Source organism: Dromiciops gliroides, chromosome 2 (assembly GCF_019393635.1).
Source record: "Dromiciops gliroides isolate mDroGli1 chromosome 2, mDroGli1.pri, whole genome shotgun sequence".
Lineage (NCBI taxonomy): Eukaryota > Metazoa > Chordata > Mammalia > Microbiotheria > Microbiotheriidae > Dromiciops > Dromiciops gliroides.
The window spans coordinates 473,413,756-473,676,599 of record NC_057862.1 but is presented as its reverse complement, the minus strand read 5'-3'; the positions used below and the strand labels follow the sequence as shown (position 1 = coordinate 473,676,599).

The following is a 262,844-nucleotide window of genomic DNA, read 5'->3' as shown; positions in this document are numbered from 1 at the left end:
GTGGCTCCTGGGGAGGAGAACTAGCTTGGGAGCCCCTTTGGCTCTCTCCCATTCCTTGTTCCACAGATGACCCAGTCTGGACTGTCTCCAGTGATTCTTTCAGCTGAAGCTGTAGATGTCCAGTACTTAAAGGAAAGGAAATCTTGCCCCCCCCCCCAACTAGCTTAGCACTGACTCCTGAGCTTTTCCTGGGATCTGCTCAAGATATATCAGAGAGAACCCTGGAGCTTGCCCCTGGTGTTCCAGGTAGGGCCTCAAGTTTGCCTTTGGTGGCCTAGCCCAAGTCCTTAAACCTGACTGAAATGGCCTAGGCTGGGACCCCAAATCTGCCTGAAATGACTAAGAATAGGCCATCAAACCTGCCTGAGATGGTCCTTTTCTGGTCTCTCCATGTACCTGAATGGGCCCAGAGAAGGCCCCCAAACTCACCTCAGATGATTTCTTCTTGGCTTCCAAATCCACCTGAGATGAGCCTGGCCTAGCTGCCATGAGTTAGACCAACCTGAGTGTTACAAGTGCTGAAAACACAGGATCCCTTGGCTGTGTAGCTGGGTCCCAAGCCTTCTGACTAGACCTCTATCAAGGTCTCAGTAGATGGATCCCCTAGTGTTGATTCCTAGATCTTCAAAAATACAGCCATTCTGAGGGTACGAGGGGAGAAATCAAACCCATAAATTTTTCAGACAATAATTGGGGGGTGGTGGTGAATGGAACAGACCTTGAACAGTGAGAAAAATCTGAGAAGTCCATCCATCATCTACAAAAGTCTATTAGCTGTCTCAGTCATTTAATGCTAAAACCTCTCACCTGAGGCCCCACTCTTTAGGTCACTTAATCGTTCTCTCTCCCCCTCTCCCCCCCCCCTTTCCCTCTCCCCTCCCTTCCCCCCCCCCCTTGATTAGTAACATCTTTATGAAGACATTAACAATTAAACCTTATTTTCATGTAGATATCACCTTTCTCTTCCTTGGATCTCTAGCTCTCCCCCTGCCTGATATTTAAGATATTTAAGAAATTTAAATTTATTAATTTGGGGCAGTGGATAGAGCACCGGCTCTGGAGTCAGGAGTACCTGAGTTCAAATCCGGCCTCAGACACTTAACACTTACTAGCTGTGTGACCCTGGGCAAGTCACTTAACCCCAATTGCCTCGATTAAAACAAACAAACCACACCCTCATTCACAACACAAACTTGGGGGGGGGACTTCCTTTAGGACCCAGTTCGACTTTGATCACAGTGCAGCTGAGCTTCATCAAGACCTTTCCCCACAGTGAAATCCCTGCACCTGGGAAACTTCTCTTTTTTTATGCAATATAAGTGGGAAAACATAGCCTGCTTCCTAATACCCTACTTTATCCTGTGCCCCCTTCTCACACTACTGTTTCTACCTTCCATATCTAGTATTCCAAAGTGGCTATAACATTCTCTTTTAATTAGGGCTAAGGTATATCTGTTTCAATAAACTTGCTGACCTCTTGCCAGCCCCATGGCTGAGTAAAGTCTGGGAAGTCATCTTGTAAAGGTATCTGTCACAGTAACCATCTTCCTTTTTTATTATATTTTTATCATAAAAGTATTTTATTATTTTCCATTTTCAACATTTGTTTTCATAAGATTTTTAGTTCCAATTTTCCCACCACCCTCCCCAAGACAGAAAGCAATTTGATAAAGATTATATATGTATAATCACATTAAACATATTTCTGCATTACTCATGTTGTGAAAGAAGAAACAGAACACAAGGGAAAAACCTCAAAAAAGAAAAACAAAACAACCAAAAAGTAGAAACAGTATGGTTTAATCTACATTCAGAATCCACAGTTTTCCATCATGAGTTCTTTGGAATTGACTTGGATCATTGCACTGCTGAGAAGAGCCAAGTCTCACAGCTGATCATCACACAATGCTTCTGTTACTGTGTACAGTGTTCTCCTGGTTCTGCTCACTTCACTCAGCATCAGTCCACTTAAGTCCAGGTGTTTTGGAAATCTGCCTGCTCATTATTTCTTACAGCACAATAGTATTCCATTACACTCATACACGCCAATTTGTTGAGCCATTTCCCCATTGATGGGCATTCCCTTGATTTCCAATTCTTTGCCACTACAAAGAGAGCTGCTATAAATATTTTTGTACATGTGGGTCCTTTTTCCTTTTCTATGATCTCTTTGGGATATAGACCTAGTAGTGATATTACTGGGTGAAAGGATGTAGCCCTTTGGGCATAGTTCCAAATTACTCTCCAGAATGGTTGGATCAGCTCACAACTCTACCAACAATGTTCCAATTTTTCCACAGCTTCTCCCACATTTTTATTTTCCTTTTTTTGTCATACTAGCCAATCTGATAGGTGTTTTAATTTGCATTTCTCTAATCACAGTGATTCAGAGCATTTTTTTATATGGCAATAGATAGCTTTGATTTCTTCATCTGAAAACTGCCCGTTCATAGCCTTTGACCATTTCTCAATTGGGGAATGATTTTCATTCTTATAAATTTGATTTAGTTGCCTATATATTTTAGAAATGATACCTTTGTCAGAAGCAGTGGCTGTAAAAAATTGTTTCCCAGCTTTCTGCTTCCCTTCTAATTTTGGCTGCATGACCAAAATTAGCGATTTGGAGCAGTTTTTGCTCTTTTCTTTTGTAATGTTGTAGTCATTGCTAAATGCTAAATGTCTTAGGGATGCCAAAGAAGTATATGATAGGACCTTGCTTGAATGGAGCTAGTGATTTGATTGTGGAGATAAGATTATGCATTTCTCCTGGTTGTATTTTCTTCAGTATGCATCAGTTCATAAAGATGTCCCATGCTCCTCTGTATTCATCAAGTCCATTGTTTCTTATTCTATCATATTCATGTACCACAACTTGTTTAGGGGAACAGACATAGATAACAATGTACAGTCAGATGAAAAGTAGCCATTCCCAGAGTTTGTCTGACCTTTAAAGTCAAATGGAAGGAAAAGGCAGGGGGGCAGTGGTAAAACCAGTATTTATCCTCTTTGGTTTTAACCAGAAAGAATGAACCATGAAATGGAGGTAATGAGTGACCAGCCCAAGAGTTCAGAGCCAGAGTAGCTTCATGTGTGTAGGATGGGAAGAAGTTTGAGTCTATTTGGAAAAAAAAAAATTAGATCTTGATTCCCATTGCAGTTACCCTTTTCTGAGGGCAGAAGCATTCCTAAACCACCAAAGCTCTGCTGTGATGGAAGGGACGTTATTATACTGCTCTTCCTTCTTCCTACTCAAATGAGCCCCTTCCATTTTAGTTACATGAAGGGTCCCTTTTTTTTTTTTAAGTGAGGCAATTGGGTTTAAGTGACTTGCCCAGGGTCACACAGCTAGTAAGTGTTAAGTGTCTGAGGCCAGATTTGAACCCAGGTACTCCTGACTCCAGAGCCGGTGCTCTATCCACTGCGCCACCTAGCTGCCCCGAGGGTGTGTTTTAATCTTACATTTCATAATTCTCCCAAGGTTCCTTATTTTGGAGGATGATCCTCAGGTTCAACACTTATGCTCCAGGTTCCTTAAATGTCGCCGAGTCTCCCACCCTTACTCCATAGTCTTTCTTTTCCACATGAGGCAATAGCTAGTTTGGCCGCAGGACTGGCAACTTCAGTCATATCCAGGATCTTAAGAGTACAGATAAAGAAGGAGAGATATGGTTATTTCCAACCCTGTTATTTAATCTCAGAATTTAATTCTGATTGAGAATTATAGTTTCAAGGGTTCCCTTACCCTCTCAGTGCTCTAGGCAACTCTCTGACAATAGCAACTATGGCGGCTTTTCACTTGACATATTTTCATTAGCATTAAAAAAATCATCGAGGATGTTGTTGCAACTGAGCAAAATCAGAGATGCTTCTGAGGCCTCCTCCACACTCACCCTGACATCCCCACTAAGAGCAGGCCTTCCTTCATCCAAGGGATTGTAAGGGGCTAAAACTCTAGCTAGTCTGTCTAAAATATCTAGTGAGTAGTCGCCAATAAATTATAACCTTTAGCAAGAGTTAGACTTTTAAGCATTTATTAAGGAGAATAAGAATTTGGTAAAGAGGGGCGGCTAGGTGGCGCAGTGGATAAAGCACCGGCCCTGGAGTCAGGAGTACCTGAGTTCAAATCCGGCCTCAGACACTTAACACTAGCTGTGTGACCCTGGGCAAGTCACTTAACCCCAATTGCCTCACTAAAAAAAAAAAGTCTAAAGAATTTGGTAAAGAGAGAGAGAAAGGCCTAGATTCATCTATCTATTAAAGGGAGAGCGCATTCCTAGCTCCAATCTCAACCAGAGTCCTGAGGAAAGAGAGTGAGAGAGCCAGCCTCGCCCCCTCTTCGTCCCACAAGTCAACGTCACTTCCTGACGCCAAAAAACCGCTTGGCTTGCCCTCAGATGCCTTCTCCTCATGGTGGGGCTTTCCTACAGTAAATCTCCAGCAGGTGGTATCATTCCAATCATTACAGGATGCTATCCACCCACAGGGGCTGGAGGGAGCTCCTGACCAGCACCTCCCTATACCATTGAAAGAAGAGGCCCAGTCCCTGTGTCTATGTGCCAGGCACTGAGCTGGGGATACAAAGACAAGGAAGGTACATTCTAGGGAGATAACGCGTATGTGTCAGTAAGCATGTACAAGGAAAAGACACGGGGATTGTTTGTAGAGAGGCACCAGTAGCTCAGGGGATCAGGAAAGGCCTCAGGAAGAAAATATGTAGAAGGAGAGAAGTCTTCATGGTATAATAGCATTAGCCCTCAAAGTACCCTTTCCCCCAGGTCCTGCCAGTCTCTGCTTAGGGAGGTACTCATCCAGGTGAGCAGGGGAGGTCCTTCAGAGCCCTCTAGGGCATTGGCCATGGACAGGATTCATGAATCAACCACAGCAGGAGGCCAGGGAGGACCAAAACAAGAAAGCCCAATGGGAGGGGGTTTGGCACCAAGCCGGGCTGTAAGACTGGGCCTCTGCCAGGGGAAACAGGCCTAACTTCCCTCTCCCTCAGGAAGCAATTTGGACAAGTTAGACTGAACTCTTGAACCCTTCCCAGCAAAGATTCAGGAGGGAGGCCTTTCCCCAGCTCCAGAGATGCTGGTTCTTACTGGCAAAACCCACACTTTGGGGGGAAGCAGGAGCAGGTCCAGGGTCCTTCCCAGGATGGGGAGAGCCTGCCCTTTTCCTTCTGGTTTATATTCATGAGTTTGCTGATAAAATAATATGAATACCTTACATTTATGTGGGAGTTCTTCATTTTGCATGCTTTCATTGATATTCCCCACAAAAAACCATGGAGGATGATTTTTCAACTGAACAGAATTAGAAATGCTCCTGAAGCCTCTCCCACACCTATGCTGATGTCCTTGCTTAGAGTAGGCCTCTACTCTAAGTGCTATCCCCCAACTCCATGCCAAACTCAGACTTCTTGGAGACCCTCAGCACCTGCACCTATGCCCCAAAGGCTTCCCTTTGTCCTCTGAATGCAGGTCCCTCAAAGTCCTTCTCCTGTAGGCCCCCTTCTCCATACTGCAAGGTTCATGACTGTCTGTGATCATCTCCAACCTTTCTACCCCACCTCTATCTTTCCAGTACCACTCTTCAAGATCTTTCCAAGCCCAGATATGATGGATGTCCAGAAACACATTCCCAGAAGCTTTTGAGACCAAAATTTCTCTGGCTCAAAAGGGCTTCTAAAGAACTTGCTTCCTCCTTATTTCTACTGGAAAAAATCGAGGCTATCTTTAGTCATCTGAAGGGTTATAGTATGAAGGAGGAATTCTACTTATTCTGCTTAGCTCCAGAAGGCAGAAGTAGGGGCAAAGGGTATAAAAGTAATGAGGAAGCTGATTACCTCTCAATATAAGGAAGAAGACATTCTGGTCCAATGTAGCCTCCTTGAGGGCAGGGATATTCTTCATTACCTTTGTATACCCTATACCTATGATAATGGCACTTAAGAAATAATTATTTCTTAGAACTGAATTGAATTAAGAAATTAAGAAAAAACTTCCTAACGGAGCAGTAGAAAAATTGAATGGGCCATTTTGTCACAAATAAAATGTAAAATAATATTTATAAAGCAATTTGCAAACCTTAAAGTTCTACATTTATAATATATTTTTACATCTCTCTCTCTCTCTCTATATATATATATATATGTATTGTTAGCGATTACATCAGGTAATGAGGCAATTTGTTTTTGTTGTTGTTGTTTTTTTTAATCACTGGAGATATTCAAGATGTCTGAATAGCCACTTGTTGAGGGTGTTGTAGGTGGAATTCATGCTTCAGGCAGAGACTGAATTAAATTACTTCTAAGATCCCTTCCAATTCCAGGACTCCATCACTCCATAATTATAAATAAAAGGTGCAATAGGTTTACAATAATCTATGTTCATGAGTTAAAGAACAAATCATGAAAATGATAGGTAATTTCATTAAGGCTAATGACGATAATGAGACAACATACCAAATATTTTGGGATGCAGCCAAAGTAGTCCTTAGGGAAAATATGATATCTCTAAACACTATCATCAACAAAAGAGAAAAAGAACAGATCAAAGAATTGGGCATGCAGCAAAAAAACTAGAAAACCAACTAATTTTTTAAAACATAATTAAACACCAAAATAGAAATGCTGAAAATCAAAGAAAAGGTTAAGAAAATTGAAAGCAAAAAAACAAAGACTGAATTTAAAAATAAGGTTCGCTCTTTAAATCAGAGAATTAATAATTATTTTTTAAATCCTCTTCTGGGACATTCTTCTAAACTGAACTCAAGCTTTTGGATTGTGTCCCCAGAGGGCATCTGCTATTCTTGGGTTCATGGGGTATACTTCTATGGCACCACTCTTCTAAAACCATAATCCATGAGCCCCAACTGGTGTATTGCTTTCTAATAGTCATGGCAGTGACACAATTAATTCTCAGCAAAGATATTGTTGGGCACAAATTTAATATATAGAGCCTTAATTGGGTGACTCGCTGAAATATTGGGGTCCCAGAAATAATGAGGTACCTCTAAGTTCAAAGCTCCCTCCCCTCCGAACCGCCCTTTTAGATATTTCTCCCAGGTCAATAAGAAAGGAGCCTTACAGCTTCTTTTCCACAAAAGGATCAGATTTTATTACTTGAGAATTAAACAACAAAGGTGAAATTAATGAAAAATCAAAGATAAGGAAATAGAGAAAAAGAAATACAGATAAATTCTCCTAACTCTAAGGTAAGTCTATGCAATCCCCACATCATTTCCAACTAATCTAATTCAAAGGAATGCAGTTCACTCACCACACCTGGAAAGTCTGCTAGCTTTCTCCCATCACCATGAAACCGAGAAGAGAGAGAGCGGCCATAGGCTAGCAATGCTAATAATCAGGCTATATATAGTAGGATTAATTCATACTCATTGTTTTTTGGAGTACCAGGTTAAGGGGATAAGCATTGTAATAGATATAGGTTTTGAACATAATCATTACCGGCTGAGCGTGAGAGTGTTCTCGAAGAGACTTCTAGCCTCCCCTCAATGATCGTTCAATCTCCCTCCCCAAAAGGGGAGGAAAACTGCTTTTGGCGAGTTCTCCTTCTGACCTCAGTAGCATGCCTAACTTCAGGGTGGGCCAGGCGTGGCCCCTCCCAAATGAGTCAGCTAAATTCCAATAATTTTTGCCACAAATAATTTTTACCACAATATTGATTCAAATGGCATATTAAGAACAGTAATTACAAAACATTTTCCCCATAAATCTGGGGTATACTCTCCCTGAAATACATACAGAATCAATGGGAAATAGGGGCTCAAACTTAAGAGTACAATTGTAGTGTGGCACACACATACGGCATACTGGTGACCAAGGCAACTCACAACTTTGGAACTGCAGAGCCTTAATGTCTTTTCTCTTTTAGTAGAATTCACAAAGCTCTTGGCTGAGTGCAGTGTTTCTAGTGTTCATGGTGCTCAACTGGGGTCCAAGAGTCTGCTCCTTCCTGCAACTCAACTCTACCAGTCCTAGCTCTGTGGAATCCTTAGTTGGCTCTTTTCTTTTCTGCCAGATTCCCAGGTCCCCAAGGCTGCTGCTAATAGCCCCAACTAACTGCTTCATTATAGAGGAGAGAGACAGACAGAGACAGAGAGACAGAGACAAAGACAGAGACAGAACCAGACAGAAAAAAAGAGACAGAGACAGAGATCTTCTCCTTATCCTTACTCAGAACAATTCTCTCTCAGGGGCTAGGTTCTTCCTCTAATGCTGATTCCTGGTTTGGACTGCCTAGGGAGTAAGCAATTCAGCTTTTTTAATGGTCTTCAGAGGTGTGGCTAATTCTTGGCTTATCATTGGCCAAGATTCCTTTAATCTCATCAGAAAAAGATGTTCAGTCTTCACAAAGGAATCACTAGTCATGGACACCTCATCACCACATCCGTCCCTTCTCATCTTGACTGTATGGAAAGTGGAGGGGGAATAAATATTTTGTAAGAGCCTGCTATGTGCCATGCACTGAGCTGAGTACTTTACAAATACTATATTTCACTTGATCCTCACAACAACCCTGTGAGGTAGGTATTATTGTGGTCCTCATTTTATAGCTGAGGAAAGGATAGTTGAGGCAGACAGAGAATAAGCAACTTGCCCAGGATCAAAGAGCTAGTGAGTGTCTAAGGTCAGATTTGAATTTATCTTCCTGTGTCCAGGCCCTATCCACTGAACCATCTAGAAAGGGAACTTTCTTACAATCTCCCCCAAAGTTAAACATTTGTTGTCCCCAGGAAATCAATCGGGGGTACATTAGGACAATGGCCAGGCTCCTTTTAATTCCATCAGAGAAAGATGCTCACATTTCACAAAGGAATAAGTGACATTAACATCTTACCAACAAATCAATACCTTATTACCTCTGATTGTGTGCCACTCTTTAACAATCAACAAACGTTAAACACCTATTATGTATTTTTTTGGTGGGGCAATGACTTAGCCAGGGTCACACAGCTAGCTAGTAAGTGTCAAGTGTCTGAGGCTGGATTTGAACTCAGGTCCTCCTGAATCCAGGGCCGATGCTTTATCCACTGTGCCACCTAGACACCTATTATGTACTTGGCACCATAGGGATATAGTGGATATCATCCATGGTCTCTACCCTCAAAGAGCTTCTGGTCTAGAGGAGAAGAGAACATGCAATATCTCTGGTCTTCAGTTTTCTTGCCTGAACAATGATTATTTCTAGGGTCCTGCCTACTCTAGAGCTTTAAGCAGTGTGTAAAAAAATTAATAATTTAACTTATTTTAACTTAATCTAATCTGAAAAATTTATAACTGTACTTAAATGAAAAATTATAATTACATGAAAAACTATAACTTTAGAAAAATTATAATTGGGCCGTAAGTCCCATCTGGGTCACTATTCAAATGTAAAAAAATTGTAACTATCTTGCCTAATTTGGGGGGACTAATCTGACTGCAGGGCCTAATCTGTGGATGTTTGACTGGCTGGCTATCTGACTGCTATTAATTTCCTAAACCAATCTGTTAGGGCCTTTTAAAAATTTCTCCACACTGCTCAGCTCCCAAATTGATAAGCAAACAATTAAAAAGCCTCTTAACTAAATAATCAAAGCAGGGTTTGTTTATAAAAATAAATGTAAGAGATAAGAAATGAGTCTCCCTCCTGCCGCTGCTTGTGCTTACTCTTTGCCGTCTACCTTTCTTAGCTTCCTCCTGCGTACCAACGGACCTTCTTCTAGCATCCCCCTCACTGAAAAGCCCCCTGCTCCGTACTCCTGCCAACCCCCCTGAAAAGCCTCTTACTGTTTCCTAATCCTCTGGCATCCTCTTTCTGTCCGTCCTCTTTTCTGTCTACCCCGGTAGTTCCTTCTCTCCCCTCAAACCTCGGGCTCCCTGTGCCCCCACACACACCAAGCTAATCCGCCGGCCATGCTGGGGGGGGGTGCTCGACCACACCCAGGACTCAAGGGGCCTATGCCTCCTGCTGGGCTTCCTGGGGCCTAGCAGGACAAGCCTGGGATCTCTGGGACAGCTCCCCTCAGGGTGGAGGGAGCTGGGGCTTTCCCCAGCTATCTGCCCAGCCAGCATTGTTCCCTAAGGTCCACGGTCTTTTCAGCTCTGCTGAAGTGGAGGGAGAGGGGCCCCAGCCCCTCTTACACAGAAAAAACCTCTGAGGGTCTTTTTGATCTCAGCCCAAATCACAATAAATTCCCACAGTAGTATACAAACAAGGTAGTATCTAATGAGTGCTATCTGAGTTGCTAAAGTAGCAATGATACTTTTTTCAAGCCTTACTTCCATTTGTATAGTTCTTCATTCATTTCAATGCTCTTTCACATCAATATAACAGTATTTGAAGGCAAGGGCTATTTCATTTGTATCTTTGTATCCTCTTTGCCTAACTCAGTGCCTAGCCCATAGTAAGGTAGTTAATAATTGTCTGTTGATTGCTCTATTAAAAGTAAAAGGAGTACTGAGAAGAGTTCACCCAGTAGTACAGAAGTGAGACTATTACTAGATTACAGGTCCCACAAGTACAGGAGCCTTATCATAATTATCTTTGCTTCTCTCTCAGAATCTATTACATATAGTAACTATTTAACAGGTGGTTGTTGAAATAATTGAAGTAACAGCTATTATGGAGTTCCAACTTCAAAAGGCTTAGATAATACTATATCTAAAAGATTCTTTGGCATCAACTTCACAGTTTGGCACCTGAAAGATATGACAGAGAATTTACGAGGGGATTATTCTTTTCCCCTTCCTAGTGCTATGTGGGAGTATTTAAGGCTTTGAGAAGGAGGAAGGAATGGCCTATGCTGTGTTTGAGTAGAATTTTATTAAAATCAACTGGATTGTCTAGAGATATCTCTCTTGGGGTACTTTAACTGTTGTCATCATCATCATCATTAAGGGGAGGTCAGACATGGGCTAATAATTCTTCCAGGGTCCCTGAAGTCACTCATTTGGTTTTGGTTTTGGTTTTTTTTTTTTTTAGTGAGGCAATTGGGGTTAAGTGACTTGCCCAGGGTCACACAGCTAGTAAGAGTTAAGTGTCTGAGGCTGGATTTGAACTCAGGTACTCCTGACTCCAGGGCTGGTGCTCTATCCACTGCGCCATCTAGCTGCCCCATCGCCATCTAGCTGCCCCTCATTTGGTTTTAATGTCTCCAACCAAAGGAAGTGAGTAATGCTGGGGATTAGTTTTGTTTATGACTTTCCTCATTATTTGTATTTGAGATTAGCCCTATTTTCTTCAGCTGGATGGAGTCCTTCAGAAGTCAACAATGAACTCTTCCAACCTCTGTCCCCCTGCACTCCCAGCTTTTATTAAAAGGAAAAAGCTTGGGGGCAGCTAGGTGGCACAGTGAATAAAGCACCGGCCCTGGATTCAGGAGTAGCTGAGTTCAAATCCGCCTCAGACACTTGACACTTACTAGCTGTGTGACCCTGGGCAAGTCATTTAACCCTCATTGCCCTGCAAAAAAAAAAAAAAAGCGAAAGCCTAATGGTATTCAATGGTTATCAAGAAGCAATGGTGTTGATTTACCTTGTATACATCTCTCTTTTACCATACAGATACTAGTTGAGGATAACTGAGCTAGGACTCCATCCTGGACTCTAGTTAAGGAGCGCCTTAACAGAACTGGTCATTTGGTAACAAGGACAAAGCTGGTGCCCTGGGAGGACACAATCCTGCACCATCAGTCCTTTGATCTGCAAAATTCTCTGTAGGGTGACTGAGGAAGCTCAGTCAATCACCTAAAATTTATTAGATGCTTACTATGTGCTAATAGGATACAAAGAAAGGCAAAAATAGTCTCTTCTTGGAACTCTAAGAAATTCTGGTGATTCTGGGTGAATCAACTAGCATTTATCAAGCACTTACTATGTGCTAAGTGGTAGGAATATAAAGAGAGACAAAAAACAGTGCTAGGGATACAAAGAAAGGCAAAAGACAATCCCTGCCCTTGAGGAGCTCACAGTCCAATGGGGGAAGACAACATGCAAACAAATATATATAAACAAACTACATACAGGATAAATGGGAAATAACCAACATAGGGAAGTCACTAGCATTAAGAAGGATTAGGAGGACAGCTAAATGGCACAGTGGATAAAGCACTGGCTGTGGATTCAGGAGGACCTGAGTTCAAATCTGACCTCAGACACTTGACACATACTAGCTGTGTGATCCTGGGAAAGTCATTTAACCCTCACTGCCCTGCAAACAAACAAGAAGGATTGGGAACAGGAAAAAAAGACCAATTTGATTCAAGTACAAAGTATATGAAGGGAAGTCATATGTAGTCAGCCTGGAAAGACAAGTTGGGGTCAGGTTGTAAAGGCCAATATAAATCCAGTGGAGTTTACTGAGTCAAGGTGATGAGGTGAAATCTGGCTTAAAGAAAATCACTTTGGTAAAAGCCTGGAGAATAGACTCCAGTGAGGAAAGCTTGAGGCAGGAGGACCAGTGAGGAAACTGTTCAAATATGTGGCATAAAAGAGAAGGGGTTAGCTGCAAGAGACTTTCTGGGCATAAAAGCAGCAAGATTTGGCAAATGATCAGACATGAAGAGTGAGGGAGAGAATGGAGTTGGGGATAATGCTGAGGTATTGGACTGAGGAAGCTGGAAGAATGGTGGTACCTTTGACAGAAATAGGAAAGTTTAGGGTCAGCTAGGTGGTGCAGTGGATAGAGCAATAGCCCTGGAGTCAAGAGGACTTGAGTTCAAATCTGGACTCAGATACTTACTAGCTGTGTGACCCTAGGCAAGTTATTTAACTCCAAGAAAGAAATGGGGAAGTTTGAAAGAAAAGTGGGTTTCGGAGAAAAGATAATACATGCTGTTTTAGACACCGAGATTGACATCTCTGGGACATTCAGGGTTTTTTTTTGGTTTTTTTTTGGGGGGGGGTTGGTGGGGCGAGGGTTAAATGACTTGCCCAGGGTCACACAGCTATCCACTGCGCTACCTAGCTGCCCCTGGGACATTCAGTTTGAAATGTCCAATAAGCCACTGCAGAAGGAGAACATTCTAAGAATGGGGAACGACACAGAAGTAGGGGATAGAATGTTGAGAGGCAGGAGGGTCCTGGAACCAGTGCGAGAATCAACTGATAAGTTTTCTGTGTGAGCATTTACACCTCAGAAATTAGCAAATGCTACAAATCAGAGCTTGATTTGTTGTTTGGTTGATTATCTAGACTTAAGAAAGTGATGGAGAAAAATGTGAATGAGGCATATTAAGCTTAGAAGTATATCATGCATTTTCTAAATAATGTTATTCCTTTATTTCTGTGAATAGTAGAAAAGTGATTGAAACTTCACATTTAGTAAGTTATCAAATTCTCAAAAAATGGGGAAGCTCATTCTACTGCAGAGAAATTAATTTTGTCATGAGCCAAAGCAATTGGTCCATGGCAATAATTCCATTAAGAAGTTAAAGACAGGGGGTGGCTAGGTGGCACAGTGGATAAAGCACTGGCCCTGGATTCAGGAGTTCCTGAGTTCAAATCCAGCCTCAGACACTTGACACTTACTAGCTGTGTGACCTTGGGCAAGTCACTTAACCCCCATTGCCCCGCAAAAAAAAAAAAGAAGTTAAAGACAGGGGCAGATAGGTGATGCAGTGGATAAAGCACTGGCCCTGGATTCAGAAGGTCCTGAGTTCAAATCCAGCCCAAGACACTTGATACTTACTAGCTGTGTGGCCCTGAGCAAGTCACTTAACCCTCATTGCCCCGAAAAAAAAAAGTTAAAGATGGTAACCCTTTCTAATGATACAATGTCTCATCAGATACATGATATGTCTGATGATGTTGAATCAGTTATTGTAGAGAAAGTTTAAAAAGTGACATTTATGTTGTGCAATAAAATGAGACAATTTATATGTGTAACCTATCAATTTTAATTATATCCATAAGAAAGAGATCTGCATGAAAGTAAAGTGGAAAAGAATGTTATTTTGCCATTAGTTGATAAGGACTATAATTGTGAAAGACATTTTCAATCTAATTAATTCATATTTCGAAGGAAAACAAATCAATTGGTCCTTTTTTGGAATTTGCATAAAAGGAGCAAAACTGAAGAGAAGGAAATTGGAGGCATTATTTCATATAGTATGAACACCTTGTAGCATACATGAAGTTTTGTTAGCAAAAAGAATGTCATAACAACTTTAAAATCTATTATTATTATTATTAGGTGATGCTGTCAAGATGATTTATAAAATCGAGACATATTCTCAATTGTTTGCAATTTTATGCAGAGAAATGGGCAAAAAGCACATTACATTAGTAGTACACATGGATATGAGGTGGCTTTCCCATAGCATGGTTACTATGCATCCATCTGAATCAAGAGAAGAGTTGGTTGTAGGACAGTTAGGTGGCACAATGGTTAGAGCCCCAGGACTGGAGTCAGGAAGCTGTGGTTGTCCATTGTTTTTCAGTCATGTTTTTGTTGTTGTTGGTTTTTTGTTTTGTTTTGTTTTGCAGGGCAATGAGGGTTAAGTGACTTGCCCAGGATCACACAGCTAGCAAGTGTCAAGTGTCTGAGGCCGGATTTGAACTCAGGTCCTCCTAAATCCAGGACCAGTGATTTATCCACTGTGCCACCTAGCTGCCCCTTCAGTCATGTTTGATTGGTCCTTTGTGACCCCATTTAGGGTTTTCTTGGCAAAGATTCTGGAGTGATTTTCCATTTCCTTCTCTAGATCATTTTAGAGATGAGGAACTGAGGCAAACAGGGTTACAATCTTTCTGATTGTTTCTGATGCTTCAAAGGCACCACCATTCTTCTAGCCCCCTCAGAAAGACCTGAGTTCAAATTTGGCCTCAGACTCTTACTAGCTGTGTCACCCTGGGCAAGTCACTTAACCCTATTTGGGTTGGAAAAGAAAATAGCTGGAAACCATTCCGGTATTTTTGCCAAGAAAATCACAAAAGGCGTCACAAAGAGTCAAAAACAGCTGAAATGACTGAGCAACAATAACAATGACAGAGTTAGTTGACTTTTTCATTGACCATCCTTTTCACCTGAGTGAGTGCACAAGTGATCTGACATGACTACAAAGATGAGCCTATTTAACAGACATCTTTTTAAAGATTAGTGAACTCAGAATAACACTACAGGGTACAAATACAAACATATTCAATGCTGAAAACAAAGTAAAAAAAATATGGTTAAGAAACTAAAATTTTAGAACCACACAGTTGAGTATAGTACTGAGTACTATGTGACATTATGTAATTTCTCATTTGAAAATAAACTGTCTTTGGAATTGGCTGTCAAGAAAAACATCAGTAAGCATCAGAAATTTTTAAAAGTAAATTTTCAATGAATTTTTCCTGAAATGTCCAATAAATTAAATTAGATTCATAACCCCTTTGAGATGTATTTTATGTCTCTGGCTGATGACAATGGGTGAAAAAGAAACTTTAATTGATATATCACCTTACACATTTTTGGCTAAAAATAAATAATTAATTTCCATCTCTCAGCAAAAGCTTTTGCAAAACTCTACCTCTTTCTATGACATATTTGTTTGGATTATTATTATTATTATTTATTATTATTATATTGGTTTTGTTTTAAATCAAAATGAAGATAAATTCAATGTGGAACTAGATATAATACTATGCTTGGTGCCAAGCTAAAAATTATAAATCCTTATTTTTTTTTTTTAGTGAGGCAATTGGGGTTAAGCGACTTGCCCAGGGTCACACAGCTAGTAAGTATTAAGTGTCTGAGGTCAAATTTGAACTCAGGTCCTCCTGAATCCAGGGCCGGTGCTCTATCCACTGCGCCATCTAGCTGCCCCCCTTATTCTAATAAAAAAGCCCAACATCAAAATTAAGCTTATATATGATTATTATGTTGTGTTAAACATCTTCCAAATTGGAATGTATTTCATGTAAAACGTTTTGTTCAACAAAATTTGTAAAATAAAAAACTTTAATACAAAGCCTCCGCAGATAATGGTAAGCATGCGATCTTGTTGGATTACTTCTTTTAATTTGTATAGAATGTTCCACATAAAGTATTATATTGCTATAATTAGAGTTTTATGTTTAAAGTTTTCATAACTAGAAGTAGAATAAAATTCTATTTTATAATTACATAATATAAATTTTAATTTGGAAGGGTTTATTTTGCAACAGTTACCATTGTAGTTATTGCAAATACTTAATGAATCCATTTAAAGATTGTTATGAGTAGTATGTTAAATTGCCCTGAGAGTTCACCACACATTTTGCTGTTGCTGTTCAAAGGGGTTCAAGGAACAAAAAAATCTGGGAACCACTGTTTTCCAAGAAGCCTTTCCCAATCCCCCTTGACTGTGTCCCTGCTGGTGATTATCTCCAACTCATCCTGGATATATCTTGTGTTTGTACATAGTTTTTTGCTTGGACTACCTCCCCCTGCACCCCTTCCCCTCCTCTGTTAGACTGTGAGTTCCTTGAGAGTAAGGGCTATTATTTACCTTCTTTGTATCCACTGTGTTTAGCAGAGTGCCTAGCACATAGTTGGCACTTAAAGTTTAATGACTTACTGACTGATGCAGTCTGTAGGAACATACTAGTGCTACAGTCTAGATGAGAGATTAGTACATAGAGAGGAGATAGATGCAAGGGGTACTGTGGAGGTAGAATCAACAGGACTTGATGAAGGATTGTATATGGGGAAGTACAACTCTGGGCTTGGCTATCTTCTGGTATAATTTATCTGGTGTCACAACTGAAATTTAACAAAGGGTAAACTGAGGCAGATCTCCACATAAGATAATGTTTATTAGTAAGGGCATTCTGCCTCTCAATAAATGGGTCAATAGATTGCCTCTATGTATATCAAAGACCATGAGCAAAAGGACAGTTCCCCTTTTGTAGTTTTTGGGGAGTACAGGATAAAGAAACAGAACAGTGTAGGTGACATCATAAAGTTGAGGGCAACATGACTGGTTGGAAGTTTGGTAATGGGGGCTAGCAACAATCCCTCTTCTCTCATGAGACCAAGAAGTGCTCACTGTTTGAATACAGGTGTGAGATAGTGGCCCAGATTTTTGGAAAACAAACCAGACATCCTTGATAGAATAAATGCTGCTTCTGCCATTTACCACCTGTGTCCCCTTGGGCAAGTAATTTAACCACCCTGAGCCTCAGTTTCCTGATATGTAAAATGAAGGGGCAAGACTAAATGGACTCTGAGGTCCCTTTTAGTTTTGGGGTCTTTTTTTTTTTTTAGCAACAAACATTTATTTTATGTTTTCCAGTTACATGTAAGGGTAGTTTTCAACATTCATTTCATAAGATTTAGAGTCCCAAAGTTTTCTCCCTCCCTCCCTCCCTTTCCTCCCCCCTCCACAAGATTGCAACCAGATTATATATGTACAATCCACAAGTGTTCTTTTTATCAGTTCTTTCTATAGGGGTGCATAGTAAGCTTCCTCATTAGTTCCTTGGGATTGTCTTGGATCATTGCACTGCTGAGAGTAGTTAAGTCATTTACAATAGCTCATTGAACAATACTGCTGTCACTATGCACACTGTCCTCCCAGCTCTGCTCACTTCACTATACATCGATGTTCATTAGTCTTTCCAGGTTTTTCTGGGATCATCATGTTTGTCATTTCCTATAGCACAAGACCATTCCACCACAATCATAAACCACAGCTTCTTCCATCATTCCTCAATTGATGGACACTCCCTTGATTCTCAATTGTTAGCCACCACAAAGAGTTGCTATAAATATTTTTTTGTACAATTTTCCCCCTTTTCTCTTTTTCATGATTCCTATTGTTAACTGTTTCCCTCCCATCCTATTCCCTTCCCCATGATATTTATTCTATTATCCATCTTCTTTCATCCTATCACTCTTCAAAAGGGATTTGCTTCTGTCCCCTCCCCCAATCTGCCCTTCCTTCTTTTGCCCCTCTCTCTTTATCCCCTTCCCCTCCTATTTTCCAGCAGGGTTAGAGAGATTACTCCAGCCAATTGAGTGTGTACTTATTCCCTCCTTGAGCCAGTTCTAGTGAGATTGAAGTCTTTGAGCCAATTCTGATGAGTGTTAGGCTCATTTACTGCCCAGATTAAATAGATTACTCCACCCAGTTGGGTGTGTGTGTGTGTGTTAGTCCCTCCTTGAGGCAACTCTGATGAGTTTATGAAGTGGGGGAAGAGATGGAAAAGGAACAGGGCAGTAAATGAATTTTACACTCATCAGAAAAGGCTCAAAGACCTTAAATTCATCTTTTTTTTTTTTTACAACCCATTGACAAACATTAAATACCTAGTAAGTATTGGGACAGCTAGGTGCCTGAAGTCAGGAAGATTTGAGTTCACATCTGGCCTCAGACTAGTTGTATGACCCCCCCGGGCAAGTCACTTTAACCCTGTTTGTTTCAGTCTCCTCATCTACAAAATGAGCTGGAGAAGGAAATGGCAAACCACTCCAGTATCTTTAGCAAGAAAACCTCAAAGAGGGTCACAAAGAGTCATACATGACTGAAAAATGTCTAAATAACAACAAAAGTGTCAAGCACTGTACTGGAAATGAAAAGACTAAAGTGAAATAGTCCTTGACTTAAGGAAGCTTACACAGTCTACAAAAGCTAGGTACTGTAATCTTAGAATTGGAGTTGTAATGATAGAGTTGGAGTCAGGAAGACCTGGATTTGAATCTTACCAGATTAGTTTATGTGGTGTTGAGCAAATCATGTAACCTCTATCAGCCTTGGTTTCTCCATCTATAAATGGGAATAATACCTGTATTACAGTGTAATTGTGAGGATAAAATGAGATAATATTTGCAAAGTTCTTTGCAAACTTCAAAGCACTAATATCAGTATTGGCTTTTATTATTAATGGAGAAAAAAACATGCTCATAAAAAGGCATACACAAAGCAAATACAAAAATACAAGGCAACCTGGGAGTGTGGGAAGAGGTGCTAGCAGCTATGGGGACCAAAAAAGGCCTCATGCAGAAAGTAATGCTTAAGTTTTGAAGGGGGAACACTATTGTGCTGTAAGAAATGATGAGCAGGGGCAGCAGCTAGGTGGCGCAGTGGATAGAGTACTGGCCCTGGATTCAGGAAGACCTGAGTTCAAATCCAGCCTCAGACACTTGACACTAGCTGTGTGACTCTAGGCAAGTCACTTAACCCCAATTGCCTCACCAAAAATAAAAATAAAGAAACGATGAGTAGGATGCTATTAGAAGGACTTAAGAAAAATGCAATCCATCTACAAAGAAAGAACTGTTGGTATCTGAATACAGATTGAAGTATAATTTTTTTATTAGCTCCTCTTTCTTTGTTTTCTTTCACAACCTGACTAATGTGGAAATGTTTTGCATGACTGCATATGTATAGCATATTGAATAGCTTGAGTTTTAAAGGGGGGGGGCATTGAGAGGGAGGGAGGAAGAGAATTTGGAGCACAAAGTTTTAAAAATTGATGTGAGAATTTGTTTATACATGTAACTTGGGGAAAATTCCAAATAAATAACTAAAGTTTTGAAGGGGAACAATTAGGATTCCAAGAGTGAAGAGGATGTGCATTCCAGGCACTGAGGACAGTCAGGGTAAAGGTGTGGAGGTGAGAGATGGGAGGAACAATAAAGAGGACAGTTTGACCTTAGGACCATAGAGTACTGAGTCTAGGGAGGTGAGTGAAGTGTGATAAAGCTGGGTAAGCATCCTGGCCCTAGTGAAATCTAGACTGGCAGCCAAAAGGTCTGTTCAGCTTACTTTTATAGTAAGACAACTCCAGGTTCCTAAGCTGAGATCGGTGACATGGTTTCCTGCATTGGCCAATGTCTTCCTGGATGTCACTGCCTCAGAGCACCAGCCCACCTCTCATGGATGAAGGAATGATGAACTAAGAGTACTCTAGCGCTGGGCAGAAATTCCCAAACCCTGCTTTACCAGCCCCCACATCTGCCAAGCACTTTCACAATACAGAATGTAAAATCCCCACCCACGACCAGGGATATAGAACAATGCATGCCAGCAGGCTCTGTCTTCTTGACTGGCACTGCTGACTCGTCCTCACCAGGTGTCATGCACACCCGCACCTGCTTCCCCTTCCCCAGCTCAGCCCCCACAGACGGGGCAGCTCATGGCTATATGAAACAGTTCTTCAGGCAGGAGGCACATCCATGCAACCCTGTGTTCTTCCAAGAGTGGTATTTTGTTAAGTGCCTACTATGTGCCAGGCACTGTGTAAAGCACTTTACACATCTCATCAGAGCCTTGCAACAACACTGTTGTGATTATCCCCATTTTGTACTGTTATTATTATTATCTTTTGTTTTTCGGGGCAATGAGGGTTAACTGACTTGCCCAGGGTCACACAGCTAGTAAGTGTCAAGTGTCTGAGACTGGATTTGAACTCAGCTACTCCTGAATCCAGGGCCACTGCTTTATCCACTGTGCCACCTAGCTGCCCCGTAACAAACTTTTAACCAGCTGACTCAGATGGCCACATTTGAAGTTGGCACCAGCCAGTTGGAGTTGCTGATGTGGGATGGCCTTTCAGGTTCTTGGTACATTATGGAGCAACATGGTAGGGGATGGAAGGCAGAGGAAAGGGGGAGCCAGAAGATGTGGGTTCTAATATTTCTACACCTGTGAAAAATGACTCCCCCAGCTCTGGCCTTCAGCTGTCTCCTCTGGACAAGAAGAAGAGGTTGAGGGGGATCATTCCTTCCAGTCCAACATCCCATAATTATATGTGCATGATCATGCCCTACTACTTGGGCAAACTGATTTTTGAACCTGAAAGTATCACAAAAATAGGAATCTCTGTCTGGGGCCTGGCACATTATTAAATAAAGATGTTTGTGTTGTACTGGACCATGATTTCATCAGTGTAGTAAAGAAACTCCCCAAACCAATGTAGATTGACACCAGCTCTTCAACTTAGAGTGGCCTTGGCAGGGAAGGGGGTGGGAAACACTGATAAGTTAAATGAGTCACACAGCCAGTATGTGTCAGGTCTTCTTGATTTCAGAGCGTTCTGTGCAGTGCTCCATATGTTGCCTCTTAGGTGATCAACAAATGTTTGTTAAATGACTATTCTGTTTGAACCAGAAGGTATGGCATTCCAGAACTGGAAGTCCTTAAAGTTTTTCCACTTTGCTAAGACAATGATTCAAGACACATCATCCTGATCCCATTCAAAAACAACAACAAAAACAAGAAGCAATTATTTAAAATTTTGAGAAAATAAAAACGAAGTATACTGGAATGCACCAATACAATTGTAAAATTGGCATCATGGAGTGGGCAAACCAACTAAAAACACTGATTTAGTACCCAGAGTATTCCAGGCACTGGATACAAAGACAAAAAAAGAAAGAAAGAAAGAAACAGTTCCAGCCCTCAAGGCACTTAGTTTATATTGGAGTAAGAAAGAAAAGGCTCTGGGAGAAAGAAATGCCTCCCGAAATACTATCAGAAGTAGCATTAGAAACAACAAATCTCAAGAGATACCCTCAAAAGGGTAAACATGCAGCCAAGTAATTAAAGAATTGAAACTAGTTACATACCAACTAATGAATATAATTAAAGGAAGAACTGTGTGTAAGAAATCTCCAAAGAGGGAAAATGATGAAACTCACTAAAATGAAACTATTGTGTAGAATTTTAAATATTGATGATCATTACAATATGATCAGACACACACACACACAAACAACCAACAAACAAGTCAACATTGAAAGAGGCATTACAGATGAACAGAAGGGAAAGAAAATGCAAGAAAAAAAAGAGTGGAGGAAGGGGATAGTGGCCATACCCAAGCAAAAACCTACATTAGACAAAGGTGTAAATGGGGGAGGAAGGGATTAGGTTCAAATAGATCTATGTTCCCTCTAGCAATGCAGATAGCAAACCCATGCTTTACAACTCAGGTCCACATCCTCCCATTAGTTTGTGACTGGTCTACACCATGTTTTGGGGTCTCATTGATTTTTTCCTAACAGAGGGAACCCCACTGTAGTACTCAGACTGCCCCATGTTTCCCCAATGACAACCTTTATTCCAGTTTTCTGAAATGTAAATTTGTTATATAGCATGGCCTGCTTGTCCTCGCTGGTACTTCTCCACTGTCCTCTGGGGAATACTCATTTTCAATTCTTAGATTGTTGTGTTGTGTCTATTTTGTAAGTGTAACAACAATGGTAGAATATGAGTAGTAAAAGGATGGGGTTTTTGTTTCTGGGAGAAATTCAGTGTCCTTAAAGGAGCTTGACTGGGGCAGCTGGATGGCGCAGTGGATAGAGCACCAGCCCTGGAGTCAGGAGTACCTGAGTTCAGATCCAGCCTCAGACACTTAACACTTACTAGCTGTGTGACCCTGGGCAAGTCACTTAACCCCAATTGCCTCACTAAAAAAAAAAAAAAAAAAAAAAAGGAGCTTGACTGACCTGTTTAATTCTGGGCCCAACTTGCTGCACATTTATCTTCTTTGTCCCAGACAGAGACAAGCTCTGTAGGTGAGGTCTATCATCTATCCAACGGCAGGTCACACATAATCTGGGCAACAGACATCCACATACTTCTTTCCTGTGTGTATTGTTAGACCAAACTGTATTGAGTAGTTACTGACTTCTCCCAATGGGCACTTTAATGCAGCAAGGACGATGTCATTTGAAAATAAAAGTATCTGGAGTACCTTGCCCCCCCCACAGGGTCCTATTTCTGATGCCTCATTTTATCATGGAGGTGACTCTGGGGGATTGAAGGCTACACAGTAAAACATATACTCTGATAGGTATTCTGGACAGGTTTCAGAATGCATCTGTTTCCTGAGGACCAGCCTAGCTAAGTAAAGAGACAGTCGTTGCAATGGGCTGGGCATTTGGTGATGGATTGTTTGGCCATTGGAACCCACAAAACTCAAAACTCGCAGAGTTATGACTGCAATATATAGAAAATGTTGCTAATGCCCTTAAGTTGCATTTACTAAAAGAAATAGTCAAATTAAGTCTACATTACTTTCTGACAAAACAACTTAACAAATAGTTGATTGACCAAATTTAGTAATTGTACTTTTAAATAGAAATGAATTGAAATTCCCCAATAAAAAGGGGGCAGGGTTACAGAACAGATTGTCAACAAAATGACTTTTTCTGTAGAAAACATGTTTTTCATATTTCAGGGGGTTTGTGATGATATCAGCATGAATATGCCTCCCAATGATGCAGCATGCAACTTGTCTTTGTTTCATTCTCCTGTATAACTCTTTCCCACCTCCTCCCATAATGCCCTGGGAATGTGGGGGTGGGGGAGAGACACCCAAAATACTGACAGGTATACTACTCAATATCATGGATACTGAGGGAACAACTAAGTTGTCCTTCAGTAATCCCTCCCTGTTTCTGGGTGACATCTTTTAAACCACCCTTCTTGTGCAATTCCTCATGTATAGTAGGCTGCAGATGGATGGCTGGACAAGATCATTGGGCAACCCAGTTTATTATACATAAAGAAGATCTACTCTAGTGATGATGATTGTCAGGGTCACTGAAATATTATTCTCAAGATATCTTAAAGAGGGGAGAACAGCAAATATTAGAGAACAGGGAGAAGGGAACTCAGACCTTATCATTAATCCCCAAAAAAAGACAAATGAAAAGATATCAGTAACTAGGGACCCAGATGCCTACTTTCCACATCTATGAAATTTTCACACACAGAAGGCGTCCTGGATGAAGGTAGGAGAAGGGACTAGGCAGACTTTCACAAGTGAAATCCCATAGTAGACTCCATCTTTATAGTCACATAACTTACTGAAAGATGGAAAGAAATGAATATTTCACCATGTTATGGTTGTTCTTGTTCACTCATGTCCAACCCTTTGTGGCCCCATTTGGGTTTACCTTGGCAAAGATAATGGAGCAGTTTGCCATTTCCCTCTCCAGCTCATTTTAAAGATGAGGAAACTGAGGAAAATAGGGTGAAGTGACTTGCCCAAGGTCACATAGCTAGTTTTTGAGGCCAGATTTGAACTCAGGTGTTCCTGACTCTGCACTCTATAGATAGACTGCACTGCCTAGTTGAGTGGAACAATATGCTACCCACCTTAAAGATTCTACTCAATCAAGGAGTATCCCATGCCTTTGTCAAAGTCATAAAAGACTCCTTGAAAGATGTAGAAAAACATTGTCTAATTGTCATTAATTATCTCTTGTCTCTTGTCATTAATATCAAGGGAAGCCATAAATAAGATTGAACTCAAATCCTGCCCCAGACATTTACTGTGACCCTGGACAAGTCATGTACTCTCTCCTAGCCTCACTTTCCTTACCTGCAAAATGGAGATAAAACCTACCTCACAGGGTAATTGTGAGGACCAAATGACAAAATATATGTAAAGTGCTTTGCAAAACCCTTAAAGTGCTACATGTTAGCTATTATATTAATTTTACATTATGAAAAATGCCTATGGCCCAGACTTGTCCAGGACAAGGACTGTCTTTTGCCATTTTTTGTACCCTTTCTTTGTTGCCTTTCCTCTCTGATTAGACGGTTGGAAGGTGGAGCAGTATAATTCACCCAAATACTTCCTTTTGTAAATTCTCCATTTTCCCATCAGCAGCTCAGGTTGGTTTGGACTTCCCTGAGCAACATCTCCTTCACCCCACTACTTTAGTGAGTTGTCTTCCCCCATTAGATCGTAAGCTCCTTGAGGACAGGCACTGTCTTTTTCTTATTTGTATTCCAAGTGCTTGGCACAGTGCCTGTCACATTTTTGTTTTTGTTTTTGTTTTTGTTTTAGTGAGGCAATTGGGGTTAAGTGACTTGCCCAGGGTCACACAGCTAGTAAGTGTCAAGTGTCTGAGGCTGGATTTGAACTCAGGTACTCCTGACTCCAGGGCCGGTACTCTATCCAGTGTGCCATCTAGCTGCCCCTTGTCACATTTTTGTTACGTGTTGCTGTGTCATTTCAGTTGTGTTTGACTCTTCATGACCCCATTTGGGATTTTCTTGGCAAAGATACTGGAGTGGTTTGCCTTGTCCTTCTCCAGGCTTGGCACATAGTAGGCACTTAATAAATATTTATTGACTAACCATGATATGTAGTTGAACAAACAGTTCATTAAGCTGGTCCCCTGAGTGCACATGCTTTGGATACATACTGCCCACAGAGAATGAGCTCAGAACAGAAAGGAGCAAGCGGTGAACAGGTTGAATTGCTTTTGACAAACTGTGTAGTACTTCAGAATCCCAAGATGCTCCCCTCAAACAAAAGCTTGAATGCCTTATCCATCCCTTTCATTTTACAGATGAGGAAGCTACGGACCAATGACTCTAACTGACTCGGTCACTTATTAAATTATAAAGTGTCGGGGCAGCTAGATGGCGCAGTGGATAGAGCACCGGCCCTGGAGTCAGGAGTACCTGAGTTCAAATCTGGCCTCAGACACTTAACACTTACTAGCTGTGAGACCCTGGGCAAGTCACTTAACCCCAATTGCCTCACTAAAAAAAAAAAAATTATAAAGTGTCAGAGTCAGAATCTGAATGGTCCATAATTGGTAATAAAGGTTTCTAATCAACCAAGGAACTGAAGGTCAACTCCAACTTGAATTTTCTCCCTTCTCAGCTGATTTAAAATAAAAGACGGTGATAATGCCCACTCTAGGAAAGGAAGCGAATGAGGCATAGAGGGTGAGTATGATTTTTAACAATCAATTGGAGACTTGATAACAATACTTAGGACAAGGTGTGATTTAAAATGGAAGGCATATATGGACACCAAAAGGACAGGACAGGGAGGTTGGTGGGATGAAATTTGAAGCAGAGGGAGAAAGCCCTAAAATCACATCACATAGGAATTGCTGACCCTGCTTAAATCATATTCTTATACCAATGATCATACCTGTTGTACTTATAGAATTCTTTAAAAACATGAACAGTTTTGGGGCAGCTAGGTGGCGCAGTGGATAAAGCACCAGCCCTGGATTCAGGAGTACCTGAGTTCAAATCCAGCCTCAGACACTTAACACTAGCTGTGTGACCCTGGGCAAGTCACTTAACCCCCATTGCCCTGCAAAAAAAAAAAAATGAACAGTTTTATTAGTAGTTAATGATTCATTTTCTTAACAACAATAAGAACTAACATTTTTAAGTCTTTTGAGGTTTACAAAATGTTTTACACACATCATTCCGTTTGATGCCCATTTCCATTGTTAGTGAAGTATTACTGATAATATCTCTATTTTATAAATGAGGAAACTGTGTCTCAGGGACATAATGTACCTTGGACCAGGTTATTCAAGTCATAAATGATGTACCAGAAAGAGACCTAGATATGGTATCTGAGGTTTGGTTTCAAAATCTAGCTTTACACCACCTGCTCTAAAAGAAAATTGGTTCATTAGATATCTACAGGCAGAGTCTGGGCATTCACTGATGAGGGATGCTGTCAAGAGGATTCCTGCTTAGGAATGGTTTGAATTGGATGCCCTTCGAGATTCTGTGATTGTTATTCTGTGACTACTATGTGACCATGGGCAAGTCACTGCCCTTCTCTGAACCCATTTCTTCCACTTTAAGGGGCTGTTTGCACTAGGTAGTATGCAAATTTATTTTCAGTTTTCAGTGGATTACCCAAAGTATCATTAAATTGAAGAATTAAAATGGGGGAAAAGGATTTCTCAGGTCAGCTGGTCTGACTGCTACTTGAGTAAGAATATACTTTATAGAACCTTGGACAGGTGGTCACTCAACCTGTTTGAAAACTTCTGGTAGAAAGGAACTAAACGCCCCCCGAGATCCCTCAATTCTATTTTTTCCCAAGACACGCATGCTAAAAAGATTTTCACAATTTTAAGACTAAATATAGCTCTCTAAAACTAACTTCCACAAATTGCCCCTAATTCTGTACTAGTTCTGCCCTTATTCAAGAACTGAGACCCAGAACAAGTCTTCTGACTTTCACCTTTAGTGACCCCCTCCCAAACCATCTGGATTAACATGTATTAGTGAAATTACACATGTGCTGGTAGAAGAAATTAATTTAAAATATTCATTATTTTCAAGTGGTCAAGAAGGCCATTTGTCACTGTTAAAATTCACATATAGCACAGAAGACAACTGGGTCTTGGTGAAAAAAAAAAACAAAACCCAACAACTAACCACCCATGAATCATCCATTCAATCCCTTAGTATAGTATATTAAAAGCAGCCATACTATCAGGGTGTGTGGAGCAAGAACAGAAACCTGGTAACAATGGGAGAACCTTCTTCTTCTGGTTCCTTGCCCTCTTTCCTCTGCCCATTTCTGAATTAAATAACTAAAGAGCTCATGCATCAGGTTTTTTTTTCCTTTTGTTTTTGTTTTTTTTAATTTTAATTTATTGTTTCCCCATTACATGTAAAGATAGTTCTCAACTTTTGTTCATACAAGCTTTCCAATTTCAGATTTTTCTCCCTCCCTCCCCTCCCTCCCCCCTCCCCTAGACAGTAGGTAATCTGATATAGTTTTATATTTATATATATTATATATATATAAGATAACATTAAACATGTTTCTGCATTAGTCATGTTATAATAGAAAAATCAGAGCAATGATGAAAATCCTCAAAATAGAAAAACAACAGCACCCAAAACAAAAGAAATAGCATGGTTCATTCAGCATCTATACTCCACAGTTCTTTTTTTTTCCCCCCCTGGATTTGGAGATCCTCTTCCATCATGAGTTCCCTGGAACTCTTCTGTACCATTGCATTGGTGAGAAGAATATAGTCCATCACAGTAGATCAACACACAATGATGATACCGTGTACAATGTTCTCGTTCTGCTCATCTCACTCATCATCAGCCCAGGCAAGACCCTCCATATTTCTCTGAACTCCTCCTGCTCATTGTTTCTTACATCATGCATCAGTTGTCAGAACAGTGTTCAACAAAAGCTAGAAGGAGGATTTGAAGATTGGTTCATATTCAGGAGAAAAATTGTAAAGGAACTAAAAACCCAATACAGAAAAGTAGAGAGGATGTTCTGTTGTCTCTCATTCCTTTAAGAGACAGACTTTCATTAGCTCCCTGGGGTTGAGCAAAGAAGTAAGAGTAAAACACAGCCTACAGTTAGATATACAGTGAAAATTTTCTTTTTTTTCCCCTTCCTAGAATTCACTGAACTCTGGAATGAATTTAAGAATCTTCCCACTTTATTTATCTTTATAGTTTGTGTTTCTATATCATTTTACATCTTACAAAGTGCTTTCTTCCCCAAAGTCCTGTCGTTCTCCCCATTTAGTAAGATATCAGTTTAGTGGAAGAGGACATACAGATATTGATAAAAAGCCCTTGATTTGAAATCAGGATACCTAGGTTTGAATCTCAGTCCCGGTACCTATTTCCTATTACTTTGGATTACAAGGTCTGCAATGTTAGAATGAAGAAGTCAGACTGCTTAGTCACTTAAATTTCCTTCCTGCTCTAAATCTTTTGAGAATACAAGGAAACTGAACCTCATCAAATTTCTGTGAAGGTCATAAGCTTAAGTCAGTGATCAAGTGAGAACATGAACACAGGTCTTTGGATTCTGAGTATTTAATCTTTCCATTACACCATGTTGCCTCTCTTTTAACATATATGTACTATTTCTACTTTTTTTGTTTTTCTTTTTTTGAGGTTTTTCCCTTTTGCTCTGATTCTTCTTTCACAGCATGACTAATGCAGAAATATATTTGTTATATAACCTATATCAGATGGCTTGCTGTCTTGGGGAGAGGGAAGGGAGGGGAGGAAATCTTATAAAAATAAATGTTGAAGGGGCAGCTAGGTGGTGCAGTGGATAGAGCACCGGCCCTGGACTCAGGAGGACCTGAGTTCAAATCCGACCTCAGACACTTAACCCTTACTAGCTGTGTGATCCTGGGCAAGTCACTTAACCCCAATTGCCTCAACCCCCGCCCCAAATGTTGAAAACTATCTCTACATGTAACTAGAAAATAATAAAACACTTTTATGATAAAAAAAAGGCATTGGTCTCATTCATTACAGTTAAGTAGCAATGTGAGCCCCTAAGTCCTTTTAGGTACATCTTATCCCTGAATACTATTGTGCTATAAGAAACATTGAGCAGGCAGATTTCAGAGAAACCTGGAAGGACTTGCATGAACTGATGCTGAGCGAGATGAGCAGAACCAGGAGAACATTGTATACATTATCAACAACATTGTGTGTTGATCAACTATGATAGACTTGACTCTTCTCAACAACTCTCAGTTCAAGATAGTTCCAAAGAATTGATGACTGAAAATGCTCTCCAAATCCAGAAGAAAAGAACTGTAGAATCTAGATAATCTAGATTTTATGCCATGTTTTGGCCTGTGATGTCATGTCTTCGTGTCTTGGAGTGTCTTGGCGTGTCTTCACATCTTCGCGTGTCTTTGTGTCTTCATGTGTCTTCATGTTTTGGCGTGTGATTGTGTGTTTTGGTGTGTGATGATGTGTGATGGCAGGTTTGGCATGTGTATATGGCAAATAACTTGTAAAGTGTATGTAAATGGCATGTATCTTACCTTGTGTGATAAGTTCGAGTTCAAGCTTCTTCCTTCCCATCCTGCTCTGCAGTGCTGGGTCTGAAAGACCACAAAATAGGAGTAGATAATTTTAATAAGTGTTAGTAAGTCAGCAATATTTATAAGAGGAAAGATTCAAATTTTCTCCCATCCTTTTCTGACACTATACCATCCATCCCTCTCTGATACTATCTATATGGTACTTTATCTTTTTTTTTTTCTCTGTATCACATGGAACTTTTAAAAAATTGACCATGTGCATGTACAAACCAAAAAAAAAAGGTGGGGCAGATATACTTAATATATCAATTTGTGGTTCAGGCAACATAAATAATAAAGACACGAATGTAGACTTCTATAGGTCAATGGAACAGACTAGACAAGGGAGATTCAGAAATAATAAAACTTAATACCACAGGTTTTGGTGAAGTAGAAGACATGTATTGATTTGGTTTTGCTTGATTATTATGTAATTTACTAGAAGGAGTAAGATGAATTGGTGAGTTGGTGGAAAGTGATAGAAATCCTAAAAATTAAGAAGACTTCTTTATTAAAAAGAATTTTTTCTTTATTATTTTCTTTTTCTTTATTCACAATTCTTATTCAAAAGAAAATAAAATAATTTAGAATGGACACAAGTTTGTTGAATCGAATCTTTTATAAACTATTTTGTTTTATATATCATTCTTTTGTTCTTCATATGCCTGAATGTGTTTTTGATGATTAAAGTTCATAATATAATATTTAATTCATGAAACTTTTATCTAGAAATCTCAAGGGGAGGGGGAGAAAGCCCCAAGATAGTCATCACAATGTGTGTGTGTGCTTGCAACAACTGGGAGAAAAAGTGTGTGTGTTTGCAACAAACTGGGAGAAAAAGTATGCATTGTCTGAGAAATGACTATAAATTCTCACTCTCCAAATGTGGAACTCCTATAAGATTTATACTTCCTGTTCTTTCCTCTCTATAATCTCAGCTTTAGAGATAACCATTGCCATCATCTCTACTGTAGCTAGATCTGACATCTTTTATCTCAGGGTCTCTCTCAAATACTCTTTCCAAATCTCCAATGGCCCATTGGAGGACATCTTCACTGGATGTCCCATTGGCTCAAGTTCATGGTGTATTAAACTAAACTTATCTTCCCCTTCCCCCAAAGCTGCCTCAAGATCTCCCTTTGGAACCTTTTACCACCTCCACCCCCCCAAAAAAAATCAAAAATCAAAATCTCAATGGTATCTTTTACTCCTCCCTTAAAGGTTCCCTATCTGCCACCCATCTCTGTCTCCCTTCATCTTTCCTAAACCTGGAAATTTAATTTTTCTAAAATATTATTTCTCTAGTGCCACTTTCCTGTGGCTTCTTCCAGTTCCTCCACAAGTAGTAGCTCTTCTACTTTCTAGCTTCTCTCTCCTATTCATCTTTTACCTAGATCTCTTGTTTAAGCCAAACTGGTTTCTCTTTTAAGAAACTTCAAACTGTCTAAACTCCAGACCTCTGCTTCCATTCTCCCAAATTGAGTTTCCCCCCACACTTTATCTAGCTCTTAGAAGGGCTTTAAGACCCATTTAAGATTCATTTCAAATCCTTCCTCCAGTCCATTTCAACACATTCATTCATTTCAACTCCCTTCTCAGAACTCATAGAAAAAGTCTGGAATCATGGAAAGTGGCTCCTGGAAAGCAATTTGGAATTATATAAATAAAGTTACTAAAATGAACTATGAACTAAAGGCTGTTACTGAGCTTATACTCCAAAGAAGCCATTGTTAATGGGAGGTGGTGGTGGCACAGTGGATACAGCACTGGCCCTGGATTCAGGAGGACCTGAGTTCAAATCTGGCCTCAGACACTTGACACTTACTAGCTGTGTAACCCTGGGCAAGTCACTTTACCCTCATTGCCCCGCCCCCCCCCAAATCCTTTTAACATTTAACATTTTAACCCTTTTAAACATTGCCCCTTTTAACAGATAAGGAAACTAAGGTCCAAAGAAAGCACTTGCTCAAGGTCACAAAGCTAATCATTGACAAAATTAGGCCTAAATAATAATAATAATAATAAAATTCAGATGGGTTTTAAGGTGTGCAAAATACTTTAAATAGATTATCTCATTTGGTCTTCATAACTCTGTGAAGTAAATGCTATAATCATATCCATTTCCTAAACGGGGAAACCAAAGATAAGAGGTAAAATGACTGCCCAAGGCCACACAGTTAACAAATGCCTAGGACAGGATCTGAACTCCTGCCTTACTCTCCTCAACTTTATGTACCTTTTCCACTGCTGTTTCCATTGCCAGTTACTGCCAATCATCCAGCAGCTTTCCTCTGATAAGTTCTGGCCCTCCCTTCCCACCTTTCTTCACTTGTGCCCTCCTATTTGGAAGCGGTATCCTTCGAATTGTATTCACCCATAGAAGAGGATCACATTTCCAAGTGCAGCTGAGAACCCAGAGGGATGCTATGCCAAGAGTTGTCTTCCTTACGTAGAAACTGCCAGTGGAAGAGAAGCAAGGTGTGGTAACCTGGGCAATTGCTGCCCATCAAGAACTGTTCACACACATATAAACTTCGTCCCTCCTTTATCAGTCTCGTGTCTATGCTCAACATTATGTTCACTCTGGCACCTTTGTTCAGAAGGTCTCCATAAAGGAAATGTGAGCAGGAAGGGCTGTGTTTCTCCCCTTCACACCTTGATAGCTGGACTTTGGAGTTGTCCTGACAATAATTGCTCAGTTGCCAAATATCGAAGGCTCCTAGGAAGTGAGTTCTCATTCTGGGTCCCCTTTATCAAATTCTGAAGCTGCCGACACTGCTGCTGGTCTTTCTTGGGGGGGGTCCAGGCTTGGGTTCTTTACCCTTCTTTCTTTCTTTCGTGAGGCAATTGGGGGTTAAGTGACTTGCCCAGAGTCACACAGCTAGTAAGTGTTAAGTGTCTGAGGTCACATTTGAACTCAGGTCCTCCTGAATCCAGGGCCAGTGCTCTATCCACTACTCCACCTAGCTGCCCCACCCTTCTTTCTTTGAAAAAATTGCTTGACCTTGATTGGAATCTCCACCACCTTCAAAGGGAATAGGAAGCCTCTCTGCTTCTCATTATTTGGGGGTGGCTCCTGGGGAGGAGAACTAGCTTGGGAGCCCCTTTGGCTCTTTCCCATTCCTTGTTCCACAGATGACCCAGTCTGGACTGTCTCCAGTGATTCTTTCAGCTGAAGCTGTAGATGTCCAGTACTTAAAGGAAAGGAAATCTTGCCCCCCCCCCCCCAACTAGCTTAGCACTGACTCCTGAGCTTTTCCTGGGATCTGCTCAAGATATATCAGAGAGAACCCTGGAGCTTGCCCCTGGTGTTCCAGGTAGGGCCTCAAGTTTGCCTTTGGTGGCCTAGCCCAAGTCCTTAAACCTGACTGAAATGGCCTAGGCTGGGACCCCAAATCTGCCTGAAATGACTAAGAATAGGCCATCAAACCTGCCTGAGATAGTCCTTTTCTGGTCTCTCCATGTACCTGAATGGGCCCAGAGAAGGCCCCCAAACTCACCTAAGATGATTTCTTCTTGGCTTCCAAATCCACCTGAGATGAGCCTGGCCTAGCTGCCATGAGTTAGACCAACCTGAGTGTTACAAGTGCTGAAAACACAGGATCCCTTGGCTGTGTAGCTGGGTCCCAAGCCTTCTGACTAGACCTCTATCAAGGTCTCAGTAGATGGATCCCCTAGTGTTGATTCCTAGATCTTCAAAAATACAGCCATTCTGAGGGTACGAGGGGAGAAATCAAACCCATAAATTTTTCAGACAATAATTGGGGGGTGGTGGTGAATGGAACAGACCTTGAACAGTGAGAAAAATCTGAGAAGTCCATCCATCATCTACAAAAGTCTATTAGCTGTCTCAGTCATTTAATGCTAAAACCTCTCACCTGAGGCCCCACTCTTTAGGTCACTTAATCGTTCTCTCTCCCCCTCTCCCCCCCCCCCTTTCCCTCTCCCCTCCCTTCCCCCCCCCCTTGATTAGTAACATCTTTATGAAGACATTAACAATTGAACCTTATTTTCATGTAGATATCATCTTTCTCTTCCTTGGATCTCTAGCTCTCCCCCTGCCTGATATTTAAGATATTTAAGAAATTTAAATTTATTAATTTGGGGCAGCTAGGTGGTACAGTGGATAGAGCACCGGCTCTGGAGTCAGGAGTACCTGAGTTCAAATGTGACCTCAGACACTTAACACTTACTAGCTGTGTGACCCTGGGCAAGTCACTTAACCCCAACTGCCTAACAAAAAAAAAGCACTACTAAATTTATTAATTTAAATATATTAAGAAATTAAGATATTTAAGAAAGCAGGAAATATAGAGGTGAGGATAATCCTTCGAAAGAATTTGGACAATGTGGTAGGGCCTAGATTATGGTAGTGATTAAAACACACCCTCGGGGCAGCTAGGTGGCGCAGTGGATAGAGCACTGGCTCTGGAGTCAGGAGTACCTGAGTTCAAATGTGACCTCAGACACTTTACACTTACTAGCTATGTGACCCTGGGCAAGTCACTTAACCCCAATTGCCTCGATTAAAACAAACAAACCACACCCTCATTCACAACACAAACTTATGGGGGGGGGGGGCGCTTCCTTTAGGACCCAGTTCGACTTTGATCACAGTGCAGCTGAGCTTCATCAAGACCTTTCCCCACAGTGAAATCCCTGCACCTGGGAAACTTCTCTTTTTTTATGCAATATAAGTGGGAAAACATAGCCTGCTTCCTAATACCCTACTTTATCCTGTGCCCCCTTCTCACACTACTGTTTCTACCTTCCATATCTAGTATTCCAAAGTGGCTATAACATTCTCTTTTAATTAGGGCTAAGGTATATCTGTTTCAATAAACTTGCTGACCTCTTGCCAGCCCCATGGCTGAGTAAAGTCTGGGAAGTCATCTTGTAAAGGTATCTGTCACAATAACCATCTTCCTTTTTTATTATATTTTTATCATAAAAGTATTTTATTATTTTCCATTTTCAACATTTGTTTTCATAAGATTTTTAGTTCCAATTTTCCCACCACCCTCCCCAAGACAGAAAGCAATTTGATAAAGATTATATATGTATAATCACATTAAACATATTTCTGCATTACTCATGTTGTGAAAGAAGAAACAGAACACAAGGGAAAAACCTCAAAAAAGAAAAACAAAACAACCAAAAAGTAGAAACAGTATGGTTTAATCTACATTCAGAATCCACAGTTTTCCATCATGAGTTCTTTGGAATTGACTTGGATCATTGCACTGCTGAGAAGAGCCAGGTCTCACAGCTGATCATCACACAATGCTTCTGTTACTGTGTACAGTGTTCTCCTGGTTCTGCTCACTTCACTCAGCATCAGTCCACTTAAGTCCAGGTGTTTTGGAAATCTGCCTGCTCATTATTTCTTACAGCACAATAGTATTCCATTACACTCATACACACCAATTTGTTGAGCCATTTCCCCATTGATGGGCATTCCCTTGATTTCCAATTCTTTGCCACTACAAAGAGAGCTGCTATAAATATTTTTGTACATGTGGGTCCTTTTTCCTTTTCTATGATCTCTTTGGGATATAGACCTAGTAGTGATATTACTGGGTGAAAGGATGTAGCCCTTTGGGCATAGTTCCAAATTACTCTCCAGAATGGTTGGATCAGCTCACAACTCTACCAACAATGTTCCAATTTTTCCACAGCTTCTCCCACATTTTTATTTTCCTTTTTTTGTCATACTAGCCAATCTGGTAGGTGTTTTAATTTGCATTTCTCTAATCACAGTGATTCAGAGCGTTTTTTCATATGGCAATAGATAGCTTTGATTTCTTCATCTGAAAACTGCCCTTCATAGCCTTTGACCATTTCTCAATTGGGGAATGACTTTCATTCTTATAAATTTGATTTAGTTGCCTATATATTTTAGAAATGATGCCTTTGTCAGAAGCAGTAGCTGTAAAAAAATTGTTTCCCAGCTTTCTGCTTCCCTTCTAATTTTGGTTGCATGACCAAAATGAGCAATTTGGAGCAGCTTTTGCTCTTTTCTTTTGTAATGTTGTAGTCATTGTTAAATGCTAAATGTCTTAGGGATGCCAAAGAAGTATATGATAGGACCTTGCTTGAATGGAGCTAGTGATTTGATTGTGGAGATAAGATTATGCATTTCTCCTGGTTGTATTTTCTTCAGTATGCATCAGTTCATAAAGATGTCCCATGCTCCTCTGTATTCATCAAATCCATTGTTTCTTATTCTATCATATTCATGTATCACAACTTGTTTAGGGGAACAGACATAGATAACAATGTACAGTCAGATGAAAAGTAGCCATTCCCAGAGTTTGTCTGACCTTTAAAGTCAAATGGAGGGGCAGCTAGGTGGCACAGTGGATAGAGCACTGGCTCAAGAGTCAGGAGTACCTGAGTTCTAATCCGGCCTCAACCGATTGACCCTTACTAGCTGTGTGACCCTGGGCAAGTCACTTAACCCCAATTGCCTCACTAAAAAAAACCCCCAAAACCAAAAAACAAACAAAAAAAGTCAAATGGAAGGAAAAGTGGGGGTAAGGGTGGGGTGGGGTAAGTGATAAAACCATTATTTATCCTCTTTGGTTTTAACCTGTGAGATTAAAATTGGATATTAGATCATAAATCTCCCCTACTTAACCTTTCCCTTAATTTATCTCCCAGACTAGTAAATGGAAGAAGCTTCTGGTTTTCTAGATAGAGCCTTTATTGTATGGTAGTCACAAGGTGATGTTATTAGAAGGATAGGAAAGTAGAAATACAATACAAATCGTCTTAAATCTAGGCTTAGTCTATATTCTGTATAAAACTCACCAAAACCCAAGGCCACTTTTGGGGAGAGAGACCGAGTCAAGCGTGTGCTGTTAACCGAGAACCGGGCCGAGTCAAACTCCAGTCCGCGTCTGTCTGTGCAGCACAGCCAGGAGACCAGCGGAGCAGGAAAAAGCTCCCACTTCCGTTCTCTCCTTGCCTTTTAAGCTCGCACCCCGGAAGTCAGAAGTCGAGTGCTCAGCAGGCAATGCTGTTGGTCTCCTCCCCAAAAGGGTGGTCCTAAAAAAACCCAAAAACTGGCGTCTCTCCATTATCTAACCGACTGTTAAAACTTTTTACCACAGTATACATATACATATATGTATACGTATATGTATAGTTCAATCTGCTTCTAGATTCCACATTTCTTTTTTTCTGGATTTGGAGAGCATTTTCCATCACAAGTCCTTTGGAACTATCTTGGACTGAGAATTGCTGAGAAGAGTGAAGTCAAGCTGAGGCTCCTCTAGGGTTGTAGCATGGCTACTAATCATAGAATACCAGAGTCCCTGAAGGTAAATATCACCTTGGGTCATATTGAGACAATTGGAGATACATGGTGGTAATGAGTAGAAAAGTGAGCTGAAGGAAAATTGATGTGTGTGTGTGTGTGTGTGTGTGTGTGTGTGTATACACATACAGATTGTAGACTGAAAGGGTCAACTTAAATTCATCCTAATACAGTTAAGGTTGAGAAAATATGTAATTATATTGGCGTTAACTAACCAAGTCAAATTTAAACCAGAACACACCGATGGAGACCAAGACAAGGAAAGTTTATCACATCTAAAGATATCAGTAAAAATGGCATATTAACTTTTACTCTGCACCAACTAATAAATAATTAAACTTGTAGGGAAAAATACAGTTTTTAAAAAAGGAAATTAATAAAAGATTTCAACATCCCACTATTAGAATGTAATAAAACTAAGATAATGAAGACACCACAGAATTGAACACTAAGAAACTGAATTTAATAAATCTATAGGAAAAAATTTAATGAAAAAAGCAGGGAACATACTTTCTTTTCGTCCTTAGTTGATGTGGAACATTCATAAAAATTGATCATGTTGTTGATTATAGAGAAGTCCCAGATACATTTAGAAAGGTGAAACTTTTAATAAATAGTAATTTAAAAAAACCTGGAAACCAAAAACAATAATGTAGGGGGAAAGTAATGAGTCCTTTTGGAGATTAAAAGAAATAATTAAACATTGCCTGGGTTAAAAAAGAACTTATAAAAAATAAGAGACCGTTTAAAAATAACAATATAAATACTGTGTAAATACAACATGAGCTATACTCAGAGGGCATTTTGTTGTAGTGTTTAGCAAAAGAGGAAAAGGAAAAATTAATTAAATCAACATTTAAAGAAAATAGAAAAGAAACAAAGTAACACAGGATAGCTAAAAAGAGGAAACTTTGGGGGTCAGAGGAATTATGAATGGAGGACAAAACCAACTGAAATTACAAACAACCAAGAATTGGTGTTTTTAAAATAGAACAAAACAATTGATAAATAATTAGCAAATACAATAAAAAGCTCAACTTTACCAAACTAAAATTGAAAAAAGAAATCGCAGTAAACACAAAATAAGGTACCAGGAATTTCTATGTATAAAATTATGCTAATATATTTTTAAATTAGGATAAATATCTACCAATGCATAAAAAGCCCCAACTCAAAGGGAAAAAGAACATATGTGTGCTAAACAAACCAATTTCAGAAAGAGAAATGAGACAGACTGTTCATGAGCTTCCCTGTAAAAAGGCACTGGATTCCAAAAAATTAAGCAAATTATTTGAAACCTTCAAAGAAAGATCTATAACGTAGACAAAGTTTCCATGGTAATTCGTCTCATGGGGCAAATATAGTTTTGATACACAAATTTCTCAAAGGTAAAGATGAAAAACAAATTATAAGCCAATGACATGAATACTAATTTGAAAACATTAAACAGCTGCAAAATAAATGTATCAATATTCCCACCACTACCACCCTCCCCCCATCCCCTGCAAAAAGTCATTACAATCAAGTAGGAGTGTTATCAGGAATACAAACGATGGAGGGTTCCATATTGGGAAATCAAAATTATATCACATCAACAACAAAAATCCTTTAAAATCAGCAATCTTACCAATTGTTAAAGATTCCATTAAACAGCGCTGTTGAAACAAAATACTGCATCTGCTTATGAATTTTTTTTAAATATTAAAAAACACAACAGAAAGAATTTTTCCTCAATATGATAAAAAGTGTCTATTTGAAACCAAATGCTACCAGTATAGGCATGACAACATGAATGGCAATGACTTAACATTAAGGTCATTCCCAATAAATACAGGAAGAAACCACATTAGTCCATTTTTTGTTCATTCTATACAACACAGTTTTAGAAATGTTAATAATAAAGAATGGGAAAAAATGTAAAGAATAAGCATTGGCAATGAAAACACTTCAAAGATCTCTACTTTCAAGAGACTAAACAACAACAAAATGAGAGAATTAATACAAACCTATTCTGCATTCTTAATGTATCACTAACAGAAAACAGGAAAAATGGAAAGACAAATATGTCCAACATTTGTTCACAATTACTTACCAAGAAATATCTAACACCTACATTTAGAGATAACTTTTAAATAATTTGACTAAAGTAAGTAACTGTGCTTAGCATATATAAGGATAAGCCAACACAGTAGAAGTGTCAATGCTTCTTAAATTAATTTATATTTATTTAATGTAATCCCAATCAAAATACTAATGAACTATGTATATATAATTTTATAAAAGGTTGATAAAATAAAACAGGGAAACAAGAAAATTAAAGACAACTGTGAACCATAAAGTCAATGAAGAGGAAATGACTCTCAGATTTCAAAATATAATGTGGTAATTATTTCTCACTATGTAGTACTAGATAAAAAATGATTGACAAATTACATAACGGAACAGAATAGAGAAGGCTAAATCTAATCAAATGTGTATAAAAGATTGGAGTTTGATAAACCCAAGATCGCAAAACGATGGTGAAGAGAATCACTAGTTAATAAAAAAAGATTTGGAAAGTTAAATAGCAATGCAACAATAAAAATCAGAGAACCCCACTTTATATTACAATAAATTTCAACTGGATAAGCAATCTAAACATAAGAAAAATCACTGGAAATTTTTTTAAAGAAAATAGAATAACATGTTTATCTCAAGTAGAAGAGAAAAGGCTATATTTATCCAACAAAAGCAACTTTTGGAAACTATAAAATGGATCGCTTGAGAATTTAAATAAGATTTTGCCCAAGAAAATAGCAAATTAGCCATGATTTTGTTGGTGAAGATAGTCCTTCTGCCCCTAGACCATAGCCCCTGTCTTGGTAGCTCATCCTGGATAAAGGCTAGAGTGGAAAAATTACTGTCCAGCCGTGGTATGGAGGGCCGCCAGAATTAGCAAGGCTGATTGTCAGATGACAGACATCCAGCCTTTTCTGGTTGGTATTTCCTGTCAAAGTATGCATTTCACTGGCATATCCTTCAGGGAACTAGGTCATCTCTGCACCACAATAAATTACAAGAGGAAGGACTTCAGTGAAAATTGTGGCAAATCTTTGATAAAACAAGCACCTGCCATTGAGAATATACTGATACAAACTTAAAAGGAAAAAGGACCCAATCTCCAATAGGTTAAGGATAGAATCACAGATTTGGGACCCTCAGAGGTCACCTAGAATAGACCAGATGAGGAAACTGAGGCCTAGAGGTTGGGACTTGGCTGAAGAGATATAGCTACTGAATGGTGTGGTCAAGATTCGAATCCAGGTTCTCTTAACTCCAAATCCAACTAGTTTTTCCCCTCTCATGCTGCCCAATCTTTTAATGCTTCAGAGATATTAACTGACATTTTCCAAAGAGGTAGCTCCAATTCTTCTCGTTTGACCCTCCTCAATTTCTTCTACTGGATGTTACCTTGGTCGTACCCACTAACTGTGGATGTCCCCCAATGCTCTATCTTGGGTTCTTCTCTTTTCTCCCTTTATACTATTTTGCTTGGTGATCTCATCAGTTCCCAGAGATTCAATGATCATCTATGCAAATGATTCTCAGATTTATCAGTCCCTATGCTCCCTTCTGACTTCCAGTCTTATAGTTCTAACTGTCTACTGGTTATCTCAAACAATTCAACATATACAAAATTGAAGTTATCTTTCCTGCAGGCCCGCCTTGCTTCTGAACTTCCCTATCACTGCCAAGGGATCCCTAATACTCCCAGTCACCCAAGCTTGCAACCTACGTGTCATCCTGCCTTCTCAAATCTCTCACACACACCCCTACCCTGCCCCCACCCACCCAATGCACTGCCAAGTCCTATCCATTCTACCTTCTCAAAATCTCCTTTATCTACGGGATGCTTTCCTCTGACGTTGCTTGGTTCAGTTACTCATCACATCGTACTTCAAGTCCTTGATGTTCTTTGCACACGACACTCTCTGTCCCAACTCCAAACATTTTCATTCGCTGTCTCTCATACCTGGAATTCTCTCACTTCTCATCTCTGCTGCCTCCTCCTCCTCCTCCTCCTGGCTTTCTCGGCTTCCTTCAAATTCTAGCCAAAACCCCACTTTCTCCAAGAAGCCTTGGCCCATCCCCCTTATTGCTGGTGCTTTTTCTCTGTTGATTATCTTGTCTATATCTTGTTTGTACACAGTGGCTTGCATGTTGTCACCCCCATTGTAGGCAACTAGTGGCTCAGTAGATAGAGCCATGGGCCTGGAGTAATGAAGTCCCAAGTTCAAATCTGACTTCAGATACTTACTGGCTAGGTGATCCTGAGCAAGTCAGTTAACCTCTGCTTGCCTCAGTTTCCTTAATTGGGGATAATAATAGCACCTACATTCCAGGATTTTTGTGAGGATCAAATAAGATACTATTTTAAAATACTTAGTACAGTGCTGGGTTCATAGGAGTTGCTATATATAAATGCTTATTCCCTTTCCTTCCCTTCCCCTCATTAGACCCCTAAGATCCCTGAGAGCAGGGCCTGTTTTTGTCCTTTGTTATCCCTAGCGTTTAGTACCATTGCTTGGCACAAAATAGGTGTTTACCTGACCACGTCAGTTTGATCCACAATTTAACTTAGTGTGCTTACTCCATCCTTCAATGCCAGTGAAACTCCCTCTTGGCCTCTTCAGCCTTCATTTTGTCTGCATGTTTCCACAAATCTGCCAGAGAGAATCCACCCAACACACTGGGGGCCTTTTTCTCATGCTTTGAAGATCTCATGCTATCAGCACTGTACCTGGTTGGTCCTATCTGTCTATTCAGACCCACTGAGCATCACCAGGAGAAAGCTGGTGTTAAGAAAAAGGGTTTCTGGGGCAGCTAGGTGGTGTAGTGGAGTCAGGAGTACCTGAGTTCAAATCTGGCCTCAGACACTTAACACTTAGTAGCTGTGTGACCCTGGGCAAGTCACTTAACCCCAATTGCCTCACTAAAAAAAAAAAACAAAAAGAAAAGAAAATGGGTTTCTGCATTAGCAGCAAAAATCTAAGATCAATAAAAGCAATGGACAACTTTCAACATGTCACTGGGTTCAATCTCCCTCTCCAATCAGCTCTCTTTCCATCTATGACCTTTTTTCCAAGCCAACACCTCAAGCCACAGAATCTCAGAGTTGTGAGGTATATCAGAGGCTATTCAAACATTCATTCATTCATGCATGTGCCAAGCATTTGGCTACATGCTAGGGATACACAGACAAAGGGAACTCACACATACACTAAGGAGCTTACATTTTATTGAGGGGTGAGGTGAAGGGAGTAACATGTACACAGAGATGTAAGTTAAAAAATTTTAGATAGGACAACACTAGCAACTAGGGGCAAAGGCAGGGGTAGGGGTTGGGGGCGGGGGAACCAGAATCTGATTTACGGAAGAGTATTTAAGCTGAGCCTTGAAGGGAGTTAGGGATTCTACAAGGTGGAAGTGAAAGAGCTGGGTAACCATAAGCCAATGGAAAGGAATGGAGAAAGAAGATGGAATGACTATAACAAGAAAGCACATTGGCCCACTAATCAATTTATAACTGAACAAGGATGTTCCCTAAAGCACACTCAGACAAGTGATCATCAAAGCTTTTGAAACCTTTTAGTGTGGAAAAACTCACTAATTGTATGGGTCACAAAGGTGGTAAATAGCAATTATAATGTCTTTGAGATGTCATACTCAATGTAGGTAAGAATTTGGACAAACTGGTACATCATTACATTGTTGGAGGAACTATAAATTAGTGCCACCTTTTTGGAGGACAATAGACAATAAGACTAAGTAAGTTGTTTCAGCAGCTGCCCACTGCTCAGGATTATTTCCTAAAGAAGTGATTACATATGAGAAATGACCTGTACATACAAAATATGTTCATGTATGACTTATAGATCATAGCAAAAAAGTAGAAATCCCTATATCCAATAACTGTGGTCTACAAAGGTGGTGGAAAAGCAATTCATAAAAATAACAAATACATGTATATATGTATACATATCTATATACATATACAGTTATATACATACACACATCTACATGTATGCAAACACCCAATTACACACACTTGCATACATGCACGCTCTTATTATGCCTCCCTGTGTATAAGGTGAACTAGGAAGATGGGATCCTTGATAGTTATACCCTAGACTTCTAATGACAAGGACAGACAGCTCCACACACAAACACAAGTCTAGGGTTTAAAATCCTAGACTTGATCAAATAGTGTTTTCGACATGTTAACCTGTCATTTTCTTTTTTAAGAAAGCTGACAGGAAATCTCAAGCCTTCTTTAGAAGGAAAACATCCAAGAAGTCAAGCCTGCGAAAGGGAAAGGGGAGATTTCTAACCAAATCACAAATGCTCTTCCCACACACATGTGGGAAACCACTTTAACTGGAAGCATACAGCAGGAAAAAGACAAAAACCAGATGGTTCCAGGCGGTTTGCATAGAAGGGTGAAGTTACAGGAGGCAAGCAGCACACCCTTCTCTCACCCACACAGCTTCTACTACTGCATGAACAAATGAAGAAGTTCAAAATGACTGGAAATGTGTGTAATTTTACAACACTGCTCCCTGGTAATGCCCCTCAGTCAGCAACCTTCAGGTACCAAGTGTCCTCTTCCTCTCTAAATTTTCTCCTTTTCTCAAATCCAAAATTAACTCTGGCCAAAGTTTAAGACACAGTATGTATGCTTGAACTTTATTTTGCATGGTTTACTTGGCACTGTTGTGTACTAGGAACTTTAAGAAAAAGAATTAGAGGAAACCATGGGGATGACTGAGTGAAGCTTCTTGCTAATGGGGCCATGACTGGGGACCTTGGCTTTCAAGCAGTCACAGAATTGTAGAAGGTCAGAGCTATGAGAGACCCTAGAAATCATCTAATCCAATGGAGGAAACCAGCTTAAATAAATGTCAAAGAAGGGGCAGCTAGGTGGTGCAGTGGACAAAGGACCAGCCCTGGATTCAGGAGGACCTGAGTTCAAATCCAGCCTCAGACACTTGACACTTACTAGCTGTGTGGCAGTGGGCAAGTCACTTAATCCCTATTGCCCCAAAAATAAAAAGAAAGAAAGAAAAAGGTTTAATAAATAAATAAATGTCAAAGATACTGAGTAACTTCTGCAATCAGAAATTTAGCTAAGTAGTGATTGGAATAAGAGGCAGCATGGTGTGAGGGCTAGAGAGCTGGCCTCAGTCTGGAATAAAAAAAGAATGAAAAAACATTCATGAAGCACATACTATGTACAAAGCACCATATTTACATGCTGGGATTACAAATAGAAAAGCAAGACAGTCTCTGTTCTCAAAGACCTCACATTCTTATATGGCCAGACAACACATAGGAGGTTTCAGCCTGAACTTAGATGACTTCCAAGGCAGTTAGGTGGCCCAGTAGAGTGCTGGGCCTGAATGCAGGAAGAACTGAATTCAAATCTAGCTTCAGACACTTACTGTGTGACCCTAGGCAAGTCTGTCTGCCTCAGTTTCCTCATCTAAAATGGAGATAATAATAGCACCTCCTAGGGGTCTTGCAGAGATAAAATGATATAGTATTAACACAGTAGCTTAACACAGTACCTGGCACATTAGTTGATGTTTAATATATGCTTGATCCTGGGGCAGCTAGGTGGTGCAGTGGATAGAGCACCAGCCCTGGAGTCAGGAGTACCTGAGTTCAAATCTAGCCTCAGACATTTAACACTTACTAGCTGTGTGACCCTGGGCAAGTCACTTAACCCCAACTGCCTCACTAAATATATATATATATATATATATATATATATATGCATGCATGCTTGGTCCTTTTCCCTTTACCCCTACCCACATGGTCCTTAGGGTGCCAGAGGATCTGGGTTCAAGTGTTGCCTCTGATATATAGTAGCTGTGTGAGCCTGGCCATGTCACTTAACCTCATGGGGCCTCTAGGTGGCTCATACTACGAAGTGAAAAGATGGCATCAATCTGCTTTTGCTAGAGGAGTTCTTACCTGGGAGGTCCCTAGATCAATGAAATCAAAAGGCTAATAAAAAAGAAAACAATTATTAGAAAAAATTACAATTACCCTGGGTGTGGTGGCCAGTATCCTCTGCCATGGGAAAGGTAGAGGCTAGTCAATCCCTTGAGTTTGGGAGTTCAGGGGTACAGTGAGCTAAGCTGATCCAATGTCCTCACTAATGCAATAGGGTGCTTCCCTGAGAGAAGGGAGGTACCTGAGCATCTACAGAGGAGTGAACTGGCAAGAGTCCAAGCTTTCTGGCCAATCAACAGGGATCAGGTCTACCCATGGGCACTTCACTGGGTAAGAGAGAGACTCAGCTTCCAAAAAGGAAGGAAGAAAAGGAGGGAGAGAGGGAAAAGGAAAGGTGGAAAGGAGTAAATCAAAGGAGAGAAGGAGGAAAGTTCAGAGACCCTGAAACCTATCCACAAATCTCCTGCAAGTCCATGAACCCCAAATAAATAACACATGCTCTAGATCAATATCCTATACCATTTGCTATAATAAATTTCAAATTGATAATCTGCCTAAGTATAAAGAGTTGATTGATTAAAAAAAAATTACAGGCTAAGGAAAGAAGGTACCTTTCACAACTATGGCTCAGGGGAGAATTCTTAAATATGAGATAAAGGGGATAATAATGAGTAACATTAACAATTTCAAACATAAATTAAAAAAAAGTTTTGCACACATATAATCAATACAATCACAGCAAGAAGACTAAAAGTCAGCTGAGAAAAATCTCTGCAACAACTATCTCTGCTAAAATTCTAATATCCAAGATACAGAACTGACACAACGATATTATACCAAGAGCTATTGCTCAATATTTAAGAAGCCAATAGCCAACAACTGTGACCAATTCTCAAAATAAAAATGTGAACTATCACAAACCATATGAAAGATTTCTTCAAATCACTAATAAGTAATATACAAATAAAAATAGTTCTGAAGTCTGACCTCGCAACCATCAAACTAAAATAAAACAAAACAAAACAAAAAAATAAAACATATCAAAGGTAGAGCTGTGAAATGCTTTAATCATCCTGGAAAAAATATGAAATTATGTGAGAAAAAAGTCAATAAATCGTTTATACCCTGTTATCAAGAGATCCCATTATCAAGTATGTATCCCAATATCAGATGTATATCCCCAAAGAGTTCAAATACATGAAGATAGGTCTCACATGTACAAAAGTATTAACAGCAGCAATTTCTGTGATGAGAAAAAAAAATGGTAACAAAGTGGGGGCCTAACAAACGGAAATAGCTGCAGAAACTAGCTTATGAATATAAAGGAATGTTGTTAGTGCTTAGCAAAGTGCCTGGCACATAGTAGGCACTTAATAAATGTTTATTGATCGTTACACTATAAGAAATAGCCAACACAAATAATTAATTCAGACAACCTCGAGAAGACTTGCATGAACTGACACAGAATAAAGAACAAGCACAGTAACAATGTAAATGAACACTAAAACAAAATTGAACACTACAACTAATTAGCAATCTTGGCCAAGGAGAACAGATAAGGAATAGCGCTGTTCTCCTTTTAGTAACAAGGTGGGGAACTATAAATCCAAAATGTTACATATACTGTCAAATTCAGTGCTTAACCAAGGTTTTGCTAAACTATTTTTCTGTGTTACAAGAGAAGACCCACAGATAGGGTTAAGGGAGGATATATATTTTCAGAAGTAACAGGGCTGGACAAACAGAAGGCATCAATACCACATAATGATGATAACACCTGGAATCACTCTACTTTCTGGCCCGACCTTTGTTTCTCAAGTGTAAAATGACAATGGTCATGTCCAGCTCAAATACTCTTATTCTATTGTCCTCAGAGTGGTCATGGTGCCTCCTGAGAATGATGGGATCATAAGTCTGGCATTAGAAGAAACCTCACACATCAACTAGTCAGAGCTCCTCAACTTTCCAACTGAGACCTTGAGTCAACTTTGAGCAACAGGACACAAAAGATGCTATAGTAGTATTACCAGAAGATTGGGCCAACCCCCTCTCCCCTGTGATAAAATAATGGAATTTGGCAGATGCCCAGGGGCCCCACCTGATTGATTTAGTATTGTTTGAATTGGGTGAGAATAAGAAACTAAGTACCTACTTGGAGATGATTAGATATAGGCCACACCTGGCCTGCCCTGAGTGACATATTAGTGTACCACTTACATCACTAGGGTACCACTCTCAGCCATGCAACTTAAAGGACTTCCCTTTTGAGGGAGAGAAAAAGTAGAAAAAAAGGAACACTCACTGAGAAGAGCTCTCTTTCCTATTGGTGAGCTTCTGAGAGCGGACTGGAAAAGAAACTGCACAACTAACTCCCATAGAAACTACAGACCCCAGGTGGTAAGTTAATAGAAATGAGGCCAGCTCTTCGAATTAGCTGAGCTGGAAGCAAGTTTGGGGATTGAGTCAATCTTTGCTAGAGCCAGGGAGCTTATCCATTTTTCTCTTCTCCTATTCTCTTGTCCCTGGTTTTATTAACTTCAGCTTTGTTGTATATTTTATCCCCATTAATAAAACCTGGTTTGTTGGTGGAAAAGAGGCTATTAATCTCCTTTCTTATTAGCCTGGGAGAAATAAGTTAAAAAGGCAGTTTGGAAGAGAAGAAACTTTGAACCTAGAGGTCCTTCATTATTTTCTGAACCCCAATATTACGTCGAGTCACATAATTAACTCTCTCATAATAAATTTGGCCCTTACACCCCCTTGAGACTTTCCTCTGCATCAGTAGCAAACTAGAATGGGTGTTTCTTTAGTAGTTAGGCCTTTTTCAGTTAACAATGAACAGCAAGTATTTTGTATTCCTCTGGGGCCATTATGCATGGAGTTCAAAGAACCATATGGGGATGCCTCTGAGGCAGGGTCTTCAACCAATGAGATTCTCAGAAATACATCAGGGTTTTGATCAAAGCAAACTATTGCTGGACCAGAACAACAATTCCTCTAATGTCAGATGACTAATCCAGAATACTTATCTCTAAAACTCTCAATACCCCCGAACCCTGAACCCGAAGCAGACAAGTGACATGTGAGTTTTCACTCCTTTTCCCATTATCTCCATCTCCACCCATAGGTAAAGGTGCTGCTCAGGAACCAAAAAATTACTCTGAAGTGGGCATTTAAATAGGCATAGTGATAAGGAGTCTGGATAATCCAGTCTCAAACAAATTGGTTTCACTGGGGAGGAAGTTTCCTCTTAAGGAAGATTAATGAGCAGACCTGTATTAAGACTAGCATGTTCATAGGCTTGACGTGGTGGCTATGTTTGAACATAGATCTAATTAACAACTTAATTGTTTTAAATAAAGAAAAAAAGCTAAGAGAAAGAAAGGTGTTGGCTGGTATCTCCTCCTCACTACAGAGGTAGAAGACCACAAGGGCAGAATATTGTATGCATTGTCATTCAGTCTCCGTATGGGATATTTTGCTTTGGCACAATGGAGAGTCCAAAGTGGAGGAGGTAGGTGGGAAACTGACTGATATAAAGACAAAAAAAGTCAATAAAAGATTTTTGAAAGCTATTGGCTGGGAACTTCAGGGGGTCAGACTAGAGTGTTTGAAGCCTCTTTTAGTATATACCTGTAATCCCATCATTCCCAGAAGGAAGTATGCACCATTCCAAGAATGAGGCTCATTAAATGCAGGAAATATGATTTAGATTGGAACAAGAAATTAGAGACCTCATGTTTTTTTTTTCCCCCCCTACCACACAAACCTCTCCCTTTTGTAGAGAAGATTGCTAGACTTTCATTAGCCAGGAGAGGCCTGGGTTTGCTCCTGATCACACCTACCTACACCTTGGCTAAGTCACTTTAACTTCTCTGATCCTCGTTTTCCTCGTTTGTCAAACAGGGATAACACTTTGGTACCCTACCACTCAAAGTTACTGTGAGGATCAAATTATAAGATACTTACATACATACACACATATATGTATATGTACGTGTATGTGTATATAAATATTTTCTTTAAAGAGCTATAAAATTTCAGTTTTTATTAAAAGCTTACCTGTTATTCCTCATAAATAAATGCAACAGTGCAGTGGATAAAACACTAGCCCTGGATTCAGGAGGACAGGAGTTTAAATCTGGCCTCAGACACTTGACACTTACTAGCTTTGTGACCCTGGGCAAGTCACTTAATGCTGTTGCCCCACAAAAAGAAAGAAACATACAAACAAATAAATGTAAGAAGTGCTACAATAGGTAAGAATGGTACTCAATCAATCCAGCCTAAAGAGAAAGGAAGCATTAAGTGCCTACAAAGTACAAAGCACTGTGCCAAGTGCTTTACAAATATTATCTCATTTGGTCCTCACAACAAGCCTACAAGGTGTTATTATTCTCCCCATTTAAGAGTTGAGGAAATTGAGGCAGAAACAGGTAAATGACTTGCCCACACTCACACAGTTATGTGTCTGAGGTCAATTCGAACACAGGTTTTCCTGACTCCAGCTCTATCTACTGGGCCATCTAGTCAATAGAGAGATTATATAGTGACACCTTTGCTAACTACTCCCCCCACGTTTCTTTCTCTTTAGTTTTTGTATGATCTTCATTTTCATATTCTTTCTCTTTCCAGTACCCAATGAAGCATTCCTTGCAACAAAACGAGAGATAGAAGAAAAAACAGTTCAGCAAAATTAACCAACAAAATGACCAAACCTGGCAGTATCTACAATGCTCTATGCCCATAGTTCTCCACCTTTGCCAAGAAGTGAAAAATAATTTTCTTACCCCTTTTCTGGAGTAACAGTCATTAAAAGATCCAGCACCAATTTTAGCTACATAATAATTTTTCAAAAAGAAATGAGCATGGGGCAGCTAGATGGCGCAGTGGATAGAGCACCAGCCCTGGAGTTAGGAGTACCTGAGTTCAAATCCGGCCTCAGACACTTAACACTTACTAGCTGTGTGACCCTGGGCAAGTCACTTAACCCCAATTGCCTCACTAAAAAAAAAAAAAAAAGAAACGAGCACATCATGAGGGCATTTCAGTAGACCATTAAAAGTGTTCCCCAGTTCTTCACACTTAGTAGTGAACACTGAAGAGACAAAACTAATGACAGTACGAGAGTATTAGTGGTCAACAAGAACAGGATCAGTTACCCTGGAATGAATCTTAAATATTATCTAGCCCCATTCTATCCCAGGAAAATGACCCCACAGGTTATATAGGTTTATCTAAGGTCACACTGGCAAGACAGTGAGAGCCAGCACAAGTGACACCAATGATCTGAGTTCCTTTTCTATAACAATTACAATTCTTACTTAGATTTTCAATGAGGTATGCTCTCTCTCTCAGGTTCATGGCCGGTGACATGAGTCTGAAAGCTCTGTTTCCATAATAACAGTACTATTTATAATAGCTGACAATTCCATAGAACCTTAAGGTTTAAAAAAGGACTTTACACACATTATCTCACTGGATTTTCCCAACAACCCTGTGAAGTAGGTGCTCTTACCACCCCCATTTTACAGACAAGGAAACCAAGGCTCAGAGTGGTGAAGTCATTTGCCCAGGGTCACATGGCTAGTGGTCCATAGCAGGATTCACATCTGGGGCCTTCTTGACTTCCAAGTTTACTGTTTGATTCCACTATGCAGATGGAATACTACAAGTATTTTCCCTTTAGCAGGAAATTAAAATGCCCACCGAAGTACTCTGTGGTGAGCCATCAACATGAAAGACTCAAACTGGGCACCTGGCCATGCTAAGGTTTCCAGGGAATGAGCATTACAGTAGTTACCACAGGACCTCTGGAATAGAGCAGTCATGTACTCAAGGACAAGTGCCTCTAACACAAAGGTTCTTTTGTGCCATGGATTCCTTTGGCACAGTCTGGTAAAGTCTGTGGCTCCCTTCTCAGGTTTGAAAATGAGTTAAAATAAAATACATAGGCTTATAAAGGAAACTCAGATAAGCGTTTGGTGTTTGAGTTATATATACTTAAAGATTACTTACACACTCACTCTCCCTACCTAAGATATAGGATAAGGATAACCTAATCTTCCTGTATGACCTCATCTCTACTCTCAGCTTCTTTGATTGGAGGGTGGGGACATGAATTCCAAACTTCCATTTAAGGAAAAAGCTCAGCTCAGACATCTCATTGCTCTCTTGGCTTCACTACTGTGGGACTTGTCTGACTGACTTGTCCACCATGCCCCAGCATCCTCTACCATTTTTCAATCCCCCACCCCCTTTCAGCTTTACAAAACTAGGCTCATACTCCGAAAAAGTCACCGATAAGAAAATCCCTACATACACCAAAATATTTAAAGCAGCCATGTTTTGTAGTAGCAAATAACTGGAAAATAGATGCTTATTAATTGGATAATGGCTAAACAAATTGTGACAACATGAATGTAATGGAATATTACTATGCTGTAATAATAAATACAATGAATACAGAGTAGCACATATTTACAAGATCTAATGCAAAGTGGACTAAGCAGAGCCAATATACACAGACTACAAAATGGAAAATAATCACAAAACCATCAAAAGTGAATGTTGTGAAATTACAAACAAACATGGCCCCAAAGAAGTAATAATAAAAGTTCCTATCTCATCCCTTTGTAGAGCCAAGAGGTCCATGGTTATAGTATACTGCATATATTTTCACACTTTTTTAAATGTAGTGATTGATTTTACTTTTTTTTCATCTTTAAAAATGTTATTTGGTATAAAGGCTGGTTCTCTGAAAGGGCAAAGGGAGAAGGAATACTGGGAAAAACTGGTGATATAAAAACCAAAAAAACCAAAAGATCAATAAATTTAAATTTTTTAATGTTAAAAAAAAGAAAGTTATCAAAATACTTTAAAAGATGATCTTCATGGTAAGAGCCCACTACACTGACCATAAAGTCTATACGGTCTCTTCCATCTCTAAATTTCTAGACCACGCCCAGAGAAATCTGGTATGCATGATGCTTCCCTGAAGATCATTCCATTCTGAGGAACTATCAAGTCGTCTTCTATGAACTAAAACTAGTGATTAATTTGCTTGAGTTCTAGATTTTTTTTTTTAATCCAAAACTTGCACAAAGGCTGACTCCCAGTGGCTGCTGTTGGTACTGATGTCTGATTCAGACCTGAAAAAAGTAGAATTGAAGCATATTGTACCAGAAAAAAACAAACAAAACCCTTTCCCGAAAAGCTGCTTTAAACATATAACAAAAGAGGTTCAGAGGCTCTGCTAATGATCATTTTACCACTCTAAGAACTTCCCTAACACACAAGCAAGCAGCTAACATACCAAAAAGATCAGATTGAGAACTAGTCCCACCTCCTTAGTGAAGTGACTTGTCTAAAATCACAGACTGTAAGAGGCAGGAATTAAACCCAGGTCCTCTGACTCAAGATCCAGACCTCTTTGCTACTATACCCCATTAAGACTGTATGGGAGGGGCAGCTAGGTGCCCCAGTGGATAGAGCACTGGCCCTGGATTCAGGAGGACCTGAGTTCAAATACGGCCTCAGACACTTGACACTTACTAGCTGTGTGACCCTGGGCAAGTCACTTAACCCCAATTGCCACACCAAAAAAAAAAAAATACTGTATGGAAACATATGTCACTGGCATTCAGATGTTGTTTTAAGAAACCATCCTTTTGCCTGGCAGATAGCAAGATTCCAGTACAAATTCCAGTTTACCCACACTTTCCTTATGACAAGATTATGCTGATAACACGATAGTTCTCACGAGTCAGGCACCACTACCTCACAGATGTCAGTCAACATCTACTGAATGTCCAACATACAGAAATTGTACAAACTTCCAGAAATTCAAAGAGTACTGACTGAATACCTACTACTTCCGAGATACACAAAAGAGGCTAGCTACTTTACCTAAGCTAATGAGGCAAGATCACATAACAAAAAAAATTTTTTAAAAATTTAAAAAGCCATGACTCCCCTAGGATATATGAAGCCAACAGTCTAAAGTACAGAACAGTAGAATAATTGGTCACCTCCCACAACTCCCCATTCTCTCCTTTGAAGGTAACAAGAAAACCAAAGTTCTTAAAAGATATCATGTCAAAGAAGTCCTGCTCACAGTGAAATAGGCCTAACACTAACTAGTTTTCATTCATAGGTCTGAGTGTTAAGTCCCCCATGCTTCTGTGTAAACTATCTTCCAAAGAAGGGTAAAAGGTACCTTGGCCAACAGAATGAAGCAATGGGACACTTGACCCCAAATCAGGACCCACTAGAGGTCTTGGAAAAATCCTACCCTTTGAAAAGCTACACTAGCAGTGACTTTGACCTCTTAACTGGGTATCCAATACTATTACTTTTACAAACTATTCTTACATTGACAAGTACTTCCAGAACAAGATAACTGGTAATTTCTCAAGAATTCCCAACCTTTTCTGGAGTTTAATATGACCTTTAACACCAACTTCTGGCTGATGTGAGATAGAATCTCTGGACACTCACCCCACTGCATCCAACCCCTTCACTTGGCAACTTGAAGATAAATACATTTATAAAGAATTTCAAGGTTGCCAAAGGGCTTTTACATTCATTACCTCATTTGGGCCTCAAAACCACCCTGTGAGGTAGGTACAAGAAATATTAACGTGCCATCTTACAAATGAGGAAACTGAGGTGTAGAGTTGCCTGATAGAGCTGGTGTTAGAAGGTGGGTGGGATCAGAACCCAGATCTTTTGGAGTCTAAGTCCAATCCAGCATCTGCCATGACATACTGCTTTCATCACTAGGTATCTGGTTTTAATAACAACTTTCTCACAATGTATGCAGGAAGAGTAGTATCTTATCTATCCCTTGATTTAACTTACTTAACCTAACAACTCAGCAAGATTGCTTTTAATAGCTGCTCATGCTGGGGTTTTCAAAAATAGCATATTCTTTTGCCACAGATTTAAGACTACCTTCAACAATTATATCCCTTTGGACTAAATACTATTAATACTTAACTCAAAAAATTAACTCTTTTGAGATATTCAAGCATATGCATTTCTTAAGAGAAGGTATTCGCTCAAATGAACTTGACCTAGAAACTGGCACTAATAGTTCAACAAGGTTTTGAGCTCAACTTATAAAATATTCATTCTCACATTAGATACCGGCATGCTTTCCAGCTTAATGGAAAGGGACCTTCAGTCACAAGTCAAGGAAGCACCAAATTAGAAGCATATCCTATTATCTGATTCCATTCAGTGGTCATGATATCACAGTGGGCTCTATGTACATAATACATTAATGATTGCATTATAACATTGGTCAAGGAAAGGCTATGCAAGATTTGTCTGTAATAGATTTCCTGCAACTCAGGTCTAAAATTGTAAGATGCATCTATCCATAAAGTTATTATCAGGTTGCCAATTCCAGGAAATGGCACATTTAGTAACTGACAAATGGACAGATATAGCACTATTAGTACTGTGATGTTTTAGTTATGAGCTGATAAAATACCCAATCCCTTTGCTTCAGTTGGCTAAAATTATATATGCATATAGATCACATCAATACATGCTCAAAAATACGTAAGGAACCGTTCATAATGAACCTAATGAGTTAGGGTATCCAATTAACCTTGTCTATCATGTCAGGGTTAGGTTTTGGTTTTTTTTTTAAGTTAACAGGTTTATAACGATGTATCTTTGGTTTTGTTTTACACACAGGTAGACTGTCTCCAGCAGTTAGGAAAACACTCATCTAGATTTGTACATGTTACAAGGCCATTTCCCCCTACAAGTTGAGCCAATACTACTTTTATTCTAGTGCCCACCTGCATATAACTGCTAAGGCAACAGAAGAATTTGGAATAGGGAAGAGAATAAGCATTTATATAGCGTGCACAAGGGAAGAGGGGCATTATTTGTAGATGACGGTGATGTAAGTACATCATCTTTACTTAACCTTTGGGGTGGGGGGCAGGGAGAGGAAGTAAAAATTGATCAGCAGCCCTCTCCAGGTATAACCACTTGTGTCAAGGCAGTTATCAGCATTAAATTACTGAGCTTTGTTCTTTTCTTCAATCAACACTGGTTAACTCCCAACCTTTTCTGGAGTTTAACATGACCTTTAACACCAACTTCTGGCTGATGTGAGATAGAATCTCTGGACACTCACCCCACTGCATCCAATCCCTTCACTTAGCAACACTGGTTAACTCACTAGATGAAATCCTTCTAAATGTAGGAAATTGTTTAAACCACCTGAAGCTCTACCATTCAACAATTATCCATTTGAATAGTTAGCTGCTTACCCATGAGTCAGACTCACAGAACCATAAAGTACATTGGACAAATCCAGCCCCCTTTTATTTTATAGATGAGGATAACTGAGGTCCAGAGACAGGAAGTGGTTTGCCCACTCACAGAGATAATAATGGCAAAGCCAGTGAAACTAAGAGAATCCATATAATCACTGACTAGGAGATCAGAATCCAAACTAAAAAATCAGGAAATTAAAGAGGAAAACAGCTATATCAAATTACAGAAGAAAACAGAAACTGTCTACTCCTATAAATTTCCAGGATCATGGGAAATGACTTAACAAATAAGTGATGTGAGTTATTTCTATACTGTTGTTAGAATACTAACTTTAAAAAATTCTTCAATCAACTTAATAATGTGTCTAATACCTGCCTGTCCTTAGAGGGAAGAAGGTAAGACAATGATAGGAAGAACTGCTATCAAATGGATGATGTTTTCGGACTGAGAAAGTCCAATGCCAGAGTTTTACTTTTTATCCTCCCTCCAACCTCCAGGTCATCCTTAAATCATGGACCAATAGATATCAACTGTTATCCACAAAAATAAAACAAAGGCAGAGTGTCACTTACTAGCTATGTGTTCCTTAAAATCTATGCAGATCAATTAAGTCATTTCAGATATAATATGCCATTTGTTATTTAACAAAATCATCAGTAAAATATTTTATAACATGTATTCTTTCAGAATAACCTAATTATGGGGCAGCTAGGTGGCTCAGTGGATAGAGCACTGGTCCTGGATTCAGGAGGACCTGAGTTCAAATCCGACCTCAGACACTTAACACTTACTAGCTGTGTGACCCTGGGCAAGTCACTTAACCCCAATTGCCTCACAATAAAATAAAATAACCTAATTTACCTGAAAGCTCAGAACACAAGCTTTCCACCACTAGTATAATACCCAAACCTGTCAAATTTTCTCAAAACTGGAGCATTCTTTTCATGATAAAGGAACAAGCAGAGTACTATTCACAACCAAAGGTGGATATGGGGAAATGATGGTTAGCCAAGTGTCAGCAATTCTCCTTCACCCACTTCCTGCACATAATCCTGCCAACACAGTCTCTACTATGGATACAAGCCGTTTGAGAATGTAGGGACATAACTACTCAAAGTATTCCAAAGAAATACAAGTTTAAAAGACTTCCTGGCCCACTCTCCAATTAGGCCATGGGAGCAGAAGGAAATGCTTTTCTTCATGACAATTTCTACAGGGACCAGGCCTTAAAATCAGTGTTCCATCAAGGCCACTGGAAATGAAGCAGCTAGGGATGAAGCTATGCTCTCTCCTTGCCTCTTCAGCAGATACCACAAGACAAGCACTGGGTAAAGATGTGTATTTATTCACTTTACAAAGAGGGTGGTGTTTGGTAGCCATAAACAGCTCCATTTATAAACAAATAGACTGTACATACAATATGCCCATGGCTGGCTCAAACTCATTCTTCCCAAGGTGTTAATGTGGCTCCAGTTCCATAAGCAGAGCAAAAGAAGACTCTTGTTTGGCCACTGAGATTTTTTAAATCCCTAACAAATATGGTTGTTTTACATATTCACAATAAAAAAACAAAAACCTATCCACCTAGTCCTTCCTTCCTGTTTGAGACCATGTTCCAATGAATACCCCCCTATTTAGCCATAAACTAGGCCCAAAATTTTTCTTTTCAAATAAGTCACTGATAATTCTAAAAGATCTTTTTCAGGACACAAAAATAAAAATACTGGCTTATACATACATAAAAAGCTTGAGTCCAATTTCTTTTCTTAAAAAAGAAAGTATCTAAACTTTGCTAAGCTTGGTTAATAGAAAGAGAAAGCATTTAATTACTAAGTCATAAAAATATTCTCCTCAGATTAAAAATAAAACAAAAATCTGTTGCTTAGTTTGCCATGGATATCATTAACTGAAGCCAAAAGGGGAAAAAAAATTGGTCTCTGTTCTAAAAATTTAACTGACAGTGGAAAGCAAAAGTGAATTCATGACTTCAGCAATGACTGTAGGTGAATGCCAAAGAAGAGTACACATGTGCTTTTAAGAATGAATATGGGGGCAGCTAGGTGGCGCAGTGGATAAAGCACCGGCCCTGGATTCAGGAGTTCCTGAGTTCAAATCCGGCCTCAGACACTTGACACTTACTAGCTGTGTGACCTTGGGCAAGTCACTTAAGCCCCATTGCCCTAACAACAACAAAAAAAAAGAATATGGATGAATCCATGGTCATATTCTACAGTCACAGAGAACCATTCATGTCGTTAGGGCTGTTGGTTATTTTGGTTTTTGAACTACCATAATTGTTTTTCTTTAAAAATTACTTAAAAATCTAAAAAAAATATTAGCAGATTTTGGGGGTTGGGGAAGGGGTGGTGGTGGTGTAGTGGGAAGATAAGTCCAGTGATTGAGCCTGCCTGGTTCAGATTACTTTGGCCAATATTCTAGAGATTAAAGGTGTCTTTCTAAAAGCCTGCCATCACATTGACACTTTCATTTTTTTGTCCTGCCTCACCTGCCACACAAAAAGGTAAATTTGGCTCATGCTCATAACTTCTTAAAGTTTACTCAGGACAAGGTCACACCTGGACCAGATCACACATACCAACCTGCAGTAAGAGCAGATTCCTCCAAAGAACAGGTTGGGCTGTGGTTGGGGGGGGGGGGGGGAAGGGGGAGGGAGAAGATGGGAGAATTTCCTTATCTTCATTTAACTCAATTCTTGATATAACCAATCATTCCAGGACTTTATTATATTATAAAAATATAAGATATGTAGGACAATCGTGTCAGTATGTTGCAGAAAAATGTGTCTATTTACTGTGTAAAGTTTATTAACAATTGAAAGAAACATTCTTATTTACACAGTTATGTTTGAGGTGGAAAGGACAAGGGGGCTGGCATGGTGAGACCACCATTTTGAATTTGGAAAGGTGAGAGGGCCTTCTGCATTCTGCCAGAGACCGCCCTCTCCAGGAGAACATGGCAGCAGCATTCAAGAATGTGAGCCAGAGTTTATAGTTCTATTGGCCTATTTTTCCTTGCTTCTTCATTCTTCTTCACTCTCATTTTCTGGGTCCAAATCAGAATCTCCATTTATTTCTTTTTCAAGAGCCATTTCTTTCTCCTCACCATTTTCTGTGTCCTGATCTATTTCGTGTTCATCATCTTCATCTTCATCCTTTTTACTTTCTCTGTCTTCTTCATCCTCCTCCCAATTCTCCTGATAAATTAATAAGCAGAGGAAACATTCACAAAGGTTCTTTATCAGTAGGGTAGCTATAGAAGAGAAAGCTAAAAACTATGGTAGCAGGAAGAGCTACTTACATCAGAATTCTTATCTGCCATTATTTCATCATCAGACTCCTCTTCAGAAGATTCTACAAAACAAAATCTTTGCTTAATTCCAAAAACATCTAAAAACTAATAACATAGACCCTTACATTTAATTTCATAAAATTCTTATTTAGCAATACTGTTTGTCAAATGACTGTTTTTGCCCAGACCTGTGGATTCACCATAAGGAAATTCCCCTCAGCAATGCAGACTGGCACCTTCTCTACAACTCAGGATCTTAAAAGAGTTACTTGGGGGTACTGGGAGAGATTGACTTGCCCAGGGTCAAGGTGAATGAGTCCTTGTTCATTAGTACAATGTCTGGAAAATAGTAGACACTTGAAAAAGACTTGCTGATTGATTCTACCAAAGCAGATCTGTAGCTCTTCTACAAATCACTTTTAGAATATTGCTTAGGGCATTAAGAAGTTAAGTGTCTTGCCCAGGGTTGCACAGCTACTATGTATCAGAGGTGGGACTTAAGCCCAGATCTACCTGATTCTAAGGCTGCCCTTCTCTCTACTATGACACACTGCCCCCCTCCCTTTCATTAGATACAAGAGGCAAATATTCTTTTTTTTTTTTTTGGTGAGGCAACTGGGGTTAAGTGACTTGCCCAGGGTCACACAGCTAGTAAATGTGTAAAGTGAGGCCGGATTTGAACTCAGGTCCTCCTGAATCCAGGACCAGTGCTCTATCCACTGCACCTAGCTGCCCGAGGCAAATGTTCTTTATGCCAAGGCCTCAATGCCTGCAGAAAATAATGCAACAGAAGAACCAAGGATCGAAACATACTTTATTAAAATTCAAGCTTTATGGGGCAGCTAGGTGGCACAGTGGATAAAGCACTGGCCCTGGATTCAGGAGGACCTGAGTTCAAATCTGACCTCAGACACTTGACAATTATTAGCTGTGTGACCCTAGGCAAGTCATTTAACCCTCATTGCCCTGCAAAACAAAACAAAAAACAAACATGGGTTTCTAAAATTCAAGTTTTAAGAGCCTCTCAATTGAGAGCTTTGACAAAGTCCTGAGCTTTGACCTACAGATTGTTAGTTACCAATATATTCCTCTAAGATTTGGTTACCTTCTATAGATTTCCCACTGAAAAGCCCAATTTAAGAGAAGCAAAATTAAAGTCAGGTTCCTTATTTTCTACATTGAAGAGTAAAATAGAAAACTAGAACTCCAGTTTGAGTCCCCGCTCCTTACCTTCCTCATAAACCAGTTTGGCCGTCTGCTCAGGCGGAGGCACACCTTGAGTTTTTTCAGATGCTGCCACCTAAAAGATGAAACATTAGTATGAAAGTCAGTCACAGCCTGGCTCCCTCCTTACCCATTCAACAAGAACAAAAACCCTAAACCACTAGACAGGGTAAAGGACCAAATGGATCTTAAAAATGTCAGTGCTCTGTGGTTTGTGTGCAGCCATTCATCTTCCATGACAGATCACACCACCCCTATAGTGTCAAAGATGCCTTTTTTGAGAGTTGCTGGGCCTAAGCTGGAGATGAACTTTATAAAACATGGCAAGGTTGGTCTGACTGCCTGGGCAGAAGGACAGCCTGAGTCACCCCTCCCCTCTCATCATGAATAGGCTTCAGGGAGCTCCTGAGCGACCAGGTATGTTTTTACAGTCAAATGTTAAAGAAGAAACTCAATATAAGTTAGCTTAAAATCCAAAAATCTAAGTACTCTCAGCAGTTTTGTTTTCTACAAAAAAAAACAAGAATGTTGTGTGAATTTTGACAAAAAGGCATTTCTTGAAAATTAACACAGGACCTTTCTACTACTGTGTATTTCAAATTGACCTGGCGTATTTTCCACTAAAAATAAAGTAGGGATTTACTATAGGATCAGATGAATATGTTTACATGCATTCATTACTACCACATACAAAACCTTTCGTTGTGGATAATTATATGGTGATGTACATACCTGTGTAATAAGAAGGATGAGTTTTCCATGCAGTCGAGAGAGCTTCCTTAAGGTTTTGACTCTGCTCTCCATCAGCTGGTATAGCATGCCCAGCTGGGGTACCAGGTCAGGCAACTAGAGAAAAAATGATTAAGCAGCACCTGTCTCATTTTGTGTCAAGCAAACAGAAGCAAAGGGAATCTCAGCACACATCATTTCTTTTAAACAGTCCTCACGCACTCTAAGGAGGGGGTGGGGGGAAACAATTAGGAAAAAATATCCATCTCATATGCCATTTTCTTAGTCCTCTTTTCCCCACTTTAAACAAGTCAAGAAACAGAGCATTCCTGACACAAATCCCCAGTGTGCTTCAAATGTTGTGATCCCTACCTTTAAATGGCTTGTATTCTAAAGAAGTAGGGGGTGATTCAGAATCAACTATCAAGATTAAAGGTATGGAGATGCAGGTTCAAGTTTACATAAACAACTTATGGGGGAAATGCCTATCAAACTTGGATGAGTAGTCCTTTTTTAACACTGACATAAAAATTTTCATATGACACAACGGATCAGTTTCTTTTTCAGCAAAGCTGAATACTGTTTTTTTAAAAGTTCTCATCAATGAAATTGAGACATTATTTGTAAGGATGTATTCCAAAGAGCTGTGCGAATCAAGGAAAAATGTATATGAAGCACTTTCCAAATATTAAAATACTTTGTTAATGTGGACATGCATGTTAGAGAATCCGAGGTGAGGACTGCTCAGGTGTTAACATAAACTAAGGTCTGAGAACAGAAACTATTCTTTTCTACCATGTTTCCCTACTTCCAAGTCAAGAAAGGGAAGGGAGAAAGAACTTTCCCCAAAATACTTCTAAGAGACATTACCTCTGATTAGTTAAAGGGGAGACTGGGGTGGGGGGAGGGTTAGTGATGTGATAGGGGAGGAGAGGCCTGAAGGTTGAATGAATATTTAAGCCAACTTTTTATTGAATAGCAGAGCAGGGGCATCTTCTCCCACCCATGAGTAATACAAAGTGTCTAGTTATTACTGCTGAAGATACTTACTGTGGAGAGATAAGATGCATGTATGGTTAACACAGATTTTAACCATGGAACCATAAGCACCGCACTGGAAAGAAAAAAAACATAGAATTTAAAACCCCAAATTCAAAATAATTTGGCTATTAACCTTGTTTAAGGGGGGAAAAAAAGCTATGTAGGGGAACTAAATTGCAGATCCTATTCTCTGAAGGGAAACTGTCACATTAAGTCTTATGGTAGTTCTATAGTTTCTCATTTTTTCCAACATTCAGAGGGGGCCTATTTTGAGTTTGGCACTAAACTAGAAATTACAGGGAGTACAACACTGCTTCCTTTGGAAACTTCAAACCCAACTGAAGAAGTTATATTCCTCTACTAACTATCTAAAGAAAGAAGCTGAGGCAAAGAATCATTCCTTTTCCTATCTTCATTCTACTGCAATGCCCACTACTGGCATCATGAACAAGACCTGATATCAGAAAGATCCAAGTTCAAATGTTGTCTCTGACACTCACTAGCTAAGGCAAGTCATTTAACCTGCCTACCTCGGTTTCCTCATCTTTTTTTCCTTTGGGGGGGGAGGGGCCCCACAGGTTACTCTAGTTACCTACCTCACAGGGCAGTTGCATTGTATTATCGTAAGGAAATTCAATCCTCTTTACTGACTGATACAAAGGACTTTAAATAGACTTTTAATGGGGGGGCGGGGGAGATTAGTTGGCAATTCATATGTAAACATACGCAAAAAAAAAAAAACCCCACAGTCAAAGACCCATTCACTAAAAGGGAGGAGAATATTCACAAAATTTAAAAATCATTATTACTAACAGTAATAAACAGCTATGGTGATGTGACATAACTATAAGAGCTTGAAAGGCACATAAGTATGTGTGTCTCTATGTATGTATGCCTGTAACTACTTCAAAGGCTCATGGATAAGAAAAAGGAATCAGGAAATTCTGTGCCTTAACTCAATAAGGAGAGAATACAACCATTTCCTTTTATCAGCATTAACAGATAATACCAGTCAGAGTTTGGCTCATGTAGAAGACATGTTGTGAATCATGCATATTTTTTGAAAACAACAAAACACTTAAGAAATGTTTTATACGTCGTCTGGAACAATGTAGTAAATAATTCCAAAAGTTCAAAACTAAAATTCCCGGCATTTAATCACACTATGTAAAATAACCAGTGCAAGGAACCCCAAAGTAGAATGACAACCCCAGCCTGAAGAAATGACCCAGGCCAGGGAGAGATGCAAAGTGCTCTACAAAAATGTGAGGTACAAGAAAATACTTTCCTGGTTTGGGGACCTTGAGGGAAGGAGAAAACGAACAGGCAGCATATGAGCCAAGCCCTGAAGGACATTCTTATAAGCCAGAGGTATGGCAGGATAGGAAATAACTAGTCCAGTTTGTCAAGAAGCTTGAGTGACTAGAAGGCAGTAACAGGGAAACTAAACTGCTGGGTTTCAGCAACACTGTCAGTCTTTAGTTTAAATCTGGATTCTATCTTATAGATAATATGGAACCAACAAAAGTATACATCTAGACCTAGGCATAAATAAGATTACTTTGGCAGCCTATGTGAAAAAGATAGTTTGGAGAAGTAAGACTACAGACAGGGAAATCATTCAGGAGGCAATTAATAATAATCTCAAGGAATGACATATAGGTCGGGGTATGGGAAGGGAATAGGCTAAGAGAACTTTAAATGTTAAAAAGATTTTACATTAGATCCTGGAGGTAATAAGAAGTCACTGGAGCTTAACAAACCAAGGGAAGACTGGTCAGACCTAAGCTTTAGAAATGGGGATAGAGATGAGGAAAACTTTAGAAAGGTACTGCCATAGTTCAGACAAGAGGTGATAAAGGTCTGAGCAAAGATGGTGGTGGTTATGTGTACAAGAGGCCAGATCTGAACTCAAGTCTTCCTTATCTCAGGCCCAGTATTCTAGCCACTCAGTCTCAACCCCTTCAATGACCTGGGATATGACTTACCAGCCTCTACAGAGTTCTATAGCTTTATGCAACTACTATAATGTCATCTACAGATAAAAATCTGGAAGCACCTTTGCTAAGGATTCCTCTTCCATTTGAACTCTGACCTGGACATCCTTCATGACAGTAATGAGCTGTGGCAGATGCCTTTTTTGAATATAGATGTTTTATACCCCCTCTTTTATATGAAATCAGCAGAAAGTCAAATGAAGCTACCTCAATTACGGCATCGATCAAAGAATCCTGTATGACCTTACAGAGGGATCTGAGGTATTGGATTTGTCACAAGGGAAATGAACAAGACCAGACAGCGCACCTAAAGTTGTACAGCTCTCTTCAAGAGCCCCCAATATTCTCCCGGGAAAAAATAATCTCATCTTACCAAGAGCAATATTTTTCAAGTCATGTTTTATGACTACAAATTAGATAATGCCACCTTCTCCATGAATCAAAATTGTAGGTTACCCAAAGGGAAATGGAAACATAAGCCCACCTAAATAAGCAATAAGATGGTAGCAAAAAAAGACAGCAAAGAGATGTATGACCAGAAAAGGAGGTGAACTGATCACAGACTGAGAATGAACGATAAATATAGGGATGGCCTAAGTGTTGCCTTGGTGTATGTGTAGTGTTCAAGAAGGCCCTCAGCATGTTAACTGGACCATCTTTAGATCATTTAGAGGAAGACGTGAACAAGGGAGGGATGAGTTCCAATCTGCACCATTGGAAGGAACACCCAACACCAACGAATACAAAAAAGAACACACTGCAATTAATACTATTAGGTACAGTTAAATGGTGATTGAGCTGGCTTCAAAGCTAACCTTAAACTATTTAAAATCAAGATTATTCAGAGGAAAGTTGTTCTCCCTGATCTTATGTCTCTTGGCATCTCTGCAGGAAGGCAGTAGAAGGGAAGAGAAGGACAGACTAAAACCGTGGTTTCAGGATTTCTCAAAGAGCCACTCACTGGGCAGGCAAGGACACATTCATATTTTTTTTTCCTCAGCCTATCCTACCTCAATTTTCGAATGAATAAAAGATTAATTTTCAAAGACTGGAAATATCCTGGGGCATTCCCAAACTTAGGCTAAGAAATATTATGTAGACATCAACATCAAATTCTCAGCAAAAAGATGCCTCACCTATTTGGATGCCCTTGCAACCTCTTAGTAAGCTGGGAAGAAAAAAAATAAATAAATTAGAAATAACATTTAACACAAGATTATCTCTATAATTTCCAAAAATCCCATGCCACAAATATATCCAAGGAGAAAATTACCAAAGCCTTGTCTACATTAGGAAACTTTTGGCTTTAGTTGTCAGTTTCTACAATGTTAATTTTTAATAGTAGGACATAAGAATACATATATACTAAGAATAAATCTTTGATATACAAATCTCCAGTGGAAAGAACTTTCTTTGGCAGCAAAATAGGTAGGAAATGACTGTCAAGACAAAAAAGCATCAATAGAATTCATAAAATTTTTTTTTAAACTCTACCAATTTAAATTCTTTATTCTCACACCCTGTCTCCCAAATGTTATTTGCTGGAAAAGAAATTACATAGAAAGCTCTTTTCCTGGGGCCATATTCAAAGCTCTTCCTAAGAGAAGTATTTCCCTAATGCCAATAACACTTAAAACATGCTCCACATCAACACAGTGCTACATTCTCAGCAGTGTCTGAAAATGCCAATACTATTGTTAAGGGTACATCTTAATTACCTGGTAATTACCATTAACTTCAAAGCCTGAAGTCACTCTAAGTTCTGGATTAATATTTTTAACCTGTCTCTAACTCCTCCCCTCCAAAGTTAACCTTTTTTATCTTTCTGAGCCCTGGATTTGTGTTATTCAATTAAAATTCTCAATGTCCAGGGGGAAAAAAATATCTGATGCAGAGAGGGAAGAAGCAATGTCAAAACAATTTCTTTTCAATTAAAGTCTATAATGTACATGGTTACCCACATATGACAATCCTTTGACAGATTGACTTCAGGCAGTATTTATCTAGTGACCATATGTCTACCAAGTTTCAAAGTTGACATTTCTACTAATAAAGAAACCAAATGCGCACAGTGGTGTGTCTTACATCTTATGGCAAGCAGCCCAACAGAGCCGAGTTCACCCTTAGTTTGAACTCTTAAGAACAGAGCTCAAAGCCCTGAACTAGGAATCAGGAAACCTAGCTAAAGTCTGAGGCCCAGTCCCACCACTTATGAGGTAGTGTGACTGTGCAAACCACAATTACCTTGTTCTGAAAGGTAAACAAAATGGTCCAAGAATTATAGAAGAAAACAAACCACACCTGGTCTTACAAGAAGGTTCTCTTACCTCATTCAATAAAGGAATAACAGCATATACTGGAATCCTTAACACTGTATTTCTTATTAAGGTGTCCTTTCTTGTTTGAAGTACTTTCTGTAAGAGTAAAGGATAGAAAAGTATCCAGTAATACAAATAAGAAAGGTGAGGATTCAAAGTCAATAGGTAAAAAAGGATGCCATTAAACTTTAAACCTAGAAAGACCCTTAACAAGAGAAATAAATAGGGACAAGACCACTTAATTGCTATACCTATGGAAAATGAGAAAACTTCAGTTTTTAGGATCAAGAGGAAATATATTTTGATTACAATTTTTCTTTTCAACAAATAGCTTTTCTTTAGAAAACATAAAAAACATTTCCTCATTAATGATGAAAAAGGGCCCTGGACTTGGAATCACATGATCAAGATTTAAGTCCTGGGCCAGGCTCTTACCAGACAAAGCCACAGACCTTCCATAGACCACAGACAAGCCACTTTAACCTTCCCGAAGCTCAGTTTACTACTTTCATGACACCTCACAGGATCATAGTGTCAAAGATCTACTTAGTAATCTCCAGTGGCTCCAAATTGTTTCCAGGATCATATACAAAATGGTCTGTCTGGCATTTGAAGCCCTTCGTAACCTAGGTCCCCTTCTACCTTTCCAAGTCTTCTTAAACCTTACTCCCCAACAAATCCTCTTTGATCCAGTGACACTGGCATCCTGGCTGATCCATGAACTATACAGTCCACCTCTTGGGCTCTAGGCACTCTCTCTGGCCATCTCCCATGCCTGGAATGCCATCTCCTCAACTCTGCCTATAAACTTCCCTGACTTGCTTTAAGTGCCAACCTAACCAAACATCTTTTTTCCTATTTATCCTGCATACTACTCATTGTGTAAATAGTTGCTTGTATGCTATCTCCCCCATTAGGCTGTAAAGCTCCTGTAGGGCAGGGAGGGACTGTGTCTTTTGCCTTTTTTTTTGGGGGGGGGTATCCCCAGTACTTAGCACGGTGCCCGCACACAGCAGACACTTAATAAATGTTTACTGATTGATTCATACAGTTGGACTTTGTGAATATAAAGATTTTACTATAGAGCTAAGCCTCATTACATAACTGAAAATTGGTCCAACTTACAGTTAAACGCTATTTTAAAAAAATGTTAAAACAATTAAAAGCTAAAATTTTATTTAACATCATTAGATTTCTTCAGAAAAAGATGTAATACCACAAAGCAAACTCTAAAAATTCATTTAAATGACAGAGGATAAAATTTAAAGTATTATTACACATGGAAACTTGAAATATTCTACAAGAAACTATCCCCTTGGATAGTCTCTACATAAGAAACAGGTATGCCATTATTCCCTGACCATGATCTGCTTTTTATCCCAGAGGGACATAGAAGACAGAAGCACTGAGAATCTGGAGCTTCCAGTTATCCTACCTCTCTATTCCCTAAAATATTCTTCTATAAGATGAGAGCACAGGTCATGTGGCATGAAGAGCATTAGACCTGAAGTCAAAGTACCTGAGTTCAAAGCCTCCATGTAAGTAAAGAATATGCTTGATGACAACACAAGAAGGGTAGAGTCAGCATTCACTATTTGATAGCATTTGGTCACATAATTGACTGGAAATGGTACATCATACAAGGGATCAATGTGCTCACTGTTGATCAATCATAAAACACACTTGACTCAAGCCATAAAAGGTTCTACCACAAGATGTTTCTATCTAGTGTTGTCAAGCATATATAAGATTACATAAAGAATTCAACAATAGAAAATTCATATAGCACATTTAGGTGCAGCTACTGTACTGGTTAATTTTGCTTAGTTCCCTCCCCCACTCATTACAAGGAAAGAGTTAGTAGGAAGATGAATATATATAGATATATATATATATATATATACACACACACACACACACACATACATATACATATACACATATGGAAATGACTGTGATACAGGTATCAATAAAGCCTGGAAAATAAGAAGATACATCCACAGCATAAATTTTGTTCAATGGAACTCAATCAAATGAGGCACACGTATAAGAAAAGATGTGTTCTTCCCAAAGCTGTTCTCTACTTAAAAAAAAACCATGCCATATACAGTGCTATTAGAAAAGGATTTCCTTATAGATTAGGGAGTATTCCTGATGATACCATTTACAAATGACATTTTGCAGATTGCCCCAAGATACTACTAGAAAGGCCGACTCAATGAGATGCACAACTGCTTTTTAAATGATTAGCTGAACAACCCACATGGAAAAAAACAAGAGATTAAACCATGTAACTGCCTGGGCAACACATTCAGTCAGTCTGTTTAGAACACAATAGAGGGGGGGGAAGAAAAGAACTCAATAGCGGGAAGGAGCAAGGCAAGGACCTGGACCAATGCAGATGACATGTGAGGAACTTCATAACACTTTCCATCATCCCAAATGCTGCTTGATACAAAATAAGGCTTAATACTACACGCGCAGCATATATTATGCTTAATTAATAAATTTCTCACTCATTTATTTATAGTGTCCTGGAAACATCTTCAGAAAAGGAATTTGGGGGGCAGCTAGGTGGTGCAGTGGATGGAACACCAGCCCTGGATTCAGGAGGACCTGAGTTCAAATCCGGCCTCAGACACTTGACACTTACTAGCTCTGTGACCCTGGGCAAATCATTTAACCCTAATACACACACACACACACACACACACACACACACACACACACACACACACACACACACACACACACACACACACACACACACACACGGCCAGCATAGATTATGAGCTGAATCAGTGGAAGAATTATAAGAAACACAGATACATGGTGCCATATTATCATATCACGTTTGTCCCAAACAAAATATTTTATAAAGCTAGAGGATATGACCCCCAAATAAAGACATCATGAAACATGAAAGAGTTCATGAATCACTGGCAATTGTGTGGCTATTTTAGATCTATGCAAAACTGACAAGTAACACTTACATTTAGCATATAGCAGTCGTTGCTTTCTAGGCCTTGAACTAGAAGAACGGGGTAGCTGTCTGCCTTCAGGTCCCCTTTTCTTTTTTCTTTCAAGGTGTCTATGTCCATTGCTCCCAATCGCTCTTCAATGCTAACTTGCTGAATAAACAAAAACACTGTGGTTAAAGCACATTGCTACACACTAAAATAAAATGCCATACAATTATCCTATTGTCCATGTGCTCAGATCTAAGAGCTAATAAAGGACAATTGTCACCTCTCCTTACCCGCGAAAAATAAAAACCTTTCCTATTGTAGTAACAATCTATTATAATGGCTAGTGTATAAGACAAAAAATAACACCCATAGTATACATTTTTCTTTTTAAAATAGAACTAGGATCATGGTGTGCAAGGAGGGTTGACTCAATATTCTTTTCAGATGAAACATTATTAGTTTATTATTCTCCAAAGATTAATATTTATGAACTGAAAAAAGTAGGTCTGTGATTTGTCTTTCATCCAATCAATTTCCCAGTTGGGTTGATACTAACATCTCTATAATAATTTACTCATCTACTCCTATTCCCTGCCATCCATTTTACTCCATTACCACCTGTCTGACATGACAATAGCTTCGTACAATAACTTGATTCTAACTGCAATTCTCTCTAGTTCATATTTTGCAAATTAACCTCCCTTATAAGCAGATCTCATTAGGCCAGTCATTAGTGTATTCAATATACTTTTAAAATCTAGGTAAGCGATACCGCCTACAAATAAAACCCAAACTCCTTAGCCAGGTATCCAAGGCACTCCACATCTGAAGTCACTGTAGCAACAAAGTTTTCCATCTCAATACTCTCACTCCATGTATTCCATATACCAACAAAAGACTCTTGAACTAAACTGAACTGATATTCAATTGAACTGACTGTTATCATGCATATATATGGTATGCATTTATATTTGGATATGCATATGTATCTATCTGAATCTAAGCATCTTGAAAAGTTATACATTCATGGTACAGCTTATGACTTCCTACTTCCTCTATAAAATCTTGTTTTCCTGATTACTCAGTTAAGAATACATTCCTTCTTCCTTAGACATTACAAAGCGTACTTTGTACCAATCACTTTGGATCTGTTTTGTACAGCACTTTGTTTATGTGTTGCACCTGAGGACAGGACCTTCATCCTCTTTGGATCCTTGGGTCTAGCTATGCACACAACAGAGAGCCTGAAATGGGTGTCAGAAAGGCCCAAATTCACATCCAAATTAGGCACTAGCTCTGTGAACCTGGGCAAAAGTTCCTTTAGGCTCTCAATCTATGATTCTGTGATTTAAGGCCAGACATGCTCAGACAGCCAAGAGAAAGGCATCACTGGAACTCAGCAAAAAAGCGAAACCAGATTGAAATCATCACGGCAAGTACTGGCTTTTATTTTTTTATTTAATTCTGTAACATATGAAACATCTCAACAATGCTTACACTCCTTTCTAGCTGATGTGTCAAAAAACAAATAAACAAACAAAAAACTACATAAAGATTTCTATTTCTAACCCCAAACTGGTCCAAAGCAAGAGTAGTTTTCTACCCTTTTTTGGCTCTACACCTCAAAGTAGAGTAAAGAAAAAGAAAATAGACAGCAGCAATAGTCTGACAAACTTCTAAATGGTTTAAGACTTGGATGCTGGCTAAGTATAATGGCACCTCTCACTATCTGTCTTTATGGAAAAACAGAACAAAAAAATATAATACAAATTAGTCACAGTACGTGGTAGCAAAGAGGCCATCAGCCCCTCTGAAGGCTTCAATGGTGACATAAGCAATGACTGATAACTGAATGCTCGATTCTCTGCAAAATATGTTACTTCAAATTAAATGAAGAATCACTTGAGTAACCTACCCCATTTGATATCCCTGGACGTCAATTAATTACCTCATTTTCCTTTACTCTCCTTTTGCTTTCTGTTTTCTCTGTCTCCAGTGTAGGTTTGATGGCTGCATGATGTCCAGGAATCCCAGGGCCTAAAACTTTGGCCTCAGAGTTCATCACTGGTGTTTTTACCTATAGAATTGGAATCAGTGTTAAGTGGGGGGGAAAAAACACATATGACTCAATTACTCACCCCAGACAAGTTTAAAGCAGAAATAATGGTGGGATACATCACAAAATGTTAAGACATACCACAAATGTCTGATACGTGAACTAAATTCAATATATATTGGTTTCTCTCTAAAAGCATTTCCAAAAAAATATAGCATTAGTTTCTTTCTAATCTAACAGATTTTCAGAAATCTAATCTTGATTGAAGATTTAAGTTAGATGATACATTAATTTTACTGGAGAAATAGGCATATTTTAAGTTGCCTACAAAAGTTTCTCAATTATAAAACTATATATTTATCAAACTTAATTCTTAATTCTATTACTGATTTAGCTTATAGAATAGTTCAAATACCTTTTATTACATTAAGAGGAAAAGCACAATGAATCTTCCTTTCTAAAACTTAGCATTTAAAGACACGGCTGATTACTTCACCAAAGCTACCTAAGTGATATGCCAGGACTGCTCAGACAGCCAAGAGAAAGCATCACCTCTGAATCTCAGCCACAAGCGAAACCAAGTGGAGGTCATCACAGCAATTCCCAGCTCTCAGGTTTTTGTTTTGTTTTGTTTTCTGAAGTATACCAAACTGATTCTGATAAGATGAGCCTCAAGTTTTTAATCAAAAGCAGAGTACCATGCTCTCTTTATCTTTTTTGTTCTCCAATTCCAGGGAGATTATCAGCAAATTAAAATCTACAGTGACTTTAAATTCCATGACATAATTCATTGGACAATATCTTTATGGATCATCTTTTCTCAAAGATTTCAGATGTACTTTCAACATTTCCTTATTCACATCTACACAAGAAATCACAAAAGTATCTTTAATCTGGGGGGGCAGCTAGGTAGCTCAGTGGATAAAGCACAGGCCCTGGATTCAGGAGAACCTGAGTTCAAATTTGGCCTCAGACACTTAACACTTACTAGCTGTGTGACCCTGGGCAAGTCACTTAACCCTCATTGCTCTACCCCCCCCAAAAGTATCTTTAACCCTAATAGAATCCAATTACATATAATGTCTTTTTTTCTTTTCTTTTTTTTTTTTGGGGTGGGGGGGGTGGGGGTGGAGAAACACAGCTAGAGTCAAGTGACTGGCCCAGGGTCACATAGCTAGAACTCAGGTCCTCCAGACTCCAGGGCCAGTGCTCTATTCACTGCACCACCTAGCTGCTCCTCACATAATATGTTGAAACAGTGAATTAACCTATAATAACCTCAATTTACCCAACATAGTTGGGCAGCTTCCCCCCCACCCACCCAAGGTAACTGAACAATTAATATTTGCCTAAAGCAAAATTACTCTAAGGTAAAGACACTTCTGCATAGAATGGAGTTCTCTTTCAATCATCAAAAAACCTCTGAAACAGGAATCAGATAAGTCATATTATAGAGTTAATAATACATGTCAAAAGATGCCTTACAAAATCAAAATATTGAGGGTACTTCTAATGATGCTAATAAGGAATAAACAAAAAAATCCTTCCTCAATCCCAGGCACAAAACCCAGAAAACTTCAAAAGTCGATGAAAATGAAGGGCATTTTAAAGTATATGGAATATAGTGAAGTAATTAGTGAAGTAGAAAATGTAAATTTCAAGTTGCCTTTTGATCATTATCCAGTAGAATAAAAGCAGGTACTGTGAATACAGATCTTAGCTCCAACTGGGTTTCCAGGTTCACTACAGCAACAAATGCTTGAGACTAGTGACTACAGGAATATTAACAGATGCCAAACTGAATGGCATTAAGGCAAAAAATAGATTATACATTATAAGAGAGGAGCAAACAGAGCAATCACCCAACAAGTAGCCAGCATATTCTGTGCCAGGCACTGTGGGAGGCCATGGGGGACACAAATAAAATGAAAGACCCCTTGCTGGGAAGTAACCTTACATTCTAATGAGAGAAAAATTGTACTAAGAACAAATACAAATGAATACAATGTAGTCAGAGAGGGAGGAAATGCCTTATTAGGTCAGGAAAGGCGGTGTATGTCTGTCAGGGGTGCTTGAGAGAGAGTGCTTGGAGAGGAGGCCAGACAGAGATGAAGAGCACTATATAAGGACAGAAAAAAGCTATGTCACCAACGCTCAAAAAGATAGGATGGACAGATTCTGAAGGACTTTAAAAACTAAATGAAAGGGCTTAAAATTCATCTTGGAGGCAATTTGAAACCACTGGGAGTCACATAGACAGACAGACCTGGACTTAAGAAACATAGAAGCAGTGTGCAGGATGAAATGGGGAAGACTTGAAGCAGGAAGACCAATTAGACAGCCACCGAAATAACCAAAATAAAAGCAAAACGAGAGGACGAGGACTTGAACTAAGATAGTAGCTATGACTAGAGAGCTGAGATCAGGTTTCAGAGATGCTGAAAGGTAGAACAATGTGGCAAGTGACTAGATATTGGAGGTGGAGTCCAAGATAATAATTAAAGTTATAAAACCAGAAGTCCAGAAGGACAATGGTGTCTTCAACAGGAAAAAGTGAGGTTTGAAAGTAAAAGGTGGGGATGGCGGTGGGGGTCTTCAGGGAAGCTGAATGAGAGTAGTAAAAGAAAAATCCAGATGTGGTATGGAGAGTAACCAAGGACACTCCCCACCTCATGAGGTGTGGGTGTTGAGTGAAGTTGCAGGGCAGTGGTAGAGATGACGACCAGGAAGGAGGTGTTGCCATTGGAGAGCTGAGTCTCAGTGAGGACTAGCTGATGAAGAAGTGTGAAGGGAAGAAGATAAGCTTACTCTTAGTGGGAGGCAGGGCTGGCAGGGGACTTTGATAGAGTAAGGCTTAGAAGGATAGGAGAAGAGAACAGGAGAGGGTGAGGGTGGGAATGGATAGTTTGCTCCCAACAGGGGTTGGGAAATTGTTCAGTCTCCAGGGGTATTGTTGCTGGGGAAGGGCAGGGCTACAGAGCCCACTTTCTTCTGTGAATCAGGGTGGTACCACCAAATGGCACGGGATTCTTTCATTCCTAGTATTTGTGCTCTCAGCAATTAATGGAATATCCAATATGTAATAAAGGCTTAAATAATGATTACAAGAGACTGATTAGTTTACATAAAACTATAATGGAATATCCAACATGTAATAAAGGCTTAAATAATGATTACAAGAGACTTATTAATTAAATGGTTTACATAAAGCTGTTAATAAAACTAGTACCACACTCACTCACCTTTGTTACAGCAATTCCTCCTATTTTTGGAGTCCAGGAATTGACATCTCTTATCAGACACACATGGGGTTCTTTGGAGTTCAAAGACTGAAACAGGGAAAAAATAAAAAATAAAAAAATCAAACAGTCCACAAAAAATTTAAAAATATATATGTTATATATATATATATATATATATATATATATATATATATATAAAAGCAAATGGCATTTGTCCTCTAAAAAGCTATTAGTGTTCTGTCTTTAAAAATTATGGACAAAAGAACTTTTCATGCTGAGTTCAATTTATAAAGAAATATGTTCATGTGTTTTACTACAGGCTCTTCTCTTTTATATACAAGTAAATAACATTAATAAGAAAAACAACAGGCTTTAGACCTGTACTACAGCCACCCATATAATTCAAAGAAACTTAAGAAGTTTAAAAGATCAAATCTTTATATTATCCATTACATGGCTATCTACTGAAACACCTAGTGATAAAATTTCAAGATAAAAATTTCCACTAATTCAGTTTATTAAGATCCATTTCTCCACTTCAAAAAAAGTTACCTTTCCCTTTTAAAAATACCAACAAGACAGACCAAAATACCACATGAAAATCTTCACCCTTAAAGTACACAATTTTATATTAGTTATTCATAAGAAGCATCTAGTTATCTACCTACCACTCTTTCAATAGCTGGCTGCAAATGACTGCCATATACAAGTAGCAAAGATTGCTTGTCTGAACAAAAAGCTGCAGCTAGAATTGGGATAGGTTTTGGTGTTGATTCTTTGTCTTTCCCAGATGTTGCGATCTGAATAGTGCAATTTGAAGTCAAAGGCTTTTTGCAGCATCTGGAAATGAAAAAAACTCAGATGTGACCAAATCATTCAAGATTAAGTAGTAGGTCCAAACTCACAATGAGAATCCCCCTTATTAGAATGCAAAGAAGGGAATCATTTCCCTGAATGTTAAAATGCCCATACAAGGTAAAAGACAGATAGAGAGGGTACACTGAATATCCTTGCGCTCATAAGTTATCTACAAAGTCTTTGGTCATCACAATTACACCAACTCTCTAGAAAACAAAATGAACAGAGTCATGCTGTTTACAACGTCAAAAGATCCACACAGGTAGAGTACAGGTTGCTCCATGAATACACAGAGTACATGAGATGCACTTTGAAAATGCAAATGTAAGACCAAAAAGCACCACAAAAACACAAGAATCTAAGTAATGCTCCTCCATGGGGACATCTCATAAATCCAAAAGGGTGTTAATACAATTTCTTGTTCTCTTTAAAGGTTTTCATTTTAGGTGTATAACCATAATTCAAGTTAGAAAAATTCTATCTCCCATGTGCAAAGAACTGTGCATAATCCATAAAATAAGACTATTACCCTCAAGGAATTTATAATCTAATAAAGGGTGGGCTTTAAGATAGACACACTAAGTATGATGGATGATACAAGGCAAAATATGTGAAGTGCCTAAGAGAAATATATACAAGGTACCCAGACAAATTATAGGGAGATGGCTTCTTGCTTGCAAGAAAAGGGAGATGGGGGGGGCCCACAAACTGAAGTAAGGGATCAGGAAGGCCTCATAAATAAGCTGATAGACTATAGAGAGATCCTCAAAGAAATGGAAGGAAGACAGGATGCCCATTCTACACACAGAGGTGATTGCAAGGCCTGAACCAAATACAGTGGGAGTGCAAAGATCCAGATATGGGAAGCACTACAGAATTAGAAACCATAAGGTTGAAGACTAATTGGATTGGGGGCAGAGCGGGTGGGGGGGGGGGGAGAAGAAGGGCTAAAAGAGGAACTTGTTTGTAGACACACTGAGTTATGTGGTGTCAACAAAACCTCTAGACAGAGGTAAGAGAAGACACAAAGTAAGAAAAACAGAGCTCCAGAAAGGGCTATATGGACTGTGGAGTCATTTGCACAGCTGATAATTGCAGCTTTACGAGATGAAAACTTTGGCAGTAAAACTGAAAAAGAATAAGCAGCAGTAAAAAGGTGAGAGTGCCACTTTACACAAGCCAAGTATGAAAGAGTAATTAATATAAAAACGGCAAAATCAAAGTATGAAACACTAAATAAAAAAATCAAGGAATATGAAAACTGAAAAGAAAGTACTGGATTTGGTAACTGGTGTGTGCACCCATGTGTGTGTGCGCACTCTCACACAACCAGGCTGAAAGGGGTCAGCAGTCAGCGTGCAGTAGCAAGTTGAAATACAAATACATACTATTTTTCCTGGAAGCAGCAATAAAATTGGGGAGAAAAAAGAACATCAGAGCTCAAGAAGGTAGTATGGTTAATGTAAGGGGCTAAAATTCTAGCTAGTCTATCTAAAATATCTAATGAGTGGTCACCAATAAATTGTAAGCTTTAGCAAGAGTTTAGACTTTTAAGCATTTATTAAGGAGAATAAGAATTTAGTGAAGAGAGAAAAGCCTAGATTCATTTATCTATCAAAGGGAGAGTGCATTTCGCTCCACTCTCCACAAGAGTCCAGATGAAAGACAGCAAGAGAGCCAGTCTTGCCCCCTCCTCCTCCCACAAGCAAACTTCCTGACGCCAAAGAAAAGCCGCATGGCTACATGGTCCTGGATTCAGGAGGACCTGAGTTCAAATCCAGCTTCAGACACTTGACACTTCCTAGATGTGTGACCCTGGGCAGGTAACTTAACCCCAATTACCTCACCAAAAAAGAAAAAAAGAAAGAAAAAGAAGAAAAGACGCATGGCCTTGCCCTCAGAGGCCTTCTCCTCTTGGCGGAGTGTCCTGCTAAGTCTCTAGCAGGTGGCGTCATTCCAACTGTTACATTAAGGTTGAAGGATATCAACAAGCAGTTTTCAAAAAGAAAAAAATCCAAGCTATCAATAACCCAAAATGCTCTAACTTGCTAAAAGGGAAATGCAAATTAAAGCAAGTCTGAAGAAGCACCTAATAGTTATCAGACTGGCAAAGAGGACAAAAGGCAAAAGAGGAAAATGACAAATGCTGGAGGAGCTATGAATTGGTCCAGCCATTCTGGAAACTAATTTGGAACCATGTGCATCAGGTGAACCTGTGACCTACGCATACAACTTTGTTGTTGCTGCAATTCAGTTGTTTCACATTTGGGATTTTCTTGGTAAAGATACTGGAATGGTTTGCTATTTCCTTCTCTTGTTCATTTTACACATGAGGAAACAGAGGCCAACAGGGTTAAGTGACTTGTGCCCAGGGTCACAGAGCTAGTAAATGTCACAGGTCAGATGAGCCAGCCCACTGCTCTATCTACTGTTCATCTAGCTGCCCCAGTCATACAACTATTAGGCTTATAACCGAACGAAATAAAGAAAAAGGGATTTATGTTTACCATAAATATTTATAGCTCTTTTCACTGTAGCCACAAATTGGAATAAGGGGGCTACTGAGGAATTAAATAAATTGTGGCATAAGAATATGAGGGGGAGGGCAGCTAGGTGGCACAGTGGATAAAGCACTGGCCCTGGATTCAGGAGTACCTGAGTTCAAATCTGGCCTCAGACACTTGACACTTACTAGCTGTGTGACCCTGAGCAAGTCACTTAACCCCCACTGCCCCGCAAAAAAAAAAAAAAATATGATGGGGAAGCTAGGTGGTGAAGTGGATAAAGCACCAGCCCTGGATTCAGTAGGACCAGAGTTCAAATCTGGCCTCAGCCACTTGACACTTACTAGTTGTGTGACCCTGGGCAAGTCACTTAACCCTCATTGCCCTGCAAAAGAAAAAAGAAAAGAAAGAAAGAAAGAAAAAAGAATATAATGAAGTATTATTGTTCCATAAGAAATGATGAAATGGGATGGTATGAACTGATGCAGAGCAAAGTGAACAGTTAGTAGAACAATTTATACAATACCATTTTAGAAAAAAAATCAACTATGAACGACTTTAGAACTCTGGTCAATGCAAATGGCAAACCACAAGTCCAAAACAATGAAGACGAAACACACAAATTAAGCCCTAACAATGAAGTGATAAACTTCAAATCTGAAAAAGACATAGTGGGAATGTATTTTGCTGGACTAAGCAATTATGCATGGATGGCTTTATTTTTTGTGTTTACTCAATGAGGAACAAAAGGAACCCATGGTGGGGAGGAGTAGTAGAAGGGATAATTTTTTTTAAAAAGAAAAAGGAAAAAAAGTGAAAAACAAAAGCATAAAATCCTAAGTAAAAGACAATAGCAGAGAAAAGTAGAATTGTATGATGTTGAGAAGAGCTGACAGACTAGATACAAGAGATGGAGGAGATACAGAAAGCACAGAAAAAACAGTTAATCTTGGAAAGGAAGGGCAGCTAGGTCGTGCAATGGATAGAAGCACTGGGCTTGGAATCAGGAAGACTCACCTTCCTGAACTCAAATCTGGCCTCAGACACTTAGCAGTGTGACCCTGGGCAAGTCACTTAACTGTGTTTGCCTCAGTTTTCTCTCACTTAAAACTCTGTTTGCCTCAAATTTCTCAACTGTGGAACAAGCTGGAGAAGGAAATGACAAACCACTCCAGTATCTTTGACAAGAAAACCCCAAAATGGAGTCACAAAGAATCAGACAGGACTAAAAAAAAAGGACTAAACAAAAATTTACAGAAACAAAGGATGGGAGCTGCCCCACATCCTTAATCCAACCTCAAATGCTCATTGATGACTGTGTGACCATGGCCAAGTCACTTAACTTTTGTCAGTTTAAGTTCCTGTAAAATGGGGTAAAAACAGCACCCATCTTTCTGGAAGATTGGGGGAGGGGGGGATGGGACAGAAGCACTTTGCAGACCTTAAAGTACTATATAAATACTACCTATTAGCTACTCTTACCACTAGTACATTTTCAGAAAGCCTCAGACTCAGTAAAGTAGGAGGCAAGGCCTTATAAGAAGGATAATGAGGAAGATGGATGCCTGAGGAGAAAAGATCAACAATAATCATAGTAGGTTCTTCTAAAATATTTTCTGACCAGCAATCACGGGCAAAAACAAAACACCCTCTGCTAAGTTCTATGACAATGGGCTATAACTACTAAAACTTATAATCTGGTTGAGGGACACAGAACATAGACATGATAGAAAACTTAAGAACAACAAAGGGAAACACAAAAACATACTGACAATGCTAAAAGACTATAGGTAGGAGATGTAATAGCAAGGAGCCGCATGAAGAAAAATATATTCCCATTTGAAAAATTCTAACTTACCCGTTTAATATGTGTTCAAATAAATGGACTTGTCCATCTCTGCAAACAACAGCTAACTTTACGGGCTAAAAGAGTAAGTAAAAATGCACTGATTATTGTCACTGAAATCAAACATTCAACAATTTCCATTATCTGTTAATGTACTAACTTCTGCCACAAACCAATTATTCCCAAATATTTCCACCCCATCCTAAATTGCAAATTTGCCATTGGCTCTCCATCTCATGAAGGGAAAACACTAAGGCAGATCTTTAGTATAGCAATAAGAATAGTTTAGTTATTATAACATATAGTTAAAATTTGTGATCTAGGACCCAGTAACTTCTGCACATGCACCAAAGGTGGCACTATTAGAGTGGCAGAGAAAGGTACACAAATGGGGTGATGGGCAAAGATATGCCCAAGCACCGTGGGTTCCTCCTGTTTATTGCTATTCTAAGGGTCTCTAAGCTCCAAAGCAACTAAAGCCACAATTCTATAGATGGAGTTTGGGTAAGCAGATTCTCTATTGGGATTAGCCCCATGCCCCGGGCTATGTGTCTTCCTTTAATGACTGCAGGGTTTCTTGGGAATAAAAAACATGTGGGGAGATACTACCTTGCACAGTCAAGGGAAGAAGTGAAAAAATGAAGCTTTGGCACATCACCGCTAAAAAGTTACAGATTCCCTTTATTGATATATATCAACAATTCATATACTTGGAAATCTTAGAGAGTTAAGTAAAAAACATGAGGGGCAAGCAAAATATGCAACATTTTAGGTTATGTTCAAGAAACCAAAGTAACTGTTAACTTAGGAATTTTTAAATGTAATAGATGTGAGCTGGTTTGTTTATAATATTCACAGGGCACTGTAATTCAATATGGACGGTCAAGAAAATGAAAAGTAAAATTGGAAGGAAATAGTTTTTCCTTTCCTGATTGTTGCCCTAAATGACAGAAAGGTCCTAGCTCAATTGCAAAGTAAGCCTATTCAGTTCATAATAAAATATTTCTATGAAGAGGAGGACCGTGAAAAACTAGCATAAAGTCAACATTATACAACCATCAAGATCCTACTATTTTAAACATTTCACATTATCCTGATTCTTTAACAGTAGCAAATGAGAATGTTAACAAATAAGAAATTTACTTCATTATAAGTGTTTACAACTAACCACAAGTATGCAAAGCGGAAAGTTCAAAGCATTTGCAGTCAAGAATACAGGTTCTAATCCTGACTCTGCTACAAGGCATGTTCCTTTTCTTGGTTTGTTTCCCTAACTATAAAACGAAGAGCCTGGATTAAAGGATCTATATGATTAAAATTATTTTACATAACAGTCATGCCTTTTGATCAATTTTATGCCCATTTTAAAATGCAGATTTCTTTAAATGGCAAATTTTCTTTCTGTAACAGGCAGAATTCTAGGGGGTTGCCCTTAGGAAATTAAGTTTCTTCATTCTGACTGTTATGTATAGAATAGTATCTATGCTTTGCAAACAAAAGTGTTAACATAGATATATCATTAAGTTTGTTACTAGCTACATTCCTTAAAACTGAAATTCACGATTATGTATAGTCTCACATGGTTTAAAGTAGAGACATTTAAACCAGTTCTGATGTGAAGTGTGCTTATATTGGAAAAAATGTGCAGCAATCTTTTAGGAAAATTGCTACCATCTTTGAGCTTAGAACATCCAAAGTAAAATTCGACATTCTGGAATTTTGTGCAATGTAGCAAGAATGATTTGTCCTGTTAATAAAATCTTTTCAAATAACTGTATAGATTCTAAGTTGAGTCCCCCTTATATCTAAAATGTTCTAATAAGATTTTCAGTGGATAGAAGAGAGCGAGGAGTCATGAAGATCCAACTTCAAATCCAGCCTCAGATACTTACTATCTGAGCGACACTAGGCAAATTACTTAACCTCTGTCTGCATTAGTTTCTTCAACTGTAAAATGGGGGTAATAAGTATTAGCAACCTACCTGCCTGGGTTGTTGTGAGAATCAAATGAGATAATATCTATAAAATGCTTAGCACAGCTTCTGGCACATTTAATAAATGCCTATTTTCCTCCCCCTTCCCTGCCCCATTCGTTACTCAAAAATGTTATTAGTCATTTTATTACTCTTCTAAAAATCTTAACCGATTCACACATTTCACTCTTTTTTGTCATTACCAAAACTATGACCTTCCCAAGAACCAGGTTTGTGCATGACTCACAAACCCATGAACATGCTGCATCTTGCAAACTGGGATAAAAAGAAAATAGCATTTCTGAATAGTAATTTTACCTCCTCTCTGTTTTCTGACAGAGTCAGGTCAATGTAGACTGGTTCATCAGTAACCGTAAAAGACATCACTGCATTCTTCTCTTTATTTTCTGACCGAACTTGCCTAGGATATATAAACCAGCATTTATCCAGTGAGATGTAGGGAAGTTGGAAACATCTAAAGAAGAATCACAGTACTAGATTCTATAGAGAATTAACCAATAAGCCAAAGTTAAGTAGAATAAAAATGAAAATGAAACTATTCTATCACTTAAACTGGTTGCCTGGGAAAACTGAAAGCATTTATCAGTACTATCTGGCAGATACATAGAGTGAACAATAGCATAGTTATACACTTCATCAAACATAACACAGATTTAGGACTGACTGTGGTAGAAGCAGCATCTGTTTTATACAGGCTGGGCTGGTCCACTCAGGGACTGAAGCTACCTGAAACATGAAAAGCCTGGCCTCTGGGGAGGGGATATTGGAGGTTTAAGAGATTTCCTATTTCCAGGTGGGGATACTTGCCTAACCTAACACTGGTGACTATATGTTAGTATACCTTTTAATCAGTCTATGGTAGTTTTGATTTTTATGGTCACAAATAAATGTCTGTTCTAAATTGCATTCTAAATTTGCACCAGACTCACAACAGTGGCCTCAGTTAGGCCTGGCTAAAAATAAAGACCTTAGAGGCTCATCTGAACCCACTCTCTTCCTTTAAAAAAACACAACTCAATAAATGAGGAAATGAGAAATAGAGAAGTGATTTCCCAAAAGTCACACAGGAAAATGGGTAACAAAAGAATCAGTACTTGGGGTGGCTAGGTGGCGCAGTGGATAGAGCACCAGCCCCGAAGTCAGGAGTACCTGAGTTCAAATCCGGTCTCAGACACTTAACACTTACTAGCTGTGTGACCCTGGGCAAGTCTCTTAACCCCAATTGCCTCACTTAAAAAAAAAAAAAAGAATCAGTACTTGTCCCAAGTTCACTTACTCCAAATCTAATAGCTCTCCTTGTAGCTATACTGAGAGGTTATATTTCTCTAGTAAGCAAATACAGCCAGTTATTAAAAGTTTTGAACATATATTATTCAATTTTGTATGTGTTCATAGAAAAGAGATCTCCATTTATTCGAAACTTATTACTTGGATTCCTATATCCTAAAACCAAATCATGCTCCCTCCCTCACAAATTTAAGACTATAGACAGGAACAGTCTGATAGTAACCAGTCTGTATTACAGATGCCAGTTCTTCCTTTCATTAACATAAAGGGAAGTTCAACTCTGGTATAAAGAAACTCTAGGACATTTGGAAAATATTTTTCTTTGACAAAACATGAAGGGAAACTAAACAGTTACAACCTCTTATGCCAAAAATAAACTACACATGCCTTTAAAAAGGCATATTTCTAAGTCTTCATATATTTTTTCAAAACTGATATTATTATTTAGTTGCCCCCAAAATGAGAGACCTAACTGCCTATCAGCCCAAAAACTATAGTCCCAACCCTTGCAAACATCCCCCTACCCTCCACTAAGTTCAAACACAGGACACAAAGTGCTCACCCCCTTTAGCAACTGCAAGAGCAACAACACAGCAGCGATAGAATATATCCAAAGTTCACAGCCCAGTTTTTAAAAATGTCAGTAACAGGGGGCAGCTAGGTGGCGCAGTGGATAAAGCACTGGCCCTGGATTCAGGAGGACCTGACTTCAAATCCCACCCCAGACACTTGACACTTACTAGTTGTGTGACCCCAGGCAAGTCACTTAACCCTCATTGCCCCCCCCAAAAAACTCTTCAAAAAATGTCAGTAACAGCAAAAGGATTGCCATGGCTTACCCAATGATTCTGAAGAAAGATATTAAGACCTGAACATAGGAACTAGAATGTTAAAAAGGTCTAGAAAGGGAAAATTTCAATTCAAGGACATGGTTCTAGAACTAAAGTTACAATAATACTGACATAGAACCATCATTTGTAATCGATCAACAAGAATTTGCTAACAATATCAAGTACCTATATGTTACGCACAGTGCTAGGTCCTAGTAATATAAGCAGAAGGACTGAAAAAATTCCTACTGGCAACTGAGTCAGGCACAATGCTACGTACCCTACATGGCATACAAAAAGAAAACAGTCCCTTTCTTCAGCAAGCTGACATCTGATAGAAGACAGGAGACATGGGTTTTGAGGTCTATCTCTGCTATTTATTAGTGATTATCAGCAAACCCCAACTGAAGTCTGCATTATGTGTAGAACATGGATGATAAAATTTAAACTACATATCCAAAAAAGTGGCACTAATATGTCACTTATCTCCCAAGTATTATGAGCATCATATGAAATAATGGATATTAAGTGCTTTTTAACTCTAAAACACTGTGATTATGTGAAACTACTGTAATTTTACACTTAAAATCTACAGTCTACTTATATTACTAACTACTCATCATCCTTCAGAATTTCTGCCATTTACCTTCCCAACTGGGAAGAGATAAGCAAAATTATTTAGCATCTATAAAATATCTAAACCACATTTCACATTTGTTTCTATGTTCTACTAATGTTGTTTCCAAAATATCTAGGAAATGTGCAACCCAAAATTAAGTGTTAAAATACATGAGAAGTCAACAATAATTTATAAAAAGTTAAATACAATTTCTAATTTAAGAACTCAGGATTTGAGTCACAAAATTCTAACCACTTATTCCAGAGTAATTTTAGTTTTAAAAGAAGCTATTTTGGGGCAGCTAGGTGGCGCAGTGGATAGAGCACCGGCCCTGGAGTCAGGAGTACCTGAGTTCAAATCTGGCCTCAGACACTTAACACTTACTAGCTGTGTGACTCTGGGCAAGTCACTTAACCCCAACTGCCTCACTAAAAAAAAAAAAAAAAAAGCTTTTTTGAAAGTAAATAAAAATATAAAGTGTTTATAATAATATTGTAAATAAGGATTAAGTATGCTCAGACACAGCCAAGGAATTTAATGTCCTCATTCAATTATCGGTTTGAGGAAACCACAGTGAAATGTCATCACAGCACCAATCCAAAATGACCTACAGCTAGGTCCCTATTAGTGCACAGATTAATCCAGAGCAGCAGTTGTATTATTCAAATTCATATTGCATACTGCATAATTCCATTTGGCTAGAACAAATCACTAAATTTTACATAATCACAACTTCAACTAGCACAAGTTTGAATACATGCAACTACTTCGCAGATTCATTATTTGCATTAATTGGGTATAGCTGTGTTTTCAGAATTATAAAGATCTCTTAATAGAGAAATATCTATTATTGATCAGCTTCTTATAAACTCACAGAAGCAAAAGTAGATTGGGAATGAGGGGAAAAGTTCACCCTCGTCAAATACAAATTAATAAAAAAAACTTGCCAAAGTTTCTTTTATTTTTCTATTTCCCCATAAGATGGAAGGTCCTCATAAAAGTTAGAGACACAACAAAACAAAGCCAGTCATACTTTTTGGACCCACAAGAGGCAGGTTTTTTTAAAAGACACGATTTCTTCCAAATGAAAAGAAATACATACCACACATTAAGTAACCGGTCATGTACTGCTCCAGACAAGAAATAAAGGCCTGTAATTCCATCAAAGGGCTGACTTTCGCTAGGAGGTCTTATAGTTGTGAACATAAGTGATGAAACAGCTGTTGCATGACCTGTAAAATGCTAGAGAAAGAAAATTAAATTTCATTAGGAAAAGATAGTTCTGAAGTAATTATACCAAAGAATCTGGATATTTCAGCTATGAATTTTAACAAACAATGGGGACAGGTGATCATAACTAAACGAAGGCAATAAATTATTCTGAATTATTACCATACTTGGAACTAGTTCGATTTACTCACTCTATAGACTTCTTTGTTCTCCAAGTCCCACAGTTTGAGAGTTCAAGCAATTGAAAGTATTTATGCTGCAATCTTTAGAATTCTTAGGAAATAAGACATCTGCCTAAATTATAAAAAACTACAAAGTATTCCTTCTTAATAATCCACATGTCCTCCCCATCACCCATGTTTCCTTACATTTCATAGTAGAAAGTCAATTTCTTAATTCTACCACAAAACCAAGAGGGGTACTGGATATGCTCAGACACAGCCAAGGAATTATATGTCCTCATTCAACTATCAGTAAAGTTGAAACCACAATTTAGTATCATCACGGCACCAAATCTCAGTAACCCCAAAAAACCCTTTCTTCAACCTATACAGTATAAAATCTATATTTGATTTTAAATAGTACAGTTTTCAGTCTGGAAAACAAAACAACTATGGTTAGCAGTACAGTAAAAGCTCATTAATTCAAACTAACTTAAATCAAAATCTATAGTAATTTAACTTGTCCTGTATTATTGTTAGAAAAAAATTTAACACCAAGCAAATTAAAATAAAAACAAGATTTCTGGGTGCATATTTATTCAATTTAACAAAATATATCCAATGGACTCGAGTAAAGTCATAGTGAAATGATTCAGACGCTTCAGAGCTAGAAGGGAACTCAAAGAAATCATCTTGTCCAACCCCCTCATTTTACAGGTAAGGAAACTGAAGGCTAGAAAGGCTATGACCAAGATCAGAGAAAGTAAAGCAGCAGGGCTATGATTAAAACCCAGGCCTCCTGACTCCAAATCCAGTGTGTAAATAACACTGCTAATTCTAATTGATTCTACTGCTATCAAAACTTACTTGGAAACATTTCCTTGGTGGCTGATTCCAGTAACTCAATGTACTTAAACATAAAAACAATGTATTTTTGTTAATAATAAAAATAATTCATACTTTCCCTAATTCAAAATGGCATTCCTCCCAAATTAGTCTGAATTACTGTGCTTTTACTATACCTGCACCTAGTTTGACTCACTCACTCTATAGACTTCTTTAGTCTCCAAATCCCATAGTTTGATAGTTCGACCAGCCGAAAGCAACATCTTCCCATCAGGGCTGATGCACAAAGCACTGACACTGCTGATGTCACCTTTCCATTTGCTGTATTAGAGAGAGAAAGATATTGCGGAAAGTTAATATTTTCATTCCTTTGCAGCAGTAAGCAGTAACAATCAAAGTTACCATCAAAAGCTTCATGCCAGGCAGTGTTTCTTGAAAGCCAAACCTTGTGTTCAGCTGTGCACAAGCAAAACTGACCCAACACAATGTCATCCTGTCCCAGCACAGCCCAGGCCTAGCCCTGAGAACACCTGACTGGAACCTGTCCAAATCACCCTAGAAGCGGATCCTTTCAGCAGTTAAGGGCTTAAGAAGGGCAAATGATTCAGTCACAGTCCCTGTCTCCCAATAATCTACAATCTAGTTCTCTTTCTTATCCCTGGCATTAGCCCCACCCCAATCATGTCTGGGTCACACACTAACCTGAGCTTTCAGTCTTTCAGCCCAAGGCAGAGTCATGTTGGTGTGGCTGCTAGCATTCTCATCTCCTTAGAAAACATGTTTCCTAATCTTATTTCCAGGTGTGGGCCCCTGCTGGAGGAAAGCATCAGGGGGTAGTGCAAGAACACGGGACTAGGAGTCAAGAGACTGAAGCTCATCCCAGCTCTGTAAGCTTGAGAAAGCGCTCAAAGCTCTCTAGACTTCAGTTTCCTCATGCGTTGAACAATGGGGTTGAAGTAGAAGATAGTTTTCAATTCTACATTTCTGTTTTCTCTCCTGGACTTCAGGGCATTCTGACTTTATTGTCAAATCTTCTTATACAAAATGACTAATATGGTAGTGTCTTACATAATTGCAAATGTATAACCTATATCTGAATGCTTATTGCCACGGGGAGGGGGAGATAGAATTTGGAACTCAAAACTTTAAAAATGTTTATTTTAAAAAACAACAACAAACCCTAGGTACCACAGAAGGTATTTACAGACTTGGTCCCATAGAACTTTAGAAGTTACTATTGCCCAGCTAACTATCTGAAAGACTAAAACAATTTTACACACTGTCCAGTGTCATTACCACCCCCCTCAAAGAACAATTCAAAAATGTTGTCTCAGTGTTTATTCTTTACAAGAAAATTTTTACTACCATCTAATGGATTCTCTATTTCACTCCTCAGAGTGCCAACTATTTTCACTTATTATCCCTCAATGTTTCTGAGCTGAATTCAGTAAATATTCTATATAGTCACCCTAAGATCTCTCAATCCTCTCACTGTGAAATGCATCAAAAACAAGAAAACCCTATGTAAGTATTTATGTATCTTCAACAAACTTCTTTTTGAATTTCTCAAGGAATTACTGGATAGCTTGTCAACAATCAGGTTTTCTTTCTTCTTCAAAAATTACAAATTTAAGAACCACAAAGAAAAACAAATCAAATGGCAAAATTTTACCTAAAATACCGAGAGTCTGAGAAGGAAAAACTGAGAATTAACAAACAAGATTAAAACTGTGTTAATCTTAACTGGCAATTTTTACTTTAAGAATAGCCTTTTAAATTTTCAGTTATTCATAGATCTATTTAAATATCTTAAATATCTCAGTTATCCTAAAACCCTTAATTAACGCTGATAATAAAGAGCAGGTTACTCAGATGGAGTGGCTCTGAAAACAATACACTGGAACGATGTGGAGACAACATGACTGATCAGTGTTACTTATGCCTTACAAGAACCGCGAATGATACTATATTGTGAGAACACTTTCCCACATGCAGTAAATTTTTAGGAACTTCACAATGATTTTGATAGTCTTTAAAAATCATTTTGAAGGGGCAGCTAGGTGGCGCAGTGGATAGAGCACCGGCCCTGGATTCAGAAGGATCTGAGTTCAAATCTGACTTCAGACACTTAACACTTACTAGCTGTGTGACCCTGGGCAAGTCACTTAACCCCAATTGCCTCACCCCCCCCCCAAAAATCATTTTGAAGGCATCTTGCAATGAAACAGAATGATGTATAATTATAATTCACAAATTTGGAGAAAATGGACACCCTCCCTTCTTTGCAGACGTGAGGGACTATGGGTATGGAATCTTGTATTTATTCTCAGACTTAGCTGAGAATAACCCACATGGGTTAGCTTTGTGGACCTGCTCTTTTCTTCTCTTTTTTATCCTTTTAAAAAGGATGACCCTATAGGGAGGGGAGAAGGAAGAGATAGTTTTTTGGAAATCAAGGTGATGTAAAAACAAAAGAAATTTTTTTTTAAATTAGGATGCTTTGATTAGAACAAAATTTTACCTCAAACTGTCTATACTGTAGTATATTAGTCTTTAACTCAATATCTAAAATTACCTTTTAAAAAAAGCTATCAAGCTACATCCAGAAAACAGTTGTTCTTTTATTCATATTATACAATAGTGATCCTTGTACCACCAAACTTCTAAGAGAGTTTTACATACCAATGAACCTCTAATTCTTTTAATGTCCCCCAAATCTGCTGAAATTTGTCTTCTCTAACCAATCCTGAAAACTGGAATCTAATCTAGGAGCTCTGACAAAAACCTTCCTAATCAGTAAATTAAATGGTTTGGTTTTTTTCTTCTGGTCTCATTTTCCTCACCTATGATGTTTTTTGCTGCTATTGATTTGTCGCCCTGACCCCCAAGGTGTGCTGCTGTGACAGGACACATATGCTGGTTCTACTAGTACCTCTCTTGCCCTTTGGTGGCTACTTTTCTGTCCTCCCATGGCTTTACCCAAGATTCAATTCTGTTCCCTTCTTTCTTTCTCTTTATTTTTGGTGGGGCAATAAGAGTTAAGTAACTTGCCCAGGCTCACACAGCTAGTAAGTGCCATGTGTCTGAGGCCAGATTTGAACTCGGGTCCTCCTGAATCCAGGGCCAGTGCTTATCTGCTGTGCCACCTAGCTGCCCCCGTTCCCTTCTTTCTATTCTCTACCACTGCTACTCTGAGGGATCTTACTACCACAGGTCACATTATATTTCTAAAAAGATGATTCCCAAACCTGTAATTTTGTCCTTGAGCGCATCTCCCTACTCCTAGCCTGTCAAATGAAACATCTAAAATCAAGAAACAACATGGTTCAATGGGAAAATCATCACAAAACAGCAGCAGTACTGGTAAAATGGACAATGAGTCAGACAGATCTAGTTTAGGCTCCGCCTTTAACATACACTGGATGTGTGACCCCCAGGCAAGTTATTGAAGTGTCCCAAGCTTATAAGACTATAAATTGTGGATAAGCTGATGATTTGCTTTAGCAAATCCTCCAAGAGGGAGTTTTTGCCAAGAAAATCACAGATTTAGACCCCCAAAATATGCTTAATTTGGAAACAAGAGGCATAGGTTCAAATTCTAGATGTTCACTTCCCTTCTCTTCTCTAAGGCTGTTTCCACATTTGTAAAATTGGAATAACCAATGTGTACATCATCTACCTCATATAGTTGTGAGGAGAAAAAAGCCCTTGGTAAACAATAAAGGACTCAATGTGGGCAATTATTAACCAAATTCATCATACTGCTCCCCAAACAGTCACTCATCAACTTCCCTATTTCTATTTAGCAGTACTGATCACTCTCTCCTGATCACCCAGGTTTGAAACTTAGTCATCCTGATATTTTTCTCACCCCTACCTCTCTCAAGTCCTCAAGTTTTCTTTCAAAATGCCTCTCACATTTGTCCCTTTCCATTCCCACTTAAATGACTTTAGTTAGCTTAGGCCCTGTTCAAAACCTTGCATTTCAGTAATTGCCTCTAAATTAATCTATGTCTAGCTTCTCTTTCCTTCAATCTATTCTGCCAGATTATTTTTTACCAAAACACTTCTTTAATATCACTACCTGAAGGGGCAGCTAGGTGATGCAGGTAATCCCAATTGCCTCACAAAACAACAAAAAACAAACAAAAAAATCACTACCTGAGTCAAAACTTTTTCAATGGCTTTTCAATGCCTACACCAGGAGAATACAAACACCTTAATTTTGCATTTAAGGTCTTCCACAATTTGGCTCCCAGCTCCTTACAAACCTTATCTCCCAAATCTCCAGAACTCCAAAAGTGGATTTACTGCTCCCTTACCATAATCCTGTATCACTGGGCTACCTCATTCTTATACAATTATCCAAAATCCATCTTGTAATGCCATTTGCCTTTTGTCTCATTTGTAACTTTTCAAGACTTTTGTCTCTCTTTCCAAATAGATGTTTAAGTTCCTTAGGGGCAGGTACTATTATCTTGAACTCTGGTCTACCCCTACAATACCTAACAAAGAGGTCTAAAAAGAGTAGAGCTACAATGGCATGCATTATCTGTTGATCTGTTAAAGTCCAACTCAATTCTAAGCAATCCTGGAATTCTTCTTTTGAAATAGAACCATCTTACTTACCACTTTACTCTGCAAGTCTGTGTATTCCATTCCACAATATGTTTATCATCTGAACAGCTATACAAACATTCATTATCTTGGTGCCATTGTATGCAATTTACTTTACTGTCATGTCCACCACTCTGGAGAAGGAAAAAATTTAAAAAGAAGCAAAATATAAAAGACAATAAGGTATATACTTAATTGAAATCAACATTAACTTCACTGTTAATTTACATACATTAGACACCTAAAAACTAACTTACCTACAAGACAAAGAGTAAATACTCAGTTTATACAACCTTAATTTCCAAGTTAAAATATACCAGGTCAAAATATAGCATTCAATTGGGTTTTTTTGAAGATCTGATAGCTTATGGTCAACTCTCAACAGGAAAAAATACTTATGAGTAAACAATAGTAATATTCTTTTTTTAAAACAAATAGTAAATACATATATTAATGGACACAAAGGAACACACTTAAAACGTTACCTTATATAACCTATATTAGATTGCTTTCTGTCCTGGGGAGGAGGAGGGAGGGTGGGAGAAAAATGTGAAACTGAAAATCCTATGAAAACTTTACATTATTGTACAAACTTTAAAATAGACTGTTGTATCAATTGTTGGGGTGGAGGAAGATGAAAGCAAATTATATCCAGAAATCACTGATAAAAAGAAAAGGCACTATTTTTCAATTAAAAAAAAGAATTATACTGTTACTTCAAAAGAGAAAATTTTCACAAGTAGAATTTAAACCCATTCTACTAAGTCCTAACCTCTCCTTTTCTACCTCTTAAATATTACATTTTTCTATGGGTTACATAAAAAAAAAGAAAACAACCAACCCCAAATTTCAAAACAATTCAACTTGATATCATACATATCATATATAAACTTAGGAAACTTGAAAATTATGGATGCCAGCTTGCCACCAATAATTATATTTTTGGTCTTATCAATGGTCCCAATGGATTGCACATTTCCAGAGAGTAAAAATTCCAAGTGAGTAAGACACCACTGATCAGGGTCCCAGTTTTAATGGATGGTCAGGGGACCAACAGTGGTCAATAATAAATAGGATCCTCATTTATAATTAATATTTGACCATGTTTTGGAATTTTCCCCTTCCCCCCAACTCCTACAAAATATTGTGGCTCAAATATTATAATGTAAAGAAGGTCAACTTTCATTCTTCTTATGATTGATTCTATGTCAACAGTGGCTAAGAAAAGGACTGGACTAGAAAACTTACCAATGGACACTAACTACATAACTATTAGAAACATCCAGGACTCGGAGAAGAGCTACAGGAAGAGTCAGGGATGTTGAGAGATGACCACTATCTCACTCTCCTACCTCTACTTTGTTGTACTCCCTATCCATCCTCTTCTGTCTTCTCCTTCCTCCCCTATCATCAGTCATCCTTCCCTTCTCCCAAAACATCCAAGAAAACATCTTTATGGCATCTACTTTATCTATTATAAAGTTTTTAACAGGAGAATATTCTTCATCATTTTCTTCATCAACAGATACCATGATACAAATTTTTGGACCAAATATTTCAAGCTCTTAAGAGCCCTCAAAAGACAAAATTTACAAATAACAAAATATTTATTGTAGATCCCCAGCAGTCCTCATAACCTCCCCAGGAAAAATATTCTGAAGCAAACATGACTATAAAAACTGAGTGTTGTTATAGTTTTAGTTCTTTATATATATATATATATATATATATGTATGTGTTTTTGTATATAACATGTATATACACACACACATATATAAAATCTGTATGACAGAATCATTAATCCAAAGAGTTTACTATCTTTAGTAAAAGTTTGTCAGCTGTTTTTAAATAAGGAATTCCCATTTATCCAAAATAAACAGAAATCATGTTATCTCATTGCCAATTAAAAGTTACCACATCCAGAATATACAATATGCTTTGTTAAAGAAACTTTTTCTAAAAATAAAGATTAGGGGCAACTAGGTGGTATAGTGGATAAAGTACCGGCCCTGGATTCAGGAGGACCTAAGTTCAAATCTGGCCTCAGACACTTGACACTAGCTGTGTTACCCTGGCCAAGTCACTTAACCCTCATTGCCCCACTAAATGAATGAATGAAGATTAACAGAAATTTCATTCCAAAGAGGAAATTATCTTCATTCCCAGCTTCTTAGTAAAGTAGCAAAGACGAAAAAAACTTTTTGAACCCAGTGGGAGGAAAATGACCATATATTTCCACTCCTTTCTTCTTCCTAGATACTAGACATTTTTGGTTGTTTGATTCTATTAGTGAGTTTAGGTAGATTCATTAAGTGATTAAAATTAGGCAGTGCCAACGGGTGAATTGTTCCTAGAAAGTAGGATCAATGCAAAGTTCAAGTATCATTCAGCTGTCTCAAAGACTAGAGATAGCAAATGTGCAGGATCATTCATGTTATTGAATCTGTTATGCCTGGCTGAAGAAAATACTATTTCTAAATGTTATTCAAATTAACATGGGTAATAGCTTTGTTAATCAAAAAGCTTCCCTGCGGGAGTCATTCTGGTGGATTTTAATTACACATATGGATTACCAATTTTCAAAAACTAAAGATCAAAACTCAGAATACTGAGGAAAAGCCATTAAAAAGATTCTAAGAGGAATGCTTATTATGTTTATACAATGTTAGAGCCACATAAGGTGTAAGAAATGGGAGTGAAAAACTGTTTTAATCCCATGATATAACCTACAGGTTGTTACTCTTGCTTAAAACACTCCAAGTATTTATCCCATGATTCTTACAAAAGCCGAGTAGAAAATATTGCTTCCTCACTCCCTCTGACAGACAAAACTGTTGCTCCAACATTTCAGTTTAGATCTAGACTAAAAACAAAACCATAAGAGTTCATTATGCTAAGTTTCAAAAAGTATACTTACTACTAGTTTGCTCTGTAACTCTCCTTTTACTGTGTTGTATAATAAAATGCTGCCAACCGCTGTACCAATGGCCAATAGGTCAACCTGGTCACTGGTTCCTACAGCTTCAGATTTCCGTTTTTTCCTCTGGGGACCTTCCTGGAAAACAAAACAAAAAATCCCCACACTTTTTATAATATTTCAAGCAGTTCTGAATACATTTTCAAGAGAAAATGCTAACAGTTAAGTGGACAGAAGTTTTAGATACTTTAAAACCCATTAGCTAACAGAGGGAAGGCTCATTATTGGGTAAAAATACAGTTTGAAACAAAAATACAGAAGCTTTTTGACTGAAGGACATGTGTTTCTCAGATGCTTTCCCACTCATTGCTGATGTTCCACTTTAAAAAAAAAATCACTCCACAGTAGAAAAGAAGATGAATCCAATTCAAAGCCCATCTAAATATCTGGTCACAAACAATTGAAAGGGAACCAGGACATCCCTTACAACTCCTAAAGCTTTTTGTTTAGTGAACAAATAAATGTATTTATTGAAAATCCAGGGGGCAGCTAGGTGGCACAGTGGAGGGGTGTGCAGGGCACGGGCCCTGGAGTTTAAATCCAGCGGCAGACACTTGACACTTACTAGCTGTGTGACCCTGGGCAAGTCACTTAACCCTCATTGCCCTGTCAAAAAAAAAAAAAAAGAAAAAGAAAATCCAGGGACAGCACTGCATTGCGTACATATATAGACTTAAGATTTTGGGGATATCCTGTATTCAATATCTATAAATGAAGGGTCACAAAGTTTTGGGTCCAGTAACAGTGTTTTAAAGAAAATGGTGTCTGAAGATGCTCTAGCAAATGTAATATAAGGGTGAAAATGTCAAAGTTTTAACGAAAGTTGTACTTGAAGAATCATATCTAATAAAGACAGACATAGCTTTGGCTCCCCCCCCCCCCCAAGAGGTAAGCCATATGCATAATCAACATAAGATGAGGTAGTATTTCTAATGTGGGCAAATCTTCCAGAACTTGAACTTGAATCCAGACCAACAGGATTATAGATGGGAAGTTAAAGTCAGAGTCCAACCCCCTCATTTTACAAATGAGGAAAATGACACAGAGAAGTTGACAGATTTGCCTATGGTCACACATGCAGCAAATGGTAGAGCTATAACTCAAAACTGAGTCCTCTCACTCCATACAGTATTTTTTCTTACTGTATACCAATGTTGCTTCCATGGAAGCAAAAACCCCATTTATTTGCTTCTTCCTTGTGCAGTCCTGCCCCATTTTCCTTATTACTTCTTAGGGGTGGAGTGGCTTCATTATTACTGTTCTCACTACTCCCTGAAGGAAAATGGGAAAGGCCAAAATGTTGGAAGTTAGTCTAAAGGAGGGCTTCTTAAACTTTTTCTACACTTGATCCCTTTTCACCCAAGAAAATTTCTACATACCCCAGGTATATAAGTATATAAAATAAATTAATATAAAATTTTATATAAAAAATAAAACCTTTTACTGTTGCCAAATTTTTCACCAGATTCAGTTATGTGACCCCATATGGGATTGTGACCCAGTTTAAAAAGCTTTGGTCTAAAATCTTACAAACAGAAGGGACCTTAGAGGTCATCTATTTCCATCCTCTTATTAATGAGGAAAACGAAGTAGTTAAATGACTTGCCCAAAGCCACAACCAAATTAATTATTTCCAAAGGGCTACAACCTTCAGATTCTGATCCCTCCCTAAACTGCACAGTCTTCAAAATGATTGACTTAAAAGCATTGAAAAGTTCTATTCCCTTAGAGAAGCCAGAGGCACTTCCCTAAACAAAGGAGGGTTTACTTTATACTTTAAAATCTCTGGAATTAACAACCACACCATCACATACCTTTGTTCTATTTATTTTCTAGAATTGAATTTAACAAGCACTTATGAAGTATCTAGGGGCAGCTAGGTGGTGCAGCAGATAGAGCACCAGCACTGGAGTCAAGAGGACCTGAGTTCAAATCCGGCCTCAGACACTTGACACTTACTCTGTGTGACCCATGGCAAGTCACTTAACCCCAATTGCCTCACCCCCAAAAAAGAAGTAGTATCTACCATGTGCCCATTGGATAAATTATTAAATTGTCTATTTTATACAAAGAAAACTATTATTTGAGTGCTCAGTACAAGAGCCAACAATATTCAATACACTAAGAACTATGGGAAACCACAAAAAGAATCATGTAGATGCTGCCCTCAAAAAGTCAAATCTAAGGAGAGAAGAATCAAATACACAGAAAAATGCAAAACCTAACTAACTATACACCTAACTGATGTTTCTAACAATCAAAGTGTTAGGGTTGGCTGCTAGGAGTTTATCTGAAAGTAAGCTCCTGAAGCAAGTTGGTTTAACATGGGGAAAATAAGCATTTATTAAATGCTGACTATGTGCCCAGTAAGGGAATGCACAAAAAGAATGAGCAATTCTCTCAAAGCTAGGTCCCTAAAGAGAAGTCAAGTAGAAGCAAAGTTACTTTAGCTAACTCTGTAGGAGACTTCCTCCATTCAATTCAAGAAAAATACTTAACATTTATGTGATTTGCAAGTAAACTACAGGAATGGAAGAATGTATGAAGAATAGGCGACTTTCTCTAGCTCCTCTAAGAAAACAATTCTTGAACTTCCAGCATTCCAAAAAAGGATGATTATGAAGAAGTCAGAGAAAGTTGGGTAGATTTTAATGAAATGAGATAAAGCCAAGTAGGAAGAAGTAGAGAGACAATTTATAAGATGACTACAAGGAAAACAACAGTGAAAGACTCTGACCAATCCTGAGATCAATCATGACTTCAGTGGCCTGATGGTAAAGCAAGCCTCCCAGAAGTGGACTACAGGGACAGAATGAGGCATGGATCCGACATAGTCTCCTGTAGTTAATTGTACAAATTTGTTACAAAGTAATTTTCAAAGAGTTAGAGAGAGTCTCTGTGGAGCAATAGCAGTGATTTTTTAAAAAGGAGAGCATTATAAAAGCTTTTTTTAAAAGAGGGGAGGAGGGAAAAGATCAGTGATAAAGGAAACTCCTACTATCAATTTAAGCTATCACTTGCTTTAAGAGAAAAGTCAATACTCTCTAAATTAATTTACTTATTCAATGGTATGCCAAATTTCCAAAAGAATATTTTATAGATCCAGGAAAAAAAAACAATAATGAAATTTGCATGAGGGAACAAAGGTCAAAAATCTCAAGGTAATGATGAAAAAAGCAGTCACCATCAGTACCGGTTTTCAAATTGTACTACAAAAGAAGTTATCACTAAAATAATTTGGTACTAGTTAAAGAAAAAAAGAGAGGTTAATCAGTGGAACAGACTAGGTACACAATATACAGAAGTAACCAAACACAGCAACATAGTGTTTGATAAACCCAAAGATCCTAGTACTGGGAAAGACACATTTGACAGAAACTGCTGGGAAAACTCGGCAGCATTCTGGCAGAAATTGGTTTTAGATCAATACCTCATGCCATTCATCAAGCTATACTCTAAAGAGATGTGAACTAGATATAAAAGATTACATCATAAATAAATTACAGGAGCAAGAAAGAAATTCCCTTATGGGTCTGTAGTTAGAGGAAGAGTTCATAACTAAACAAGGCAGACCCAAGATAAAAGGACAATTTTGATTAGATGAAATTAAAAAGGATTTGCACAGACAAATCAAATGTAGCAAAAATTAGAAGAGAAAGAAGTAACTGGGGAAAAAAATCTCTCCAAGTTTCAATAAAGGTCTCATTTCTAATATAAAGAAAGAACTGATTAAAACTTATAAAACTAAGAGCCATTCCACAGTTGTCAAAAGGAGGTGAGCAGGCACTTGTCAAAGGAAAAAAATCCAAGCTATCAATAACTATATTTAAAAAGTTCTAAAAACACAACTGCACTATTGGTGGAGCTATGAATTGGTTTAGCCATTCTGGAAACCAAATCGCAATTATGTGCATAAAGTTACTGAAAGGTGAGTGCCCTGTGATCCAGTCATACAACTATTTTAAGATATTAAAGAGGAAAAAGGATCTACAGGTACAATAATTTTTATAGCAGCTCTTTACTTACTAATTCATTTGCCTGGGGGTAGAGCTAGATGGCGCAGTGGATACAGCACCAGCCCTGGAGTCAGGAGTACCTGAGTTCAAATCTGGCCTCAGACACTTAACACTTACTAGCTGTGTGACCATGGGCAAGTCACTTAACTCCAATTGCCTCCCAAAACAAAAACAAAAAATTAATTCATCTGCCCATCCATTTAGTTATGGTGTTTTGTTTGGTTTTTTTAAAATATACAGAGTGGTAAATTCTCTCCCTCCCTCACCCACTGAGAAGTCAAGCAATCTGATGTCAATTGTTTGTGTGAAGCCACGTGAAACATCTTCCCTATTAGCCATGATGATTAAAAAAAGGGCAAGAAAAATAAAGTGAAAAAAGTATGCTTTAATCTACATTCAGTGTTCATTGTTTTTCTGGAGGTAGATAGCACATTTCTTCATGGGTCCTTTGGGATTGTCTTGATCAGAATAGCCAAGTCTTTCACAGTTGATTATTATATTTCACAGTTATTATGATATTGTTGTTACTATGTACAGTGTTCTCCTGGTTCTGCTCAATTCCCTTTGCATCAGTTCATGTAAGTCTCAGATTTTTCTGAAACCATCCTCCCTGTCCTTTCTTCTTTTTTTCCCCCCCGGGCAATGGGGGTTAAGTAACTTGCCCAGGGTCACACAGCTAGTAAGTGTCAAATGTCTGGGGCCAGATTTGAACTCAGGTACTCCTGAATCCAGGGCCGGTGCTTTATCCACTGCGCCACCTAGCCGCCCCGTCCTTTCTTATAGCACAACAGTATTCCATCACAATCATATACCACAACTTGTTCAGCCATTCCCCAACTGATAGACATCCCCTCAATTCCCAATTCTTTGCCACCACAAAAAGAAGAAATGATGGAATGGACAATTTCAGAATTGATAACAGAGCTAGGAGAACAATTTATACAATAGTATTTTAGAGAAAAAAAACTTTGAAAAACTTTGGATCTCTAGTCAACATAATGACAAACTAGAAGTCCAAAAGAATGAATATGAAACATGAAACACACAACTCACCTAACAGAAATGAAGAATTTAAAATGCAGAAAAAGACAAATTTTCTGACAAGGCTAACGAGGGAATTTGTTTTGCTGGACAATGTAGCTATATATTGAGGGCTTTGTTTTTTCTTTTCTTTTCTTTCTTTTAAGTTTAGCAAGGCTCTTCAGGTTGCTTTCTGTTTTACCAGTCTCCAAAGCAATAAGATCACGTCAACTCACAATTTATTTCAACTATAGTTTAAGAGTTTTCTTGACTGATAAGGTCCAAGTTTTCATCATTGCCCTAGTGATATGAAACCTAAACTAGGTGACAAACTATAACTATAGTGCAAAATACTGAGGGTTAGTTATGCCAAGGCAAGGTTCAGGTGGAAATACCAGAAACTCAAAATCCATTCTACTTCACATATTAACCACTATTCACAGGCTGGGGAACCAAAACAAAGAAATCCACTACTGGATCTGGAGTGTATAGTTTTTTCTTCTCAAGGATGAGTAATGACAAGATGTTTCATATCCATCCATCAAATACTAGAAAAGAGAACTGAGTGAGGGAGAAACCAATACCTGCTTGTGGCTGACAATGAGTTTTTCCCTCACCAAAGTTGGGGTACTAGGGTGAGAATACTGTCCTCAGATTTCTCCTGATACTGTCTTCATAATGCTATACCTTGTTCTTCCTCACCAGAAGCAGAGAAACCATGTCTTCCAAGAGGCCAATAGGTTTGGGACCCAGGCAGAATGAAATGACGTCTATACAAAAGACAAAGACCATACAGAACGAAGAGACAGGGAAATTTTAAAAAGAAGGGGAACCATTTGGAAATATGATTTCCTATAGTATGGTAGAATCTATTTCTAGGGGCCTCTAGGCTCAAGTTGCTTTGGACCCCAGTTAATAATCCACCAAGCTGTTATCAATCTTATCTTCCTTGAACTGAACAACCTAGTCTCTGCTCCTGTCCAACTTCATTATCTAATTCATTCCAGCATGGCCCAAGTAGGGAATAGATATAAATGGCTCCATGAAAAATACAAAAAAATTACAAGCTTAAGGTGGTATTTTTTTAAAATTATGCTAGGTGGGCCTAAAGTCACTAAGGGGTCTGATATATTAATAACTTTTTGAAAATTATATTTTCTTTATTTTTCACCACTTACTAGATTTGATTTTTTCACATAAGGTAAATTAATTTCCTATATGTAACAGTATATGATGCCATGGTATTGTAAATAAAAAATAAAGGTGTTAAACACTGTACAGTGGAAAGAGTATGAATCTGGAGTCAGAAGATAGGGGTTCAAATCTGAACAGTTACTTAACAGCTGTGAGGCCCTAGACATGCCACTTAAATTCAATCTAGTTTCCTCTTTAGTAAAGCCTATAACCTATGATTTTCCTACGACCTGAGAAAGAAATCAACTTTTCTAAGAATTTAAGACCCATATCCTTCACCTAAATTCCCATCTTAACTAGGATCAACTAATTACTGATATGATACTATCCAAATTTGCACACTCATCACATGTTGTTAAACCAAGATTATTTTTGCTAATGCCTATCAAATTCTAACCATAATCATTTATGCCCATACCAGTGTTCTGATGTGGGATGGAAGCTACTAAAATAGTCCAGGTGAGAGGCCATAAGAGCCTGAACTAGAATGGTGTCTATGTGACTAGAAAGAAGGGAAGAACAGAGACTCCAATAAAAAGTTTGCACTCTGAGCACACACACCATGGCAAAGAGTAGATTAGACACCCAAGGGTAATGCTAGGTAAATGGGTAATATCAGCCTAAGATAAAATATTTGTAGTTACCTCCCTTGCAGAGTCGAAGAGAAAATCTAAAAATACACAGGAAAGTTTATTCTTGAAGAACATCAAAATTGTCTTACCCATATATGTCTATTTTAAAAAGAAAAGTTTAAAAGTGAAAAGAATGTAGCAGTAAACTTAGTGGAGAAAATAGCATCTGAACTTAATGCTATTCTAAGAAAACCAAATAATTTCCCTTTTTTTGGGGGGGGGGGGGAAGTGAGTGAGACAATTGGGGTTAAGTGACTTGCCCAGGGTCACACAGCTAGTAAATGTCAAGTGTCTGAGGTCACAATTGAACTCAGGTCCTCCCTGAATCCAAGGCCAGTGCTTGCCCCTCCCAATTATATTTTAATCTGATTCAGTTTTAAGTCCTATGGTTTTGACACCTCTGTTGTACAGATTAATGCTTTGTTTACAAAATAGCTGCTATGAATTGGGCAGGGTTACTCAGCTGGTTAAAATGCTGACTCTAAGTCCAGTGTCCTTCCCATTTATACCCCTTTCATTCAAAAGGCAATGCCAAAAGCATTCCAATACTAACTCTGCCACTAATTGGGTGACCTTGGATACATAACATCCTCATCTGTAAAATAATGGTAACTTGTGCTTCCTGCCTACCTCATGGGGTTCTTGTGAGGATCAAGAGAGATAACTTTGCTTAAATGCTTTATAAAGCCTTACTGTACTGTACATAATAAAAACTACCAATTATTATCTCACTTTCTAAACCCACCCATCCTCCAGATTTGTACATTTCTATTGAAGGGACCACCATCTCCCCATCCCCACTGCCATTTATGCAGGCTCATAAAGCCTCATCCTTGTCAATTCCCTCCCTCACCTCCCAAATCCCATAAATTGCTAAATCTAGTCAACTCAACCTAAAGATGTATGGAATCTGTCCCCTTCTCCACTCACCCAGCCAACCAACTTAATTCAGACCTTCATCACTCCTTGCTTGTGCTACTCTTATTTAACAGCCTCTAAACTAGTCTCCTTGTTCCTAGTTTCTCCCCTCTCTAATTTAGCCTCTAAAAAACTGCCAAAATAATCTTTCTGAGTCTGACCCTACTTGCCAAACCAAAATCATCAGTAGCTCCCCAAATACCTAAAAGGTAAAATGCAAACTTCTCAGCTCCAACCTACTGGTTCAGCCTTATGCCATTCTAGTACTCTTCATGAACTCTACCCTCCAGCCAAACTGGACTATTTAACTGTTCCTGAACTTAACAACTTTGACATTCCATCTCTGCCTCACTAGCTAAGGAGAAATCATTCCATATGCCTGAAATGCAGTCCCCCAACATCTCTCCCGCTCAGAATTTTTAACTTCCTTTAAAGTTCAGCTCAGGAATCATCCCTCTGTAATGCCTTCTCTGATCTTTCTAGTAGTTGGTGTAAACTTGACTTAATTTTCTTTGCACTGTTTCCCCTCATTCCAAAGAAAATGTCAACTCCTGGAGGGCAAGGATCATATATCTAAAGGAAACTTCAGAGGCCACCCCCCACCCCGCTTTAACAGAAGAGGGAACTGTGGGGCAGAAGAGACAAAGTAAGTGGCTTGCTTTCAAAGATCAGCTAAGCATAACAGTCAGGTTTAAGCCTAGGTCCTCCGACTCCAGAGCCAATGATGTTTCCACTATGCCAAGCAGGTTGGAGGGTGCAGTGTATTTTTATATACCTGGCACATAGCAGGATCTTAAGAAAAATACCCTAACTGTAACAGTTAAAACAAAAGTCACAATCTTTCAAAAATACTTTGTTAGTTCGATTTTATAGTGCCTGTTATGCACCACGTGGGTTTAACAGTTGCAGCAGAGGCAGCCGGATGACTCAAATACCACCAAATGGTATCTCCTACCTGAGATGGGCCTTTCACAACTGAAGGCCTTTGAGCAGAAGCAGATTTGGGGTACTTTCCTCCCCATTCTTCCGGATAAGGCCAAAAGGCCCCCTTTCCCACTCCCGTACACTCAATTCCTTATTTTACAGCTGAATAAGAACTACAAAGGGATTAGCAGTAAGGGAAAACCCAAGGCAAGAGCCTGGATGCTGCGGGGGGAAGTGGGGAAGCAGCGTGTTCCTAACGTGGTGGGTGCGGGAGGCCGGATCCGGGTGCTAGGCTGACAGGAGGGGTGGCTGGGTGAAGGGAGTGCGAGAGTATGAGAGGAGTGGCGAGAGGCACAGGGTGGTTACCAGGATTGCCCAGGAGAGCTCAAGCCGATCTGCTGTGCTAAGTTCGGGATAAGCACGCCGGAGGAAGGGAGTCGGGCTCCCGCAAACAGAACGAGACGCGTGGCTGGAGAGAACGTGGCGAACGGCCCGCGTGGACAGAACAGCAGCAAGCGGGCGGGCCCTTGCGCTCCGGAGGTCCTCCCGGGGCAGGCAAGCGGCCAGGCGCTGCCCCACGGCAGGCCACGCGGCCCCGCTCCTTCCTACGGCGGCCGGCCCTAGCCGAGACCGCGCGCCCCCCGCGCATCCCCCAGCGAAGGTTTACCTCGAGCCCCATCCCCAGCCCCCCCAATTCCACGCGCCAGCCCACCCCCCCCTCCCCCCAGCTATGCTCCCGGGCTTTCAGCTTTACCTTGGCCAGCGACCGCGGCGGGGCCCAGGCCAGGCAGGTGCAGGTGGCGCTGAGGTGAGCGGAAGGAACAAAGTCTTGGTGCAGGCGGTTGCTAGCTGTCTCCCACACCCGCAAGTGACCATCCGGACCGGCTAACGTGAAGTAGTGCTGGCCCCGCGGAGAGAAAGCACAAGGAATCCGGGAGGGAGCCAGGGGGTCTCGGCGGCCTCCGCCACTCGCCGCCATTGCTCTTCTGGCCCCGCAGCAGCCACGTGTTCGGGCGCGCGCTTGCGCAGCCAGCCTGGGCGGGGTGTGTGGAAAGGAAGCTGGCTCAGACTGCGCCGGGGTGAAGGGGCGGGGCTCCGGCGTAGCTCAGCCCGCCTGCGCAAGGAGGCCCGGACTACTTCAGGGTTATTGATTTTTAACTGGGAGGTTCTTAGAAAAGCTAAGGCTCTCACTTGTTTTGCTGATGAGGAAATTGAGCTCCAGAGGGTGTGTCTCTTGTCCAAAGCCACATAATTATGTGGTTAAGGAATTTGAACCCAAACCTTCTGACTCCAGATTGAGATTTTTCTCTTAGGTTTCCTTACGTCTAGTCTTGGGCTCCTATGAAGAGCAGGCATGTAGGGCACAATAGTGAGATTTTGCACGAATACCTGTGGCTTTTTTATGTTGATATATTTTGTTTTTACATCCCCTTCATTTGCCAGTGTATCTTTCCTCTTTTTTTTTTTTAGTGAGGCAATTGGGGTTAAGTGACTTGCCTAGGGTCACACAGCTAGTAAGTGTTAAGTGTCTGAGGCCGGATTTGAACTCAGATACTCCTGACTCCAGGGCAGGTGCTCTATCCACTGCGCCATCTAGTTGCCCCCAAATCATTTGTCTTTCTTTTTTTTTTAAGTGAGGCAATGGGGGTTAAGTGACCTGCCCAGGGTCACACAGCTAGTAAGTGTCAAGTGTCTGAGGCCAGATTTGAACTCAGGTACTCCTGAATCCAGGGCCATCTAGCTGCCCCCGTATCTTTCCTCTTAAAGAACAAAGAATTATTTTTTTTTAAAAGGCCCTTCAGAGAAACGAACACAAGTGACTTCCCTGGTTTCCTTTAAGTCCCATCTAAAATTCCATCTTTTATTGGAAGCCTTTCCCAAGCCTTCAGTTCCAGTGCATTCTCTCTATTAAACATTTCCCTTTTATCCTTTATATAGCTCGCTTTGTATGTGTTTGTTTATATATTGTTTCTTCCATTAGATTGTAAGCTCTTTGAGGGAAGACTGTCTTTTGCCTCTTTTCGTATCACCCCAGAACTTACCACTGTGCCTGGCACATAGTAGGAGCTTAATGTTTATTGACAGATGGATGGATGGATTGATTGGTATAAATAGTGTCCATACACTTGGTCTTTCACCTCTGCAAAGAAGGGGTTGCTGTCTCATTTCTTCTTTGGGGTCAAACTCAGTCATTAAGTTTACAGACCTATGGCATTCTGAAGTTTGGTACAGTCAATCAATAAATCAAAAAAGATTTATTAAATACCTGCCAGGTGCCCAGGAATGTGTTAGGCACTGAAGATAATAGAAAAGAGAGATAATCACTGTCCTTAAGGAACTTCAATGAATTCTATCAAAAAAACCCTATCTGCATAGGCAGTTTCTAGTCATGGGTTCATTCAAATGTAATCCTTATGACAAAATGCCCCAAAAGTGTGATCTGGAGTCAGAGTACTCCTGGGTTTAAATCCCTGCGCTGCTATTTGCTAAGTGACCTTGTACAAATCATTCCCCTGCTCTAAGACTCAGTTTCCTTAGATGAAAAATGTGAAACTGGATTAAACTATGCATTAAATCCCTTCTGGGGTAAGAAATCATCTCAGAGATTGACACCAATTCTTCTTGCAAGCATACAATTAAGAAAATTAAGGAAGGAGAGTTTTATTGAAAGATCAAAGAAAATGAAATTGAACCTTATGCCCTAAAAAAAAAAAAACAGACACCTTTCAATGAACTACCCTCTCCCAAAGATCCAGGTTGATTCTGTGAAGGATGAATCTCCATGCAGTCCTACATCAGGGGTCAGGAATTATCCTCCATAGTGGTTCATCTTTGTGGTTTCCCCAGTAGAGCATCACCAGATGTTTTCCTTGGATATGACTAAAACCCTCTGGGTTTTTAGGAGCATTATTAGGAGCTGAAAGGATCCCCAATTTCTCTGTAATTTTGTCTTAAATACTGAATAAACAAGTAAGAGGGATTATTCAAACTTCCCTCAGGGGCATGTAGGGTAAGGTATTCCTTCTTCAAGTCCCGCAGCACCATACTTTTCCCACAGAGAACAGATTCTTTTGGGATGATAGGGGGAAAGAGTAGGAAGAAGTGGAAGGAAGGAATAATTGGGTAACACCCTAGAAACTGTCTCTTTCCTATCCTCTAGTACATCTTCAGTTTCTCTCTATTGAACTCCTAATCTTCCTGAAAATATGCTCAGGTTTCCCCAATTCTGAAAAGCCCTCCCTTGACTCTTCTAGTCTATTCAACTACTGCCCCAACTCTTTGCTGCTCTACTACTAAAATGTTGAGACAGTTGTCTATGCCTAATGTTTACATGTCCTCACTAACTACTATCTTCTTTCAATCAAGTTTCTTCTCCCAGGACTCTAATGAAACTACTCTTTCAAAATGAACTGCTGGGCAGCTAGGTGGTGCAGTGGATAGAGCACCGGCCCTGGAGTCAGGAGTACCTGAGTTCAAATCTGGCCTCAGACACTTAACACTTACTAGCTGTGTGACCCTGGGCAAGTCACTTAACCCCAATTGCCTCATTAAAAAAAAATTAACTTAACAAAATGAACTGCTAATTACCAAATCCAATGTTTTTTTTGGGGGGGGGGCAGGGCAATGGGTGTTAAGCTCTTCACAACTTGGCCCATCCTACCTTTCTTATACCTTATTCCCCTCCCTTTATTCTATGGCCCAATTATATTAGCCCCCTTTCTGTTACTCACATATGACACTTCACCTTACATATCTCCATGGATTTTCGGTGACTGTAAGCTTTTCCTGGGATTTTCTCCTCATCAGGAAATAATTTAGGATTTTTTTTCTCCCAGAAAGCAAAAAAGGCATCTATTATAATTTGACAGAATAGAAGAACAAGGATGAAAACCCTAATTCAACTCGCTTAGTAATATGATTTTCAAACTTCAAGATTATTTTCACAAGATGATCTTACAAACTCTAATATAAAAGCATCACATAACAGAACTTAGCAATTGGTTTTGCACAAGATTTTTCTATAAAAATAAGACACAAAAAGTTGAAGTATAATAAGAGTGTTATTTACCCTGAAATCAGCTACCTAGTATAACTAATTATAGTTTTTGAAGAAAAAAGGATGGTCCTTCAGAAATTCACAATAGTTTGAAAAATGTGTGGATCTCCAAGACAATCCTGAGATTACAATTTAAATAGATGAAAGATAGACTGCTGTACTAGAACAATGGGTGAAACCAGAAAAGATGGTGGATTGAGAGGAAGTAGTATAGCTCAACTCTTCTGCACAACTAATCCAGCAAAAAGTGAGGAAGAGTACCAGATAAAGCGGTGATCAGGAAATCCAAAGAGAAATGACAGTGGATGCTTTTTTCCAGCCCAGGTTGGCACAAAAAGATATCCTGAGGCTTGAGGGAATGGAGCCTAGTTAGGAAAACCAGTACAGAAGCCTTCCAGGGTAAGAACCAGAAATGTAGCCTGCCCCTACCTACTGGAACTAACAACAGGGGTGATTTTGCAATTATATCAATCTAATATCAGATCAGGGTCATAGAGCCTTCCACAATGCAGGTTAGATCCCGTAGTTGTGTGCCAAAGCAAGGAGACCAGATGAGTGGCAAGTCTGCAATTCTGTTGCTTATGAACTTGAAGAGCCTTACAGTATGCTGATAGGCCCTAAAGCCAGCAGCTGTCCAGTGGAGCTCTAATCAGAGGTTAGCTTGCAGATATGTTATTCAGTTCCAGAATTAGCATTGTGAGACTGCAAAGTTCAGACTTAGAGATAGTAATCTAGTCAATAAATATTTAATAATTGCATACTATGTGCCAGTCACTATGCTAAACCTGGGGATAAAAAGAAAAGCAGAAGACAATCTTTGCTCTCAGGGAACTCACAGTCTAATATTGAAGACAACACATAAAAATAATTTATCTGATCATGCCTAGTGTTGATGAAGGCATTGAATGTTTGCTTGATGCACTCTTGAGGTCTCTAAAGAACAAGCTTTCACTACCCAAAATGAGCACCATTAGAACCCCAGATAATACAGATTAGTCAAAAACAAGTCCCTACCATCCACTCCAGAAATGTACAATCTGACCTTGACATGAAATTCTAAGTTGGGAATCAAGGCTGCAAAAATGAGTAAGCAAAAGAAGATACCAGCAATAAAGAAATATTATGGATCCAAGAATGCCTAATTACAAGTTCCAAAGAACAGAGTAATTCCACAGCATTTATATAAGCAAAACCTCACAGAACTACTTGGCAACAATATCAATTAAAATTCCTGGAAGAAATGAAGCACGAGTTAAGAATTGTCATGAGAGGTCTTGATCAGTGGTTGTCAAACTTTTCAGTCTCAGGACTCCTTTGCATTGTTAAAAATTATTGAGGATTCCAAAGAACTTTTGCTTTGATATTTAACATATTAGAAATTAAAACTGATAAATTTTAAAAATTTTATTAATTTATTTTAAAATATCAATAGCAAATCCATTATGTTGGATGAATAACTTTTTTTGTTTGTTTGTTTTGTTTTTTTTAGTGAGGCGATTGGGGTTAAGCGACTTGCCCAGGGTCACACAGCTAGCTATTAAGTGTCTGAGGCCGGATTTGAACTCAGGTACTCCTGAATCCAGGGCCGGTGCTCTATCCACTGTGCCATCTAGCTGCCCTATTTTTGTTTTTTTTTTTTGGTGGGCAATGAGGGTTAAGTGACTTGCCCAGGGTCACACAGCTAGTAGGTGTCAAGTGTCTGAGGCCAGATTTGAACTCAGGTACTCCTGAATCTAGGGCCTGTGTTTTATCCACTGCGCCCGCCACCTAGCTGCCCCAGGATGAATAACTTTTAAATGTAAAATAACTATATATTAAAAAGTAGAAAAATTATTGAGAAGAGTGGAATTATTTTTTTTAATCTAATGTCTTGGCTTAATAGAAGAAAGCTGGATTCTTCCTGTTTCTGAATTCATTTAATCTGTTGTGATATGTTATTGTTGAAGAAAATCTGGCCTCACATGGATATGTAGTTGGAAAAGGGAGGAAAATTTTCATAGGCCAATACAATCTTAGTATTATTATGAAAGTAGTTTTGACCTCATGGACCCACAGAAAGTATCTCAGAGACCCTCAGGAGTTCTTAGACCATACTTGGAACTACTGAGAGAAAATAATAAGAAAAAATAGAGGAAAGACTTAAAAAGAACATAAATAGTTGGGTACAGGAGGTGCTTTTCCTTCTCCAACCCCCAGATAAAGAATTGTTGTGGGACAGCTGAACAAATAAAAGACTTTGCATTCACCTCAGACTTTACTATCTGAGCAATTTACAGAATTATCATGGAGGTATGGTAAAGGCCAAGTCTCCTAACTTTTGTGGATTTAGCCCTTTACCTACAGAATCTGTTTGTTGGTAACACTTTTTTTACTCAGAGAAGCATGCCGTTATAGAAATCTTCTCCTACTAGGGGGCTGATGCCCAACTATTGAACCTAGCACCTCTTTAATCTATGAGGTAACTCAAAGAAGACAGATTAGAGTGGACAGAATTTTGGTCCTGAACTCAGAAAAACCTGGTTTAGAATCATACCTCTGACATTTAATGAATTATTGTTCAATTATTTCTGACCCTTCGTGACCCTATTTGGGGTTTTCTTGGCAAAGATAGTAGAGTGATTTTCCTTCTTCAGCTCATTTTACAGATGAGGAAATTGAGGCAAACAGGGTTAAGTGACTTGCCCAGGGTCATAGAGCTAGTACATTTTGGAGGTGACATTTGAATTCAAGTCCTCCTGATTCCAGAGCTGGTGCTCTATCCATTTAAGACACCTAGCTGCCTCGCACCTTCCTCAAAGTTATTTGAAGGTAAATGAGAGAAATGTATACCAATCACCTTGCCAACCTTAAATTGCTACATAAACTTTAAGTGGCAAAGATGAATCAATCTACAAACATTATTTTGAATAATTAGGTTAGCTCTCAGGAAACTAGAACTAACACACGAATGAATGAAAAAAGTTATTTGATAAAGTACCTTACTAGGTACCAGGCATTGTTCTAAATGTAGGGAATACAAATACAAGCAGAAAGAAAGGCATTTCCTGCCTTCAAGGAGTTTACATTTTAATGGGATAAGACAATTCAGAAAAGGAACATGAAAGGGTCAGAGGAACATGGTAAATGAAGTCTGGAATGTAGCCTAGAGAGGAATGAGTTGTAGTCTGAGTGCCGTTTTTTTTTTTGGTTTTGTTTTGGTTTTTTTGCGGGGCAATGAGAGTTAAGTGACTTGCCCAGGGTCACACAGCTAGGTGGGGGCCCTCTTTAAATGAAAGGTCTAGAAAGAACTGTCCGATCAGACGAGAGGCCACAGGAGTGGAAAGTACTTCCAATGTTTGAATTCCAAGACTAGAGTGAGTTTCCAAGATGAAGCGGTTTTGAGGTAGTAGAGAAGGTCCAGATTATTCCAGGATACACGATACAAGAGTAGTCCTACCCCTTAAGAAGTTACATTCTAATTGAGGCAAACAACTCAAGTTTGAGAGTGGTGGCTAGGAAGTGGTAAGGAAAGCTACTAGGATGATGAGTAGAGCCTAAAGAGGATTAGAATGACACACTTCCCATTTCATTACGCTTTCGAAAGGTGTCTAGGGAGGCCAGAAGAAAGCAAGTTAAATCCAACAAGCATTTATTAAGTACCAACTATATACAGAAAAATGTGCCAATCTGACACAGTCCCCGCCTTTAAGGAGTACACATTCACCTAAATCCCTTGGGGGCTCGGGTTGCACTGAATGGCCCCCTGCGGATGGTCCAGTGACCATTCCACGGGTAACCTCAGTCAATTCAACAAACACTTAATAAGCACCGGCTCGGCGCAAGGGACTACGTACACAGACAGAGAAAAGAGCGGGTCCCTGCCCTAGAAGAGTAGATATTCTCCTTGGAGAAAGCTTGGGCCCTCATCAGACCCAGACTGGTCCCAGAGGCCATCGCGGCTCCTCTTCCCCTTTCCCCCCTTCCCCTCTTCCCCCCTTCCGTCCCTTCTCCCTAGGAAGGCTCGGACCCGACGCGCTGCCTTTCGTCCTCCCCTGAGCTCTTTGAGGGCTGAGACGGTATTTTTGCCTTTCTTTGTAACCCCAGCACTTGGTACTGTGCCGGATACGTAGTGGGCCATTCACTAGTCTTAGTGATTAAGTGGACTGAATTATTGCTTGATTGGCCCGCACTGACACGGAAAGCTTCCCTTGCCGGGTTTACGTCACTCGTACGGGACCATGGCAGCCTTCCTGGTTGATGGCTAGCTAGTCCCCGGATCCGGAAGGCTTTAGTCGCCCCGCATGACGTCACTAACCTGAGACCGCAGGCGCTGCGACTGAAACCATGCTTCTGCCGGTTGCGAAGTGCGGCTTGGCGTTTCGGTTGCTGCAGGGGACTGGGCTCGGACTTGGCCGCTGCCAGCATGGGAAGTTGCAGGATCATCTGCCAGTTCGACTTAAGCGAAGGCCTATCTGCCTTTTAAGAGGGACTGGACCGTGGTCCTGCATCTCCTTTTCCAGGGTCCCTGGGGATTTGGGTGGGGGGAGCGGGACTTGGGGGAAAGATGAGAACATCACGGAGCCCCAGGATGCTTCTGTTGCACAGCAAGGCGACGACGCATCCTGGTCGCAGCCTTCCTTGGGAGCCCAGGGCGCCCGATGCCTTTCTTCTCTGGAGAAGCCCCCGAGAATGTTGCCAGAGGAGATGCTGTCTCCAGAGACCAAGTACTTGGCCACTGGCCAGGAGGAATGCAGCGATGAAATCGAGGTGACCTCCCCGCCTCCACCACGGGCTCCCGAGGATTGTTGTAAAGCCCAGCCCTCGCAGACCAAAGAGATGCCTGCACACTCCATCAGGTCAAGGCCCAAGGAACTCCCCTTTCAACCCGGGGACCTTCTTTATGCTGAGTTCCAAAAAGGCGAAAATATATTTAAAAAACTGTTTAAGTTGGAGGCTGCAGGACAATTAAGCTGTAACTGGGGAGCAATTCCATACAAAGAAATGATTGGGAAGTTACCTGGCCAATTGTTTAGGAGTTCCATTGGTCACCGCTTTATGCTGAGAAGACCAGCTTTGGAGGAGTTTGTTTTATTGATGAAAAGGGGGCCTACTATATCATATCCGAAGGTAATGCCCATTATTTAGGTAACCACCAGTTCCTAAAGCGGCACATATGGTGGTCTAATGTATCTGAACTTTATATAGTTTCATCCCTAGTGAAAATATTATTCTTAGTTGTATATAAAATGTTATTTATGACCATTTTAAAATACTTTTGGGGGCTCAGATTCCTTTTTTTTTGACAGGATCTGATACCAGAGGCCTGATTTTATTTTATCTACTATAGCTTTCAGGAAGATATCAAGGTGTGGAGAAGATCTTCATTGGTAAAGAGTATCCACATTAATAAAATCACAGTTCTTTGAAGTGTGTGTGTGTGACAGAATGTAAGATCGTTGTGGGGAGGGATTCTTTCATTTTTGTATTTCCAGCATCTAGCACAGTGCCTAGTATATAGGTGCTTAATAAATGCTTGTTAAACAAAAATTATGATCTCATTCTGATCAGTGTCCTCCATATAGAAGAACAGTTAAGCAGTTCATGAATTATACATCTATTAACGCATCTCCCCTCCCCCAAGGCTAATTGTTTACATCTACTCTTCTGTGTTGATCAGAAGTGGTAATACTAATTTGTATTAGTACATCGGGTGGTTGAACTAAGCCATTGAATGTCAAATTTAAGACTAGGAAAATTCATAATGTTATATTAGCTATTACTTGCTATAGTCAGTGTAATTTCAATACTCTTTTGTCCTAGGAAAATAGCATAGATGGTAGCTGGGACACAGATTGGCTCATAACATATTTTATTTTATTTATTTATTTTTTGTTGTCATAACCAATTTTTTTAGAACAAAATATCCAATTGGGAAAAAATGTATTTAGTGCCTACCATGTGCAGAACACTAAGCAGGGGTAATCAGTTTAAATAAAATCTAATCCCTGCCCTTTGAGCCTACATGAATGACATATAAAGATAATGACATATAAAATACAAAATGCACGTTGTCTATTAAATGTGCAAGATAACATACTGAAGTCTAAGTGATCAAAAGGTCCTTACTGACTTGGGGGCAGGACATATGTGATCTGGACTTTAGGAGTAGAAATATAATGGTCAAGGAGTAGGGAGGAATGAGAGTAGTCCTGTCTGACTTAAGTATAAAGTATAAAGTATATGGGAAAGGACTATTGGGAGATAAAGCTGGAAGATGTAGTGTGGTGCCAGGTTTTGAAGGGCCTTGAATGCCGTTGAGAGGAGTTTGGACTTTATTTGGAGGTTAGAGAAAAATGTGAACAGTAACATTAGAAAACTAGTCTGTCAGCAGTATGAAGAATGAGTTAAGGGGAGGAAAGTTGAAGTAAGAATGCTTAATGGTAATTCCTGCAAGTGGTAGTAAGGACCTAAACTATGAGAATAGACATTCATGCAACATTTAATAATGTACATTTAATAATGCTGACATTTATAAAGCCAGGCACTGTACTAAGAGCTTTAATTACCTCACTTGATCTTCACTACAACCTGCTAGCATTATTATCCTTATTATATAGCTGAGGAAACAGAGGCAAATGGGTTAAGTTACTTGCCCAGGGTCATGTAGCAAGTAAGTAAATGTCTGAGGCTAGATTTGAACTTAGGTCTTCCTGACTCCAAGCCTGGGACACTGTCCAGTGCATCATCTAGCTACCCCAGTTGTGAAAGATATTTTGGTTGTATCAGAGTTTGATAATTAATTGGAAATGAAAGCCAAGAAAGGGAAGAGTCAGTACAAGGTTTTCAGTGTAAGAGAGAAAATGAATGATGTCAGTGAAAATAGTAATCAAAATGAACAGGATGTAGGGGAAAATAAAATCTTGGATATAATTGGCTTTGAGATACTTGTGGGATCTCCACATAGAGATTAATACCCAATAGGCATTTGAAAGGTCTGATCTCTCAAAAGATATCAGGGTTAAACATAGAAATTTGGGAATCATTAGAAGAAAGGGTAATTGAAGCTATGGGAGTGAACAATATTGTCAAGGGAGATGGGGAAGGAGTGTGAGAGACAGTGGGAGAGTGAGAAAGAACAATGTAAAGGCTAGAACCTTAAGAAATACCTATTCTTAGACACTGGTATCTGAAGTGAAGAAAGGAGTGATTATTCAAAAGGAGGGGGTGGTCATTAGTGTCAAATGCTTTGGAGAAATCAAGAAGCATGTGGACTATAAAAAGACCTTTGGATCTGGCAAATAGGAAGGATACCACTGGTAATTTTGAGAGTTTTAGTAGATTAGTGGGTATTGAGGCCAGATTGAAAAAGTTTGGGGAGCAACGTGATAAGCCAGTAAAAACTTTGGGTATAAGTAGCTTGCTTTCTTTCTTTTTAGATTTTAAATGGTTTCATGACATACTTGTGAAAAGCCAAACACTGTTTTATTAATGGCCTTAATTTTGGAAAAAATGTGAAACAGGTTATGGCCAATTGTTCTCTTAGGATTCTTTCTTTCACCATTGCCAGGGGTTCATTTCACTAAAATAATTAAGTCCTAGAGACTTGCTTGAAGAACATAAAGGTTAAATTATTTACCCAGGATCACATAGCTAACTAATACATGTCAAGGGGGATTTCAACTTGGTTTTTCCTGACTCCAAGTCTAGTACTTCAAACACTATATAGTGTTTTCTCTGTTGTTTTCAATTTATCCTGTATATATTTGTACATAGTTGTTTGCTTATTTTCTCCCCCATTAGACTGTGACCTCCTTGAAAGCAGGGATTGTCTTTTGCCTTTCTTTGTATCCCCAGTACTTAGCACAGTACCTAGCATATGGTAAGTGATTAATAAAAGTTTACTGACTAAGCTGCTACTTCTTTGTAAGTAAAGAGCAGACAATAAAGGAATTCTGAGGAGGAATTGAACCTATGGCCTCCAATGTGGTTTTTATTAAACCATTTGTTTCCTATTTTTATTCAAATTCATTTTTAAATGCCAATTTTCATTCACTTCTTTATGTGGTTTTATTTAGTCCCTAGTGTGTAAGCATACAGTCTTTCTCCTTAGGCAGCTTACAATCTAAAGTAGGGGAAATAAGACAAATACACAAACGATTATAATAAAAGTCTAGTAAGAGCCATTAGAGAGATAAAGTGTACCACCAGTTGTGATTGAAGGCTTCCTGGTGATCATTTTATTTGAGGTGGGCTTTGAAAGGATAGGTAGAAGTTTGATCGCTAGAGTTAGGAGTATAAGGCGTTCCATCCATAGCAAACAGAATGACCAAGTCCACTACTACTTGGGATGCGGTGGATGAATACATATAGCTCATTTTCCTTCTTCCCTCATCAATAGCTCCATCATTTGGAAGGGTGATCTTAGAACTTAAATGCAAGACTACTAAGCAGTTTGTATTTTAGTCAGTAAGTGGAGAGGAGTAACTTGGTCAGAGCTGTGCTTTAAGATCACAAAGGACTAATAGCACTGAAAGATGGAGTGGAAGAAAAGTCAACGCAGAAAGGCCAGTTAGGAGGTTATTATAGTGGTCCAGGCTCAAGAGATGAGGACATGATTTAAGGTGATAGCAGTAGGAATGGAAAGGAACCATAAGAATTGGGGTGGTATGAAGATACTTGACAGGTCTTAAATGATTGGAAATAAGAGAGAAGAAAGAATCAAAAGATAACTGAGCTTTTGAATCTAGATTACCAGGAAACTGGTGGGGTCAATAACAAATAGGAAAGGATGAAGATCTAATTTGGAGAGCAATATATGGAGTTAGGTTTTGGATATGTTCAGTTTGAGGTGCTGCTAGTTGGACATTTATGGGGAAACATCTGTCAGATCCCTGGAAAGAAAGATGTTGAGGCTAAGATATAAAATTGGGAACCCTCAGGTAAGGTCATATGCTGCAGAGGTTGAAGATTAACACTGAGAAGAAAAGGCCATTACATTTGGTTATTAAGAGGTCTTTGGGGGGCAGCTAGATGGCGCAGTGGATAGAGCACCAGCCCTGGAGTCAGGAGGACCTGAGTTCGGATCTGGCCTCAGACACTTAACACTTACTAGCTGTGTGACTCTAGGCAAGTCACTTAACCCCAATTGCTTCACCAAAAAAAAAAAAGAGGTCTTTGGTAGCCTTTAATTGAACAATTTAAATTATATTATCTATAACGTAAGCTCCTTGTGAGAATATTTCTTCTTTCTCCCTACTCGATGCCTAGTATAGTGTTCAAGTACTTGTTAATATAGATAACTCTAAATTATTAATTTTTTAATAGGATATGAATATGATGCTGATGATGATGAATGTCAAACAAGGCGATACCATTTTGGATGTTGGCTCAGGATCTGGCGGAATGAGTTTGTTTTTATCGCAAGCAGGTAAGAAATTGTGAATAAACTGAAATAATTTCATTTTGTGTTAAGATAGAATGAACTTAAAACAATGATAAACATGTAGCCTAATTGCCCACAGCAGAGACAATGGAAATTCTACTCTGGGTCTTCTGTTTTCCTGGGCCTACTGATTGCTGACTGCATGTCAGTCAACAAGCATTTATTAAGTGTTTACTATGTGCCAGGCCTGTGCTTATCTCTGGGGATACAAAGAAAGGCAAAAACAGCTGAGAATGGATTTGAATGGGGAGAAACTTGAGTAAGACATGTGCCATCTTGGCAGGTGTATGAATGGAGGGAAGAAGACAGGTAGGGGAGATGTGAAGGTAGAAAGGAATAAGACGACAACAGAATGGATATGCAAGGTGAGTGGGAGTAAGGAGTTGAGAATGATGAGATTTTTGAGCCTGGGTGGCTAGATAGTAGTACTCTTGACAGTAATAACAAAGTTGGGGAGAGGAAGTTTTGGGGAGAAAGACGAATTCTATTATGTATCTCTAAGAATACTATTTCAGGAAAAATCTAGCAGTTCTTCACTTTACCCCATCTTCCACAGACTCCATGCAAACAGTGGTGACTATATTCTTCCCCCACCTCTTCCAGTTCTGGAACCATGAACCAAGATCCAATCAACTGTCATATTACTGCATAGGGTGTGTCAATTTGTTCCACTATAGCCTAACTCATCATTCCTATAAATTTCCATACTAAAAGCCTGTCATTCCCCTGTCCCCCATTCCCTTTGGGGCAGAAGCAGTCTTATGTATTTGTGTCCTTAGGTCTTAGCACAGTGCTTGTACTTGTGAGCAAGTACTTAATGATTTTTTATCTATTTATTAATGTGACAAGACAAATAAACAAATTTCTCTAAGCCACATGGGACCCACTTTTTATATCATCTCTTCAACCTTTATTCAGTTGTCTATTGCTTCTCTAACATTTCTGCTCCTTTGTACCCTTTCTTATGCCTCAACTATTTCTTTTCTATATCTAAACTTCTACCCACCATTCATTGGATAATAAATTCAAAGTTGAAAGGGGTCTCAGACATCATCATTTTACCCTATTATTTTATTTTTTGTTTTTGTTTTTTGTGTTTTTTTTTTCAGGGCATTGAGGGTTAAGTGACTTGCCCAGGGTCACACAGCTAGTAAGTATCAAGTGTCTGAGGCCAGATTTGAACTCAGGTACTCCTGAATCCAGGGCCGGTGCTTTATCCACTGTGCCACCTAGCCACCCTCTTACCCTATTATTATTATTTTTTTGTTTGTTTGTTTTGCGGGGCAATGGGGGTTAAGCGACTTGCCCAGGGTCACACAGCTAATAAGTGTCAGGTGTCTGAGGCCGGATTTGAACTCAGGTACTCCTGACTCCAGGGCCGGTGCTCTATCCACTGCACCACCTAGCCGCCCCCTATTATTTTTAAAATAAGGAAACTAAGGCCTAGAAAAATTAAGTTATCTGCCTAATGTCACATAATAGTTTGTGGTAAAGCTGTGGTTGAATTCAGTCAAATTCTTTTGAGTCCAAATTCAAGTCTTCCTCTGTACCACCAGGTGGCATAGTGCAAGCCACTTCAAATATTTTTGTGTACTTCCTAGTTAAGGCATTCTGAACAATAGTTTTCTTTCTTTCTTTTGCATTGAAATTGTAAAAGCAATGTACTCAACAAGAAGTGGCAGCATGGAAAGGGAAAACGGAACTGGTCTCAGAGTCCAGAAGATGTGGGTTCAAGTATTGCCTCTAACATATGTGACCCTGAATAAATCAATTTATTCTCAGTGCCCCAGGCAACTTTTTTTTTTTGTTTTTGTTTTGTGGGGCAATGGGGGTCACATAGCTAGTAAGTGTCAAGTGTCTGAGGCCGGATTTGAACTCAGGTCCTCCTGAATCCAAGGCTGGTGCTCTATACACTGAGCCACCTAGCTGCCCCCCCCTTTTTTTAATAAAGTATTTTTTTTTTGCCAGTTACATGTAAAGATAGTTATCAACTTTTGTTTATACAAGCTTTCCAATTTCAGATTTTTCTCCCTCCCTCCCCGCCCTCCCCCCTCCCCTACACAGCAGGTAATCTGATATAGGTTTTATATATATATATATATATATATATACATACATACATACATATATACATATATACATATATATATATATATATATAAAATAACATTAAACATATTTCTGCATTAGTCATGTTATAAGAGAAAAATCAGAGCAATGAGGAAAAACCTCAAAATAGAAAAACAACAGCACCAAAAACAAAAGAAATAGTATGGTTCAATCAGCATCTATAGTCCACAGTTCTTTTTTTTTTTCCCCCTGAATTTGGAGATCCTCTTCCATCATGAGTCCCCTGGAACTCTTCTGTACCATTGCATTGGTGAGAAGAATATAGTCCATCACAGTAGATCAACACACAATGTTGATGATACTGTGTACAATGTTCTTCTGGTTCTGCTCATCTCACTCATCATCAGCCCACACAAGACCCTCCAGGTTTCTCTGAACTCCTGCTCATCATTTCTTACAGCACAATAGTATTCCATTACATTCATATACCACAACTTGTCCAGCCATTCCCCAATTGATGGGCATCCCCTCAACTTCCAATTCCTTGCCACCACATAAAGAGCAGCTATAAATATTTTTGTACACGTGGGTCCTTTTCCCCTTTCCATGATCTCTTTGGGAAAAAGACTCAAAAGTGGTATTGCTGGGTCAAAGGGTATCCCAGGCAACTTTCTGAGATTGTAAATTCTGTAGAAGATGTGGATCTACATTTGTAGATGGAATTTGCTCATTGTGAGTTCCCTATGCCAATAAAATAACAGATCTGGTACAAAAAAAATGCAATCACAATAGATTACTTTGGATAGTAAAAAAGACTATCTTTAGATGGCTCAATCTATAAATAGTTTTACCTATAGGAATATAGGTTTTTAGCCAATCCAAAGTTTGGTTAGCTGTATTTGATGACTGGTTGTAGTTCTAAGTAAATTAAGTTGATTCAGTAAGTACCTAATGGACTTAAGATGTGATGACATTCTTAACAGAATATATGTTTTTCAGGTTTGTTTTAAATGACTTGTATTTCTTTCCTTATTTAGTGGTCTGATACCTATAACATGGCTCAAAATGGGATTTGCCATGATAATTCTTGTCATATTTAGTATGGGGCAGCTAGGTGACATGGATAGAGCACTGGGATAGGAGTCAGAAAGCCCATTGTTCAAATTTTACCTCAGATACTTAGTAGCTTTGTGACCCTGGGCAAGCCACTTAACTCCTGCCTACAATAAACTGGAGAAGGAAATGGCAAAACACTCCAGTACCTTTGCCAAGAAAATTCCATGGACAGTTGGTCCACAGGATCACAAAGAGCCAGATGAGACTAAACAACAATGGATTTAATACCTATGAGACTAAATTTATCTTTTTGCCTCTTCATGAGATGGGCCCTTCAAATCTCTTGTTTGATTCTGTCTTTTATCAAGTTAAATAAATAGATAAGCATTTATTAAACATTTACTATGTGGTAAGTTCTGGAGAGGAGATACAAATACAAAAGGGATAAATTCTTGCTTTCAAGGAAGTTACTTTCTTGTTCGTGAGATAACACATGTGAGGAGTGGTATTTTGTTCTGGAAAGTTACTGGAAAGAGGAGTGGAGCCATAGGTGAGTAGATGAAAATAACCTTTCCAGTAACAATGGCAGTATCAATTTGGTTAGGTTTCAGAACTGGAAAGTGGAATTCTAACTAGGGATTAGCTTGCATACATGTCATCCAGATCCAGAACTGGGGTTATGAGCCTACATAGCTCAAACCTGGAGGCAGTGATAAGTCAGTCATTCAATATTTATCCATCACCTCTTATGTGCCAGGCACTCTGCTAAGTGCTAAGGATGCAAAGAAAGCTCAGGGAGCTCACAGTCTAATGGGGGAGACAACATGCAAACAACAAGCTATCTACAGGATAAATTGGAAATAATCAAAAGAGGGAAGGCACTAACATAAAGAGGAGGCATTGGGAAAAACTTCCTGTAGAAGGTGGGAGGCTGCTTTCTTTTTGTTATTTTAAAAAACCAACGCCATTACAAAATTATGAAAATATTACCACTATTGTTCAATGTTATTCCTTCAACTATTTTAGTTGGATTACAGGGACAAGTTAAAAGTTTTGAAATTAGAAAAGACCACCACAACCAGGCTAAGAAGAACTACAAGTGCTGGCGTGATGCATGGAAGATTAGTCATATAGAAGAATGGCCAGATAACGTGGATTTCATTCATAAGGACATTTTAAAAGCTGCTGAGGACATAGAATCCATAACATTTGATGGGGTAAATCTTCTAAAAGTGTGTTCTAGAACATTAGGTATTCAGCCCACATGTATTTAGGGTTGCACTGGACCATTAGGAGGGGCATATTTACTTCATGGTCCCTCTTTAAATGATACAAGGTTGTGTTGTATCAACTCAGTTTTCTCACTTGTGCTTGTAGGATGATATTTTCCTGACATGCAGACATGATATCCAAAAGGAACATCATGTCATTGAAATACTTCCTACCAAACCCTAATTCCTCTAACTTGGATTTCTAAATTTTTCTTTTCCTTGAAGACAATGACTATTTCATTTTTGGTTTTGTATCCCCAACACCTTGTAAAGTAGGTGCTTAATAAATGTTTGTTGAACTGAATTTTTCTCATACTTAACATACCATGTTTCTTCTGTTGACACATTTTAACTAGGCAGGAACTTACACAGAATGATTGGGGAATATTTCCTAGTTAATTAAATATTCTGGTTGATTAAGTTTCATATAGCATGTCAAGTTATAAACAAGCAGAATATCCTTTTAATATTGACAACATACTGGACATAATTTGATATGCCTTCAATAAAAGTTTTAAGTAGACTGTAGACTTTGTATGAGTCAGCATTGTGATAACAACTAGATGAGTTAATGAGGCACTAGGTTGCATTAATCAAGGCATAGCTTCCAGGAATAAAGAAGTGTTGGTACTACTGTACTCTGCCCTGGTCAGACCAAATCTGAACTACTGTGTTCTGGGTACCACAATTTAAGGAAGACATTGGGATAAAGTACCAGTTCTGAAGTCAGGAAGACCTGAGTTCAGATCTGACCTTAGACACTTATTAAGCTGTGTGACCCTGGGCAAGTCACTGAACCCCAATTGCCAAGTAAGCAAGCAAGACACTGATAAACAGGAGAGTCCAAAGAAGAACAACAAAAATGGTGAAGGACTTAAAGACTATTCTATGTGGAGATTCTTTGAAGGACCTGAGTATAGTCTGGAAAGTCTCAGAGTGACATGATAGCTATCTTTAAGTATCTGATGGACTACCATAGTAATCTTCTGTTTGGCTTGTTCAAATTTGTCATAACAAACAGTAACAAGATCATTGGGTAGAAGTTGCAAAGAGATAAATTTATGCTTAATAATAGTAAAAGCTTTCTTATATATAGGGCTGCCCTGAAGTACACTAGCTGCTTTGGGAGGTGGTGATAGCCCTCATTGCAGGTCTTCAAGCAAAGACTAGATGACCACTTATGGAGTACATTATATTAAGGATTCCTTTTAGGTATGCATTGGACTTAATGGTCTCTGAGCACCCTCCCAGTTTAAAAAAAAACTGTTACAAAACTATTTCAGTATCTTTGAATACCTTGGAGTTACCATAATGAACATCTTTGCTTATTATGCTGGTGAAGGAAGTATAGGGGTGCTAATTGATGGAGATTTTCAGTTAATAGGATACTAGACAAATCAGTGGTTGTATATGTATGTGTATGAACAATTTTGCATTTACAGATAAAACCTGGGATAATAAGCTACATTTATAGAGTATTTTATGGTTTATATAGCACTTTCCTCACAATTCTATAAGTAGTTCAAAAGAAATATCTCAATTTTACAGATAAGGAAACAGATTCAGGAATTTAGAGTGACTTACTCAGTCACAAAGTTTACTATTGACAGGTCTTGAACCCAATTCATTCTTATTTCAAGTCTAGTGCCTCCCTTTGAATAGGCAATAATAACGAACAAGTTTATCATTTGGGGGGGCAGCGCAATGAGGGTTAAGTGACTTGCCCAGGGTCACACAGCTTGCAAGTGTCAAGTATCTGAGGCCAGATTTAAACTCAGGTCCTCTTGAATCCAGGGCCAGTGCTTTATCCACTGCGCCACCTAGCTGTCCCTACAAGTTTATAATTTAAAGTCAGTTTTTTTAAATTAGGAAAAAATGTATGCATCACTCATTAATTTGTTAATACTTATTTCTATTACTCAAATTCAGGTCTTATCAGAAATACAGACTGATCTGGATAGACCTTAGAGGTCATCTAATCCAACCCCATCATTTTGTGGTTGAGGAAAGTGAGCCTTCAGAAAGATGAAGTGATTTTCTTAAGGTAGAAGAGTTAGGTTTTAAGGTCTTCTGACTTCAAGTCCAGCATTCTTTTCTTTTTCTTTTTTTTTTTTTAGTGAGGCAATTGGGATTAAGTGACTTGCCCAGGGTCACACAGCTAGTAAGTGTTAAGTGTCTGAGGCCAGATTTGAACCCAGGTACTCCTGACTCCAAGGCCGGTGCTCTATCCACTGCGCCATCTAGCTGCCCCTTCCAACATTCTTTTCACTGAATTATGTCTCTGTTTTCAGCTAAAGTCTAAGAATTAGTTAATGGTCATTAATTATTAGCCAATTAAGCGACCAACTTGGTTGTTTTCAATATTTTGCTTATTTGATAACCATCATGTCATCAAATAAGTGGTGGATTGTGTTTTTCTAAAAGCAAATCATCATAGTATAAAGTATCACTCAGTAAACATTTAACATGTAAATAGTTTCAAATTGTTAGGAGTCATCAATAATTTTTTTTTTGTTTTGGACATTGACTAACTATTTTTATTTGTAGTGAATTTTATATTCAAAACCATTCCTCTAAGAAGAATTTGTATACCATATTTGTGACTAGAACTATTATTGGGCATTGTGAGGAATACAAAAGAAACCAAGCACAAATTTTCTTCCTTAGGAACACTTTTTCCAAACTTACAGGAGACACTTCCTTCTTCCATGTTGCACACATGGTAGTTTTGTTTACCTAACTGTTTCCTTTATTATCAGAAAAGGTTCAGTGATGGTTATTAGTGGTCATGGACCATGACAGGAAATGAGGACTTGACTATGATTTTGTGTGTGTGTGTGTGTGTGGCAGTTGGGGTTAAGTGACTTGCCCAGGGTCACACAGCTAGTGTCAAGTGTCTGAGGCTGGATTTGAACTCAGGTCCTCCTGAATCCAAGGCCCGTGCTCTATCCACTGTGCCACCTAGCTGCCCCTTGACTATGATTTTTAAAACAAGCATATTAATAAAACCTTTAATAATAAATTCACAGGGGCTCTTATCCCCCAGCTCAGACTCACTCTTTTTCTTCTATGTGATAAATTAAATCAGACTTTGAATAATGTTAATTTTTACTGTTAAAAGTTTAGATGAGGGGGCAGCTAGGTGGTGCAATGGATAAAGCACTGGTCCTGGACTGAAGAGGACCTGAGTTCAAATCTGACCTTGGACACTTGATACTTACTAGCTGTGTGACCCTGGGCAAGTCACTTAACCCTTATTGCTCCGCAAAAATGAACAAAACAAACAAAAAAGTTTAGATGAAATGTGTAAATCTTTAAAAAGAAATCCAAAGAAAAATGTAAAATTACCCTATCTAAGACATGTCATTATGTTTTGTTGCTTTGTTTTGTTGTTTTTGCAGGGCAATGAGGGCCAAGTGACCTGCCCAGGGTCACACAGCCTGCAAGTGTCAAATATCTGAGGTCGGACCTGAACTCAGGTCCTCCCAAATCCAGGGGCGGTGCTCCATCCACTGCGCCATCCAGCTTCCCCCCATTATATTTTTTTAAGTCAAAATCTAGAGGTGCTGACAATTATAGATCACCAGACAGGTATATCAATATCAATCATAAGACACTTGTTAATACTACATTCTGTTTTTGTTTTGTTTTTTTTTGTTTTTTTTTAGTGAGGCAGTTGGGGTTAAGTGACTTGCCCAGGGTCACACAGCTAGTTAGTGTTAAGTGTCTGAGGCCAGATTTGAACTCAGTAACTCCTGAATCCAGGGCCGATGCTTTATCCACTGCGCCACCTAGCCGCCCCCTTAATACTACATTCTAATGAAAAACATTCTTAAATATATGAAATAGCTTTCTGAAAGTAAACTACCTCTTCTCCATTTCTCTAACATACCCTCCCAAATTTTGTCCCTTAATAAAATTCAGTACACATTTTCTGTCCTTTACAGGTGGCTTTGGACATGCTAAATCCTCAAATTGCTTTGCCTATTGTATATCCAAATCTTAAGCAGGGTGGCATATGTGCAGTATATTTAGCAAAGTGAGTATGTAATATAATAATAAATACATTTTAATTTCACTGAAACATCAAAGTGGAACAATTGTGTAGTTATAATTTGTGGAAACAAACATCATATAATAAAACCCTATCATAAAGTACCATACTTATTTGCATATTGTTATAATTGCTAGTTAAACCACATTTTATATACATTTTCATATATAAGGTTTCTTTCCCACTAACATGGAAAGTTATAATATTGATGTCATGCTAACACTGGGATCTAAATGAGGTTCTTGCTTACTCTCAAAGTTCTTGCAGAATACAGTAGCTTTTTTTTCCCAAATCGTTTTTAACCTTGATTCAATGCTATATTTTGGTTGTTTGGTGGCGTAACAAATGTATTTTAAAAACTTGTAGTGTTCTTATTAAGATTTCAATATACATTTTGCTTTTTTCTGAAAGTATCACACAGGTAATTGAGCTTTTAGAAGGAATACGTACCTGCAAACTTGCGTTCTGGTGTGAACAGATAAGAGAAGTTCTTCTTAGAGACTGGTTAATATGCCCAGCAAAAAGGAAAGATGGCACTTTAGCCCAAAGAGTAGAGGCTAAAACCAATATGGATTTAAAGTTACATTCTCAAAGGGAAATTGACACTGAAGAAAGTGAGAATGCACAAGAGAAAGATGATGGTAAGGATGACTTTTCTGGTATGAAAATATTTTGCATTACTAAATGGATTCTGGGTTTCTGAGTATTCAGTGAATATCACTTGAGACACTTAATACTTAACTCCTTTTAGGTACTGAATTATGATACTTTACTTATTCATGTGCAGTTAATTTAGAACCTCCTGAATACAATCCAGCAAGTGACTCCTAACTTTTCCTGCCTCTCAGTGACCTTTGTTACTGTTAGGAGGTGTTGAGTTTCTTAGTATATGCAGTATTTTAAAATTATTTCTATAAAGTTTGTAGAAGATGCTGTATACATTAATGTCTGTAAAGAAAAGCTCCCAATATCAGTAGTTTTGATGAAAAAATATTCACATTTAAATAGTAGGGCCCTACATACAAATAGTTATTTGTTTTTTTGGGTTTTTTTGCGGGGCAATGAGGGTTAAGTGACTTACCCAGGGTCACACAGCTAGTAAGTGTCAAGTGTCTGAGGCCAGATTTGAACTCAGGTCCTCCTCAATCCAAGGCCAGTGCTTTATCCACTGCACCACCTAGCTGCCCTCTAGTTTTTTTTTTTTTTTAATATATCTTGATGTGTTTTGTTTTTATTTTATTATTTTTCTTGTGGGGCAATGAGGGTTAAGTGACTTGCCCAAGGTCACACAGCTAGTAAGTGTCAAGTGTCTGAGGCTGGATTCAAACTTTGGTCCTCCTGAATCGAGGGCCAGTGCTCTATTCACTGCACCACCTAGTTGCCCCCAATATATCTTATAAAGAATGCATCTGGAGGTACAAAGAATTTAACAAACATGAATAAACAGAGAATGGAAGTTGTACAGAAGGGGATTTTTTATAATTTCTAAAGTAATGACCTAATAGAGAGAGCTGTTGCTTTGAGAAGTTTGAAAGAAGTAAATTTTAAAAAACCTGTGCTATGTATGTGTTGCTTAATCCTTAATCCCATAAATTAGTTTCTAAACCTTGATCACTGATTGTAAAACAAAAAACCTTACAGACATGGACAAGATGATGCTGTGACAAGTTTATTTTTTAAGACAGCAGAGACCCAGAGATAAAAGTTAAATATAATGTTAACTTACTTAGGGAATATATTGTATTAACCAAAGATGAAAAAAACATAACAAAGGATAAGTAATGTTAAGATATGTTAATAGCTCTTAAATCAAGTTTTGAAGATTTCTGTATAGTTTATAATAGAATAATAATAATATATACATATATTTTTTTCTTTGCATCCAGATGAATCACCTTCTGGTTTTCCATATAGCTCAATTCCCTACATTGCTAGACCCTTTCATTCACAAGCTAATCACACAGGTAAGTAATATTCAGTAAATAATTCCTATGTTAGATAAAATGTTAAATGTTTTTAACCACATTTATAATTTAACATTTTAAACTCAGTTATCCATGTTAAGTAAATTCTATGTCATTTTAATGACACTACTTTTTTCTCTTAAATTAGCTTTTCTTGTCAAATTGAGGAAGTTCAACCCAGAACATTAACTGAGTACTCCAGATGACTGACTGCAACTGATATCAAGATTGTAAAGTACCAAGATAAACTTAATATTGTAAATGATTACTTTTATTACATACAAATTTTGAAATATGAAAGCTAAGGGAACAGGCAACTGTGCAACTCTTAAAAAAAAACAAAACATATATTACCTCATTTTGACACTTATCTTGAAATTACATTTAGACATTTTGTATTTAATGATTCCAAGTTGTTTTAGTTGAGCCATTTCATTCTTCATTTCCTGTAAACCACTCCATAGATTTATCTTGCTTCATGCAACTCGTTTTCCTTCCCTTTTTTGATACGTTATCAGTGGCTATAAAAATTTTTTTAAGAAGTATTAATACATGGAAAATTAGGTTTTTTAAAAGTATACATTCAGATGGCTCTAAGCACATTTGGAAAAAATAAAACCTTTGTGTTTCAATGATTGTAATTTATCCAGGCTAATAAAAAGATTTAATATCCTTATTAATTCTCTCTAAAATAAAAACATTTTGGTTAAGTCAAAAATCTTTCTAATAAACAGCAGCAGAAATTTTCATGTTTGCTTTTGTCTCTTAAAGGTATAATGTTGGTTTAATCACTTTGTCAAAAAATCAATTATATTGAGGCCTTGTTCAGATGAAATCCTACTAAGTACAAGTTGTTACACTTTGTTGTTGAGTTTGGGAGATTTTCAAAGGGTTTATATAAAATAAATGTTTGGGTTAATAGCTATTTACAAACAATAACCAACTGGGGGTTGTCCCCACCTCCAACACAAATACATTTAGGAAAGCATATAAAAGTTTATTTAAACTATTTAAATTTGTATATATTTTCACATAGTTATTGTATGTAAATACCATACCCAAAGTACCATATTTCACTTAATACAGTATTAGACTTGTCTGTACATCTTTTACACAGTGATTTTTTAGTTCATTGTATTTCTATTAGCCTCACTGTTATAAAGACTAATTGGTTAATAGTTTCATAAAATAGAAAACTATTTTAAGAAATTAAATTGAGAAGTTAAGTAACTTGCTCATGTTCACAGCGCATTAAGTGTTAGAAGCAGGATTTGAACTCAGGTTTCTCCTCACACTAAGCTGGCTAAATTACGATTATCTATACTATTAGTATACAGCAGAATTTATTTTAATTATATTTATGATATTTAGACTATTTTATACAATCTTTGATTTGTTATATATCTCTTATGCACTGTCAGGGAATAAGGAGTTCTACATCGCCCTGGATAGGAATGGCACCAACTACTTCTCTATTCCCTTCCTCTTACCCCATAGTTCTCTACCAGATCAGACTTTTTAAAAAATTATTAATCATTATACTATAATTTAGTGATACCCTCAGGACATACAAGGTGTAAGTAAGGGTTGTTTGCCCCTATGATAAATGGTTTCAGACTGCCATACATCATTGAATTTGTCTTTGTACAGTTTTTCCTATTTTTCCCGTTGTTACCAGCTGTCGTCCTTAATTTGCTACTTTTCATGTTCTGTGGGCTAGGATACAAGGTGACTAAATGTCAGAATTATTTCTGAAATAAGTGTAAAGAGGCTTGAGTTCTAAAGGAATAAAGTATCTAAGCTTTACTGCACAGGCTTTGTGACTTCCAGTTTTGCTACTAAGAAGCCATTTTTGTGTCTATTCCTTCTGAATTCTTAACTGCAATCTAGAATTGTGGAGTTTTTATTGATACTTGTTTGAACCAAGATGAGCTATTGCAAAAGGATTAAAATAAATTCATGCCCCACAAAAACAAAAAACAAAACAAAAAAATAAATAAATAAATTCAGAGGAAACTAATGTAATAAAGTGAGTAGTAGAAACAATCTTCAGTGGGGCAATTGATCTAAGAAATATAAGGACATGCCCTTCATAAGACTGATTAGAGTTTCCATCAGGTTTCAAAACTCCTAACACTAAAGGCAGAAACAAAAAAGTACAACTAGTCTTTAATAAGTATTTCATTTAAGACTTTTCAGTAACAAAAAATATTTGCATAAAAGTTTTAGAAAAGCCATAAGTAATAGCTATAATTATATTTAAAACGCAATGGGTTTTTGGTTTTTTTTTTGGTGAGGCAATTGGGGTTAAGTGACTTGCCCAGAGTCACACAGCCAGTAAGTGTTAAGTGTCTGAGGCCAGATTTGAACTCAGGCCCTCCTGAATCCAGGGCCAGTGCTCAATCCACTGCGCCACCTAGCTGCCACAAAATGCAATGTTTTGGGGTTTTTTTTGGCGGGGCAATGGGGGTTAAGTGACTTGCCCAAGGTCACACAGTAAGTATCAAGTGTCTGAGGCCATATTTGAATTCAGGAACTCCTGAATTCAGGGCCGGTGCTTTATCCACTGCGCACCTAGCCACCCCAATGCAATGGTTTTTAAAAGAACCATATTAACGGTAAGATAGTGTGATATAGATAGAATGCTATGCAGTGGAAATTAGAAGACATAGGTTCTGGTTCTGACACTATTAGCATGTGGCCACGGGCAAGTAGCTTCACCTCCCTGGGCATCAATTTCCTCTTCTTAAGCAAGGAAGTTGAATTCTAAAAGTAAAATAGTAGTTATCTCTCAGAAATATCCTAACAATAAATAAAATTCCAAACATAAGTCCATGTAACTTAATAGAAGAACAAAACTGGAAGGGTCTTTAAGAAATCAGGTTGGGCAAATACTTGGAAAAAAGAATATAAGTCAGGAAGATTTGGGTTTGAGTCCAAGATCGATAAATTTTACAAGGTTGACACTGCCAGTTTGTTACCTTCTAGCCACCAAAATAAAGAAAAAAATAACCCTTACTTCTTTCAGTAATCATCTGCTCAGAATGTTTTAATATTTATTTATTTTTTTCTTTTTTGTGAGGCCATTGGGATTAAGTGACTCGCCTAGGGTCACACAGCTAGCGTTAAGTGTCTGAGGCCGGATTTGAACTCAGGTCCTCCTGACTCCAGGGCCAGTGCTCTATCCACTGTGCTACCTAGCTGCCCCTTAATATTTATTTTGCTTCTTTGTCTGCAATTATATGCCCCTTGGAAATGCCATTTTGTGTTGCAAAGGAAAAAATAGTGTTCAATAAATAAACGTTTTAAATGAACTAAATGATGTATATCTTTAAGTCATACCTTGGGAATAACAGTAAGATTGAGGTGGTTCAAGTGGTAAGTCCACTAAGAATGAGTTGTGTGATTCCTGAGATGAGTATTTCTCCATCATTTCTAATGTGCCACTGGATGAAGAGGATGATGAAGACAATCCCAGTCCTACAAATCTTCCCTTTTTACCACAAAGTGAACAATCTACTGGTGTGGCACTAGGTCCTCGGGGCAGCTGAACTTCATCTCTGTTGTAGTTTCTAACAGCCCCACTGTGATGCATGGACCGTTCTCGCTGCCATATATAATGCGTTGGAGCAATAGCCATAACCTATAATGGAAAACTTTCATTTAGAATTTTAATAAGTCTTGAAAATTAATTACCATACAACTATAACTTAAATACATTTCATTCTATTACTTTACTTATAAGTCACTATCTTCCTAAGGCATTATTTGCCATCTAGTAGAATCGAGTCACTGTCATTTATATTCTATAAATTATCCACAGGTAGTCCACCTAACATGGTAAGGGCCTTCCTCTAAAGCTAATTGTCTTCACATGTATACAAGGAAAGACTAAACATCATTCAGGCCATTCATCAGTCATCCATCATTCTTAACTTTCACTACGTGACCACCTTCTTGTCTAATCATGAATTTCTTTCTTTTCTTTCTTTTTTTTTTTTTTTAGTGAGGCAATGGGGTTAAGTGACTTGCCCAGAGTCACACAGCTAGTAAGTGTTAAGTGTCTGAGTCCGGATTTGAACTCAGGTACTCCTGATTCCAGGGCTGGTGCTCTATCCGCTGCGCCACCTAGCTGCCCCAAGATACCATCTTAAAGCCACTAGAATGGCAAAAATAGCAAAATATCAAATTCAATGTTGATTAAGCTGCAGGAAAATTCTAATATATTGTTGGTGGAACTATAGACTGATATAAATAGCAATATTACAGTAAAAGTTAAAAACTGGATCCTACCTTGACTAAAAAAATCTATTGCCAGGAATATGTATGTGTGTGTGTGTATACAATATATACACATACATATATGTATATATAAAAATAAAATTTTAAAAAAGAAAATGAGACCTTATCTTCATGAAAATATTTATAGCTGTCTTATTTATATTTCTTAAAAACTATGTCCAGGGGCAGCTAGGTGGCACAGTGGATAAAGTACCGGCCCTGGATTCAGGAGGACCTGAGTTCAAATCCAGCCTCAGACACTTGACACTTACTAGCTGTGTGACTCTGGGCACACTGCCCTACCAAACAACAACAACAACAAAACTATGTTGCTGTTTAAGCCATTAAAGAATGGCTTAAAAATGACACGTAAATAGAAAATTAAGGTGCTCCAATCCATCTTCCACATGGATGACCAAAAAAATCTTCCTAAGGGATAAGACATTCCTTGACTTGAAAATATTTAGTCATTCCTTATTCATTCTAAGAAAAACACAAAGTCATCCTGGGATTTAAAACCCTCCACAATTCCAATTTCTAGCCCAAAAGATACTCAACTCCTCAACTCCTGCCTGTCTTTTCACCCCAAGCTATCTTCCATGCCTAAAATGCCCCTCCCCCTTTACTTTGGTCTCCAAGGATCTTATCTTCCCTTCAAGGGTCAGCTCTTCCACCAACACTTAGGCTAGTTAATGTGCTTTCCCTTCTTAAAATACTTTGCTTTTATCCATCTATGCATGTCATATTCCCCAACAGAATTCAATAAACTTGAAGGCAAGGCTTGTTTCCTCTTGTGTACAGCATAATGCTTGGCACATCATTAGGTACTAAATAAAAATGCTTATTGGAATGGACTGGATAAATATGAAGTATACATATATACATAAAAACCTATGGGAGATGATGCAAAACAAGATCAGCAGAATCAGAACTGTATGCATATTGACAATTAAGACCTATAAGTGTGCCAAGACACTGTAATAAAAATAACATTACTGCCTAAGTAAATTTACTTATTCAGTGCCATGCTAATTAAACTACCAAAGGATTGCTTTATAGAGCTAGAAAACAGAACTCATTTGGAAAAACAAAAAGTTTAATTATGTCAAAGGAAATAATGAAGAAAGTGGGAAAGGGGCCTAGCAATACCAGATCTCGAACTCTACTACAAAGTAGTAATCATCAAAAAATTTGTTACTAGTTAAGAAATAGAGAAGTTAGTAGAACAGACTATGTATATAATCTACAGAAGCATATGAGTGCAGTAGCCTAGTGTTTGATAAATACAAAGATCCCAGCTATTGAAGCAAGAACTCACTAACAAAAACTTCTGGGAAAACTGGAAAGCAGACTAGAAGAAATTAGGTATAGACTAACATTCATACCATATAACAAGATAAATTCCAAATAGCTATCTGACTTAGACATAAGGGGGGGGGAATCATAATAAATTACCTGTTAGATTTATAGTCAGGGGATGAGTTCATGACTAAACAACAATAGAGGTTCACAGGACTAAAATGGGCAATTTTGATTATTTGCAATTAAAAAGTTTTGCACAAACAAAACCAATACAGTTTAAATTAGAAGAAAACATCACTGCAGGAAGGTTCTCTGATAAAGATCTCATTTCTAAGATCTATAGGAGCTGATTCAAATTTATAAGAATAAAAGCCATTTTCCAATTGATAAATGATCAAAGGATATGAATGGGCAATTTGCAGAGGAAAAAATTCATGCTATCACTAGATATATGAAAAAATGCTCCAATTCACTAATGGAGAATGTAAATTAAAATAATTTTGATGTTTTACCTTATACCCATCAGATTGGCAAAATTGACAAAAGGAAAATGACAAATGCTGGATGGACTGTTGGAAAACATGTGTCCTAATGCACTGTTGGTAAAACTGTGATTTGGTCCAGCCAGCCAGTTTGCAACTATGCCCCAAAAGCTATTAACTTGTGCATAACTTTTTTTTTTTTGTGTGAGGCAATTGGGGTTAAGTGACTTGCCCAGGGTTACACGGCTAGTAAGTGTTAAGTGTGTGAGGCTGGATTTGAACTCAGGTCCTCCTGACTCCAGGGCTGGTGCTCTATCCACTGCGGCACCTACCTGCCCCTGTGTGTAACTTTTGAACCAGCAATACCACTACTAGAGAACAAAGAAAGATGAAAAGAACCCATATGTACATAAACATTTATAGCTATACTTTGTATGGTGGCAAAGAACTGATGGGACATTTATCAATTGTGGAATGGCAGAGCAAGTTATGGTGTAAGAATGTGATGGAATATTATCCTATAAGAAATGATAAAGGGATAGTTTCAGAGAAACCTGGGAAGATTCATATGAACTGATACAGAGTCAAGTAAACAGAACCAGAACAACAATTTATACAATTACAATAAGGCAAAAACAAACAACTTTGAAACATAAAGAAACTTTAACAAATACAATAAATGACCATGATTAAATAAAAAAAAACAAAACCTCAGTGAAAACATGTTACCTGGGGCAGCTAGGTCATGCAGTAGATAGAGCACCAGCCCTGGAGTCAGGAAGACCAGACTTCATATCAGGCCTCAGATACTTACTAGCTTGTGTGATCCTGGGGAAGTCACTCAACCCTGATTGCTTCCAAAAACCAAAAACAAACCCTCAACCCCCCATGTTATCTGCCTCTTGATCGAGAGATGATCTGTACCCAAAGGTACAGATCAAAACATTTGGGGCATGGGGGTTTATAGAACATGGATAATTCAGGGTTTTGTTTTTTTCTTGACTATGCATGTTTGTAATGTTTTAGGTTTTTTTCCTTTCTCAATAAGGGAGAACCAGAAAGGTGGGAGGGGGGAGTTGGGAAGGAGAGGTGTATTTTTATTTTTAAAAATATTATTTAAAATGAAAATATAGATTTTTATAATTTTTTTCTTTCTTTTTTCTTTTCTTTTCTTTCTTTCTTTCTTTTTTTTTTTTGGTAGGCCAATGAGGGTTAAATGACTTGCCCAGGGTCACACAGCTAGTTAAGTGTCAAGTGTCTGAGGCTGGATTTAAACTCAGGTCCTTCTGAATTCAGGGCCAGTGCTTTATCCACTGTGCCACCTAGCTGCCCCTTATAATTTATTTTTACAGTGACTACATTTCCCTCATATTCCTCTCAGAAAGCAATCTTTTATTCAATCTTTTAAAAATAATAATGATAAACATTTTTATTTAAAGTTTTGAGTTTCAAATTCTATTCCTCCTTTCCCTCTCCTCCCCCCTTCCCTGAGGTGGCAAGTAATCAGATATAGGTTATACATGTGCAATTATGTAAAACATAACCATATTAGTCATTTTGTATAAGAAAACAAAAAAAATGAAAGTGAAAAATAGCATGCTTCAGTCTGTGTTCAATCAATTTCAGTTCTTTCTTTGGAGGTGGAATTAGTTTTCTCAACTAATCCAAACATGCAAGTCACTCCAAATGATCAAGGTGTTAAGGGTTAAAATTCTAGCTAGTCTGTCTAAAATATCTAATGAGTGGTCGCCAATAAATTATAAGCTTTAGCAAGAGTTAGACTTTTAAGCATTTATTAAGGAGAATAAGAATTTGGTAAAGAGAGAGAAAAAGGCCTAGATTCCTATCTATTAAAGGGAGAGCACATTTCTAGCTCCCTTCTCCGCCAGCGTCCTCAGGAAAAAGCGCCGAGACTGAGCGCCAGTCTCTTCCTTCCTCCTCCCACTAGCCCGCGTCACTTCCTGACTCCTGGTCTTGCCCTCAAAGACCTTCCCTTCATGGGCAGAACTCCTCTACAGTAAGTATCCAGCAGGTGGCGTTATTCCAATCGTTACAGTCCCCCCTGTTGTTCCTCAAGAAACAAAATGTTTCCTTGACGGAACAAAGGACTTTTTTTTGCACTTAAAGTCTATGAATGAGACATGTTCTCAGCTGGCTAAAGTATCACAAACAACATTTTAACCCTTACTTAAGGTGGAAGGGGATATTTTAATTTAAATCAATCAATCCTAAACACCTTACACTTTGAAGACATAATTAGAACTAAAAGCTACCTAATATACTGAGAAAGTAGTTAAAACACAGTAATGTAAACAAAAAATTCAAAATGACTGATATGCAGGAAGTAAAGAACAAAAATGCAAGAGGTGAAATAATCAGGTTTTCTACATAGGGTGGAAAAATAGTTTGATACAAGCCAATGGAAACAAAATGATACTATATATGAGTCAGAAATTAAATTCTATTTTATATGACACAAATACATATATGTATTCAAAGCAACTGGAATTATAGTATAAAAGAACACAAAGTCCCATTATGTTCAACAATGGTTCATATTTTCACAGATTTAGAGCTGAAAGGGACCTTAGAAATCATCTAGCCTAAGTCCTTCATTTTACATATGAGGGAATTTAGACCTAGTTAAGTAAAATGATTTGTTCAAAGTGATATAGTTATTAAATGGACCAGAACCCAAGCTCTCTGACATCTAATCCAATATACTCGCTACTGTACCATGCCCCTTGTTTGTTTGTTTTAGAATTAATTTAGTTGGGGGCAGCTAGGTGGCGCAGTGGATAAAGCACCGGCCCTGAATTCAGGAGTTCCTGAGTTCAAATCCGGCCTCAGACACTTGACACTTACTAGCTGTGTGACCCTGGGCAAGTCACTTAACCCCCATTGCCCCACAAAAAAAAAAAAAAGAATTAATTTAGGTTTAGAATTTTCTGTGCCTTTCTTTTTTTTGGGGGGGGGGTGGGGCAATGGGGGTTAAGTGTCTTGCCCAGGGTCACACAGCTAGTGTCAAGTGTCTGAGGCTGGATTTGAACTCAAATGCTCCAGAATCCAGGGCCAGTGCTTTATCCACTGTGCCACCTAGCTACCCCTGTACCATGTCCCTTGTGATAAATTCCATTTTTACAGAAAAGAATGAAAAAAGAGCTAAAACTAATAATGTAACCAATGTTGGAAGCAGCTTCTATTTTAGTAGGCAGCTATTTTTTTCCTTGCATTTTCATACTTGTAGGCATCAAAGTCTTTGAATATCATAAAAGACAATTGTCAGAATAAGTTTTGAGCTCTAGCAGAAGTTTTATAAATTCAGTGTTCTATGCCTCTCTCAAAGAGGATTCTCTTTCATTTTCCTAGGGTTCAAGCTGCACTTGGGAAACTTTGGGTTTTTGGCGTGACTGGTGGCAATAACAAGAGAAGATGGTGAGAAGGCATTGGATCTGGGTTGCTGGCCAGGAGGTGCATACCATTCACAATTGACCACACAATGAAACAGAACTGGAATATGATGAGAATTCTCTTCCCTCCTTTCTCCCATGTAACTTTGAAAATGGGGTGGTGATAGTACTTCCATTAAAAAAAAAAAAAGCCTTTTGATCCATTTGGCTTTTTAAAATGGTTTTTTTCCCCGTTACAAGTAAAAACAATTTAAAAAATTCTTTTTCTTCAAGTTTTGAGTTCCAAATTCTATCTCTCTCTCCCTTCTTTTTCCTTCCTTCAAACAGTAAGCAATCTGATACAGGTTCAACATGTACAATCATGTAAAACTTTTTCATATTAGTCATTTTGTGCAAGAAGATAGAAAGATAGAGAAGAAAAGGAAGGAAGGAAGAAGGAAAGAGAAAAATAGTATGCTTCAGTCTGTATTCAGTCAATATCAGTTCTTTTTCTGGAGGTGGAGGATTGTCTTAGATCATTGTATTGCTGAGAATAGCCAAGTCATTCACAGTTCTTCATCAAACAATATTGCTGTTACTATGTAACAGTGTTCTCCTGTTACTGCTTACTTCACTTTGCACTTTGGATCCATTTGTAAAATACCAGATCATAGGATTAAAGATGAAAGATTTGTAAAATACTAGATCATAGGATTAAAGCTGGATGGAACCTTAGAATTTATCTAATCTAACCCCTTCATTTTTTACTGATGAAGAAAGTCTGCCAAGGAGCTAAGTGAGTTTAGGAATCATCATGGGAATATATTTATTCCTAGACTTTTGACTCTTAACCCTGTGGGGAGGTGAGGGTGGGAGGGAGTAGGTAGTAAGAGAGCATAGACTTTGGATAGTTAGTAATCCCCACATGTAGAAAAGTGACTAAGGTCTGCTGGGTCTTGCTAGTACAGTCAATCTTCAATATTTGCACATTTAATTATTGTAACTTCAAACATTCACATGACTTTATTAGTAACCTCATTTTCACTTTTGAGTTGGCAACCATATACATTTGAGGCTATGGACAGTAGAGAAAAAAATGAGAGGCATGATGCACACAAGTTTGTGGAGTGCCTGGTATGTGACTAGGCATTTCACTTGTCTTGTTCACTCTGCTGTTATAAAGAGCTCTCCATGTATAAAAACTCAAGTTTTATGCTGCAATTATGCCTTGAAAGTCTAGTGCAAGTCCTTTGGGCTCTAAGGTGATGTTGAAATCCTGACAGTCTCATCATCTTCCAACAGCAGCAACTAAAGTCCAACAACCTCTCCATCGGTTTTCAGAGGGTGGCCAAAGTATAGAGATTTATAGCAATATATTATACTGTACTGTGCCCTGACTCTGCCATCTGACACAGTGGAAATAAGATTCAGGTTAAAAAATGTTTTAGTTTTAAGAATATTATTTGTTGCACGGTATTTATGGTACAGTATTATGAAAAGTGAATATTGTCTGAAATCAATCTTTTTTTCTTGACATGTTAGCACAAAAGGCCACAGAATTCTAGTGAATTACTAGTGAGAAATTTTTTTTCATGTTATCAATTTTGCAGAATGAATTTTATGGGTTATTTCATGGTTACTATGTTAGAAAAGTACATATTATAAAAATTAATGTTTTGTTATAAAGAATTATATGCAGAAAAGCATATTTTTAGCAATCTCTAGCAAAAGATTATAGTTTTTGATGGTTGTGAGAACCTAATCACCTATTTCCCATAGGTTCAGAGTATCAACATTCCCATTTCTGACTTGTGTACCATTTTCTAGGAATGTTACCCCCCCCCCCAAGCTGAAAACTGACTGTATATGCACAGTATCTTGAATTGGTAGTTAAAACTGAAGAATACCATCTGGTAGCTCCACCAGATAAAGCATAGGATATAGCTAACTATTCTAGCCATACAACCCTAATACATGAAGCACTGCTCTGTGTATATGTTGCTTTAAAATCATATTAAGAATGTATGAACAGGCAAGATAGGCACATTAATGTACTATTGGCTTTTGAATACTTAATAGGAATATCTTTACCCTAGACAATTATGGAATGCAAAGAATTGCTAAAAAGTCACTAAACTGTACATAGCCATTGATCTAGTGATAACACTATTAAGCCTATACCATCAAGAAATTAAAGGAAGGAAAGGACCCATATGATCAAATGTATTTAAAGCTGCATTTTTTGTTATAGCAAAAAACTGGGAGCAAAATGGGTACCCCTCCATAAAGAGAGAGCTTAATAAGCTGTGGTATGTGAATGCAATGGAATATTATTGCACTATAAGAAATTATGAGTATGACAAATTCAGAGAAATCTGGGAAGACTTGTGTGAATAGATGGAGAATGAATTAAGAAGAACCAGGAGTGCAGATTTCATGACCATAATTATGTAAAGTGAATAGGGGCTATCCACTGCGCCACCTAGCTGCCCCAGTCCTGTTTATCTTTTTTGTGGGGGGCGGGGCAACGGGGGTTAAGTGACTTGCCCAGGGTCACACAGGTAGTGTCAAGTGTCTGAGGTTGGATTTGAATTCAGGTCCTCCTGAATCCAGGGCCAGTGCTTTATCCACTGCACCACCTAGCCGCCGCCAGTCCTGCATATCTTAAAAAAAGTTCTCTTATTATTGGAGGTCTTTTAAGTATGACCACTTGTTAGGGATGTTATAGAGGGACCTTCTGCCTAGGTATGAGATAGACTAAATTACCACTGAAGTTCTTTCTACCTGTGAGATTCTATGTTGCAAAATATTTTAAAAGCAAAAATGTTACAGATAGATTTCAATATCCTGTCATCTTCCCAAGATAAGTTTCTATAAAATTCTTTTTGTTCTTACTGGAAATAATGTGAATCTTAAGTCTACTTAATTGGTTCAGAAAAAAAATCCATTTTAGCCACTTTTTTTTTTCTTTTTGGTGTGGGAACTATGATTTTATCTACATGAGGAATTTCCCCCATAGATGCACATCAGTAACTTAAAGCTTCAGAGTTATCTGGAAATATGTAAAGGTTAAGTGATTTTTCCTTGATCACAAAACTAGTGTTAGGCAAAACGTGAATTTATCTCTTACTCCAAGGTCTGCTTTCCATCCACCATGACACCTTATCTTTCAGAAATATATAGGAACTAAAAATAGTGTTTTAGATAAAAGGAGGATTGAACAGAGCTTTTATCCAAACTAACCACGAACTGTCACAAAAATACTGAACACTCCCACAGATTATTTAAATTTGCCTGATAAAACCAAATCTGTTTTTCCTGACCAGTTAATTTATATTTCAATTTCTGTGTTCTTTCCTTGTTCTTAAGTCTATTCTGATCTTATTTACTGTTACTTGGTTTTGTTATTTCTTCCTTTCTTCTGCTAATTTATTATATGGTTTCCTTGCTGTTATAGCACTTAAAATTTTTTGGTAATAAACATTTTTATGTATAGTTTTAGGTTCCAATTTTTATCCCTCTTTCCCTCCCCCCTCCTTGAGGTGGCAAACAATCAGATATGGGTTATACATGTATGATTATATAAAATATTACCATATTTGTCATTTTGTACAAGAAAACTTCCTTAAGAGGAAAAAATGAAAGTGAAAAATAGCATGCTTCAGTCTGTATCATCAATATCATTCTTTCTTTGGAGGTGGATAGTATATTTCATTAATAGTCCTTTGGGATTGTCTTAGATCATTGTATTGTTGAGAATAGTCAAGTTATTCACAGTTCATCAAACAATATTACTGTCTCCCTGCACAATGTTCTCTTGGTTCTGCTCACTTCACTATGTTATTTCATACATGTCCTTCCCGGCCTTTCTGAAGTCATCCTGCTTGTCATTTCTTATAGCACAATAATATTCTATCACCATCATATACCACAGTTTGTTTAGCCATTTCCAAATTGATGAGCACTCCTTTAATTTCCACACAGAAAGAGCTACTATAAATATCTTTGTAAAAATAGGTCTTGTTTGGGGATGTCTTTGGGATATAAACCTAGCAGTGGTATTGCTCGATCAAAGGGTATGAACAGTTCTATAGCCCTTTGGGCATAGTTCCAAATTGTTCTCCAGAATGGTTGGATCTTTTCACAACTCTGCCAACAGGAGCACTTAAAATTTAACTACCAAGTACTTAGAAATATCCAACCTGGGGCAGCTAGGTGGCGCAGTGGATAGAGCACCGGCCTTGGAGTCAGGAGTACCTGAGTTCAAATCCGGCCTCAGACACTTAACACTTACTAGCTGTGTGACCCTGGGCAAGTCACTTAACCCCAATTGCCTCACTAAAAAAAAAAAAAAAAGAAATATCCAACCTTGGGTTCTTCATTTTCAAGGTTTTGTGGTTTCTATTTATGTTGTGCTGTTTTTCCTCCCCAAATTTAATTTTATTTTTTTCTAATTAATAAACATTTATACTTTCTTCCACTTTCTCCCACAAATGAAAAATTTAAAAGTAACAAAAATGCATATTCAAATAAAAAAATTCCCATACTGACTGTGCCCCCAAATATTTTTCATTATCTATTTTAAGTCTCTCACTTCTCTGGTGGGAAGTAGGTATCATGCTTCATCTTCAATCTCTTGGTTTGTCTGTGAACTGGTCAGTTTCAAAGTCTTTCAAATTTTAAAAAAATATTATTACATAAATGTTTTCTTAGTTCTCCATACTTCATTCTTAACCAGTTCATAAAAATCAGCTTCCCAGTTTGCTCTCAAACTGTTCATTTTGCCATTTCTTATGTTACAATATTCCATTACATTCATATACCATAATTTTCTGTCATTCCCTCAGAGGTGAACACCTTGTTAGTTTCAAGTTTTTGATCTGAAAAATTTCTTGTTTATGGGAGTGTGTGTGTGTGTGTGTGTGTGTGTGTGTGTGTGTGAATTCTTGGAAATTTGCTTTGAGGATTTCCTCAAATACATTACCCAAATTCTTCTGTTTTTCTACGTTTTGGGGGAATGTAAGTAATCCTGGGATTGCTACATCAAGATATTGTTTACTAGACTTAGTTTTACCTTTTCCAATAATTTTGAAAATTTAGTGATACTTTTTGAGATGTTCTGCATTCCGTGTTATTTTACTGTCCATTGTAGTAAATTGGCTGGTCATTGCTTCTATGGATTAAACATTTTTTTCTATTCTTTTTTCCATGTTTTTTTTTTTATTCTTCTTTTCAATGTGTCATTGACCCTTTTAAGTACATCTCCCAAAATAGCTGCATAGTTTCTTTTTCCATTTTCATTGCTTTTCATACTTGAGCAGTTTCAATTGTCCTTTACTATAACACTCTTCTTGCTAATTTTTTATTATAGTTAATTTAAAAATGTTTTTGTGTAGGTTTTTGTGTGTTTTATCATTTATCTTCCTTTGGTATTTCTCTTTGTTGAGTTTTGTTTGTTTGGTTTGGTTTTCTTGATAGATTTGTGAGGGGCCTGGTTCCTTTAATTCTTCTTCTTTTTTTTTTTTTTTGCGCGGGGCAATTAGGGTTAAGTAACTTGCCCAGTGTCACACAGCTAGTAAGTGTCAAGTGTCTGAGGCCAGATTTGAACTCAGATCCTCCTGATTCCAGCACCAGTGCTTTATCCACTGCGCTACCTAGTTGCCCCTCCTTTAATTCTTGACAGATATTTTGGATCAGTTTCTTTGACCAATTAATTTCAATAGGCTTTTGACACTAGATTATGTAAGTGCATTGACCTATATTAGTCTACAAGGATTTTTTTTACAGGTATGATTGTTTTTTGGTGAGGCAACTGGCATTAAGTGACTTGCCCAGGGTCACACAGCTAGTAAGTGTTAAGTGTCTGAGGCCGGATTTGAACTCAGGTCCTTCTGAATCCAGGGCTGGTGCTCTATCCACTGTGCCACCTAACTGCCCCACTACAGGTATGATTTGAATAATTATTTGAATGTACCGAAAGTTTATTTTAGGAACCCAAAGGGAAGGGGGAAAACCTTAAGAATTTATCTTTTAGTTTTCAGTTTTGATTGCTTTATTAGTAGTTAATGATATAGTACCTATGGTCATCCTGTATGAGAGAAAACTAGTTTGTTTTTTCAGTGTCTAACCCAATCCCAGGCAACTTAATTTGCATATCATACTGAGAGTGTCTAAATACTTGAAATATCATAGATATTTTATTTAATAGAAATCATTACTGTCCCACATCAATTACATCATTCTCAAGCATATACATAGTCAATGTCAATGTCATGTGGTACATTTCCCCCATATTTGGTGTTTTTTAAATCTAGGGAAAAGTAAAAACAAACAAAAAAAGGAATTGGACTGGATAAACTCTCAGGAGCTCCCCATAAGCTCTAAATACATGATCCTATGCTTTTTACAGGTGCAGGTTATGTGGGAAACCCAAAACTGATCATTTTAAAGATTAAAATATCAACTTCAAATCCAGCCTCAGACACTTGACAATAGCTGTGTGACTCTGGGCAAATTATTTAACCCTCATTGTCCCCCCCAAAAAAGAAAAAAAAATAGGCAGCAAGGTAGCGCAGTGAATAAAGCACTAGCCCTGGATTCAGGAGGACCTGAGTTCAAATCTGACCTCAGACACTTGACACTTACTAGCTGTGGGGCCCTGGGCAAGTCACTTAACCCTCATTGCCATGTAAAAAAACAAAACCGAAAAAACCCAAAACAAAAAAAAACCCCAAACTAAAAATATCAAGTATAATATATCAAGTATAAAAATGGTGCCATTATACAAGCTGTTAAAGGGCAATAGTTAAAGCTAACAGTCTATTCTTAGATATATGATGTTTAATCATTTTATTAAGGAAATAAAAAATGAAAATGCATAAATTTAATATATGTTGCATATAAATTTTTATTTTAATAAGTCCTTACCTCCTCACAGCACCGTCTGCTTACAATGGCCCTATAGTCAATCCTATCCCAAAGTTGATCCCTTAACTTTAAGAAATTAGGAAACAATTTCCTCCAGTTTTTTCCCAAAGCCCATGGAAAAATTTCATACTTTGATTCTTCTTCATCTTCTTCAACTGTATTAGCAAGATACCTATAAAAATTAATACAATAATATATTGTTACACTATCATGAAACAGAACTCCATATCTAATCTTATCCCTACCTTCATTATACAGAATATTAAAACTCCATTATAAAGCACCAATTTGAACCCATTTTATTACATTGTGGGTTAAATTTTGTTCTCTCTGTAGTTATGTGTACTCTAACACTTATTTGATATTTTCTACACCATCTAGCACAGTGTTAGGTCTTAAATATTTGTCAATTGACTGAAAAAGAAAAGACCAATAATATAAATGACCAGTGTACTCTCACACCATGACTATAAATGGGGTGCTAGCTTTATGGTATAGTGTAAAGAATATTAGGCCTGGGTTAGAGTTCTAGGTAAGCCTGTGGAAAATCATAACCTCTCTGAGCATTAGTTTCTTTATATGAAAAATGGGAATAATAATACTTATACTAATTACCTCACAGAGTTGTTATGAGTATCAAATTAAATAATATGTATAAGGTATTTTGAAAACTCTAAAACTTAACAGAAATGTGAGTTACTATACATATTTTTTAAACAAATACTTCACATTTATATAGCATTTTATGGTTTACAAAGCATCTTTTCCACAACCTTGTGAAGTAGGCAATATTTTGCCCATTTTACATATAAGGAAAGGGAGGTTCAGAGACATGAAGGGACCTGCTCATGATTATGCAAATACAGTTAGGGGTAGCATTTGAACCCAGATTTTCTTTTCAATTCAAGATAAGGACAATTTCTACCACATCATATTTCTTCTAAAAATAAATATAAACATATTAAACATGAGCACAAAATTCTCAGAGAGGATGTGATTGTCCATAGGCTTACCTAGTGAGTGGCAGAGCTGGAACTCTAACCCAGATGCAGCAGGGAAAAGAAAAGGCACTATATTTGGGTTTTGAGAGTTTTGGGGCAAAGGTTTAATTCTCAGATAAAAACTATAGAATTGGATATTCTATTCATAAAACATACTTATAATAGGAATGGTGTAAACTCTTTCCACAACTTATTCTTACTCATCATCATCATTAAGAATTTTTTTCCTGGGGCAGCTAGGTGGCGCAGTGGATAGAGCACTGGCCCTGGAGTCAGGAAGACCTGAGTTCAAATCTGGCCTCAGACACTTGACATTTACTAGCTGTGTAACCCTGGGCAAGTCACTTAACCCCAATTGCCTCACCAAAAAAAAAAAAAAAAAAGGAAGTACAGAGGACTATACAGATATTAGCTCACTTATCTTGGTAAGATCTTTGTTAAGTAGCAAGACATCAAATATAGTAGGTTCTGTTTTCCCCGCTGCATTTGGAAATGTATATTTATTCCATATTAGGGATGGAATACATGTCTATTTTTTAATGACTGATTCAGATTTACATTTGCCTTAAGAATAACTTTGTTGCTGATATATTGCATAATGAATGTTCAACTTATTTTCTCCATTTTCATAGTTAGGTGTTTAAGCTTTTAAAACATCACCAGTTCTGCTATAAACTGGAAATTATGCCTACAAGTAATGGTCCTGAATAGTAGCATTGCATTCAAATACAAAGTAGATAGAAAAAGTTATGGCTTTAAAAAACTGCACCAAGACTTTTGGGACACATTGTATAGTATTTACTACTACTACATGACAGTAGTCTGGACCACAAAGGCTCTAAAACTGAGGCATTACCATTTAACAGATTAGAAAATTAAGGTAAAATGACTAAATTCAGTGGAAGAGCTCAGAAACAAAAAGTTTTCTTTTGTTAAAAGACAGGGAGGAATGAATATTTTCTTGTTCTGTGAATGAATTTTCTCAACAGATATCTACAACTGAAATGTTTTAGATCAATAAGTATTCTAATAACAAACAAATTGGCAATTTCAAATTAAATACTCATCTTGGAAAAATAGTTTGAAGCATTTTCAGGGGCAGCTAGGTGGCACAGTGGATAAAGCATCGTCCCTGGATTCAGGAGGACCTGAGTTCAGATCCGGCCTCTGGCACTTTGATACTTACTAGGTGTGTGACCCTGGGCAAGTCACTTAACCCCAATTGCCCTCCCCCCAAAAAAAGCATTTGCAGCCCTATAAAAGAAAATTAAATAACTGAATGTAAACACTTTTAAAAAAAAGTACAAAGCATTGTAGAAATGCAAGTATTATTACCATTAAATCAGTATTTAGGCCTATGAAGAAAAATAAAGGTTAGATATAGTGCAAAATAAAATCTGGGAAAAGGACATAAAAGCATCCTTTTCCAAAGTAAAAAAACAAAACAAAACCTTAAACCTTTACATAGGAATATCCCTTAAACCAAAAATGACATTAAATCAAGTTTGCTTTAAGTTGTTACTTTATACAGAAAAAAATTCTCCCATACAACTAGATGAAAGAAAATATACTTACAGAGCAATAAAGAAATTTATTCTGGTATGCTCACTTATACTAAACTTAGCCCTCTTGAAGTAAACAAATGTCATAGCCAGAAGATACTAGAGGAAAAGGGTTAAATATTAATATTTATTAATGCCTTATTTTTATAAGTAAAATTTCCTTAAAACATTTAACAACTTAAAATTTTTTGATGATATAAAGTCCTAAGATATTAATACAAATTTTTAAACTTGACATATTCTTTGAAAGAACTATTTTGTCCTTTGCATTTTATTTTTAATTTTATTTTTGCTTTTTCAAAATAATAATAAACATTTTAAATGAAAGTTTTGAGTTCCAAATTCTATCCCTTCTTCCCTCCCTCCCTTCCCCCATCCTTGAGGTGGCAAGCAGATAAAGGTTATATATGTGCAATTATGTAAAACATTACCATTAGTCATTTTGTACAAGAAAACTAGAAAAAAAGGAAAATGAAAAATGGCATGCCTCAGTCTGTGTTCAATCAATTTCAATTCTTTCTTTGGAGGTGAATAGTGTACTTTATCATTAATCCTTTGGAATTGTCTTGGATCATTGTATTGCTGAGAATAGTTAAGTCATTCATAGTTTTCATCAAACAATATTACTGTCACTGTACATAAAGTTCTCCTGGTTCTGCTCACTTCACTATACATCAGTTCATACAAGTCTTTCCAGGACTTTCTGAAATCATTCTTTCATTTTTTATAGCACAATAATATTCTATCACCATCATATACCACAGCTTGTTTAGCCATTCCCCAATTGATGGGCATTCCTTTGATTTTCAATTCTTAGCCACTACAAAAAGAGCTGCTATATTATTTTTAAATTAACCAGCATTTTTTTTCCCTCCCTCCCATTTCACCTTAAAAGAAAAAAAAATCCTTAAAACAAATCTTTATAGTTAAGCAAACACAAATTTGCATCTTACCCATGACCACAAACAAACATCTCATTCTTAATCTTAAACTGATTACTTTTCTGTTAGGAGGTAGTGATGAAGAACATAGCCTGTTATTAGTCCTATGCAATCATGATTGGCCATTGCAATGATTAGAGTTCTTAAGTTTTTCAGAAGTTTGTCTTTATAGTATTGTTGTAATCTTATAAATTGTTCTGGCTTCTTTCTTTCTTTTGCAGGGCAATGAGGGTTAAGTGACTTGCCCAGGGTCACACAGCTAGTGTCAAGTGCCTGAGGACAGATTTGAACTCAGGTCCTCCTGAATCCAGGGCCAGTGCTTTACCCACTGCACCACCTAGCTGCCCCTGTTCTGGCTCATTTCACTCTGCATAAGTTTATACAAGTTTTCCCAAGTTTTTCTGAACCTATGCCTTTCATTATTTCTTATGGGAGAATAGCATTCTGAATAATACATTCATATTCCCCAATTGTTCAACTGTTTCTCAACTGATGGGCACACTCTTGGTTTCTAATTCTCTCTTACTACAAAAAGAGTTGCTATAAATATTTTTAATAAATAGATTATTCTTTTCCTTTTGTGATGTTTAAAATCTAAATTGTGTGGTCACCTTAAATTAGAAGCTTTAGCACCAGTCTTTGGGCATTAAACATTTATTAAAGCATACAGGTATTCACATGGAGTTGAGAAAGTTAAGAAAATCCCTATCTAGCCTAGAGTTCCAGCCTGGTTGGGTTCTTCCTCAAGTCCTCCGTCATCAGGAACTCTCCAGCAAACTGATCATGGAAGCTTTTTATAGGTCTGGAGCATGGGTGGTCCTTACACACTGCTTCAATCGGGATTAGTTAGTGTCATCCAAATCCACACAAGTTAAATTAGCTTCTGGGAACAAAACCTTCTTGAGGACTATCCAAGTGTGCTTACAATCTAGTTAACTTGAAGTAGGCTAATCAGCAGTCATTCACTCTCACTTAATTCAATCAGTTTAGATTAATCTCCAGGTGGGCCTTTGAGTATCTGCTAAATCCCATTATTTTTATCACACCTTTCTTTGTGGCATAGGCCTAGTAGGGGAACTACTTAACTATATTTAATTTTGTGTCTTCTATAATTAATACAAAAAGTGAGAAAAATGTAATGTTCTTGCCATAAAATTGTGATAATAGGCTCTTTTTTTTTTTAAGTGAGGCAATTGGGGTTAAGTGACTTGCCCAGGGTCACACAGCTAGTAAGTGTTAAGTGTCTGAGGCCAGATTTGAACTCAGGTCCTCCTGACTCCAGGGCAGGTGCTCTATCTACTGCACCACCTAGCTGCCCCTATAATAGGCTCTTAAATTGAAAAACACTATTACAATACGATATTCATATGGGCTGACAAAACAGAGCTCTTAAAAAACTATGTAGCCTACTAATTTAAAAAACTGTTGGCTTTAAATGATATACCATCAAAAATTAGTATGACATAAAATTTTATATTTAGGTGGATTGAAGAATATCTTTAAGTGATCATATTACAAAAGCATCAATGTAGTATATTTACTATATTACAGTGGTACCATAGTACAATAGTAAAACATTAGTGGTAACCTAGAATTGTTATTCCTTGCTAAGTACCCTATAGATTTTTCAAGAATGATTTAGACTAGACCAAGATTAAATAACCAGAGGGCACTGAGGAAAATAGAAAACTTACACTAAAAGAAACTATTGACTGAGTCAGAGAAATAAGTGAGGTTAGTAACTGGAACACTATCTGGAAAGAATTTGAAGACAATAAACAAGCAACTGAAACAGCTGTCTCCAAAGTTTAGTGATCTAAGTGATAAATCTAATGGCCTTTTCTCAATTTTCACCCTTCTTGACCTCTCTGCAGGCTTTGGTTTATTCTCTTGGTTCTCCTACCAGTCTGACTATATTCCTCAGTAGTATCCTTTGCTGCACCTTCATGCAGATAATGCCCACTAACCATCAATGTCTCCCAAGTCTCTGTCCTAGTTCCCTTTCTCTTCTCCTTCTATACTATTTCATCTGCTAATCTCATCAGCTTCTATGGATTCAATGATCATTTCTGTGGTGATGATATCCAAACAGATTTATTCAACCCTAATCTCTCTCTTGTCCTTCAATTGTGCTTCTCCAATTGCCAATGAAAAATCTCTCTTTTTTTTTTTTTGGTGGGGCAATGGGGGTTAAGTGACTTGCCCAGGGTCACACAGCTAGTAAGTGTCAAGTGTCTGAGGCTGGATTTGAACTCAGGTCCTCCTGAATCCAGGGCCAGTGCTTTATCCACTGCGCCACCTAGCCGCCCCAAGAAATCTCAAAATGGGATCTCCTGAGGACATCTTAAACTCAACATGTCCAAAACTGAACACATTATCTTTCCCTCAAGTTCTCCTCATTTCTTAATTTTCTCATTGCTGTTGAAGACACCACCATCCTCCTAGTCACCCAGTCTTGAAACCTCTTGTCTTCAACTTCTCCTCTTACTTTCCATATCCAATCTGTTGCTAAGTCCTATCGATTTGACTTACCCAACACTCCTTATAAATATTCCTTCTTTGCTCTGAAATTGCTACCACTCTGGTGCAGAGCCTCAGTATCTCACAACTGGAATACTACAACCTGATGGTTGATCTCCCTGCTACCAATCTTTCCCCATTCCTGTCCATTTTCCACTCATCTGTCAAAGTGATCTTCCTAAATTGCAGGTCCAACCATATTATATCCCTATTTAATAAATCCAAGTGGCTTCCTATCACCTTCAGGACCAACTATAAAATGTTGTTTTGTGTTTATAGCTTCCATAACCTGGCTCCTTCCTATCTTTCCAGTTTTCTGATACCCTTCCCCACAACGTTACCACTTCTATCATAGTGATACTGGCCTCCTTACTATTCCTCAAACAAGACATTCCAATCTCCACTTTAGACATTTTTGATGGTTGTCCCCAATGCCTGGAATGTCTCCCTCCTCATCTCTACCTCCTGGCTTCAAATTCCAGCCAAAACTCCACCTTCTAACAGTATAAATGGAAGATATCTCAAACAGGCAGCTATTGGTAGGGAAGGATGGTAGGAAGGAAGGGGTACCTTTTGGTAAGATTTGTATTCAGTCTTTAAGAGGGCCAAGACATCCAGAAGGTAGAAATAAAGAGGGAGAGAATAAAGATAGAGGTAAAGGACTCACAGGTACAAAAATATTTATAGCAGTAATTTTTGTTATAGCAAAGAACTTGATATTAAGGGAGCATTCATCAACTGGGAGATGGCTGAACAAATTATAGTACATGAATGATATCATTGTGCTGAAAGAAATAAAAAGATGCAGAGAAATCAAGTATGACTTGTTTGAGTTGATGCAGAGTGAAGTTAGCAGAACAAGTAGAAAAATTTTATATAACTACAATACTGTAGAGAATAACAACTATGAAAGACTTAGGAATTCTGATAAATGCAATAAATGCATAATGTCAGAAGACTGGTAACAGAATATGTTACCTTATTCCTGATAGAAAACAGATGTATATGTGGTGGAAATATGCTTTAAAGACATAGTTAATGTGTGGATCTGTTTTGCCTGAGAAAGCTTATTTATTACAAGGGTTTTTTGTTGTTTTTTTTCTTTCTTAGTTGGTGGGATTGGGGAGAAGAGGAAGACTAATAGTGATGCAATAAAAACTAGAAAAGTCACTAAAACATTTAAAAACAAAAGAATAGGTGTGTGTATGAGAGAGAATGAGTGACAGAGAGCAGCCAGCCAACTTTGAAACTTTTTTTTTTTAAATCAAGCTGTATATAAATGGTGAGTTGGGATTTCCCATGTGAACCTGTTTTTCTGTTCTTTGTATATGGAGTACTTAACATTTGTAAAATTCAAAACTAATTAAAAAAAGATAATCTAACATCCAGACCTAGATAAGTTGTTGTCCCTTTGTATCCTGCACTTATCAGAATATATGTAAATATAAATATATATTCATATACATATACATGTACGTATATATATATATATATATGTTTTACTATGTTCAAGTCTGAGTGCCACATTTTAAGATGCTGACAAAACCAGACTATGTTCAGAGTAGGGTGATCAAGATAATGAAAGGTAGGCCTGGAACCCATCATATGAAAAAAAACTTAAAGGGATTGAGAAAATTTAACTTGGAAAATAACTTGGGGAGATAGCTTTCTTGAAATATATGAAATTCTTTCATCTAAAAGAAAAGCAGAACTTAAGGTGACTCTAGTAGGCAAAACTGGACCAGTGGATATAAATTATCAGGATACAGACTGGCTCAATATTAGTAACATAACTGTGTAATAATTAAAATTGTCTATAAGTATAATGGATTACCTTGAAAAGTAGCAAACACTTTCAATGTTAGTGTTCAAACAGTTGTTAGATGACTATTTGAGAGAGATGTAAAAAAAGTTAAGCTTTAGATTGAAGATGGAACTAGTTTAAGATTAAAGTTTTCTTTTGTCTTTATATCCTCAGTGCCTAGTGCATGGTAGGCACCTAATGTTTGCTGAATTGGATTTTATTTGAAATTTTAATATTTTATAGCAAATCTAAGTAGTTTAGCATTCAAAGTTTTCCAACAGCTGCTTCTACTGCTACTTTTTTAAACTCACTTTTCATCAATCTTCTTTGTTTCCCTGCCCCCTACTTAAACACAATGTGTCCTATCTATTTATTTATTTAATTTTGTGAGGCAATTGGGGTTAAGTGACTTGCCCAGGGTCAGAGCTAATAAGTGTCAAGTGTCTGAGACCCCATTTGAACTCAGGTCCTCCTGACTCCAGGGCCAGTACTCTATCCACTGCACCACCTAGCAGCTCCAATGTGTCCTTTTTGATGTTTCTTCCACTATCTCTGGTCTACCTTCCCAATCTAACATTGCTAATTCAAGGCAGCTGAAAACTTACCTCTTCCTGGAAGCCTTCCTTACATAATGCCTTCCCACCCTATTCTGCTCACTTAAGTAGTCACCCAACATTTACTGAGCAAAGAAGTTTAAAACAGACTCTCTATCCTCAAAAAGCTCAAGCACTACCTGACTTTACAATGGCATTTCCTGATTATCTTACCCAGATCAACTAGATGCATCAAAGGCCAACAGATACCAACATAGCCACCTCCCATTGCCCCTAGGAAATAGTATCATAACTCCATTCCATCATTTTACAGGTAAGGAAGTGGAGGCCCAAAGAACTGAACTAATTTTCCCTAAGTTACATGGGAAGTAAATGCAGCCCCAAGATTCAAACTCAGGTCTTTGATTCCAAATATAGTGCACTTTCAACTATATAAGATATTGGTAGCTACCTCCCTGTAGCTTACAGGATGCCTTCAGTAAAGGTGGGAATGTATTAGCAGCTCATAATTCTTTTCGTCTTTCCCCTCCAGCATTTCCACCATCAGTAACCACCTCACTTTAGGGAATCCTTTTACTTCAGGAAAAATGGCTGAGAACCCCTTTTAGGGAAAAAGAACTCTCTTCTCTCCCTAAAAATGTGCTATAAAACAGTCTGAGAATCACTTGTTTCTCTCTAGGTCCAAAACAAAAAAAGAAAAAATAAGAAACAGTCATTATGACCACAGTCTGCTACAAGATAATTTAGAGATCGTGAAATTATATTGGAATATTTATATGTTGTATATAGAGAATATTAGACTCTAACCTAGTTTTTAGAGTAGTGTAACCTTTTCACCAATGTTTTAGTAGGAATAGCACTGAGATGTGTAGCAGTTTAGAAACCTATGTTCTAATCCTGCATTTTCAGCTAACTAGTGGTAAAACTTTGACTATATCACTTTATTTAAGTAAACTATATGTTCCTTTTCAGCTTGCAACTGCTTTGGTTCCACCAGAAACAAGTCCACTTATAAACTATCATTCCTATATAATTAATTACTTTCAGAAGTTTGTTTTTATTGCAAAGACACAGGTCTAGGTATTAAGAGGCCTTAGCCCTGGTACTACTGCTTCTTCCCTGACATTGGGCAAGTCACAGTCTTGTGCATTAGTTTCCCTATTTATAAATGCTGGAAATACAGAATGATGAGATTTTAGGCATGGAAGGATCCTTGGAAATTATACAGTTCAACCCTCTCAATTTTACCTATAAAGAAACTAAGTCTTAAAAAAATTAAATGACTTGTTCAAGGTTACATATCAAGTAAATAGTGACCTGAGTTTGAACTCAGGTTGTCTGACTCCAAGTCCAGTGCCTTTACTTAGTTATCCTTTCTTCACTGGACACAGGTTTGAGTCAGTCTCCCTATGGCTATAGCATCAGTTCTCAAAATATGGTCTGCAGACCGCTGAGATCTATTCAGGGGATATACAAAGTCAAAGATATTTTCATAATAATATGACTTTTTCATTTCTAGTACAGCAAGTATCAATAGATACGTTGGAGTCAAAGGACCTAGGTTTGAATCATTTGAAAGCTGCTATTTACCAGTTGTTGTTTTTTTCTTTTGGTGAGGCAATTGGGGTTAAGTGACTTGCCCAGGGTCACACAGCTAGTAAGTGTGTAAAGTGTCTGAGGCCGGATTTGAACTCAAGTCCTCCTGAATCCAGGGCCAGTGCTCTATCCACTGCGTCACCTAGCTGCCCCTATTTTCCAGCTTTAAGAGCTTGAATAGTCACTCTCCCCCTTTAGGCCTCACCTGACCTTTACCAAAAAGCTGAAAAATTCCTGATCTCAAAAACACATAAGATGGATCTCTATAGAGTCCCTTCCAGTTCTAAATCTTTAGGTGGTATTGTTTGAGAACTGTTCTGTTAATTTGTAAACAGTGCCATCTGCTGTTCAATAGCTTCAATTGCTATACTGCACATTACTTCAAATTAAAATTTTGCCAGATTGCTTTTAAATCCAACAGAACTGTTCATATTAATCTTGAAATCAATGCTGTTATACTAAAACAAATAATTTATATTAGCCATCTAATGCAATTCAATAAGCATTTAGACAAATGAAATGCTCCTTTATCTTCAAGCTTATATCCTACCGGGGAAAACAAGTAAATATTCGTTAATAACAAAGTCATTTTTTTTGTGTGTGTGAGGGAGGAGGGAGAGAAGCACACAAACTGAAGAGATTAGAAAGGTATCATGGAATAGGTGTCACTTTAATTGAGCCTTTAAGGCACCCAGGAATTCCAAAAAGAAGAGGTAAATAGAAAAAGCATTCAAAATATATAGAAAATGGGGCAGCTAGGTGGTGCAGTGGATAAAGCACCGGCCCTGGATTCAGGAGGACCTGAGTTCAAATCCAACCTCAAACACTTGACATGTACTAGCTGTGTGACCCTGGGTAAGTCACTTAACCCCAACTGCCTTACCCCCCCCCCCCAAAAGCAAAATATATAGAAAACAATCCACAAAAAAGCATGTAGGTGAGAGTTGGAATGTCTTATGCATGAAATAGGTCAGTGGTCATGTGAGTGGAAAAAAAACAAACAGAACAGATGTAGTAGAGGTAGAATAGATAAGATTCAAGCAACTAATCAAATCAAATCAAATTAGTGAGAGAGAATGAATAATGAATAATGAAGGTTGCAATTTTTGTAACTAGAAGGTTAGTGGTTCCCTTGACAAAAACATTTAAGTTAGAATGAGATTTGGACTTCTGTAGGAAGATAATAGTTTGATGAATTCTGTTTTGGACCTGTTGGTCAGGCGGATCTTTTCCTTTTCCATAGCTGCCACTTTAAGATAAAAAATGGTATGAAGGGGATTCTTCCATACCTACCTACATGAAATTGAGTGTTTTGTCCATAAAAACAGTGCTGTAATCAGGGCTACTCAGGAATGCCTTTGGTGTTTGTATAGAATCATCTTTTCTCTAGTATACCATACGGCATGCAGCAACTTTATTACATACAGAAAGCTATACTTGAGTTGAAAAATAAGACTTTCAAAAGAACCCATTTTAAAAATTACCACTGGAACTCTTTTTACCTGAATATCTTAAAAAATATTAAAACATAGAGTTGAATATACAAGTTGACTTAATTTAAATACCACAGTGCTTGCTACCATTACAATTGTTATGATTTTTAATAATTAATACTATTTATTTACAATAGAACAAGATATAAGATGTATATTCAATCAACATCTTATATTCCTTAAAACAGAGTTGGTGAGTATGCCAGAAAGTGGATCCCAGATCTAGATTTTAATGTTCTCGCCCCAAGAAATTCACACAAACTGCAATTATGAAGCAGTAAAAGCACATATCTGATTAATGACCACACTGGTCTTAATTAAAATGCTGAGGATGTAGTCAGATACCAATGTTAAATATCACTTGCTATTCATTCCATGCTTATAAAATTTACCTTATCTGCAATTTTACAGCAGCAATCCATCCATAAGAAATCTTGAATTAAGTCATCATCTGCAACAATAGATTGCTATTACTTTTCTTTGTAAAATAGGCTCTTCTCTATATAATGAGTTATAAATATCTGTCATGAACCTAAATAAGAATGGCCAAAACAAAGATATCCTAAGTATAGTTCTCAGGGACCACTATATCTCTATCTACCACAAGAATTACCTAAAAAGCTGTTGCTTTCAGTAGTAATCTTGAACCTCTGATTTGCTTGTCTATGTAAGATGAGATTGGTAGGGGAAGAGATGACTGTAAATTACTACACTATTGGAGCCAATAAGATTAAGCAATTTACTCTGGGCAACTCTAGATTTTCCTTCTTTTTTAAAAGTCATGTAAGTCAACTTATCTATGTTTGTGTTCGACATATTGCAGTTTGCTTATTTTGGCCACTAAGACACTGCATCACTTGTTTGTCAGATATATGAACAAGCATGTTGTTTCATAAAAGAAACAGGAGAGTAGAGTTGAAAACAAGCTAGCAGAAAGCTTGGTATGAGACCCAACTAAGCCAGATCATTCTAAGCATTTAAAGATGAAACAAGAAGACCAAACATACGTGAAATGGAACAATCCTGCCAGTGTGCTGGTGTGATACATTCTCATCATCAATGATAGTAGAACTACTATAATTGGACTTATCACTTCACTACCTGATTGGTTATTTGAAGAAATTGTGGCACTTAAGAAGGAAGATAGTAGCTCTACCTGATCAAATATACACACCACTCTGTGCTAAAGATGACAATTTCAAAGGCAGAGATCATTTTCTCAGATCTCAAAAAATCCAAACTATAAAATAAACAAAAAGGCCAAACATGTGCATTAGTTTCCCTATTTATAAATGCTGGAAATAAAGAATGATGAGATTTTTTTAGTTACTCAAATATATTAAAAAATCCCCAAATAACGAAAAAGACCAAGGATGGCATTATAACAACAGATAGGTGACTGAGAAGATAGCAGCAAATACTAACCCACATGCCTACTTTCTCATTTCTATAGTTCTTACAATTTTCTACAGTAGCCTACAACTTCAAAATTAGAGTTGACTAAAAGGTACAAAAAACATGATTCTACTGCTTTTTTATTTTAAAAAGTATTTGAGTAATTAAAGCACAGCCATGAGGGTTCCTCTTCAAATATCTTCCATATATATGTCATGAGATATTACTTTGTTTAAGGAATCCTGAGGATTAATATTAGGCCTGGTACAAAATAGGGGCATATATGCTCACTGAAGTTATTCACCAATGTTACTGAGGATATTTTGTGAAGAGTCCCAATAGAAGAGGGAAGCTAGCTAGATGGTAAGGATTACCAGATAGATTGTGCTTAATGCGCTGAATCCAGAAACACTAGGTCCTCACCAATGACATCCATGGTCTAAAGAGATTGGATTAGTAACCCATGAAGGAAAAATCAGGTGGATGATGAATATATATAGACCAGATCATAACACTGAATTAGCTATGAAGCCCATTGCATAGGTAGTGCAGATGGTCAATGAGCTGGACCCAGATCTGAATAGATGATATTTACTTTGCACCAGTGAAAGAATACTCACGTCAGTGATCAACTAGATTATTTTGTCTTGAAAGTTAAATATCATAACTTTTAAAATTCAGTTTTGCACCTTATATTATTAATATAGTCATATAAATGTAAAATTTTCACGATAGTCTTCTTTTGAGAAAACTTTAATCTATTTTTGCCTTATCAGTTTCTTTTCTATTTCTTAAATGACCCCAAAGGATATAGGAGTCTTCTATCCTTCCTTACAAAGATCAGGTATGAATTCTAGAAGAGACACAAACCAGTAACTTTTCCCAGGCTGCTTTTACTCATCACCTAAAAAAAGCTTACCAGTAGTGAGATAAGAATCATAGGCTTCTAGAGCATCAATCAGATGTTAAAACATTGATAGTCCTTATTGTCTTCTCTCCTTCCCAGTTTTCTCCCCCAAATTCTCCATAACTTTTCTAAGGTTCCTCTTCTGAAAAGTTCAAATTCTTCTCTCTAGTTCTCTTCCTCTTACACATGCCATAGTGCTTCTTTAAAACAAGGCATCTTGTTCTCAGGACTTTTGCCCTTCTGCTATCACTAGAATCTTTTCGATTTCCTCGATGTCCCAGATATCTTCTAGGACACCCTAGCCTTTATTCTAGTTCATATTGTTGCCATAACCATCCTAAGTCAATATCAAGTACCACACATTTTTTGGTGGATCAAAGAAGGATCTTAATCTCTGGTACTTTGTGAAATTTATCAGCATAACAGAAAGATCCTATGCTCTAGGCAAAAGATTATATCGATCTCACTGAGTAAGGATATTATTTTATAAGGGTGATCAATTTTTGGATTTTACTCCAGAGACTGAAATAATGCTATTAATCCATCCCACTCACTTCTTACTTTAAAACTTCATAAGGGATAAAATTAAACCAAAACTGTAAACATATTTCCAGAGTTGGTGTGAGTCACTTTGATATGCTGTTAGTGATTCATGTAAGAAAATCTAGGTAGTGTAGAAAAAACTTTACAGATCTATTGAAGGTGAGAAATCTAGTATAGGAAGTAGAAGTAGACTCTGATTACAAAGGAAAATGAATAATAGATGTTTATATAACTAATTGTTGCACTCATATAACTATTAAAATACTTTAACCTACCAAATAATTTAAAGAAAGCAGTCATTTCTTGACGCTGTATAACTAGACATGGTCCTTTGGAACGTTTAGACTTGTTACTATTATGTGCATTTTTTTCAGATGTTTGCCAACTATCTTTAAAAATAGGACGCTTAAGATTAATGGCTTTTTTTGGCTGATGAGATCTACTTGATCCTGATTTTACATGAACAGTGACTGTTGGCGGTGTCTCACAACAGATCTGATTGTGTCTCATTCTGGTTATTGAAAAGATTCCTATAAATATAAAACAGAAAATATTTATTATCTTGAATTTCATTTCCACACAAAATAGCTACCATTGTCAGTACTGTATTAGAAGACAATAAAAACCACACATCTTTGTATTAGCAAACACCATGGTAAATTAAAAAAAATTCACTTGATTTAATATTCCAAAAAGCATTTACTTTTTAATGAAAAATTCAGATCATCTTTAACAAGCATGAACTTTAGCAATGAAATGAACTTTGAGTGACTGATCACATAAAAATAAATCTTTAATTTTTTGAAGTTACTGTAAATGGACAAATGATTAAGCTATGAAAGCAGAAAAATCACAAAGAATGAGCATACATGAAAGTCTACTGCAACTTAACATTTGATGACATGCATACTCAGTGTTTTACTACATGATAACCAGGAACAAATAGTTAGCAATTTACATAAAAGTCTATAATTAGTATAATTAGTATTTTTTATATAGTTAGTCCAAGCATTCTTGAAGTAATCAGGGAAAAAGTGCTAGATCAGAAGTAAACAGCTCTGACTTTTGCAAATATATAAAGCTCTGAATAAATCACATACATTTTCTATGAGTAATGCCTACAATTTCATTTGTCTCATATATATTGATTTAATATTTCACTGAAATTATCCAGGAGCTATATTACTTACAGGATTAACAACTCTATGACATTTGGCCTCCTCTAAATTCACTCAAATTTGTGAATTTGTGCCTACCCTGAGACAGTTTAAATTTGAAAATTCAGGTGCATAATATCCAAGGCCAAATAACTGTGGCTTAGTGGTGCACAAACAGGGAAGTATTTGTCTTAAGCACTGGAAGATGGGTAGGGTAAAAAGATCCTACTCCCAAACAAAACTATTGGAGTGGATGTCCAAAGGCCTTCTCCAAAGACAACTTATGAAGTTTCCCACAGTTCAATACCTTTGAGACATTTCAGCCCTAGTCTAAACTCACCTTTGCTAGCAGCCAGCTACCTTGAAGTATGTGACCCCTGGGCACTGCCCTCTACTGGAAGCAAAAGGTACAACAGTGAGTGAAATTCCAGTCACACAAAATAAAAGGAGGTGGGGCCTACCTAGTGGTCCTCAGCTCCAAGCTCTTCTCAAGGGAGAGCCAGGAGCTTGTACACAACAACCTTTGCAATGGAGCATTGAAGAACACTCCACCACAACATACCTACATACTTCCTCTCACACCTCCCACCTCTAGGCACTCACCACACACCCACATACTTTTCCTCTCGCCTCCCCCCTAGATGTACACTCATCACCTCCACATACTTTTTCTCTCCCCTCCCCCTAGATGCACACTCATTACACACCCACATACTTTTTCCTCTCCCCTCCTCCTCGATGCACTCACCACGCCCCCACACTTTTCTTCACACCTCCCTCCTCAATGCACACTCTTTACACACTCACATATTTTTCCTCTCCCCTGGATGCACTCATCACCCCCACATACTTCTCTCCTCTCCCCTTGATGCACACTCATCGCCTCCACATACTTTTCCTCTCCCCTCCCCCTCAATGCACACTCACCACCCCCACATACTTCTCCTCTCCCCTCCCCCCTCAATGCCCACTCATCACCCTCACAAACTTTTCCTCTCCCCTCCCCCTCGATGCATACTCACCATACCCCCACATACTTTTCTTCACACCTCCCCCCTCGATGCACACTCATTACACCCGTATACGTTCCCTCACCCGCTCCCCACCTTCAAAGGACTGCTTCGGACACTCTAGACAAGGCCTGACCTGACAGCCCAGCCACCACGCTTAAGCTCAATACAACCCGCCCCCTCCCCCCCCAATACTCTCGGGACAAGAAAGGGCGACTGACAAGGCCGCCCCGGTCCGGGGAATTGTCCAGGAAAAGCCCCGCGGGAAGGCGCTCTCGGTGGACATCCTTCGTCTCTTTCCGGAGCCTCGGAGCAGAGGTGATCTCCTGAGACAACCTAAGCCAGAGATGGGGGAGGTACCTGAGAGTGGCAGAATGCCTGGGCTCTAGGTCAGTGGAACAAAAGGCGAGCAGGGGCACGTCCCGTGGCCTCCGGCCTCAGAGAAAGCCGAGAGCAGTTACTTCACTCGACGGCAAACAGCTGCACACCACGGGACCCTCCGAACCTCCCGCCAACCCGGAGAGCGCGCGCGAGGGAGCGCGAGGGAGCGCGAGCTCGGGCTCAGGGCAGCCAATCAGAGGGCGCGGAGGAGTCCTGGGCGGGGCGCCACGGGATGCGCCCCCCTCGCTGCGTCACGCGCCCATTCAACTCGCGCCGGGCCGGCCGCCGCTGACATCCAGTGAACTCCGGGAGCGCCGCAAAGATTAGGTATGGTGAGAAGTGCCCAGGCAATGACTGCTGCCCCTCATTATGGGCTTGTCCATTGGGCCAGCCTCTTCATCCGTGCTGGGCCCCTTCCACGGGTACCGGTGGCACTGGCCTAGCACAGCCCGGGGGAGGCAGAGGAAGCTTTTGTTGTGTCCCGTAGTGCATGGCTTGTAATAAGCTCTTTTTAGTGAATAAACGAAGACACGAAGGAATGAAAAAGCGGTGCACTTGCATGTCATTCAAATGCTCATTACCAAACTAATGACCAAATATTAACTTTTCCTTTAAGTGGACCTTTTTGTTAGGGGGGGGGAGGTACCCCAGAACCTTAGAAGGCATAGCTGTTAGTTATTTCTTTCCAGAAAAATTGTTTCTTTACATTCAACTCGAGGGCAGAGAAATGTAGTGGCAAGAGCACCAGCCTGAAAATCAAAAGGCCCGAGATTCAATGGCTGGCTGGACTAGGTACTTTTACAGTTCTTTGAGGGGGAAAAAAAGAGGGAAGTTGGACCTTATTATAGTTGGACTAGATCATGAGATTAGATTTAGAGCTGGAACAGATTTGTGAGCGATGTGTAGTCCAACCTCCTCCTTTTACAGACAAACAAACTGAGGTCCCTAGAGTGCACCACAGCCTCACTCCTCTTTTATGGGCCTCTAAAAGTCAGGGCAGGGGCTATTTAATGGCACCAAAAGGAATGGTCATAGCTAGTGAATGCTTTTGGTCATTTTGACCAACATTTTCCTTAATACCCAAGGTAAAGACAGAAAAGAAATGGACCCTAAACTTTGCTCTGAAGGAACTAATGTGCTATTAAAGTTAAGTGAGGAAGGAGAGGATAGCCTGCATGAACACAGAAAGCTAGGATTTAAGAAATGAAAGGGAGTTTAGATGCTCTTTAATCCAACTTTGTACTGAACTCATCTCCAATGAGCACAGATTTCAATGAAGGGAAACCTCACATAGAGGTCTCCCAGCATACAAGACTAAGGAACAGAAGTCATATTTGCCAGGAATGTTGAACACCTAAGGTGAATCTGAAATAAAGCTCAAAAGATAAGTTTGAATCAGATTGTGGATAGCCTGGAAAGTCAGACAAGGGAGTTAGTTTGTGTGTTATCCTATAGGCAATAGGGAGGCCACTGAAGGTGCTCAGAAGAGATCAACAGACCTCACCCCTCTCATTTTGTGAAGCTTTTTGATTCTCTGTAGCACAGGCCTTGATCCTGATTATATGTTCTTAGGCAATGTTCATAGACAACTCCTTTGGGAGTATTAGTGGATGCAAGATTATGCATACCCAGTAAGGATGGAAACTACAATAAACTATGAGTTTATTGGTAAAGAAAACTCCTGCATCACGCAGCTCCCCTTTAGCAATGCAGGTTAGCACCTTCTCTGTGTCTCATAACCTTAGAGTTGCTTTGAGTATTGAGAAGTGAAATGATTTGCCAAGGGACACATATAGGCAGTATGTATCAAAAGTTGGATTTGAGGTCAGGTCTTCCTGGCTTAGAGGTCAGCTCCCTTTGCTACACTCAATAGTCAGTAAGTCAACAATGTGATTTAGAAGTTAAAAAAAAAAAAGGCAACACCAAAACTGTTAACCTGAATTAACTAACAAGTATAGCAGCCACAACAAGAGACTCCGCCCCCTTTTAAAAATACTGTGTCCTGGTCAAACCACAGCTCAAATTGTATGTTAAGTTATGAGGGCAACATTTTTTAGAATATAAAGAAGCTACTTACTGAAAAGTACTACTCCTACGATTTCATTGTGGCATAGAGGTGATGCTAACTTCTCAAAGATTATTCCATAAGAATACAAACTAACAGGATAAGGACCAAAAGGATCTGGATGTGATCCTGATGGCATACTATGTCAACTGTTCAAAGAACAATCTAAATATGGAGCTCACCAAGAGCAGGTTGGCCAATAATAGCTAAATCCTTTGGTTACAGTGATACACGAAACATAAAAAAAATACAAAATGGTCGATTGCTTTAAGAACACCTTCTGCAGTGATGATTTGGTATGGCAATAAAGAGAGTAGGGGTGCTAAGAATCACCCAGATTTTAAACCATCTATAAAAACTAGATTTCTTGAGCAACCAAAGAAATTATATAATACTGAAGGAACTGAACGATAGCCATTGGGGCAGCTAGATGTCTCACAGAGAGGCCTACGGTTAAAGATGTAAATTTGAAAGTTGTTCATACAGGGGAGATTTGCTATTTCTTGAAGCTGCCAGTTGACCCAAGCAAGCAAGCAAACGTTTACCAAGAGTGGATGAAGGAGGGTAGTTAGGTGGCACAATGGATAAAGCATAGGCCCTAGATTCAGGAGGACCTGAATTCAAATGCTCAGACACTTGAGACTCACTAGCTGTGTGACCCTGGGCAAGTCACTTAACTCTCAATGCTCCGCAAAAACCCCCAACAAAACAAAACAAAAAATTGCATAGTGATATACTAGAGACCAAAGCAGTATTAAACTGGGCAAAGATTTCATGGAGGAGGTGAGACTTCAGCTAGGTCTGGAAAAATTTGGGAGGGATTAGAAAATCAAAGAGGAACCAAAATATTCCAGGAAGGAAAATTAGCATAAACGGAAAGGTTAAATTAGGTATCTTCAATGTTTTATCCTCCATCTTTTACTCACCCTTTCTCAAAAAAATATATTTTTTGAGACTGGGTCTCACCTAGGTTGGAAGTGCATGCAGTAATGACTCGCAGCTTGACCTAAGATGACTGACACAACAGCTTTGAAGATGGCCCCTCACCATATTGGTCCTGGATGTCGGGTATACACTTAATCAATATGCCTTACTCCTACTGCTGATCAGAACACCCACACTTATGTGACCCACCAACCTCAGTCTCCCCAGAAGCAGGGACTATATTCCACTATACCACCAGGCCTGGCTTAATCCACTTAAAAAAATACTGATATCTGTCTATCCATCCAATTTGCTGATCTGCTTCATCCACTCTTGTTTTTTGGTTTTGTTTTTTTTTTTGGTGGGGCAATGAGGGTTAAGTGACTTGCCCAGGGTCATACAGCTAGTGTCAAGTGTCTGAGGCTGGACTTGAACTCAGGTCCTCCTGAATCGGGGGCCTGTGCTTTATCCATTGCAACACCTAACTGCCTCCCTTCATCCACTCTTGACAAACGTTTGCTTGTTTGAGTCAACTGGCAGCTTCAGGAAATAGCAAATAATCTACCCTGTATGAACAACTTTCAAATTTACATCTTTAACCCTGACCTCTCTGTGAGACATCTCAATATTCCTAAATTGAGGACCCCCTTTGAGGGTCCATTAGCAGTGAAGTGAAAACTGTGGACACCTTCAAAGAATATTTTCAAATGAATAAAATACATAGGACTTTATTTAGCATTTATATTCAGCTTTGTACAGAAATTTAATATATATAGAAAAAACGTGTTTTCCCCCAAACACTTTCTTTGTGCCACCTTCTATAGAAGCCAAAAAGATAAGCCGTATTTGTTGTCTCTGTCAAGGTGGCCAGTTGAGGTTCTCATTAGTTTACACATGGATTTTATAATAACCTACTTTCTGGGTTCCTAGACATGTCTTTCTCCTAATACAGGCTGCATACAACTGCTATATTCATACCTTTATTCTGTCTAAACATCTACAGTTGTTCTTTCTTTGCGCATCCAGTGTAACCCAAACTCCAGTCCTACATTACACTTTCAAGTTTCAATTTCTTGGCAAACTTCTATTACATTCCAGCCAGGCCACTCTCGACTTTATAGCTAACCATGCCATTTCAATTTTTCAATTTTCCTTAAGTGGTTCATGTTATCATCAAATCTAGCCCATCCTACCTTCTCCACAAGGCTTTTTCCTTAATATGTTCTCTCCTTTCAGAATCTCCATAGCATTTGCCTATACTATACATTTTAAATAATTTTAGTACTAAGTGCCACATTAGGACCATAGTGATCATATAACCTATCGCTTTTCTATTATACATGAGTTAACTGAGGTCCACCAAGGTTAAATAACTTGCTTAAGAGGTCATAGAGTTAACTAGGGACAGGGCTAGGCCTTAAGCCTGAGTTCTCTGACTCCAAATTCAGTGCAATCCCCGATACATTAAATTGTACCTCTTGGCAAAATGAATTTCAGATGACTTTGCATGCAAGGATGAGTTGAATTGATCCTACAGACAACAGGAAGCAACTAAGTTTTTCAACAAAAAGTCAAAATCTGGTTACCATGTATACGATACATATACCCCTAAAAGTTATTTGAGAAACTTATGAGGTAGGTATGGGGAATATTTGACAAATAGCTATAATGTCCTACTGAAATACTCTCAAAAGTAGTAGAGCAAGTGAAAAAATGCTACCAAATAAGAGTTTTATGAAAAATTAATCCTTTTCATTTCTTAAGTGTGTATGGCGTATTAAACTCAAGATTTTCATTTCATATTGAATAGGATGTAGGGTAAGTTTACTGAAAGCCAAGAATACAGGAACTGGAAAGTTTGGGAATCCCTTGGATTAGAAAGGATTGATTCGGGGAACCAACTGAAGAAGCTACTGCATTAATTCAATCATGAGGTTATGAGGGTTTAGACTAAAGTGGTGGTAACAAGAAGATGGACAGTGGTGGTACTTGGAAGAAAACTGACTGGATTTGGTGATATAGATTTGAAGGAAGAATTTTGAATGATACAATGATTTTATGACCCAACTTCCACCTCTATAAAATGAAGGATGGGGCAGCTAGGTGGTGCAGTGGATAGAGCACTGGCCCTGGAGTCAGGAGTACCTGAGTTCAAATCTGGCCTCAGACACTTAACACTTACTAGCTGTGTGACCCAGGGCAAGTCACTTAACCCCAATTGCCTCACTTAAAAAAACCCAAACAAAAATAAAATGAAGGCAGTTGGGGGTGGGGGTACATTAGATAATATGTAAAGTCCTTTCAACCTTAAATCCTATGATCCCATGAATCAATGTTAGAACTGAAACCGGATTCTAACAAAAGAAGGCAAGGATATTATTTAGTGCTAAATATGTCCCATGAACTTAAGTCAAGTGCCTTGTTACCTATAGCAGCATTGGTTTGGACATGGTCAACATGTAGAAAAACATAATGGAAGATAAAGGAGCAAAGTCACAATTCTCTTTTAACAAAAAAAAAAATTTTTGTATAAAAAAAGACCAATGACATATTCCTAAAAATGTCATTGCTGTCTCTTGGTAATATTATTTAGACTACTTATGTAAACTCCTGGTTTTGAAGATTATTATTATTATTATTGTTGTGAAGCCTTATATTTTAAATTATAATGCCTGGGGTGGGGGAGCAGTCTGAATTAGTGACACCAGAATTATAGGACTTTTGTTAAAAAAAGAAATTAAGTTTTATTATTTTCAAGTACACAGCAATATGTAACAGTGTAGCCAAGTAAACATTTGTAATGAATACATTGTTTGTATGCAAATGATGTTACTAAAGTGGTTAAGAGGAGTTAAAAAGTTTCTTAAGCAGGCTAACACACTCCCCAAATAATTTAGTTTATTCTCCTCTTAGTTTAGTTTATACCCTCTTTTAATTTAGTTTATACTATAAAAATGTACATAATCAGCATTATATTTCATAGATTATATAAAGGTAAACTCAAGTCCTATCTGAATTATTATAATTCCCAATTAAATGAATTTTTAATTAATGAGATTTGAATGTTATGTACAATTAACAGAAGATACAAGTTATTCCATCTTCCATGCCATCTAAAACACATTTTCCAAGCCCTCCTTATATATACCCACACCAAAAAATACTGAATCTAAAATCCTTGAAAAAATCTATTCAATTTCAGCTCTGATTACTATCTGAATTAACTGACACTTAAAATCAAGTTAGACAAAAGTGCTGCTATTAAATTTAACCCAGTATACCAAGCATGAAGCAATGATAGTAGCATTTACGTATTTTATGTATGTTTATATGTATCTGTATAGACAGCTACATATCTATCTATATCTATAGGTATATAGATATAGATAGTCCACGGACATTTTTCTAAAGAGGCACTGAGCCAATATGCATCAAGTCTATGACAAGTTCTTTGGAGGAATGTGTGTTGTGGTTGTTATTGTTGTTGTTTTAAAGTTTCATTGGAAAGAAAAAAGACAAATAACCAGTCAGGCTTCAAATCAATTAGACAACTTTTACTAAATGGAAAAAAAAAACTACATTTGAAATATGCTTTTAAAACAAAATGGAATTAGAAAAGAGACATCTATTTAAAGAACTTTTTCACTGTGTCAAAAATCAAATATCTCTTGCATTATATAACGTGCCAATTCAAATGTAAGTTACTAGAATCCTCAATTTAACATTTTCAAAGACGATATTAAAGAGTTTTACATCTATTGTAGCACATTCAGAATGGCATTATAAATCTGATATCTTTCTCCAAGCTTACAAATTTGACAACGTTCAATAAAAAGCCTTATAATTACATTCAGTAAAGAACCACAAATCTGTGTCTTGCAATTTTCACCTAAGAACTTTAAGTGACTTTTTTACACCTTGCCATTTTGCTAATGTTAACCCTTAAAAAGGGGAGGGGGGAAAAGAACAGTAAAAAGAAATACAGCAATAAACTCTTGATCATGTACAGAAATTATTGCTACTATAGTACACTACAAAGCATAAGTCTATACAGTAATATTGTATGAACTTTGATCATGAAAATCCAGGAGGATAAAATCTTTAGTGATATAAGCCTTACAATCGCATACAACAATCCACATGGCAATACTAGACAGTTAAGCACCCAATATCCATATAGTTGAACAGTATCCCACCAATCAGCATCCATGTAAATATATCCCTTCTTTAGGAAAAATTTAAAAAGAAAGTATCAGCTTTCTGAGGCTTATCAAAAAAGGATCCTCACATTCTGGGGAATCTACAAAAAAATGCTCTGATGCAGGTGAGGGTGTTACCTGAAAGCTAAGCATGCCAAAAGGTGTTTCGTGCTAATTAAATCTAAAGCCAAGGTACCACATAATCACATTACTAACTAATTGGGTAATACTATTTGAGCCTTATCTTAAAGTTAAATGAAATGCTACTGCACAATATAGCATTAATAAGTTAAAATATTATAGTGCGCAAGTCCAAATCAGTGGCAATTTAAGTAAAAAGCAAAATGTTTACTGTCAGCTGGTCAGATTGCTCAGTCAAGTTGCTTAAGTTACTAGATCGGACTTAGTTTGCATGTTTTTAATTCACTATCACTGTATATTATCCTTTTAAAAAAGTATAACGGGCTGCATATTTACTAAGTTAAACAGGTAAACAGCTCAATAAGCAAGGGAAAAATAAGTCAGTGGCTGTTTTTAAAAGCCCCTCCCCACATTTCACTTCCAAAAAATATAGGGAAAATGAAAACCATTTGCCATTATTCTAGCTTAAAAAAAAAAAAAAAAAACCTCCCCCCCTCCCCCCCCAAACAAACCCAAAGTAATTAAACAATCAAGCAACACTAAAAACCACATTACACAAGTGGATCATCATGCTTTCATCTGGTTTAACTATCACATCTAGTTTTAACTGGGATGCTTTTCAACTTTAAAAACCATGATAAGTGCATATGGAACCTTAATGGGTATTTTTGAATCTGGATTGAACTTTGTTGGATATTAGAACAGAGTATACTTATTACAATACAGTGTTGCACATCTTTCTACTAGAAAAAAAATGAAGATCCTTTACCCGTCTCTTTAAGTTAAATGTGTGTGACATCATAAAGAGTGTCAAATGGCTGGATGGTTTTACAGTGCACACTTATATATTATGGAGTTTTGTCCTTTACAGATCTAATGGGTTCTTTACACAGATCCTTTCTTCACCTTTTCTTCGGGGGATTAGCTGTTCGAGGTGGAGTGACAGGACGTCCAGAATTCAGTCCACCATACTGGTACTTGGCTTTCTTTTCAGATGGTTTTAGTATCTGTAGTAAAGAATTTATCAAGAAAGTGTCATATTTTTAGACTTAAATAAGACAGATAACTGGCTTTCATAATATAAGAATTAGGAAAGTAATATTTTTGAACCCTATCTAAAGAAAAGAGGAAATCAGAAAGGCTCCTTAAAATGAAACTTTTTTTTGGAGGGGCAACAGGGGTTAAGTGACTTGCCCAGAGTCACACAGCTAGTAAGTGTCAAGTGTCTGAGGCCAGATTTGAACTCAGGTCCTCCTGAATCCAGGGCTGGTGCTTTATCCACTGCACCACCTAGCTGCCCCCAAAATGAAACTTTTAAAAATATTTGTTTTCATGTGACTGAGCATACCTTCCTAATCAAAATCACACCTATAGTTTGCATGTTTTTATTCAGTATCACTACATATTAATATGACTAGTAAAAAAATTATGTCAAATACTTAATTCCAGGCCTACCTACCTGTTTAAGTTGTTCCAATAAATCAAGAGATAATACTAGGTAAGTTATCAGAATCTCCCCAGAACCACATTTCTTCAACTACAAAATTAAAGGATTAGACTAAGGCTATGATCCTAATCTTAAAACCTAGATGGATTAGATTCTATGATTCTATGTGGGGAAAAAACAGTAAAACTCTAAAAGGGTTTAAAGTTATGATTATCTTCATTTTCCCTAGTGGAGAAGTTAAATTCCTAATAATAATTTAGAGAGGAGCACTAACTCTTTCAAGTTACTACAGCACTATCATATGGGGTCTAGATATAAGGTAGTCTTCCCCTACCCCCAATCCCAAGGAGGACAATAAAAATAATGAAAATATAGCTAATAAGAAAATGATAAAACTTTTTACATAAAATATTTTATTTGGTATTTTGTGTAACGGTCTTCCAGCATATACCTACATTGCTTTAGGTACACATTCTATATTTGAATCAAAAATCACAAGAAATAAACGTGTGTACCTATTTATAGTAGGGAGATTTAAATACATATATAATTGTTGAACTAAAATTGACAGAAGACCAACACTATTTAGACTGCATAATTGATAATTAGATTGCAGTTGTAATTTGTACAATGAAACCTCATTATTAAATTGGACCACTGAAGGAGGGAAGGAAGCAGTCTAAATTAGTGAAATTTATATAATTTTTTAAAAAGTCTTTTATTACTTTCACATATATAATTTCTATTTTAAGTATTAAATACAGTAAGTTCTACTTTAAATTCTGAGCAAAGAGAACTCTTGTTCCCTAAATTTTCTTGGAGGATTTTTTTGGTTTGAATTTTTAAATTTCCTCCCATCACATTCTATAGTGAAATCATAATGACTTTTATAAATGCTGAATCCCTTCCTCCCTCATGCATAACATTAGAGGTTCTTTATGGGCAGGAATAGCAGTAGCTTCTTTCATCCTCAGTGTGCCTTGCAGACAGCAGTCATTCAACAATTTTTATTTAATTAACAAGAATTATTTCAAAAGCATTCGCTATATTCATTAACCATACATATATAGCAACTATAAGCCAGGCAGCAGCTTACTAACTATAAGCAGTTACTGGTGGCTCAGAAGTTAATTTGAGTCATCACAGCATCTAGAATATTTTACCACACTTCTAACAGGGAATAAAAAAGCCAAAAGACCACCAACAAAGGGTATTAATATTAATGTCATACCTGAAATGAACACATCAAAGTTTCATCCACACTCATCATTCCACCAGCATTATCAAATTCGCCACAGTAATTAGGGGCTGAAAATAAGGTTACCAGCTGTCGTTTGGCAAAAAATTCATATCCATCTTCAACCACCTAATCAAAATAAAATATTGTTAATTTATAACTAATTCCTGATTTTCAATATTAAAATAGTGGAGCAATAACATAATCCAAAAATAGTGGGCAATGAAAAAAAAACTTTTTTATTCAGAAGACATCATGTAATTTTGGGGGGTAAAGGGAAAATATATTAACAGATCATACCACTTTCTATATTCATTTTTTGATACCTCAGTGTTAATCTCATTGTCATATACATATAGGAGTAGCTTTTTCTAGTACACATTCCCTAAAATCTATCCTTCCTACTTTCCCTGTTTCTTCTGAGGATATAATCCTTCCAGGGACTCAGATTTTGAACCTCAACGGGGTCTTTAGTGATCGACTCAATCGTACTCTCTATATATCCAATCAATTGTTAAGTCATCTGTTCTCCCTCTAGCACATTTTGGAATCCCTACTCAGCTCAACTGCCACCCTTAACGCAAGGCTTTTTCTATTCTTTTCATTAGTTACTGCCCTCCCCTGGATCCAAAGTTACTTCTTATATATTTAATATATAAATGTTGTTTTCTTCAGTATAATGTAAGATCCTTAAGGGCAGGAGATATTTCATATTTGTCCTTATATCCCCTGTACCCAGCACAATGTCTTGCACATAAAAGTGCTTAACATAATACTGTTGAGCGAAGTCTGTGGATAGCAAGAATAGGAGATAATGAAGAAATTAAAGGTAACATTTCTGAAGAATTTTTAAAATTTCCAATTCTATGTTTGAATTGCACAAATATGTACTGAGTTTGAATTGATAAGTTACTTTGAAAAGGTATTGGAAAACTGATTTGCTCTAACTAATGATTTTCCCCAATGACTTATACATTATAATTTCTAGAATTCCTTTATTTTCATGTGATTTATCCTAAATAAAGGATGTGATTCAAAACACAAAGGGCTTTAAATTCTTAGAACCAAAATCTGTTAATTTAATGATACAGACATAAACACTTTGCATTAGGAAAGGTCACTTTAAAGTACTAAATCCTTTTCTGAAAGTAAAACATCCTTTTATAATGCAAATAATTAACAAGGTACTTTGTAAGTTTCTGACCAGGGAAGCATGGTCAGCTTGTAGAGTGCATGAAAGGGAGTATGTCTAAGAAGATGTGACAACACATGAAGAAGCCAGATTATTAAGATCTTTAAAAGTCACATAAAGCAGCTCGTATCTGATCCTGGAGATAATAGGGAGCCACCAGAGCTAACTGGTAAGGAATAAGATGGTCACATGATCAGACCCAGACTTTAGAAAAATCACCTTGGCACAGACATGGGGCAGGGAAACCAGTTAAAAGGCTAAACAAGGGGGCAGCTAGGTGGCCCAGTGGATAAAGCACCAGCCCTGGATTCAGGAGGACCTGAGTTCAAATCCGACTCAGACACTTGACACTTACTAGCTGTGTGGACCTGGGCAAGTCACTTAACCCTCGTGCTCCCCCCCCCCAAAGGCTAAACAAGAGAAGATGAGGGCCTGAACTATGGGGTTGCTGTGTTACTATACAGAAAAAGTATGTAGAGACAGTTGTAATAAGTATACTGTTCCACAGAACACCCCTTCCCCTTGAGGAGCTTGGTGAGATGCTGCCCCCTCCACAGTTCTAAGCCCCCAGAAGCCCAAGCACCTACAGTATCTAGGGTCCCATATAGTGCTTGGGCCACCCCATCAGCTGGAGAAACTTCAGTGCCTGGAGCAGGGGATCCCTGGCTCAAGACTGCACTAATGCGACTATTATGCTGCTGGCAAAGGAGTGAAGGGTTGGGTGTACCTGCTTCCTGCCCCTAGGAGAATGAAATTTGCATAATGTGAAACTTAGCAAAAGTGAGAACTGTCTATATAGGAGAGATATCACAAATGTAAAAATACTTATAAATTGTATGGGATAGGTGGACTTGAGCCAGTTTAGATTGAAGATGGGGTCTGGAAGGTACCCAACCCCATCATTTTGTTCATGTATTATCCCATAGACTACAATAGAAATCATGTATTTTGCCTTACTGAACCTGATGTACCCTAGTACTCCTTTCCCCCCTCCTTGCCTATATTCCAAACCCCCAGGCCTTGTTATGCTGTTGCTACAACACACCAGGCAGGAGAAGATGTCTCTTGCTAGCTCGAACCCCACCCAGATACTACCTCCCCTTTTACATTTCTAAGTCCTAACTCCCCCTGGTACCAGCTCCTGGTACCATCACTCCCTCAAAATCTCTATAAAAAAACTAACTTATGAGCCCATTACTGCATGCTCCTCAGCCCTTGCAATGGGGTCATGAGGTCGCCTGTTCTCATGAGAATGTAATAAATCTGCCTCTGCTTGATCTGGTGGTCTTGAGTTATTTGGGTAAACTGAGGCAATTTTGTCCCAAACAGCAATGAACTAAATTTGTGGGATGAGTGAGAATATAGAGTCATGGATAACACTGTGGTTGTCAGCCTGGGTAACTATGAAAAACTGTGTCCTCCAATGTAACAGAGGAGGTCAGGAGAAGAGAAAAAAAATAAATGTTTAAAACACAGATAGTGATGTCAGACTAGAGCTCAGGAGAGACTTGAGCTTGAGATACTGGGAATCATTTTGCATAGATATGATCATTGAGCTTGATTAGAGCTAATGAGATCACTGAGGATAGTATAATAAGAGATGAGAATAGGGTCTAAGACAGTTGGAGGACCCCACCCTCCACCACCAATTCAGTAGGCAAGGAAAGGCAAGAAGATATATAGCAAATGAAATGAGGAAGTCAACAGAGAGGAGAAAAAGACAAAGTGTATGGGAGAAAATAATCTTCTAATTTTCTTGTAATATCTCTCTTTATAGCTATGTCATGTATCCATTTTGACTTTATCTTGATAAAAGGTATGAGATACTACTAGTCCATACCCAATTTCTGCCATACTGCTTTCCAATTTTCCCAACAATTTTAATAAATAATGAATTTTGGGGCAGCTAGGTGGCGCAGTAGATAGAGCACCGGCCTTGGATTCAGGAGTACCTGACTTCAAATCCAGCCTCAGACACTTAACACTTACTAGCTGTGTGACCCTGGGCAAGTCACTTAAACCCAAATGCCTCACTAAAAAAAAAATTTTAAAAATTAATAAATAATGAATTTTTATCTCAAAATCTTAAGTTTTTACACTTGTCAAATACAAGGTTATGTATATTTGCTGCTGTAAATTGTATGTCTACTCTATTCCTTCGATCTACCTTTCTATTTCTTAGCCAGTAGCAGATAGTTTTGATAATTACTGCCTTATAATACAATTTTAAGATCTGGTACTGCTAATCCTCCCACTTTTTTTGACTTTTTGTTTTTCAAAATCAATTTTGTTATTTTTTCTAATTCAGTAAAATAAAATTTTCGGTAATTTAATCAGGATGGGATTGAATATATAGTTTGGGTAAATTGTCATTTTATTGGCCCTCCCTATCTGTGACCAAATAATATCTTTCCAATTATTTACTTAGACTAATGGATAGGGTGAACAATTTATGAATAAACAAGAAATAGAGAAATATTAGATGTAAAATAGATCATTTTGATTACATTGAATTAAAAGGGTTTTGTACAAATAAAATGAAAGCAGAAAATTGGGAGAAAATTTTACAGTTTATCAGATAAAGGTCTCATATCTAAAATATATAAAGAACTTTAATGAGTCATTCCCCATTTATCAATGGTCAATGGGTATGAACAGGCAGTTTTCTAAATGAAGACTTCAAAATAATTTATAGTCATATTTTTTAAATGCCCCAAATCATTATTGATTAAAGAAATGCAAATTAAAACAACCTTGAGTTATTTTACACTTACTAGACTGGCTAAAATGATGGAAAAAAAAAGTGACAAATTTTGGAGAAAACACAGAAAAATTGGGACACAAATTCATTGTTGGTGGAACTATAAAATGATCTAACCATTTTGGAGAATATTCTATAATCTGGAGTTATGCCCCAAAAGTTATTCAACTACTACCCTTTTTTTTTTTTAATTTTTTTTTTTTTGCAGGGCAATGGGGGTTAAGTGACTTGCCCAGGGTCACACAGCTAGTAAGTGTCAAGTGTCTGAGGCCGGATTTGAACCCGGGTACTCCTGAATCCAAGGCCGGTGCTTTATCCACTACGCCACCTAGCTGCCAACTACTACCCTTTGAACCAGCAATACCACTACTTGATCTATTTCCAAAGACGATTAGGGAAAAAGGAAAAGAATCTATGTTTTAAAATGTTTATAACAACTCTCTTTATGTTGCAAAGAATTAGAAATTGCAGGGATGCCCATCAATAGGGTAATGGCTGAACAAATTGTGGATGTGATTGTGATGGAATACTACTGTGCATAAAAAATGATAAGCTCAAAGATTTTAGAAAAATATGGAAAGACTTGTACAAAATAATGAGCAACATAAGAAGAATCAAGAACATTATATACAGTAATAGCAATATTATTTTAAGAACGACTTTAAGCAAATAAGTTATTTTGTCTATTATAAACACCCAAATTAACTATAAAGGATATATGCTCTAGGTGCTATCTGCATCCAGAGAAAGAATTGATAAGAATAAATTTGCGCGCGCGCGTGTGTGTGTGTGTGTGTGTGTGTGTGTGTGTGTGTGTGTGTGTGTGTGTGTATGTATTCCTATTTGTGTCTAATGGTAGCTATCTCTACAGCAGGGTGGGGAGAGGGAAGAAAAAAGGGAAAAGAGAAGTTTACACAATTTTGTTGTATATTTGAAAGGAATAATAATTGTGCATAGTAGATTTGGAGTTTCATGTACGATCATTTTTTTTTACTGTACTATGTTATGGAAATCCTTGTTTTATTCCATAAATTAAAATTTTAAAAAAAATTTCAAGTGTCAAATGCCACAAAAGAAGTCAAGAAGAATCAGAACTAAGAAAAGTTCATTTGATTTGATAATTAAAATACCACTTGTATCTTTGGAAGGTTTCATGTAAATGATGCAGTTAGATGGCAGACTGCAGAGAATTTAAAGGAAGAGAGAATAAGCATAATAGGCATAGCAAACAAATGTAGATGGCTTGCTCAAGGTGATGAGCCAAGACATGCAGAAGGTGGAATCAAAACTGATCAGTCAAGAATCCTATTACAGGAGATAGAAGACAACTGCTGTGTGACAGGAATAATTCAACACACGCAGCTAGTGACTGGTATAATATGAATAGATCAACATGCAGAACATTGATTGATATGCCTGTATTATCAAGTTGTTAATCATTCTTGGCAATGATAGTAATTATATACGAAATACATTCATAGTCTAGAAGTCAACACTTAAAGAAACTTCTGAAAAAAATAAGACACCATTATACTTTAAATGCTCAGTCCAGATACATTAGTTACTACAAGTATCTAAAACCTAGGTCAGAAAAAACTATTCAGAATATTTCTAATTTCATAATTTGACCCCAGGTAGCTAAAGTTTGGAGCTAAAACCTGGTTCCTGATATTCTAATACTTGTAAAAGATCACTTCTGGGGCAGCTAGGTGGCGCAGTGGATAAAGCACTGGCCCTGGATTCAGGAGTACCTGAGTTCGAATCCGGCCTCAGACACTTAACACTTCCTAGCTGTGTGACCCTGGGCAAGTCACTTAACCCCAATGCCTCACAAAAAAATTTTTTTAAAAAAAATCACTTCTTAAAAATTGAAAGCAAATTGGTAAAAATTACATTAAAAAGCTAATGTTGTGACACAGGACAAATACCATTCTATAATGATCAACAAGCATTATTAAGCACCTACTATGTACCAGACATGGTACTAGATATTGGGGATACAAATTCAAAAGCAAAATTAGTCCCAACCATAAAAAAAGCTTATATCAGGGTAGACAACATGTACACATCTAATATGTAAAAAATGAACAGGAAATCATGGGAGAGAAGGAATAGGAGGGTATTAGCAAATACGGATTTTAGTAAAGACTTTGTACAAAAAGTATTGTTTGAGCCAACTTTTGAAAGTAACAAGGGATTCTAAAAAGTAAAGGCAAGAAGGGAGTGCATTTCTGGCATAAGAGACAGCCATGCAAAGGTTTTTGCTCTAAAAATAACTTTTCAAAAACATGTGTAATAAGCCAAGTCAGTTGAGGCTTTACGGTATTCACATTTACTTACTTTCTTGAATTAAAAGCAAATTGAAGTTAGATTTTTTGTTTGTTTGTTTGCTTTTTGGTGAGGCAATTGGGGTTAAGTGACTTGCCCAGGGTCACACAGCCAGTAAGTATCAAGTGTTTGAGGTCAAATTTGAACTCAGGTCCTCCTGAATCCTAGGCTGGTGCTCTATCCACTGCGCCACCTAGCTGTCCCTTGAAGTTAGATTTTTAAAAGAAAATAGATAACCAAGATAAACATGGCTAATTATTTTCTACATGTTTTCAGAAAATTACAGAAGGAAACAAAATAAATAGACAAATTAGAAATCTGTTTCTACTCTTCGCCAATCCTTACAAGGTCTGAGATTAGGCTGACAAATTAGGATTGTAAAACCATTAGAATAGCAACTCCTTGAAAGCAGGGATCTTCACTTCTGTCTTTGTAGACAAAGTACAGCACCATTGTAAGCACTTAATAATTCAAAGGCAGATGTTTATTTTGTAAAGCACAGATCAGATTTCTACCAAGGCCAGCTGCCAGTTTTTGTAAGGGAGAGAGCTAAGAATGGTTTTAAAAATGTAAAACCCATTATTTGCTTGTGGTAGTAGTGTGTAAAACATGTTAAAATTACATCCCTTTACACAGTTTTTTTTTTTTTTGGTGAGGCAATTGGGGTTAAGTGACTTGCCCAGGGTCACATAGCTAGTAAGGCTGGATTTGAATTCAGGTCCTTCTGAATCCAGGGCCAGTGCTCTATCCACCGCGCCACCTAGCTGCCCCCTTTACAAATTTTTAAAATAAAAACTTCTATTCCAGTAGAATATAAACTTCTTAAGGGCAAGAGATGTTTTTGTTTCTCTATTCCTATTCCCAGCACTTAGCTTAGTGCCTTACACATAGTTGCTTAATAAAATATTTGTTAAAATAAATATCTCCAAGGAATAAAGGTATCACTCTTATCAAGTCCACTAGATGGGATAAAACATTAAGAAACATGTATCAAAACAAGTTTTAGATTTCATACCTGATGAGCTCGACAAATCAAGTCCAAGTCATGACGATTTAGAAATTTACTGACCACATCAGCCCCAAATGTGAAAGAAACACCACGATCATTTTCTCCCCAGCCCTGTACATCCTTATCTGGGTCAGACCACAGCAAATCACAAAGTAAACCTTGAAAAAGATAGCAGTGAAAAAGTTACTAGAAATATGATATAGAACTATTGTATCAAACTCTTAGTTCAACTTTTGTTCTCTCAATCCTTAAAACCACTTACCTTCAGTAATTCTTCACGGCTTATGGAATCAAATAAACACTTGTTGCTAATATTCAAGGCCATCCCATTACCTGGTTCTAATCTTTTGGCTGTCCTGATTTCTTTTTTTTTCTTTTTGTGGGGCAATGAGGGTTAAGTGACTTGCCCAGGGTCACACAGCTAGTAAAGTGCCAAGAGTCTGAGGCCAGATTTGAACTCAGTTCCTCCTGAATCCAAGGCTACTGCTTTATCCACTGCTCCACCTAGCTGCCCCCTGTCCTGATTTCTTAAACCTCCTCTTCAAATATAATATATTCCAGTAAAACCAGAACACTCTGTCCCAATTCTACTCCTAAACTTTTCCCACTTTTACTCATGTCAATCCTCTATGCTATCTAGACTATCATCACTCCACCCTTAACTCCATCTATTGATCTTCTTATACTATATAATTACATTGTATTCCCCCCAAACTCACTAGACTATAAGCTCCCCAAGGGCAGAGGACTAGGTAATTTTTTACCTTTATACTTGCCCTAGCACATGATGGGCACTTATTTTTAACTTTACAAAGCTGAGTACTCAATTATCCTTAACTTATAAAGTTGAATATTCAACTCAGATTCTTCAACACATCTACTTCTTTACTTCCAAGTTATTAAAACCACCATAAAGACTCTACTAGCAAAGATTATGACAGTACTGTGGAAAGCAGTGTGGTAGACAGCAAATATGCTGATTTCAGAATGGTTAAGATGGGTTTGGCCAAGATGCTACTTAATGCATGTCTTAACTCTGAACAAGTTATACCTATTTGAACAACTGTCCTAATCTAGGAATTGGAGATAACATTACCTCACAGAAGGTCCCCCCCCCACCCCCCGCTGGGCAATTGGGGTTAAGTGACTTGTCCAGGCTCACACAGCTAGTAAGTGTTAAGTGTCTGAGGTTGGATTTGAATTCAGGTCCTCCTGAATCCAGGGCCAGTGCTCTATCCACTGCGCCACCCAGCTGCCCCCAGAAGGTACTTTTAAAACTATGAATCATTATATAATCATTAGCTATTATTCTTAGTAAGACTCCAATATACAAGAATACATTTACAATTATCCATGGATACAGTAAGGAAGAACTACCTAATTTTATAGCAGTTAATACTTACATCTAACAAAACAAGCCCTACACATGGTAATACCAAAGTAAAAGATACTCTGATGAATCTATAATCTCAATGATATGGGTATATCTTCCAATGGTGCAGTTTACAAATCCATTCAGTACAACTCTAGATTCTGTCACTCTTCCCCAGGGGGTGGGAATCTATCTAAGGTACCAAAGGCATATTCTAATTCTACTGTCTCTTAATATGCCAGTGGAGTGCAGAGTGTATTTCTTTCTAGTCATGTATTTCTCTGATAAAATCTTTCATGCTGCTTTTCATGCTCAAGTTTTGTTGGTAACTTATTGCAGCCTACTTGAACTCTTCACATTCCCCCTTCATTGCCTTTTGGGTAAAATGAGATTTTACTTCTTTGAAGTCATATAGTATTTCTGATGTTAAAAAGAAAAATTTTTGAGAACTTGAGGGCAGGGAGGTCACTGAAAATTGTATAATTTCTAGAATGCTATCCAATTCACTCTCTTCATCCTATTTAATTCTACCTGGTCAAAGGACCTGGCTCATGGTTCATTTGCATTATACTGGACAGACTATACAGGATGTCCACGAACCTCCATAGTATAGTTTGAAAAATAGGTATTCTTTATTCACATTATCCTTTGGGGGTAAGCCAAATTCTCCAGTTATAGATCACATTTAGATTGCTCTACAATATCCTAGAATTTGGTATAATCAGCACCATGTCATCCACAGATTCCATAAAAGACCTAGCCAGCTCTAAGAATCCTTCCCTTTTTCTTTGTAATAGCTATTTCCTATGACAGAGACAAATACCTTTTGTCTCACTTGACATTAATAAGACAGCTGAACAAAATTATCAATTTTATAGCATCAGGGAATTCTTTATAATTTTAATATATGCACAAGACAACCTGTTTAAAAAGAATCTTTAATGCTACATTTTTCTCTACAAAATAAAATGTTTTTTTTTCCTTAAAAGTCACAGATGTCCTTGATAAAGTACATAGACTAGTTTTGTTAAGATTTTGCAGACAGGAAAATAGGTAGTTGATACTTTTTTCAGTCTCTCTTTTTTTTTAGTATTAATGATATCCTCCTTTGTTTCAAATATCTTAAGAACTGATTCTTTTAATGCCCTCAAAATTGTGTCATCTTCTGCATAAAATTCTTCTGTGTATAACTGTATTGTATTAGTTCAGCTGCTTTTCCATCCTCCCCCCCCCACCCCCAAAATGGTGACACTTTCGTTCAGGGGCTGTGATGGAATTTGTTATAATAATCCTAAGAATTGTTTCCATTTTTCATTTGTTGTCCTTCAAGTTTTATCATTAAATATTCTCAGGATGATGTGATTTAATTGGGCCTTAACATATTTCCATAAATTTTTTCTGAAGGATATGGGGAGAAAAAAGCATGAGCAGAGAGGATGCTCAAGAGAAAAAAAAAAGTGGGCTCTAGAAAGAAGATTGTGGTAAAGAAAATTGTTTGAAATATGAGATAAAATCCTTTTTCTTCTCTTCTACTATTGGTTTCTGAAGCTTTTAAATTTTTATTTACCTTTCACAAATTAAACTCAAAGTTAAAAAAACTCAACATCTTTCTTCCTTGTATATTATCTTTTTTGTGGTTTCTTTTGGCAGGGCAATGAAGGTTAAGTGACTTGCCCAGGGTCACACAGCTAGTTAAGTGTCAAGTGTCTGAGGCTGGATTTGAACTCAGGTCCTCCTGAATCCAAGGCCAGTGCTTTATCCACTACACCACCTAGCTGCCTGCCCTCCCCCCCCACATTATCTTAACTTATACAGCATGTTAACATACATTTATTAAACACCATGTGCCAGTCAGGAAGACTCATCTTCCCAAGTTCAAATTTGGCCTCAGATACTTACTCACTGTGTGACCCTGGACAAGTCACTTAAACCAGTTTCCCTCAGTTTCCTCATCTGTAAGATGAGCTAGAGAAGGAAATGGCAAATCACTCCAGTATCATTGCCAAGAAAATCCCAAATGGGGTCACAGATTCAGACATGACTAAAATGACCAAACAACAACTAGTATGTGTCAGGTTATGTTATACTATGCAATGGAGATACAAAGAAAGATACATGTACAATGGAAAAATTAAATAGCCCTTGTCTGTGTTATTTTGGAGGGAAAAGTTTGTATGGGGAGGAAGGATGCTTCTGGGGGTTGGAATCTTTCATTTATGCCATATTTAGTCCAAACACTCAAATTTCACAACTTCAAAAACAAAAATGCATTTTCTTCTCAGCTGTCTGAACTAGTCTAATCAATTTCCTGTTTGTTTCAGGCAGGAGGACAGAGGAAAGGAGGGAAGATAATGATAGAGCACAGAGAACATCCTTGAAGTAAAGATAAAGAGTATAAACTGTAAGATGACAAACTTGTCTGAAGTTCCCGGCAAAATTCACAACTATATTATTAGAGGCATGATTTGTGAACTGCAAGAAAGGAAAAAAGTGATAATCACTAAGTACCAGCAGTTTCATCAAGAATAGGTCGTGATGGGGGCAGCTAGGTGGAGCAGTGGATAAAGCACCAGCCCTGGATTCAGGAGGACCTGAGTTCAAATTCAGCCTCAAACACTTGACACTTACTAGCTGTGTGACCCTAGGCAAGTCACTTAACCCTCACTGCCCTGCAAAAAACAAACAAAAAAACCCCCAAGAATAGGTCATGATGCACTGAGAGAAATCTAGGAAGACTTGTATGAACTAATGAAGAGTAAATTGAGCAGAACAAGGAAAATTGCTTTTACATTGAGGCAAAGAAAAGTATGAATGACTTGAGAACTCTGATCAATACCACCAAAAAAAAATCATGACATACTTTCTACCTCTTAGCAGAGGGATAATGGACTAGAGGTATAGAACAATCCCTGTCTTTTTAGACATGGCCAATGTACAAATCTGTTTCACTTCACTGTATTCATTTTAAGGAAGGGTTTTTATTTTATTTATTTGGGAGGCAAGGGGAGTGAGAAAAAGGGAGGGGAGTGATAATGATAAGAGAAAAAGAATGTTACAAACATTTAAAATACATAGAAAAGAGCAAAAGGAAGGAAGGAACACAAATAAGCAGGGGAGTCTTGGTACAAACGTTAAATTTAATATGCACTTAAAAGTAAGGTCACACCAGACAAGATTAATTTTTGATAGAATTACTACAACACTAGGTACACCAAGGGAATCTTATGGCTTTAATATACCTGAAGTACTTGAAGAAGTGTCTTCTGCTATCCTTTTGGGCAAATGGAAATATGAGTTAAATAGTGGTACAGTTGAGTAGCCTGATCCAAAAGAGCATTTAATTAAGTCAGGAAAACCTGGATTCAAATCTTACTTAGTATGTAGAGAAGCCACTTAAGTCCTCTGGACCTCAGTTTCCTCATCTGTAAAATAAAGCCCCTGTAAGCTCTAAATCTATGATCCTAAGAGAAGTCATTAAGGGGTTGAATTTAATTAAAAAGATAACTTCATTTTTGGAGATGACACAAAACTAGACAGTAGAGAGCTAAAGCACTGAATAAGAGAATCAGGATCTAAAAATATCTCACTGGAATAGAACGATGGGACAAATCTAATGAGAGGAAAGTTTTTCTTTTCTTTCTTTTTTTTTTTTAAAAGAGCAAATTACACAAGCCTAAGATGTCAATAAAATCTGGATGGCTTTATGGAGCCCAGAAAAGCTAACAACATTTTAGGTTGCATTAAGAGTGGTATTAGCATACTGGACTAGGAAGGTGATGGCACTTATCTGCCCTGGTCAGACTACATCTGGAATAATGTTCCATTTGGGGTAACATATTTTAGAAAGAAAATGGCAAGAAGATTGTCCAGAGGAAATGAAAAATACTAGCAGTCAGCCATGCCTTATGAAACCCAAATGAAGGAACTTGGGATGTTTTACCAAGAGACAAAGATGGAGGTTAAGGTGGGAAGTAAGAAAGAAACCTGTCTTCAAGTTTCTGAAGAACCATCAAATGGAAGGATTAGACTTGTTCTACCTGGCCCCAAAGGGAAGTAGCAAAAATGGATGAAAAAGGCAGAGAAATAAATTTTAGTGTGATGTAAGAAATATTTCCTAACAATGAGAACTATTCAGATGTGAAATGGTCTGCCTTGAAAAGTAGTGGCTTTCCTCCATTGGATCACCACTTAAGGATGCCATCCAGAGGTTTTAGTGTAGAGGCACACATTTGGCTAGTTGGCCTCTGAAGTCCGTTCCAACTCTGAGATGCTGCAATTATCTTCCTAAAAATATCTAAATCTAAATAAGTAGAATACAAACAAGTTCAGAAGACATAAAAGTAGAAAAATTTGGAACTATTATGTTCAATATTTTAAAAATCTGTACATATTGGAGATTCATAGTTTCATATGTAGCCTTTTTCTCTTCTTTTTATGGGGAAATGTTCATGTTTATTGATGCTTGGTAAGTTCATAATCATAAAAAAGGAAAATTTTAAGTGCCAAGACCATTCCGTAAGCCAGTTTAACACACAAAGACTTTAGGGATAGGCCTGTTGGTGGACACTATGTCTCTTGTGCAGATTAGTCTAGTCATCTACTTAACTCTGGAGAGTCTTATCATCACACTGTCCACAGGATAATGAATTTGTAGAGAGCAACTCTTGAAGATATTCTACAAAGTTGTAGAAGAGTTATATCTATGTTGGTGGAAGAAGTATCCACATTGATAAAAATCAGATAACTAAGGCCTGTCACAGCCTTTTGGCTAATAGAAAACCTACAGCTAAACTGAATTCTATCTCTTGACAACGAAGAACAATATCTGATCCATATAATGGTAATGGAAACTTTGAGCTGACCTTGGTGAAGGAATATCTCAGATCAGATCCTGCATCCAACACATCCTAGTTGTGTGATCATGGGGCAAGTTGTTTCACCTCTCTGCTCCCCACAGGCTCTCTAAGACTGAGTTTAAGACCTATGCTGGTGAAAGAATTTTCCACACCAAGAGTTCCCTACAACAGTGAAATTAACAATTTTTATGTATGTGTATATAGTTAGAGAGGCATTCTACATAATGTTTCAATAAAAAGGTAATCTAGTGGATAGATGGAATGCTTCCATATCTTAATTTAAAATAGAAATTGAGGTCGTTCTTGGTCCCGCCTTGCTGCTAAGGCTTTTCTTTCTGGATTGTCAACTCCGCTATATGCTTCCACACACCTCATTATTTATGTTCTCTCCCTTTTAGAACTTTTTCTCTTTGAGGGCAGGGGCTGATTTTTAGCACATTTATATCCTTAGCATTTATTTAGCACAATGCCTGTCACACAGTAATTGCTTATGTTATTGACACTCTATCAAATTTCTTACTGCAAATGCTTCAAATTTTTTCTTTTAAATCCAAATCAGTACTTCTATACCCCATATTAACAGAAGGTGGTGTAATCTTCTACTTCACTGAGATTTAAATCATCCAAGAGGAATTCCTCAATTACCAACCTCTTCCTCTACTAATTTTTTAAATTTTTTGCTTTACCTCCTTCTCCTTCTCTCGTCATCCTTTTGGTCAGAGATTATTAAAAAGAAAATCCCTGATCTCTGAAAAGGAGTCAAGTGGAAATTCATGCTATTCCTTCCCAGGAATAACCCCCCCCCTTTTTTTTGGGGGGGGGGGTTTGAGGCAATCGGGGTTAAGTGACTTGCCCAGGGTCACACAGCTAGTGTCAAGTGTCTGCAGCTGGATTTGAATTCAGGTCCTCCTGACTCCAGAGCCAGTACTCTATCCACTGTGCCACCTAGCTACCCCAATAACCCACTTTTTTCTTAGGCTGCCACTAACTCTTTACTGGCTATTTCCCATTTGCCTACAAATATACACATTTCCTAATACTCCTAATCCTAACAACAACAAAAACCAAACCAAAACAGAAAAAAAAAATCCTTCCTGTGTCCCTTTAAAACATTTAGCTAACCATCTCATTTCCTTCATCCCTTTCATTGCCAAACTTCTAGGGAAAAAAAGTTGGCTTTGGCTGAGCTCTTGGTTAGTAGCTTTGGCTACAGGATCCTGGTCAGGAGCTGCTTATAGAATATGCAAACCTGAAAAAAACTGTCATGTAGAATTTAACTGGTCACCTGGTCAAAATACAGCAAGGAAAAAAAAAAATCACGCCATAAAGCCTGTAATGTGGAAAATGAACAAGAACAAATCATTTCTGAATGAATCCCCTTAACAGAGAGTCAGTAAAAGGAAATTGTTATACAGTGCCTCCTCTGAAACCAAAGATCACAAGAACAAATTTCTCTTGGTGCCTCAACTTTCCATGAAGGTTCAGGGAGCCAGCTTCTGAAGCTATAGGATAAGTAATCTCCATGTTTAATAAGTATAAATCTCCAAAGTTTAAATGAATTTATGAAAAGATATGAAAACTAAAAATCAAATTTAGATTTGGGATGTTTGATGCTCGGAACATACAATCTAAAAAACCTAGTGAAATTTAAGGATGGGAGCAATCATAAATTACTCTCAAAGACACTTCTACTCATGTAGGCAAACTCCTTCAGTGACCACCTTTCAAGGCCAGACTAAAAGATGAAAATAAAGGCTCTACTAAATAACCCAACTTGCCCAGCTCAGGAAACTGTTCCAGGTGGAATATGAAATCAGCTAGAAAAGTGGTTGGCATTAGATGGCAAAACAAAATAAGTCTTATTGGCTACCTGGGAAGAATTAGAAAGATAATGGCAATCTGAAACACTTTCAAAAAGAAAATTCTTCATTTAACAACAGTGAACCTCTTTTGCACCTATTTTTCATATTTGCATTTTTAAATCAGAAAAACTGTTAGATTGTTTAAATAACCAAAAACACCCTAATTCTATGCTGAATGTACATGCTGACAACCTAACTGATTTTGACTACCTAACCTAGGAACTTGTAGGCCTTCTGAAGCTAGAGATATACTTTTTACAAGATTTCCCTTGAAGAAGCCAGTCCTGATTTGTAATTAAGCACAAAACTCTTCTTCATATTATCATTATGATTCCTTGGTATTCTGATAATTTGCTTTCCTTGTTTTTGCATCAGACATTGTTTCTCTGTGGATATATTAAGTGAAACATAAGACTACAGTAGCTGGGCAGTTTTCTTCCAAAGCAGTTTACTATCTAGGGGGCCAAATCTTGCAAGGTTTGACCATAATTTGTTAATTTAGTAGGAAGGTTTTAAAATTTGTCATAAAATGAATCAATCTTTTAACTATTGGACAAATAAAGTTTATAATTAAAGGCAAAATGGCAATATTTCAAAATCCATATTTATACAACACCTAAAGAGAAATTAGGATCCAGTTTGCCCAAAATAAAGGAATGCCTAATAAGGACCACTATTTCAGGTCATATTTCACTTTACTTCCCACCTTGTAGTCCCTCACTTCCTTTATTCCCCATATTTTACAATTCTGGAATCATAATTAAATCAATACTTCCACTGTGACTTAGAAGGGCATTTCTATCTACTCCCACTCACCATTCTGGTTTAACTTCCTAAACGAAAGCATCCCTTCCTCACTACCACTCTCTTTTATGTTTACAACAGTCTTTTCCGTTTAGAAGGTACACTCCTTGAGGTCAGGGATTAACCTTCCTTTCGTTATTTTATCCCCACTTTTAGCATAGTACTCAGCACATGGTAAATGCTTACTAAATGCTCATTCATTCATTAGCATGGATGAATTTTTAGTTCCCTTTTTAAACTTTTTAGATACTGATCTTATTTAAAATTGTTTGGTATTCAAGTCATTAAACTCTTATACTGTCAGGATAACTGAGTAATGACAGGATGTACACATACTATTTACTTATGGTACTGCTGATTTAGTTTTGGAATTCAAAAGCAAGTTGATTTTTGAAAACAAGTTGCTATACTTTATGCCTGCAGTTATCCCTTCCACACTGTGGAAGCTAGGGACACAGCACCCCCTCCATTTGGAGAATCCAGGTAAAATTCTTTTGCCCTCCCTTTGTATTTGAGATGTCTGACTTTTTTTTCCCTTTTATGGGGTGTTTACATTATCCTATTATAAAATTCTTTTCTAAAAGATTTCCAGTGAACTCTTTAATTGTTAAATCCAATAACCTTTTTAGTTATCCTCTTCACTGACCCAATTTATAATAGCTGACAGTGATTAACCCTATCTTTATGGCTTCAGATTCATCACTTTTCCTGTTCTGACTTTTCTCCTTGGTCTTTCTTCACTAGTTCCTTTAAATCTTTTTGGAAGGTAATCTTCAAGATTTTGCCCTTAAATATCTAACTTTTCTATATTCTCCTCTTTGGCAATTTCATTTACTCCAATGGCTTCATCTCTGGAGGTGACTACCAAATCTTTTATCACTAACTTTGACCTCTCTTTTGAGTTTCAGAACAGTATCTCTGGCTGACATCACCACTTGGGATGTTCCACTCATCTAAAACACAAAACTAATTTATGATCATAGCCAGGTCTTCTAACTCCACTATTTCCATCAACTGCAGTACCATTTACCCCATATGTTCATGTATCATTTGACTTGCCCCTTTTCCTTTCACTGGATTCACTAAAGGTCATCATTCTACTGATGGCTAAAGCTTATTTTATGTGCCTTTATTTAAATGTTTTGATAGAAGTTTCCATGCTATGCTTGTATGTGGGGGTGGGTAGCTTTGGAAAGGTCAATGCAATCACTGTGAAGGAGCCTCAGTAACCACATACTTCATGCACACACATACACACATGAAATGGTCAAATGATATACGCTTGTTAGACAGGCTCCTTTCACAAAGGCTCATTTTAATGTAATTGCCTTTTCCTCTATTGTTTAACATGTTATTTTTCTAAGGGGTTATCATTTGAATTTTATCATTGTTGTGCCATGGTAATATTAATTCACTTTTTTCCTCTTTATTTCTACTTTTTTCCTATTTATTCCTTATGTTTATACCTAAAAACATCTAGCACAGTTCCAGGCACAGGGTAAGCATTCGACAAATTTTTGATGATAGATTTAGGGCTGAAAAGGACTTCAGAGATCCACTGAGTCCAACTTCCTTTCTTCGCATATGATGAAATGGAGACCCAGAGAGGCTGACCTACTTCAGAGATCCATTAAGTCCATCTTTCTTTCTTCACATATGATGAAATGGACACCCAGAGAGGCTGACCTACTTGCTCACTGAATTTCTTTTCTTCCATATGCCAATATTAAGTCCAGTTTGATATACTCCAATAATCAACTTTGTTAAAGAAAACCTTTTTCCTTCCCACAGTATTGTCTGCTTAATTTAGTCATTTGTTGACATCTGCTACTCTATTTCCTTTTTGCTGGTAGGCAATTTGTAGCCCAGCAAAGCTCTGAAAAATGGAAATGAGGTGAATCAGTGTTTTTGAACTGTTATGAAAGATGATACTATTCTAAGAAAAAGTTGAATAAAAGTAGTTTATCTGGAATGCATTCCACGTCCTGAAGTTAGGTCTTACTAATTCCTTAATTACACATATACATACGCACATAAAGCCCAAATGAATGTTACAAAGCCAATGCAGAGGTTTTAGAGGAGTGAACCTCTGCTTCCCCTTCATTACTATTGCTATGTGAAGTAAACTAATTGTTCAAGACAAAGTACATCAAGATCATTTGTCAAAGTAAACCACTATACTTTGGCTCAGACCTGCTACAGCTCTTCAAAAGTTATTCTGTTACCTCATTTAACACTACTTAGTTACATTAAATTTTAACCAAATAAAACAGGCTAATTCTTGGGAAAGCCCTTATTGAGTTAGCAGAGTAGAGGTCAAAGATTATGAAGGAAGTACTGGAAAAATTTAAAGAAACAAATATTACATTAGGCATACATACATACACACACACACGCACACACTTTAAAAAATTGTTCTGAAAAAGGACTGGAGATGAAAGTTAGTTTGTGCAAGAAATGACCAACTTCTAGAAGAAGAGTTAAATGTGAAGGTACCATTCAAAAGTATATACTAATAGAGGGGCAGCTAGGTGGCAGAGTGGATAGAGCACCGGCCCTGGAGTCAGGAGTACCTGAGTTCAAATCTGGCCTCAGACACTTAACACTTACTAGCTGTGTGACTCTGGGCAAGTCACTTAACCCCAATTGCCTCACTAAAAAAAAAAGAAAAAAAAAAGAAAAAAAAAGTACATACTAATAGAGGAAGAAGCATGAGGAAAACTTGGAGAAAGAATAAAAGATGACCAGAATCACATGATAGTAGAGTATAACATTTTAAATACACTTTTTTTTGGGGGGGGTTGATATTTCAGTACAGATCAAGCAGTTTCCATTTAGCCCATCTAATAAATAGAGCAGCCCCAAGACAGAACTCTAAAAATAATTAAATTAGGGTCAAATTGTTTACACTCCCACTGAATGGCATTTTACCCAAGATGAATGTCTTATCTAAGTCTCTGGTATAATATACCTGTATCAGGGACATCTGTTGGTCTCATAATTCTCCGAATCTGCTCCATTGATTGAAGATCTGGTGAAAGTCCTAAATAGAAAGCAAGAGAAAATACATGTGGTAAAAAACATTTAGTATTCATTCAATAAAAAGTACCTCAGAAACTAATTGTATCTGAATAAAATATATTTTAAAATGACAATTTCAGAACTGAGAAAAATGTGAAATTTAATTATCATTAAAACATAGCAGCTTTGTTTTGCTTTCAAAAAGATAGGTTTCTTTCTTTTTGAATTAAAAAGAAAAAACAAAAACTCTACCGAATATCAAGAAACATATAAACAGTTTGAAGGGGGAAAAAACCCGCAAGTGTCTGACTTCAAGGAACTTATTGTAACCTATACACAATCAACTTTTGCTTTTGACTATTGATAGCTACTTAAGTATACCTTCACAAGTATTTAACAAAAGTTAGATGTTGACAGAAAAATGACACAATCTTATCATTAAGTCACAAACATTTAGAAACAAAATATCTATTTTAAATAACAGTGTCATACTATGGAAAGTTCTTATTCCTTCAGTGCCTACAATTTTTTTCAATGCAGTTTTGCAGGCAAGTTGGAAAAAAAAATCTAGTAGTGATACAGAATTCTATGCCCAGTTACCTACAGAGGGTCATCTCTAATAAGAGGGACAAGGACCTATTCCATTTTTAAGAGGTTACACAAAAGAAAATTCCATAACTTTATTTAGTAAGTCATTCTAAGGTTCCTCTTCAGTGTCCAAAACAAAGAACCCCAAATCCTTTTCCTTCAAGCCATGTTCATAGCATGGTCCTGAATACCTGATTTCCACTTATTGCTCTGGGCTTCTGACTGCTGCCATGTCAAGCCTGCTATCCCCACCCCTTAAAACTCTTGCTCTGGGAAGAATAATCCAAGCACCACCACTCACGGGAATATGTCAAACAAATGCTCTAAATCCACTCACCATCCCTACAACTTCCTTTACCAGAACTCAGTTTACACTAAAAATAGAAAGGTTAGTTGCATTTTAGTCAAACCTGTAGATTGGTGGAAAGGACATTGGACTTGGAGTCTGAGGTCCTGCTGAGTTCAAATCCCCTTTTATTTACTTCTTACCTGTTTGACCTCGGACATGTTTGCAGCTAGGTGTTATAAGAGAACTGGACTTGGAGTGAGGAACACTTGAGTTCAAATACTTCCTTAGACACTTACTACCTGAGTGACCCAGGGTAAGTCATCTAAGCATTTTCAGTCTTATTTTCTTCATCTGTGAAATGAAGATAATAGCAGCATCTACATCTCAGGATTGTTGTGAAAATCATTGAGCTAACATATGTAAAATGCTATGCAAACCTCAAAGCACTACATAAATACTATTACAGTTATCCCTTCCAATTTGCAGGGTTTAAGACTGTAGAATCCCTGTGATCTGGAAAATCCTAAAAATTTTTGGCCTTCTCTTTATGCCAGAGAAGAAGTCTGACTTTTTTCTTTTTCTTTTATGGAGTATTTATGGTACCTTATTGTAAATGTGTTAAATATTTGGTTATAGGCTACATGTAAGTCAGTGTGATATCTCTATATTTCTAGCCTTTTTGTTTCATCTGCTGACTTTTGAGTTTTTTGCAGACTTTACATTTTTACTCATTTTAACTTTAAAAAAGTAATTGTGATTATTTATGGTATTATATGATAATATACAACACTATGCATATTTTGTGCATTTCAGAGTTTCTAACTTTTTTGGTGTCATCTACAGCTTTTACAAAATTCCCAAACAATTCCCATTTTGTTTCTTATGCTGACCCGTGATATAGCAAATCTGTGATGGGGAAAAGTCGCAATGTGGTTACTGCATTAATTTACAAGCTCTCCAGTCCCCAATTTCTTTATCTGGACAATGGGGATATGACTAGATAACCACTATGGTCACCTTCTATTTCTAAATTCTATTATCTGAGGTGGGAGACTATTTCTGCATCATAAAGGAGGGTCATCTTTATCATTAGGCAAATATTAAATTATAAAGTATTTGTAAACAAATCGGAGAATAGAGGAAATTACAGAATCGGAGTTAGAAGAGACAAAGGCTATCTAGTACAACTCACACAGAAAATGTTCTTTTGCAAATGCCAAAAAAAACATGGAAACTTTAGTATAAGTGCTTTGCTACCCTTTAAAAATGTAATAATGTTATTAAATATTAAAAAATTAATTAATAAAGAGAGGCAACATCGTGTCATGGATAAAGAACTGGCACTGACACCCAGAAAGCCTTGGTTCCAATCCTGACTCTGATCCATACCAGCTTTTTGACCCTGGGCAAGATACAACTTCTCAGTCTCTAGGCTGGGAATGTCAAACTCCCAAAGAAATGGAGGCCAAAAATGTTATAATATTATCTATATTTTATTGTAGTCTTATTTATTTCCCAATTACATTTTTTTGTTTGTTTTTTTTTTAGGCAACGGGGGTTAAGTGACTTGCCCACGGTCACACAGCTAGTAAATGTCAAGTGTCTGAGGCCGGATTTGAACTCAGGTACTCCTGAGTCCAGGGCCGGTGCTTTAACCACTGCACCATCTAGCTGCCCCCCCCCCCCAATTACATTTTAATGTGGTTTGATGCACACTTGGCATGTTTGACACCTCTGCTCTAGGCAACTCTCTAAGGCTATACATTGTGGAGAAGGTCCTGACTTGTATTAATATCCCCCACCCCCACCCCCTGGGGCAGGGCAGTGGGAAGAAGCCCCTATTCAGGACCTCCCTAAACCAATGAAATCACAGGTCCAGTCCCTATCTCTATCTTAATAAAATGCAATGTTTGGTAATTCTATTCTACTGGTGATTTAATCAAAATTATCTCCTTAAATTAGCTCTTCCTAGGCTTCCAAACTCAGCTCAATTATTTCAATCGTAGATAAGATCTCACATTTAAGAAGCAATTTAGTTTACCAAGCATGTTACTCTGCCAGCTAGATAATGAAGTTAAGTGATCTCCTAAATAGTCACACGATTTACAAAGTTTCAGTCAAGTTTTGAAATGAACCAGAAGGACTTTCAACTCCAAATTCAGTGCTCATTTCCATTATACCACACTCTATAAGTCATCTTTGAGCTCAGTATGTTTTCTTGCACAGTGAGCATATGTTTCTATTTTTTGCTTCTCCTAGACTGTCTTTAACTTATGCCTATATATGCATTCCCAATCTATTATTCTCTTTTGTTTCTTTGTTGAGATTCACCACGGCAGATTCCAGTTTTTCTATTCTCATTGTTTTTGCCGCTCAGGACATAAAGTCTGCTTTCCTATTTCTCATTTTTCTTTTGAATCCCTCAAGAATAGCACATGGTTCCATGTTCTCCTAACATTCCAACGTGTCCACATCATCCAAGTGTTAGATCACTTTCCACTATCTTGGAGTATCTGTTCATAGATGTCTGAACTCGTTTATTAGAGCTGGAGGCCCTATTTCCTTCTGTTCTCCAACCCCCCCCCCCCCCATTCCATCATTTCTTATTATCCCGTTTCCTTCAAGCAGTAGCCTTATCTTCCTTTGGTCTGTCATACTTGACTCCTTGGGTAGACACAACCATATACATGCAGTCAGTAGGCCTGGCCATAAAATATCCAGCATCTTTGCTAGCCCGCTCTTGGAATCTTCTTTTTTACTTGAGTATTTTTTCCTGATCACATGTAAAGATAGTTTTCAGCATTCATTTTTGTAAGATTATGAGTTCCAAATTTTTCTCCCTCCCCCCTTTCTCCCTTCCCCAAGACAAAAAGCAATCTGATATTAGGTTATACATTATTATCATGTTAAACATATTTCCACATTAGTGATGTTGTGAAAGAAAAATCTGAACCACAAAAAAGGAAAAAAAAAACCCCGACAACAAAAGTAAAAACAGTATGCTTTGATCTGTACTCAGACTCCATAGTTCTTTTTCTGGGTATGGAGAGAATTTTCCATCATGAGTTTTTTTGTAATTGTCTTGGACCACTGTATTGCTAAGAAGAGCTGTCATTCACAGTTGATCATTACATGTTGCTGTCACTGTGTACAATGCTAGTTTCATTTCACTCAGCTTCAGTTCACATAAGTTTTTCCAAGTTTCTTTACTGCTCATCATTTATTCATATACCACAACTTGTTCGGATATTCCCCAACTGATGTGCATTCCTTTGATTTCCAATTCTTTGCCACCACAAAAAGAGCTGCTATATTTTTGTACATGTGAGTCCCTTTCCTTTTTCTGTTCTTAATGTTTTCTCTGTTGATTTCTCTGACTTTTAAAAGGACTTTGGGGTTGTTTCTTCCTGAAATCTTTGGTAATTTCAGTCTCCACCCCGCCCCCTATACTTTATTTTTCCTTACTGCTGACTTTCTGACTCTGTCTTCTTTGAAGGTAGCTTCCTTCGAATCTCAATGCATCTCAGCCTCCTTCCCACAGTTCACTAGCTTAGGTGTGTGTGTGTGTGTGTGTGTGTGTGTGTGTGTGTGTGTGTGTGTGTGTGTGTGAGTGAGTGAGTGAGTGAGTGAGTGAGAGAGAGAGAGAGAGAGAGAGAGAGAGAGAGAGAGAGAGAGAGAGAGAACGAGAACACACCAGAGTGTGGGTTTGGGTTTTGTTGTCTGGTGCTTGGGCTGGTTAAAGCAGTAGCAGGTACAAGAGGGGTACTTGAGTGAGTTCAGGGCAGGCACTGGTTCTTGAGGTTTCTTCCTTAACCTTCTTTTGTATTCTGGGTCTCCTGGACCATAAAAACAGCTGAAGTTAATTTCTCTTTGGCATATAATTTCTGTTTTGCAGAGGTTTGAGAGGTCATAGGGATCAGGGAAAATGTCTTATCCTCCATCTTCTTGCTCCTCCACTACATTATGCTGCCTTTAATTTACAAATACTGGAGGGCAGTTAGGTGGCACAGTGGATAAAGTACCGGCCCTGGATTCAGGAGGACCTGAGTTCAAATCCGGCCTCAGACACTTGACACTTACTAGCTATGTGACCCTGGGCAAGTCACTTAACCTTCATTGTCCCACAAAACAAACAAACAAAAATTTACAAATATGCATTTACAATGAACACAAGGGCTAGCTCCATCTATAGCCAAGATGAGGTCTATATGCAATTCGAATTAATCTTTATTTTTAATTTATATATTACTTAATATTACATTTCAATATAATTTCATAAATGACATATTATATTTTATTTTCATTTTCATTAAGTGCCACTGATATAAAAAGCATTGTGACAGGTGTTGAAGATATAAAGACAAAAAAGAAACATAACCTCAAGGAGCCTATAGTCTTCAAAGGGAAGAGAATACTGGGGTAGATGTAAGTATCATATTAATAAAAACAAAGTAATTTCAGGAAGAGGGCAGAATAGTAACAACTAGGGAAATTAGGAAGGGCTTCCTGTTGGAAGTGGCACCTGAATGGAACCTTGAAAAAAGCTAGAGAATCTAAGAGGCAGGCATGAAGAGGGAATGCATTCCAGGTGTAGGTCTGTGCAAAAGCCTGGAGGTGGCAGTATATCAAGTCTGAAGAACAGTAGGTTGTTATGATAAGATAGAATACATCAGAGGAAATAACATCACACAAGGTTAGAAAGGTAGGTGGGAGCTATATTTTGGATTATTTTAAATGCTAGGTTGATGATTTTTAATTTTATTCCAGAGGCAATAGGGATCCACTTAACATTTCTGAGTACGAAAGTGATATAGTCATATTATACTGACTCAGAAATAGAAGGGTTTGTTTCATTCATTATGTTTTCCCAGCACAGTGCCTGTTACATAGTAAGAGTTTAATATTTATTAATTAAATTGGCAGCTGTGTAGGATGGATTGTGAGAGGGGAGACTGGGGGCAGGATAACCATGGGAGACTACTACAAATATCTAATACACATACAATGAGGAATACAGAAACTTATCACACCACTTCCTTTGAGAACAAAAGCATTAGCAAGAATACCAGTAAGGATTAGGGATTAGGAAAGAGTTAAGAAAAGAAATTAGCAAGAATTAAAAATTCTTCCGGGCAGCTAAGTGGTGCAGTGGATAAAACACTGGCCCTGGATTCAGGAAGACCTGAGTTAAAATCCGGCACCAGACACTTGGCACTTACTAGTTTGTGAGACCCTAGGCAAGTCACTTAACCATCACTGCCCTGCAATAAACAAATAAATAAAATTCTTGCTAATTTTCAGATTCAGTCTTCAAGATATGGTACTGATAGCCCTTGGGATATAGAAATTTTAAAGAAATAAGGAATAAATATAAGCCAAGCATTTAGATTTCTAAGTCGTTTCAAATGGCAAAAGTATGGAGAATATCTGATAGCTTTACCTACTCTTACTCTCACTCTTCAGTCCTACTAGTGTCTAAAAATAAAAAAGTGCTTTGGAAGCATTTCAAACACTACAAAAATTCAGAAAATGCCATGGTCAGGCCCTTGGGAAAAAAGTTTACACACCTTACTTCATTTGATCCTCAAAGGTATGTGCTATAATCATCCTCACTTTACAGATGAGGAAAGTAGGGCTGACAGAAGCTAAATTACTTGCTCAGGGTCACAAAGCTATTAAATCTGTGACACATTTGAACTCAAGTCTTCCTGAGTTTAGCTAGGTGGCACAATGGATTACAGCGCCAGGCAAGGAGTCAGGAAGGCCTAAGTTCAAATGTGGCTTTATTAGCTAGCTATATGATCTGAGCAAGTCACTTAAACCTGTTTGCCTCAGTTCCTCCTCATCTGTAAAATGAGCTGGAGAAGGAAATGATAAACTATTCCAGTATCTTTGCCAAGAAAACCCCAAATGGGGTCGAAGAGGTGGATGTGACCAAAAAGAAGTAAACAAACTTCCTGAGCCCACCAAGTACCAAGGCTCCATCACTGCTCCTCCTCAACAAAACAGTTAACCAAGACAAGCAGAGCTAATACAATTAGAACTTGGTTGTTTCTCTTTATTGACCACATTCCTACCCTTTCGAATGAATTTTCTTGCTCAAAACAACCACAAAAAAACTGGTGAGGAGGGAGGGTCACTATTGGGGATAGAAAGGAGGTAGGAGATAATTTAGGCTATGTAGAAAAGTAATGAAATGTCTCTTTAAGGTTAAACTATGGTGACTAAGGAAAATGGTGCTTTCTATTCTTCTTAGCTAAATTATAAGCTCATCAAGGGCTGCTATTCGATAACTATTTAGTGATTTTTATAAAGTATAAAATCAATCAAAGAAAAGCAATAGAATTAGAAAAGGAGAGAAAATTTAAGATCCATAAGGCTTTATTACTTGGTCTATCTGGCTACTGGGATTTCTTCCAGTTTCTCTCTGGGGTAGTATGATTATATTTAATCATTCTTGGACTCCAGATGAAGAAGGAGACATACATTTTTTAATAGAACTGATGTAGGAATCTGTTTTGCTTAACTATGCATATCTGTTACAATGGACTTTCTTTTATTTTTTCCAATTTGGAGGGAGTGGGTGGAAAAAGGGGATTGAAGATAAGAGAGCCCACTTCCCCACGTCCAAAAAAGGGTTACTAAACCAGGTTTTAAATGATAAGACAGAAGGCTCGAATTTATTACATATATTTAATAATAAACTAGCATTTATATAGCACTTTAAGATTTAACAAAGAACTTTACATGTGGTATCTTCACAACAACCCTCAGACGTAGGTGCTATTATTCCCACTTGACAAATGAGGAAACTGAGGCTGAGATGAAAAGTAATTTGCCCAGGGTTATACAGCTAAGTAAAATTACATATATTTTAAAAAAGCAAGCTGTAGCTAATAGATTCTAAGTTTCATGTATAATTCTTTTTTCTGTTCAACTATGTCTATGGAAATAGGCATTTTATTTGGTTTTTAAATTCAGATTAAAATTAATTTAAAATTAAAAAAAATTAATCATCTATTAGTTTCACTAGTTCTATTACACTTAAAGGTCTATGAAGAGAACCCAGCTGAACACAGCCAGCCACACAAATGTGCATGTGTTATTATAATCCAGTATTTAATAATGATATTAAAACATATGCAATCACTACAGAAAGAACAGTCTAGTATAGTAGTAGAAAGACCAGTGCAAGTAGTTACAAGATGTGGATGCAAGTACTTACTAACTGCATGACCTTGAGAGTAAGGCATTCCCCACCATTCTCTACTGATCTCACTGGACTGTTGGTGATACCCAATTGAAATAATGGATATAAAAGTACTACATAAAATAGAATGTGGTGCACTAATGGAAAGTAATTTTTACTTAAAGTTCCTTATAATTTGGTACTACTTTGCTGACGAATTTAATCCATGCTTGGTGCCAAAATATATTCTTCATTGGAGACAGGCATGTTGTCTCTCTGCTCCCTGAATATATAACAGTCTGAAAATGTGGATTATCTTTTCCCCAAAACTTAGCCATTAAAACCAAAACTAAACCCTTATGCCCTCTATAATAAGCTTTCCCCCAAAATTTCAGGCCTTGTTGATCTATACTTTTTCTGAAATTCTGCAGCATTTATTTTATGTGCCACACATTTTAGAGTTTGTTATATACAAATATTTTCTCTCTGATTGGATGGATTTTTAAGCTCCTTGAAGCCAGAGACAAACAAGGTAGGTACTCAATACTTGCTGAAATGGATAGAACACCATTATTTGTCACAGAAACTATTAAATATTCTAATAGATAGCAATATTCATCTTCACATAAATTTTTGTTATCTTAACAGGTAATCTGTTATGTATAAAGTTCTGTCCATGTACACAAAAAATCCTTTCAATGAGATTAGGACTGATGAAGTAGGAAACACAGCAGCAAGATGATTGTAGAAAGTTTTCTGAGAAGATCAGAGGAAAATGCAATTTGCAAATGGAGTTCAAGTAACACTCTAAGTAAGAGGCTAGAAAACTACTGCCCACTGGATTTGGCCTGCAGTGTGTTTTTTGGATATAGTCAGTAAGCTCAGGCTGTAATTTGAGGACCACTGCTTTAAATCAAAGAGTCTTCAAAAGATGGCAGGAGTTTTTAGATTTTATAATATCTTAACATACTGCACAACTTCATTGCTCAAATACAGTTTTTAATTAGTGAAAGATAGGGGGCAGCTAGGTGGCACAGTGGATAAAGCACCAGCCCTGGATTCAGGAGGACCTGAGTTCAAATCTGACCTCAGACACTTGACACTTACTAGCTGTGTGACCCTGGGCAAGTCACTTAACCCCCATTGCCCCACAAACAAACAAACAAACAAACAAAACACAATTAGTGAAAGATATATTTTATACAGGAGGAGCTATTTTTGTTTCTCATGCTCCTATTTCAGTTGTTTTCTTAATTATTCTTCTATTATCAGGAAAATAACCATAATAACAAAAAGGAAATCTAAATAAGGTGAATTTCTTAGTTTACCTCCATGACAACAGAAGATCTTCTCATCCACAATGGCTGCAATAGGCAGACAGTTAAAACAATCTGTGAAAGTCTTCCATAGTTTAATATTAAACCTTCGTTTGCCTATAAAATCAACATATAGAATAAGTTTACAGGAAGTCACATGTACCCTAACTATATCATGACTAAAATTAAAGGATCATTTTCCAAAATGAATTAATTTAAGACCTAATGTAAAGATCATAATTAGCACTAAAGTTAAAAACTAAATGTTTTTAGGCAAATTATCACACTTTTGGATATTTTCAAACAACTAATGACTAACTTTCAACACCTAGTTTATATTTTGTATAGTGTGAGTGGGAATGGGAGAATTAAAGAGGGAAGTGAAGGAGGCATTGGGATTTTGGGTAGAATGTCAATTCTTTTTACTTCAACAAGATGATTAAGGGATCACTGGTTAACAAAGCTTAAAGCTGGAACCAAGGAAAGGGCATTTCCAGATGCTAGTTTTTGCTTTTGAATGCCTTACTAACTTGGATATGTAGCAAGGTAAATGGAAACTAAAATGCTGAAACTTTCCCTGCAGTTTGCTATAAGCAACTTCAGCAAAACAAATGCCTTGCCCATACCCTGCAATTCAATTTAAAGCTGCCATTATTCTATGATATTAACAAGAAAGTGATCCACAGGTGGGATAGAAGGGAGGATCTAAATGTTGGTTTCCAGAGATTTCCAATTTCATGGCTTGGCCTCAACACCTATTAGCATTAAGAGCTGAACATAACCCATATCAGAGCACGTTTGATTATTTCTTTCCTTTCTCTGGGTACTAAAAGCCAGACATAATTCCTTGTTTTTCTACTGGCAGCAAATAAGTAGATTTTTGAAGGGGAGAATATTGGGGGGGCGGGGGTAGATTTCCACGACTATCAAAAAATCTTAAAAATTACTGTAAACACAGGTATCTTAACTGAAAGAACCATGGAAATATAGAAAAACCTCATTTATTAATATTAATTCTAGGAAGACAATGGAATTACAAATTTTCTAAAAAGAGTACATAAAGTTACAACAAAACTAGGAAGTTTTACTTTAAAAAGATGTCCTTCAGAAAACAGACCTATGAAAAGAATGGTTTACAAATAAAATATTTCTAATGTACTTGCTAAAATTCTTTTCTTATAAACAAATACTGCTTCAGTTATGAAAACGTTCATTTGCTTGGCAAGACTTTAATTAAAAGCTTTCCTTCAGATATCAACACAACCAACTAAACTTTATTTGGAACCATAAAAATAAATTTCAACAAAAAGGATAATAATTTTTAATCATTCCATCTAAATTCAGTAGTATTCTTCCACTCATTCTCATTTACTTTTCCTCCTATATGACTATACTTACTGTCTACTTCCATGTTTTTGGTTTAGTTTGTTTTGCATTATTTCATAAAGATCTTTGCAGCTTTCTTTGTATTCTTTATACTTGTTAGTCTTAATTGCATTGTATATTCATCTTGCACAATTTACTCAACTATCCCCTTCATTAATATACACTTAAGTTATATGTAATTACACATAATATTGCTATGGAGCACTGGAACAAAAAAAAATTTTTTTTTTTGGTGAATGATTTCAGGATCTATTCCTATTAAGAAGTCAAAGTGTGTCAGGCTGCTCTCCAAAAAGATTCTACAATTTTGCAACTCTACTAGCAATCAAAGACCGCACTATTTCTCTATAACATGAGAGCAATGAGTTTTACCTTTTTTAATTGCTATCTTGTTTTTATATGCTTTAAAATTCCCAAGTATCTTCCGCCACCCAACGTCTCTCTCAGAGAGCTATCTCATGTAACAAAGATTATCAAAAAGAGAAAAAAAATTAGCAATAAATTTTAAAAACCTAAAAATAAGTGCAATGTTCTGCACCCAGTATTGAGTTCTGACATCTTTTTAAAAGTTTTGCTAAGCAAAAACAATTTAAAATAGTGCAAAGATGAATTTCAATTGTCAAAAATGTTATAGATCCTAAATTAGGAAACTGAATAAGGTCTGTCACTAAGATATAGATAATATATTATTACATATTATAAGGGTTGTTATATTATACTAAATTATCATATAATGCTATAGTGGCACTATTATACTAGGATAATATGTAATATACTATAATACCTATCTATTTCTATTTTTCTGTCTTTCTCATATATATATATATACATATATATATGAGAAAAAAAAATAGAGAGTCAGACACTGTCACTGATACAGGGAACTCTTCAATGTGGAAATTCTGTCAATGCAGACCTTCCTTGAAATAGTCTTAGAGAACTTCCAAAAATTTTTAAAAAGAGAGAGAGAACTGCCAAAAGCAGCACAAGATCGAAACTTCTGGACTAAAGCAATATGAAGTTGAGTGACTTGTCCAGGGATATGCCACCTGCAGGTAACAAGAGTAGGACTTGAACCCAGTTATTTCTGGTTTTGAGACTAGCTTTCTATTCACATTTCATGTTCTCATACATGGATAGAAAAAAGAAAAGATAACCCAGAAGAAGTTCAGAGTTATATATAAACTAGTAAATTTCAAAGCTAACTCATACTTAATACTATGACCAAAATATTTTTCTCTCTTTCCTATATATATATATATATATATATATATATATATATATATATATATATATATATATAATAAACAAATCTCTGAACCAACACAGATCTAGCAACAGAAGAGAAACTAATAGAAAACAGCAAGAAGGTAGCTTTTTGGTTCATAACTGAACAGGGTAAGAGCAGGAAAATGGGGCTCTGACCTCTTATCCCTTGGAAACACTGTTTTCACTTAACAGTATATCTCCCGTTGACCAAAAAAAAATTGAAAAAAGGAAAAAATATTTTTAAAAGGATAACAAAGTTGAAAAGAGCACTGATTTGTACCTCAGAATACATAATATCCATGTCTATCCAGGTTTAATGGCACAAATTAGTAGCAGCAATACATTTTAACTGACGAAGAGTTCTCATGGCATGGGGTTTAGTAACCAGCTGGTCAAGAGTACTGAGAATCAACCCCTCACTACTTGCTAGAAAACTGGGCAGAAATATTCTGGACAAATCTTCATAACTGATTTACCTACTGGCACTTCTGGTTTATCTGGATTATTTTCCTTGCTTCTCACTTTAGAATTATGCATGCTGATGAGATCCTACTATGCTGTATATAGCAAAGCTCCTCCCTCTAATTAACCGTTCCTCCATGAAATGGAAGAATAAGACATATCTCCTTCCTGTTTTATTCCATATTCAGAGTGCCTGGTCTTTGAAATATATGAAGCTGTCCTGTGTTTTACCGAACATTCAGGTGCAAATCTCACAAGTTAAACTTATTTACTCTCCCACACACTGTTATAGCATTTAAATAATTTCCCACATTAATCTTCATTTTTACTCACATTCATCATAGAATCCATAAATACGATTGATGCTAGCACATTCATGGTTTCCTCTTAAGAGGAAGAAGTTCTCAGGGTATTTGATTTTATAAGCCAATAGCAAACAAATAGTTTCCAAAGACTGCTTTCCTCTGTCCACATAATCTCCCAGGAAAAGATAATTGGCTTCTGGTGGGAATCCACCATATTCAAATAATCGAAGTAAGTCTGTATATTGACCATGAATGTCTCCTAAAAACAAAAAGCACATTTTTACAAGTTAGTCATGCATACTGTATAGAATTAATTATTATTTGAGGTTTTTATGACCCCATCTTTTGGCTAGAATTAAAAAAAAAACCCGGCATGCACACTGGCCTGGGGCTCAGGCCAGCACCTTCGCAAACAGAATGGTGCTCCACCCACTGGTTGTAGCCATCGACATGACACTGGCACCTCACATCACCAGTTGCCAACGCCTACATGGGCCTGGCAAAATTATAATGACTGGAAGCCCAGTGAGGGCAGTCATGTGACTGTCAGAGCTGCCAGCCAACTGGCTGGGGGCTGTGTGTGGTCAGCCTGGGGTCTGCTGGGAAGAAGGGAGGTTCTGGCTTGAAGCTGGAAGGTGACAGGACGCTGCTGTGTGTTCTCAGCTGATTCCTGGGCGGTGGTGTGATTCAGGTTGTATTACTTCCCTTTCCCCATTTTATTTCCCTTAATCCTACTGATCCTGTTTGTGTTTTTTAAAGTTTGTTCTTGTTAAATAAATCCTGCTCTGTTTTGAGGGAGGCTGTTGGTTTCCTTCCTTGCCCCAATATTGTGGCGAGCCGCCTAGCTAACACTCCCCAATTAAAAATTGGTCCCTACAATACGAAGAGTCCAAGTAATAGATTTAGACCTCAGTAATCTATTTAAGAAAAGCATTAAAAAAAAAGTATAACTCTTATACCTTATGGAATCTTGTTCATTACCATGGCAGAGTAAAACGTCAAGCTATGTCGAGAGAAATGTCCTAACAAGGGTTACTTTCAAATGGCCCATGGCTTAATAAAAAGAAAGGTTTACAAACTGAAATTTGTATTAAATAATATTCAATGAACATTGAATGCTTTTAAATCTTTATCACCTTTGAGAACAAGTGGTCATGATTACCAAGCTCTAAAACCTATAAACATAATAGAGCTTTACTCAAGAGTATTTCTTTGTACAGAATTTTTTTAAACCAGATCAACTTAAAAGTTATGCACATTTCCTTTTATCTATTTAAAAGTGAAGTTACTTTTAAAGAGTAAATGTCTAACAAGACGTATGCTGAGAGTAAAATTATTTTTTGTGAGTTTATTTTTTGATATTTGTTAAAAAGTAAATTTATTTCAAATTAATACACGAAATGAGAATATTTAACTATGAAGAAATTTTGTTTTGATTTTTCTGAAACTCTTCTTTGAATGTGATGATCTAGGTGAGCTGAAGTGACTACTATAAGAAAAAAAATACTTTAAGGGCACAATGAATTGGTTTAATCAATGTAGCACAACTGGGGACTTCTGGGAAACAAAGTGCAAGCTAGAAAAGTTTAACATGAATTAAACTAACCTTTTTAAAGCAAATGCAGAAGATAAATCTAAGAGTCTCTATCATAGTGAGAAACATTACAAAGAATAGCTACAATGGAGGATGTTTTATAAATCAATTTTTTGCTCTATCCAAACTTACTGATAGCAGATCACAAAGTGATCTTTCTAATTTTACATCCATTTTATTGCTTTAGCCAAAAAGACACTGTAAGCTTTCAAGAAAAAAAAGTAGGTAAAATGTGACCACTGAAACAAATTAGAGAAATAAAAAATGAAATTAGAAAAAATTTTCATTTATGAATGCTTCAATACTTCAAGGATCTGTAATTTCATCAATATTGAGAATCCCTTCATTGATGCAGATTATGAATTGCTCTATCATTTAGTCAACCTGGTAATAAACCTACATAATTGTAAAAACAAATTTCTTCTCTAACTTTTAATAGTGTGACATTTTGTACTTAGCTCTTTTAGCCATATTCAGTTAAATAATCAAAGAATTTTTAGTTGTCAAGGACCTCAGTGCCCATTTATATAGTCCAACCATACTCAACTAGGAATTCCCAATCTAATGTATTTAACAAGTGATTAATTATTCAGTTTGAATGAGAAAAAACCACTACTTTAAAGGCAACCCATTCCACTTTTGATCCAAAAGGCTTTGTTAGTGTGTTAAGTTTTCAGGTAGCTTAAGGACCAATTGCTCAACACTGCTTAAGATTGTTTTACCTTATGTAAAAATATTTTAACAAGCTTTGTCAACCTGCAGAGAAAAAAATGTAGGTAAAATGCAAATACAACAATAAAAATGCAAGGTCTAGTTGCCAGAATGAAACATAGCACCAAAAAATTCTAAGAACTCTTAAGTCACCTTGGAGAAAATCTAGTCCAGGGGTTCTTATTCTGGAATGTGTGAGTTTTTTGTTGTTGTTTTTTACATTTTGATAAGTGAATTTCAATAAAATTGGTTTCCTTTGTAATCCCTATGTATTTTATGCACTTAAAAACATTATTTTGAGAAGAGCTCTAGAGGCTTCAAACTGCCAAAGGGGCCTGTGACAAAAAAAAAAAAGGTTAAAAACCTCTGGTCTAGTCCAGTTCCCTCATTTTACAAAACAGGAAACCAAGATCAAAAGAGGTTAAAAAATTACCCAAAGTCATTCAGTAGCAGAGCCAGGACTAAAACTCAAATGTCCTGATACTCCTGACTTATCCTCTTTTCACTAAACCACGGTGAAATACTCTTTAAGAAAGAATCTACAGTAAAGATAATGATTGGAGTACGTTTTACTATAAAACTTAAAGTCTAAATTCTTGTAAACTGTTTCAGCAAATGTTACAAGTAATGTGCACCATACTTACTCATAATTTTACTTTTAAAAATACACATGTATAGATATATGTATTTTTTTCCTGTTTCACTAAAGCCCTACTTCATTGTCTCTTCAAAACATGGAAGTAACCCTGGGTTCTTGAAGGTTTTGTAGGTCCTGAAATAACATAGGATTTAAAAAATATATATACGGCCTGAACAACAGGATGTATATTGCTTGATGAAATGTCTAAGTTTGATCATATTAAAGTAAAGGGGAAGAAAAGTCACATATTCTTGAGATACTAAAATTTATTGATAAAAGAATCAAAGTTTTTCTGCCATCTCAATTCTCTAGTGTTTTGTGATTCTGGAACGAAGAATAGATTTTCTTTTTCCAGGGCTCATAGGTTACAAACAGTAAGAGCTATCACCATCATCCATCTACTCACAGAACAGACACACAGCTTTCACTTAAAGCCCATATAAAACTACAAAATTATATTCTATGCCTATACCTTAAAATTACATATTATAGCTTAATAGAAGACTAAATTTAAAAATCCTTTCTACAATTACATAATACATTTTAAACTTGTCTCTAAATCATTACGAAAATAAATTTAACTAGGAGTGAAGAACTTCAAATAATTGTGAAGATGATCAGTTCATATAGGCCACCTACCACAAATTTTTAGAGGAGCTTCTAACTCCAGAAGTATAGGCTGACTGAGAAAGATCTCCCGAGATTTAATGCACAAGCCTCGGACCTCTGCTTCGGTCATCTGCACAATCTTGCCAGGACGACATCCTCGTACTGAAATGTAAAAGATTTAATAAATTAGTCTTTTAAATGAAAATTCTACATGCAATCTCCAGAAACATATGTCTGCATAAATCTTCAGAAAAACTAGACACAGATTTGTTTGGTCTGTTGCCGGCTGACGTGGCACTTGAAGGCTGTGTGTACAGCTGTGATGGATGGCTTCCTCTGCTTCCTGATAAGTTTTCTCCAGACAGTTTTTCTCTTTATTTATTCTTAGGCATTCAGGTAGGAGCAGTAGACCCCCAGAAATCAGAAAGACAGCAAAGGATGGCAAGGACAAGATAGTGAATATATATTCACTTTCCCCCAGAAACAAGCCTAGAATCTAGATAGGTAGTAGGTAGAAGCCAGAATAACATGAACAGGAAGCAATGGTTAGTTAAGAAGACAAAAGTCTTATAACCCATCTGCCAGAAGGTCATACAGCTTAATCCCACTGCCTGAAAAACACCATCAGGAGTCCTAACATTTTTGTCATCAGTTTTAGAATAGTGAAATTATTGCTCAAATGAGCATCCAAAAAGCTCAAGTGAACTGCGGGGGACCAAAACACACAAAAGTATCAATTATCAAACATGTAGTTTATTACATTTTACTATTAGTATTCTTCAAAATCACAGTAAAATATTCCATATAAAAATCAGAAAATTTACAAATATACAAATGAGAAAACTTAGTAGAGGCTTTAAAGAAAATGTATGCACACAATACTTCTACTTAGTTTTCAAGTGGAGTACAAACTTAGAGAAGTACTATTACATACACAATTTTACTAATGAACTGAACTTAATTTTCCCATTCAATCTTGATCAAGGGGGCAGCTAGGTGACACATTGGATGAAGCACTGGCCCTGGATTAAGGAGGACCCGAGTTCAAATCTGATCTCAGACACTTGACACTTACTAGCTGTGTGACCTTGGGGAAGTCATTTAACCCTCATTGCCTCGCAAAACAAACAAACAAAAAAAATCTCGATCAAAAAAAGCAATGAAAATATGAAAGAAAAAGCATCATTGGTAAGTAATAGAAACTATTAGGTGTATCTAAAAAATTATTAAGGCAGGGAAGGGAAGAGCAAGCATTTATTAAGCACCTATGGGCCAGACATTGTGCTAAGTAAGCTCTTTAAAGTATTATCTCACAATGGTCCAAGATAGTTCCAAAGGACTCATGATGGAAAATGCTCTCCAAATCCAGAAAAAAAAAGAACTGTTGAATCTGGATGCAGATCGAACCATACTATTTCTATTGTTTTTGTTGTTGTTTTTCTTTTTTGCTCTGATTCTTCTCTCATTACATGACTAATGCAGAAATATATTTAATGTGATTGTACATATATAACCTATATCAGATTAATTGCTGTCTTGGGGAGAGGAGGGATGGAGAAAAATCTGAAACTAGAAATCTTATAAAAACAAATGTTGAAAATTATCTCTAACTGTAACTGGAAAATAATAAAATGTTTATATGGGAAAAAACCTCATTTTATTCTCACAACCATCCTAGGAGGTAGATGCTATTATTATCCCCATTTTACAGTTGAGGAAATGGGTCAAGAAGGCAAGTGACTTGCTCAGCATCACACAGCTAGTAAATTGTGTCTGAAGATAGATTTGAACTCAGATCTTTCTGATTCTGGGCCAAGGTCCCTATTCAGCTGTGTCACATGGCAACTAAAATAATAATAATAGCTAGCATTTATATAGCACTTAAAAGTTTACAAAGTGCTCTACCTACCTCATTTGTAAGTATAGTACCTGGCACATAATAGGTACTTAATAAAAGAGCTGACTGAATAATAATTATAAGAAAAACTGAAGTTACAATTCCAAGAGTGTAAAACTGAGAAATATGGTAGTACCCTTAATAGAAAAAGGGAATGAATACTGGAGAACAGGGAGGTGGAAGGGAGAGACAGTGAATTACATTTTAGACATGAATTTGAGATGCCCATGTGACATCTGGCTGAATATGTCTCTATGAGAAACTCTGTGATATCCTACTAATGAAAGCAACCTATCAAGAAGCCAACTCATTCCTTCCAAAGTACAAGTGAAGAGAACTAACTGTCTTTCTCATCCCTGCAGCTTAGAAAGAAAAGTCATAAATCTTTTTTGAAAACAATACATTTATCTCACATAGATGTAACTGTAGTCAAGGAAGATTGTGATGGGTAAGTCACTTAATCCTCATTGCCCTGCAAAAAAACCCCAAAAAAACAAAAAACAGAAAGGCCTGGAAACTCTTGTATGAACTGATGTATAGTGAAATGAGCAGAACCAATAGAATATTAGGCAAAGATAGTAACATTGTTTGAAGAACTATTCTCAGCAATACAATGATCCAAGACAATTCCAGAGTACTAATGAAGAAGCATACTATCCACCTCCAAAAAAAGAACTGATATTGAACACAGACTAAAGCGTGCTGTTTTTCACTTTCTTTCATTTTTTCCCTTTTATTCTAGTTTTCTTGTACAAAATTGCTAATATGGTAATGCTTTACAAAATTACACATGTATAACCCACATCTGGAGGTAAGGATTCAGCCCAGGTTGACCCATCCTGCAAATTTGATCTTAACCATATGGGATAAAATATGAATGCTCAATGGAAATATTTTTAGAAAGAAAACCAGAACTGAAGAGATTATTTGCTTTTTGAACACCTCCAACAAGAGAAATGCAGGAAGAGTGAATAAACACAGCAGGCAAGGTCAGCATCAGAGTGACAACATAAAGATCAGTAAGAGACTTCCTTCTTGATGTATACAAGGAGACGGGTGAAAGTGTAAATCTGGTAGAAGTAAGTGAAGAGGTGGACCATATGTGAGCATTGTGGACACAGCCTGGCAACACCCTGTTTGCAATGCTTCTTTAATGAGACATTATAACAAGAAAGTATACACTTAAAGGGGGGAAGAGTAGGAGGATAGAAAGTGTGTGATGTGGACTAGCTATGAGGGGAAAGTGACGACCTCTGTATCTCAGAAAGAGAAAAGCCTAGAGGAAAATGGGTGAGAGGGAAGGGGGAAAGAAGTACTTACTCTGGAGGTGGGAGGGGATTTCACTAATGAAAGCTCCTATGAATGAAGGGAGATGAGTACCTTACACTGATAAAGTCTAGGGATATGATGCTTGAAAAGTCTACTTGGGGGTAGGAAGGTTGGAACAATTGGCACGTGAAGTGGGAGAGCATGGACTCAGGGAGTTCGCCAGGCAAATGTAGAAAAGAAGAGGGTTTAGATCAGTATTGCACAAGGGGTCCTACCATGGAACAATGTCCTCTCTGACACCTGCAAAAAATAGCATTATTCTGAGAACATTGTTGTTGTTTGTCCTTCGTTCTCGAAGAGGACCATGATACTGGGGTGATGTCATGACTTGCACTGAACTGGATTTAAGTGAAGGAGGGCTGTGCAAAGTCACCAACCTCACACTCTTCCTTCAGAACCATCTGGGTTCAGTGGCAAGATCTATGTCGGGACGACTGGAGATGGCCCTGGATGTTTTTTTGTTTTTTTTTTTTTAAAGGCAATTAGGGTTAAATGACTTGCCCAGGGTCACACAGCTACTTAATAGTCTGAAGTGATATTTGAACTGAGGTCCTCCTGACTCTAGGGCCAGTGCTCTATCCCCTAAGCCATTTAGCTGTCCCATTCTGAGAGTGAGGCACAATATAAAAGTAGAATCCAGGGGGTAAGCCCTACATGAAAGTGGCAGGAAACAACCAGGTGAAAAAGCATAGAATAGATACCTTGGAAGCTTTATTTGCATGAAGAATACAGAAGAAAAAGAGAGACCAGATGATTATAGAGGTCATGAATCAGAGAATGAAGGTATAGAGTAAACAGAAACAGAAGACAGATAATGAAGAGAGAGAAATCCTTTTTTGGAAAGCAGAAAACATGTAATTTAAAAAACTAATGAATAGGACTAGCTGAAGGGGAAGGAGAGGAAGGAAAAAATCTACTTGACTAAGAGGAATAAAAGAGGGGGAAGAATATATAACAAGATAAAAGCAGGAGGGGGCAGCTAGGTGCCACAGTAGATAGAGCACCGGCCCTGGAGTCAGGAGGACCTGAGTTCAAATTCTGCCTCAGACACTTGACACTTACTAGCTGTGTGGCCCTAGGCAAGTCACTTAACCCTCATTGCCCCACCAAAAAAAAAAAAAAAAGGAACCACAGAAAACAAATCAATACCAGCAATACATGTGTGCCCTCCATATACCTTAGTGACCAAATTCATAAAGAAAACATTATCTGAGTTTCAAAGAAACAAAGGAAACTTAAATAGCCCTCTATCAGTTTTGGATAAGTCTAACAGAATGATAAACAGAAAAGAAAATATGGAACTGAACAAATTTATAGAAAAGCTAGAACTGAAAAGCAAAAGAAAATGCGCTTATAACTTTGCAACAAAAACTTTACAAAATTACAAAAACTCAATTTTGCAAAAAGTGACCATGTACTACACACATTCATTGCAGATCATAATGCAATAAAGAGAAATTGGTTCAGAGATCACAAAAAATACAGACCTAAATGTAGACTTAATGAAATCTCAAATAATGAGTGGGTCAAAAAACAAATCATAGAAACACTAATTAGGTTAAAAGAAATGATAATCATGAAACAACAGGCCATAATTTCTTGGATGTAGCTAAAGCAATCATCAGAGGGAAAAATCATACCCTTACTATCATACATTAAGAAACAGAAAAAGAGAAGTCTAAAGAACTGAACATGCAATTTAAAAATTAAAGAATCAGGGGCACAGTGGATAAAGCACCGACCTTGGATTCAGGAGGACCGGAGTTCAAATTTAATCTCAGACACTTGACACTAGCTGTGTGACCTTGGGCAAGTCACTTAGCCCGAAATGCCCCCCCATTAAAGAATCAACAAATAGATATAAAATAATTAAAGGGGGGGGGAACCTCACACAAACTAAAACTAAAAGTTGTTTTTTTAAAAGACTAATAAAATAAATCAATCCATAGAAGAGTGAAAAATCAAATAGCAAATGAGCAAAGTGAAATAACATGCTAGATACAGTAGAGTGCCCGTCCTAAATTCAGAAAGACTCATCTTCCTGAGTTCAAAACTGTCTGACCCCGGGCAAGTCACTTAACTGTTAGCTTCACTTTCCTTATGTGTAAAATGAACTGGAGAAAGATGGCAAACAAACTCTAGTATCTTTACTAAGAAAACCGAAAACAGGGTCACAAAGAGTTGGACACAACTTAAAAACTGGCTGGACAACAAAGGTGAAATCACAGCAAAACCAGAATTTTTAAAAATCGGAATAATGGGGCAGCTAGGTGGCACAGTGGATGGAGCGCTGGCCCTGGAGTCAGGAGTACCTGAGTTCAAATCTGGCCTCAGACACTTAACACTTGCTAGCTGTGTGACCCTGGGCAAGTCACTTAACCCCAATTGCCCTGCCAAAAAAAAAAAAAATCGGAACATATTATGCATAGTTATAGAAATAGAAGAATACCTTCAAAATTGTAAAATATTCTATCAGAAGACCAGATAGAGATCATAAATCACTTCATTTCAGAAAAGGAAATAGATGTAACTATAAAAGAACTACCAAAGGAAAAAAATCTGGGTCCTTATGATTCACAGGAGAATTCTATCAAACTTTTTAAAATATAGTATTTTGTTTTTCCCCATTACATGTTTAAAAACATTTTTAATAAAAGTTTTTCATTCTAAAGTCTACGCTTTTCTCTCCTCTCTTCCTGAGATGGTAAGCAATCCATCTATCAAACTTTTAGTTTAATCCTACCAGAATCCTTTTGTGAAACATATATTATTCTAATACCTGAAACACAGAAAGAAAATCATAGATTATTATTAATGAAGACTGACTCAAAAAGTTTAAACAAAATCCAAACCAGACTACAACAATTTATCCAAGAAATTAGTCATTATAATCAAGTGGGATTTAAACCAGGGATGCAAGGATGGTTCAACATTATGAAAACAATCCACATAATTGATCATATTAAAAACTAAAACATGATCACCTCAACTTAAGCAGAAAAAAAGCACTTTGACAAAATACAACAAGGATGCCCTATCAAGTATAGGCATAGAGGAACCTTTTACAATATTATAAAACCATCTATTTAAAAATGAAAAATATGGATCCTATACAATGGGGATATACTAGAAACTTTTCCTATAAAAAGTGAATCAGGTATGCCCCATCTCCTCACTATTATTTGATATTGTTTTTGAAATGCTAACAATAGCAGACAGGAGAAAGGAATTAAATATAGATAGTAGCAATAAAACAAGAAAGGAGTTAAAGGAAAAAAGATAGGTAGAGAGATAAAATTATCCCCGTTTCTTATGACATGATGGTTGACTTGGAAACTCCCAGGGAAACAGCATAGATACTGAGACAAAAAAGCTTCAAGAAAGTTGCAGGCTATAAAATAAATACTCAAAAATCAACAGCATGTCTATATAGTAAAAACAAAACACAAGAAGCAATAATAGAAAAGGAAATCCTATTCCAAATAACTACAAAATGCACAAAATATCTGGAGATAAACCTACCCAAAAATACAAGAGTCGTACAGATTCAATTACAAAACTCCCCTTAAAGAAATAAAAAATGGCTGGAGAAATATTCAGTGTTCGTGGCTAGGCCATCCCAATAAAAATTACAATAACAAAATTAATCTACACCAATCAAATTACGAAAGTGATATTTCACAGAACTTGATAAAAATTTTAAAAATTAATTTAGGAAAACAAAAGAAAGGAAATGACAAAAAGTAAGGATGAAGAGAGAAAAGCTATTCTAGACTTCAGATTACATTATAAAACAGCAGTCAAAAAATTATGTTAATTAAAGAATAAAGAAATAAAACAATGGAACATACTAGACAAGGGAGATTCAGAAACAATAAAACCCAACAACCCAGTGTTTGATAAAGTAGAAAACAATTAATTTAGGGAAAACTATGATAAAAATTAGGGGGAAGCTGTCTGGAAGAAATTATACCAACATCTTATACCACACTCCCAATGCATTCTAAATGGATACATGATCTTAACATTAAAGATCATACTATTAAAAAAAATCAGAAGAGAAACTGATCATATATGTCTCATAGCAATCTATAGGTAGGGGATGTATTCATAACCAAACAAGAGAGAGTCAATAACAAAAGATATAAATTGGAAATCAAAGGAACGTCCATCAACTGGGGAATGACTGAAGAAGCTGTGGTATATGATTGTAATGGAATATTATTGTGCTATAAGAAATGACAAGCAGGATGATTTCAGAAAAACCTGGCAAGATGCTTATGAACTGATTGATGTATAATGAAGTGAGCAGAACCGAGGACTGTTCACAGTGACAGCAGTATTGTTCTATGAACAATTGTGAATGACTTGACTACTCTCAGCAATGCAATGATCCAAGACAATCCCAAAGGGCTAATAATGAAGCATACTATCCACTCCCAGAGAAAGAACTGATATTGATTTAACACAGACTTAAAAAAAAAAAAAAAAGGGTACTTGTGGATTGTACATATATAACTTATATCAGATTGGTTGCTGTCTTGTAGAGGGGGGAGGAAAAGGGAGGGAGAAAAATTTGGAACTCTAAATCTTATTAAAATTAATGTTGAAGACCACCTTTACATGTAACTGGAAAAAATAAATGTTACTAAGAAAAAATAAATAAATAAAAGGAGGACTCGGGGGAAAAAAAAGCTAAAACATATCACTTTGATTACTTAAAAACTGAAAAGCTTCTCCAGACACATTAATGCATCTAAGAAGGGAAGTGAATGATAAAGAAAATTAAAAGCTGATTATTCACAACCACATGAAAAAATGCTCCAAATCACTAATAAAAGAAATGCGATCAAAATAAACCTGAGGAAAAAGATAATAAACCTCACACCTTGCAAAATGGCAATGGTGTATGTTGAAGTGATTATAGAAAGATAAATTACATTATTGGTGGAGCCATGAAATAGTACAACCATTTTGTAAAATATTTTGAAATTATACAAATTAAGTGACTAAAATGGCCATACCCTTTCAATCAGAGATTCCATTACTGGGGTTATAACTGCAAGGAAACTATCGATAAGAAAAAAGCCACCATATACCCCAAAATATTGATAACAGCAATTTTTCTGTGATAGCTAAGAATCAGAAACAAAATAGATGACCATCAACTGGGGAATGGCTAAGCAAATTGTGGTACATGAATTTAATGGAATATTACTGTGCTATAAAAAATGATGTATTGTATAATTGATATCATATTGCTTGCCTTAAGGTATGAGGAAAAGAATTTGGAACTCAAAATTTTAAAAAGTGAATGTTAGGGGGTGGCTAGGTGGCGCAGTGCATAAGCACCGGCCCTGGATTCAGGAGTACCTGAGTTCAAATCCGGCCTCAGACACTTGACAATTACTAGCTGTGTGACCCTGGGCAAGTCACTTAACCCCCATTGCCCCACCAAAAAACAAAAACAAATAAAAAAAGTGAATGTTAATTTTTTTAATGTAATTGGGAAATATTTAATGAAATAAATAAAAGTATATTTTTAAAAATTATGGGATGAATGTAGAGAGAAGCATGGGAAAAGCTATATGCATTGATGCAGGGCGAAATGACAGCAGAGCAAATATACGTAGTAACTACAACAATATAAATGGAAAGAATGATGACACAAAAAATCATTGATGATGATGATTATGACAATGACAACAACATCACAAGAGCACAAGCTGCAAAGTGTCATCCTTACCACAGACTCTGATCTGAAAACTGGGCTACTTATATTTGGAAAAGCTCACCACCAGCAGGATGACCAATGAAGAATTATTTGGCTAGAGTTCCAATGAAACAGATAAAAATTACAAAATAGCCTTCAGTTTTGTTCAGCCTCCACAGTAAGGGGGCAGAATGACAAAAAACAAAAAACAGGAAGAGGGTACCTTTAAGAATGATTAGAGTCAGAGCATCTAAAAATATTAATTTCACTTGGTATTTTAAATGAGAGGTCTTTGTCTAATAAGTAGTTGATACTTTACTAGAGGAAACAAACCATGTCAATACTAACATTCTCAATATAAATGGAACCAGAAGACAAATTACAGTTTAATGAAAGGTCAGCTTACAGGCTGGTTCTCTTCAGAGACAAATAAAGGAATTTGAAACTTCCACTGTGCACTGGGACAGTTGGTCATCTCAATTTACTTAGTGTGTTCATTTTTCATGAGGAAATTGAGGCCCCAAAAAGTTAAAGGTACAAGTACAAAGTAAAATAACATATTAGTGGCAAAGGAAGAGCTAGAACTCATGTCTCAACTCCCAGTCTGGTGTTCTTTTCTGTATGGAAGGGACTCGAAAGGTCATCCATCTAGAACCATTCTCCTTCCCTCTGTCAAATCTAGAACAAATAACAGTAAAGGAAAAGGAAAATTACAGTATTTGGTTCTTTTTCCCACTAATGTATGACTCACTAGTAAGCTTGCCACACTAATGGCAAATCTAGACCCTCACACCTAAATGGTAGCAATAGCTTGTTGGCAGATCATCCCCATTCTAATCTGTCCTCATTCAGCCACTAAAAAGTGATTTTTCCTAAAGTGCACACACGTCCAATCATGTCTTTCTCCTGTCCCCCCACCCCATCCCTATAATCCCCATTGTCTTTCTATTTCCTCCAGAATCAAATATAAAATGCTGTTTGGCACCCAAAGCCCTTCATAAACTAATTCCTCTCCTACTTTTCCAGTCTTACACCTTACTCCTCAACACATAATCTTCAATTCAGTAGCAAGGCTGCCTGACTATTCCATGAAAAACTAGATACTCCATCTCTTGGATTTGGGTATTTTTTTCTGGCTGCCTCCCATGCCTGGAACACTCCCCATTTCTCTAATATGACTACTGACCTCCCTTTTGAGTTCCTACTAAAAAATCCCACATTCTACAAAGTATTACCCAACAACCTTTTAACTCCAGTGCCTTCTCTCTGTTAATTATTTTCTATTTATCCTGTATATAGATTGCTTTGTATATATTTGTTTGCATGTTGTCTCTTTTGTTAGACTGTAAAGCTCCTTGAGGGCAGGAACTATTTTTAATTCTTCTTCTATCACTAGTGCTTAGCACAATTTTTTTGATGTTCATCCATTTAAGTCATGTTTGACTCCTCCTGGGCCTGTTTGGGGTTTTCTTGGCAAAGGTACTAGAGTGATTTGCCATTTCCTTCTCTAGCTGAGGAACTGAGGCAAACAAGGTTAAGTGACTTACAGAGCTAGTCAGTATCTAAGACCAGATTTGAACTCAGGAGTCTTCTGACTCCAGGCCTGGCACACTATCTACTGCACCACCTATCTGCCCCACACACTTTAAGTACTTAATAAATGTTTATTGATTGATGATTATGCTTCTAAATATATAATATTATAAAGAAATTATATTGAAATTAAAGTTATTAAAAAACAAAAACTTAATTCATTGACCTGATTAAGAACCCATGAACTAAATTGTGTTTAATATTCATTGTAATAAGTATGGTTTCATGATGAAGAATTTTAAGATGTCTGTCAATTCTTGTGAACCCAATGCAAAATCATGTAAAACAAGTGACTGTAGCACATTAAAATAGTTTTTAAAATGTGAAAAGTTGTAAGGCCTACTTTTAAGTCAGAACAATAAATTTGTCCCAATTAATATGCACAATACTGTAGTTGGCTGGCACTAATTCAGGAGAATTTAAAAACTGGTTTTATTTCTGATCAGCACAATGACTAACCATGATTTCAGGGAGCCCCAGTGATGAAGAATGTTACTATCTATCCCACTTCAGGACAGAGAAATGAACAAACATGCAGAATGAGACATACATTTTTGGACATAGCCAAATTTGCTGTGAGTAAGCATATTTGTTACAAAGTCTTTGCTGGTTCTTTTTTCCTTCTTAAAGAGAGGAGAAAAAAAGAAATGCTTATTAATTGAAAAAAATAAAGCTAAAATAAAAAAAAAACACAACCTGGTTTATGGGAGAAGTTGTTTTCATCTGAGGACCTTATTAAGGGTATAAAAACATGGAATTTTTTCCGACTCAGAAAATGATATATATCTGTTTACCTCAAGGTAAAATTCCATTACATTAAAGTACCACAACCTGGTTATTTCCCAAGTGATGGGCATCTGCATTGTATTTCAGTTCTTTGCTACTACAAAAAGTTCTGTAATTTTTGTGTGTATGTGGGGCCTTTCTTTTTATCATTGACATTTTAAGAATATATGCCTAGCAATGGGATCTTTGGATCAAAGCAGATATGGACATTTAGGTGAGTTTCTTAGCATAATTGCACATTGTTTCCAGGATTCACAAATCCACTAGCAGTGACTAGGACAGACAACTCTTATCTTTTCCCATATCTGCAAATTTTATAGAAATCTCATAGTTGTTTTGTTTTCTATTTGCTTTATTAGTAATAAATTCTTCTTGTTTCAGTCTCTCCTCACTCTAATACATATTCCAAGGTGATTTCACTTAAGTGCAGAATCAACATAGAAACTTAAATACTTAAACTGCAATGGATCCCTATTGTTTCTAGGACAAAATATAAATTCCCACTTACTTTTTTTTTTTTGGTGAGGCAACTGGGGTTAAGTGACTTGCCCAGGGTCACACAGCTAGTAAATGTCAACTGTCTGAGGCCGGATTTGAACTCAGGTCCTCCTGAATCCAGGGCCGGTGCTCTATCCATTGCACCACCCAGCTGCCCCCCCCCACTTACTTTTTAAAGTTCTTCCACAATGGGTTCCACATTACCTTTTCAGCATCATACATTACTTCTCTTCCCATATGACCCAGTCAAACAGGATTGCTCTCTTCCTTTCACATAGCATTTAGTACCTCCTATCTCTGTACCTTTGTACTGCTCCTTCACTACATCAATTTTTTTTAAGTTGCCTATATATATTGGATATCAGATTCCTAGGAGACATGTTTGATACAATGCTTCTTTCTCAATCAACTGCTTCTTTTTTTAATTTTAATTCTGTTAATTTTGTTTGTACAAAAATTCTTATCTTTGAGCATTCACATCACCCTCCCCCTCAGCAGCCATAGCTGTGAACAGTACTTGATCTACTTTTCTTAGGGCATAACCTCTAATATTTAAGTCCCGTAATACAATTTAAAATCTAATCTGTATTATTAGCCTTTTCTTCATCACCTTCTTTAGAGTAGGCAATCACCAAAACAGTACTTCAATTATTGATCTGCAGTGTTTAGTCAACCAGCAGGAGTTGGCTCTTGTCCTCCTCTAAGTAATTTGTTTTGGGGTTTATCAGACAGTCGGTTTAAGAAACAATGAATATGGTAAATACAAAAAATAAGGGAAGACTTGGGCAAAGTAAAGGAAGTATAATCATGAAAACAATGTACAACAATGGAAATGGAAAGTGAACAAAGCAATTCAATATGAATGATGTAAAATTATGACCAAATTGGCCACAAAGAGAAATGAGTAAGTCCCTCAGATGCTTCTTTGCAAAGAACAATGGGGTTTGGAACAATGTGTAGGGTCAGTTTTTCCCCTTGGTTTTTTTTTACTGTTTGCTTATGAGTACAAGGATGGCTCTCTAAAAGAAGGAGATGAAAGATTATATTAAAAAATGTAGGTGATATAAAAATAAAAGGTATCAAACAATATATAAAAAAAGGTTTATTTACCTAATGGTAATAAAGAAATAAGAGCAGAAGAAACAATACTCAACATTAGCAAATACTTTTGCCAACTTAAGTCATAAAGCACCATATGATAATTTGGTTTGATTAAAACAAGATAACTTCTAGAAAATTTAAAGTATTTGAGAAAATTAGGAATTTAACAAGCTCCTGATTTTACTATACTGACTAATGAGCCTTTAAACATTTTCTAAAATAATGAAGCACTGAATGTGAGAAAGTCAAAGACTTAAAGAAAAGTACTAATCAATGGAAAGGACACTAGTTAGAAATTGACAAAAAAGGAAGAATGAAAAGAAATGTTTCTGCCCAGTGTGCCATGCTTAACAAGAATATTAACTTTGAGATACTATTTATTCTATACAATCTCAGAATATGTAGAACTCTAATTTGTTCCTAGTATACTCACAGCAACAAATACATACATGTGTGTATGTATATGTACATGTGTATGCACACATACATATGCATATCATGATAGGATTATTAAATGCTGGAGCTGAAAGAGGAACAACTTGTCTAACCTCATTTTTTATAGATGAGAAAATTAAGGGCCAGAAAGGTTACATGACTCATACTAATCACATAGTAGTAAAGTCAAGATGAACTCAGATGGCTTGACTCCTATCTAGTCCTTTTTAAAGACCAAAGACACATCATAATAACAGCACATTTAAATCCTAATGTTTTGCTCAACCTGAAACAAGCATAAAAAAGACTAATTTTTTCTTGGAAATAATTTTCATTAAAAACAAGTAAGTACATACTGGGCACATAGCATTTTACAAGAAAGATTTTTCAGGACAGAACAAATTTAACTTTGTTTAACCCTGTGTGTGTTTCCTTTGTCAGGTGGGACAGAAAAATACAAATAATTTACCTTTTAAAACAGAGAAACAAAGAAATTTTGAATATATTCCTTAAGACCTACAGAAATAAGTCTTTGATCCCTTAATTCCAAATTAAATAGCAAACTATCAAGAAACAAAGAAAGAGCTCTAGTCTCAACTTTATTCTCACTGTAGAAATGTTTCTTTAAAAATGCTTTCAACTTTAATAGCATTTGTAAAGTTGAAACAAATGGATTTGCTTAGATGGGGGGTGTGTGGAAGCTTTTGCTTTAAAAAGGCCACATTTAGTAGAGCTATAATATACTTCAAGAAAATTAACTGAATAGCGTGAATCGTTCCACTATCAGTTATCTATTCAGTCTTTAGAAATCCACTTATCCACAACTAATGGTAAGGAATTGTCAATATTTTTTGTTTTGTTTTTATCATTTTCAAACCTAATAAGCTTAACAAAAATTTATTTTTTAGAAAACACATGTATTGCATGAAATGTTTACATATTAAAATATTGTGAACACTGGACTTGGAGAGTTAGTAGGCATGAATTCTAGTCCCAAGTTTGTCATTTTTGTGTATTTGCGTAAGTCACTGGGCACAATCTTTTAAAGAGGCTCATTTTTCTGATATGTAAAGAAAGAGTTAAAAGCAATAATCTCTAAAGTTCCTTCCAGTTCTAATGGTCTATGAACCAGTCCCCACATTGTGCTGAGGTGGATCCTTTTCTTTAGTATGACACTGATTACTATACAGTTGGCTCTGACACTTTTCCATGCTGTTGTTTCAATATGAAATTCAACCTCTCTAAATAATAGCCAAATATAGTTTACTAAATTAGAACACACAGTGCTTAACTGTGCTGCCATCTGATTCTTTTTAAATAACCACATCTGTGATGGATTTGACTAAAATAATTTCAAGTCTGTAATCTCCATAAAAAAACTTATTTAAAAACAACTTTAATGGAAGCCAATCCTTCCACTTTTTCCTAAATCAGTATTAGAACAATGATACAAAAATTATTCTGAATTTGGGAAAAAGTGGTTCATAGAAACATCAAAGATAATACTTGAAATTCCAGGGATATAAGTAAAGATTAAAAATCCTACAGATTCCTTCATACTTCTCTTGAAGGGAAAAAGGTAAACTCTGTTATGCCAAAACCATAAGGAGAACTGATCTATTAAAAATACAACCAACCACAAAGACCACTGGTTGGTTTTTTACAGATTAAGATTCCCAGAATTTCATGGTTGGAATTTACACCACAGAGATGAATTGAAGCTGTACCTAAGAGTCCCCACTACCTCATACTAAGGTGGCCATGCACCCTTTAAAAAGGTTCTCCAAAGAGAAGGAATTCATCACCTGCTGAAGCAGCTCATTTTGGGCTTTAGGATGGCTTTGTTAGGAAGTTCTTTCTTAAAACAATCCTGGGGCAGCTAGGTGGTAGAGTAGACAGAGCACCGACCCTGGAGGCAGGAGGACCTGAGTTCAAATCCAGCATCAGACGCTTGACACCTACTAGCTTTGTGACCCTGGGCAAGTCACTTAACCCCAATTGCCGGCCCCCCCCCCCCCCCGCCCCAAACAAACAAAAAAACACCAATCCTAAATTTACCCCTTTGCAACTGGCTCCCATTGGCTCCTAGTTCTGCCAACAGGAACAAGTCTAAGTCTAATCCCTATTCCACCTGGCTGCCTTCCAAACAGCTAAAGACAGGTGTCATGTCAGACTTCCCCCCCCTTCTCCCCACCCCCAGGAAAATATCCAATTTTTTCAACAGATCCTCAAGAACAGGAAACTTCACCATCCTGGTTGCCCTGGTCTGGATGTTCTTAGTTAATTCACTTAGCAAATCAATATGCTAAGAAATAGGGATACAAAAATTAAATTACCTCTTTATCACTTTACATTCTATTGGGGAATACAACATATACACAGATAATAAAATACAAAATATATACAAACCAAATACAAAGTAATGTTGGGGTGGGTACTGATGATGATAATTTTAAAAACTGCTAGTATTTATTGCATCCCTTTGTATAAGTGGCACCTAAGTTGAACCATGAAGGGATCCCGGAATTCCAAGAGGTGGAGATGAGTGGAAAGACAATGTTAAGCAAAAGGGAAAGATATCCTATGCAAATGAATGGAGATGGGAATTAGAGCTGATTTTATAACAGAACTGCAAAAGTATAGCTAGGAGATTAAAAAGGCATTTTCTAACATATAGTGGTCTAGAGAGTAAAGGGTATCAATGCTTCCTAAAATGGGGTGCCCAGAATTGAAAACAATACTCCAGTTATGGTCTGATTCAAGTAGAATACAGCAGGAATATCACTTCCTTATCCCTAGATGCTCTCTTAATGAACTTAGTAATTAATACCTTAATATTATAGCATACTAATTTTCCAGGCAGCCATAATGAACTTACAGTGAACTCAAATCCCCAGATTTGTTTAAAAGGAACCTGCTATATAGCCATACAACTGGGAAGTTTATTTTTAAAAACCAAGTGTTGGGGCAGCTAGGTGGCGCAGTGGATAGAGCATTGGCCCTGGAGTCAGGAAGACCTGAGTTCAAATCCGACCTCAGACACTTGATTCTATTTGTGTAACCCTGGGCAGGTCACTTAACCCCAATTGCCTCACCAAAACCAAAACAAAACAAAAAAACCCATACCAAGTGCTAAGACAATATTTATTCTATTAACTTTTATCTTAATCGATTGGCTTTGCTTGGTTTAACTTGTCAAGATCTTTGTAGATTTAAAAATTTAGCATGGTACTAATTTTGTGTTATCTGTAAATTTGATAAACAAAAGATCTATAACTTTATCCAAGTCACTGATAAAAATATTACAGGGCTACACACAAATCTCTGGACTTGGAGTGTGCCACTGAAGACCTTTCTGCCAAGCATACACCCAGTTCTGAATCAACCTAATTGTATTATTGCCTATGCCACATCTTTTACACAAAGATGGCACAAGATACTTTGTCAAATACTTTAATAAAATCTACGTAAAACTAGAACTGAAGCATTCTTCTGATTCATCAGTTTAGTATTGCAATAGATCTGTGACCTCATCTAATGACATAAATGACAACCCATACATGTCTACTCATCTGTGACACTCTTGACATCTTTGTATTCCCTAGTGCCTAGAATACAGAATAGAAATAAGGTCTAGGTCTGTGATTCCATTTGCAGAGGGAATTCCCAGATTAGAAAACTCCTGGGGCAGCTAGGTGGTGGAGTGGATAGAGCACTGGCCCTGGATTCAGGAGGACCTGAGTTCAAATTTGACCTCAGACACTTGACACTTGCAAGCTGTGTGACCTTGGGCAAGTCACTTAACCCCAATTGCCTCCCCCCCCCACAAAAAAAGGATAAGTGACTTGCTTGCCCAGGGTCATATACCCAATGTGTTGATCTTGAACCTAGGTTTTTCTACCTCTGTTGTCAGCTCTTTACCAGCACACTGCCTCTAAACATAGTAGTAATAGTAATTAACAAAAACTAGCATTTATATGTTTTAAGACTTTAAAAACATTGTCTTAGCAGTTGCTAAGTACTGAAGTATCTGTCTCAGTCAATAGTTCTTGTATCTGGCTCCCTTCCTCAATATCCAATACACCCTCATCTCTTTTGTCTAAATTATAGTTAACAGCCTAACTAGTCTTCCTGCCTCAACAATTTATTCTTCTTTACTGTTCCTCAAATAATCTTAATACACAAAGCTGGGCATTACATTTGTCTACTGAAAACCTTCTGTGGTTTCCTATCATCCACTAAATAAAATAGGAATTCTTGATCCTGGCATTCAAGGTACTCTATCTACCTCTGCTGTTTTCTCATACCTTATTTTAGTCAAACCAGACTACTCTCTATCTCCTTCCTCCCCCCTCTTCCTCGTTCCCATTTTGTCTCTTCTTTGCTCTGTACCTATACTCACACAACTCCCTATGTCTGGAATGGACATGGCCTAGTACCTCCCACCCTCTCTGGGCCAACTCAGATGCCACCTCTTCCATGAAACCCATTCCTACCTCTCTCTCTCCATTGATCCCCATCACCACTTGGATAAATGGGATTTCTCCCTCCTAACATGGTCTAGACATCCTTTGTACTTTTCCCTCTTCCCTATATTGTACTATTTGTATACATTTTACACTGCATTAGACTGAATATTCCTTGAGACCTAGTGCTATGTTAAGATAGCACTTTGTGTCCCCAGGATCTAGTATAGTGTCTTGTACCTAAACAGGCTTTTAATGACTGTTGAACTGAACTGAATTAAAATTTACATAAATTGAGGCTATAAAAAACAAACAGTATATGATAGAAAGAACACTGGTTGTGTGACTCCTCATTTCAAGTTATATGAACTTGGGGAAATCACTTAAACTCTCTGGTCTCCATTTCCTTATAAAATGCTAAGTGATACTTGTGTTAATCACCTCATTGGGTTATTGGGAGGGAATACTTTTTAAAAGTATAAAGCAATGTGCCAATATGAACAATTATTACTGAACTTTTTGTATTTCTCAATCTTAAAAGCAAAAAAAAAGCTTAATCAATTGAAAAGTCATTTGTATATGGCCTCCAATGGATTGGTTTTAAGTGAAATTAAAGAACAGTTATTGGACTTTAAATACTATTAACTTTTAATAAGCAAGCTGATGTTTCATGAAATTCTGAAAAACAATGCATAAATACCAGGGAATTTTAGTAGAACTTCACTGACTGTCATATCACTTATTTGGTACCATAATGACTGACATTTCTATAGTACTCTGGAAAGTACACATCTTTTTTTTATAGGAACCCATTCCTTTCCAGGTTCTTAATCTGGGGTCAGTGAACTAAATTTTTTTTTTTGGGGGGGGGGAACTTTATTTTTTAAAATTTATTGATTTTTTTTTTTTGGCGAGGCAATGAGGGTTAAGTGACTTGCCCAGAGTCACACAGCTAGTAAGTATCAAGTGTCTGAGGCCGGATTTGAACTCAGATCCTCCTGAATTCAGAGCCGGTGTTTTATCCACTGTGCCACCTAGCTGCCCCCCTGATAACTTTATTTCAATAAGTTTCCTTGGTAATACTATGTATTTTATACATTAAAAAATATTATTCCGGGGCAGCTAGGTGGCGCAGTGGATAGAGCACCAGCCCTGGAATCAGGAGTACCTGAGTTCAAATCAGGCCTCAGACACTTAACACTTACTAGCTGTGTGACCCTGGGCAAGTCACTTAACCCCAATTGCCTCACTAAAAAAAAAAAAAAGAAAAGAAAAATATTATTCTGAGAAGGGGTCCATAAGCTTCACCAGACTGCCAAATGGCACCATGACACACAAAAAGGTTAAGAACCCTACTTTAGCCAAAAGTGGTTATTCCTCTTGACACCTACCTTCAACTCCAGAAATTACCCTTTGAAAGCAGACTAGTACAGACTAGGTTTGGAATCAGAGGATTATAAACTCACTGAATCTCAGTTCCTCATCTATAAAATAAGGGGGATGAACTAGATGATCTGGAAGATTTCTTCCAGCTCTAAATCTATTATCTTATGCTCAATTAAAAAGATCATGTTTGTATAACAAAATTTTTTTAATACTAGGAAAAAGAAACTATCTTAATTTGCATATTAATCACATGTTATACTCAGTAGGGTGCTGGGCCTGTTATAACTCAATCAATTAACATTAAATGCCTACTATGGGGCAACTAGGTAGGCAGTGGATACAGCACTGGGCTTGGAAACAGGAAAGACATCTTTATGAATTCAAATATGGCCTAGCTGTGTGACCCTGGGCAAGTCACTTAACCTTTTTTGCCTCAGTTGCCTCATCTACAAAATGAGCTAGAGAAGGAAAGAGCAAATCATTCCAGTTATCTTTGCCAGGAAAAATACAAATGGGGGGGGGGGGTCACAAAGTGAGACATCACTAAAAAAAAAAACCACACAACTAAAATGAACTACTATGTCTATGTCTATGAACTACTAGGTCTGTCTACTATGTGTCAGGCACTATGCTGAGTGTTGGAGATATAAAAAGAGGCAAGACAGTCTTTGACCTTAAAGAGATTACAATCTAATGGAGGTGCTTTTAATCTAATGTGTAATATCTGACTTCAAATCTGGCCTCAGATTTTTACCAATTACACCAACCTGAAGCAAGCCATTTAACCTGTTTGCCTCCATTTCCTCCACTGTAAAATGGGACTATTAATAGCACCCACCTTCCAGGCAACAACGTAGGCATTAATCAACTGAGGAATGGCTAAACAAATTGTGGTAAATGAATATTATAGCATATTATTGGACCTTTAGAAATAATGAAGAACCTAGAGAATCATGTTAAGGATTATATGAACAGATGATTTTATTCTCCCTCTATATTACCTCACTTGGTCATCAGCTTCCATGGATTTAATTACTATCTCTATACCGATGATTCTACAATCTACCTTTCTTGTCCTTAAACTCTCTGCTGACGTCCTGTTTCATATCTCAAACTGGATATCCAGTACACATCTTAAATTCAACATGTTCAAAAACTGAACTTATTATCTTTCCTCCTAAATCCTCTCCCCTTCCAAATTGCTCTACTGCAGTCCCTCAGGCTCACAACCCAGGTGTCATTCTAGACCTCTCACCATATCTCTCATTACCAATATATCCTATCTGTTGTCAAGGCCTTTCGATTTCACCTTTACAACATCTCTTCAATATGTCTTCTCTAACAATGTCACCACTCTGAAGAAGGCCCTCATTTCCCCATACTTGGACTACTGCAATAGCCTACTGGTGGGTCCACCTATCACAAATCTTTTCCCACTCCAATCCATCCACTATTTGTTGGCCAAAGTAAATTTCCTAAAGCTCAGGTCCAACCATGTCATCCTCTTACTCCAAACTCCAGTGGCTCCCCAGGTTCAAATATAAAATAGTCAGTTTGGTGTTCAAAGCCCTCTATAACCTAGCCCCCAACCTTTCCAGTCTTTTTTTTGTTTTGTTTTGTTTTGTTTTTAGTGAGGCAATTGGGGTTAAGTGACTTGCCCAGGGTCACACAGCTAGTAAGTGTTAAGTGTCTGAGGCCAGATTTGAACTCAGGTACTCCTGACTCCAGGGCCGGTGCTCTATCTACTGCGCCACCTAGCTGCCCCCTTTCCAGTCTTTTTACAATCTAACCTTCTTCAACCCCTACAACATATTCTTCATATTCTAGCCTCCTTACTGTTGCACAAAGAAGACATTCCATCTCTGGGCTTTGGGCATTTTCTCTGGCTGTCCTCCATGCCTGGAATGTTCTCCCTCTTCATCTCTGCCTCCTGGCATCCCTAAAGTCCCAACTAAAACCTCACCTTTTACAAGAAGTCTTTCCCAACCTCTCTTAATTCTAGGGCCTTCCCTCTTTTATTCATGTCCTATTTATTTATCCAGCATATGGCTTGTTTTTGTTTGCTTATTGTCTCCCCCATTAGATTGTAAGATCCTTGAGGGCAGAGACTATCTTTCTGTCTCAGTATCCTTAGCATAGTGCTTGGTATATAACATGTGCTTAATAAATGTTTACCGATTCATTATAATAACAAACTATAATTGGTCTCAGAGAATAATAAAGATAATCATTTCTCCCCTTCATAGTGTAGGTCAGAAAATGAAAGGAGATCATGGCACTACAAATGGAAAGGCCATCTATTCTAGACTCTAGGTATGTTAGTTGGTTTTGTAGAACTGTTTTCTTTTTCTTTAAAAATTGTTTCAAGGGAAGAATAGATACCTTCAGAGATGAATATTATGTAAAACCAAAAGGCATCAATAAGAACATTCTATAAGAAAATATAAAAATTGGTTTATTTCATTCAAATAGTACTTCCTTGAATTATGTCCTGCCAGACCCATTTCAGTCAAAATCTGGATGGAGGGGAGAGTATTTGGAGATTTTAATAGCCAGTAAGATGCTGCTATCTTAGCAAATTTTATTAACCTCGACACACACAGCCCCATTTACTATGAAACATACCCAGAATTACACACACAACCATCAGTCTAGGAAGTCTAGACATGGTTGAGTACCTTAGAGAATCAAGAAGGGTAGAAACCTTCAAGATACAGAGCTGTTTTGTAAACATCAAGGAAGGAATTATTAGATAAGGAGAGATTGAAGATAAGATAAAGAGTGGAATAATGGTGGGAACAATCTGCTGGAGAAGATAAAATACAAGAATGCATGTAGAGTGGTTAAGACTTGGCAAGTAGAAGGACCACCTCTTCCTCAGAGACAGGGGTGAAAGAGAAGCCCATTAGGGGAAGATGCTAGAGTGATATGTGATGAGAGAAGAGATAGTGCTTGGTGAATGGCCATTTTTTTTTTTTGCATTAAGTATTTTAATAATTGAGATCCTCAGCTGAGAGGATTAAGGTAAGGTGGTTAAGAGATGATAAGGTTTGGAATAGTCATTGTGGTACACAGAATGCTACATCAATTAGGGAGGTATAAAAAGTTGCTATACACATACTCATTTAAGACTTTTGAATGGGAGGGATATGCCCTGAAGAAAGGGCTTTAAGTAGGAGTAGTAGGAAAAAGAAGTTCAGAAGGAAATACAGATAATTGGAATGATTGGAATGATGCCACCTACTTGAGACTTACTATAGGAAAGCTCCACCATGAGGAAAATGCCTCAGAGGGCAAGGCCATGTGGCTTTTCCTTGGCGTCAGGAAGTGACGTTTGTTCATGGGTGCTGTCTATCAAGGCTACCAGCCAATCAACTTGAGGAGCCTCCTATTTTCTGGGAGGAGACAGGAAGGAGGAAAGAGGGCCTGCGCAGAGCTCTCTCTCTTTTGGGTTCCTGACTTGATGGTGGTGGTGGTGGTGGTGGCAGAGGATGTCACAGGAAATTTGAGGAAAGATAGGAATGCCAAGGCTGTTGGAATTCTGTTCTCAATCTTTTTCTTTCTATTTGTCAATAAACCCTTAAAAACCTAAACTCGTTTTATCAGTGATTTTAGTCAGTTTCCCCCAAAACTGGGGGAACAGATTAGAATCCACATTTAGAATCTTAAATTACACATAATCATGGCAGTTTTGTTACTCCTGTGTTAAATTTAATACACATTTTTAAAAAGGGGCATGTAACAGAAGTTCAATTTCATATAGCATCATTTGTTCAGACTGAAATGTTTGGTGATATTAAGTTCATTTTAAAAATTGGTAAAGTGTTGGGGCAGCTAGGTGGAACAGTGGATAGAGCACCAGCCCTGGAGTCAGGAGTACCTGAGTTCAAATCTGGCCTCAGATGCTTGACACTAGCTGTGTGACCCTGGGCAAGTCACAACCCCAATTGCCTAACCAAAAAAGAAAAAAATTTGGTAAAGTGAACAGAATGGAACAGGAATGGAGATAGAAACAGAAAATAAGGAAATATTTGAGGGTTGAACGTATAGCAAAGGGAAAGCTGTAGGTAGGACAGAGACTTGGAAGAATGAGATATTGGCTTAGGTAGGTGGAAAAGTCCTGCTAAGTAAAATGCAAGCTACTTATTAGTAATGAACAATTTATTTACTTCTCTTCTGTACTTCTAGGCAGAATTATATTTTGGAACTATGGTCAACATTCACATTTGGGCGGGGGGGGGGGGGTGCCGCAGGGCAATGAGGGTTAAGTGACTTGCCCAGGGTCACTTAGCTAATAAGTGTCAAGTGTCTGAGGCTGGATTTGAACTCAGGTCTTCCTGAATCCAGGGCCAGTGCTTTATCCATTGCTCCACCTACATGCCCCCAACATTCACATTTTTAAACAAATGTCTGCTTTATGGCTTATTCTTGAAAGATCACCGGGGCAGCTAGATGGCGCAGTGGTAAAGCACCGGCCCTGGATTCAGGAGTACCTCAGTTCAAATCCGGCCTCAGACACTTGACACTTACTAGCTGTGTGACCCTGGGCAAGTCACTTAACCCTCATTGCCCCGCAAAAAACAACAACAACAACAACAACAACAACAACAACAACAACAACAACAACAAAAAAAAAAGAGAAAAAAAAAAAAAGAAAGATCACCAAGTTCTTATCAACAAGGCAAGAAAGAGAGAAAGCCAATTAAATAATAAATAATCATGTAATCCCTAATGGCACTAATTTGAGAATTATATGTTGGGCTGAATATAAGAGTTCACTAAGTGCTGAACTGAATAAAATCACCATAGTAGTCACTTAAAAATGAAATAAAATAACTTCATTTTTAGAATGAGATTAAATCTGGGAAGGCTAAACTCCAAGGCATCATTTTAAACTACAGGCATTTTTTGTAAGTGTCATTTGATGATCATTTGAAAAGTGACATGTTTCAGTTTTTAAGTAACTATCTGTTGCAAACAAAAAAGCAATAATGGAGAAGAGAGAATAAGTAGACAATTTATTAAAGATCTTAAGAGACTGCACTGAAGAGACACAAAGAACATAACATGCTTAGCTTAAAATACATACACACAAGAACTGGAGAGTTTGGGGAGGAAAAGCTCCCTCCCTCATTGGGGGGGGGGGGTAAGTGACTTGCCCAGGGTCACATGGCCAGTAGTGTCAATCACATGTCAGAGGCTGGATTTGAACTCAGGTCCTCCTGAATCTACCAGGGCTTTATCCACTACACCACCTAGCTGCCCCTGCCTCATTCATTTTTAAATTAACAGAAAATTCTATTCAAGAAATACAACACAGACTCCTCCTCCCCAACAAGATTACAAATTGGAAGAAACTAGAGGTCATCAAAGCCTAATTTCCAGATTTTACAGATGAGGAGGACACTGAGTCATAAAGGTGTAGTAACTTGCCCAAAGTCTCATAGATATTAAGTGGAACGGCCAAGATTCAAACTCAGGTCCTCTCACACCAAATCCAGTATCCTGTCCATGGTACCATGGACTTTCAGTTCTATATTCTATCCAGGAAAGAGAGAAAAATGGGTGAGGAAGAGAGAGAAAGGAAAGAGAGGGCAGCCAAAGAGGCTGAAATGTTATTAAAGCCCTGAGTAAAGATCTTATTCATTTACTAACCCTCCTTTAAAAATATATAGCCCCTTTAGATAAAGGGGGGAAAAAGGGTGGTGTGGAGTGGGAGGTAAGAGTATTTCAATTAGATTTCCTCACAATTTTTTAAAAAAGGACTCCTTTTAGAGTAACATTCCTAACTTGTAGCCTTTTAGGTCTCTCCTTTCCTATGAAAAACTTAAGGTTATTATTATCTTTTTGCAAATATTTATCAAAAGTACACAATTCAATCTCCCTTCTCCAAAATTTAGAAGGGCTTGTCTAAAAAATAAGGGAAAAGTCATACAAATGGTCTGTCAGAACTCCATGTTATAGAGTTATTCCAATTCAATTCTACTAAAATTCTTGTTACCTGGATTTTTAATAACACCCACTGATTACACTATACAACTCTAGGTGTTAAGTCTCTGTTCTTGATAGGCATGATAAGAGGGATATCATAAAAGTGCTGAGCATAGGAGTCAGTAGGCAGGTGCTCACATTCCCTACAGATAGACAAAAATGAGTCACTTAATACTCAGAGCCTCACTTTTCTCACCTATAGGATAATACTTATAACTATATATTTCACAGGTGTGAGGGCCAAAATTGGATATACAGAGCGTTATTTGGGTGACTCGCCTTAATACTGGGGTCCCAGAAATATGAGGGACCTTTTAGGTTTACCCTTAATTAACTCACCGAACCTGAAAGTCTACAGTTGCTCGTGCTGCCAGAGACAGCTAACAAGCCACCACAAGGGGAGTTGCCAGAGAGACCCAAGAGCAAGCTCGAGTTCCGGAAGAAGCCCTCCACCTCCCTCAGGGAGCATTCGATCTTTCCTTCCCCAAAAGGGGGGAGGGGGGGTCCTTCAAAAACTGCCTATGGAGAGTTCTCCTCAGTTCAGTAGCATACGTAACCTAGAGGTGGGCCAGGTATGGCCCCTCCCAAATGAGTTAGCTAAAAATGGGAATATTAATCTTTACCACAAATAATTTTTACCACACAGGGTTGTGAGGACAGCAGTTCATATTCCCTTGGGAAGTTATTAAGTACCCACTACATGATAGGCACTGGGGAAACAAATTGAAGTAACTTATCCTAAAGGACCTTATAATCTATAAAAGAATATTTAACATGTACTCCAAAAGTATGATAAAAAACAGAAAGGGCAAAAGAAAGATGCAAAGTGATCTAGGAAAATTTGAGAAAGGAGAAACAACTTGTCACTCAGAGGCAATGAGGGAAGGCATGATGGAGGAAATGGATCTAGGACCTGAAAATCTGGCATTTCAAATGAGGAGGGTGGAAGGGGGGAGTGCCTTCCAAGCATGGAAAACACCCTGCACTAAATGTAGAGTCAAAAGCTAATTTATTGAACATTTACTATGTGCCAAACACTGTACTAAGCAACCTGTGATACAAAGAAAGGTAAAAACAGTTCCAAGCTGGGAGGGTGGAGGGAGCTGAGGTGAGAAGAACTATGTACAATTAAGCTATATAAAGGATAAACTGGAGAGAATCTCAGAAGGGCACTACCATGGCATGGGGGGGGGGTTAGGGGGAGGGTGGGCGGTATTAAGAAAGGCTTCTTATTGAAGGTGAGATTCTAGCTGATTTGAAAGAAGGCAGGAGACAGAGATGAAGAGTGAGAGAATTCCAGGCATGGGGGAAAGCCACTGAAAATCCAGAGTGGGAAGATGACAGAGTAGGTAAAGCGAAATAAAAGTAGAAGGGTAGGAAGGGCCCAGGGTTATGAAAGGCTCTGAATGCCAGAAGATTTTATATTTGGCTCTGGAGGTAATAGGGAGCCAATGGAGCTTACTGAAATGGTGGCGGGGTATGACATGGTCAAATCTTTGCTTTGAAATTTTGAAAACTGAATGGAAGATGGACTGGAGTGAGGGATATCAACCAGAAGGCTATTGCAATAGTCCAGGTGTGAATTGATGAGGACCTGAACCATGGTGGTGGCAATGTCAGGAGAGAATTTATGAAAATGGAATTGATAGAACTTGGCAACTGGATTGGATTTGAGGGGAGTAAGAGGAGGTAAGGATGACAACTAGGTTGCCAGGTGGATGAATGGGAGGATGTCAGTACATCTGAAGTAACAGAAGTGAAGAGGAGGGAAAGATTTGTTCAGTTTTGGACAAGTTGAAATTAAGATGTTCACTTTCTGTGTCTTTTGTTGTTGTTGTACTTGTGTATGTTGTTCTACTGGTTTTTCTTATTTTGCTGCAACCATTTTAAATAAGTCTTCCCATGTTTCTCTGGATACCAATTATTTTTCTTACAGTGTTAATAGTATTTCACCATATTCATATACTACAATTTGTTCAACTATTTCCCAGTTTATGTACATCTACTTTTTGCTACCACAAAAAGTGGTAAGATAATTTTGGTAATATGTAATATCTTCCTTTGATCTTGTTGCAAATAATAACAAGTAGTGGGATCCCTAAGTCAAAGAATCTGAACAGCTCAGTGACTTTTCTTCTATAATTTCAAATTGTGAAAACAATTTGAAAGGCTAGACCAATTCACAACTCCACCAAAAGTGTATCAGTGTGCCTGCCTTCCCCCTTAGCCCCACCTCTCCAATATGGATTATTTCCATCTTTTATCATCTTTGAGGTTTTGTATAAAGTAAAATCTCAGTAGTATAAAATTGATGCAATTTCTAAAGTTTAAAAAGGATATTAATTCAGATAAAATGACTACTTCCTTCCAGTTTTGCATTAACCAACAACTGTTGTTTGTTCTTCATTCTCAAAGAGGGCCATGACAGATGTCATGACTTACAATGAATTGGATGTAAGTGAGAAAGGACTGTGCAAAGTCACCAGCCTTACTTTCTCCTCTGGAGTCATCTGGGTCCAGTGGCAAGATCTATTATCTATTTTGGGGGGGGTGGGGGGCCATGAGGGTTAAGTGACTTGTCCAAGGTCACATATCCAGTAAGTGTCAAGTGTCTGAGGCCAAATTTGAACTCAGGCCCTCCTGGGCTGGTGCTCTATCCATTGCACCACCTAGCTGCCTTTGGCAAGATCTATTATCTAGACAACTGGAGATTGCCCTGGATGTTTAAGGCAATTGGGGTTAAATGACTTGCCCAGGATCACACAGCTAGTAAGTATCTCAGGTCTTCCTAACTACAGGGCCAGTGCTCTAACCACTTCACCACCTAGCTGCTCCTATATTAACCACAGTAATTAGCTAAACGGACCAGAAAGGTTAGTGTAGTGGAAACTCCCTAAAACCTCAAACACTAACTCCCTTTGGCTAGACCTATGTCTCAGATAGCCAGGAAGCCAAAGCAATGATGATCCAAGAAGGTCCTTTCCACCCCCTTAAATGGTGTTTATGTAGACCAACCTACTTGCAACTGTTCTGCAAGTTACAGTCTCAGGAGGTTTGTTGGGGGCACTAAGAAGTTGTGATTTGTCCAGGATCACAGAGCTAGTATGTTAGAGAGGGAGTTTCCTGACTAGGACTATGTTGTCCACTATGCTGCCTAATCCTTGCACATTGTAGTCACCTAATAAATATTTGTTGCGCAGTGGATAGAGCACCGGCCCTGGATTCAGTAGGACCTGAGTTCAAATCCAGCCTCAGACCCTTGACACTTACTAGTTGTGTGACCCTGGGCAAGTCACTTAAGACCAATTGCCTCACCTAAACAAACAAACAAACAAATAAATATTTGTTGAGTTGAGTTCATCATCATGATGATCACTTCACAGTTACAACTGTGTTGTTACAGCAGTTACAACTCAGGAATGGGATTTAAAATATCAGCCCAATGTCTGCTGTGGCTAAAATTACCGATGAAATGTTTGGCATAATCAGAAGGGGTTTAAGAAACTAAAGAGAACCTCAGTCAGTAGAGTAAGGAACTCAGCAACTAATAAAAACTGCTGGGAAAACCAGAAAGCAATCTGACTAACACCTCAGGATAAGATCAAAGTAGACACATGACTCAGATACAAAGGGTAGCATCACAAGCAAACCAGAGGAAGAAATCACCACACAGATCCATGGATATGGGAAGAGCACAGAACCAAACAAGGGATAGGGGGAACAAAAAAAGGGCAAAATGGATAATTCTGATTACATGTTTTTAAAAATCTTTGCACAAATAAAAACCAATCACAGTTTTTTAAAATGGGCTTTTACAATGGCATATTTATTTGGAAGATATAGCAACAACAACGTTCAAAGTTTTCCCCAATACCTTGGGGGCCATACATTCCCCCACACCACCTTGGTGGGGGAGAGGGAAGGACTAGACTAAATTCCTACAAAGCATTTGACCCAAAAGTTCACATCCAAAGGTAGCACTGCTGTTGTATGAGTCCTTGTCTCAACTACCACTGATCAGAGGTCTCAAAGGTCATTCTTTGCGAATGAGGAGCACCTTTGTTGCACTGGCTCTGGACCTCAGGCTTTACAATGAACCTTACTGAACTCACAAGCTCAGAGGCTCCATTTCCTTCACCTGATGCTATGCACAAAGGAGACAATCATATCCACCAAAAGGAACTTTTATTTTTGTCACTAAGCTTCTTGAAATATATGCCAGTAGTAAGATGATTGTGGCAAAATTTGTTTAGTGACTACTCTTGTATAACCACAATTTTTTCCCTAGACACATTTCTACCTACAGTGTGTTAGTGTTCCTATTTCCCCACTGCCACTCCAACCCTGTTGCCAATTGCCAAATTCATAGCTGAGATGAAATCTCAGAATTGCTTTAAGTTGCTTCATTTTTACTGGTGATCTAGAGTATTCTTTCATGTTTGGTGATAGCTTCCATTTCCTCTGATAATTTTCTGTTCAAATCCTTTGACCCCTTACCCATTAAGGAAGTGTTCTATCTTAGAGGGTACCTTAAGAGCTTTAAACTGCACTAAAACTTTTGGGTTACTACAGATTTTTGTCAATTCCCTAAATATCTGGATGAGACAATTATAAAAGACAGCTGATGTAAATACCCCACCCCCTCTTTTGTTAGTTACATTATTTAACTTTTTTCATATAAAAACTTTTAATTTTATGGAATCAAAATAATCTTTCATGATCAGTTCTGGCCACTGTTTAAAGCTTCACCTCATCATAGCTGAGAAAGGTATCTTTTCTCATTGTATCATATCATTAAAAAATTATTAACCTTTCAAATTTAGCTCTGTATCCATTTGGAACTAATCATAGTATTTGATATAAACCTAATTTATTACATACCTCTTACCAAACTTCTCAGGAGTTATCTCTTGAGTTGATTAAACACTTGTTTATGTTCACCTGCTTCTGGATTAGATTTAACTAGTCTGTACTAAGAGTAGATTATACTTTTGTGGTTTTCAAGATCCCTGCATTTCTACTTTCCCCCATATTTTTCTTGAGATTCCATACCTTTTATTCATCCAAATGAATTGATATATCTTCAAGTTCTATAAAATAGTTCCTTGATAATTTGACAGAATACAAAATATGTAAAATAAGTTTAAGCCATTTCTATTATATTGGTTTGGTCCAAGCATGAAGAGTGAATCTCTCTCCCATTATTTAAATATTCCTTTATGTAAGAAGTGTCATAATTAAATACAAGTGCTGATGTACAGATATTTTATGAATTGTGTAGCAATTATGAATGAAAATTCTGTAATATATCTTCCAATTCACTTTTAAATCATTTTTCATAGGAACCATCTCTTTATGCCTCTGTTCATATAACCAAGTCATTTTTAAAGGTTGGCAAATTCAATATTCAATGGCTGGTTATTTCTTCTCTGAACTTTGGCAATTGCCAAAGGAGTGGTGATGCCCTGGTTAGCTTGCATGAGGTATTGTAAACCTAAAATTTAGATCACAACCAGGAATTTTCTATTTAATTTTTCAAAATAAGATAAAAATAATACAATGAAAGACTATTAAGAATTGGAACATAGCAAACTAAACATGCTAAACAGAGATTAAGCATGGCACAGTAGATAGAGCGACTCTTGAGTCAGGAAGACTTGGTTCAAATCCCACTTGACACTCACTAGCTGTCTGACCCTGGGCAAATCACTTAACCTCTCTGAAGCTCATACAACTCTTAAGACCATTATAGATGGGGTTCAATCTGTTGGAATTCTCACAATGACAAAATCATAGGTCCCTGATGTATTTCCCACTGTTATTACTGTTACCATCTGCTTCAGTGGAATGAATTCCCTCACTGAGGATCCCAAGGTATTCATCTTAATATAGCAAAACTAGACTACTACAGCAACCCTCCCTGCTCCCCTTAGCTTTATTAAGTCCTTATGTGGCAAGATGTTATGCTAAATACAAAGGAGATATGGAGATCAGTAATCTTATGGGGGGTTTATAAACTAGCAAGAGCATATTATAGACGTAACTACAAATCACAACTGAAGAAAAACACATGCTATAGTCAAGGTCCATTAAAGGACCATTTTCAAATGGAGAGATGAGGGTAGGCTTTATGGAAGAATTATAAAGTCAGCTGGCTAAAAATGACTGAGCTGAATCTTTGAGACAGACTAGAGTCACCAGGATTCCCTTAATAGGGAAGTTCCCTAAGTGAAGGAGATGGGAAGAAAACAGAGAAGCAATAACATAATTCCATTGCAAAGAGGTGGGAGACTAATAAGACTATTGTATATATTACCAACGTTTTTGTATCTGATATTTTCAATTCTTTTTCTTTGCCACAAATGAGGTTGAGAAATGACTGATATGAGGATATCCAAAGCCCTGATGAAAATATTCAATAGCACATCCATTCCTAGATAATTCCTCTGAAGACCACCTTCTAAGTTGACATCAAACCACAATGACTGCTCCGAGTCTGGCCATTCAACCAATTCTGAACCCAAGGAACTGTACTATCAACAAGTTCATTTTTCCCCATCTTTTCTACCAGAATAATGAAACTTTATTAAATTTTTTTCTTAAAGGGAAAGGGCCTAGGACCCCCCCAAAAAGGAATCCATAATTCAAACAATTTAATCAGAAAATTTAACAAGTGTTTGAAGTGATTTCATCATAATCTATTTCCATTTTCAAATTCAGTTCTCACATATCTAGAAATGAATTTCCAAGCACATTTTTATTTGCTTAATCTGCCATTTTAATACTAAAAGATCACAAAGAATGGAAAGAAACAGATAAAATGAGTAAGCATCCCACATTTACATACAAAACAAGGAAAATGAGATGCAAGATAGAAATTCAATGGTCTGTCCTTAAAAAAAATTTCTTGTAAAACAGACTGAGTTAGCTGAGGTACCACTTCACACCTAGCAGAGTGGCTAATATGATCAAAAAAGAAAGAAAGAAAGAAAAAGAAAATGTTGGATGTTGATGGGGATGTGGGAAAACAGGAACACTAATAATCCACTCCTGATGGAGTTGTGAACTGATCCAACCATTTCAAGAGCAATTTGAAACTATGTCCAAAGGGCTATAAAAGTGGGCATACCCTTTGATCCAGCAGTACCACTACTAGGTTTATATTCTCAAAGATATCCAAAAAAAGAGAAAAGGAGGTATTTGTACAAAAATATAACAGTTCTTTCTTTGGTGGCTAAGAATTGGAAATCAAAGGGATGCCCATGAATTGGGGAATGGCTGAACAACCTGGACAAACTTATATGAACTGATGCATAGTGAACAGAACCAGGAGAACGCTGTATATAGTAATAGCAATACTGAAGAACTGTGAATGATTTATCTCTTCTCAGCAATACAATAATCCAAGACAATCCCAATGGACTAATGATGATGCCTCCAGAGAAAGAACTGATACTGATTGAACCTGGACTGAAGCATACTATTTTTCACTTTCTTTCTCTCATTTTTTGGTTTTGTTTGAAATAACAATATACAAAATGACTAATATGGAAATGTTTTACATAATTATACATGTATAACCTCTATCTGATTGCTTATAGCCTCAGGGAGGAAGGGAGGGATAGAATTTTGAACTCAAAACTTTAAATAAAAATTTATTATTTTAAAAACAGAGTTAGAAATATACAATTTAATTCTCCCATTTTAAAAATCCCTATGCAATGCCAATTTTTCAACAAAGTCATGTCATAATATTCAAGTTTAAGCTTGGCTTTTCTCTTTAAAGCTAAAAAAATTTTAAAAATCCAGAACCTATCCTAAGCATATGTAACGATTGGAATAACGCCACCTGCTGGATACTTACTGTAGAAGAGTTCTGCCCATGAAGCGAAGGTCTTTGAGGGCAAGACCAGGAGTCTTTTCTTTGGCATCAGAAAGTGACGCAGGCTAGGGGGAGGAGGAAGGAAGAGACTGGCGCTCAGTCTCTTGCTCTCTTTCCTTTGGACTCTGGTGGAGAGCGGAGCTAGAAATGTGCTCTCCCTTTAATAGATAGGAATCTAGGCCTTTCTCTCTCTTTACCAAATTCTTATTCTCCTTAATAAATGCTTAAAAGTCTAACTCTTGCTAAAGCTTATAATTTATTGGTGACCACTCATTAGATATTTTAGACAGACTAGCTAGAATTTTAGCCCTTAACACATATGTATGGAAGTCAAAGAGCTGTGTACTACATCAATTTTATGTCTAGCAACAACTTCAAACCCATTCCTGAATGACTAGGTGATTAAACTATAACCTCTCATCAATGTGGGAAGAGCTAGAAAAAGACAATCATACTAAATGCTGATAATTAAATTGTGAACTCTTCAAACCATTCTAGAAAACAACTCAGAATTAGGCTTTTAAAAAGTAACTAAAATGTCCTTACCCTTTGATCTGGAAATTTTGCTTTTAAACATAACATACCCCAAGGATATAAAGACAGAAAGGTACCACATATACCAAACTATTCATAGCAGCACTTATGTGGAAGCAAAGAACTGTACTCAAAGTGCATACCTAGCAATTAGGGAATGGTTAACAAATTGTGGTATATGAATGAAATGAAGCATTCCTGTGACAAAGAAGCAATAAAAAAAGGAATTCAGAGAAGCATGGAAAGAAATGTGAACTGATACATAGTATTGAAGCAAGGAAAACAACATATACAATAAATACCATAACATAAATTTTAAAAACTAAAAATCAAAACTGAACTGAGGGAATCACAATAACCTAGATCAGCGTCCAAGAAGAGCTGAAAAAAAATTGCATCACTATTCTTATCACTACACAGATTGGGTAAACAACAGGTATGGAATGTTGCATATACCATCAGAAACTGGCTATTGTGTAGGTTGGTTTTGCTGAAATACCTGCTTTTTAAAAATTCTGTTACACAGGAATGACTAGTTGAGTATGAATATAGTAACACAAATGAAAGTGATGTGAAAACAAGATCCCAATAAAAATAAGATTTTAAAATTCTTAGCAAATTGCTAAAAAGATAAAGTCTCAAACATGCATATATGACCTTTAGAACCTATCAGCAAGTAAAAAGCAGGATTTTTTGTGTCAGCAACATTAGAACTTGCTGGTAGGTCAGGCCTGAGAAAAATGATGCTCAGGAAGATGGATATAATTTGCCCTCCATTCTGAAAGACTTAGGTTCAAGTTCTGTTCCTGACATCCAGGACAAGTCAGTTACCTACTTAGTGCCCCAGGTTACTAAGACAATAAGTAGCAAAGAAGATGAGGATCTGATTTGTTGAGGAAGTTCATCACTAGGAGTTCCTTACATTAGTGGAATCACAGATCAGGTTAAAAAAAAAAAAAAAAGGGTCAAGCCTATAGGCACTGTTAGCTTGATGCACACACTCCCTCTAATGGGGCTAAATATCCTCTATGATATATGTATATATGAGATACATAAAGCTAGCAGGTTCACGTAAAAAATTTTTGGTGTGATAGTCACAAAAAATGTGGTTAAGAGTGGTTGTAGAATCACCACTGGGAATTAAATGGTAGAAACTATTCGGAAAAACAACAAAAAGTGTCTTTTATAATTTGTACTGGAAGATATGCACTATCAAAGTACCTTATCAACAGGATGTTAATATGCATTAGCTGGGGATCTAAAAGCCCTTTGAAAAACTGTACATCAATGATTGGTGTCAAGATTCTCTAAAACAGACAAATTCACATAAAATGAGTAATAAATATCTACAAGTGTGCTACAGGTGATTCAAGCTAAAAACAAAACAAAACAAAAATCAAGACTGTGGTACAACTACCATTTGGCAAACTTAAAGACCCACTATCTCTTTTTCTACGTGTAGAAATATAGGCAAATTTTGTATATGTTCCCTTTAGTGTTTGGCAAGCTTGACCATGGCTACCACAAGGCAACTTTACAAACATGCTGAATTTGGGAGAAACTTTAAAAGTGTATGGCATGAATACAAATGCCAGGTTTATGTCCCAAAGACATCCCCCAAAAGAGAAAAAGGCCTATTTGCACAACAATATTTATAGCAGCTCTTTTTGTGGTGGCTAAGAATTGGAAATCAAGGGAATATCCATCAATTGGAGAATGGCTAAAGCAAAATGTGGTATATGATTACAATGGAATATTATTGTGTTATAAGAAATGACAAGTAGGATGATTTCAGAAAGGCCTGGAAAGACTTGTATGAACTGATGTATAGTGAAGTGAGCAGAAGCAGAACATTGTGTACAGTGACAGCAATAGTTTGATAAAGCACTGTGAATGACTTAATTATTCTCAGCAATTCAACAAACCAAAGCAATCCCAAAGGACTAATGATGAAGCATACTATCCACCTGCAAAGAAAGAAGTGATATTGATTGAACAGACTGAAGCATGCTATCTTTCGCTTTCATTTTTTCTTTTATTCAAGTTTTCTTATACAAAATAACTGATATGGTCATGTTTTACATTTTTAAAAAGTTTATGGCAAGTACTAGACACAGTTGAAAAATGAAGTTCAGGAGATTTTAAAAAATTGAATGAATGGCTGAAAGATAGGTATGAAATTCAGATTCTAATTCTAAAAAATGCATTTTATTTCAAGTTAGGATTACATATGTCGAGTTGGATGGGACCTAAGAGGCCACTGAGTCCAACCTCCTCATTTGACAGATGATGAACAAGAGGCTCAGGGAGAGTAAGTGACTGGAACAGGGTTGCACACCTTATAAATGTCAGAGGTGGAATCTGAATTCACGTCTTTCTAACTCCAAATGTATCACTATATCCATTACAATGTACTCTAATGGTTATGTACAAGGGAAATTCAAATGTTTATTTTAAACTAGTGACTGAAGTATTTGTAAATATTCAAATAAGTAGGCTCAATATAATCTTTTCAGCTTACTTTTTTCCTCTAAGAATCGTGAACTTTCATAACTATTGTCATACCAAAAGGCAAGTGAATTTCAAAAAGGTGTCCCCAAATCACAATTAGTAAAATGTTTTAAATAACTGTACCCTGCCATAACAAAATATATTAACATAAATAAGTAAAAAGGCTTTAAAAATAGTTTAAGTACAAAGTTCCCTATATCAATGAGATTACAAGTCCAGTAAAGTCATATTTCTAAAGTCCAAAGCCAATCTCAGAATTTATACTAATGGTTTTAGAAAGACCTAAACTCCCCAAAATAAGGTGGACAAAATTCTGAATTTTTTCCGTCAGTAATCTACCTTAAGAGCAATATTTGATTACATAAATGTAATGATACAACCCATTGAAAGTATGAACATTTTTTAAAAAATGATATTTTTATATATGCATGTGTACTCACACACACGAACAAATTATCACAGAACACTAATACCTGACATATGCATGTATTCTAGTTTCCAAAGTGTTTTCACATCTGTTATCTTATTTGATACTCCCATTAGTATGAGGTAGACAGCTTAGAAACTATTATTTTCATTTTTCGAATAAGAAAGCAGGAGGCAGAGGTGAAGTGACTTGTTCAGTGTCACAATGCTAGTGAATGGTATTCCTGCCATATTAGGGACTGTGGCTATATATAATCTTGGGCTCCCAGAATTAATAAAATTCACTTTAACTACAAAGGACAAGAATCCATGTTTCAGAGTTCACTACAACATACAGATTTGGAGTATTTGGGGATCCTGACATGTTACTGGGGTACCCCCATGCCAGACCATTTCAAGGAATAAATTAAGCTCTTTGCCATAGGGCTGTGCCGTTTTCATAGCTCAACACCTCCTACAGAAGACACGCCTGTCTTTTCAGACTACTCCAGCCTACTTTACTTTCCATGGAATTTATTTATATATATATATATATATATAAATCAAGGCCCTATAACTCAAAGGCTTCAACCTCAGAAAAATTTTCAGATGTGTTAAAGTCCCTTAAGAAGTTAACACTTACTATAGGCACCAGGGGGCCTCCCAGTGATAACTGACAGCACAGAGGAAAAGGCAAAGAGTTCACAGTAAAACTTTGTTTCCTATTTAAGCAATAAACTGTTACGGACGTTCACATCTGGATTTAATACATTTAGTCACACAATGGATAAAATATACAGAACTAATTCATTCTTTAGATAAAACAGGTTGTAAAAAGGAACTTTCCAAAATGAAAGGAAATAAACCTCAGTTTGCTGATCTCCCAAAGCAAGTAGTACTGCTTCACTGTATTAACTATTTTAGAGTAAATTTAGGAAGCGAGTAAATTAGGGCACTGATGCTAATATACAAGCTGGTTTTGTTATTTGACAAGGATTCTCGGCAAAAAACATAGTTTTCTTCTATAACTAATATGCAAATCAAGTAGTTACGGAGATTTCAGGGAGCTTTTCTTTGGGGGAGGATCATGGGGACTAAGGTGGTGATGTAGCTTAAACCTCTACAATTCACTTTCTTCATTTTATAAAAAGCAATGTTAAACTCTTCTTCAGCACCCCTTTAGGAAAGGGGGGGAAAAAACAACCCTCCATGGCTCAGCAGAACTCAAACGCAGTCAATGAAATTTATTAACTGAAATTCTTAAGAAAAAAGGTGGGGGTGGGAAGCTACTTTCCAATTTTTGCACAAAGCTTATTAAGGTTGATTTGCACAAAAGTAACTTTAATTCATTTGAATCGGTGAAGCCATACACCCCAATTCCACCATTTTTTATTTACTGAAGATACTTCACTAAGATTTTCAATCCTGATCATTCCTTTTCGAGTCTGTCCAAAGCGGGGAGGGTGTGTGTGAAGGGGGCCGGACCATCCTCAAACTCTAAAATCTCACCATAGACCTATGAGATATTTTGGTAGAATCTGGACGGCTCAACTCTCCCCAACCTCCTTCACCCCTTAATCAATAACGTTTTGCCCTCGGCAAGCAGCCGGAAAATAAAAGCAGATTCAAACTCTCAAACGAGGGAGATCAACTGAACCCCGTATACACTGGGGGAAGTGGGGGAGCCATCAAAGGTCAATTTGATCTAACCGTGCAACCTGTGAGTCTCCGGAATGCCCCGAGACACCAGATTCCTTCTCCTCCTCAACCCCCACCCTGGAGTAAAAGGTGGGGGGGGGGGAGGATTCGAGGGGAGGGAGTCTGCTCTAGTCTCCCCCCTTCCATGAGGGGGTTCTTTGCAAGCCCCGGAGCTCAAGTCTTTCCCCGCCCCCGGGAGTGGGGGGGGGGCAGGGAAGCGAGAGGGAGGGGGCCCGCGCTTCGACCCCGCCGTTCCCTCTCCCCCCACCCCAGCGGTTCCGCCCGCCAATTTGTAAGGCTCCCCGCTGAGCGGAGGACTTCAGCCCCGAGCCCCCCCCCCCCCCGCCCCGCGGGAGGCCGCGTCCCCGGGGTGGGGGGGCACACCATGGCCGGGGCTCCACTCTGCCTCCCACCACCCTGCCCCGGACTCCCGGGAACTCGGGAGACTGGAGAGGCGGCGGCGGTGGCCCCGGTGCCCGCTCCCGTCCCGCCCGCACTTACCCTCCAGAAGCCGGGTGATGAGACTATCCACGTTCAGCTCCCCGTCCGCCATCTTGTCGGCGCTCGACTCTCCTTCCCAGCCGCGGGAACAAGGGCTTCTCGGCGGTCGTGACGGTGACGGCGGCGGTGACGACGGCTCGGGCGGCCCGCGCTCCCGGGCGAATCACACCCCTGCGAGCTCGGCCCCTGCTCCCCCTTTCCCTCCCCCCCGCCCCACGGAGCAGGACACGTTCACCCCCCACAGACCCACACACACAGAGACAGAAAATAAATAATTAAATAAGTGAACCAGAAGCAGGGGGGGAGGATGAGGGGGGCGCGCCTACGAACGCAGCCGCGTTAGGAACAAGCCGCCACTGCTCCGCCGCCTCCAGGCTCCTCCTTGTCGGCACCGCCCAGCTCTGGAGAGCTCAGCAGCGCCGCCCCGGGCCCCACCCGCAGTCGCAACCCTGGCCCCACGGCCCGCCACCCCCAAAGCCGAGCTTGCTACTGCGCAGGCGCAACTCTTCTCTCTTTCCCCTTCTCGCCCCTTTCATCACGCAAGCGCACTAGATTTTCTCTGCCGCGCTGGTGCGATTTGCTCTCCTTACAGCACCTACGCGCCTCTCCAGCGACGACGCAGGCGTCCCAGAGGCTCAGCCGTTTTGCGTAGCCGTAGAAGCTCCTCTTATGCTAGGCGCACGTAAGCAAGGGAACCCTTCCCCCACGCTCTTCCCAGACCCATCAGATGCCTGAGGCCACGCAAGCGCAGTGCCCACGCTCCTTTCGTCCTCTTTCCTTTCTTACCCCTTCCTTTCCAGTTTAGGTCTCCATCCCTTGTTTCCTAAGCAACCAATCGTACATAAATTGACCGGGAACACTGGCACAGTTGAGCTGCTTCTGGAAACGGAGATTGGGATTTCCAAAAGGATTGCCTCATGCAGGAAGATTCAGGCATTGTAAATCATCTTCCAACAAGACTGTGATTGTGTTGTAACCTGGTATCCCCGAGGACTGTGGCAAGTGTTAACTTAACCATTGGCTAAGTTCCCTGAAAGGCCGAAACCACGATGACAAAGGGGAGGCTTGGCTTAGTGGATCTGGGTTCGGATCCTGATTCAGTTGCTTACTTCGTGCGTGACCTTGGATGAGTCCCTTAGCCTCTCTGAGTCTCATTTTCCTTATCTTAAAAAATGGGGGAGGGACAGCTAGGTGGCGAAGTGGATAGAGCACCGGCCTTGGATTCACCAAAAAAAAAATGGGGGAAGGGGTGTATTCATTTAAAATACTTATGAAACAGGCATATGCAAGATATCTCATTATCCATAAATGGATAAACATTTATTAAGTGCCTACTATCCTACTGTGTGCTAAGCAATGGAGATACGAAGAGACAAAAGATAGTCCTTGCTCTCAAGGAGTTTACCATTTAATGGGGGAGACAACACGTAAACAAATATATACAAAGCGAGCTATAAACTGGATAAATAAATAATTAAAAGAGGGAAAGCGTTGAAATTAAAAGGAGTTAGGGAGGGCTTCCTATAGAAAGTGGAATTTTAGTTGAGACTTAAAAACTGGAGACTCAAAGGCAGAAAAAACAAACTGGGCCCTACCCTGAAGGAACTACCAAAGAAGTTATCTGAAAGCACAGTTCTCACCATTATCACCGTAAACTCCAGTGGGTCTGTATAACCTCTAGGAGAAAATATAAACTCTGTTTGGCTTTTAAAGCCTTTGGTATTTAAACCTTACTTCTAACCTCGCGTCTTTACACACTACTCCCCTTCATGAGCCTGTCCCACATCCCAGGTATTCTATTTCCCTTCTCCATGCCTTTGCCCTGGTTGTACCTAAGCCAGATATGCACATCTCTCCTCACCTCCACCTTTTAGAACCCCAAGCTTACACTCAAGACTCATCTCAGACAACAGCACTTTCAGTCTTTTCCTGACTTGACCCCCCTCCAATCACTTGGTATTTATTTTTTTATCTGTTTTCTATGTACACATGTAAGATATGCATAAGTTATATGTATTTCACATGGGTTTCCTAAATTCAGCTCACAAGGAGAGGTGAATTGATATCTCTGAAATCTCTTCTACCTTTCTCCCAAGGAGACTTTGAGTCCTGATTAAAGGAGAGCAGGAGAAGAGGCCATAAAGCTTTGTTCTGTTCTCTAAAGAGAGAGGGGTTACCAGACTGGAATTATAACTCTGTGCCCCCCTGGACACCGCCAATCTAGGAAAAATGACTGTGTTCTTAAGTTTAAGTCACTTCTTGGTCAATATCCCTTAAAGAGGGATGATTATATCTGAAGGCTTGACTCCCTTCCCACCAAATGCTAGTTAGAGAAAAGACCATTGCAAATACTGAATAGCAAATAAACCCATTTATCCAAGGAGATAGCAAACAGAAATCACAGAAGTTATACAGAGTAGACTATACCAAACAATGTACAGAATGAATGAGTGCAACCACTTGTGAGGTAGCTCAACCAAGAAATTCCTCAAAGTCTCTAGAGAGGAAAGCTGGAAATCTGGAACATGTCAAGACACTGGCTTCTTTACATGTTGACAACTTCTCAAAGTCTTCTTTCTTTCCAGGGGTGTCTCACTGAAGAGAGCCTAGAACTTTGTGTGTCCTTTCTCCAAAAAATGGAAACCAAAAGATATCTTTCCTTTTACAAGCTATCTCCACCAAAGGGGACAGTCTTTTGCAATATTTGTACCAGTCTTGAGTTGGGGTTCCACCTATATGTGTAACCATTGTGTCTCCTGATAGAATGCAATCTCCCCCAGGATAGAAACTATTTCAGTTTTGTTTTTGTCTTCCCCATATCTCACACTTCACAACTCACCTTTGGCATCTTAATATTTGAGTGTTGAGTGTTCAACAAGCACAAAGGAAAACATTTTCTTTTGCAGATCAAAAAATAATAAAATTGAAGCATCCTTGAATAGTGACTTAGAATATGTTGATTCAATACGTTGCACATAATAGATGCTTAATAATAATATGTCTGAAGATAATACATGATCTATTTCTTGAAATTACTTTGTGTTACTTTGCATAGACTTTATATTTACTTACTTGTGCATATGTTGTATTCTCTCCATACAGTGTAAACTCCTCAAAGCCAGGGACTGTTTCATTTTTGTCCCTTTTTCCAGTACAGTAGGTATTTTCTAAATATGTGTTGAATTGAAATTAAATAATTGGTCTAACAGAAATTTTAAAGATCATCTAGTTCAGGGGTTCTTAACAATCAACGAAAAGTTCTTTGGCAATCTGGTAAAACCTATGAACCTTCTTTCAGAACCATACTTCTAAATGCATAAAATAAAATATATAGGATTACAAAGGAAATCAATCATATTGAAATATAGTTATAATTTTTTTTTTTAGTTCACAGATTCCAGGCTAAGAACCCCTGATTAAGTTCAATATGTTCATTTTAGAAATAAGGAAATAGGGGCTGGCTCAGTAATCAGTCATTCTCCAATTTTGTTAATAAACTGGTTGTTTGGTTGTTGTCCCCGAAGAGGACCAAAATGATGTCATTATGTTGGGGTCAAGGTACAATGTATCTGACTGTGGCTGATCAGACCAGTAGGAGCTGGGAAGGCTCTATCATGCATCATACAAATAGTCCATGTGAACATTTGGAATGGAGATGTCTCTAAATTTGTGCATCTCACATTTCTTTTGAGCTACTGCAATTCTGTTTTACTCATAAAGCACAGCACCTTCTTTGATGTGGGTACACCATGCTGGGTGGTCCTGTGTCAATGTCTCCCATGTCTCACGATTGATTCCAAAGTTCTTTATACAAGGACAGCAAGCTCCTTGTATGTAAGGCTATTGAGCCTTAGTTTGGTTTGTCTATGCATCTCCCAATAAATTATGGACATGTCCATTAGCATCTTATTTAGAAGATAAAAGACAGCTCATGATTATGTGCCAGGGCTACTCCTAGGAAGAACTGGTTGGCTCCAAAGCTTGGGAAAATGGACTCTTATAGGATGAGCTGCTCTTTTGTTCTGGCCCATAAAAGTGAACTGACAGAGCTTCTCAGGTCCTTTTGGCTTTTATTCACTCTCCTACCTTTCTTTGGAGGTGTAGCCAATAGAAATAAAGTCTTATACATTAAGTAGGTTCCTAGGCCAGCCCACAGAAACACATTTATTTTAAAATGTAGCTGAATCATAGCACCGATACTACTACAGCAGTGGTATCTAACTCAAATAGAAAAGAGGGCCACTAAACCATACATAAGGATCCTCCAGTCTGCGTATTGACTTAGAAAACCACATATTAACATGATCTATAATCTATTTTATATTTTAATTTATTTGTTAAATATTTGCCAATTACATTTTAATCTGGCAGGAAGGTGGACCAAAGTATTTGACACCTCTGCTACTACAGAATCAGCATTTATAACAGTGTTTTTGTAGGAAGATATGTTTGAGTCTCCAAAGAAGTTTTTTAAGAGAACTGAGAAATGAGGGTTTCTTTAGCCTGTAAGGTTGGACCTGGAGTGGGATTGGAGGGCCAGAGGGATAGGGTTGGCTCCAGTGGTAGAATATGGGGGACACCCTGGGATTCCAGGGCAAGATCTGTTCAGATTGCATGAGAAGAAGGCAGTGGGGAGTTGGATTGGGCCCAAGATTTTTCTCTTTTTGGTCCAGATTTGTGATTTCATTGGTGTATTAAGCTAGGCCTAACCCAGGCTCATCTGGTAACTCAGGTTTAAGATCAGAAAGAAATGAGACTATTGCTGAATATCTAATCCTTTGAAAAAGGAGGTTTACTTAGCTACAGCAATGGAAGAATACTTAGGGCAGCAAAATGATATTCAGTGAGAAGTCAGCACTGATTCAGATAAGCAAAGATTCCCTGCCTTTGTATTTCCCATTATGGTCCACCAGTCAGAAGCCTGAGGTGGCCCTGGCTCCTTTGTACCTAAGCCACCAGGAAGCGGAATCAATGAATGATACAAACCTTTAGTTCCCTGAACTTTTTTTTGGGGGGGGGGCAGCGGGGCAATGAGGGTTAAGTGACTTGCCCAGGGTCACACAGCTAATAAGTATCAAGTGTCTGAGGCCGGATTTGAACTCAGGTACTCCTGAATCCAGAGCCGGTGATTTATCCACTGTGCCATCTAGCTGCCCCCTAGTCCCCTGAACTTTAAGACTGTAAGAATTGATTTGGGGACTCCCATTTTTGGCTAAAATTAGAAAGCCTCGGGGGCACCCTGCCCGGCTCCCTCCGCACCCCACCCCCACCCCCCATGCAAGCCTTGGGCATGTCATGCCCAAGCCTCCTCCACCCAGTGGGGATATGCACAGAAAACCTGGCACCCTCGGGTCCCTCCACCCAGCCAGGGGTATGCACAGAAACCCCGAGGTCCGGGTGCGCTCTGTACAGAGACTCTGTGTCCCAGCTGGCCTTTGGCATGGCCCCTGGGGGTGCCATTAAATTAGCTTGGTGTGTGTGGGCGGTTGGCCCGAGTTTCCTGGGAGAGAAGTTTTTTTTATTCTGGGGGGTAGATGAGCAGGGGAGTGAAGGAGAGACATAGAGCAGAGGGGAGCAAGCAAGCAGGAGAGGGGAACTACCGAGAAAGGAGATGGGTGGAAAGAGAAGGAGACGGGTGGAAAGAGAGATGTGGAGGGGATGTAGGAGAGGGAGCGATCGATCGAGAGTTTACTGTGGCAGGTGAGAAGGTTAAACACAAACAGGTTGTATGCCCTACTATTCTTTGTCCTTATCTTTAAACTTGTTCCATATCAATAAACCCTGTTTTTCACTTTAATTGAAAGGAGGCTTTTTAATCTTGTTTCTTGTTAGTCTGGGAGAAGCAGTTGGGGAGGGGGCAGGCCCTTACAGATTGGCCCACATGGGGCTTAACAAACCTGGGGGATTTTTTAACTCCCCTTTACAGATTGGAAGCTCCAGCCAGGAGTTTACAGATTGGCAAGGCAGATAGGAGCTTACAAGACTCAAGAATGATATTAATACATTTTAAGGAAAAACTAGCATAACCTTTGTTGGGATATAGCTCTAGGACTAGCCCAATTGTTCCTATAACAATTGGTATAGTGAACTGCCCATGAGGAAATACCCTTTACTAATTCAGAATAGCACCTGCTCTGAAACTTAGAGTTTTAAAGAGTTGCCTGTGGCATTCAAAGATTAGGCTCTGGGTCTAACTATTATTATGTCTTGGTCAGTGTGTATCAGAAATAGGACTTGAATGCAGGTCTTCCTGAATCCTTAGGCAGCAGTGTGGCTCCAGGTTAGAGTATAAGATTGGTTATCTTTCAGCGTGGAAGGATGGAATGAGAAATAGAGGTATTACTAGATTTGGTGGTAATGATTGGGAAAGAGATTAGTGGGTCTTTCTGATTTGTGTGATTTAAACTTTGTTTTTAGATTTCAGAAGACGGGATTACTGAGCTCTGTATACAGGGGATCATAATTCAATTCAATTCAGCTAACATTGTAGAAAGTTAATCAAGGAAGTTAATTCCCTGATAGACTGGATGAACTTAGAAGGTGAGGCTTAAATGGGACTTTTGATTCCATCTTTTTATTTATACCCCCCACAGTATGGGGGCAGCTAGGTGGCGCAGTGGATAAAGCACTGGCCCTGGATTCAGGAGGACCTAAGTTCAAATCCATATTCAGATACTGTGTGACCTTGGGAAAGTCACTTAACCCTTATTGCCCTGCAATATATATATATATATATATATATATATATATATATATATACACACACACACACTCCACAGTATCTCCTCTACCACAGGTTTCAGAGATGGGGATTGCCCCCAAGAAAACTGATTGGCTCCTTCCATTGTGGGATAGTTGTTTTGAGAAGAGCTGCCCTATGAAAAGAAATCAAAAGACTACTTTCAATCTTCTCAACTTTTTCTTTCCCACCTTTCTTCTGGAGAGATCCTGAGAGTACATTATCTCTCTTCCTCCTTCAAGTGTTAATAGCCGCTTTGAAAAGGAATAGGGCAGAGATAGGTATATGCTCACCCACATGTCCTGAGAGGGGAATTTCTAACTAAAGTCATTCCTGAGCTCCTTCCTCCTAATTGAGTGGGGTGGGAAGATCTCCTGAGGAGCATAATTCCAGAATCTAGCCTCCTAGCCAAAGAAGAAGGATTTCTTGGGCAGGGAAAGTTTCAGGGTTTACCTTGTAAGTCATTCCAACTTTTAAGTTTGGGGATCTGTCCTCTTGAAAGAAGGAATATTTCCTGAGTAGTATGCCTCTCGGTGACAAAAGAGGATTATATACAAGATCTTCAGTGTTTGATAGCAGCATCAGTAAGAAATTAAAGCCACAGTATGGAGGAGAAAGAGACCTGAGCTTTGCACTCCACTATTAGAATGTGTTATGTTTAAAATCTAAATTGTGGTTGCCTTAAATTAGAAGCTTTAGCACCAGTCCTTGTGCATTAAACATTTATTAAAGCATACAGATATTCCCATGGAGTTCAGAAAGTTAAGAAAAAAGCCTATTTAGCCTAGAGTTCCAGCCTGGTCTGGTCTGGTTCTTCCTCAAGTCCTCTGCCACAAGCCTGCTTCAATCACAAACTCTCTAGCAAGCTGATTGTGAAAGCTTTTTATAGATCTGGAACAGAGGTGGTCCTTACATACTGCTTCAAGCTGATTGGTTGGCATCATCCAAATCCATTGGTTCTGAAGGTGTTCTCAAGGTGTGATTACAATCCAGTTAACTTGAAGTAGGCTAATCAGCAGTTAATCACTCTCACTTGATTCAATCATTCTAGATTAATCTCCAGGTGGGTCTTTGAGTATCTGCTAAATCCATTATTTCATCACAAATGAATTGTTCAAACAGAATGGGAATTGAAATGGGAACACTGTCTCAATTGCACAGGTATTGCCTTTCTAGCATCCCTAAGTGCAGTTCTCATCTGAAGGTGTCCAAGACCTCAAAAGCTCTCTGTGGTGTTAAAGGAAAAATAACAACGTTAGGATGTTGCTGCTCAAGCAGTCCCAAAGTTTCCCTTCTGAGGAGAAACTACAAGGTGACACTATAAATTAGGGGGGATTTGTGAGTCTCTCTAGGAAGAGGGACTCATCAGAATTGCCAGAGGGTGGGTGGATTGCATCTCTGGGCACCCCAAATTCAGTTCATGGAGAGATATTGAGACTGAAAGACTTCAGGACCTTGTGGAAAATGGTTCCCACAACTGAAGCATTGAATTGTTCGTGAGCACTTGTGAATTCTTTATTTGTGTTCTGTGTTACTTTATAGGCTCCTTTGTGTCTTCAGAAGTTTCTAGGGGGTAAATAGAGGCTGTCCTATATCCAATAAATGTATTGGTTACCTCGCGTGTTTGTATGGGAGCTGAGCACACTGTTATATACATTTATGGAATTCTAGAAACGAGCTACTCATAAGCTACATTTGGAGGTTTCCCAAAGTAAACTCTGAATAGGATCCAATTCAAGCAGAGAAGTACACTGTGGTCCAATCTTCCCAAATCAGACCTTGTCTGTGTGGACGCAGAACCTACTCTGTGCAATGCACAATGTTAGATGACAAATTACAAAGATGAGAAAGGAGCATAGATCCAGAGCTAGAAATCATTTCAAAGACCAATTAGTCCAACCTCCCTCATTTTACAAATTAAGAAACGGAGGTCTAAGAAGGTCAAGTTACTTGCCTAAGGTCACACAAGTGGTAAGCATTAGTGGTGGGATTTGAACCTAGGTACTCTGACTCAACAGCCAGTGTTCTTTCTGCTATACCATGCTTTTGGAGAAGAGTGAGAAATTGCTTTGGATGAGTAAGTTAGACCTAGGTTATAAATAACTTAAATATGGTAGGAACTAGGGAGGTACTGAAGATTTTTGAGCAGAGAAGTTACAGAATTAAAATAGGGCTTTTGTAGAAAGCTGGGAAACCATTTTTATAATAATTGTTTCTTATAAAGGTCTCATTTCTCAACTATATAGAGAACTGAGTCAAATTTATAAGAATAAAAGTCATTCCCTAACTGATAAATGGCCAAAGGATATGAACAGGCAGTTTTCAGATGAAGGAATTAAAACTATCTATAGTCATATAAAAAAATGCTCTAAATCACTATTGATTAGAGAAATGCAAAAAACAACCCTAAGGTACCACTTCACACTTATTTGAATGGCTAATATGACAGAAAAGGAAAATAATAAATGTTGGAGGGAATGTGGAAAAATTGAGACTCTAATGCATTGTTGTTAGAGTTTTGAACTGATCCAACCATTCTAGAAAACAATTTGGAACCATGCCCAACCTGGAAAGACTTATACGAACTGATGCAAAGTAAAGCGAGCAGAACCAGGAGTGGCAGCAGTATTGTAAAATGATTAACTGTGAATGACTTAACTATTTTCAGCAATACAGTGATCCAACACAATTCCAAAGGATTAATGATGGAAAATGCTATCCATATCCAGAGAAAGAACTGAGGGAGTCTCAATGCAGGTTGAAGCATATTATTTTTCACTTTCTGTAATTTTTCATGTTTTTTCCCCTTTGGGTCTGTGTCTTATTTCACAACATGACTAATATGGTAATATGTTTTGTATTATTAAACATGTATAGCATATCAAATTGTTTATTGTCTCCGGAAAGGCAGAGGTGATGGAGGGCAAGAAATTTGGAACTCAAAAAATTTTTAATGAATATTAAAAATTGTCTTTACATGTAACTGGGGGAAAAGAAAATATTATTTTAAAAATAGAGCTTATAGAAATCTGATACCTTAGAGATGAAATGGATCAAAAGGGGAGAGACTGGAGTTATAAACACTAGCCAGGAGCTTGTTGCAGAAACCCAGGTATGAGGACTGGAATTGGACAGTGGCAACGGGAATAGGGAGGAATGAATTAAAAGAGAGATATTTTAAAACAAGACAAGATTTGGTAAAAAGTATTTGAGGGGAATGAAAAAGGAGGCAGAGTTAAAAATCACTCCAATATAATATTAACTTTTCTATTTATAAATCTTTTTTTTTCCACGTACAATCTTGACTTTGCTTCAGGTTTACAAAACCTGTCTCATATATAATAGTCAAGCCTAAAATTACTCTACCCATGGACAGCCATTTATATAATTTTTCTTTAGTCCATCAACATTTATGTAGTATTCCTTGTGTGTAGGGCACTGGAACTAAAGTGCTTAGTGTAGGTTCGTGATGCTAAGAAGGGTAAATGATATAAAAGAAATAGCTGTAAAATTAATCATTCTGAAGGCAGATCTGACCATGTTACCCCCTCCCCCATTGAATAACTCCCAGTACCTCTCTATTTCCTGCAGGTTAAATATAAGTTCCTCTGTTTGGCCTTTAAAATCCTTCATAACTCAGTCCTTTCCTACTTTTCCTATCTTTTTAAAAATAAGTTTTTATTGATGTTTTCTGTTTTTTACATTGGCATAGTTTTCTCCAATATTATTCTTCTTCCCTCAGAGAGGCATCCCATGTAACAAAAAGTATTTTAAGACACCCCCCCCAAAAAGAGCACACCCAATCAATACTTTGGAAAAGTCTAAAAATATGTGCAATTCTCTCTAGTGTTCTTAAAACTGGAAATTTCTCCTCCTTCATCTCTGCTTCCTCATTTCCCTGACTTCCTTCAAATCTCAACTAAAGTCTCACCTTTTGCAAAAATCTTTTCTGGGGAGCAGCTAGGTGGCACAGTGGATAAAGCACTGGCCCTGCTGAGTTCAAATGCAGCCTCAGACACTTGACACTTACTAGCTGTGTGACCATGGGCAAGTCACTTAACCCCCATTGCCCTGTTCCCCCCCCCCAAAAAAAAAATCTTTTCTGGCTTTGGTCTTCCTTAATCCTGTTGTCTTCCCTCTGAAATTATCTCCAATTTATCCTTTATGTTTCTTGTTTGTAAATAGTTGTTCGCATATTATAACCCCCTTCCCCAATTACACTGTGAATTCCTTGAGAGTAGAGACTGGTTTTTGTTCATTTTGTTTTCCTTATTTTGCCTCCCCAGTGCTTGGTATATACCTTGAACAGAGAAGGTGCATAATAAATACTTGTTGACCTGACTGAGCTAGCATTTACACAGAACTTTGATGTTCATAAAGCATTTCCCATATGTTATCTCATTTGCTCCTCACTACAACCACATAAGGTTGGTGCTCTTACCCTCCATGTACAGATGAGGAAACTGAGACACAGAAAGTTTAAGTGTCTTGCCTCTAGTCACACAGCTCATAAAAATTTGGGCCAGGATTTTAATTCAAATCTTCTTCTTTTTTCTTTTTTGTGGGGCAATGAGGGTTAAGTGACTTGCCCAGGGTCACACAGCTAGTGTCAAGTGTCTGAGGCCGGATTTGAACTCAGGTCCTCCTGAATTCAGGGCCAGTGCTTTATCCACTGCGCCACCTAGGTGCCCTGAATTCAAATCTTCTTAAGTCTAAGTCAGGTCTTCTATCACTACACTACCTCAATCCCTCACAAATTCATTATTATTCTCCTTTATATCTTTCTGTTTTAAACCTAGGCTTCAAAGCTGGAGGTGAACTTTTCCCACTTTCTCTTGGCCTGATGCCTTCAGACCTGGGTCTTTCCCTGCATAGCTTCTACTAAAAATAGCCCAGATTCTTGCCAGCTAAGTGACTCAGGAGACACATTAAGTTTAGTGCTGACCACCTCATGAGTGGAACTTAGTAGAGCATAGAGAAGCAGAGGTGGGCCCAACAATAGTATTACTTTATCTTTGCATGCATGGAAGAAACCCTGCTTGAAAACATACCTGCATAATAATATATGACATGCTTGTAATCTACATGTTTGTGTCTACCCAAAAAATACAAGGTAATTTGGTGGAAGAAGCAGTAGCAGCTGTGGGAATCAGAAAAGGGGTCTTGTTGGACATGGCATTTGAGCAGAACTTTTTTTTTCTACCAGATTATTTCTTAAAATGTTAATAGTAGGGGGCAGCTAGGTGGCACAATGGATAAGGCACTAGCCTTGGATTCAGGAGGACCTGAGTTCAAACCCAGCCTCAGACACTTACTAGCTGTGTGACCCTGGGCAAGTCACTTAAACCCCATTGCCCTGCAAAAAAAAAAAATGTTAATAGTAGGGGGCAGCACTGCACCGGCCCTCAATTCAGGAGTGCCTGAGTTCAAATCCGGCCTCAGACACTTGATACTTACTAGCTGTGTGACCCTGGGCAAGTCACTTAACCCTCATTGCCCTGCCAAAAAAAAAAAAATCTTAATAGTATTTTATTTTTTCCAGTTACATGTAAAGATAGTTTTTAACATTACTTTTTGTTTTGGGTGGGGCAATGAGGGTTAAGTGACTTGCCCAGGGTCACACAGGTAAGTGTCAAGTGTCTGAGCCCGGATTTGAACTCAGGTCCTCCTGCATCCAGGGCTGATGCTTTATCCACTATGCCACCTAGCTGCCCCCTCAACATTACTTTTTTTTTTAATTTGCAGATGTTTCCCTTTCTTTCTTTCTTTCTTTCTTTCTTTCTTTCTTTCTTTCTTTCTTTCTTTCTTTCTTTCTTTCTTTCTTTCTTTCTTTCTTTCTTTCTTTCTTTCTTTCTTTCTTTCTTTCTTCCTTCCTTCCTTCCTTCCTTCCTTCCTTCCTTCCTTCCTTCCTTCCTTCCTTCCTTCCTTCCTTCCTTCCTTCCTTCCTTCCTTCCTTCCTTCCTTTCTTTTTTTTTTTTTGCGGTGCTCTGGGGGTTAAGTGACTTGCCCAGGGTCACACAGCTAGTAAGTGTCAAGTGTCTGAGGCCGGATTTGAACTCAGGTACTCCTGAATCCAGGGCCAGTGGTTTATCCACTGTGCCACCTAGCTGCCCCCAACATTACTTTTTATAAGATTTTGAGTTTCAAATTTTTCTTCTTCCCTTCCTTCCCTCCCCCTCCCCAAGACAGCAGGCAATCTGATATAGGTTATATATGTATCATATATTAAACATATTTCCACATTAGTCATGTTGTGAAAGAACAATCAGAACAAAAGGGAAAAATCTAAAAAAACCAAAACAGCACCACAAAAAGTAAAAACAATATGTTTCAATTTGTAATCTCCATAGTTCTTTTTCTGGATGTGGAGAGCATTTTTCATCATGGGTCCTTTGGAATTGTCTTCAATCTTTGTATTACTGAGAAGAGCTAAGTCTATCACAGTGGATCATCACACAATGTGGCTGTTACTGTGTACCATGTTCTCCTGGTTCTGCTCACCTCACTCAGCATCAGTTCATGTAAGTCTTTCCAGGCTTTTCTGAAATCTGCCTGTTGAGCACAACTTTGAAGGAAACTAGAGATTCTAAGAATCAGATGAGGAGGAAATGCATTCTAGGTATGGGAGTACCCAGGTGCGAAGGCACACAGATAAGAGATTAAAAGTGTGAGAAAGAGCAAGAAGGTCAGTTTGGTTGGACCACATAGTAGTGTGTGAATAGTAGTAATATAATATATGATCAAGTTGGAAAGGTGTGTATCATATATAACAAGTATTGGAATTGTCACAATGACTAAAGGTATGAAGGACTTTAAATATCTAACAAAAACATTTGTATTTCCTTCTCCAGGTAATTGGGAGTCACTGAAGTTTATAGAATAAAGGAATGACATGGTAAGAATTGTGCTGTAGGTATATCACTTTGGCAACTATGAGTACAATGAATTGGAGAGGGGAGAGAGCTGAGGAATGGAGACCACTTAGGAGCTATTGCAGTAGTCCAAGCAAGAAGTGATAACCTAAGGTAATGGCCATGTGAATGGAGAAAAGGGGACAGAAACAAGAGAAGTGGAAATGGAATTGACAAAACTTGGATGACTGATGTTTCTGTGAGAAAATAATGGGGTTTGGGGACTCCCAAAGGCCCCTGCTGAGAGAGCCTGGCCTGACCTTTCTTAAGGCCAGCCCAGAGTCAGGAAGTTACCTCATTTAAAAACATACCCACCTGAAAGCCTTGTTCTGATCAGAGGATCTGTTCTCTGGGCTCTGACATCAGCACGACTGTGCTGAACCACCCTCAAATCCAGTGAACCAATAGATTTGAATGATGCAAGCCAATTAGCTATAAGCAGTGTGTTAGGGTGGGCTCTGCCTCTTCCCTCAGAGAGCTTACTCACTGATCTCTCTCTTTGGCCCAGGAACTTGGTGAGAGCAGACATAGCCCACTAGGGTTTCCCATTTTCTCTCTCCTCTCTCTTCTATTTCCTAGCTAGGCTTTTCTATCTTTCAGAGCCATGTGCGCTCTCTTTACTAATATTTAATATACTTTAATAAATGCTTAATGCCCCAAACTGGGGCAGTAGCCTCTAATTTCTAAGTAACAAATATATTATAAATCCTAGCTAAATTCCCTAACACTTAGGAAAATTATAGGGCGACCACATATAGTTTTTTTTTGTTTTTTTTGCAGGGCAATGAGGGTTAAGTGATTTGCTCAGGGTCACACAGCTAGTGTCAAGTGTCCGAGGCCAGATTTGAATTCAGGTCCTCCTGAATCCAGAGTTGGTGCTTTATCCACTGTGCCATCATAGTTTTACTGGCCACATTTCCAACCTAGATGACTGGAAGTATGGTGGTGTTTTCAAAAGAAATAGGAAGTATAAAAGAGAGGGGGAGAGCAGTTAACAAAAGAGAATGAGTTCCATTTTGGACATTTTTTATTTGAAATGTCAATGGGACATTCATTTGGAAATGTCCAATATACATTTGTTGACATCAAATTGGTGCTCAGGAGAGAGACTAAGGCTAGCTGTTTAAATCTGTGAGCCATCTTCATAGTGATGATAATTGAGCTCAGAGGAGCTGATGAAATCACTAAGTGAAACAATGTGGAGAGAAAAGAGAAAAAGGCTCATTCACTCACAGTTAAAGGCTATAATATGGATGGATCTAACAACAGAGACTGAGAAGAAATGGTCTGAGCTAGGTTAAGGGGGTTAGCTGGCTAATATGTTGCAACTCTTCTCATGCTCATGGACAGGGTCTTCAGGGTATTATAAACTTTTTGCTATCTCCTTCAAACTAACTGCCCTAATGCTCCCTAGAATGGTCTCCTTCAGTAGTCAAGCCCTTTCTTTACTTGTCTTGCTATACCAAGATTCAAAATTTCCTTTCTGTCTGAGTCTTTTCCTGTCATTCTTGTTTTCCCAGTTCCCTGCTGGGTGCCTCCTATTGCTCAGTATGTTCTTCTGTTATTTGTGGTTGTAAAATGTGAGATGCACAAATTTATTTTTTTAAAGTAATATACATTTTTATTTATACTTTTGAGTTCCAATTTTTAATCCCTCCTTCCCGCTCTCCCCTCCCTGCTCCCTGAGCTAAATGCTAAAATTAGTAACAATCAGATAGGGGGTTATACATGTACAATTATGTAAAACATTACCATATCAGTCATTTTGTACAAGAAAACTTGAATAAAAGAAAAAAACTGAAAGTGAAAAATATCATGCTTCAGTCTGTGTTCCATCAATATTAGTTCTTTCTTTGGAGGTGGATAGTATGTTTCATCAATAATCCTTTGGGATTGTCTTGGATCATTGTATTGTTGAGAATAGTTATCATTCACAGTTCTTCATCAAATAATATTGCTGTTTTTGTGCACAATGTTCTCTTGGTTCTGAGATGTGCAAACTTAGCGACATCTCCATTCCAAACATTCATATGGACTGTTTGTACCTGACTTGTGGTAGAGGCTTCCCAGCTTATATTGGTCTGATCAGCCACAGTCAGACGCATTGTACCTTGATCCCAGTATAGTGATGTCATTTAGGTCCTCTTTGAGTACTAAGGACAACAAGAGTGTGGTTATGAAGGCTTCCCTTTCTTCTCATTCTATCACCTGTATTCCACTGGGATGGTCCATGAAAATTAGCCCAGGGTTGCCTCTAGAAAGCACTGGGATTGAAGAGGAAGGGGAAAACAAAGCTGAAGGCTACTCCCCAGGTCAGGTACCAATCACTCATCAGGGAGAAGGTCAGTCCTGATGAAATGCCAAAGATTCCTGACCTTATTACATTAACAGCTCAAAGAACATAGGGGATATATTCATCCTACAGGTAACAGAAGGAAAAGCATTCAACATATGTATGTATATGTATTGCGCATGTGTGTATATATATACACGTGCTTTACATGTACACACATGTATACATATACACATATGCATATATATATGTATGTGACATAAAAAGAAGGTGGGGTGGTCATGTAACAAAATGAAAGACAAAAGGGATCATTTCAGTCTTATCCTGGTACTTTCATTAGACAAAAAGAACAAGCAGGAGATCTGGGTAAAATTTCTATGGAGGGTTTAGGATAAAGTTTGAATGATAATTGAGCAGGATGAGATAAAATTACATTTTCAGATTGCTCAAAGAACCCTGGTACAACTTGAACAGTACTTTATAGTTTTTGAAGTACATTAATAGACATTTCTTCATTTGACCCTTACAACCCTATGAGACAGGCAGAACCTATATTTTTATACTCATTTTACAGAAAAGAAGACTAAGCCTCAGCAGACAGGAATTGAATTCAGGTCTTCTTGACTCCAGGCCAGGCATGCTATAAAAATAATAACTAGTTCTTCTATATAATGCTGACTATGTGCAGGGGCAGCTGGTGGCTCAGGGGATAGAACACTGGCCCTGGAGTCAGGAGGACCTGAGTTCAAATGTCACCTCAGCTACTTATTAGCTGTGTGACCCTAGGCAAGTCACTTAACCCCAATTGCCTTAAATATCCAAAGCCATCTCCAATTGTCTTGATGATCTTGTCACTGGATCCAGATGGCTCTGAAGGAAAGAGTGCAGTTGGTGACCTTGCACAACTTTCAGTCACTTAAATCTAATTCAGTGCAAGTCATGACATTACCCCAATATCATGGTTCTCTTTGAGACCGAAGGACAAACAACAACAAGGGGTACTATGTGCCAGGCACAGTGCCAAGTATTTCGTAATTGTTATCTCATTTGATCCTCATAGCAATCCTATAAGGTAGGCGCTATTATTGTCCTCCATTATTATCATCCATTTCACAAATAGGAAACCAAGGCAAACAGAAGTTAAGTGACTTGCCCAGGATCATACAGATATTAAATATTTGAGGTTGGGTTTGAATTCAGGCCTTGTTTATTCCAGGCATGCTGCTCTATCCCATGTGCCACAGAGCTGCCTTAAACCTGGGTTCACTTTCTGTTTCTCACATATACCTCTCTGTGCTTCCTCTCCCAATTCCCTTCCTCCCAATTCTCTAAGACTAGCTTGCAGAGTAGCAGAGGGAATTTTCTACACCAATTGAAATCACAGGGCCAACAATCATAAGCCTTGAACATAGTAACAGGCAAAAAACGGCCTTCTCCGGATTGCTCATTCACAACATTCTATCTCGTCTCCATGTTTTTGGGTTGGCTGACCCAGATGCCTGGAATGCAATCGCTCACTCCCTTCCTCTGCCTTATAGAATGCATTTCTCCCTTTAAGAGGCTGCTCAAGTATAAACTTGAAGCCTTTCACATGAAGCCTCTCCTAATCTCTATAACTGCTAATACCCTTCCTCCCAAACAACCTTGTATATATTTGCTTTTATTAACTTTACATTTGTACTGAGTGTATTTTGTATGTGTACTTGTCTTTCCCAATAGACTATATGGTCTTTAGGAGGGAGGGTTATTACATTTTTTGTTCCTATATTCCCATTACCTAGCACAGGGTCTAAAACATAGGAACTTGATTGATATATTTATTCATAAAGGCTAGTTGAATTGAATTGAATTTTTTATTTAACTTACAATATATCCAACACCTCAGTAGGCAAGAGGTCTCTTTCACTAGGCTTCTTAAACTTATAATAGCTCTCTGTGGGCTGATTGCTGCTTCAACAACTGACAGACAACCAGGGTTCAAACACTGAAAAGGCATCAGTGGTCACCAGGAAGGGAAAATGGGAGAGGGTATGGAGGGGCAAAGAACAAAGATGGAGCTCAGTGATATGGTAACAAGGTATTTTAAGTATGTCTGTGATCCCTTTTACAGATCTGAGATGGATGTTTTTTAAAATTAAGAATTAATTTTTCAACAACTCAGTTGCAAATAGACCCCCTTTTGTTCTATACAATGATGCCCAGTTCTTTATTGCTGATCCCAATGATAAAAATCTCCTGGATATTTTTTTGTCACTGAGTCAACCTAACTTGGGGAATTAACTTCTCCTTAACCTCTCTCCTTCAGTTTACCCATTCAGAATAGAGAAATGATTATAATAATTACCCACTTCATAGAGTTGTAGTGAGGTTTAATTAATACTGAGAAACCCCTTTGAAGTCTTAAGATGAAGGGATTGTTGATAGTAAAAGTATTCATCTGAGATCTGCTTCAGCAAGACAAGGTCTGAAAAGGTAAAAGGCAGGCTTTACTTCTAAAGGTGTCCAACAGGATTAGACTGCCTCTTGACTTAATTAGAATTTCCTCAGTGCACCAAGGCTAGCACAGGGTGTGCAGGTATACCACACCTAAATTCCTTAATTGGTTTAATGAAAACTTGAAAGCACATTACTGCCAGGCAGTTTATTGCATAGGAACCACAGGCTATCTGCCCAACTTTGCTGACAGAGGGGCTTGTCTTTGTGTACTTTTGGAGTGGTATTGTAGTCTCAGTTTGAAGTCATGGGAAAATCTTTCATTGTATTTTATAAAAGTTATTTTTACTGCACTTCTCCTTTAAGAAGAAAGAGGGAGGGGGCAGCTAGGACCTGAGTTCAGGTCTGGCCTCAGACACTTGACACTTACTAGCTGTGTGACCCTGGGCAAGTCACTTAACCCTCATTGCCCTGCAAAAAAA

The 262,844-nt window shown here is 37.9% G+C and overlaps 4 protein-coding genes and 4 non-coding genes across 9 annotated transcripts; 1 reads left to right on the top strand and 7 right to left on the bottom strand.

Annotated features, from left to right (window-relative positions):
* Positions 1-56,510: 56,510 nt before the first annotated feature.
* Positions 56,511-103,548, bottom strand: WDR43 (WD repeat domain 43). Its single transcript, XM_043987175.1, has 18 exons — positions 103,301-103,548; positions 93,783-93,920; positions 90,878-90,999; positions 86,449-86,569; positions 85,114-85,253; positions 81,573-81,675; positions 79,294-79,358; positions 74,742-74,913; positions 74,074-74,160; positions 70,724-70,852; positions 68,800-68,937; positions 65,816-65,902; positions 64,625-64,656; positions 61,501-61,564; positions 60,454-60,567; positions 59,728-59,797; positions 58,507-58,559; positions 56,511-58,402 (listed from the first exon to the last, which is right to left on the bottom strand). The coding sequence occupies exons 1-18, from the start codon at positions 103,523-103,525 to the stop codon at positions 58,229-58,231; spliced, it is 2,034 nt and encodes a 677-aa protein (XP_043843110.1). The 5' UTR covers positions 103,526-103,548; the 3' UTR covers positions 56,511-58,228.
* On the bottom strand, positions 70,136-70,211 carry LOC122745074. Its single transcript, XR_006355365.1, has one exon. It is a non-coding gene; the product is annotated as a small nucleolar RNA SNORD53/SNORD92 (small nucleolar RNA).
* On the bottom strand, positions 71,355-71,431 carry LOC122745073. The gene has a single exon (XR_006355364.1). It is a non-coding gene; the product is annotated as a small nucleolar RNA SNORD53/SNORD92 (small nucleolar RNA).
* On the bottom strand, positions 84,523-84,604 carry LOC122745076. Its single transcript, XR_006355367.1, has one exon. It is a non-coding gene; the product is annotated as a small nucleolar RNA SNORD53/SNORD92 (small nucleolar RNA).
* LOC122745075 lies at positions 85,669-85,751 on the bottom strand. The gene has a single exon (XR_006355366.1). It is a non-coding gene; the product is annotated as a small nucleolar RNA SNORD53/SNORD92 (small nucleolar RNA).
* Positions 103,549-110,911: 7,363 nt separating the features above from the next.
* TRMT61B (tRNA methyltransferase 61B) lies at positions 110,912-128,751 on the top strand. Its single transcript, XM_043980218.1, has 7 exons — positions 110,912-111,709; positions 115,907-116,009; positions 120,177-120,367; positions 124,369-124,460; positions 124,887-125,116; positions 126,362-126,439; positions 126,588-128,751. The coding sequence occupies exons 1-7, from the start codon at positions 110,927-110,929 to the stop codon at positions 126,626-126,628; spliced, it is 1,518 nt and encodes a 505-aa protein (XP_043836153.1). The 5' UTR covers positions 110,912-110,926; the 3' UTR covers positions 126,629-128,751.
* SPDYA (speedy/RINGO cell cycle regulator family member A) lies at positions 126,833-157,646 on the bottom strand. 2 transcript variants are annotated; one of them, XM_043980220.1, is made up of 7 exons: positions 157,412-157,646; positions 154,684-154,742; positions 145,397-145,482; positions 142,821-142,992; positions 129,782-130,082; positions 127,901-127,903; positions 126,872-126,960 (listed from the first exon to the last, which is right to left on the bottom strand). In XM_043980220.1, the coding sequence occupies exons 1-7, from the start codon at positions 157,644-157,646 to the stop codon at positions 126,872-126,874; spliced, it is 945 nt and encodes a 314-aa protein (XP_043836155.1). The 2 variants fall into 2 exon arrangements, with proteins under 2 accessions (XP_043836154.1, XP_043836155.1); XM_043980219.1 differs by lacking the exon at positions 127,901-127,903 and having other exon boundaries at positions 126,833-126,960.
* An 8,560-nt stretch (positions 157,647-166,206) lies between these two features.
* PPP1CB (protein phosphatase 1 catalytic subunit beta) lies at positions 166,207-244,428 on the bottom strand. The gene is made up of 8 exons (XM_043982418.1): positions 243,987-244,428; positions 205,291-205,422; positions 201,735-201,965; positions 198,297-198,401; positions 188,853-188,924; positions 176,994-177,145; positions 169,692-169,826; positions 166,207-168,020 (listed from the first exon to the last, which is right to left on the bottom strand). Exons 1-8 carry the CDS (start codon positions 244,036-244,038, stop codon positions 167,916-167,918), a joined length of 984 nt encoding a protein of 327 aa, XP_043838353.1. The 5' UTR covers positions 244,039-244,428; the 3' UTR covers positions 166,207-167,915.
* Between the last annotated feature and the right edge of the window lie 18,416 nt (positions 244,429-262,844).

Excerpts from the sequence above, each read along its gene's own strand:
- WDR43 (XM_043987175.1), bottom strand. The coding sequence starts at position 103,525 with ATGGCGGCGAGTGGCGGAGGCCGCCGAGACCCCCTGGCTCCCTCCCGG. Across the intron at positions 91,000-93,782 it reads AGTTACAGAGCAAACTAGTA|AGTGGTGGACATGACAGTAA; the intron begins GTAAGTATACTT and ends TTCCTTCTCCAG. Across the intron at positions 64,657-65,815 it reads TTATTCCTTTATTGAATGAG|CTTACTAAGAGGTTGCAAGG; the intron begins GTAAGAGAACCT and ends TTTTCTTCCCAG.
- TRMT61B (XM_043980218.1), top strand. The coding sequence starts at position 110,927 with ATGCTTCTGCCGGTTGCGAAGTGCGGCTTGGCGTTTCGGTTGCTGCAG. Across the intron at positions 120,368-124,368 it reads AATCCATAACATTTGATGGG|GTGGCTTTGGACATGCTAAA; the intron begins GTAAATCTTCTA and ends TGTCCTTTACAG. Across the intron at positions 125,117-126,361 it reads TGCACAAGAGAAAGATGATG|ATGAATCACCTTCTGGTTTT; the intron begins GTAAGGATGACT and ends CTTTGCATCCAG.
- SPDYA (XM_043980220.1), bottom strand. The coding sequence starts at position 157,646 with ATGAGACACAATCAGATCTGTTGTGAGACACCGCCAACAGTCACTGTT. Across the intron at positions 154,743-157,411 it reads TGCTTTCTTTAAATTATTTG|ATGATGACTTAATTCAAGAT; the intron begins GTAGGTTAAAGT and ends CTATTGTTGCAG. Across the intron at positions 130,083-142,820 it reads GCAGACGGTGCTGTGAGGAG|GTTATGGCTATTGCTCCAAC; the intron begins GTAAGGACTTAT and ends TTTCCATTATAG.
- PPP1CB (XM_043982418.1), bottom strand. The coding sequence starts at position 244,038 with ATGGCGGACGGGGAGCTGAACGTGGATAGTCTCATCACCCGGCTTCTG. Across the intron at positions 198,402-201,734 it reads TTATGGATTCTATGATGAAT|GCAAACGAAGGTTTAATATT; the intron begins GTGAGTAAAAAT and ends TTGATTTTATAG. Across the intron at positions 169,827-176,993 it reads TGATTTGTCGAGCTCATCAG|GTGGTTGAAGATGGATATGA; the intron begins GTATGAAATCTA and ends TATTTTGATTAG.